Below are 212,723 nucleotides of genomic sequence, written 5' to 3' on the forward strand. Positions count from 1 at the left end.
AGTGTTCGGAGCGGGAGGGAAACGCGAGGAAAAGCTGAACAAAGCAAATTTATACAAAGCCTTTATGAAAAAGGTGTCAAATATGGTCAGTTGTTTTCAGCCTGTCAGGCAAGGAAAGGTTCTGCTCTGCTAAATGATTTTTTTTTTTAAAAAAAAGTGTTCTTTTTTCCACTTGGAATGTGAGATCTGCTGTGGGGCTCGCTGACCCCTTGTGCCGTGGAGTTGGAGCTTCATTAGTGGGTTCCTTTGGGATTTCTGCAGGAGTTCCCTCCTTTACGGAGACGGACTGAAGGGCAGTTACAGGGCAGAAAAAGTACCTTTAATTGCAAAGAATATTGCCACCAGAGCCGTGGTCCCAAATTCAGGCTATGTGAAAATGAAATTTTTCAGAATGAGAAGAACTGTTTCTGTTAAATAAAAATGGAAACAGTTGCTTAAAAAATAAATAAAAATATTTGTCTGTAACTGTATCGTAACTGAAATACCAATTCCTTCTAAGAACTGAAGTATTAAGGACTAAACACGAATCTGCCATAAGTAATGGTGTCTGTGACTTCGTGTAACTCATAACAAAAATAAAGATGAGTAGTAGAACTAATTAACATTTTAAGAGACTACAGTAATACAAGATGTTGTCAGTTATGTAATTTAAATATTATTTTCTTGCCGTACAAGTTCCTTAAGTTGATAACTATCTGCTTACATTTTAGGGTGAACTGAATATATTGGTATCCACCTTTCCAACAAGAGCTCATTTTGGCCTCTGTACATTTATACATTCCGTGGCAAGGGCCCATCTCCTCTATCTACAGGTTAGCGTCTTACCAAAATAAGAGGTTTTGTATGGGTGCTGATGATCCATAGTAGACTTCATCCTAGAACTCTGCTTCCATCCCTCTGGTCAATTTGTAGTTGCTGTAACCCGTATCGCTATATATTCTGACTTTTTTTACTGTATTTGAAGATAGAGCACACAAAGAACTCTTTGTAGGAATATATTTTTTTTGCAAAGATACATTATTAATTCAAGTAAACAGAATGGGTAAAACAGGTCTTACAGATGTGTTGAAATCTGACCTACATAATAAAATAATATTGTAGAATATGCCTCTGAATATAGAAGTCTCCTTCCCCCAAAGTCACCTCTCTTCAAAGACTGCAAATCTGATTGTAATTTACTTTTGTCTAAAGATTTAGTTACTCATTCTTCAATCTACTAATGAGCATCTGTTTAGGGCAACATTTTCCTTAGAATTGTAAATGTATGTGAATGCCTTAACAATTATCTCATTAAACTACTTGATTTTTTTTTTTAATTAAACATCTTGAACAAGGAAACTTGGAGCTTAGGATCCATGAAAAATATAATTTCCATCTTCACTTAATGTGCATTTTACAGGGATGCAAATACATGGAAAACATTGTCATAACTTTAGAAAAGTCTTACATCACTGACTAAAAGAAAGTCATAAGGTGTTGTGCTGATGCCTTAGACTGCCTCTACTGTGGAAAAATGAAATGGCTTCTGTCAGTGTCATACCTGTGCCATTTGTCATGCATGCAGTGCACATGCAGTGACATGCCAGTACTTAATAGATTACTGATTGTAGTTTTTCCTTAGGGGTTCAGAGGATGTTTCTGTGCTAACCAGACTCACAAATTTTAGATTTTCCTCTGCAGAGAGTCTGCCAAATAAATATACTCCAATTACTCCACCATCAAAATTTTGTATCATTTACTCATAGCTTTTGCTTGCTGTAGTACAACTTTGCTTAAGGAAAAAAACCACAAAACCAGCCAAATTACATTATCAACTGTTCTTGTTAAAACTTCCTTTTTCCTTAATAAATAGGTGTGCCTCTATCTATGTCTAAACTGGGGTATTCAAGACCATCTCCAGATTCCTGATTTGAGATGTGTGTTGGCCACACATTCAATGTGTGTTTGGATAAAGCCTGTATATAAACTAGAACCCTCCCTTAATCTCATGCTTATGTGTAACTGAGGAGTAAAAAATTTTGTGGCGCACTGCAATGTTTGTGTAAAATTCAGTTTAGAAGACTAAGTTTGACCATTCACACTTTGCAACTAAGGAAACCCATAAAAAAAAAAAAAAAGGAAAACATAAGTGCATCTTGGGGCAATTCAAACACAGATTCATAGCCTACAAAGAACTCCTTTAGAGTTAGACTGTATTAAGGTATTAGGTGTTGTCCTTATATTATCTAAAAGATCCTAAGTTCATGATACATGTTGCTTAGAAAGAAGCAGTGAAGAGAAATAGCTACAACAAAGATTAAATCTTTGAGAAAGATTAAGACTTAGAACAGCGACTGTCTGGGATTTTCAAAAGTTACAATTAATTCTGACTGTGTCCCAGTTTTGGTGCCCAAACAGGGACCTTATTTTCCAAAAGTACAATAAGTAGTATCTGAAGTTTGGCAGCTTGATTCACAAGTCCCTTTAGAACTATTAGCCATGTTATGTTCTTTGCCTAAATGACAATCAAGGGACAGGGAGAAAACTGCCTACAAACATTTGATGAGGCTGAATGCCACCAAGAGGAAGTGAGTATTTCTGATCTCCATCTGCAACGAAATCCATCTGGTAGGCTAATGCCAGTGAGGCTTACAGTGTGCTTATTGGCTCTGTATCAGTACAGTTGCAGAAAAGAGGCCTGAAACATATTTGGGACTATAGTTACATATGTACTATGTAAACCAGAATAAAAAATAGAGATTTTACTATGCAAATGTTTCCTACACTAGGACTTACAGCTCTTGAGGATAATCTTGAAGAAAATCTAATTTACAGAATCTAATTATCTTTAGATGCTTCAAACCAGACTGGTTGAAATAGTGAGAAATACATAGTAGGAAACAATCTTTCCCAGACAGAAACTGCTTGTTCGAACAGGTCCTTTCTGCTTTTAACATTGGAGTCTATCTTAATGAAGGTTTTGTTTGGGAGTATTACAGTTAGGAGATAAATCAGAGCAGCGGAAGAGAGACATTAACATCTATAGGGAGAGTAAGAGAAAAGGAGTTGTTTTTATTTGAGATTCAAAATGAGATGGTCACTGAGGCTGAGAAATACACAAAGGCTGTACCAGACTGCAGCCTGTTTTGAAGAAAAGGCTTTCACATCAACAGTAGCTAGATTGTGTGGAGGGACAGACCAAAGTCTAGACAAGTTGTGAGGGAAAAGGGGGAGCACCAAGAAAGAGATTTTTTTTCCAAAATTGGTGAGTTTCTATGATTCCATTATTGATGACTCTTAACAGACCAAATTCTAAAAGCCAGCAAGACAATTTGGATGTTGAATATTTCTTTGTTGTAGCTCTCTGACATCTAAAAACATTGTGTTTAATTTCAACTAATTCATTGTTCTATTGCTGCAATGCAACTTAGCATCATCCTGTCTGCAAGTGCTAGTAATACTTTTCCTGAATACAGTAAGAGTTTCGTAATTCCCTTAAATAGAGAAGGATCTGACTTGTACAACTGACAGCTTTTTTGCAGTTGTCTTCAGTACTCACGTATCAATAAGAAACTCTGTTTCACTATTGGTAAATTCTATAATTTGGGGGTCATCCTTTATTTCTGTTTTTAATGTCAAGCAATCAAAGTTGCACAATATCAGTTTCAGTAAGTGGATGTCTGCATGCAAACAAGCTAACGTGGATTCAGCATTTTCAGCTTGTGCGCTATTTTATTACATAGAATCATAGAACCATTCAGGTTGGAAAAGACCTCTAAGATCTTCAAGTCCAACTATCAGCCCAACATCACCATGCCTACCAAACCATGTCCTGAAGTGCCATGTCCACATATTTTTTTAACACCTCCAGGTTTAACACCACTCAACCCCTCCGCTGGGCAGCCTGTTCCAATGTTTCTCCACTCTTTCAGTAAAGATATTTTCCCTAATATACCGTCTAAACATCCCCTGATGCAACTTGACTCAATTTCCTCTTGTCCTATCACTTCTTACTTGAGAGAAAAGTCCAGCACCCAGCTCACTGCAGCTTCTTTTCAGGTAGTTGTAGAGAGCAGTAACGCCTCCCATCAGATTCCTCCAGACTGAACAACCCCAGTTTCCTCAGCCACTCCTTGGGCGCCAGACCCTTCACCAGCTTTGTTGCCCTTCTCTGGACATGTTCTAGCACCTTAAAATCCTTGTGGGAGTGAGGGGCCCAAAGCTGAACACAGTATTTGAGACGCAGCCTCATCAGTGCTGAGTACAGGAGCACAATCCCTTCCGTATGCCTGCTGGCCATGCTATTTCTGACACAGGCCAGGATGCTGTTGGCCTTCTTGTCCACCTGGGCTCACTGCTTGCTCATGTTCAGCCAGCTGTGGGCTAGCACCCCCATGTTCTTTTCTGCTGAGCAGTTTTCCAGCCATTAAGCCCCAAGCCTGTAGTGTTGCATGGGGTTGTTTTGCAGGACCCAAGTGCAGGACTTGACACTTGGCCTTGTTAAACCTCACACAATTTACTTTGGCCCAGCCTGTCCATATTCCTCTGTAGAATCTTCCTTCTGTCAAGCAGATCAACACTCCCACCCAATTTGGTGTCATCTGCAAACTTACTGAGGAAGCATTCAATCCCCTCATCCAGGTCATCGATAAAGATATTAAATACAACTAGCCCCAACACTGAGCCCCGGGGAATACCACTTCTGACCAGCCACCAGTTTAGCTCTGGATTTTACTCTGTTCACCACAATTCTTTGGGCTCAGCTATCCAGCTTGTATTTTACCTAGCAATGAGTACACCTGTCTGAGCCATGAGCCGCCAGCTGCTCTAGTAGAATGCTGTAGGAAATGGTGTCAAAGACTATAGTAAAGTTGAGGTAAGCAATATCCACAGCCTTGCCCTACACTTACAGTGTAGGTCACCTACCCTTCCAGAGCTGTTGAAATTACTAGGCCATTCACATTAATTCTTCTGCTTGAGTAAACCTCACTTTTCTAAGCTGATAGAAATCACTGGAAATTCAGTTTTTTTATATAAGTCTTTAAGGATTGCACAGTTTTGCTATTTTTGACCAAAAATCTGCTTTATTCCTAAGAAATGTTTCTTTCTTCTTGTGTAAGAATACGTATTATTTTAATATACTTTCTAAAGTTGTACAAAACTGAGCTTCTAAAAAGTTATGTGCTGGTGTATTTGAATATAGGTTTTAACGTAATGAAACGAAATGTATTTTGTCAGCCTAAAGGGACTGACTTCCACCCCACAAGTTTAATTTTTTTATGAAATTAACCCCACTGAAGTGGGTTACTTTTAATTTTATTAGAGTAAATATAAATGCTTGTGCATTTGTGCAGGCATTTTTTTCAGGACTTTGCCTTGCTCTCTTAGTTGTTTACTAGCACCAAACTTTCATGGTAATGTTGTTTGTTGTTGTAATTCGTTACCAATTAGTTTTGCTCTGATGGATTTTAAATCAAGTGTCTTTAAAAAAAAGACAGCAACTTCCTTCTGAAGAAGAGAGCTCACACAGAGTATGTGCCATTCCTCTATCCTAGTAAATTATGTTTTCAGTAATACATGCCAGGCACTCTAGCTGACTTTGAGAACTGCATATGAATTATGTCTGTAGAAGTTTCACATTTACTTTGACAATTAAAAGAATTATATTGATTAATGTAATTATATAACAAAATCTGGACACTTCTGTTTCTGTTATATTTAGTTGTGTCACATTTCTTCTCATAGTAACAATTTACTGCTTTGTTACCTGCAAATTATTTTTGAAGCATGAAGCTGATGGAGTAGTGTGTTGGGCAGTCTTTTTTATGTTGCTGTTGTACTATATATTTCCCCAACCAGAAATTCCTATATATTTACTATATATTACCCAATCAGGATTTATAGCAGTCATTAGCCCCAAAGAGAAATTTCTTTAGTATCCCCTGGCCATAAATTACTTTTAGAACAAGCAGAGACAGAAAATAGTTTGCAATAGAAACATGCCCTTGGAAAAGTTTCTCGCATCTAAAAGCCAGGTTATTCTAAAGTGAGCACTTGAGAATTTTGGGTGAAGTGTTAATGGAATGCTTAATTTCCCAGCCTGGTTTTATAATCCCAATTATATATTTTCATGTGCTATTGTATGCCTGATAATATTTTGACATCTGTAACTCCTGCCTCTTGAAGCATTCAAAGTGGGTTGCTATACTGATATGCTAAATCTCAAAACACGTATGGAAGAAAAATTGAGGCATGACCTGATATATTCAGAGTTATGCAGGAAACTTCATGCAGAGTACTGGAAATTTTGACTTCCAGTCCCACACTTCTCCTACAGAAGAGCCAGTAATCCAGAAGGAATCAGGCTCTTGCTTAGCCTCTGGAAGTTTTTCTTCTGGCTACACATAGCAATAGTTTTTCATTTATTTTCACTTCTCTACCTTTCATAATACGTCCTGTACTATTCTGAATTTAAAACATGCCCTTTTCTCCCTGCAACTATGGAGATTGTTAGGTAGAAGACTACCGTATTTAAATTTCAAAGGGTTTCTTAGTAAAATACTTCCTTATTGTGGAACCACTAGTTTACACGTTTAAATGAAAACTTCACTCAGCATGTTTAGAAATTACAGGGCATTGCACATAAGGATCATTTCAGGTTACTTTTGCAACAGAATTTGGTGTGTACAAGTGCAGTCACAGTATAAGAATGCTCTGATCCTTTGAGTAATTTCCATTGTTCTGAGGTTACCGCTCTTTGGCTTCATGCTACTTTAATTAATTTACTGGTGCCACCTAAAAATCAAAGAAATCGTACCTTGTTTTCTTTGTTTGGCAGCTTATATTTTTGAGAAACCAAGCATAAAATGTACTATGTGTACTTATCACATGACTAATTACAGCCCTACTATTTTGCACTCACAGAGTGCATCTCATTATGTCGATTACAATCAGTCATCACCATTAACCACATAATGATGACAATACAAGGCAGACCGATGTAACACCATGTGATAGTACCTTCCTTTTCACAGCATCATTAAAGTTGCAAACGCTTTGTACATCCTCTTTCCGCAGAGAACCATGGCAGTCCACAACATGATATCATCAGTGAATAGACAGAGGTCGTACACCAGTAAAACCACTAAACATTTCTGTATTGTGCATCTGAGACAGCACATACAACCTGAACAGGTAAGGAGATTTCAGACTTTAGCTGCTCATTCTAGTTGCTTTCCTTCCCACATGAAGATTGCCAACTGAAATCAAGAGCTGCTGGGACTAGCCATATAGCTAATGAACTGGATATACATTGCAAATGTCAGAGCAATTAGATGGAATTTGAGTTGCTGGGGTTGAGCTGGTTGTGTGCCAGGGGCCTGTGGAGGAACATGTGCATGTAGAGGGCTGGGTGTAAAGTCTGTGACAGGAGAGCAGAGCTGTGTGACTGAGGTCAGAGTGTGGGTTAGTGTGACAGGCAGAGGAACATCTCAGGGAGCTGTCAGACAGACTTTAGGTTGTAGCATATAGACATTACATAGGCCATAGAGTCAGCATTCTTCTTGCTGCATCTGGCAGTTTATGTTACCTACCTGTTACAGTTCAGAATAGTACAGGACATATTATGAAAGGTAGAGAAGTGAAAATAAATGAAAAACTATTGCTATGTGTAGCCAGAAGAAAAATTTCCAGAGGCTAAGCAAGAGTCTGATTATAATATATTGGTAATGAAGCTTAAGGGATAGTGCTTGTTTACCACATTTGCAGCAACTCTGGAGGCAGAAGCATCCATGATAGATGCAGAGTCAGCAATGGGAAAGTCTATTAATGCAAGAATCTGCTATGTGTCTGTGCCATGACATTTGAGTGAGGAGAAAACAGAGCCACTGTGAGACATTATCTCTGGTGCAAAAAATAATCTTATTCTACAATGGTAATCTTCAAATAAGCTTTTAAAAGTTTTTAATTCCCCTTTAAGTAGAAAATGTGTTAATTTTTTCTCTGCTTCTTCTGCTAGGATTTGATTGTGTTTTCCACATCTCTGTGTAATTTATGCCATTGATAGAAACAGAACATAATAGATATTGCCCCAGGGAAGACACACTTACTGTGACCACAAAATATGTCAAAGGGGCATGTTCAGATTGTACAGCATGCCATGACAGCAAATCATAACCACATTACCAGTTAAATCTGGAGAAAAAAAAAGTATAGAGTTCATCATTAACAGAATGCTCTTTTTACTTGGATTATACTATTGCACAACTACAAATAATGCTCAGTCCTCTGTGTTACATATCATAGTAGGTCTACCTGAGGTCAGAACTGGGAAACTGCCATCTTTTACGGAGAAAAGTATTGGCATGTGTTTTTCCACCAGATATTTTCTGACCCTAATGTATGAAAATTCCATAAAAAAGTATTGTCAGCTTCAATATCCAGGCTTGGGAAGTATTTCTTGTTACTGAATTTTCGTGTCTTGTTACAGAAAAGCTGACTCGTCTCCCTTTGTAGTCTTGCACAGAGATAGCTCACTTCTATAATGACTCTTGTATTTTCTAACTGCCTGGTATTTTGTTTTTCTGGCAGTGGATGCTTTGCTTTTTCCTTCATCTCTCCCCAGCTGTGAACTTTTCATTTAAGTGTTCAGAGATTGTTCTTCCTTAGTAGGGACACTCTCTGCCCTTTCTACAGACCATCAGTAGTGAATGATCCTTTGTAGAGTCAGCACCAAGGATTTTGTAGAACCAGAGCTCCACACCCAGGTGGCAGGCAGCAGATGTCCAGTGACGAAGGGTCTGCAGTCAGTCAAAGCAAGGCATGAGCTGTCATGACTTTGACAGCTTCCACCCCCCGCCCCCGAGACTGAATGGACACCTCCTTACGTGTGTCAGGACCGTGAAATTTGACTTGGAAGCCTCACAGACAGTGGAAGAAGCTGCCCAGCTTTCATGTAACTATTAGGAAGAAAAATGAAGAAAAAAAGCAAGGTGAAAGAAAATCAGTAGGTCACTAGTGCTGTCCATTAATCTCCAATTCGGAAAAAATAAATAAATCAGGGGAATGCACCCAAATGTGGTGTTACCAGGTCTATCACTAACTTACCTAGTTTGCCTGACAGTTTAAAATTAAGTTTAAGATAAGGGAGTTTAGCATGTACTATTAGATCAGAAGCTGGCCCAGACCCTTAGCTAGATGCATTTAGGGAGGAGTCTCTTTTCTAGTACAGGAAACTATTTGGTGTCAATTATTTCCTTTACAACTTTTAAATAGAACCGTTGTTTTCAAGGCTTATCAGGCAGAGGTTCAAACAAGCAAACTTAACCATACATTATGCACCTATAGGAGACAAAACATGAAAGAATATGTTTTTCATTTCTTATTTTAGTCTGAAGAAACTTATCATGGCTAAATAGCTGTAGGAATGTATTAGATATAAAACCACCAAAGGAAAATAACCACATTTTTCAGGCTGTGTAAGAGTGGGAGTAAAAACGTGAATTATGGATTGTGAATTTATGTGGACAACCACTGAAAATTTGAAGGACTTATCTTTTCAGAGTCCCTGGGGAAATGTAGTTTTAAAAATATTATTTAGGATTTATACTCCCTGCTGGTATGATTGCTTTATACCCATTTTAGCAGTCATTTGAGTTGTATATGTTAACTTCATCTGGGCCTACTCCAGTCCAAAACAGGGCTTTCTGTTATATCACTGCATCTGTAGTCTTCTTCCCTAGTGTAAACTGACATGGTACAGGAGACTTCACTGGAGATAACTGCCTCACAACTCATGTCTCACATCCCTTTTGACTTGAAACATTCTGGTTTGTCTCTTTCCATCTGTTTTCTGCCCTACTATAGCTGGGAGTTGTTTTCACCAATGTTGCGGCATCCACTTTATATAATATATAGAAATTCTCATTTTAAAGCAGATTTTTTTTTTTTGTTTTAAGTGCATTAATCTACTCCAATGCCAGTGTCATTTATCTGTCTTCCTAACGAATGCTTCCAATGTTCATATATGGTATGTAGTATAGGAAGTGTTCTTATTATTCTGTTTTAGCAAATGGAATGCAATGTAGTTTTTCTCTGAAAAACGATGTTGCAAGTAAGGTCATTTACTGATACTACCCTAAATATGCTGAAGTCAATGGTGCTGCACTGATTAACTATGTCTGCTAAAACTCAGAGTGAAGTCCTTGTTACCCTTATTGTGTAATTATTACCCAAGAAGAGGTCCAGAATATATTTTTCACTAGACTGCTGGAGTGCTTTCTGTTACAGAATAGTAGCAAAACAATAATCCAAAAGTAGGTATTTTAATGTACTGCCCACTTGTAAGTGTCTTAACACTGTAGATATTCTATTCTGTCTCAGAAACACACTTATCTAAAAACCACAGACAGTTCCACAGACATTTTAACTCAATTGAATTAAATGTTCAAGACAACAAACCTGAAACTCAGCTGATGTTGTTAGTGTTATCTGGGCAATATTGCAAAATGTCTTCCTCGCACAAGGGACTGCAGTTTGATGTGCATGTGTTCTGCTCTGAAAAAAATAAAGCAGCTACCTTTTCACCCTGGACATATTTTCTTTCATTGTTAAAGCAAATAATGAACAAAATCAGGTAGTCTAAGACATGCACTTGAAATTAACATGCTACCTAGTCTTTCAGTTTAATATTTTGCAAACTGCATGCTTGGGTGTTAAGCCCATTTAATATTTCATATTATATGCTTCAAGTACTTGCAGCAGAGCGACACCTTCTTGGCACAGCTGGCACACCATTAGCATGGATGCTGCGACCCAAACTCCTGTCTTCTTCAAATTACCAGAACAGGCAGCTTGCTGGACCAGCATGTTTCTCCCTCAAATCTGTTCTCCTGTAATGCTGTTTAAATGAAGAGATGAGTATGGCTGGGACTCTGGAATTATTTATACAAAATATTTTTATCCATCTATTTTCTCTGCACCACCTTTTACTTTCTTTGTAATTAAATTTACCTTCAGTCTCTTGCTATCTCCTGCATGCTTCAGTGTTTAGGAGTTAATCAATAACAAATCTCTTATCTCTGTTTCTCCATTCTGTAGGAATGCAAGCTATCTTTTTATAAATAAAAATAATTCATATCCAGCCTCACAGATTCTTAAATATAGGGAGGCTCAAGCAAATTGTATTTCAGGCTATGTTCAGAATAATAACATCGTCAGTATAACAGAAGTTCTTTAGAGGACAACTATTTATTTTTATTTGTAACACCTTTGAAAATCTCTTAATTCTGATAAAAAAAAAGTGAGGTAGAGGGAGGTGGTTGGTTTTCTGCACATGATTTTGAGTGGAGATGTAGCCATCCTGGGAAGTTTAGGTCCGAACATAGGAAACTGAATTTGCGGGAAAAAAAAGTTATTAAAACAACCTGCATGGTGGTTGAGTTGTTTCTGCTGGTGGATCTGACCTTGACCAGAACAAAAAAATAAATTTTGTAGAAATCTAATGCCAGTATAAAATGAGTTTCAGATTTTCCTCCATAAAACCTGATTTAATTTTTATTGTTTGGAAGAAATATCCTGATGGTGGTGAAACTTCAGAACACTGTTGGAAATGTTAGTCATTTCCCTTATGTCTAGGAACCTAACCAAAACTGTAAGATAACAAATGGGCAAGATAAAACATGAAAAGCATATCACTTATTAAAAAAAAATCAGTGTACCTTCCTTTTTCCATTCTAATTCAATCTGTCATTGAATAAAGGTTACAGCTTTGCTTGAAAAGAGTTTCTGATCAATATCTGGAGGAAAAACAAGGCTTTTCATCAGTGGTGTAGTAGTAAATGGATTTGAGTTGTTATAGAAACGGCTGTAATCAAAGCAGCAAAAGTAAGAATAGCAAAGCTTTATACCATTTCTGAATACCGAAGTATCAGGAAAAAGATGAACCAGAATTCACCCTGGGGCTAAATTGTTTTCTAGTTCAGTATACTATTCAGTCTTTAATTCTCTTGTCAAGGAAGTGGCTGAGAGTATTTTATCATGTCAAATGTTTAACACCACAAGTCACAGTATTACAATAATACAGAAACTTACTACATCCACCACCTCTAAATTGAAAGCTGAAGCTCTTTTTTTTTGCTTCAGAGGGCAATTGCTAAACATGACTGTACTGCATTTGAGAATAAGAATACTCTTGAAAAGCAGAGTCTGAGGTGTGAAAGTGTATGAGGCAGTCCACCCTATGGTTCTGATTTCAAAGACTTGCTTTGATTTTCAGTCATATACATATAGTAGATATTCATACAGAGGAACTTTAAAATCTTGAACTTCTTTTTGGTTCTTCCTTCTAAAAAATACAATTAATTCAGGATAGGGTACATAGGTAAATAATTTCCTGAACATATACGTTTCTGAAAAGTCTGGTGGTGGCTGGAGTTGAAATTCAGGGAGCAGAGAATGGTGTTGTCAGACTCTTCCACCGCATTTAATCCCTTCTCACACCAGAACAAAACCAGTCATACAAAAGAAGAATGAGCCAAAATCACTTGAGCTATTTATTTAGTTATTTTACAGAAAATAGTTACATTTAGTCTCAGCAGTAAAAGTTTCTTTCTCTGTCTCCATCCATATATAAGGTTTGACCTTGAGTCTGACCTCCTTGTTCAGTGATATCTCCTCTTAGACAGTGAAGGAGGAGATTTTGCCTGAATGAGGGATACAGCTTTGGACCTTTGTGACTGTTGTTGGTAAAGGAGAATGCACACAAGGGGTCTGTGGTGCAGGAATGACTGCAGCAAATACCTGAGTCTCCTATTCTCATTAAGGTCTTTACTCTATGCAACTGTGGCATCCACGACTGAGATGAGGAGAATGTAATGCATCATGTTAGTAAACTCTGCTCCTACAAAATTTTTGTCCTGAAAAGGGATGATGAAATTTTAGTGTGACAAGAATGTAGAGAGAAAGGATTAAAACTTTTTAAAGAGTGCTTTAAAGGATAAAAGTACACCACTCATACATTTATCACCATCACATTAGTTCTTTTAATTGCTGTTTTAAGTCCTACTCAGTTGAAGAATAATAATTTTCTTTCTCAGCCTTAGAAGCTGCCTGCATTAGTCTGAAACTACCTGAATGGGAAGATCAGAGCCACGGGTTAGTGAGAAGAGGCCTCCCATGGGCAAACCAAAGACTGGTTCTTAGCCTGTGTGACATTAAGCATTCCAGTTTGCATTACTGAACCTTGGGGAAAATATCATACACCAGCTGAAGTAAAGCCTACAAGTCAAATTATAATGTTTGATATCAAAGGCCACAACTGTCAAACCAGCAAGTGCTCTTAGAACACCATGCAGAAATGGAGAAGTCCTTCTGGCACAAAGACGAGAGATGGGGAGTCCAGTTCTTCTCTGCAGTGCAAAACTACTGTGCCTGTATTCACACAATGGGACAATGTGTTCACCATCCCCAGCTCTCTATTCTTCCGTACTCTGATCCACCTGCATGTGTGTGTATGTGTTTCAGGGATAATCTTATGCAAGATTATAAAAGCCCAACACTACACAGCACTAGCGGTATTGAACTGACTTCTGACCTAGGCTAAATGTGAAGTTCTTACTTGGTATTATATGCAACCATTTGCCTACAAAGAAGACTGCTTCCGATTAGCAGGTATTGCTTTGTTCTGTTGTACTCATTAAACTTGGTATTTCCTAAGAGAGGGATGACTGTAATCAGCATGGCTGTCAGGTGTTCATTCATCAGTTCAAAATGCTGAACACAGTGTCAACAACCAAATTGCTTATAGTGTTAGAGTTTTTCCAACCAGCTGCTCAGCAGTGCAGTAGCCTATCGGTTCATTTGTGTTGGTTATTTGCACAGCTTGGCTGAAATGATAGGTCCCACATTCTTAACAATTTGCTTTATTTTGTCTCAGCATAAAAACTCCTAGAAACACCCAATGCATTCTCACATAAAGGCTTAAGCAATTGCAAAAAAAATAAAAAATCCACTATAGCAGATTAATTTGTTACTACTACTGAGACAACTGTACTCCTCAGTAAATAGAAGAATGAAGGGAAGAGAACATAAAATATCCTCTGCATTGCAGTGACCTGGGAGCATCTCTAAGACCATATTTCAGTGTTGTGTGATAACAAAAAAACCAAAACCAAGCCAAAATATTTCCAGGGATATTTCCCCAAAACACCATACTAATTTAAAACAAGTGCTCCCTCTATACAATGTCATTTACTTTCCTAACTAGCCTTTGAACATATTAAGCATTGTGACATGACTTGCACACACATAGCACACATAGTAGGTAATTTATAATTGAAGAAACACCTGATAGAAACTCATTGCCTGAGACAAGCCTTAGTGGTTTCTGTTTTACAAAAAATTTGGTAAGGAAATATTTTCCATTCAGCTTGGTGAATTAATTGTGACTTTTCAGTTAGTTTCTACGTTGTAATTGCTCTGACTGCTCTTCCACTCAATGATCTTTTGTGAAGAAAAAAGAACAGCCCTTATATGCACTTACATAGCTGTTTGGTGCCTCTTAACTGTGTATCACCTACAACATGAAATCGATGAAAATATTAATTCCCTGCATGTACTTCACTCTGAAGTGCAAAGTCATTAGCTCCTCACAGCAAGATTGCAGTACTGATGCAGTAACATTTGTTTATTTTATTTGAAATACTCTTCTTACAAGCAATGTAGCAGGAATATGGTTGTAATCATCATTTTAAGTAGCTTCTGTGACAGGTGATAATTACTGAATACAATTATCTTTAAAAGAGCTCATTTCCTGAGCTGATGGAGTAGCTCCTAACAAATAAACGCACTAGAGCTTAAAACTATAAGATACAAACTGTATCACTTGGCAAGTTGAATGCTTTCTAAAATGTTGTAATGTTTTCTCTGTGCAGGAGCATCAGGTTCAATTGTATAGATCTGAAGGAAAGTTTAGACTAAAGAAGTAGTCACAGTAGTCACAGTAGTCACAGTAGGAATGTGTGATTTCTTTCAACTTCAGGCTGCCACTCCTGACTGTTTCCACCGCTAAAGAAGCTCTTATAGAGGTATGGACTACTTTACATTATGACAAGGTTGATCTCTCTATAGTTTGGTGGTACTGGTGACACCCCACTTGAAGTAGTGCATCCAGCTCTGGAACTGTCAGCACAGAAAGACATGGACCTGTTGGAGTGGGTCCAGAGGAGCACCACAAAATTATTGGAAGGATGGAACATCTCTTCTATGAGAGCAGTCTGAGAGAGTTGGGGTTGTTCACCCTGGAGAAGAGAAGGCTCTAGTAAGACCCTTTTGCACTCTATCAATACTTAAAGGGGGCCTATAAGTAAGGTAGGGAGAAACTCATTATTAGGGCCTGTTGTGATAGGACAAGAGTTACTGGTTGTAAACTAAAGTAGGGTAGAATTAGACTAGATATAAGAAACACATTTTTTACAATCAGATGAACAGGTTTACCAGAGAGGTGGTAGGTGCTCCATCCTTGAACATTCAAGGTCAGGTTGGAGGGGGCTTTGAGCAACCTGATCTAGTGGAAGATGTCTCTGCTTACTGCAGGGGGGTTGGACTAGATGACCTTTAAATCTTTCTTCCAACTCAAACCATTCTATGATTCTTTGATTGTTCCTGGATAACAAAGCAGGTGTTGCTAGTACACACCACACTAGACGTAAAGACTTGTCAGTCTCCAAAGCAAGAAAAACAGGAAACGGAGTCAATGACAGATTCAGACACCATGGGAATCTTTTTTTTTAAAAGAAACAGTTTCCATTACAGATGTGTAATTGCTTTTTTCCATTTTCACTACATACCTTTCTTATTTCAATCCATACTACCTCAGAAAGTATAGGTGGAATGGCTGGAGAGAGCCCATACACCATCAGGGGAGAGTCCACCAGAGAGGAATCCGTACAGAACAGGAAACAGAGATTAGCAATATCTTCCTGCTTGGGAATTGCTTTGTGTTAAATGTAGCAATTTAACCAGAAAAAGGTTCTGTTCAGATTCCAAAAGATACTGTGGCAAGTCAGAAAGCTCCATCTTGTTTTTAATATCACCAGAAATTCAAGGAAGGCATATTTAAGGTCTGCTTCAGAGAATGCTTTTCTGCTAACATGGACATAAAATGAAAAAAAAAAAAGAAATCAACCAGAGCATAAGAAAAGAACACAAAGCAATTTCCTAGCATGATGGTGTAGTCCGATTGTACTGCAGTCTGATGGCTGAGCTATCTAAAGAAAAGTGATATACAGCATGTCAGTTTGGGACTTGTCTTTGTATGCTCTGTTGGAAGAAGTTTTTGCATTGTAATTTCAAGTTGGACACAGACCAAATAGTTGAAAATTCGTAAAATGTAATTCCCTAAATTCTTTGTGGCCTTTTAATGCTAGGGCACCAAATAGTTTTTAGAAGATTGATGGTGGCCAAATCTATGCAGAGCCAAAATCAGTTTAGTCCCACCACCATCTGCTCTTCACTTCTGCTCATTTGGCCATCTTTCTTGTCATCTTCTGCGCTGCAGGAAGTGATTTACACACATTCATACACAATGTCTACTGGAAAAGGGATAAAAATTAGCAAAAACTTACTGAAAATGTAGAATTATGCTTTGCCCAAGAAATACTCTGGACCATCAAGTACACTATGAACTCCAGAGTCAGTATAGCTGGAGGAGAAATGAAACAAGCAGGTGATTTATAGGCTGAAGGGTTTGCTCAATTTTGCTCTTGCCGCAGCCTTCAGTACCTTTCTGTCTTAAGGTGGCACTCTTCACCTACATCGTGCGTCTTCCTTGGTGAGGGGAGCTGAGTGTACAGCTCTGCGATACTGCGTTCAAAGGAGTAAGATGAGCACAGCGTTAACCTGAGTTAAGGGATCTGATTTAACACAGAGCAGAAGATGGAATAACCATGGTTGCCTTTCTCCATCAGCTTAAAAAAAAACCTCTTTCCATGCACACTTTGATTTGTTTTATTTTTCTCCTTAGTTACTGGATGGACCTGTGGTTGCAGCACAATGCAGATTGAATATGGAATAACAGTCCCTCTGGATTCAGTGTTATGTAGCAGTGGTAGTGAATTTTTGCAGTGCATGTGAATGTTCAACTTTGTGCTAACTGCTTAAAAACCGAATACTAAAAATAACGGACAGCTTGGTTATCCTGACAATTTGCACTAGCACTTACAGTCCAAAAGGAAAATGAAAATTTCCTTCATATATTTCAGAAATCACACAACATTGTTGGCAAATAAATTATTTTAGCAATACAAGCTGTAATTTTATTGCAAAGTCCACTAACTCTGTCTTGTGCGTGTGACAAAACAGAGTCAGAAAAGTTAAACTGATAAATGCATCTGTGCTGAAACCTGCCTAGCATTCTCCCACTGACTCACATGCAATCACCAGCATGGTATTGTGTTGCAGAGTTGTTCAAGGAGATGTTACTTTTTTCCTTTCTGGTGAAAAGAAGATGAGAGAGTTTCACATTACCAAAATTTTGTTTTTTCCTTTGTGCAAAGAACCACAATAATCATTCAACTAACTGACATTTCAGAAAGATAAACATCAAAAATCTCAGAGCACTCTTTCCCTGAGAGCACAGCTTTGCATTCTCGTCTATGTATTCCAATACATGGCATTAAGGTTTTGAAGAAGAATTTTGGCAATGTTTTGGCTGCTTGGAACTCTGAAATTCAGTGTATTGATTTCTGGACTATTTCTCATTCATTGATTTTAAAGCCAGAGCTTCAGCCTTCAGTCAACAGTTACAAGCCAGGCCCTAGAGTACTTCCAATTTCACTAGAGAGGCCTTTTGTACATATGCCAAATTTGTCTGTGTTCAAACCCTGTCAATTCTGGATTGAGCTGACATTAAGAAAAAGTCTCCATTCCCCCTGGACACCTACATTAACAAATCTTTCCATGAAAGACAGACTGCTTTCTGGAAAACAGGCTTAGGATCGGCACTTTTAACAGCATCTTCTGGTGACGTACCTCCAAAAGTGAACTTTTATTCTAGCTATGATTAAGCATTTTGATGAGAACACTTAAAACATATCCTTTCCCATCTAAGTGGACACAACTGAACTGAAAAGGTAAGACTTGTCCAAGAGTAGGAATATCATCTAGAGAATGCTGAAGACAAATCCAGCAAAGCATTGACATAGATATATCTTCCAAGACAAAAAAATCCGGAGGTAAATTTTCTAAACATTTTCTATGACAATTCAAGACTTAAAGACTAGTATCTGCCATCAGTTTCCTAATCTTTAACACAGCTTAAACTTGTAACATCAGGCATGTCTTGACCTAGCTGGGGCTATTGACAGGAAGAGGTCATTATACAGCTTTTTACCTCATCCACAGATTAAACCATTAAATGTTCCGGTAAATGAAAAGGGTATTTTATTGCAGCAGCTACTTCTTTATAATTTCTGCCTCATTAATTTGTAAGAATCAAAGATAACTCCCCTTATTCTCCAATGTTAGATGCTAAGTAGAGGTGGGAATAATTTCACACATTGCAAATTTAGCCTAGAGAAATGTTAAAAGCCCCCATTGTTAGTTCCAGGCTTATGATGCAAGAAAAGCTAAAATATTCCAGACAGCAACAATCAGCCACACCCTGTAGTGGGGCTTACTTAACCAAAGACCCTGCCTATCCATTAAATAGACATATTCAGAAAGAGCTGTTTTCTCCAGCACACTAATTACTATTCCATATATAAGTGTTCCTGGAACGCGGACAGAATTTCATACAGAAACATCTGGAGACAAACAAAATTTACGCCTTCCCAGCAGTTAATTTCATAATAAGACAAATACACTAGAAAATCAGTATTCATTTAAGCTGCTTCCTAACTGTCTCCTTAAGGTACACCAATTATCATGATTGCTTGGAGGCTCAGCAAATTTACAGTTCGGGCTCCAAACTATACCATTACAGAGGGATACCACATTGAAAAGCAAGATAATCTTGGTCTTTATCTGTCTGTACTTGAAGAGAGTCCCAGCCACAAGGTAGTGAATGGAGCCCACACAGTTGCTTTCTAGGCACACACAAGAACAGAACCAAAAAGAGCCTCCAGCAGAGGGCTCCACAAGAAGAGTGAAACTTCAACTCTGCCATCAAACGAGAAAGTGACTCCCACACGTAGATTACGACAGCATATATGCTGTAAAATGAACTGGTCTCAGTGTGTTTAAATGGGCCTCACAACACCAAAGCGAACATTCATCAGTTTGAACGCAAAGGTAGTTCACTGACCTTCATCCCATTCATTTGCCTCAAGCAAAGAGGGAGGAGTTTTGCAGAGACACTCTGATCTCCTTCCTTTAGCACAATTGTTATAGCTCATCAGCATGCAACACATAACCCTCCGTACCAAACAAGAGATATTTAGGCCATCATGCAAGCTGATGAAGAACAATTCCAAGGGTGCTCTGTTACTGCAAAATGTACTTCAATTGACTACCAAGGAGCATTAAAGGACATAGACCTGTCCTGTTCAAATACAACTTCAAGTTCTGTGGAATTTAGGACTATCTGGAGCTAAATCAGATGTGGACTCAATGATGTGTAAAGCACGGAAATATGGTCATAAAAATTCTGACTCCTGAAAAGGGCAAACCTCTCTCAAAAAAAAAGATTATTCTTCAATTGTCTTGATAGGTACACAGTAAAACAAGAAAGCTGGTCCCTAGCTTTCCCATTTTGCAGCAAGAACGACAAAGCAAAAATTACTCAGAGGTATCAGAGGTTGGTATCATATGTTATAGCTTAGCCAATCTCTGCGTATACAAACTGTGAGAAAACTAGACCTTAAAAATTGTCCTGTCTTAACAAGTCAGAGCAAGAGTACTAGCTCTGCACAGTATTTTTGAAATAGAATTTAAGTACCAACAACTAAGAATTTTGTTCTTTACGGTGCTTACAATGTGCTTTAATTCATTCTTTTCTGTAGCTACCCCCCTTCAAACTGTTTTGATAGAAGGGTGTTTGTGATTATTCTTTTCACCTCTACACATAATAAATCCAAATGTGAAAATGTCCTTTGTGTATTATAGTTTGACTTGCTTGGCAATATGGGCACAGATAACTTATGCAAGAACTGAGAAAACTAGTAATCTTTTCCAAAGGCAGCACCCCTCTTCTTTTCGTTATTTTTTTCATTTGGAGTGAAGCGTGTTAATCTTCACGAAAAAATCAGCCCCCAAATAACAACTGCAGTAGGTATGGTGGTTTTGTTTTGTTTTCCTTTGGGTTGGGTTTTTATTGTTATTGGCTTGATTTTGGTTTGCATTTTTTAATGGAGGAAGAGATGGGAGAGTGACTAGCTTTTGCCTGGCAGTTTTTCTTCATTCTGTCCAGTCATTTTTGTGGTCATTTCCCCCCCAATATTTTATGAAGTCATATTGGGAAATAAACTCTTAAGCTAGTTAATACAAAAAGCCCGAGTCTCACATACATTAAGATTCCTTTACATTTCTGTAACACTGCAAATGCTTCTTAAATGAGTGCTAGTATAGAGGATTAAGCCTATGAAGCATAGCAGAAGGAGCACTAACTCCTTAGTATCCCAACAACTTCCACGTGTTTACAGCTTTATCTGTGTCATCTAGGGAGGTCTGAAGGAAAAGAAACAAGAAGCCAGGAGAGTTGTAAGAGGAGACTTTGTTTCTTCTTCATTGATATCCTTCATGCCATTCAAGTAGGACTTCAGAATACACTATTTTAATTAGCAAAGCTTGTTTTGAAATAAACAACACAAACACTCCTTATAGAGCAGTCACGATCTCCCCTGCTGGACATACAGGCTTTTTCAGCAAGATCACATTCAAACAGCATGATATTCACCCCTGTGCAGGGCCTCCCAGAAGACCCTTGCACTGCTCTAACTTCCACTTAGCTACTCTGGATTGGAGTGAGTGGCTTGTGGGATAAGGACCAAGGTTCACTACAACTTTCCTCCAAAAAAGGAGGTGATCCAAATCCATATCTACAAAGATCAGCAGTTTTACCACTATAAAGTTGTAATATAAGCGTCATGCATAGAGTACATACCATATTTCAATTAAGTCCTGTCCCTGTGTGACTTTGAGCCCCTGTGAAAGTACAGATGGACAAAACACATGTAATGAATCCTTCAATCAATACAGTGTGCTGTGTTGTGCTGTTTATTGGGAGTGCTGCAAAGTCATTCAACTGACAGGAGTCGAGACAGCAGTGAGAAGAGTATCCTCATGGGGAAGCTCTGACATGATTCCTTTTGACACACAAAAGAAGATGAGATTCCCATCTTAGTTCAGTAATTGCTAAAGAAACAGGGATCAGAAATCATTGATGTGACATTGACCCATAAAACACTGATGACTGAGGCCCTATTCTCCCCTGTGCTACACACAGGGAACAACAAATGGTCCAAGTAAGAACAAAACAGTATGTAAATAAGGTTAGTTCCTTAACAAATGTCACTACTGCAGTCCATTTAGGCTGACTGATACTGGTTGTTCTTTTCAGCTATAACTGTGCAACAAAATCAGATGTGTCTCATCTTCCAGTCTTGACACCGAACTGTTGCTATTATTGATTTTCTTTTGTCGGTCAAGTTTTTCTTTTTTGGTTTTTTTTTCTTGTGATTTTTTTTTTCCCCACATCTTTATCAACACTGATATGTTACAGATCTTGTTAGGTATATTTTGAAGTCTGATCATGCAGAGCTACAGGCAGTTGCAACTTAGATCTTATTACAGGATGGACATGGCAAGGTGAACAGTGGTTTTTACTAGTTAAGATCTGGAGCTTTGCTACTGTTGTAGCTTAATGTGTACTGGCCATAAGTCCCACTTACTCAATTTACTAAATATACATGATTCTATATGTACATTGAAACCTCTAGCACCCTCCTCTTCAGCATGTGAGTGACTTAGGAAAAAGTCGGAGATCAACCGTATTTAGGCATACAGTGGCCTTACTGTAAAAGATTTAACAGAAATAGTGTGTTGGGCTATTACATATTAGTTACAGAGGAAGGAAAAAAAAATCAATACAACTATTTACATTATAAATATCTTGCTTTCCAGAAGACAATAACGGCCCTGTTCAGTGAAAATTAGCAAAAGAGGCAGGTTTACCTGTCTGAAATGATAAGCAAGCTAGGGATACATTTATTTCCCAAATTGACTGCGTCTTCCTTCAGTATGTGCTTTTCAGCTTTTTGCTGTTAGGTAAAAAGGAACCATTAGCCTTAGCTGATGTTTTTCAACATTCTTTTGTTGAATCAAACCCTCTTTAAAACTGAAAGTTGCCATGGTTTGATGAGACTGAACAGAAATTAAGTGAAACAGTTCAGCTATTGCAATCAATAGTTAATTTAAGAAAAACAAAAAGAAATTAAAAAATCAGACCACACTGGCAAGTTAGCAGATTCCACTAAATTCCACTGGGTAGGTCTGTTTTCCAGCTCATTGGTGAAGACCACACACTTACCATTCCCCCGCCTCCCCCAAGCACCTTACTAAACAAGACATTACATATTTGTGGAATATTCAAATCTACTGCACAATGGTTTTCTTTTTGTATGTGTGTGTGGAAAAGATCACCTTGAGCTTGCAATTAGTTAACTGTGTCCTTTGTAAAGTGGTGGAAGTTCAAATAATCACAGCCGTCAGATCCTTGAAGATGTGTGATTATGTTACAAGTACGATCTTTATCCACACTGAGATCTTGGATCTAATATGAATAGTACACAGGTTCTAAAAATAACTTCTGCATCCATATGCACTCCCTCTTTCCTACATATGCATACAAAAGCAAAGAAAAACAAGAGCCTAAACTAAAGTGAACCACTAACTCTGACTTTTTGCCAGAGTAGTGAAAGAAAAGTCTAATTCTTCCCTGCGGGTTTTCTTTCATATTACTATCCCTGGAAGAAAACACACTTTGTTGCAAAATGCTTTTTTTGTTGTTGTTGTCTTGGCATGTTCAAATTCACACAAAATGCTAAAAACTCAATAAGCAAGAAGAAAGAGATATAGATAGATCTGAAACTAATTTTTTTAATCTTTTGAAATACTGCAAAGCTTGTAATATAAATAAGCTAATAATGGCTATTAAAAGTTATTTTGAATTAAATAATTCCAATTACATTTTACAATGATTTTACAATACTCAAAACACGTTTCCTTTTCTTTTCTTTTTAATACAAATTTGGGGGATTTGCTGGAACTGACTCTCAGGCAGTTCTAAAAGCATTATTAGCATTATTTTTCATGAGCAAATATGTTAAAGGAAAAGAAAACACTGGTGCTTACTGACCAACATGAGAATGGAATCCAAATCAGTTAAGTAGCACTGCTTTGAAAAACTTCCTAATGGCACTGCCACAAATCTAATTTCTTCAGTATCATTAGCCCAAAGTTTCAAGGGAAAGCAATATTTGCACTCCAATTTAAGCTCTGCTTTATATAATGCATGCTTACTAAGATCCCTGAATCTATCTGCCGTGAAGTTCTTTATAGTATGGGAGGATTATCAACCACAATGTGATTTGCATATATCACTATGCCCAACTGAAATATCCAAACTCTCTAAAGATCTATTATGTTTTAATGGATTATTGTCAAAACTCACAATATTCCAGCCACAAAGACAGTATCTGAAGACTGATTTCAAAAATTACAGAAAATTTTGGACTGAAGACATGCATAACATTGCATCAACTTGAAGGAAATCAATACCTCTTCTTAATTTAAATTTATCAGTGAGAAAGAAAAAGGATGAAGGTTCTTTCAAGAGCAGTTCTGACTTTTTTTTTCTGCTTTTTTTAGTTTCTCATACTATCCAGAAATACTTCATCTGAAAAGAAACCAAGAATGTTTTGCAGCGACATTCCTCTACCTTCTCAATATTATATTTTTACAGCTAGTGCTCTGAGCAGCCACTGATAGTTAAGATGCTTCTGCCATTTTCCTCATCCTTGTGATGGGTATTTACATGAATTAAATAAGCTACCTGAGACAGAATTTCTTCAGGTATTCAGACACTTAAGATGCCACTAGGCTCTTAGGCACGTTTTTAAAAATACTAAGGTGTCCAGCTGCTATTCATTGCTGATGGAAGTTATGCCACTTCTGACATAGGGTCTCTCATTGCCTTAGTATATAGTGCCTAGATACCTTGGAACATCTGTCATAGATCGCTGTCTTCCCAATTTCCTACATCTTTCCAGTTGTGGCAATTATGCTTACAATGGAAAACCTCAGAGAATGAGATGAGAATTGTTACTGAAGTACTATTTAATAACATTTTAAACAGAGGTAGATTTAAAAGATATTGGCAAGAAAAATAAGAGAAGCATTTATCATTATCAAATTGAACAGAACATTGGGCTAAAGCAGAATAGAACGGAAGTGAAGGTATTAAAGCTTCTAGAATCTGAAAGAAAAAATTGTTTACCTTAAGAAAACTGCAGAACATCATCACTGCAAACTTTTATTCATAAGTACATGCATTTGTGTAAGGTATCAGCCTACAGCACCAACTTCCTGCCACAAAGCAAAACAAAGGATGCTATTTCTGTTCAGTGATCACTGCTTTAGTTTGGGCATACAAGGACCAGAAAAGACCTATTGCTTTTATTCATTGATGGCTTTTTTTTTTTTCTATTCCAGCATGAACCGCTCAAGTATCCTCCCCTAGACAGAACCTTCTCATAAAGGAGACTAACTGATTTGAGGACAAAGAGATGCAGTAATTCTTTTAGGCCCTCTTTCAACAAGGCACTTAAGGACGGGCTGATGCCAATTGCTGTCAAGCAAAGGACAAAAGCACATGCTAGTTAAAATTATGTGTGCATCCCTGTAGTCAGCCATAAATGTTTGTATGAGCACTGGTGCAGGATCAGGGCTTCTGGGTATAAAGCAATATAACTTCTGTGTTGTGAGTCCATAGAGCGCTGATAGCTAAGATATATTCCATGGTGACTGGTTCTCCACCTAGCACTCACAATCCCAAAACAGACTGAATGATACCTTGGGACTAAGATCACATTTTTTGGCTTTAATAGATAAAACACGGGAGATCTATAAGCATATGTCTACTATAAATGGCTTCTCTGCTATTGCCCATGCCACATCTCCGTTAATATCACTGGCAATGAACTGTGATAATTCCAAGTTCCTACAGTCCACATTTGTGGTATTTTTGCAATTTCCCTTACATACAGCTTTGCCACTTTGAGACAGTTTTGTTTTGTTTTGTTTAAACAACACACCCAGATGGTGCACAGTATAGAATGTAAAGCAGATGCTAGTTACCTGAATATTGTTTGTATCTATGTATCTATATGGAGAATTAAACCTGGAGGTGACAAATTTCATTATTGCTAAAAAGTCACCCTTAGTGTTATTGCCTTCCTACCTACAGAGCATTGCTGTTTACTTTTCAATATTTTTATGACCATTGGTTTTGAAGTGAATGTTAAATCACTCAAAAATGAATTGAAGTTTCATGGCTTAAGAGAAAATACTGCTAAAGATTTTTAGCAGTATTTAATTATTGCTTCTAAAATTACTGCTCTGAGTTTTCATAATGCTGTTGATCTAATTTTATTGTTCAAAATAAATTCCATAAAAATCTACCAAATCTATCCAGGGGAAAAAACCGCAAACTTTTCCTACAGCAATTTTGACAGAGCTCAGACCTATGAAGTCTGAAAATATTTTATATCCACTTAATTTTTATCTTGCCTCCTCTTCACCCTGGAGAGAAATTTTTTTCTTTATTTCTTCCCTTTGAACAAAATCAGACTTAATACTCAACTTTTTTTCATGCCACAGAATGGCAGACTTATAAGCCACCTAATAAAACAGTTCTACTTTGGTAGAATATTGAATACAAAAGAATTAGTGAATTTAAAATATCCAGTAAATTTCTAAACAGTTTCTCTCTCTGACATTTGGAAAAGCATTAGAGTGTGAATTACATCATTTCAGTTTACAGGACACACTTTGGTAAAAGGAGAAATGACTCAGATTTTAGTTAGTTTCTAACTCAAGTAATGATGACCTTGTTGTGGAAAATGCTAATTGCTGTTTTGGCTGGAAAAATATTTAGCTGTTCCGAAATTCTATGTGGAGTTTTGCCATTCTCTGGTAAAAACACTTGCTGTTACTTACCATTGGGAATATTACATATTATTACCTAGTAAAATCAATTCAATATTCAGTCACTGTTGAGTTCTTCAGAATTTGTCAAAACTGTGTGAGGTGGCTGATTGCAACTCTTCTAGGCCAGCGCACTAGCTGATTGATATCCTCTGCTACTATTTGGAATATAGGAATGCTACATCCATGCACTCTTATTGTTCTGATAAAACTTCCTGGAGAGTCAGATGATTTGTCATGAGCAAATGAAGAGATTACTGCATGGAATGATTTAAAGGGAAAACAACTTCTAAGCCACAAACACACACTGAGAGGGAGTGGGCTGCAAATGTCTTTTCTCTATTTTACCTAGTAAAGAACTAAACTAAAACTAAGTTATTGCATGTCCTTGTGATCATAATCTGCCCATTCACCAATCCTGTCATACCTTCTTGAAGTACAAGCATACATGTGATTCATAGTAGTAAGCCTGTCTATGAACTAAGACGGTAACTCACTTGACAGGAAAAGTTGCTCACTGAGATAAATCTTTCTGGACTTAGGCATGCATAAAAAAATCTTCATTCTTGTTCCCTGTAGCTTTCAAAAATACATGTGCTTCCTTCTAACAAGGTCATAGCTTGGCATATCTGCTTTAAAAATCCAAACAAGTCCTAAAATTCACAAACTAACATTTCTCTATGAAGATCTGTGTCTTGTTTCAACACAAGCTGGTTAGTAATTCAAAATATATATACAATTCTTAGCAGAAATTTTGGTGCTACATCTTCAAGGGTCTGAGGGAGCCACAGTTCAGTGTGGTTATTTACACTTCCAAAAATCGACCTACAAGATATGCAACCTCATCTGTGAGCAAACAAATAGAATATATACTGGTAATATCACGTAGTTCACCTGAAATGGGCCCATTTAGTTCTAGAGTGCATACTAAGTACCGATGCAGATGTGTGTTTTCCTGGCACACAGCTGCATACACTGCCAGAATTCCATCAGCACGTGTGTGTATTGTGCTATTTGTATATGAAGAAAAATATACATGTATCCCTATCTGCCTCACTGGGCAGAAAGTAGCGAGTTGCTACTGCACACCTTGTCATGCCAGTGTGTAAAAGACAGTTGCAGGTTGCTGGTTTTGCAGCCATTAATTTTACATCTTATGGGGAAGGGTTAAAATAAAGGATTTTTCAGTTCCCTTTTTTCCCCAGGAAGCATCATTGGAAGCAGACCAAAGCAGAGCAACTATAAGTTAAATATACACTTGAGCTTAGCTGCATTACATAACTCTGTAGGAGAAGCAGGCTGAAAAGATTTTTTTGTTTGTTTTGTTTAGATCTTTGTGTTTTAGTTCTCTTCCTTTTTATCTCTTAATTTCTGTTATTGTTTCCTGCTAAATTACATTATCCTCTGAAGAACGCTGGGTTTCGCAGGCAGGCGGCTAGTCACCTGCAACAACCGAGGGGTCCTGCAGAAGCTTCCAGGCTGCTGTCTGTGTCAGACGCCAGTGTTTGATCCGTGGACATGGATGAGATGTCATTGACAGATGAGGATGGAGGGAGGCTTTCACTGCTGTTCACTGCTGCACCTGTGCTACGAAAACAAACACCAACGTGATTAAACCCGAAACCCCAGAACTCTCACAGTGTAAAAAGCAGAAGATACTTAACCTGTGGCAGCAGGTTAAGTAGATCATTTTAAACAATGGCAAGTGCATAGATCATTTTAAACAATGGCAAACATTAGCAGAATATGGGTCATGCAAACATTGGATAATATTAAATATTTTACCAGGAATTTCTCTCCCTCAATAGTTTGTTTTGAAGAGGTATAACTCATGTTGTGTTTATCACTCCACTTCTTTCTAGCATTTTTGGAGTTACAAAACAATCAGATACCTGCTAAGACCACATTGGCACCAACATGATGATTTAAAAAAACAACCCAGTCTTCCATACTCGCTCATAAAATCTTGTAAGGTAGTTTAGTAGAATAGGCGATATCAAATCACCTAGTGGCAATGCAGAGAAGGTGGGTATGGGGTAGGTGGGGCTGGTTTCTTGCTCTTAGTTAAGGACTAGCTGATTAAACCCAGAATTTCAGTTGTGACTGTATTTTTGTGCATACAAGTTTACCTGTCCTCTGTAAAATGATGATAGTACCAGTTATTAACCAAAAAATCACTTTGACTTTGTGAAAGGAAGAATGTACATTGATGAGGTTATGAATAATGTCACTGAACACTTATGACATCCCTGAACGCTATCGGAAATTATCTGTGCTATAAATGCAGATAACTGTGTGATTAATACAGAACCACATGAGCAATCTATTTTTTGTGCACCTATGACTGCTCTTTGATTGTCTTTTTTTTCTACTGAATTTTAAGGCAACATTTTTTGTCCTCTTTCCACCAAAATTAATCTCTATCTGCAGTGTGAGCAGGATACATTAATTTTCATTAAATATTTGTGACAATAAAATATGTGAGTTTGCATGATGTTGCACAGCTGGAAATTGTAGCTAATTACTGTGACACACAAATCTTTGTTCTGAGATAGATACCGTTTCATTCTCATGGCCAAAAATTTTCTTGGTTTACTTTCACACATTTTCATTCCCTCAAAATGGACAGAAATTTACATTTATTGCCTTGAAAACAAGAGCATGTACCTAAATAAAACACACCTAGTAAAAGTACAAAACTCATATATTCTTATTACTGAAGTTAATAGCCATCTATACAGCCTAGCAAAATATTTGGTGCTATGGGCAAAATGAGAGGATTTATGTCACTTTCTTGTTTGCACTGGAAACATTATTTGAGAAAACAAGCCACTATATCACAGTTTTCTATTTTCCTCAACTTTTTCTTCCCTTTATACACATCAACTGTGTGTATATATTTATATGCACAAAATAGAGACAAATACATTCACATTCAGAGCTTCAGATGGGAACGGCTTTCTGCTGTTATAGTAGTATAAAGATATTCTGGCATCAGAGGAATCCTTAAATTAGTTTACTGTCTTGATAAGTATAGAAAATAAAATAGTTAATTTTGTAAGTGCTGCAAAAGGACAGCACAATCTCAATGATGTCTCATTGGTGACAGCAGACCAGCAATCATCCATCTTTTACAGACAGATTTGTTTTCTAAGAGTTATACATGTACTTCATTCATATTGATCAACAATCACCCAGTACAATACTGTTACTGTATGTTTACATGTTATTGAACGATGTGTAGTTTTATGAAAATACCAGTCAGTCAAGACAAATGCCTTCAGATATAGTCAAAATATGACCGAATTTAATCATATTGTTGACTAAACAATAGATTACTTTTCTAAATGTTTACAGTGTTGGACAGAAGCCTGTCATTAACTCATGGTTACTGTCCTAGATTAATTAAATTATAGGAATTCCAGTGAATTCCATCAACTTTTGATTCAAACTGTTGCTGTGGCAAACTTTTTTCTGACAAAACATATGATCAACTTAGGCAGGAAAAATAACTGAAGCATAGGAATTGTATGAGTGCAGGTTTTGTTACACTCTGATTCAGCACCACTGAATTCAATAAACCCTGCTACGTGCATTTCAACAAGTATCAACTCAGCCCACATAAGTTTCTGAAAGTGTGTTTTTATGGTTATTTCTTAGCTTTCATCCCAACTCCACATCACACAAGATGCAGACCTGATAGTCACTGTTGCAGCCCCAAAGCACTCAGACTCACAAAATACCCATAAAACCAAATGAAACCACAACACACCCCAATGACATAATTAAAGAACTCAGCAGGACAAAGCAGCACTTATGCAGGAATATTCAGAAGCCCAAGAAAAAGCTGTACTAGTCAATAAATAAGTAATGCTTCATTATCTATGCTCAGCACCTTCCTGGTGCTACAACAGCTTGTTCCTGAAGGGATGGGTGCTGGATGAATCAGTGCAGAAATGACAGAAGCGCATTTAAAAGAGAAAACAAGCCCCATTTATGAACTTGCTCTTTGGCAGGAAGCTTCCTGCTGGCTGCAGCGTTGAGGGAAAGTGCAAAAGTTTAGAGCAGGTGAGAAAGAGCTCCTGTGACCTGTTCTTGGCTCTGCCACTGACTTGACAGCTACTCTTTAAAGCCCTACATCAGCTTCCCTGCTGTAAAGCAAGGATTCCTTCCTTGATACCCTCAGAGGGCTCCTATGAAGCCCTATTTAATTAGCACCCATGGAAGCGCCTTGGAAACTTCGCCTGTGAAGTGGTACAATGGAAGAAACTGAAAGGAGAACTGCAGCTTTTGCTGTTTCCAAAAAACCCCTTTTAACTGTCTGGAGATTTGGCCCAGCTTCTGCAAATTGTGTAATTTTGATACCTAATGTTGCAATGCTGAGCAAGTCCATCAGCTGCTTATTCTAGGCTCTGCACACACCAGAAGAGAAATACTAAAGATATCCAGCAGGTCTTATGTGATAGCAACAAAACTGACCAAATCAGACATCAACTAAAAGGCTAGAAGGGAAGAATAAAAGAGCAGTTTCAGCAAGAAAGGGAACTGCTAAGAATAAGCTGCACTAAGATCAGCACTATTTACTATATTCAGTATCTAGAAACAAGAAGACAGCTGAAAATGTTGGATATGAAACTCTAGCTGTGTAATGAAGGCTAGGGGAGAGCGTGAGAGGAGGTTAGATAGTATGCAGTGTCAGGGCAGAGGAAACGTGCAACAGCAGCTTTGGACAGATTTAAGTTTAATGCAACATAATCTACAGCTTTTTATTATTATTTTTTTATTTAATGGAATTACCTGCTGTTTCATAATCATAGAATCATAGAATCATAGAAGATTTAGGGTTGGAAGGGACCTTAAAGATCATCTAGTTCCAACTCCCCTGCCATGTGCAGGGACATCCCACTAGATCGGGCTGCCCAAGGCCCCATGCAAGTTGCCTTGAACACCTCCAGGGATGGGGCAGCCACAACTTCCCTTGGCAACCTGTTCCAGTGTCTCACTACTCTCATGGTGAAGAATTTCTTCCTAATGTCTAGTCTCAATCTGCCCCTCTCCAGTTTATACCCGTTCCCCCTAGTCCTATTCTCACAAGCCTTTACAAATAGTTCCTCTCCAGCTTTCCCGTAGGCTCCCTTCAGGTATTGGAAGGTAGCTATAAGATCTCCTTGAAGTGTCCTCTTCTTCAGGCTGAACAACCCCAACCCTCTCAGCCTGTCCTCATATAGAAGGTGTTCCAGCCCTCTGATCATCTTTGTAGCCCTCCTCTGGACCCGTTCCAACAGCTCCATATCCTTCTTACATTGAGGATTCCAGAACTGGACACAGTATTCCAGATGAGGTCTCACAAGAGAGAAATAGAAGGGCAGAATCACTTCTCTTGACCTGCTGGACATGCTTCTTTTGATGCAGCCCAGGATACAATTGGCCTTCTGGGCTGCGAACACACATTGCTGGCCCATGTCGAGCTCATCATCAACCAGCACCCTCAAATCCTTCTCTGCAGCACTGCTCTCAATCACATCATCTCCCATTGTGTACTGAAAATGGGGATTGCCCCAATTCAGGTATAGGACCTTACACTTGACCTTGTTGAACCTCATAAGGTTCTCACAGGCCCACTTCTCAAGCTTATCCAGGTCCCTCTGGATGAAATCCTGTCCTTCAGGTGTGGCAACTACACCACTCAACTTGGTGTCATCTGCAAATTTGCTGAGGATGCACTCAATCTAGATGTCTATGTCAATGACGAAGACTTTAAACAGCACTGGTCCCAGTACGGACCCCTGAGGGACACCACTCCTTCTGGTCACCAGGGATTTCTGACTGCCATGACTTTTCAAATATGACAGAGAGTGGCTTAGCAACCACATCGGCCAATTCCCTCAGGACTCTGGGATGCATCTCATCAGGTCCCATAGAATTATATATGTTCAGGTTCCTCAGATGGTCATGAACTTGATCCTCCTCTACTGTGGGAGGGGGTTTACCCCCTGGTCACCATCTTGCTGTCCCATGACCCAGAAGGGATGAGGAGAGCAGTTATCGATGAAGACTGAGGCAAAAAAAGTTGTTAAGTACCTCAACCTTCTCCTTATCTGTTGGTATGTGATCACCATTTCCAGCCGTCAGTGGGGTTGGAAATTCTTCTTCCTTCTCTTTCTCCTTCCTCTTTTGATTGACGTACCTGTAAAAGCCCTTCTTGTTAGTCTTTACATCCCTTGCCAAGTTCAGCTCCAGCTGCGCCTTGGCCTTCCTGACTTCATCCCTACACAACTGGGCAGCGTCTCTATACACACCCCATATTACCCATCCCTGCTTGCACTGCCTGTGCAGTTCCCTCTTCTTTTTTAGTTTAACCAGCAGGTCTCAACTCAGCCATGCCAGTCTCTTCCGTTTCCTGCCTGATTTTCTACATACGGGGACAAAGCACTCCTGCGCTTTATGGAAAACCTCCTTAAATATTTTCCAGCCCTGTTCTGCTCCCTTGTCTCAGAGAACCATGTCCCAGGGGGTGCTACTGAGTAATTCCTTGAAGATCTGGAAGTCTGCTTTCCTGAAATTTAGTGTCCTGACTATACTCCTCACCTGTCCCATATCCCTCTGGACCTTGAACTCCACCAGTGCATGATCACTGCAGCCTAGGCTGCCTCCGATCTTAATGTCACTGATGAATTCGCTTGTATTGGTGACCAGTATTGCATCTCCTCTGGTGGGGGTCTCTATCAGCTGGACTCATCAGAAACACTTTAAAATGCATTAACTAAACAGAAAAATGTATTGGTAAATTCCTACCACATTTTTGCACAAAATAGTTTTGCTTCTCTGTTTCAGAAATGATAGAGCGGAAGAGTCTTGAGACTGCTAGTGTTCTAGACTGCTAGTAGTTCTACTCTACTTCTTGGTAAAGCAAGTAATTGAAAATAAATAATACATCTTCTATAGAACTGAGAAGGACACCTCAACAGAAGATGGACATATGCATGTGTGATAGCCACATAGGTGTATTTTGGAGAAGGCAGCTGAAAATGTTAGATATGAAACTCTAGCTTCATGTTATAAGAGTATGAATTAGTAAACAATCCAGCAAATTGATTAAATTTAGTATCTCTTTCTCACATGTGTTGTTGTGGCTGAGTTTCACTGAGAAAACATTTTATTCTAATCAATTTTATTCTCCCAGCTGAATAATGATGTGGCATAGACCCTTTGAATAGTGAGCATGTCAATAAGGGGTGCAGCATCTGACTTTATAAATAAAACACAATTGTTTAGAAATTCTGTTACATAGAAAGAATAGAAAAGCAAAACCTACCTTCTAAGTTTAAATTCAGTGTTTATATGTTCTTTGTGTATGTAGCTTACCTATTTAGGTAATGTATAGACACACCTAAACACACATCTTTCCGCTCAATTCAGCTCTGCTAGTGTCTTAAGCAGATAGATTTAGACACTGTAATCTATGAAAGGTAGATTAAGATGAAGCATAGAGAAAAGCGGTGTTTGAAAGATTGAAAGATGCAGGTAGTGAAGTTCAAAGGAAGGAAGACTGATTAGGGATGTGATAATGGAATTTATGTGAGCTGAAAGCTGCCAGAAACAAAGATAGAGGAAACTGTTCTCGATGTTCTCTGGAGACAGGAGGAGAAATAACAAAGTTAAACTGCAACAAAAAAAAAAAAAGATTTAGGTACAAGAATACAAAATGCTTTTTGAAAATAAACAAGGTAGCCTACAGAGGCTTCTGGGAACAGGTGGCAAAAGTATCTGTTGGGAACAGCTTTAGATACCGTTGATTTTGTTTGTTGTACATGAGAACAAGGGGTACTCAATGTTCCCACCTAACCACACATTTCAAGTTTCTATGCTGTATTAACTAATTCTTCATAGGACAAGAGGATTCACTAAGTGACTGACACCTTGATATGCAGGCAGTTTAGGTAACCTGCACTGTCAATGGGCATCTGTTGTCCTCAGTGTAGTCAACTTCAGCTGTTTCCCCCAAAGCACTGATCAAGTAATCATGGAAAATCGTCTCCAGCTTGCTTGCTATGATTATTGAAAGAGTAGTCTTCTGAATTCCTGCTGAGAACACTGACCAACGAGCAATATGTATGTAAAGTCTCCCTCATTTCCTTTATATTCAGAACCAGTGACTGGCTTTACCTCATTCTTTCAGTATTTCATTGACTTGAAAAAAAGTCGGGCACATGAAGTGATGAAAATCAGGAAATTTACTGTTTCATAAAACAGTATAATCTCAGAGCGATTTGTAAATAGTTGCTATTCTTGTTGTTGCCTAACAATGTAAAACAGTCAAAGGGAATCAGCAAAAGAAAGACAGGTAAGAAATGGCAATTTGGTATGTTCAGAAACGTGTTATATAAACAATAAAAACCTTCTCCATAAGAAAAGCAGAAAACAATAGATAAAGAAATCCCTGAGTAGTTAATTCCTGAAACAAGCAACTACAATGTTTCTTGATCATAAATCAGACTGCAACCACAATTCTGTAGGGAAGGGAGGTTTAAGAATGAGGATTTACAGATATTTGTCAGGAACCCAGATTTCTTTTCAGTGGTAAATTAAATCTGCAAGTCCAGTACTCTTTTCCTACTCAGCAAGAAAACAATGGAATTTTTTTCAATATCTTACTTCATTGAAGTAAAAATCCAGGTGCAGTGCTAACGCTGTAATATTACCATCCAGCACTCTATTAAGTTCCTCTATTTTTCTGTGTTTCCCCTTGTCCTGTCAGTTACTAACAATGCATTCTTGTTCTAACATTAAGTTGTCTCAGCAGCAAGTGAAAAATGAGGCTGAAAAAAAAGACTCTTTGAAAATATGCAGAGAATATTGAATCCAATGATTTTACTTTGAGAAAAGACTCTGCAGAAGGTAGTTTTACCCATAAACACTACTGGGTCACTGTGCTTAAAATCCACCAGTGAAAGCGTAACTTCACAAATATGTATTTCTGTGTACTGGCACTCATAGTTTGCATTCCTGTGAGAAGACTGCTGATGTGAATTTTCCTCAGCTAAAATTTAGTTGCAGTATTTTGTGACAGTACTTTAAGAATCTGCGTTTGAAGGCAACTTTCTCTTCTCATCAGTGTCAAACAAGCGTGTCAGCATGCTGTTCTAATGTTATCAGACTTCTGATAGGATAAACTACCACAGATGCTTGCATGTGCAATGTGGTGTGTCCAACACATGGACACAAGCTAACATCACCAATTTTGCTTATATCTGCTAGCAGAGTATCAGTTCAGTTATACATCCATAAGCAGTGGAATTACATTAGTGTGAGATAAACTTCCCCATCCACGAGAATATAATCTATAACCACAGATCTTTCTATAGAAAATACCAGTACAACTATATTTCAAATATCAGGCAGACCAATTTTTAAGTATTACCATGACCCTGGAGCACAATTAATCAAGGTCAAACCATCAGAATCACTGGATTTTGAAAAAACTTTCTTGGACTACTTAACTAAGTGTAGCCCAAGTGCTTCAACGATCTCCACTTTCCCTTTGTTAGTACGGTAAACACAGTGAAGTTATTCAATAGGGCTGAGTACCTGAAGGAGAAGGCTGTCCTTTTACTACACCATTTTTAGTCTTTTCTTCAGAATTCATTACTTCTTTGTAGATGAGTTCTAGAAGAAATAATTGCAACAGTTACAAAATAGAACCACTGTCTGTGATGAGGAACAAAACAACTATCACAAAACATGGTGGTGTGATTCTCCCATGAGCTTCCTAGGTCTTGCCTAGCCTGTCTTCACGAGTCTGTTAGCTCTAACTGCCTAAGATCTCTCTTCCATTCCCTCCTCTCCTATCATCTCTTTCTGGAGTTGAACTGAGACAAATAAGGTTAAACTAGAACACATGAATTGTTTAAAGATGTACTAGCTAGAAATGAAGCTGCAGAGTAATACAGTGCTATTTTTTACTGTGGGTAAAATTCTGATGCATTGTCAGTTGAACAGTATTCTGTTCTCCAGATGATATCCTTACATTTCAGTGAAGAACAAGAATCTGCCCCTCCTGTGTTAACATTGACCTGTGTAGATAATAGTAGTACCGAGGATATTTCTTATATTTTCAATATCAAAGCAGCAGTACATAGGATGGGGTCAATTCTTCACATCAAAGGAATTCTTTTCATTTTACACAGACACACTTGGCACTGGGTCATGCCCATTTTGACACCCTTGCCATATAATTCTAAACTGCAATTACCTTTCCATTCCTCTATAGTGTGTTCCCTTTCATCCAGCTGTTTATCATATATCTGAGGAGGAGGCTGCAGGAGAGAAACAAAGCTTTTTAGTCAATTGTCTGTTATATTGTAAATAATTCAGAGTCATTATTTAAGTAAAGAGAATTTTCCTTTTTTGTTATTCATCCTGTACATGCAAACATACAAGAAAAAACATTTGACTATTAAAGAGATTAACATTTCTGGAATTCATATCTTCATGTAGAATAAATCAATATACTTCTCCCTTTCCTCTTTTAAACAAGAGGCATAGTTGCAGTTGAAATGAAACCCAGGTCAATGATTCCATTTTCCTTATATTGAGCTCAGAAACTACACACAGATTGTTTGCACTGGCAGAGAGACCACTGTCTAAGTACCAGACAAATACTAATCCTGGTTAAGTAGTAGTAATAGTACTAAAATTTTAAATTGCGTTTTAGACATCATACTGCTATATAAACTACTCAGAGTAACTCTAATTTTGAAGGAAATCTCCCTGCCAGAATTTCTGATCCACATTCTAAATTACCAAGCTTTCTAGTATACATGTTTTCAAGTAACGTTACTTTCACCAGAAAGTTTGTTTGGCTTTTTGGGGTTTTTTTTAGCTGTATTTTTTAGTTGACAAGAATATCATAGAAGTAGTAGACCCTGGAATTTACTGAGAGAAAGTAAACTAGAATTTCCAAGAGCCTGAATACCTGCTTTCATTGGGCAACTAAGCCATTTGTTCATTGTCTTTCCTCACGTTAGCTGCCAAATACAGCAGCCAAGCAAGGCAGAGGACTCTCTCCTCCTTTCTTCTACCAAGAAGCTTCAACATCTCGGGTAGAAGTATCTAATGCAGATGGAAACAAGGTCTACCATACTTTTCTCCCTCATAAGTGTTTTCTCTAACTTTCATCTTGGGCAGTCAGCCATCATCTTCTTTTCAAAACATTCTATTATTAAATGCACATTTACCAAGCAGATTTCTGATTGTCTAAGAAGCTGGGAATTTTCTCTCAGGACTCTTATACCATCACTCCATTAAGCTATTCTCATGCTACAGATACAACTGATAAAGTAATAGTTCAGTGATATAGTATGGACCAGGAAAATTATATGATAACTAAACTGGACAAGTCCACTGAAAACATGAGAAGTTCCTGCAGAGTGATAGCTTATTGGGATTAAAGAAATATGAATTAGATTAAGTCCTGAATTGCCAAGTCTCATACCTGAGAAGGTGCTGAGAGGGAACCTGAAACATGTGCCATCAGTTAAAGCAAATGCCTGACCTCAGCAGGAATACCTGAGGTTTCACTACATCAGCAAGGTAAGACACAACCACGTAAGAAGCCTGAGTCAAAACCCGATGCAGTTGTTCTCTTATTGAGCATAATCCTCTTGGTTCATTCCAGTCAGACTGAGGCTTAAGGTAGATTCAACCAAAATCAATATAATCTCCATGGGGATTCCATGTTTCTGCTGATTGTGATATCAGGGAGTGAAGTCTACAAAAGAGTGCAGGTGAGCCTCACCATTGACCAGTAGGATGTAGTAAGTAAGCTTCACTCATCCAGCTGAGCTTGCTGGACTACTGTTCAGCCACTCAGCCAGCCCTGCAGTATGCATTTCCTACCAGGGGAAAGCAGAAAAAGCTGGTGAAGGCAAGGAAACCTTAGGGGGCTAGAAATTACAGGAGATTTACAGGGGCTGTCAGCTCTGCTACATAGCTGGCTCTTGGCATTTATAGTAGCAGTAGGGGAGGCATTTTTCTGATCTGCACTCTGAATCACAGTGACAGATCCACTGCTTCTCTGTCAGGGCAAAGGAAAGCAGGTAAACCAAGTTGGACAAGAATATCCTGCAAGTACTTTTCTTTCTAAAAGCCTCAAGGAGGAGCTTACAAAAAGCACTGACTATGGGTCTACCAAGTGTAAACAGTCTTTTTGCCCCTTCTATAGAAAAAGAGGGGTATTTCTCCCACAGCCTGAAATAAGAGGATACATTCCTTCAGTACTTCAATTCCCAAACACAAATTACAGGATCAAAAGGAACAAGTGATCGGATACAGATTCCTGTCCTCAGTTCACACAACCTCTTTGGCTTATGTCTCCTCTAATTTATTTCAGCTATACCTTAAACAGGCATAATTGGCTAATAGCTAACAAGAGAAGCAGCAGTATTTCCTAGATTAATGCGTTTTGGAAATGAAAACATTCTCCAGGGTGAGAGCCCGGAAAAATCTCTCTTGTGAACTAATTCCTATTCTGCTATGAAGACAATCAAAGGAGAGCAACCAGACTCTGTACTTCACACAATACAGGATGGCAGAAGTTGCACCTGCACAGCACTCTACTGCTGTACTAGTGTTTATATTGTGCGCCTTTGTTTGTGAGCTAAGAGAACCACAGCTACGAACCATAGCTTTCCGTAGGAACAGAGCAAAAGGTAACAAATATTTAGTGTGATAATTACATAAATAAGTCCCTCCTCTTCACATAGGCAGGATCCATATCCTCTAAAGGCTATGCAGAACATAGGTGAATGGAGCTCCACTGAGGGACCAGGCCAGGCCAGTGGTCTCGCACTGAGAGAAATGAATCTTTCCAATTTAATTTCCCTGATGTAAGGAAATGAGCCCTTATGACATATTTTCATTGATTCAAGACACAGAGCTGAGCTGAGAAAACCACAACAGTTTCAAGAATGTACTTATTTTCCCACAATCCTCATTAATCTTAATGATAGCCACAAAGCTGAATATATTGATATCAACCTAGATAATCGTCTCCAGGCTCTCTGCCCATTTTCTGCTAACTTATTTATTTGTTTATTTGTTTGTTTTAACCAATTTCTAAAGTTAGAGACATAAAGAGAGGTTTTTAAAACAAGTATTGTCACAGTAATGGAGCAGACAGAGCAGCTGCCACATCTGTGTCATCCAGAGCACTTGATTTCAGCGGTGGTGCAAAGGATGGCCCAAAAATGACTTTGCTGCCTGACACAAGTGCCTCAGAAAATGACTGAGTTCATCGTTATTAATTTTCTATGTGAATGTGTGGCATTCTGTCACATTAAAAAGGTAAACATTTTGACCTGCAGCTAAGAAAACAGAAACTTTCCCATCAGAGTCAACCTGCCTGTTGTTGTTCAAGACTTTTACATCTATGAATCAATTCGCCTGTCAGCAAGTTCCATCGAACAGTCACAAATTTGACTCAGATCAACCAGGTCTGTCAGCATCCAAGGAGGACTCCCACTGAATAGTTTCTCAAGGTTGATAGGACCAGTGTTGGTCTGTCAGAGCCCATTATGCACTGATCGCATTCACAAAGTTGTAAAACAATTAATACAATAGTTGTAAAACAATTTAATGAAGTTTAACAAGTTTAATAACAAGTTTAGGATTGCTGATGAATCCACTTTGCAAAACCAAGCTAGATCTAAAAATGAAGACTATAGTTTCCCGGGTAACATCTGATGTGCTTGGAGGCACAAATCTTACCAAAGAGGCATCTCTGCTTGGGGAGGAGGGAGAGATTCAAGCCTGTTGACCTGTCCTGTAGTTGGAGTTCCTGTCCTCAAAACAGAGCATTCTAAATGCCAGATTTATACACTTGGTGATTCTTAGCATGGTGAGACCAAGTCAATTGTCAAGTGCCAACTGGTCCTTAGCAAGGTTTGTCATGTTACCACCACTGGAACCCAGCAGCTCACGATGCTTCTCCGTATGGGGAGTTCAGTACAAAGATATGATGCAGGGGTGTGTGGTAGTGGGAAGGGGAGTGTATTATCTGATTTTACTGCAGCAGCATATGGCTGTGAAACTTCCAGATATCACTGATTAGATTAAGTGTTAGACCACAATCTCCCCCATGTGTTTTGCAAGATAAGTAGGTTTCCTAGCCCTGCTAGTCCCCTGCTTCTGGCACTGACAAGTCTGAATAAATCCAGCATTCCACATTCTTATAAGTCCTTCATCCCAGCTAAAAGTGAACATGGTTTTGTTTGTACTGGTTTCGGAAAAGGTACAGTTAAACTAGCATTAAATCAAAGCAGAGTGTGGTTCAGGCCTATGGGTGGCAGCATCTATCATAAGTTTAAGGTAGCCATTTTCTCCCCAAATTAGATTGATTTGTAGGCAACTGTGTTGGCAATAATAACAAAGAACAGAATCTATTTTTGGATGCAGAAGTGAAGGAATCAATTGTATTTTTCATGTAGATATGAAAAATAATACCTTGTTTCAGTGGTTCTTGGCTTTTAGGTCTTAGAAATGGATTTTAAAATATTTTAGAATTAAATTTAACATTTATTGTATATAATAAAATTACAAATCTCCCTCCCCCTCAAAAAATATCCACAGATACCTTTTTCTAAAAAAATGTAAACCAAAGTCCAAAATCCCACAAAAGATTTTTTTTCATGCGGTCCGATAAACAACAGGAGACTACAGGATTTGTTAAATATCTTTCTAATAGCAAGGGACAAAAAGCTTTTCACTAGAGCAAAAAAAGCAAAACATGTTGAGGCTGATGTATTCTCACTTTCCCAAAGCAAGGTGGATTGGTTTTGTATGCCACTGCCAGAAAGCAAAGGGAATGGACTGGAGCTCACACTTGAATAAATCCTACCATCTCTGCCCCTGCCTCTGCAGAGGTAGTGCCAGCACAGTGAAGACCTTGGGATAATCTGTTTTTAGAAAGCTTGGCAGGAACAAGGCTTGATTCTGCATCTGTTCCCAGAACTGCGGCCATAGTTGTGCAGTGGTGTACAAGGCAGTGGTAGAATTAGCAATATACATATAGCAGAGGCACTGGAGGCTGTAAAAATTAATGGCATGAGGTTAAATATTTTTTTTTAATGGCTTAGATCTTCATAACAGGTGAATATAAAAATTCCTTTGCGTTCTGCTACAACCTAGATTGTATTACTGATCCTATTTATAGATTTATTTTTGCAGTGCAAGCCAGAGTACCCCATTAGCTGTTACTAGAGGCCTGAAGTCTCTTTAACTAGAGAGGAAAGCTTCAAGAGCCTTGCACTTTACCCTGTATTGCCTAGGGATTCCACAGTGGGCTGGCCAGGATCTCAACTATGGATATGGAAGAAGAGATGTCTCTGTGCCCAATTGTTCCTTGGACTATTTGCAGAGCCTTTTGGAAAACTCCACGCATACTATGCATTGAAGAAGCTGTGGTCTGTGTTGTTTTTGAACAGCTGGACTGCAAGGATACCAGATAGCAGGAATCAAGATTACTTGGCTACACACAGATGACTGAACAGCTTACAGATACATACAACAGCAAGCTGGAAAAAACTTCAGTTTGGTTTGGGACAGAAAAGAAGAAAATAAATGCTTCTTTCTTCTTTATCTGCTGCTTCTTGCTGACATTAACAAAGATTGCTGCAGAAGCTGTCTTCTGCATAATTAATCAGCTATAAATGGATAGATATCACTGACTAGATGAAATAACTGTGCTTGTGTACAAAGCGGAGCTGCAAAGTTCTTTTGTGAGTTAACAGATGTGCACCATCAACCTCTAAGCAGAGAACCAAGCCCTGTAATTGATTGCTAAAAGAAACCCGTGGCAGATTACCAAAATGTTTAGATGTACCTACATACAAAGGGCTGAGCAAGAGAAAAGAATACCAGATAAGGCGCAGAATCTGATAGCCTCGATCTTGCTGTGAAGTGTCAAATGTAGTGAAGGTGATACTTTATTTGAAGTATTGTTTGCTAAGGTCACAGAGCTCTCCAGAAGCACTTCTCTATCATCGTGGATGCTCAGCACTCATGAGTGAAGTAAGATTTGAGTGTTGTTTTATTTTTTTCATGTGACAAACCATAAAACTTGAAAGTCATGTGCATTTGAACAGATTGTGTTTAACAGGTCATCATAGGTAGTTTATACAGTGCTAAGACAACCCGGCAGCAGTCTCTGTCCTGGAGAGGACCTTGGACTGTGAACCACAAACCAAGCTCTCTTCATGAGCATTGTAGGAAACAGCATAACACTAATAGGAGGTATCACACAGGTTGGCGTGCACAGAAAAATGAATGATAATTCACTATTCAACCCCTTGTGGGTAGTCCTAGATACAGAGATATGCCAGTGAAATAGAAATCCTATGAAAAGAAAGCCAATAATGAAAGCAGAGTGACTTATGGTGAGTAAAACCCCTAAAATCTATGGCTGTTATAATATTCTGTCAACATAGAGAATTGCTTAAAAGGAATATTTTTAACATCAGATCTGTCCATTTGCTAAGAAGTCTCTCTTCTAATGCATGACATGTCCTATAATGTGCAACAACTACAGGTACTGTAAAATCTAAGATAAACTTTGAAACCAGTTAACACAAAACATCAGATAATAATCTATAGCAAATGGTGCTACTAGATTTGTTCCCATGGAATGGAACAATATTGTTCCCAATTTAGAATAAATATGAAATGACATGGATAACAGTTGTCCTTAAAGAGCAAAAATTCTTCTAAGGTAACATCTACCAGAAATGTTCAAGCAAATATTTTTGGCCAAAATGTACTCAGTTAATTTTTTAAGCCATGACATAATAACCAGAAAATTAAGGGAAGGAACAGAAAGCAGACATGGTCTTGCATAAGAATGTGATTTTGTTACTGATAAGTAGGTGTATATCCCATTCAAAATTATTTCTAAATTTCCCCTTTGAACTCTGGTTTCCTACATATAAATTGGGTGTTAAGTTGGATAAGAGACTTCAACAGTTCCTAAAATACTGGAAATTCCATACAATCATGAACACACATTATTCACATATTTTCACATTTTTAAAAAATAGGTATTTTAGTTATAATTGGTTAAATATAGAAAATATCTTAACTGTGAGTGACACTATTCAAATTAATTTCAGAGGAATGATCTATACTCTAGAGAATCTAACACTAACTTTTTTTTCAGATATTCTGTGGCAAGCTGCGTGGGCTCAAAAGAAGCTGGCTAACTAGGTTAGCATATTAGACATAACAATTTCCTCTAAATATATTTACTCCACAGGTAAGCTTAAAATCTGTGCAGTGCCTGTTTCTAAGTGTAAATATGGTGTCTTTTTCAGAGCTATAGAGGGCTTTGGATGTGGTTTGGTTTTATGCAGAAGTCTGGGGGAAAATCACAGCATTGTTCATGTAACCTCCTGCTGTTAGAGAATAGCAAGTACCACATCTAACAACATATCATCTTCCTCTCTGTAACAGGGAATCACATGGCATTTGAGGCTGGCCAGAAGAGTTTAACAATGTTACACATTAGGGGAAGAAAGGTATTGCATTCCTACGACTTCCCATTTACGTTACAGTCTTTGACCATTGCCCATTAGAATGAGATATAATAGTTTTTTTGCCGCCATGCAGTGTGTAAAAGAGCCGTAAACAGTGAAAGACCATAAGCTTTTAATAGACTTATAAAAACAGAGTGTAACCGTCTCACTGACTGCTTTTTTTAATGGATAGGGCTATTTGATCTCTTCCCCTGTAAATCTGAGCAGATGTAGAGGTTTGTTACCTCCAAACAAAACTTTGACTGACACCAAGTTCTCTACTTATTCCCTGAAATGTTTTCAGTGCTTTTCATGGTCTAGTCCAGCACACAGTGACACTTCATTATATCGCAACAGCTCACTTCCAAAATTCCTGTCACATGAAATGCTTTCAGTTGCCCGTCCTCCAAGGCTTCTGAACCAAATGAATACTGTACAACAGATGCCTAGCTGCTTTTGATGAAATCATTTATTGAGGAGGAGAGATCTAATGAGGCAGCTAAGTTAATCAAATGCCCCCTCCAACTCTGGCTGAAAACTCCATCTTGTTTGATACTTCTGTATCCTAATTTCTGTGTAATCCCTAACATACAGGGTTATTGATAGTGGAAGGAATCCTGCCTCACATTAGACACTGTGGGAGGAAGACTCAGCTCCGCCCCCCCCCCCCCCCCCGCAAACAACCCACACCCCTACCAAATCTTTAGTCACACAATGAAAGTCCTCATTCTACAGAAAAGTGCATATCAAATGTTAGAAAACACAATGCAGTGAATGTGGGCAGATGCAACACAAGCGTCTAAAAGCTTCTCCATCGCTCATTTTTCTATCTCTCTCTTGTCAGGTTTGCTTTCTTGTCAGATTTCCTAGCCTGCAGATATGCAGGACAGTCTGTGAAAAAGCAAGGTTGCTTCATACTGCCTTGTCATGCTGAAAATCCTAAAGAAGAATTCATTAAGGTGCCAGCTCATTCTCTGCAAACTTTCCCCAATGGCAGAATATTCGTGTAGTCTGTCCTTTCTCCCACTCCCCCCTCCACTCCATCCTTGCCTGCCCACTCTGCACTCAGCTTAGGCTCTTGTGGTACTCTGCGGCACCTGGCCTGTGAAACAGACTCAAATCTCTGAAGCTGTGAGCTAGTGAAGTGCTCATCTATGAAGAGACAAGACCACTTTGTAAGGCAAATCAAAAACTATGGTTAGTATCTGTTGTCTGCGATATAGAAAGACAGAATGTAAAATCTGGCTTATGGCTTTTCTTCTTTCTTCACCAGGAATCAACAGAGCTACTACTTGAAATTTAAGAGATGGATACAATGTACTTCCTTGTGTAAAGAAAGAGAGGAAAAGATGAACAACACTGCAACTGTAAAAATAAAAATAATCATAGGCTCCAAAACAGCATGTTTGTAAGGTGCAGGAGCAAGCAATTGTAAACTAGTACCATTCATGATTACCACAAATAGAATCCACAAAATGAGGATGCAATAAAAGAGTCCAAGTCTGATGCTGACTGTGGCTTTTCCAGTGAAATGCAAAACATACAAAAAAAATGCCCACTTAAAACTTGTTTCAAGATTAACATCTTGGGGTAAAGATACCGGGGACAAACGCTTCAAGAATAGCCAACATAGTAAAAATAGAACTAATGAATTCAATATGAAATAAGGAAAGAGAACAGAAAACAAGAGTAAAACTGAATACTCAGAGAGTACAAATGCAAAATCCATTAACTGGTTCATCAGCTAACTGAAACAGCAAAACATTGGAATAGCCCAGACTCTTGATAAACAAAATATGAGAAGATAAAAGACAGAGAACAGTTGAACAAAGGTTGCAAAGGACATTAGTCTGAATAACTACTGTGCTCAGTATTGGCTCAATTGCTTTGCATTGCTTTACTCTTACGTAAGTTCGTAAGACTGTCATGGAAGGAGAAAACATCACCACCTCTTCCCTGGGCTGAATTTTCCTGACACAGGGAACAGAAACAATTTCATGCAACTTATTACACACTGAGAACAAAAACTTTGTAATAGCAGGCTTGCCTTAGGCTGATATATATTTGTATAACCTTCAGCCAACCCATTCCGATCGTGAACACATACCCTAAATCTGCATATGAAGAATCATAAGAAAAAATGAGACTAAATGATTTAAAAAAATATTTAGACTGTATTCTTTTATTTGCTTTTGTCCTTCATTTTTGAGAGCTGTCTCCCAAACACAGCTAAGACAGGTTGGCACCAAAAGATGAGACCTTACTGGGACAAACCCTTAACTGCATACAGTGAAAGAGTTAATGATCAGTACACATTTCTCTGCCTTTTCCATGAGATATTTTTATAAGCTAAACAAAATATGGCATAGGTTGTGCACAAAAAGGACCTAGAATATTAGTGTGAGTATTTCAACACACTTCAACAGTGCTTTAATCTAGAATTATCTTCTGGCTTACATCTAGAAACAGGTTCAGCTGCAGAACTGAGGTCCAGTGGCAGATGTAAATTCCATTTTCTCGTTCCAAAATTCAGTAGGCTGGATCCAGAGATCCACTAGAAAAGTCACAAATGAAATGTGCTGGTGCAGTTGTTTCATAGCCCACACTAATACAACAGCTTACCAAGTCAGAGAAAGATGACTTCTTCCATTCAAATTGGAATGGAAATCTTAAGTCACACGCAGCCTGGAAGAATCACAACACAATCTGTTCTACATACCAATGTCCTTGAAGTGTTTTTTCTCAAAGACTAACATCCAGAAAAACATTTTTAGGTTTTCACATGTAATTCAAATACTACTTCTCTGTGCAATTGTACCACATTGTAACTTCTGCAGTTTAGTTCAGTGTAGACAATTTAATGGAGTCACATTATTAAATGAATCAGCAAAAGTACCTACCTCTCAAAGAGTTCATTTGTTGGATGGTTTTAGATAAGTATCAACTCCCACCCCTGCTACAAATTTGGCAAGATCTTATTAAAATACATAAAATGACAGTCATCTCCCCATTACCAATGACATGCTTAATGCATGCTGTTAGGAAATGTTTACAGAATTCGATCCTAACTCTTCTGCAACTCCAACAAGGTAGATATTTCAATGAAGTATTTATTTGAGAGAAACATGAAGTCTTTTGTGATAGTAATTCAATTCTTTATCCAGTACCCTTAAGAGTACAAGATTTCAACAACAAATAACACAGAAGTATAAAAGAACAAAGGAATTAGCACAACGCAGAACCTGGGGCTTATGGCTTAATAAACTACTGCACAGAACTAGAATCCTTTCAGACATCGGATGTCAGCATAGTCTTACAAGATACTCCAAAGTATTTTTAATGTTACACTAGGTTCCTCTGGTCCATGTTTGAGGTCACAGAGAGTTGGACACAGCCTGTTGTGCACACACCTACACAGCTTTTTTCCAAAAGTAAAGAAGTTACTTCATGCTTGAAACACTAAATCACTCGTATTACCAACAAACAACTTTATCACATATGGGCGCTTTGCTGTCTTGTAAAGAACTAATAGGTCATCAGACTTCAAGCATTCAGTCAGAAGTGTCAAGTTGTAACACAGATACAGAAGTAAAACTTTTTCTCCAGTGTAGCCACAACTACTCCTTATAGAGGCACTACCAGTTAGTAGCAGCCCCAGAACATTAGGATACTCTTTTGAGAAAAACAGAAAGCCACCAATCTCTGACAATGCTGCTTAAGAAACTTATTCCATCATCAAGATAATGCCAATGAAGAACACTGATAGACTGCACTTCAACAGCTGAATTAAGAGGCAACGAAAATCCTTCTAAGTTTCCTACAGAAAATAATAAGCAAATGATTCACAGATAGCCACTGCGTATCAGCATGAACAGTTGGAAATTTAGAATTTAATGAACTGTTAATCGTTAAAAGAAAGTTGACCAGCTTAATTTTTCTTCTGAAAAGGAGATTGGAAGAGTAATGAGTGTTAAGTGACGCTAGGCTCTTTCTAGAATTCCTAGTGCTCTGGCAAAATGCAATGAATATTTATTAACCTCATGTTCTTCTGTTTAGGTTACACTTGTAAAGACTGACTTCATTACGTTGAAATATCTACTGTACCAAATTCTCTTCCTGTTCTGCATCAGAAGTGGCTCTCCATGGTTAAATTCATAGACAAAGCACATCTAAAGAGGCATCCAGATCCGAGTTCTGATATTACAGTTGTTCCATAAAACAGAGTTAAGAAGTGCAAGGACAATTCTGACAATGGAATAAGATCCTCAAGGTGAATGTGAAACTAAAGTGTACTTGCTAGGGAGTAAAATATTGCAGGGAATAAAATGTTTACACTTCAGACTAATAAACTTTTTTCTTGATGAAAACTAAACAGGACACAGAAACTAAAGGATCCCTACATACCAGAACTATCCCTTATAAAGCACTCCTAAGTAACGCACTCTACAAAAATTCTACATGCGTGAAGTCTGATGGGGTTTTATGCATTCCCTTTGCTTTTGAAGTTTTTTTGCACTTTGAAGAACACACTCTGAATTGCAGCATATTGCTAAGCACCAGCAATTTAATTTTGCAAGATTCAAGGTCTTAGTTTCCTATTGTGGCTAAGTAAGACTTCTAAACATGTTGAAATAGTGAGCTCTGTTTTCATACATTTAATTCACAATATTACAGAGAACATTGCCAAATTTATACGCACACCTATTATACCATGTCACTGAAGTACCTACAGATTGCACTTAGGCTGTTAACATCAGCTTCATCAAGGTATACAAAGAGGTGTCCAGAGCATGACAGAAAAACTCCATTTCTGTTTGAACACAGCACACATGATAGTGAATATTGAACCATGACCCAGGAGAACACATGAGCCCCTGCTTCGTTTTAAGGAATATTTTATGTCCTGCTATGATTTTCCTAAATCCAAGCTTCAGAATTTTGTGTTGCTTTGTGTAAATCTCCTCCTCTCCACGGATATCCTTGAACACTAACATTGATTGCCATTTTCCCCCAAGGAAAGGTTTAAAGAGAAAGGTAGTATCTTTTGCCAGACTGACTTATATAGCTTGAAAAACCAAGTGAACTACCAGGTTTGAAATCCTCTCTTCATGTCATCTAGAAAGCACACAGTGGCTTCATACACTTGAAGTGTTTTTACTTCTCCCACTAATTGTCAAAGAGAAATATCCTGTCTCTACAGATCTCATTTCACATAAATCCAAAGACCACCGCAGTCAAAATGATATTGTTTCTTTATAGCATGTTCATTATCGATTTGCTGTAAAGCAGCAGCGATCTATGCATTGCATCTGTGTTTAGTAGTCTGAAGTAAGGAATCATGCCTCACTTACCGCCTCCACTTCTGCTGGGTCATACCAGACATTAATATATGGATGCTGCAAGGCTTCATCTACCGATATTCGCTTGGCTGGATCAATGACTAGCATCTTTGATAAGAGGTCCCTGGCTTGGCTGGCTAGAACAACAAAGTCAGATAAACACGGAATTAGTATACAACAGTCACTACCTCCAGAGGAGGGTTAATTGCGTTAGGAAAGCAACAATGACACAACCCTTTTAGAGATTATTTGTACGTATGTCTGCCCCTTGCCTTGTTATAACAAGAGTTCTTCAGTAATCGTTTTAGGTGGGATACATTAGGAAGGTTCCAACATCAAGGCTGCTACCATGAGTCCCCTAACAGCTTCAGTGATGTTTTACATGTTGTATGCAGATTCCGTGTACAGGACTGAATAATGTACCCAAGAAAATTTGCTTGAGTATATGTATTATTGCCCAGCTCAGAAAACAAAAGCTTGCATGATGAAGTCTGGAATGATGACACCGCTAAATCAAAGCTTGAACTTTACAGGTACTCTTATGGTGGTTCCAAACATCTCTGTATGTTTTAAAGTTTTTCACCTAGCCTGCTGGGATGCATGCAATATTTCAGAGAGGCATAGATATCAGTATTATCTTAGAGCATCCCATTAGATGCAATACTGTCAAATCTGTAACCTGTGATCAACGTATAATGGTACAGAAGTGTCTTGGAACTGTGCCAGACTTATTTGTCCCACATAACAAAGTTTAAATAAGTGGGACTCATTCTCCTCCACTACAAAATTGCATGATTTTATATATGCATTGAATTTTATGTTGCAACATTGATTTTTTTTTTGACCTGATAACATAGCCCATTGTGCATATCAGGCTGGAACAAATTGTTTTTACTGTTTAGAGTTTGTAACCAATATAATATAATCTAAACTCATGTAAAAAAATTATAACAACATGTCTTTCTAGTATTAATATCAATGTAAATATTCTAAGCTCTTTCATGCTCAAAATTATTTCCTATGTCAATGAAAAACAAAATGAAAGGAAAAAGAATGTAAAGAGATGCAAGTGCAAAAATATCACTAAGCATCCTAACAGACATTGTGGGTAAAAGTAATATCTAATTAAAACATTACCTTCTGATGAAATATTTAAGCAGGGCATTTGACAATACAATGATGCACCAGCAGATTTTTTTTTTAATGAACTCTTGTTCTGTGACTGTATTTTAAAAACTGTCATTCAGTATGCTCAGGTGCATGTGCTTCCTGTATCCAAAAGATAACTGCACTGTTTTACAGTCATTTGTATTCATTAGCTCCAAATTCAAGGAGATTCTGACATTCAATTTTATTGTAGTATGAGTACTTATCCAAAAGCATCTACTCTGACCTTTCACTTTGCTCCCAGAGCTGAAAAGGTAGCCTTGCTACGAAACAGTTGATAATTGGAAGAGTATTCTGTGTAGTGTAATAGTAAGCAAATTGCAAGTGACTGAAAAGCATTACAGGCCACCACAGTAAATGACTCCAAGTACACAAGTGGTGCAGAACTAATACATGTTACTAGTTTGCAGGAGTTCAAGAACTGTGAGTTAAAGAATGAGAATAAAGGAACACCTTAGTTCCTTGTGGTACAGAAACAGTGTAAAGAACACCATGGGGATATACTCAACACATCAGTCATAATATGCATTCACTTGGCTGCCCAAGCACCAGAGTCTCCAAAAATAATTTTCAAAAGCTGCCTCTCAGATGAACAAATCCCATTTGCCTCTGCAATTAACTGCAGTAAAAGGGAGTGCAACAAAAGGAATGAAAAATTGAACACCCCTCCCCTTCACTGCATTGTAGTTGTTAACATGTGAACTGTGTCCCTTTGTAGGCCATACCTTTGAGTTTGTTGTGTTCCGAGTCAGCTGGGAAGAGAGAGTCTGGAAAAAGTTTGGGGAAAGTGAGGCCAGCATACTTGGGTCTGTTCTCCACGTAGTTCCGTACCGTTGGCTGCAGCTTCTTCATGAATTCTGGACAGGGTGTTCCCAGCTGCTCAATAACTTTATTCCACTGATCAATATCTGAACATTAGTAGTTAAGGAAAAAAAAATGCAAACTCCAGTGCAGTCTTCTGACATTTCTGTTTGAATGGTCTCTGGGTATTCTCAAAGATGTTTAGTTCCCTTCATAACATCTTGAGGATTACTATCTGCTTTTCATCGTTATGCCTCCTGGTCTTACAGCCTGTGAAGGGCAAAAGTCTCTCTCACACATGTACTTACTTGAAAGCATCATCAAATCCTAAAACCACCACCACCACCATGGCAAAATACACAACTTCCTCTCTTTGGGTCAACACTTGTTACCAATTTTATTTTTATCTTATAGTGCAATGACTTGCACGCCTTTTTTACATGCAGGTAATTACCCTTATGTCATCTTGTCTACACAGCAGGGAAGAATGACACATTCACCAGCCCTTTCTATTCAGTCAATAGGAGGTGACCCAACTGGGTCAATGGAGTTCTGTATGGGAGAGAAGTCACATTCAACTCATCTGCTTTGTGATTGTATGTTTACTCTCTCACATAACTTTATTGGTGCCAATTTTGCTCAAACCACCCAACTAGCAACTCCACAAAAGCAATTTGTTTGATTTTATAAGAATGCACAAGGTCTCATTTCCTACAGTAAGCTGATGTGATGTCTACATTGTTAAACTGTTACTAATAAGAAGCAGGCTCTCATACTTAAAAAGAAATTGTATTAGTCAATTTGTACTGAGCTTTTTTTTGTTTTGGTGTTGATTTTTTTTTTAGTTTTCTTGAGATAACAATTAGGCATCTGATAGGTGTTATGTAGCTCTTCCAGCCATGTTCAGAACAAGCCTTATTGTGACAAAACCAAATCAAATTACTAAGCAAATTATCTATAAAATCAGTACCTTCCCTACATCAATGGTCTAATTCACAGGGCTAAGCATTCCATGTCAATATTTAAAAAAAAAACGACTACATGCAGCCACGTGTACACTGATGCCAAGATATACGATGAAGGGAGTTTCATTAAGAACGTACTGGAAATAAAAAGCTTTTAAAAGACAAACATTCAATGCATTCCAGCACAGATAACTTATATTTTACTTATCATTCTAAGGTATTATTGTCATGGATGTTGTAAGTGTGGACAAGTTTCCCAAACACTAAAGTCAGTTCCTGACAATCTAGGAGAGAATTTAAGTTGAAAGAATAAAAATGACAAGAAAAAAAAAAGTCAAGCAACACCCAGCTCTTTGGTGCAGTAGCAATTTCAGATTTTTCAAGAGTGTTTCAGGAAATGCAAACTGTTTCACATAGCTTGAATATTCAAGACAGACTTAATTAGGGTTCAGCTGAACTGTCTTATTTAACCAAAAGTTAAAAAATTAATTTAAAAATTACAGCTTTAGAAATCAAAAGTGTTTAAAGGAATGAAAACAATTTAAATACATGCTCAAATACTGCCAAAACCCTTAAATAAAATGCTTTCATTTTTTCTTTTTATATATGTCTATACACACAGAGACAAATTGACATGATGTAGCACTCAGGACCTGTTTTTGTCTTAATAACAATAGCTGAACCATGCCAGGAAGAACACATGGAGATAGGACATTTTTCAGTCAGACGGACACAAATATTTTCCTCTAGTATTGTTTCTCCACTTCTCTAGGTCTTACTGGCACTGGATTATTTTCTGAGGTCAAATACACGAAAACATGCAAGAACGTAATAACGGTCTTGCTGAATACTGGTCTGAGTCCATTTCATTGTTATGTTTTATACAGTCACCACTCATTACATCTGTCATGCACTGGATCATGAGAGGTTGTACCCATCGTGATATGCGATTAAAGAAAAAAATTTTGAAAAAAATCTGAGATCTACTTAATGAACTAAAGAGAAGGAGCTTTCTCTAGCTGGCAGTCACAATTAACTTCAGCAATTCTGCAGAAAACAAATGTTACTATAGAACCGCCCTAACGTGAATCAAAATCTACTGTAGGTTTCATTAACCAATGAGTGATTGTGACTATAAATGTTATTTGCACACCAATTGAAAAAGTGGTACTTATGAGTTAATGATCATGTAACTTTGACAGAGATTTCCCAGGCCAAAGTAGATTAACCTGTATTTGAGTGGAAAAAAAAAAAAAAAAGATGAAAAAATTCTTCTAAGAGCAAATGTTGGACAGACCGAAAGTTGGAAAGAATTACAACCCAAAATTCTAGAAGACGATAATAGCTTTAAAGCTATTTGAATCACCTCAGCTGTCCCTTGCCCCAAAACAGCTTCCCAAATTGCTCCTGAGACAACACAACAAACCATGCTGTTGTGGCTTTCTCCTTGTTCGAGGCACATATATGTCCAAGCTTCATGATAATAGTCTCTAAGTAAGCAGAGCAACTGATGTCAACATTGAAAAGAAGTTTCATAGAACATAAAAAAAAAAAAGCTTTAGCTCACAATTCACTGTATAACATGCATACACCTAAAAATGGCAGAGAAATAGTAAAATTTCAAGGATCAGTAAAGAAAATTGGGATTTTAGACATTCCAAAGCATTCACTCACAATTGGAATTTAAAGAAAGAACAGAGGTAGGCTCTGTTATGCTCCATAATTCAGTAAATTCAAATGCATTACAGGAGTAGAACAGAGCTGCAGACCAGCTGAGCACTTCACTCTGCCCTTATTCAAAGGCATTTCCTATTTTTCTGCTTGTGAATTTTCCATGATCATGTAAGATGGCTCTATTTTGCTACCGAAGTTGCTTCTGTTAGCTAAAAAGACCATTAGGTTCTGTAAACAGAAAGAACATCAAATGATCTATAGTCCTTAACTGGTGGAAAATTTCTAATAGTAAATTTTGCAGTCAAATGCATGACTGACAGTACATTTCTCACAAATATTCTGTCTTTCAGTTTCAAAACAGCATTTCACAGATATTTATGCATAAAAAATGACACAAATTATTATTAAATACTCTTTAAATCACAGTGTGGTTGTGACATGAAGCAGTGTTTGTGAAGAAAAAATTGCTGATAAGAAATTCTGGTACACATCTAGTCTTAACCCATTTAACACTCATCTTATGCTGAAGAGGAAACAGATTTCTAATTACTCTAGCTTCTTTGCACTTAAATACATCCTTAAACATGCTGCTCTCAAGCTCTTTGGGCTAATATTCCCTGTTATGGGAATTACACAGCTCCCCAACTGTATCATGTCTGAAGAAATAATATTTTTTACAGAAATACTAAGCATTTTCTACTCAGTGCTAAAGAATTAAATGCCACAAGATCATCAGTCTCAGCAAGCTGGGTCTGCCCTTGCAGCTTTCTGACTGTTTTTGAGCTGCACAGATGGGCAGAGGAGCAAGAAGCGCGGAACCCCTGCCAGCAGCTGCTTGGCAGCAGATGAGAGCTGGGGAATGGATTTGGAGAAGAGCTGGCTCTGAGGAAAGGTGCTCAGTGGCCTAAAAGCAAGCAGTGGCATCATTCTCTGTTCACAGACTAGACACTCATGGAACAGCAGAAGAACAGCAGGGCAGTACATAAAACACTGCAAATTTAGCAACATAATATAAATACAAATGTAGAATGTGAACTCAATTACAGAACAACCCCAAATAAATCAGCACTTGGCAATGCCAATTTCTGTGAGTTATTGCGATAATAAACAGTGAAAAATGGTTTAACTATAAAGGTTTTGTGTGATTTATTTTTAGCAAGTACACAGCTGTGTAAAAGAAATCAGTTTTTGAAGTACTATATAAGGCATGTTCAATTTCTTTTTGTACTTGCTTGCTGCTTTCTTTAAATGATATCTTAAAAACGTAATGCTATTAACATAAAAACAGTTCCGACTAAAACACTGAACTATGCTAACCCTCATACTTAAATTTCTCACTCTCCATTTATAGAAAACACTAGCACAACCTGGGCCAAATCTTCAAGGGGCACAAATAGGTGCTAATGATTTCCATTAATAAGAGAATGGAAAGGCCTACTTTCACATACGCAGATGAAATGTGCTCCAGATCATATGCAAACACAGGGGAATTTTATCATTCATTTCAGTATTCATATGCTTATCTCACATTTTGGACAGAACACAAATCTGAATCTTACCAGATAAGGCTGAGAAAATATTAATGATATCATTGCCTACTTCCTTTTCTTTAATACTCTTCAGATACTACTTTTGCACATTTTAATCAAAATATTGAACCTTTTAAGTATGAATGAGGCCAAAAGTGAAGTGCTAAACTGAATTAATAAGTATGTGTATGCACACACAAAAAATATACATAAATGTACACACTCACATGCATTCAAAGAAAGTTATATAAAATTAAATAATGCCTCCTCTGTCATGTAGTACAGAGTTTAAACTTGTACACAGGTCATCCCCATTTCTCATTTGTATAATCCTACAAACAATTAAATCTCTGGAGTTAGACCAAGCATACTTGGAGCTCAGTTGCTGCTGTGCAAAAGAAAAGACTGCTTTCACAATCTGATAAATAATTGAGTATATATCAAATCTTTAATAAAGCATCAAATAAAGTAAGAATTATGGCTGCCTCAGTTCTGCATGCAGAATAGTCCCTAAGGAAAACATACATATACCTAGTGTGGTTGGATTTCTTCTGATTTAATGCAATTATCTATAAATGACTTCCTGCTGATGTAAAAAATACATTCTACTTTCATGTAACAACTACTTGTACTTAAATAAAGGATGACAGACTGAAGCCCACTACAATGGCTTCCAAGGAAATTCCCAGCTTTCTGAATCATCACATTGGTACAATGCTAAGTGATAATTTTAGTTTTGGGAAGCAGAAGTTGTCACCAGACTGAAGCCATTTCCTACTTCAATACCACTTGCAGCAAACAAGCAATGAAACAAGGATTTCTAGAAGTCATGTCCAAGTTAATGACACCTTCTTCCTAAAATGCAGAACCTCTTAGATGCCACTCTGAGGTAAATAGTGAACTTGTGCCTACCATGTTACAACCTGAACTAAAAAACCTTGTCATTTATGAAACAACCCCCCCATCAAATTAACAGAGACAAACAACAAAACTGAAAACAAATGGTGACTGGCTGCAGAAGACAGTTCTCATGAACCATATAGGATGTTGTTTTCTATCTTCTTACACTACACTTGCTGCAGTTTCCACCTAAGGCTTTTACAGAGAGTCAGTAAAGCGTTTATTGACATTTTGGATTGCAAGGATTTTGCAGTGGGACTTAGCTCTTTAGGCACAGTACAAAAGTATGTTAGCATTAGTCTAGTGAGAAGGGGCTGGAGGGGAAAGGGTTGCAAGTGCCTACTTAGGCCAAAATGGCTGCTAGGAAGGATACGATCTGTGCCCGGAAACAACACAGCACCTTTAATCATTTCTCCCATGATGCACCCTACTGACCACATGTCAACTGAAAACAAAAATGAAATGAAGGTAAACAAGAAAACAGAAACAGAACAACAAATAAATGAGAAGACTCATCCATTCATGCCATAGCACAGAGCCTGCAGCCCACACAGCAGACACAGACCTGCCTTTTGCCCTCTGCAGATGCTTTTCTGCTTAAGTGTGCAAGTTTCATAAAAACATAGCAGGTCTGCAAAAAATTGACTCCAATGGTTTTCTTTACCCCAGTGTGGATGAAAGACAACACTATCAAATACAGAAAACCAAGTGAAACCCACTGCTGGCTACTGTATCATAATACAACTTTGCAATTAAAATTTATCAATTAGTTTTATCTTTTTTATGTTTGTATTTGCATTAGTTATCTATGTTTATACTGCTTTGTATTGTAAATAAATACAAGTCTCTGTATTCAATGAGGGTATGCAAATTTCTTCTCCTTTGTCCTTTCAGTTACCAGAGATCCATGCATATTTTCACAAGCTGAACTGCCAGAAGCCACAAAAGGAACTTGGGTCATTGTGAAGACATATCCATCTCTTACTCAGGGGTATGAATAGAATTTGTTGAGATTATTCAACTCCAATAACGCTTGCCTTAGAGTCTATTGGCTCACTTCCACTGAATCTCAGTGAAGGCAGCAGTCTGTAATGGGGGTCTCGAGAATCTCATAAGATTTCTCTTTGCTGTGATAAGAAGTGGTGGCTTCTAAACAGGACAATTGAGACACAGAAGCACCAAGCTGTACCTTCTGCACTGAAATTCAGAGCAAACCAGTGGACTATTTACCTTGTACAGAGAAGAGTCATTCTGCTGGGTCAAACAAAGCTAACTTCATTTTATGCTGAAACATGAGATGAAAATCAGACTCCTTATATCCAGTATGGGATTAATGTGGCATTTTCCGCTATACCAATACCATGAAACCACATTACTTCTGCTGTCCTTGCTCTATGTTATGTAATAGAGCATGGAAGCAAGAAAAGGGACAGACTTGTATCTCAGGGCCAGAAACAATGGGGGAAAAAAGGAAAGCGTCATGCTGCTTGGTTAAATTTACTCTTATAGTTTCATATTGAGCAACAGTTTAAAGCGGATTTGGCTTTCAAGGCAAATGTCCTGTCTATGGAAATCTTTACATGCCTTGGCCTAAGGTTCCCTGTTGTTTTATTTAGTATATGAGAAGCTTCATCACTACAAAATAAATAAATAAAAAAAACCCCAAAGAAATAAATAAGTAAAAAGCCACTTGTTTGGAAGCAATAAGCAAACCTAGAGATGCAAATTATTGCTGCTTTCATTACGAGCTAAATGGCATGCAAAGTATCAGGAAAAGATAGAGCAAGCAGTTGTTTGTTTATTTGTTATTAATCCCTTTTTATTTTCAGAGGCTGCCTTCTGACAATACTCCTCTATACTGTGCTCAAGAGCGCACACACAAAAGTTGAACTAGTAACTTACTAAATTGTTAACTGTGCAAAGCAGAGATGATTATTCTTCTTTACTTCTGAGGTCTTGGGAAGAAAGCTCTTTGAAAATTTCCAAATCAGAAGAAGAAAACAGGAACATCTGAAAATAACCAATCTCTGAAGAGAAAAAACCCTGTTCTTTACTGCTCCCTTTTTCCTCTCCTGAGCCAAAAAAAAAAAAGAGTCAAATTGGAACCCAAAGTTTCAGTGCGTCTTTGAGACAAGTAGTTAGTTGGAGATAAGGAGTTTTGGCATATACAGCAGTAGCTGTCAGAAGCCCCAATTCAGGAACTGAGACTCGCAAAGCTCCATAAGGCACTGCAGTACAGAAACTTAAGCCTCAATCCTCAATTTCTTTTAGTCCAGCCTCAGTCCAGATGTAGTCTGAGTAATTTGACTCATTCAAGCATCAGACAAACAAACAAAACACAATCTCTAAAGATTTGCATTCAATTCCAAAGCACTGAAAATTTATACTTAGTTCAAGATATTCACAAAGAGTGGCCATGCTCCACCAACACATGGAACATTCCTGAGCTTTAATAAAATGCAGGCTAACCTATAGACACAGAGACCTCTGCGTGACTCTAGGTAAAACTTAAAGTTTAGAAACTATTTGCCTGAATGTTTATGATCACGTGATCACAGTGTTAAGAAATTAAACTTATAACTTCTTACAATTCTCTGAAATGAAATTGCTGAGATTTGGGTAGCCCTTGATGGGTAGTCCCCTCTCCATTAGAATACCCATGTCCTGGATTACTGAGAGTAAGGGATTTTTAATTTGTTAAAAAACTCTACAAATAAGATTATTGCACAGAACTGCTCTGAAATGCATTCTTGAGTGGGTATATGTACTTCAAAATATAATTAAGTTTTCCAAGGACACCAAATACCTCCCTGGCATATCCACTTTGCATAAATGCCCACCACAAACCATGGACAACTGTTATTCTCAACAAGAGAATTCTGTATTTCACTCATACAGCAAATCTTAACCTCTGTCCCACCTCTTGGTACTAATTCCATGCCAAACAGTTAAGAAACACCCTCTACAGTGATTGTGTCTGGGTGGTCTTGCAAAACATTTGGGGAATGAATCTGTCTTCCACAGTAAAATCCTCCACCCAAAATTTCCCTAGAGGCTTGAATAGAGTTTAGGAAGGCTGAACAGAAGTTGCTTTATTGCCACAGATGCATATCCTCTGCCTCCAAACCTTCCTGTGTCCTGGGGAAGCAGTCTGGCCTAGCTGCTGACATGGCTGCTCACAGGGAAGATGACTGTAAGAGGTGGTGAGAAGAGAAGGGAGAGCAGGGGCGGTAGAACATTGATAGGACATCTATTCCTTTTTGTGCTTTAGTCTCACATACTTCCTGACCCAAGTTAGTACCTGCTCATCCTTTCAAGTTTCAGTATCCTTTCAGTAAAGTTGCAAATGCATCATGAATTTTAGAACTAGCCAAAGATGTTTCTATATAGAGAAGATCCATGCTAACCTTCAATGAACACTTCCCTTATAAACCAGTTGCACATAAAATTTCATTTTCTGTTTCTGCAGCATGCTGCTCCTACTGTTCTGAATGAATAGTAAAAAGCATGGGCATCACTCTGATGCTGATGGACAAAGTAGTAGTTTCTTTCCTCATTCCTTCATAATGGCCCTGCATCCTCCTCCTTCCAGACTGCGGGTTCTCTGGGACTTAATAAAACACAATGAAAAGAAGCCAATAAGGAAGATATGCAACTGCCTTTGCTAAAACTACAGAGGTAGCTCTTCAGCCCTGCTCTCAGTAAGCTGTGGATTCCATTGAATGAATAGTCATGGCATTCAAATTAAAATTCATGAAACGCATGCCATGGGAAACCATGGAGATCAGAGATGCAGGTGCAGCTGAATGAGCTTTGCTCTATTTCCCAGCCTCATGGGCTAGTTCACTTTCTCTCTCTGTGCAGAGTGTGAGTGAGAATGCCAAACGCTCACATTTGTAATAGCCCCTGTTTTAGTGATGCAGAAATCACCCTTCTACAAGCTGAAAAGAGATGATTGTGTCCTCAAAACCAATTTGGGAACACTGTGATAGACTCATTTATGTGGCAAATTGTGATACTGATTTTATTTGTACTGTAGGCCAAAATACTTAGCTCACAGTGCCATTTCCCAATGGCTGAGATGAAAACTAGTAAAATTTCAAGGTGACTAAGTATGCCTGTCACAACACACTGAGCTTCTCTCTCCAAACCCTCCTAAAGTGGAAAGACACCTTGTTGGCTAGGACCTCCTTTTACCTCCATTTCTGTTACAGAGTGCACCTGCAGAACTGCACTGAGATCTGCTCTGAAGAATCATGTCTAGGCCCCTACTTGAATTTTCAGGAAATAAAACACAGCAGTCTTTGTTGGACACTGTGACTTGTTTTTACAGGTTTTTCTGTTATTTCTCTGCAATAGAAAAAGGATGTAACTCATAAAAAAAGTCTTTGTAATTCCTGGTAACACGTGGGCAAAACTGGGTTTTTTTTGCACAAGCTCCAAATAGTACAGCTGCAAAGGCTTCAGATTAGCAAGTGCTCAGCACAGTATCAACTCAGTTTATAAGGATTTCCTGAGAAAGTGTTTCCATTCTAATTTGAAACATCACTTTTCTCATGATGTTATTAAAACCTTACTATTTCTCAACTACAGTAATAGGGTTCCAAAGTGTTTGAATGTTGCATTCTTGATTTCTAATTTACTACTTGAACCGAATCTGCCAAACACTGTAGAGTGCAGTTACTCTCCTGACAGATTCTAGATGGAAGAAAAAAGGAGTTGACACAGTTTTGCAAGTGTGATGCTTCAAACCAATGTATGAATTTCTCTATTTATTGAAAAGTCTCTGTGAGTTCCAAGCTGATAAGCATTGTGCCTCTTTAGGACACAGCTGAGTTGTCCACCCCTCAGATTCAGACCAGCAGATGTTTAGCTTCATTTGGAATAGAAAGAATTGATCTACAGTAGATAGATGTAAAATGATGGATATAAGATGTAGGTGGGCCAAAGCCTGGCGCACCTGGAAAATGCAGAAGGAGGTATGAATCACACTTAAATCTGTGTTCTTCCTCAAAGGCTGGCTTTTAGGTTGCAGAGCTAAACAAGTGCTGGAAAACTATTGTTTCTTTGTGGGAACTTATGTCTCACTGTCCCTTTCAGAACTGTAAAGCTTGCAGAGGGACTGGAAGGGATGTCACAGGATATTAAGAGGGAAATGTATATTAAGAAAAGGCCAGGGGAGTCCTGAGACGCAAGCACAAGAATGAGTGGAGGCATGAAGAATGACTCATGCTCTCCTCTATTTCCCATTTTCTTTTGAATATAACTGTATAAAAAACTGATTATAATAGAAGAGACCTACAGAAAATCTTGCCAAGGGATGTGAAACACACTACACTGCATCTAACAGACAGCAACATTTAAAATATATTTGCAGATCCCGCAGTTGCTGGCTTCTCTCTTTTTAGCTTAGTTTAAATTTTTACTTTGAAGTACCTCTTCCCGTGTCTCAAGGTGTATTCAAGTACACTTTTTAACCTCTTCCAGCAGAAATCCCACATGTAATCTCTCCTGCTACAATACAGATTAGCATAAAATGTAAGTGTATTTGTATATTTTAGTATCTGATAAATATATGTGATTTTCAGTGTGTTCCAGTAGAACTTTGTTCCCAACCTAATACCTACTCTTGACATGCTCTTGACAAAGGACAATTCTGTACCATCTGTTTTGTCTACAAGTTCTGAATTTCTGCTCAATTATACAACTGATACTCAGCTCAAGTAAGTACAGTTGCCATGAAGCAAAGGGTGATTGATAGCATACAAACTAAAAAAAAAATAAATTACGTTTGACACTATCCAATTTTCATAAGTGCCTGAAAAAGCAACTAACTTGCCTTGGCTGAAACTCAAATGAGTCAGCAGTAGGTGTAGCATGTATCTACACCTCAACACTTGGCCACTTTTGAAACTGCAGTTTCAAAAAGTGAAAAAACATGCTGAAAGCCTTTAGATTCAGTGTTGGGATATAAGCAATGGATCATCTTCATTGTAGCAGCCGGGATCCACTCCAAACACTACGCAGGTCACAGACAGCATAGAGCTTTTATACTAAGTGCAAATTGCTCTGTAAACTGTTAGAATATATATATCTGAATTAAAAAAAAAAAGAAAAACAGCAACGGCCAACTACAGCTACGCTGAAATCTCTTTGAGACAGACCTTGTCTCATATTAGCAAACTTTTCCCAGCAAAATAATCATCGTTCAAACTCTTGCTATGTTCTCAGAAAAATCTCCAGTCCAAAAACAAATACCCAGGATGAATCATCTAGCTGAACAAAATCCAAAGCTAGCCATCAATGCTATCACAGCTAACTGACACTTAAGAAGCAGGCTAACGTGCACCAGCTGATCCAACCCAGAGAGCCAGGCCAGCCATTCTTAATAGTCTCTTTTAGATAATGCTAATGCAAATTGTTGGGTTTGTTTTGGCTTTGATTTTTTTTTTTTTTTTAAAGATAAAACATGCCTTAAGAAAACACTACTGGGAACATGAAAAAATGGACCGTGTTAAGCAAAAGTGCAGATGTTTTATTGTACCAAAGTTTAAGAAACCCCTGAACATATACTAAACCCACTAGGATTATACCCACTAATAAAAGCAGACCATATTTCAAATGCAAGACAGATTGTTTTAATGAGTCGTGGGAAGGCAACTTCTTTTTCTAGAAGACTTTCTTGATTCAAAACTTTTTCCCTAAGGCAAGCAATTTTTTTCCCCATATATATTCCTGGGAAAATGCAATAGAATCATCGAGTGAAGGCAGCAGACATGGTAAGTGCTGCAACTGGGTGCTAGATTGAGGCAGAAAACGTGCTCTGTGGATCAAGGGAAAGCCTGAACAGGTAGCAAAAGGAGGGCAGCTCCTAACTTTCAGTCCCAGCAGTTGCCATGTAGCAGTTGACATAGAGTTGTCCTGGAAGAAGCTGTGGGAGATTTGAACAGCCCCCTAGGAGCACAGCTACTGGAGCACTGTGAACAGGAGCACACAAAGACAGGTGGGCCTTGTCAGAAGAGTGGTCTTGGCAGTTTGTGAGAGCAGTTTGCGAAGACAGGGCACACAGGGAGGGCACAGTCTCTGTGCTCAAGAGGGAAGGTCAGTCTGTGAGAGGGAGCCCAGCCATGGTGTTCAGCTGGCAGGAGGCTACATCTTCGGCACCTGCCAGAACAGACGCATCAGCTCAGATTGAGCTCCCAGGAAAACATACAGCCATCCAGGTCTCAGGCTGCATGGAGTGCCACCAGCTTGCACTGGAAACAGAGAGCAGCAGGGGCAATATCTGTGTCCGGTGCGAGCAAGTGGAAGATCTCCTCAGCCTAGTGGCAGAGCTGCTAGATGAAGTAGAGAGGCTAAGGGGCATCAGGGAGTCCGAGCTAGAGATAGACTGGTGTAACCACCCCCTGAGCTCCCTGATACAGGGAGACAGATACCAGAAATAAAACAGGATCTGGTATCCTCCCTCCCACTGGGATGTAGGCAGGGACTTAAAGGGAAGTAGTGAATGGAAGCAAGTCCATTGATGGGGCAGGAAAAAAAACCCTCTTTGCCCACACCTCCCCAGGTGCCTCTGCACAACAGATATGAGGCTCTACCTGTGGAAGACCGACCAGAGGAAAATGTGGATGATGACTCATCTACATAAGATGAAGGGCCAAGACCAGAACAACACCCTCCTCATCCCCATCCTCCATATTACTACAACTGCCACGAGGAAAAACAGAGTCATAGTTGTAGGAGACTCCCTGCTGATAGGAACAGAGGGTTTAATATGTTGAGCTTCCCAGGAGCCCGGGTAAGGGATATTGCTAAGAAACTCCCCAGTCCTGTAAGGCCATCAGACTTCTACCAGTTACTGATGTTCCACGTTATGAACAGGTTATGAAGCTGCAGTATGTAGCCCAAGTATGTAGGGCCTTGGAACAGCTAGTGAGGGAATCTGAGACCCAGGTGATTCTTTCCTCCCTTCTTCCAGTTACAGCCAGTGAAATTGCAAAGATCAGATGGGTCCAGTCTATTAATATATGGCTTTGTGGCTGGTGTCACTGTAATAACTTTGGATTTCTTGACAATGGGATGGCCTACATGTCTCCTAGTTTACAGGTATCAGATGGGAGACACTTTTCTTAAAGGGGGATGAGGGTCTTTTCTCAGGAGCTTGCAGGGCTCATTGACAGAACTTTCAATTAGATGTGAAGGGGCAGTGAGATAATATCAGGCATGCCAATGACAAGCTGCCGGAGGACACACAATGTTTGGAGGGTTGGGGTGCTGGTATGAGCCCTCCACCTGCTGCCCTGGGGCATGCTAGGTATGACGTGGCACAATTGAAGTTCTGTAGATATAAGCAGGAGCCTTCTGAGATTGTAGGTGCCAGGAAGGAAACTTCCACAGAACACCTTAAAGGAAACAAGGAATCTTCCAGTACTAAGGCAATGCAACCAACTCCTGAGGAACCTGAACATATATAAGTCTATTGGACCTGATGAGATGCATCCCAGATTCCTGAGAGAACTGGCTGATGTGCTTGCCAAGCCACTCTCCATGATATTTGAAAAGTCATGGCAGACAGGGTATGCCCCTGGTGACTGGAAGAAGGTCAACATTGTGCCCATTTTATGAAGGGTGAAAAAGAGGACCCTGGGAACTACCAACCTGCCAGCCTCACCTCCGTGCCTGAGAAGATCATGGAACAGATCCTCCTAGAAGACATGCTAAAGCACATGGAGCGTGGGGAGGTGATAAGCGGCAGCCAGCATGGCTTCACCAAGGGCAACTCCTGCCTGACCAGCCTATTGGCTTTCTATGATGGGGTAGCCATAGCAGTGGATATGGGAAAACCAATGCATGTAGTCTACCTGGACTTCTGTAAAACCTTTAACACAATCCCCTCAACATCCTTTTCTCTAAATTGGAGAGAGATGGATTTGATGGGTGGAGGGTTCAGTGGATAAGAAATTGGTTGGATGGTCATATTCAGAGAGTAATGGTCAGCAGCTTGATGTCCAGATGGAGATCTATGACAAGTGGTGTCCCTCAGGAGTCCATACTGGGATGAATGCTGTTTAAGATCTTCATCAATGATATAGACAGCGAGATTGAGTGCACTCTCAGCAAGTTCACAAATGGCACCAAGGTGAGTGGTGCAGATGCCACACCGGAAGGATGGGATGTGATCCTGAGGGACCTGGACAAGGTGGAGAAGTGGTTCTGTGTGAACCTCATGAGGTTCAACGAGGCCAAGTGCAAGGTCCTATACCTGGGTCACGGCAATCTGTGGTTTCTATATAAGATGAAGCTGACTCGATTGAAAGCAGCCCAGCAGAGAGGACTTGAGGGTGCTGGTTGATGTGAAGCTTGACATGAGCTGGCAATTTATGCGGACAGCCCAGAAGGCCAACTCTATCCTGGGCTGCATCAAAAGAAGCATGGCCAGCAGTTTGAGGGAGGTAATTCTGCCCCTCTGCTCCTGTCTTGTGAGATCCCACCTGGAGTATTGTGTCCAGTTCTGGAATCCTCAACATAAAAAGGATATGGAGCTATTGGAACAGGACCAGAGGAGGGCTACAAAGATGATCAGAGGGCTGGATCAACCTTCCATATGAGGACAGGCTGAGAGAGTTGGTGTTGTTCAGCCTGGAGAAGAGTAGGGTCCAAGGAGATCTTATAGTACCTGAAGGGGGCCTACAAGAGAGCTGGGGAGGGACTTCTTACAAAGACATGTAGTATTAGGACTTGAGGCATTGGCTTTAAACTGGAGGGAGGGAGATTTAGACTAGACATAAGGAGGAAATTCTTCACAATGAAATTGGTCAGGCACTGGCCCAGGCTCCCAGGGAAGTTATGCATGCCCCATCCCTGGAAATACTCAAGGCCAGGTTGGATGGGGCCTTGAGCAGTCTAGTCTGGTAGGAGGTGTCCCTGCCCATCACAGCAGAGGTGGAACTGAATGATTTTTGAGGTCCCATCCAACTCAAACCACTCACCATGGTGCTACGTTTTTACACTGAATTTTTATTTTTTTCTATATTAGAGTTGCTGATAATGAAAAACTGAATCAGACTTCTCCAAATAGAAATAGATTAAATGGAAATACCCTCAGTCAGCATTTACAGCTGAACCTCAAATAACTTATGGATCATTTAATTTTTCTTTGTACATTAAAAAAAAAAAGATAAAAGCACAGTATTTGGAAGAAGAATTAAGATGAGGTTCCTGGTGTGTTGTTACCACAAACACAGCATAACTGGCACACTGAATTACAGGTCTCGTGAATGCTGGGAGCTGCTCTGCACACTCGTATTACAGCAGAAGGTGGGTGCGCAGCCTGCTCCATGTGTTAAGCTCAGCACCTGTGGAGTGATATCTCAAAGCCATCCACTAATAATAAAAAACACCAATCTTGCCTCATTGTATTTTGCATCCACTAGCTTTCCAGTCCATATTCCTATAAGACTTGAAACACCGAAATGTTGCTGTTTCCTCCTTAGCAAACAGAGGGTACTTGCAGTTTCCCAGTTTACCTGCTAGTGAAGTATACTTGTATATTCACTTGGCTAACAGGCAGAGCTCTATTTTCAGAGAAAGTCGACAGAGTTGTGAAAAGAGGCTAACTAACAAACACTACAGGAATCACTCAAAAGCCATCAAATACCCCCTCCCCAGTTCCATGACTACATGTCTGTAGAAGCTAGGCTTTCTCTACACCAACTGTCAGTGTCTGCTGATGCCTGATTTTTATAGTGTCTTTCTGCCAATCTGCTGAAAATAATATGCCGTTTTGTTTCTGAAACTGGAAAACATGTTATGCTGCATTTTATCCTGATGGGCAAAACACACATTGCTTACACTTCTGAGTCTTCACAGGCACGTTGCCTGGCTTACTCTGTGATAAACTGAAGACAAAGTAGACATATCTTCTTTTGTTTTCATTTTCTAATATTGCTTTCACCACCTTGGAAGTGGTAAAAATAATATCATCCAAGACAGAAACAACAAGATGAGAGGGAAAACAGTTTAATTAATGACATAGAACTCATGCAATCAAAGGAAACCCCATTTTTAAATCAAGAGTATCTAATTTCAGGCCAATTTAGAAACCACAGCAGAAAAACTGTTGCCTTAAGATGGACAAGTAAAATTCTTCATTCTGTTTTAAAGAAAAAAAATGTTGTATTGACTCAACTTTGAGCCTATACAGCATTGAGATGAATCCAAATCCTCGATGCATTAGCAAGCAAAAGATTATGATGTCACCACAAATGCTATGAAGTCACTATTTCCAAAACATAAAAGCAAAAAAACATATCTACAGGAACCAGATTGGCCAAGTTAAGATTCTTTTCTTTTTTTTTTCCTTATTTTCCCTTGAAGAATAATAAATGAGGCTATCAATTTGCAATTCTAATGCTTGTTTTCTGTATTGCTCTTTAGTATGATATAAAGACTACATAAAATGGAATGATTACCAGTTTTAAAAGAACGTAACTTATTTGACTGAAATAATTATGTGCATCTGTTTTAGTTTTTAATTTTATTCTTATCAATATTGTGCTGTTTTCATTTACTCATATCTCTGGGATTCAACTTTTTGCTTCTATTTTTACAGTTCTGATATAGTCATTTTATGGTAACTATGGGATGGGGTGGAGGAGAGGAACAGATCATAGTTGAAGTTGCAGCAAATGGAACAAGGATACAGTCCCTTCCTGGAAAGAGGATTTTGTGGCGAACCATTTCTCCCATAATGCATCCCACAGACCATATATCCACTAGAACAGGAGAGACAGGGAAGTGAAGAAGGGGGAAAAAAAAGCCAAGTTAACTACAACATTTCACTCCTAAAGGAGGGGGAAAGAGTAAGTTGGTCAGAACAGTACAGTTTGTTTTGTGGTTTTGTTAGGTCCTTTTCATGTCCAAAAGCTAAAATAAATGAGTGAATAAATAAAAGCTGTGTGAGTCAGATCAATGCCAGTAGCAGTGGTGGAAATAGCTTAAAATCAACATCTTTAGGAAAAGGCCCACAGCTATCAAGTAATGATCAAGTAACAACTGCACAGACCCATGGTATACACTGATTTTATGGTGAAACATTTTTGTCTTTTAAGAAAAAAGCTAAAGTCAAAAACCCCAAAACCCAGACAATGATCATCTGGAATAAATTCTACTCACAGCAAGGCAGTTTCTAGGCTTTGTTCCAAAGGACTGAGTCATTCTGCAGGGGTACACGGAGGTGCTAATTAGAACTACTCAAAAAAGCAAAGGATGTATGGATAAACACCACCCTTAAGGGTTATTTTAAACTCCTGCTTCAGGATCTGTACCTATGTGCTATTTATAGGTACCTATGTGTACGTATCTATCTGTACCTACATACTGACTGCAATGAACTGAAGAGCATGATCTGTGTGGACTCCACTTTTTACTCTATAGATACTCAAAATAAGTGCTAAAACAAACACTTTGCAGGGCAATTACCAACAAGACTAAGAACATTTCTTATGTTCCCGATCCTTCCTTCAGCTTTTAGATGCAACGTTTATGGTTAGGTTATCTACTTGAGTTGGGAGGTTTTGGGTTTTTTCCCCTTTAAGTTTTACAAGAAAAAAGGCTAGGTAGAGACACAGTATGCCCAGAAAGAAAAGTCTGCCTTCCATGCGAAGGGGTAAAAAAATGTTTTGAAAAGCTTTAAAAGACAATGTTATTTCTTAGCTGTGAATCCTAGTTTTGTGGTCACGTTTGACCTACACAACCAGTTTCTCCTCTTTTTCTTCTCCTTTTTTATCCTTCAAAAGCAAGCCAAAACAAACCAAAGAAACAAACAAACAACTCAATTCTTGGTAAAACTAAATAAAAGTGAAATGTTCCATTTGGGAAAAGGAGGGTACAGGTATTAGGGGCATGGGACAGCAAGAGCATGCCTGTGGCAGTGTCAGAGTTTTCTTCATAGTGACAGTTTTGGAACCTTCCACAGAAGTGCAGCAAACTGGTGATAATTATGCATCTTTAGCCAACTAAGTGCAGAAAGAAAATGAAAGCAGTGAACAGTACTTATACAGGCAGTGTACATATTAGAGGGAAAAAAAGTAGGGGAGATTCAGTAATGTGGCAGCGTAGGCCAGAGCAGGGAAGCAAAGAGCAACCCTTTCTATTGACTTCCTTAGGGGCTGGATCAGAGCCTCCAAGCAGACAGCTGACCTTCATTTTCAAATGTTGTGGGGTTGTTTTTTTTTTTTTCCTTTCTCTGTTTATTTTATTTTCACTTTGTTCAAGTAAGACAACATCATTCATCTTGAGTCATTGAATTGAGATTCATTGTCCGGGGAAGTCAAAGCAAGTCTCTATGTTAACTTCAATGGGCATTTGATCAGGACCTTTGGACGTGGCAAACATTCTTAGGACCTTCTCAGCTGTGTACTTCATCGCATATGTGTGTTTATCTTTTTCTTGGTGTGATTTTAATCATGTGAAAAGCAAGTGCTTTCTCTGCCCTTTCAGGGACAATAACAACAACAATGGTAATCATCTACTAAAAGTCTGGAGAGAAAAAAAAAAGCAAAATAATTCATTTCACAATAGAAAGAAATCTGGATATTGACTAAGGAACTATCTAAAGTGTGTTCAAATGTCTAATGGCACTTAAAAATATCAATTACAAAATACTTCAAGGAAGATTATTCCTGTTACAGAAGTTATTCTATAAGCGCAGATTCTACTTACCTTTTAGACTTTCATATTAAAATATGTAAATTCATAAATATTAAAAACAATTAATGCAGACACTTACTAATTTTGAAGGAAGTTTTGTAAGCATGCCTTTATTCTTGCTCAAGTGATGGAATCAGCTCCCTGAATCAGTTTCACTGCCCTTTACAGGATGCAGTTGGCTGTTAGTAGAAGTTCTCCTGCAGGTTAGCTAATATCTTCATGTAGGAGACTTTTTTTGGAGATTTTATCAATGCCTATAAATACCTAAGGGTGTTGAGAGGATGGGGCCAGACTCATTTCGGTGTTGCCCAGTGATGGGACAAGGGGGAATGGGCACAAACTGGAACACAGGAAGTTTCACTTCAACCGGAGGAAAAACTTCTTTACGGTGAGAGTGATGGAGCACTGGAACAGCCTGTCTGGGGAGGTTGTGGAGTCTCCTTCCTTGGAGATGTTCAAAACCCACCTGAACATGTGCCTGTGCAACTTCCTGTAGGTGAACCTGCTTTAGCAGGCAGGTTGGACTAAATGGTCTCCAGAGGTCCCTTCCGACCCCTACTATTCTGTGATCCTGTAATAAGTTCCTGGATATGACATCTGTATTTGACATAAAAAAGTATCCTTGTCAAATAGACAAGTGGTAGAGTTCGACAGCAGAATCTGAATCATAGCAGATTTTTCTCCACTATATCTTATATCTCTTTCTGTCTGGTCTACCCAACCGTCAGATGTGATTCTCAGTTTCGTTACAAAATGAGAATAACTTATAAAGTTTTCCCTTCATCCCCTGAAAAACATGAATTCTTCCTTATCTGCTTCTCTATAGTAAGTACCCGCTTCTCAGTCTTCTGGGAATGAAGAGGTATCCAGATCAAGAGGTATCACAGACTATTCCTATTTACATCTAGGGAGATTACATACAAGTTAGACGCATGGTTTTATAGCTTCAGGTTTTTCCTCTCCTCTCCAACCCTATTTTCCATTAAAAAAAGACTCAAACTGCAAAATTTTTGTCTAGATCTTGACCACATGAAACCTGTCAGCAAAACCTGAGACTTTAGCTAAACCTAGCATAAAAGCAGAAACCACTCCTGAAATTTAGATCTAGCACTGGATTTGGGGGAATTCTGGAAAAGCTAGGATTCCCTGTTTCAGAGCTTGTGCCTCTTCTTCTTCCATCAAACAATTCAGAGACCCAGACAATTTTAGAACACGTCACTCATTCAGCATTTTCAGTGGTTCCCATGCTGTCTCACAGCCACAGAAACCAAAGATATTCTAGTCAGAAAGAGCTAATTGTATTTGTTAAGTTCAACCATAACCAAGAACAAGATTCTCACTACTCTGCAATCCCACACTGATAAATTCCCCAGCATTGCATCCCACGTACATTCTGTAGCTGCCCTGCACAGCAGTGAGAAGCTATTCTAACTGACCTGCTTTTTAAATTCAAGATACCATTTCCCATTCCATTTTCTTCTTCTCCTTCTGGTGCCCCTTATAATTGCTGAGGCAGACCTTACATTTCAGATTTCACTGTGCTAGCTGTGAAATTGCTTGTTATATGTTGCTAGGGTGCTAGCCCTACCGTTCTCCTTGTAGCCCATTCCTAAGATGACCTCTGGTGCTCTGTAGTAACGTGTCACAACATATGGAGTCATCATAAAGCTAGTGCCTGCAGTCCTGGCCAGTCCAAAATCCAAAATCTTCAACGTGCAGTCAGATTTTACCACAATATTACTTGGTTTCAAATCCTGCAAAAGATAGTGAAAAGACATATGACTGTCCTTCATAAGGCCCGGCATATCTGTGATATAGACTGATATTTTAAGTGACCCTCCAAATATTCCTTTACTCTTCTGAAAGTTGTAGAAATACTTGTAAATATGGAGTGAAACCTTGCTACTGTTTCTCTGGAAAACTATTTTGGAAGATGTTCTAACTTGGCACACCAAGAGGTGTCATCTGGATAGCAGGAGCTTACTGGAGTCAAATTAATTGCATTTAGTGTTTCAAGAAACCAGGATTAGTATTAGAGTACTGTTTTGAGTGTATTTTTTTAATGCTGTGAGCCTAATAGAGGCATTCCAACTATATGTGTGAAGATACCTCAATGCTTCATTTATAATAATGAAACTCATCCTTTGCTGAATGACTATCTGGAAGACAAATCTATCACTCTTTGCTAAACACACAATGTTCCATGAAAGCAGACCTTTGTACAATGTAAAGGAACATCCACTTTGTCACCCATTTTATCAGACCTTCTTTTCTCCCTCTCATAATAGAAGGGAAACATTTTTTTATTTGCTTTTAAGTGAGAAATCCCAAATTAGTAAAAGCCCATTAAAATGAAAAAATTAACTCAGGGTATTTTCAGTTTATTTTGAATTGCCTCCTGCTTACAGTCATATGAACTGTCTGCTCTGTTGTTGACTGTCATACATAGCACTGTTGTTGGCATTCATGGTCAGATATCACATCCTTACACACAGCACACTGATGTGGAAAAGCAAAATGAGAAAATAGATACATTTAATATAGATATAGCAGTCTTTTAATTTGTATTAGTACATATAAATGATAGCAAATGCCAATTCCATATGGCCTGACCTCTGTGAATCCTGATCAATCAATACTTGAACCATACTACAAGATCGGTTCAAAGTGTTGTGTGTGGTAGATGTAGCCAGCTGCATTTTCAGGAGAAACATTAATCTACACATTTCAAAGATCAGAATAGCTTTGATGATTTCCAATGCTTGTTATATGTTTATTATTTATTTTTAATAATTATGTTCCCTTTTTGTCTGATTAAGTTCTCAAATAATCTCATTCCTAAGCATGAAGCTACTCTGCCTTGAGGATAGACTATGACTCATAAGTGTATAGTCACTTTAATGGCAGATAGGGCTTTGACCCATGGTAGGCAATAAACTCAAGTGATTTCTATTGTCTTTATGACGATGGCACGTGCTGCCTTAGGTTTTAAACCAAAGGCCCCTTACCCTGTGAATAATTCCTGCAGAGTGAAGATGTTTGATACCACAGAGCATTTGGTACAGTAGATAAGACATTCGCTCATGGTCTAGTTCCATCTGAATGACCTGGCACAGATTGGCATCCATTAACTCCATTACCAGATAACTAAATGAAAAAACAAAGTCATAAGGTTATTGTCTGTGTTGAAGAGGAAACACAGCAGCATCTCAAATAAGTAACTATGCATTCTCTTGCTTCAAATTCACTTTATTTCTGATAATTGGGCATAACACAGCTGGGCCTGCTCACTAGGGTACCATTGTGGTATATATTTCTCATTGCACCATCTCACTGCAGAGATACCATCCCAGTAAAACAGGCAGATCGTTGGCCCTTTCTTGGTGCTTTCCCAATGACAGAGACTGTCCTCTACATGGGCAAAGAGGCAACACTACACTGAAACATGGAGAAAACAGAGGAGCCACAAGTACCAAAATGCGCAGCTACTTGGCCTTAGATCGTTATGAGGAATAGCTACCACATACATGCAGGAATTGGGGAGCAGTAGAGATGTCTGAAAGGATAAAATGTGCATCCCCATGTGAAATTTCTCCAAAACCACTTTTAAATTGCATGACTTCACACAGTTCTCATTATAACTAACTAGCCTTTTGCTTCTGACAAATCAGCTTCACTAACAACCTCAGCATGTTAACCAAAGCCCCTTTATTGTTAAGTTAATATGTTAAATGTGCCAGCTCATTTCTTGAGACATCTTACAAAGACAGCTGATTCCCAACTGTGATATTACATTAAAGCACTCGGACTTTGAGGAAAACACTAGCTCTCCATTTCAATATGAACTGCACACCTTGCCTTCTCTCTAGCACTAGTTACCTCCTCTATTCTCTACGAGTCTGCAATGACAATATTATGTGGAAATTCCGTATATCAACACCAGAACACTAGTCACCTGACTTCAGTCATCGCTATCTGTCTGCTATCAATTAGAGTACAAAAGGGAAATATATTTCCATACAAGATATACAGAATATGTGAAACACTGAAAGATGAAAGCAGTACAACTATAAAGAACACTGAATATTTAATTCAGGGCAGATTCATACTACACTGAGTAGTGCTTGTACAACAGGGCAATGTTCCGCAGAGATGCTAGTTGTCCTCCACACCTAGCTCTAGCTCCCAAAACAAGTAATTTTATACAGTCAAAGGTTATACCAAAACAAATATGAAACAAGGAAATGTTTCACATAGTCTATTTTACCAGAAATCATTTCATAATGAAATGCCACATTTCAAAACTTCACACGTCAGGGAGTCACATAATGACCATCATTTCCCAAACAAATTAATAACACAAAACCAGGCCCTTTTAATTACTCATACTTCTTCCTCCGCATATGAAGTGCAAATGCACTAACCTTCTCATGAAGAGCCACCAGCAGCCTCACATTATTACAGCACTTAAGAAACCGGTTTTTTTGCACTTTATGAGTGTCTAAAGTGCTCTCAGTATAGGGATGCAGAACATCTCTCTACCCGTGGTGTATACTACATATGATCTTTTTTAGAGGGGCTTATAAACTTTTTGCCAAGTTATTGCTGAGTTATTGCATTCAAGGTGCACTACAACAACAGATATGTCTCTAAAGCTTTAGTTTAATCACTGCCTCTATTACTTACACATCCTGGAACTCCTCCAGAGATTTCTGTGGTGTGAAGACATTTAATAAACTGATAATCTGAAAAGCAAAGTAAGAAAAAAGGATGAATAAAAGTGATAAATGTAAGCAATCAAACCCATTTTTGCAGTGTGTGTTAACAGATAAATCCTGTTTTTTCACTGCCTGATTTATACTAACGCTTCTGACTTTATGGACCAGTAAAAAGTTGGCAATATTCAAAATAAAATACCACAGATCTCTAAGATTTCTTCTAGATGCACTTGAAATGGTTTCTGAGAGAACAATTAGTGATGATCAGTGACAATCCAAAATGCTAATGGTAAGACAGTCCTCTGAATTTTGAAGTTGCATGAAGTTGCCAACTTCAACTCAGTCTAAGGTAACAGTCCCTGTCTTACAGCCAGAAATTTCTTATATGGGAAGAAAACTCAACTGAGGGGACAAATAATCAAGAACTAAGATAAAAATAAACAGAAGATCTTCCTTCTCTCTGGCATGGCCTCAATTCCTTTGAGGTCACATACACACAAATGCTGACACAAATTCCGTCATGAGAGGTACTGCTCTTTAGTAGAAACATTTTAAAATGGTAGACATATTCTGGCAAAGACATCTAACAGCTCCTTTGTTACTTGCTTTTTAAATAGGCTGGGCTGTTGAAAGACACTCATTAAAATTACATATTTAAAATTTATGCCACTTCTGCTGCCCCGTGCTCTTTCCATGCCACTAAAAACTCCCACCTACAGGGAGAACTACTTACTCATCCCCGCATTTTCACAGCCCCACACATTGCTCTGACTGAGGGCAGTTTCTACCCATGTCAACAGGGAAGACACAGGTAGAGTCCTCACCAACACAGTGGAAACATGAGGACAAGTCAATGCCTAGAAGTGGGGAAGAGGACACTATAGGTGACAAGTCCTTCTCTTTGACATTTTAGGGTCAGTCCTTTTTCATTCCACATGAATTTGTGACTAAGAACAAATGTCACACCTCACATCAGGCTTTTCAAGCTCGTTTATACTTGCATAGGGAGAAAGAATAATTGCAGGATCTGAGGCAAGAGTAAACATGTAGCAAACTTAAAAATTCACGTTGTGAAAAGGAAGGGGCACACAGGTATGGCACCAAGCCACAGCAGAAATCAAGGAAGTGTAGAGAAACTAAATCTTTTGGAGATTCCTTGACAAAGAAATCGGGCAATCTTATGTATCTTACTACAAAAAAAACCCAAACTTATAGTGTCAGTCAGATAGTTCTAATAGATAGATGGCTACAATTAGTATACAGCCCTGTTTTGCTCTCTTGCTTTGGTGTAGGAATATTTTCAGTAGACGCGGACACTAAATGTTGTACTATAGGTAATGGGTGTAAGAAGCAAGAAAGCTAGAACTTGCTAGTGCTGTTTATTTCAACAAAAACACTGTGATTAGAAGGAATGGCACAATGTGTTGAGCCTTCAGAGTCCCTGGCTTACAACATTAGGTTGCACACAAATACATGAGACTGGAAAAGGACTTTCAATTCTTCATGTTCTTTGGCAGTTTTGCAGCAACCCTCCCTGTGATGACACCTCATCTCATACAATCTATATAATACATCTATATGACTAGGTTTCAGATGAAGTCCGGAACAAGGAGAGGCAATTGTGCGTGGTGACTCCAACTCAAGCGACACTGCTTTTGAGTCACAGATCCCAAGAGGGGTAGAGCCCAGATTCTAACAACCACTTCTGCATTTCTGGATCAGGAGTTGACAAGAAAGTGTTCTGCTCTCCCCCGTTCTATCACCCAAACCCCACTAGCAGCCCCTTTATTAAGAATGTGGCAGATCCTCACTCTCTCATGTAAAGTACCAGAAAGAATGCAGCTCTTGAGCATAATCTACTTCTCATTTCTTCTGTTTTAAAAAGGGACCCAACAAATCAATTTTCTTCCTAGTAAATCAATAAAAATACCACTTATCCAGCTACCTACTGAAAACTTACATTTTTATGATTCACGCACTTCATGAGGACCAGCTCCCTGTAAGCTCTCTTGGCATGAGTTTGGTTCTGAAATGGTCGACTGAGCTTCTTAATGGCCACATTTCTGTCAAGGATGGCATCATATGCAGCACTGTAGTAATTACAAACACAGGGGTTATGCATCTTAGAGGGCATCCTGCATTTCTCATGGTAAATTGCTGAGCCTTAAGTTTACTGTTGTGGTTTGGGTTTTTTTTCCACTGAGAAAATTACTTGGACAAAAGGAGAGAGTTTGCAGTGAGAGAAAAGAAGACATCAAAAGAAAACATGTCCCACCACATCAGCAGAAGACAGCATGCACAACTGCTTCTAAACTCCAGTTGCATAGGAAATTAACACATTTTCAAGGAGTGGGAAAAAAAAGTAATTTCAAATAAAAATCAAATCAAAACTGGATGAGACAAAAAGTTGTTTCATAATGCAAGTCTCTGTGCATCTGGCACAGTGGAGAGGCTTTTGCTTTTTCTGCTGTGACAAAGGACACCTTCATCAAATGGCTCAGTGAACAATTGCCCACTTTTATCTAGAATGAAGACTGTATCTTCCTTATGATATTTCTAATGGAATCCAGTTATTTACTCATTCAAGATCATATAATCTAATTCCAATAACATACCTAGAAACAGAATAATTTCATAAAATTTCTTTACCATTTCCTTCTAATAATGAAAAAATTTGTTATATACGCTTAGTTAAAAATTTTGAAAACATAAAGTAATATAGGCTTTAGTTTGCAAAGTGGGGTTTTAAAGCTGGGCTCCTAAAATTCTTCTTAAACTTTCAAATGTTTTGCATAACTTTCAGTTATTTTTATAATCTTCACCTCCTATGCATTTGAATGACTTATTTTGGTGGTTCAAATCTGATACACAGATTTTGACTTCTATGCTTCACAAACATGCAGATTCTTAGAAATGTTCCCAAATAGACAGTCCTTAGACCCTCTTCCTGAATGTCCCTTTCACCAAGAATCAGGGAACATGTGACACAAGTTTTCTACTACTCCATGAAGAGCAATAGTGTATTTCCCAAAAGATAAATTAACCAAACCACTAGTTGTTCTAAAAATAATGACTTTAAAGCCTCAAAGTAAATATTCAAAATCCTGTATATTTTTTTATTTAATTCCTGCTTATTGTAGATGTTCACTGAGTCTTATTAAAAAAGGACAGACCAGAAAGCATGCAGACAACAGAAGCTTAGTCGTGAAGCCAACAAAACTGTACAAGTTCTCTAAATATGTAAAACAGTGTTGGCAAATTATATCTTGGAAACCACAAAGGTGGAGAAGAATCAAAAATATTTCAATTATTCTACTCCCACATAAATAACACACCAAATACATTCCACAGGTAGCAATACTTGTTTGCTAAAGGTGATGAGGAGTTTTGCAAAGAATGTTTTAATCTACTGTTGACATTTGTTGAAACTTAAAATAAAAAATGTTAATTTACAGAAAAAAGTAAAAATAAATACTGAATTTCCTCAGTTATTAACATCCTGAAATGCCAGGCTCTGCAACTGCAGAGGAATAACCCAAGGCACCATTACAGGCTTGGGGGCCGAAAGTCCAGAAATTAGTTTTGCAGACAAAGACCCAGGGGTCCAGGTGGATAAAAAGCTAATCATGAGCCAGCAATGTGCCCTTGTGGCAAATAAGGACAACAGCATCCTGGGCTGCGTTAAGGAAAACTGTTGATAGCAGGTCAAAAGAAGAAATCCTTCTGCTGTCTTCAGTGCTATCAAGGCCACACCTGGAGTGCTGGGTCCAGCTCTGGGCTCCCCAGTACAAGAAAGATAGGAACATACTAGAGCGATTCCACTAATGAACTATGAAGATTAGGGGTAGCAATATCTGTCATACAAGTTGAGGCTGAGTGAGCTGAGATTGTTAAGCCTGGATAAGAGAAGGCCTAGGGTGGGGGGATCTTACTATAGTTCTTAACTATCTTAGGGACAAGTAAAGAAGATATAGCCAATGCTCTTCCAGTGGTCCTGAGCAAGCTGCTCTAGTTGACACTGCTTTGAATTCGTGGTTTGGGCCAGGTGCTCTCCTACATCATCCATTCTGTTCTATGGTAATGATTTTTTCTCCTCTTACTCACTAATAAGGCATGTAACTTTTATGATCCAAATAATATCATGCTAGGCATACATATAAACAAAGACATTTCACTCATTTGTTAAAGCATATATAGCTTAGTTGATAAGGCTATCAAAGGTCCAGTCTGACTTAAAGTCATTCCAGCCAGAGAATTTCACTTAACTAACCTTTACATTAGGTTAGTTAGATGCGAGATTTATAGCCTAATAGTATGTAGCAGAAAGCAAACCTCCTGTAGCAACTGTCAGAATTGTGTCTTCCATTCTCATTTCATTCAGCTACAATAGGGCAGCATAGAGGCCACAACTAAAATAACCCCATAATTTCATTAAGAAAGTATTAAGCAAATAAAATGCAAAGCCAAAGGATTTAAATCCCATGATCTTTCAACAGTGAAATGTTTTGTATCTATCATTCATGGATATATGTTGCAAATGCACTTCGGCAGAAAAATCTGTCAGCTAATCCATATTACTTGATCACTCCACTGCTTCTAAGAAGTAAAGCCTATGTAAGACTCATCTGAGCTAAGTAAGAGTATTTTGAATAATTTTAATAATCTTTTCTCTTCTCATATTTTAATCTCATTATTAACATAAAAAAATAACAGATGTGGAGTTAGTAACACTGAAAATTTGTCTGGGCAACCATTTTCTCCACTTTTCTGATCCTCATTTTCTGTTTCCATCAAAACAAGAGACAAAAAAGCATCAATCTAAAATCAGAAAACAGAAGACTTGTTAAGCATTTGCTTTTATGATCCACACCCAGTCCTTTACATACCATGGACCAAAATAAAACAACTAAAGTAATCCTACTTTTTTTTGAGATATAAGGATCTTGACTGCAGTTCTACCATTGTCTTCTACCAAATGTAAAGTGTACACTACTTCAAGAATTCAATACATAAATTCATTGCACTCAGTAAATGAATAGTACTGGTATTTTTTTTCCTATTTACCAGAGAGAAGCTTTTGTTTCCAGACAGCCAAGTACGCATTTTACGACAATGAAATTACAGATACCACATGTAGGTCCTCTCTCTAGTGCTTGCTACACAGAATCCTTACCTTGGAACACCAAGGTTAGTATTGATGATATATCAGCCTTCTTAAGACACACTTCAACCACTGGTGGAAGAGTGGCTGTATAAACAGATGACTTAAGGGAGCAGGAATAAGAGACAGAAAGAGTAATGAGTGTCTGGGAACCGCTATGAAAAAGCTGAGCGTGAAAGTAAATTTCAAGATCTCCAGCAAGAAAATGGACTTGCATCTAAAAGCTTCTGTTTCCAGAAACTCTAGGATAACACTTCTTGCTCAATCATTAATTTATTTTTTAATTTATACAGTTGCCATATTTCTATAACAAAGACTATAATTCACCTCAGTCTTGTAATGAAATGATAGTTCTGGAACATGAGCTCAAGGAAATACGCCAAGTTTACTACTATATCTCTGGGAGCTGTACAGACAGAAAATGCAGTAAACAAGCTGTTTCCCTACAAATTCTGTTTATGGCTAGTTTGGCAAGGTGAATGGTAGTATTAAAAATGCCTTTTTAAATTGTACGTAATTTGAAACAAACTTATATAACAGATATATAAAATTTTAGCCAGATGCAAATACAAATTCACAGCTACCAAGCGCTACATATAATTACAGCTATTTAACAAGACTCTTTGCTGATTTCAGCAGGAGAGGAAGAGGCAGGGGGAGGGGGGAATAAATTAAACACATTCTAGTTGGATCAGACAAACCAGATCGTAATTTACCACTAATATTGTGTGTGAGTTCAGATTGCAATGATCAATGAGCATCGCTCTGTTACCATACACTTGAAGGACTAGGCACTCATTATTATACCTAAGCCAAAAACCAAAGAAAAGCATTCTAATTTCACGTACAAGTTTCTATTTCAATGGACTTACCAAGAATATACTTACAATTATTCTTCCCATACAGGAATAATTTTTTTAATCAACAGTTAAATGTAATATTTATCACTTCCATCATATTCAGCCCCAAAATAGACTGCCTAAACCTCAGAAAATGTATTGTTTAATTGGCTCATGGAGATGGCTTCCTAGGATAACAAATGGCAGGTTTTGATAGTCTTTAGTATCAAGGTTCTTTGGATGGGGTATGCACATCCTTTTCAAGATGCTTATCATTTTTCAAGGCACTACTTCATTGAAGTACTATTATTATCTCTCAGATGATGGAAGGGAAGCTCCCAGCCTCCCACCCCACAGGACAGGCTGTGAAATGGCAATCTCTTGGCAATCTCAGCAAACAGCTTTCTATATTAAGAAAGTTTCTTCACACAATGTTGTAAAAATCAAAGAGACATTTAACATTCCTTTTACCTATCACTACATTTATGTATTGCTACAAATACAGTATTGAAATCTTTCTGAAAACCTGCTTAATGTCACATCTACTTTCTAACTGGGAAACTTCAGTAATCTTTGCCTACCTCCAGAAAGACTCCAGCTGCAACTCTGTTTTCTATGAATCACTGCTATTTATATTTGTATTACTCAATACTTCTAAGTAAGGTAGTTTCGCCACTGATGTAAGCATTTTGCCTAATTTCCTTTATCCCAGCACAGCAAGAGGGAAGAAAGCTGAAAGTGATCTTGTTAAACAAAGCACCAGTCTGTATATTTGAAATGTCCTGGTTATTCAGTACTGAAATCTCCATCGGTGGAGAGAATTGGTAGCCTCAAAAACCACATTTGACAAGAACATTAATGATAGCTCATCCTCCACAACCACCACTGATATATGGAGTGGAACACTTTCTATATAAACACACAGATACAAATCTAAATGTATATACACACACACATAAGAAGAAAATTATAGATTGGTGTATAAATAACTCCTTTTCACAGTAATTTCCTTAAGTTCAAACTCCCTGCCCTTGGTTTCAGATAACTAGCACTAAGGCACTTGCTGAAGAAGCAATTTTTAAGAATAACAGAAGTCAAATTTCTTTTCCCTGTACCAAGCAAAATTTCTGTAAAAGTGGTTTATGAAACTTTAACCATAAAATATTTTAAGTGCTTTTTCTTTTCTCTTCTTAGGGTCCTGTTTCAGGCCAGTGCTCTAACAAAAAAGAGCAAAAAGTTATTTTGCTTCAAGTTTAAATTTTAAAGTGTATCCTGGTAGGGGTTTTTGGTGAGTTTGTTTCTTAGCTTTTCGTGTTGACCTCACATATTAGTCCAAATTTAGAATGAAATTAGGCCTCCTCATTCTCACTTTTTCTTTTCTCCCTTTAACATATAACTTCTGAATTTCTAAAGGTGGACATTGATATGTTTCTATTTACAAACAATGCAATAATGACTTTCCAAAAATTGCTTTTAAACAGAAGAAAAATCATTCTTTTTAGAGTGAAAACTTCTCTTCAGAAAGCATCTTTAAAACTACTGGATGTTTTCTATCAAAACAGTGTAAAAGAAAAGAATTCCACACATGCACCAACATGCAGAAAGTTTCCCCCAGTGTAAGTCAAAGGCCACTGTAATAAACAAGAACCTTTCAATAACCTTGTTATGTTTGGAACCCAGTCTATATGCTGAAATCCCGAAAAATAACCAATATGACCCTAATGAAGAGTGCCAGATCTGTAGTCAGGAATGGCTACTCTACACTCCAGATCAGGTCTATTTCTCGTCAAAATACTGAGAAATTCAGTGGTTTCTGAGACAATATTCAGAGCCGATATTCAGGAAGACCAATACAATTTCAAAATGGATGACTGCTGCACTTCTCCTGTTACTGTGTATTGTTCCAGCTATGCTGTTTTGAGATTCCTTCATCTCACAGCTTCTTGCATTCAGACAGCAACAGTTGGAATAGGAAATAGAACCAAACTGCCTCTCCAACTGCAACACAAGTCATCATCTACTTTTTTACTATTGCCATGGATGTTTCACAGAACAAATAAATCAGACTCCAAGACCTTCCGTGAGCTTCCTCATCACAGCAGAGATTACTGATTGAGCTCAAAACTTTCCATCCTGCGCTGCATGGGGTGGAAAAGACTGTGTATGCTGAAGGGAAGCAGAGGAGTGAAACACTGGCATCCTGCCACAGTAAATACCTTGACAACAAGGTGCTCTGTCTAGTGCCCTTTGGAGCCCCTTCACATGGCAAGATGTCATGAAACCTAAGTAGCAAAGACTAAAATAAAAGTCTAACTAAGCTGTCATCTCAGGGCATTTTAAATGGGAATAAGTCCCCTCTTTGGGCCCTCAGGTAGGTTGCAGCCAAAGCAAGGTAATTCACTGTCAAATATTCAAAACATCATCTCTTATCCTGTGTTGGAATGAAGTAATGTGAGAGAGCACAGATATGTTTGAATCATTTGAGTTTATCATCAAAATTTGTCGCTCTGTGTCACACTATGTAAAAACACATTTCACTAGGCACTAAAGCTACCTCCAGTAGCTGCATAACCCCAGTAGCTGCATAACCCATCACTACACCAAGGCAAGTGGTAGTGCCCTTTTACCTACAATTATCTGGAAGGAAAATCCAGAAATAGTGCAGGCTATGAGAAGTTTGAGCCTAAACCTCTCTGAGCTATCCTACTTGTGTCTGCCCTTGGTGGAGGAAGCAATCAGAAATCAGTCATGCAACTCCTACACTTTTTGCCAATTCTGACATTAAGAGACAAAATTGCATCTGAGACCTGTTACACTTCTTGAACAAGTCATTAAGTATAAACAGCCACTGGATTTAAAGGAAACTATGACCTTTTTTTTTCCCACTATTTTCACAGAAGCACTCCTTGTGGCTGTTCTTTGCAAAAGTACAAGATGAACAGGGCAAAATCTCTCCTCCACCAGAGCCAGAAGCACTCTGCGAAGAGGCAGTTTTTTAGTATTTTTTTCCCTATAATTTACCACTTTACTGTTGATGCTTTGCTCATAATGTTTTTATCTTAAATTATGTCTTATGACAAGTAGATTACAATATAACACATACTAAGCAAAAATGCTCATTAACTTCTCCATTGATCATGTAATACTACATCTGTATCATCAAACTGTAAAAGGTCTTTTATGGCCTCTCCATGCTGCTCAGCCATTTCAGGAAATTCGTGTTAACTTTCACTTGAACTACTTGTTTAAGGATTTGATTTTCTTTCTTAAGGCATTCTTAATTTTTGCCTGTCATCTCTTAGTATAAAAGACAAATTCACAGGATGTTATTTATTTAACTTATTTTCTATATTTTTTGCTGCTTATAATTGACCATTACAGTAACTCAGTTGCAAAGAGTTTCAACAGAATGTGATTTTCCTCTGAAATGAATAGAGGATAGTAAGTTGGAAGAAAAACCTTCTATTGCTACATATGGAAGTAGACAAACAGTGCAAAATGAACATTAATATTCAACACAAAGTATGTTTCTTTGCCAAAGCTGATTTTAAAATAACCTTTAGCCCTTTTGTGTTTAAGATATGTAATGAAATACTTGATCATTTAGACCAATCTCTGGACTTGTGTGGCCTCAAAGTATAGTAAACATGGAACATGACAGACTGACAGACTGAGACCTAAGGATGTGTTGCTAACTGTTGTTGCATTGTCAATTATAGAGCCCATGCCAACAATGCATGGATGTCCACCTGCCCCTAAATTAAAAGAAATGTTTTGTCTTATTACTGTCTCCAACTGCGAGGTAACACATTCTACAGGAAAGTCAGAAAAGACCAGTGATAAAGATGATGGATGTAATTATACTTTATATTTTGATCAAGTTATAGATAAAAGATATATTAGTTACCTTAATGCCTCATAATTAAATAGGTAACAAATGCCTGCATAAAGACATTTAAATACAAGCCACTGTAATTTAAGCACCGTCTCTAAAAATGCAGACACAAAAGCCAACCAGGGTATTACAACTTCTGAACATAGTAATTTTGAATTCCATAAGCTTTCTGTGTTATTTAGGAAAGCTACTGAATTTGTGTCTTTTGTTCATATTATTCACATCACTGCAATGTCAGATTTAAGAAATAAGGGAAATCTAGCAGTTACTTCAATTCAAAAGGCTTCCATTCTGAATACTTAAGAATGCTATGGGATGTGACTTTTACTGTACAAAGACTAAAATTACAGGGTTTACTCAGGATACTATTTGCACTGCCTCTGGAAATAGTGTGAGAGTTGTCAATTCCGATAAGATCTTTCTCCCACTCTCTTGCTAGGTACATTTTGCTATGTGGAGAAACAAGCCTAATGCTTTCATTCTCACCAGCCGGAGAATTTATTAGCAAACCACTAGGCTCCTTCTGCCTCAGGATATCTGTTGCCTGTTATTTTTGCAATTTTAGACAATGTCTATGGCTAGCAAACTGTGAAGAAATGCGAAAGACAAATTCTGTTTAAAAGCATAAGAGAAACTGCTGATACTTACCAAACTATTCCCTGAGCCCCAGAGCCAATAGGTTTCAAGTTCTGGTAGCGTTTGAGAACTGTGAAGGTCGAGTCACCTACTTCCACACTGTAGAACTGGTTGTCAACTTTGCTTTTGCTCATGTTGTAATGTTTGGCAATATATGACACATCCACTTGTTTCCCAAATCCCTATTGTACAGAAGAAGGGAAGGGCAGAAGGAGTGGAAAAAAAACACAGAAACCAAGCTGGTAAAATATCAGAATATCGATAAAGCACAGTCAGCATAATTTTTCAATATAAATTATTGTAAGTTTAGGCTCATTGTCATAGATCTACATGAACCCTCAAATGCTCTCAAACACTGTATCAAATTCTCTTTCACCCAGGAAGCCATTGATTAAAGAAGGCTAGTGAATTCTCCAGCTGATGCTTGCGACACAGACACTCTCAACTACTGGTCTCTGCTTACAGTTACTATTGCTTTATGACTACTGTCTTATGCATTCATACTGATTTTGCCCTCATTTCTATTGCCATAAATCAGTATAGAAGTGCAACATAAGAATTTGGCTCTTCTTCATTGCTCAGACAGAGCAAATAAATCTATTCATGAGTGCTAAAACTTACTTTAAGCATATAATAAAGGCCTTGAGAACTTCTCTACAGGAGAGGCAAAAGAAACAAGAGCAGTGCATGAGACCAGCTGTGACCTGACATGGCTCAGTACCATGGAGAGTATTCAGCAGCTCAGAGATCTTCCTAAGTTCTGAGTTCCCAAAGACGGAAGAGTTGCTCTTGTGACCTGACAGATTCATTAGTCCTATGCAATGGCTAATTTTCATGACATGTTGACAAGTTTCTGTAAAGCTTATATGCTTGCACAGAAGCTATCACTGCAGAGCTGTATCCTCTCCCAAGGATTTAGAATTACTATACAGGAAGTTACATTACATTCATTTTATGACTACTAGTGACCTCAGTTCCCTGAAGACCGCGAAGTAAAGTACATAGAAATTTGTGATAAAACCCAGAATTTTAAGTTTGCAATTTAGCATTCTGTACTACATGATGCTGAGCACAGGATGCAAAAGTTCAACATATTACTACAGATCTGTCTTCAAGTAATTAGTTGACAATTCACTATGGAAGTCAAGACTTTTCCAAATGACTTCTAAGAGGAGAAGCAAAACCAAATGTGTCTCTCTCTGCCTGTGCATTTATTTTCCATGCTCACAAATGCAGCTGCTACATTTTCTTATTTTGTCTATTATAAATCCTTTCCCAAAAAAAATCTTTATAATCAACCATGTCACCTGACTGTGGACTACTAAGTTGAATTTTAATGGATCAAGGAATCATAGAATCATAGAATCACTGAGTTGGAAAAGAACTCTTGGATCATCAAGTCCAACCATTTCTATCTGCCACTAAACCATGTCCCTGAGCACCTTGTCTACCGGTCTTTTAAATACCTCCAGGGATGGTGACTCAATCACCTCCCTGGGCAGCCTCTGCCAGTGCCCAATGACCCTTTCTGTGAAACATTTTTTCCTGATGTTCAGTCTGAACACCAGTTCCTGGTGCAGTTTGAGACCATTCCCCCTTGTCATATCACCTGTCACTTGGGAGAAGAGGCCAGCACCCACCTCTCTACAACCTGCTTTCACGTAGTTATGGAGAGCAATAAGGTCTCCCCTCAGCCTGCTCTTATCAAGGCTAAACAACTCCAGTTCCCTCAGCTGCTACTGGTAAGACTTGCTCTCCAGACCCTTCACCAGTTTCATTGCTCTTCTATGGATACGCTCCAGAGCCTCAACATCCTTCTCGTAGTGAGGGGCCCAGAATTGAACACAGTATTTGAGGTGCGGTCTCACCAGTGCTGAGTACAGGGGCAGAATAACCTCCCTGGATCTGTGGGTCATGCTGTTTCTGATACAAGCCAAGATGCCATTGGCCTTCTTGGCCACCTGGGCACACTGCTGGCTCATGTCCAGTCAGCTGTCAACCAACAACCCCAAGTCCTTCTCCTCCAGGCAGCTTTCTAGCCACTCTTCCCCTAGCCTGCAGCACTGCACAGGGTTGTTGTGCCCCAAGTGCAGGACCTGCCATTTGGCCTTGTTAAAACCTCGTGCCATTGGTCTCAGTCCAATGGTCCAGCCTGTTCAGATCCCTTTGGAGACCCTTCCTACCCTCCAGCAGATCAACACTTCCTCCCAGCTTAGTGTCATTTGCAAACTGGCTAAGAGTGCACTCAATGCCTTCATCCAGGTCATTGATAGAGATGTTGAACAGGACTGGACCCGGCACTGGGCCCGGCACTGGGCCCTGGGGGACACCACTTGTGACCCACCTCCAGCTGGAGTTAAATCCATTTACCACAACACTTTGGGCCCAGCCATCCAAGCAGTTTTTCACCCAGGAGAGTGTGTGCCTGTCCAGGCGAGAGGCAGACAGTTTCCTAAGCAGAATGCTGTGAGAAGCTGTGTCAAAGGCTTTACTGAAAGCCAAGAGATTACATCGACAGCCTTTCCACCATCCATCATGTAGTTGATTTGGAGAATACAGTTTTTCTCATTTAAAAGGATATCATTCCTGTGTTTCATGAAGCTGGTCATTAAACACAGATAACTGACCTTGCTTAGAGCTTGGATTCTCAGGTTTGTCTTAGGACAATTGATATTATTTTTCCAGCCATCTTACTGTCAATAGCAACACTGGCCAAATTCTAACTATCTAATGTAGACACTTTGAAACTTTCAATAAGTGTAGCTGATCATACCCACAGAAAATCTCATTTCAGAAGAGCAAGTAAAAACACTACATCTACTTGTTAATCAAACACAGAGCAAGGCTTTTATTTTTTTTTCTTCAAACGCAGAAAGTGAGAGATTTATGGACATTGCCACAGTGCTAAACCCAAGCTTCCAGAGAGTGGAATGACTCCGAAAGAGGTTTGAATTTTTCTCCTCTGGAGAAAGACAGGTTGGTTCTGATTCACACTGTGTAGCCTTAGTCTTAAAACTCCTTCCATGGAAAGAGATGTGTAAAATTGGTTAGCTCAGCTATTCATAACCAGACCTGGAACTGAAAGGCTTTATTTTAATAGTATGCTCCTGACAGAAAGGAAATCATCACAGCTCCCTCTGGCTACACAAACACATTTGCAGCCTGTTTTTTTCTAATGTCATTATCAGAATAAGGCAGATTATACTCATCCTTTACTCTGAAACCAATATTATATAAAGTGTCAGTAAAAAAATTGCATTCCTTAGTCAGCCTGACTCACAGGTAGCTCCTCTGGTAGTACAGATACAATGACTTTTTTAAACAAGCCAGTTGACCGCATTAAGGCTTGGGTGAACCATGCCTGCCATAACTTCTTTGCAATCTCACTTCTAGGCTACCCAACAGTTTGTCATACGGTATGGAGCTACATGGGAGAAGACACTTTCTCACTCTACATTTAGAATTCTATGCACATCAAAATTACTTGATTTTGAGTTAAACTGACCGGGCGCCCTTCTGGCCTCATGAATCCAATGCAGCCTACAGTGAGATTTCTGAACTACTAGAATTCTAGCAGGTAATTATTTTAGATCCAGGAATGTCTTGAAAAAATGAATTTAAACAGCTCAGAAGAACCACTCCGTATTATTTCAGTTATATGGATAATTAATGTATGCAATTTCTTCAGTCATTTCAACAGCTTTTAAAGTGATATTGATCAATGGGACAATTGATCTGGTCAGAGCACACAGGTGTCCTAATGAACAGCTCTCCTCTGGGTAACACAGATCTTTCCTATGACAATCCACTCCTAACTGTGTGTGAGTAGGAAGGGTAAAGACTAATTTTCGTGGATTTTTTTCTTCTTAGATTAACATTTTTCTCAAAGTCTGTCTGCTTGAAAATCTGTGATCCTTAAGAAGCTTTGATAGACAATATTAGCACTAATAACTACTTATAAAATTCAAGACAGGCTGATTTAGTTTGAAGTTGACTCCAAGCAGGATGCCTTACTGGGTCACAAGCATTTCAGCTTTGTGGACATGCCAAACAGTCTCCCGGTAATCTACTTACTTGTTTCCTCCATTAAAACCCACACTGCTAAAAAAATACAAAAAACCTGCTCTTCATATTTTGCTGACTTTTACCAAATCCTAAATAAGCAAAATTGAAACACAGTAAGCCTGCAGCATAAGCCCAAAATACTGCTTACTATTATATGCACCATGAGATGAATGATATAACTATCCTTGTCATGACTAATTTAAACCAAATCCCTAAGCCATTGAGTTAACTATTAGATTAATCACATTTGATCACAAAGTATCTTTGCATAGAAAGGCCAACTAAATTATTTTTCATCGTATATTCTGTATAGACCATACCTATGGCAGAAATATTATCTATTTTTCTCACGATAAAGCTGGTCTTCTCACTTTTCTGGCTCTCTCAGAGCTAAAAGTCCATAGATAGTGATCAAATCCCTTATAAGGAATAGTTTTTCATCTTGTGTTTGCGTTTGAGTCCAGTATTACAGATTTTTTTCTTACCAACCACATCATTCCACAGTTCCCCATTCTTCCATCTAATTACCAATCCATGATGTGGGATTGTATTCATCATGGTGTCTATTCCTGATTTTTTTGTTTGTTTATCAAAACACAGGCACCTTCAGGAATGGCTCTTACGTAGTTCTAATTACACAAGAATAGAAGGATTGCCTTCCTGTTTCTTTTTCATCAGTATCTACCCAAAACACAAAGCAAAGCACTCTTCATGTATTCTCCAGTTGTCCTCCACATGTTCAGGGAGGGTTAACTACTTTTAATTGCTTCTTTCTTACAGGCGCAACATTTTTGTAGTTTGTTTGTAACTGTATCATGTGTTGCTCAGAAGGCACTGTGAGGCAAGATGTCTGCTTCATTCCAGCCCAGATTTCTAAGACATGAGCAGTATGAGAGTAACTGCACAACAAAACAAATAGTTAAAAATGATTCCTCATTCCTACAATGCCTGAAGAATTCAGCTCTGACACACAGATAACATCCAACCCTTGTCATTGTATCAGAGAAGGTAAGGATGAGAAGACTGATCAATACACGCTGAGAGAAAAGATTTCTTGAGAGTGGGGTTTCTTTATGGACAGGAAATTAATCAGTGGTCCAAATGGGAAATGTAGCCAAAAATACAGGAGAGAAATATTTAAGAGTAGGTGAGAAAGTTACAGTAAAGATGTTTGGAAATATTCAGGCACAGCTCCAGAGATAAGAAGCTAGCAAAGACACACTGTGGAATTGTGTTCAAAACAGAGGAAAACAATGGCAGCAACCACATCTAACTTGCAGGAGAAAAGAGATAAGTTTGTTCTGAGGCCCTAGATCTGAAACAGAAGCAATAACATGGAAAAACAAGATACAATTAAGATTAAGAAAGAGAAGTGGGATCACTAAAATTTGGACAAAACATTGCAACACTAAGAAATGAAAAGGACACCCAACTTGTGAACAGTAGTGAAGGGGACATAGAAGCACAGTGTCGTAAGAGGATCAAAGAGCTTTATTTATTGCATATATTGACGCTACAGTATATTTCAAATGGTTTACACTTCTCAGGAAAATGGAATGACACTGAAATACTGGTACTACTTAAAAAGCTTTCCTCTATATGCAAGAGAGGCAACAAGAAGACTGATCACACAAAATGCTATGCCACAATGCACATCATGGCTTTCTGTAAAAAGAAGAGTAAAGAAGAAGCACACAGTAGTATAGATGAAGCATACAAAGAATTAAGTTTATCAATATGTAATTATAGTTTTCACTGTGAAGACAATAACTACTGAAAAGATTCTCGCTTTTATGAGTAAAGGCTAGAAGGAGGCTAACAATTTGATCACAGAATCATAGAATCACTAGGTTGGAAAAGACCTTTGAGATCATCAAGGCCAACTATACCCATCCACTAATAAATCATATCCCTAAGCATATAATCTACCTGTCTTTTAAATACCTCCAGGAATAGTGACTCAACCATCTCCTTGGGCCTGCCCCACTGCCTGATAACCTTTGAGGTGAAGAAATTTTTCCAAATGGCCAATCTGAACCTCCCCTGGCGCAACCTGAAGCTGTTCCCTGTTGTCCTATCACCTATCACTTGGGAGAAGAGACCAATACCCACCTCTCTGCAACCTCCTTTCAGGCACTTGTAGACAAAGATAAGGTCTCCCCTCATCCTTTTTTCTAGGCTAAACAATCCCAGCTCCCTCAGCCATGCCTTGTAAGACTTGTTCTCCAGCACCTTCATCAGCTTCCTTGCCCTTCTCTGGACACACTCCAGGACCTCAATGTCTTTCTTGGGATGAAGGGTGCAAAACTGAACACAGTACTTGAGGTGCTGCCTCACAAATGCCAAGTATAGGGGCACAATCACTTCCTTGGTCCTGCTGGCCATGCTGTTTCTGATACAGACTAAGATGCTATTAGTCACCTGGGCACACTGCTAGCTCGTGTTCATCTGGCTGTCAGTCAACATACCCAGGTCCTTCTCTGCCAGGTAGTTCACAGCATTTCTTAGAAATAGACAGCTCTTGATACTATGAAGTATCATTTTAGTCCTAGAAACCCACGATACGGGTCACTGCTCATTAATGGCTTATGAATGTCCTGTTGTAAAGAAGGCACAATTATAGGACATTCTGCATAAGGACAGTTTCTCTGAAGGTCAAAGTAGTAACTTTATCCAATCTGATTAAAACATTGGGTGTAATTAAAGTGGTTTATCAAAGTTAGGATAAAATTTAGAAAAACAGATCAGATGAATCAACCAGTCAATGAAGACCAATGCAAATAATAAAGCTTCTCTTTTCTGCTTGTAAAATGAAAAGTTTTCTACAGTTGTGATTTTTAAATGGTCATGGACACAATATTGCATCTATGAAGTCTATGCAAGTTTTGTTCAAGACAGGTAAGCATGACTGTCAAAATAAAGCAAGTTAGCAGAACACAGGGGTAATAATATCTAGAGAGAAATTAAAGCGTTTAAAATAATTTTGTTTCACATTTTTTCAAAAACATGAATAGAGTAGAGGTTTTCAAAAACACTCTTGCTATGCAAACTAAAATTTCATTCTAAGGTTTTCTTTTAATGAGATCAGAACACTACCTATCCCAATTTCAAAACGCTGACATACTCTGTCTGGGACATGAAATTGTTTAAACTGGGCAATGATGACTAATGATGATGCTGCACAGGAATTTACACCCCTGACTCACATTAAATACTTTCTTAATGTGCATGGTCAGGTCCCTAATCTCAGTAATCACATGACTTGCTTTTCTTTAAAAAAAAATCAGTTGTTGCAGCACTATGAAAATACTGTGACATACAAATTCTAATAATAAAGAAGCTTTTTCAGAGACAAGAAAATTCAGGATCATTACTTCAGGTTAAAAATCACAGAACTGCATTCCAAATAAAGGCATCCTATGCAGATATAGCTTAGAAAACTTGAAAATTCTGACAGGCTATACACATCTTGATGTTGATAAAAAAAATTGAAAAACTAAATCAAGGAGAACATGGACAAAGTAGTATCCTTTAGACAATGTTACCTGTTATGCAGCACTTAATCTTTAAAGTCCAGTTCCACTCAGAAAATATTCATCTACATTACGCTGTACTTGAATAAGAATGTGTAGGGTACTATAGATTAAATTTGTTGGTGACATCAGCCTTACAAAAGTCTAATGAAATTCTATAAGCCTAAACCCCAAATCTTCTTGTCCTACCTTTCTATTGCTAGAGAAAAGCAGATGCCTTTTTCCTCAGCCTTTAAAAAGACAGTTGTTTCATAACATGATGTGGCTAGCAATGCCAGACTTGCATATTTGTGTACTTCAAACTTTGGACCAGAGTGTGTGTGTGGGGAGACATATTTAATCCACTTATGCTACTGAGTATTTCTCAGGAAGGGCTTTTCTTTTTTTTTCCTTAAGTTGGAAATCCTTAAGATTCTATTTCTGCTGAATTAGTATTTCACCATATAAAATTAACATGCTCAATGGCATAAGCTCTGTGTCAAGATGAACAGCCTATACACTTACTTTCATAGCACATAAAGCTATGCCTTTTAGGCCATGAGAGAGAAATCAGCACAAAGGAATAAAAATATACTCACAGTACTAACAATCATTGTAGTACTCTTCAATATTGTACCTTCATAAAGACACTTCAGCACTATATTTTGCAGAAAGTGCATAGTGATGCACAAGTTCCATATAGTAACCACACTGACATTTTCTGATACCTGTTGCATGCTTATGTGGTAGAAATAATTTTTGCAATTGTTGAACCACACATAAACAGTATTGAGTTGAATTATGTTCACTGGAAACTACATTTTTGTGGTGTCTTGTCTAGATACTGCTGGCATCTTATCAGTTGTAGACATCTCAAGATTTGAGTGGCAGTATCTGCTTCGTGCTGATGATAGTCATTCTACTGTCACATCATTATCTTTTTTTCAACAGTAGTTCCTGAACTTCTTAAATTTACTGATTCAGCAGACTGAAGTTTCCCGAAGGTAAAAATGAACTACTTAGAACTGAAGAATTGCTAGCAAAGCACAGGGCATTTGATTTCCATGTTAGCATTATGAATAAGCATGAAATAAATAATATTACTACCTGGAACCTGTTTAATTGTCTCTAAATAATGATCTAAATGTTTGGACTAAGAATGTCAGGATACAGATATAACCCGTATCCTGCCCTATGCAATACAAATGAACAGCATCCATGATGGCTAAGGTATTAATGCAACAAAACACCTAATTTGGAGACAGTTCTTTTGCTTAATATTATCTACGTTCTTAAATGTTATTTGGATCAGGGCCTGTCTTTATGGGGAGAGCAAATTAACATGAAGCTTCAACCAGCTTTTATCCCCAGGAGAATAAATCCAAAGATCTGAAGACCCTGAAAAGGTGTTTGTGTGATAAGTGCTTGAAGGATAGAATCCTCTTTCCTCCAATATCAGGATATCATCTCTTGTGTGTACTGATTGGATGACTCCTCTTTGGGTACCTGCTGTAGGCAGTAAACACAAATCAGTTTCAGTCCATAATAAAATTTCATCCAAATGCTGTTGACTTCATCACATATACTTTAACAAAAACAGTTTAAGCATATTTGGGTTTGTATGTGCCTCTGTACACCTTTTATTAATTTAGGGTAACTGCAAAGGAATAATTACAGTGGCATGCTTCCACTAAAGAACCTGGAGTGGAGCAGCAGAAAGCATTGGGTACACATGGTCACGCACTGGTTGATGTCAAGACTAAAGGTACACTGAATATAGAAGGAAGTGATTAAGAATATCTTTCCATGTAAAATAGAAATGTTATTGTACAGCTCTGCTTTAGTCTAAGTAAAAGGGAGAAAAAAGCTGGCAAGCAAGGCTATGCAAAAAATCCCCTGTTCTTCTGTTCCGCACAGTGAAAGTAACTTTTTCATTGATAATGTCTTTTCCAAACGATCTGAGGAAAAACTCGTCTTTTGCAATTTTTTGCAAAATTTTTTTTTTTTTTTTTGCAGGTGATGTTTGAAAAAAAAAAAATTTAAAAATCCGATTTTTGACAAAACCATTTCTTCTCTCAAAAATAGTGGAAGAACTAAGCCATAATATAAGCATATGCACAGGAAGAAGAGATGAAAAGGAAAGAGAAGACAGTTAAGAAGATTATCAAACTGAATAACCAAGATCCACCCTCAAACAGATAGTATACTAAGTGTAGATCCAGCCTTCTCAACAGAACAAATATTTAGTGCTCCTGAGTTAGAAAACACAAAACCAACCTCCCAACACCTGTCACTGTTTCGTGTTAAATGCTTACATACAACCAATAGCTCTCTTTCTCAGAATTGTATTTTCACTTACTTGGACTTCATAAGTAATATAAATGGAATAAAGTAGTGTTTATTATGATTCTGTGCCTAAGAATGTAGCATTGTTCTTATCCCTCAAAGAATGAAGAATGTCCTTAATGTCTCTCCAGCTTGTTAGTTCAAACACTAAAATGTTCAGAAATGGGAAAAAAAAATCACCTTTCATTCATGATGGAAAAACATGCACACAGATATGTGACTTGTATATTTATATATATGTTAACTAACTTAACCTAACCAAGGGAATTAAAAAGTGAACAAATCAATATGCTCTTTTCTTCATATAACAAAGATAGTTTCAGCCTTGTATACTTCTAAGCATTGGGACCAAATAATTTCAAGGGTAATTTCAACCTACTGGGGGACTTGAATTACCCTGACATATGCTGGAAAAGCAGCATGGCAAGATGTAGGCAATCCAGGAGACTCCTAGAGTGTATTGAAGATAATTTCTAAACCCAGGTAAAAAACACCCTGACCTGAGAGGATGCAATACGGGACCTGATGGTCACCAATATAAGTGAGCTCAGCAGTGACATCAAGCTTGGAGGTAGCCTGGGCTGCAGAGATCACTCACTGGTGGAGTTCAAGGCCCCAAGGGTTATGGCACAGGAGAGGAATATAGTTGGGACCCTAATTTTTAGGAAAACAAACTTCCAGCTCTTCAAGAACTCAGTCAGTAGGACGCCTTGGGATTTGTTCCTCGGGGACAAGGGAGTAGATTAGAGCTGGCAAATGTCTGTGGATGCTTTCCATAAAGCTCAAGAGAACTCAGTCCCCAGATGTAGGAAATCAGCCAGGGAAGGGAAGAGATCAGCATGGCTCTCAGTTGAGACCTGCTTGTCAAACTGAAAAGCAAGAGGGAATGGTATGGGCAGTGCAAGCAGGGGTGGTTAACCTGGGAAAAGAATAGGGACATTGCTCAGTTGTGTAGGGATAGGGTCAGGAAGGCTAAGGCACAGCTGGAGCAAGGGAAGCAAAGGCTAACAAGAAGGACTCCTACAGATGTGTCAACCAGAAAAGGAAGGGTACCCCAACTGATGAATGAACAGTGACCTCATACCAACAGGTGAGGAGAAGGCTGAGGCACTACCTTTTTGCCTCAGTCTTCACTGACCACCTCTCCTCACTTCTCCTGAGTCAAAGAACAACCAGAGGGGTAAAGCTCCATTGCAGGGGATCAGGTTTGTGACCATGTGAGGAACCTGAACATATATGTCTATGGGACTTCATGAGTTGCATTCCAGATTCCTGAGGACATTAGCTGATGTGGTTGCCAAGTCACTCTCCATGATATTTGAAAAGTCATGGCAGTCAAGAGAAATCCCTAGTGACTGGAAGAAAGGCAACATTGTGCCCATTTTATGAGGGGTAGGAAAGAGGACCCTGGGAACTACCAACCTGCCAGCCTCACCTCTGTGCCTGGGAAGATCATGGGACAGATCCTCCTAGAAGACATGCTAAAGCACATGGAGGATGGGGAGGTGATTAGTGGCAGCCAACATGGCTTCACCAAGGGTAAGTCCTGCCTGAGCAGCCGAGTGGCTTTCTATGATAGGGTAAGCACAGCAGTGTACATAGGAAAACCAACGGATGTAGTCTACCTGGACTTCTGTAAAGCCTTTGACACAGTCCCTGACAACATCCTTCCCTCTAAATTGGAGATATATAGATTTGATGTGTGGACAATTTGGTGGATAAGGAATAGGTTGGATGGTCACAGCCAGAAAGTAGTAGTCAACAGCTCAATGTCCAGGTGGAGATCAGTGATAAGCAGTGTCCCTCAGGGGTTCATACTGGGGCCAGTGCTGTTTAATACCTTCTGCAATGATATGACAGTGAGAGTGAGTGCACCTACAGCAAGTCTGCAGATGGCACCAAGCTGAGTGGTGCAGTTACCACACCGGGAGGATGTGATGTGATCCAGAGGGACCTGGACAAGCTAGAGAATGGGCCTGTGTGAGCTTCATGAAGTTCAAGGCCAAGTGCAAGGACCTACACCTGGGTGCAGGAAAGTCAAGATTTCAATACAGGGTGAGGGATGACATGACTTCTTTGCAGTCCTGCAAAGAAGGACTCAGGGATGCTGGTTGATGAGAAGGTTGACATGAGATGGCAATTTATGCTCACAGCCCAGGCAGCCAACTGTATCCTGGGCTGTATAAACACATCCAGCAGGTTGAGAGAGGTAATTCTGCCCCTCTACTCCCCTCTTGTGAGACACCACCTGGAGTATTGTGTCCAGTTCTGGAATCCTCACATAAAAAGGATATGGAACTGTTGGAACAGGTCCAGAGAACGGCTACAAAGATGATCAGAGGAATGGAGCATCTCTGCTATGAGGACAGGCTGAGAGAGAATTTGGGTTGTTCAGCCTGGAGAAGAGAAGGCTCTGAGGAGATTTTATAGCAACCTTTCGGTACCTGAAGGGGGCCTACAAGAGAGCTGGGGAGGGACTTCTTACAAAGACATGTAGTAATAGGACTTGGGGCATTGGCTTTAAACTGGAGGGGGGAAGATTTAAACTAGACATAAGGAGGAAATTCTTCACAATGAGGTTGGTCAGGCACTCCCCAGGCTGCCCAGGGAAGTTATGCATGCCCTATCCTCGAAGTATTCAAGGCCAGGTTAAATGGGGCCTTGAGCAGCCTGGTCTGGTAGGACGTGTCCCTGCCCAGGGCAGAGGGGTTGGAACTGGATGATCTTTAAGGTCCCTTCCAACCCAAACCATTCTATGGTTCTATGTTTCTAATTTAGAGATACAGAATTGGCTGTAGTGCAGTCTCATGACTTCAGAATCTGCATAGCACATGGTGTTTGGCTGGACACAAGACAAGCCCTACAATTTTAATCACCCTCCCTTCACTTGTAGTACAGGTAGACAAAGAGACAGAATACTGTAGTCACAGCCTACAGTGTAAAAGGCTCTGTCACAAAAAGAGGCTGAAATAAAATGGTTTTAATGTGCATATTTCTGTGAAAGCATTGTATATTTACATTGTTTAATTCATCATTAAGTTTATTGGAAGTACAGCCAACATTTTTTGTTTGCAAATTCTGCTACTATTTTTACCTAAAAAAATTACAGACTATTAACTGACATCTTAGCACAACAAAATTAAAAATAATGAGGAGCAAACTATGAAATACATTTTGAAATAAATATAAAAATTATTTTTGAGATGCATTCTTTTTCTTATTTTAATCTCAGAAGCAGTTACTTGCATTAAGCTCTGAAACTCACTTCTGTTTTTTCTTGTATGATGGCATGAACCGCAAAAATGAAGTACAAGTATATACTGTACCTTGTTTTACCTGTAAGGAACACACACCTGACAAAAGGCAATCTTCACATCCAGAATAGGTTCACCACAATAATACAAGAAATGGCGGCTCATAAATACCTGCAATTAAAGAAGAGTAAACAGAGAAATCTTGTATGTCTGCTAATGTGCAAGTACAATGCAGTGCTATCTACATTTAAATTATAAAACCAACCTGAGCTGCCCAGCTCGTGAACAAAAGAAATCAGTTAGGACACTGAGCTATAAATAAGTACTAAACTCTTTCTGATGCCTGTCAAGGTTATGGTCTCAACTATGACTTGGTTATATGTGCAAAATTTTATAGTGACTGATGCCATTACCTCAAATTTATCATGTCACTTGTTTATTCCTCAGCAACAACAACAAAAATCAGGTCAATAATGTTCTAAACAATGTGGGAAGACAGTTATTATTATGGGGATGGAAAAAGCAAGTCCTAAATTGACAATTATTAGGGAAGTTATAGAAATGGAAAGACTAATTTATTTATAACAACTTTATGAATGTTATATGCAGTTCCGGTTCTCATCTTGATATTTTACAACTCAAAAAGTTACAGAAAAGGGTGGTAAGAAGGTTCCAAAGCAGATACAGACCCTTACATGAAACAACTGCACAGACCGAGAATTTTTTTTAGCCTAGAAAAGAGCAAAGTGGAGATAACACTGGAGATCTGTTAAATGAGTGGCACAATGAAAGGTGAAAAGGAGAACACCTTGTGTTTTTGAAATAAAAATTGTGGTATCATATTAAGTTATCAAACAACAAATTCAGAATCAGCAAGAGGAGGGAGTCCTTCAAACACTATTTTGTCAGACTGTCAAACTCCCTGTCTTCACATTGCTGTGGACGTCAGAAGTCAGTGTGAGGCCTAGTATGATTAGGCAAATTCACATAAGAAGGAATCTGCCGAAGGCTATTAATCTCAAAAATATCACCTCTGACTCAGTACAACCCTGATCACAATCTGCCACTATATGCTAACATCTTTAGGTTCTTTCACAGGCATTTGATACCAAGAGAGCCGAACACTGGAATAGACAGGCCTCCCCATGTACCCCATTACAACTATTTTAACTTAATTCCACAGTACCACATCCAGGTCTGGCTTACCAATCCATTCTTAGTTGCATTCTAGCATGTGATATCCATGAAAAAAATCTACAGTAATGCTGTTGGCCTGGAGTAGGTAGTTATGCCACAAGGCTTTGGAGCGCATTGATTTTTCTGCATGACTTCACTTTAAAAAAACATACTAAATTTAATAGTACAATTGAAAAAAATAATACAGAACCTCATGTTTTTCTTTTAAATATAATCTTAAATACTTAAAGCCTCCAAAATGGCAGCTATCACTCCATTAAGATATAACCATGGTTTTGAAACACTGTGTGCCTCCTTACAGCATTTGTCTTCAATACAAACAGTTAACTAACTTCAGGTATAGATGCCACTAAATAGGATAAGACTTAATTTGGAGTAACTTCATCTCACACAATCTGTCCAGGACTTAAGAAACTACAAGAAATTATTCACCAATTCTTGTGAAATTGGATGCACCATGTACTCCAGTATGTGTTCAATTTTTAATGAATGAATGAATGGATAATCCTGTTATGAAAGAAAGTGTATGACCTTTTCTGCATCATGTTACAGAGTCTGAGATTGCTGACTCATTGCTGAGTGAGTCATTATCAGACTCTCACAGTCCTCAGAGGGTTTATATTAAAATGAAAAGGAGAAAGAAAGATATTTAAAAACCTTTTAACATTAGTCATATAGCCAGTGATTTCTGGAAAGCCAGCAGATAATTACACCCTCACACTGAAGATTTATACACTCTGAAATCTTATGGGCTGGATGCATTATACTGCTATAATAATCAATAACTGAAACGTCATTAGTCATAACATACCATATTCAAGACAGAGTCTAATAGTGGGAAGTGAAGAAAGGAGGGGAAGGGAATTGGGGAAATTTGTTTTCTCACTGACTTTGTTGTGAGGAGCTACTGAGAGGAGACACTTTGTATTATATACGCATTAGTAGATACACACAGCTCCTTAGCTTTTCCACGGAATGACTGTAAATGTTAATAGCCACCCTGGGCAGAGAAATAGACTGGTGAATTTTATGAACTAGAATATATTTTACTTCTTATTATATTGTTCTTGTATGCAGTTACAGCATATAAAATAACAGATCTATGATATGTTCTATGGCCTAGAACAATACTCATATTCTTCTGTACATAAGATATATCATATGAATCACTAGACAACTGAGATCCTCTGATTATATACTAGGAATGAGAATACTTTTCTATAGCACAAAGGTCACATATGTAACTTCTAATTTCTTCATGCAAAAAATACATCCACACTCAATTGAGTAAATACCTTTGATCATACCTCCTCTGGTGCTAGATAACACCACATCACTAGAGACATTCAAGAAGTATCAATGTAAAGCAAGTAACAACTGGACTGATATAATTATGTCACAACATAGAGCAGTTATTAAGCAAGCTACTGACAAATGGCCTCACTCACCAGGGATCTCAGCTTTAGGCAAGAGCATAAGCATCCAATATTTCTTTACCCTGCTTCTGTTGCTTTACCTTTTCACCCTTGAGCGTTATCATCCAGGGTAAGAACTGGAAGAACAGAACAGTGCTGATACAACAAAACATGTTGCAATAACTCAGGCTAGCATCCAGCTGGGAAGCCAGAGAGCACAATAGCATGACAAGAAGAAAACCTGTTTGTGAAACAGCAACAAGGCAACTGGATCTCAAATTTTCAGGACCAAGGTGTCTGTATGTGGGAACCCATAATAAAATGCAGGTCTCAGCAGCAAATACATGATCTATTTTCACGTAAGGCAAAACTAGGAGGCATTAAAATAGGAGGAGAACAAACGTGATAGCAAGGTTAAGAAAATCCCACAGATCCTCTGAGCGTCCAGTGGCACACCTCCCAGGCGAGCTGCTCAGTGTGATGATATCACTGAACCCTGGCCTCTACCTGACCTGCTGCTTTGCCATCCTATTTTTCACCCCAATCCCCCTTCCTTATGAACAGCCACTCTTCCAAAAAGAATGTAGTCGAAGTACGTGCCCCAGTTTCAGGCTTGAACTTGCCCTTCCTCTCAGCACTTCTACCGAATCTGTCTTTTCTGGAGAAGGACTGTTTATTTTTCATAATGCTTATCTTTCTCTCCAGGGGTCAGAAGGATTATCTCATTATTATTCAAATAGTTCTTTGAAGAATGAAAGGATTAAATCAGTACTATCAGTATAATTACCAAGACCAGAGAGGAAACTGTGTGATGACAGTGGACAAAGCAGACTAGAAAACCAGTAGTAACTGTAGTTCTCAAGCATAACCTCCCACAGTAAATCTTTCTGCTCATCCTTTAATTCCTTCCTCACTCTCAAAGCTATATGATGTTGGTAGCCAGTGAATGTCTGGGCAATTTGGCAATGAGTCTTTTGGTCCAGGGAGCCTTTTTTTCTTTCCCAGACTGCACTATTTTTCATACAATTGGCTTATGGATCATGAATGGAGGGCCTGTGCTTGCCTTAGGCCTAACAGATGTAAACTTTGAGACTAAGTGACTTGAACTGCTCCTCTACTGGTCCAAGGAGATTCTCAGATCTTGCATTCATCCTGATGCCTCTAAGCTGTTTCTCTAGCTGACACTTCACAAGCTCTCTCATCTGGAGAAAACATGACAGTCACTTTCTTTTCAGAGAAGATCTCCATGATGTTTTTTCATCTCTATATCTCCTAATGAACAGGCAAATCATTCATGCCCAATGGATATTGCCTTATCCTGTCAAAGACAAATATGGAGCCTCAGGAAAATTCCATATGGCTTATTAATGCAGAGAAATGAATGACCCAGCTGCCCTGATGCAATACTTTCTTCATCACAGCCTAGACAGGCAGGACTCTTCACCTCTCCCCATAGCAAATTCATCTTTGTCAAATACACCGATCTAGGGTTGAAATAAAATTCTTGCTGAGAAAAACTGCAACTGTTTGATGTGTATTTAAACCAGTATCACTACAAAAGTGTATCAAATCCCAAACTAGTCCTGGTGCTGTTCTCAACACCTCCCACACTCCTGAGGCTGTGCTCTGAGAGGTATTCGCATGTCCACAATGAAACAAATTGGAAACAAATCCTTAAAATCCTAATTTAATGAATAAATCTGTATAAAAAAACCCTAAAAAGTACGAGTTCCTATTTAAACAGAAATCAAGTGGTAGCTGAAGATACCATAAACAGAACTGCTTATATCTAAAAGATCACTAGTTTTAAACCTTGGCATACTATGGCTGCAAACTGGAAGGTTTTAACATAATTACAGGATGTCCTCCAATAACTTGCTATGATTTATCACCAGTCCCCTAAAATGTGATAATCTCAATAATAAGGGGAAAATATATATATAAATATCACAAGTCAAATCCAGCATTTCTTCTAATTTGATATTACCATCTGAATAGATCACATGCAAACCCAGAGACGGTGTTGCCTATCTTCACAGGCATGGAGTTCTATACTTGTACTACAAAAGACTAATTAAAGTATTTATTGCTTCCTCATTATATTTCATTCATGAATCAAAATATTCAGTGCATGAATAAAATTAATGAAATAGCACAATCATTTGAAATTATTTTTTTAAAAAGATGAACATATGTATATTCAGACTCATTTCAGTCGTCACTTAAAGTCCTTCTTGAGTAACACTAATGTTCAAAGATTAACATTTATGAATTATTAATACTGTCCATTTTGAAAATGTGTTTGAATAATTTCATGCATTTTCAGTACTGTAATTCTTCCGTCCTTCATCTGAAGATATAGACTGTTATCACATTAGTTCCTCAGATTTTTGAAGCTTTGAGTAATACTCTCACTTCTGCAACTACATTTTTCCTTTTCTAGCAACTTCCTAGAGGAATTAAATGAGACTTTAGTGCAGGAAGCAGCTTTAAATTTGCACAGGATGAACCTCCGGTGGAAAGCATGCAAGACCATGGCTACTATTGTCACCAAAACACGAAGAAAACCTAATTGGAAAGCACAGAAAAACACCTACTACTTGCCTACCATAAGATAACCACCTTTACCACAATGGCAATAGCAAGACTTTTTTCCCTGGATTTTTTCTGTTCTGCCACTTTAATCTCTCTTTCTCTAAAAAAAAAAAAATGGACAAAATATCAAACTAAACTAAAAATTCTGCCCTCTCAGAAATTTGTTTTCCTCTATTAAAATAAAAAAGCAAACTCAAAAAACATACCTCACAATAAAAAGTGGTTATTTAGATAAATGTCAGTAGTAAAAAATCAATCACATAAAACCTCTTTTTAATATGCTCCCAAGTCAGAGCACCACCTCCAAAATGAATTCAAATTTGGTTAAAATTTGCCTTCAACAAAGATGGCCCTGGCACTGCATGACTGTTGAAAATTACATATTCTATAAAATACATAGAAAAAATATTCAATTACTGTCTGCATCAAGCAGTATCGATAAAATTAATAGATTTAATTAATTACATATTCTTGGCTCTAACAGTTTGGAACTAATTGAATACACTGAACTACATGATGTTGGGTCTAATTCTTAATGTGCAAATTAATATGCAAATTAACCACTCCATTAATAAGTGCACTTAAAAAGAATTAATATACTGGTCAAAAGCAAAACTATATTTGGAATAAATATATAAAAGGCTAGAACACCTAGATTCAACTGTAAATCTTGTTTCAGGAAACTTTCAGTTTGTGGTACTATGACAAAGTAAACAGCAATTTCTACAACACTCTCATTCACTTTAGGGGAAAAGTTTATGCTTTTTGTGACTTAGTAGAAATAGGTTATGTAAAGAAAATAATATTTAGCCATGCTTTTACTTGCTTGATGAAAAATTATATTACAATCTACTGATGTTCACCTTTCCTGTATCAGAGTTTGTGTGATGGACATATGAAAAGATGTTTAGGACTATGGAATAACTTGCTCAACTGAAGCATTCATATTTTTCACTATAACTTTGACAGGACTGTATAGTTGGTCACTGAACTAAGCTGGTCAATTTACACCTCACAGTTATTCAAGAATAGAGTCATAGACTCACACACATTGGAAAGGACCTTGGGAAACTTAATATGCAACCTCTCTGCTCAAAGCAAGGACAGCTGTTTCAGTTAGTTGAATAGCCAAGATGCTCAGCCCCTGCCTTGGTTTGTATTTACGTATCGAAACAGTAACTATACAACTGAAAATACTATTACTCTAAAAACATGTAAGAGGCTTAGTTCTGGGGTATAAGCCATGAACAGATTACACTGTAAATTTTGCATATAGAAAACAGCTTATTTCTCAAACAACTAAAATCCAGATTTCTTCACTTCTGAAAGCTTTAACATTTTAAAATTTTAATTACTCCCATTACAAAAACACTACTAGAACTACTCATTCTAGTTGTGCGAGCAGGATTTATTGCAAAATCACTGCAAACTGTTAAACGGCAGCTCCATCTTGTTTAAGAAAAAGAAGGAAATATTTTGATACTTGATGTGTTGTGTTGATTAAAACTCTAAGAAAAAATTTATCATGGAGTAAGAAGACACCTTGTGTTCCTGATGATCAATAATTAAAGCTAATATGATGTGAGACTGGAAAGAATAACTTGTCTGCTGCTGGACTTACATCCACTTACCTATGCTGCTGTTATTCAGAATAAATATCATGTTAGTGCAGAAAGACTAAAGAAAACAAGACACTCATTGAATTAGGTACAAACCCCACAAAAGTTTTTGCTCCAGTCTAGCTGTAGTCAAAGCTGGGTGAAGTTTTCAAAAGGATAATTGTCTTTGTGCTAAATAAAATACTAATACAGAACATTTTCCAGCCTACAAGTTCATGCACACATCTGCACAATGTTTTCATCTTTGGTTTCCTTGGCTCTCTGGATGCATTAGATGTAGCACATGTACACTGATACTACAATTATAATTTTCTGCTACTCATACCTAGGTTTGATTTTGCTTCTCCAAATAGCCACTTTTCCTAAAATGGCCATGAAGTTCTTACCTCAATCAAGCCCTTAACTATACCAAAAATGAAGTACAGCACCTTTCACTGATGCCCAACTTCTTCATGGCTGACACACAATTTGCAAAAAAACTTAGCTTAATATATTTAGTAGGTAGACAAAAATTAAAACAAAACAAAACAAAACAACTATCCTTTAGTAGAAGGAATAATAATGATAATTTTATATCCAGTGAATACAACTAAAGTTCATAGAGTCATAGAATGATAGAATGTCCTGAGTTGGAAGGGACCCACAAGGATCATCGAGTCCTCTCCCTGCACAGGACAACCCCAACAGTCACACCATGTGCATGAGGGAATTGTCCAAGTGCTTCTTGAATACTGTCAGGCTAGGCACCATGACTGCTTCCATGGGGAGCCTATACCAGTGACCCATCACCCCCTGGGTAAGGAACCTTTTCCTAACATCCAGCTCTCCCTGGCACATCTTCATGCCATTCCCTCAGGTCCTGAGGAACCTGAACCAGGTTGCCTATCACTGGTTGCCGGAGAGAAAAGATCAGCTCCTGCTCCAACTCCTCCCTTTGTGAGGAAGCTGTAAAAGGCAATGAGGTCTCCTCTCAGTCTCCTCTTCTCCAGGCTGAAGAGACCAAGTGACTTTAGTAGCTCCTCATAAGGCTTCACCTCTAAACTCTTCACCAACTTTGTGGCTCTCCCCTGGACATTCTTCAGTACCTTTATATCCTTTTTATATACGGTGCCCCAATCCACACACAGTACTCAAGGTGGGGTTGCACCTCAAGGTGGGGACAATCATCTCCCACAAACGGCTAGCAATGCAGTGCTTTATGCACCTCAGGACATGGTTGCCCTCTTGGCTTCCAGAGCACACTGTTAGGTTATGTTCAACTTGCCATCAACAAGAAACCTCAGATTGCTTTCCACACGGCTGCTCTTCAGCCTTCTGCTCCCCAATCTGTAAGTATATCCAGGGTTACCATGTCCCAGGTGCAAAACCCAGAACTTTCCCCTGTTAAACTTCATAAAGTTGGCGATTGCCCAGCTCTCCAATTTGTCCAGATCCCTCTGCAGGTCCTATCTGCCCTCAAGAGTGTAAACAGCTAGCTGTCCCAAGATTTTTGTGATCTGCAAACTTAGTTATTAAATCTTCAAGTCCTGCAACCCAGTCATTTATGAAGACATTAAAGAGTACTGGCCCTATGATAGATCCCTGCAGAACCTGCTAGTGACTGGTCACCAACACAATGCAACCCTACTTACTGCGACCCTTTGAGCCTGACCCATCAGCCAATTGCTGACCCATTGCATCATGGGTATAAAATTGCGTAATGGGTATAAATATCCCGCTGAATCCTGGATATTTAGTTTAGGATCTGACATAACAATGAGAGAACTATTTAAAGAAAGCATATCCACTGTTGCTGAGTGGTGTTGCTGCAACAGTGTCATTTGTTTTCCCATAAGCAAAACCAGAAAAACAGTCCCTGAGGAATGCAAAGATACAGAATCCTGAAGATTGTTGTTTCTTACATGTTATACAGATGATCACAAACTAGCACATTAGAAAAAAGTTTACAGTTTTGTGAACTCAGACAGAACATGTAAGGAGTAATTAAAAGTCATGTTCCTGTTAGGTTCTTGTATACAAGCAAAACAAGGAATGGCATGTTAATATGCAAAGATTAACTGTCACAAGGAAATTTGAGCCTTACATGAAAAGCAAGGCCATTCAGGTTTACAATAGGTAATGTTTACAGCAAATAAGATGGTTTAGGACTTCAGTTAGGCCTCTGTTATTTAACGCTTATTGTGCAGGTAATGTCCTATATGGTTACTTATGGATTCTTATATCCACCTGTGAATCTTCTGTGAAAGGCCACGGGAAATAGATACAAACCGGATAGCCAGAGTTCTCCCTTGTTCTGCTTTTGCTGTAACAGAAACTTTGCATCTCTGTTGTACGTACTACAGCAGCCTTTTCAAACCTCTGTCATTCCAGGAGATGTATTTAGAATCTCTCTCTGTTTCTAAGGTATTCCATTTTTTATAGTCTGTTGCAAATTAAGTGAAGAGGGACAAGAGATAAAGGGGAGGAGTGTGAACTTTCTTGAATCCTTAGCCAGTCTCCGCTAGCCTGGGATGCTGGCTCACTTCAAATATTACCCCACAAAATACTGGTTCCTGCACAGGGCCCAGCAGTTTATTTCAAAGGGCAGGAACTTCGGAGAGCTGGGATGTAGCACACTCGGAATCATGCATGAAAGTAATCCTAGCATTGGTTCTTTACCCAAGCGTGAAAGCAGGACCAGCAGAATCATATGTACCATATTTAGTCTACTATTCAGTGCCAAGTGGCACAAAAATGCTCAAGTGAAGTTAAAACAGCAACACTGGGAAAAGATAACTCTGCTGCAAAATACTCTCCCGTAGTTGTTATCTTTTTGGAGTAAATAAAAACTTTACAGCATGAAAGACATTGCATTTTGATGGAACATCATGTTCTTCTGTAGTTGAATTTGAAAAGCTATTTTTCTACTTACATTTCCCAATTATGCTTTCTGAAAACAAATAGTTTTCTCTCTCTCTGAGTTTCCATCACATCAGACCATCACACCATAGCAACATAGAAATTTCTACTGTACTGAAATTGAAGAAAACATAGCAAGATTCCAGTAACAATGCAAATATTGTTCTTCAGATCACTGCACAGTAGTAGTGTCCTCTTAGCATGCTCTTTTTAAAATAAAGAACTACTCTTTGATGAGAAAAAAGGAGCCAAAGAGGCAAACCGGGAAATTTTCTAGGAAAACAGTTTGGGAGAAGAGAAAAAGGAAAGAAGACAGGCTGTTCCATACTTTGTCCCTCCTGACTGACATCAAGACACAGAAAAACTAGCTTATATATTTTTCTGACTGTATGGAAAGACTCCTTTACCCCCCTGTTATGGGTAAACAGTAATTTGGAATTCATCCTGCCAGGCAGAGACACGCAGCACCAGTTAAACATATGGGCACCCCTACAGTTACAGAGAAATGCTGTAAGTGCAGATATAGTACAGATATTTTGGACAAACAGGCAATTGTCTGCCCCTTCTATTTTTAGTTAACTGTCAAAAGTTTTCAGAAATATTTGAATGTGTTGAGGAACCAAAGAGTTCAGACATAGGTATAAAAGCTTTCAAAATCTACAGAAACATATAATGTCAAACACCTCACATGAAATCAAGATTTTCGCAGGTACTGAATATGAAGTCCAACACAAGAAAAGTAAGACTGTGCCTGCAACTCTTTATATTTGACAAATTAAGAAAATCAACTATGACCACCTTAAGAATAGGTCTCTTCTGAGTTGACACACAGCTGCATATGATGCTGCCAATGGTCAAAGTAATTCCACAGATCATTTTCTGAAAAACTGTTGAGGATCTCTACCGTTTTCACTTTCTACCAACAAAAAATGGGAAGAAGCAGAAATCTCAGGGAGCCAGATCTGCTAAATAGAGTGGATGCTGAAGCACAGTGATGTTGTTATTAACTAAAAAATGCTGCATATACAAAGTGTTGTTGACTCACTGTTCACTCTTGCACACCAACATTTTCCAGCTGAGGGTAAGAAAATGTCTATACCTGAGCACACATCCGCTCGTACTGAGGAAAGCAATTGAGTTGAGCCTTGTCTCGCTGTGAGAGATTAGAACATGTTCTATATCCATGTCTTTGTCTCTCCCCTGCCACTCTTTGTTTGCGAGCTATACAGTTAGTCTCGGGATTTTTGTGTTGGACCTTGTATATTTGAAATGTGAAATGACATCAAGAACTATATTATTTCTTGTATCCCAGCTCCTCTCAGAGCTATGAAAAAGGGAGAATGAATATGGGTATGCAATCCTGTAAACCAAGGGGGACAAGGACAATACAGGAACCAGTTTAATTTAGCTGTGTACTCCTCAATTACTGTCATTAATAAGATAGCATATGTCTTAACAAGAACAAGATAAGCATCCTTGAGGAAGCCTTTGCCACCAGAACTCTGCAGTGAGTAATGCCAGGAAGCAATAGAGATAGAAAGACTAAAGAGGAACTTAAAGGACAAACTTGTATTACTTTGAAAGAGTTTGGACTGGAAGATCCAAGATGGGTACCACAAAGCGATATGTTGAACAGAAACACATATTTTACATGAGTCACTTTTACTAAAGAATTTAAGAACTGCAAGAACGCAACCTTATCCTACTTTTGACTGCCTAAATGTAAGTGTAATACTAAAGCTCCTCCATTTAGCAACTTCTTAAGTATTTTTCAAAAAGTACTGCAATCCATAGCTTGTTCTAGTGTTTTTAGCTCCTTCTTCAGGTATGACTCAATTACCAGAGCTTCTCCACAGCTAGAATACCTTCTGATATCCATAGTGCTAAGTTTTCTTTAGGCTTACAAAAAAATAGCAAAGTAATTTCTTTTTATTTTTTCCAGCCCTTCATATTTGATTAATTCTACTCTGCATAAATCATTAATCCATCTACCTAATACTCCTCCCAGTTAGACAGCAAGCTCGAAGAGCATAAACACTACACATTTCATACAGTTTCATGCATACATGCCACCAGATCAGTATTACATAGGTGTAATGATAATCATACCCCTTACATGTGTGCATAATGTACACGATCATCTAAAGAAGAGAAAGCTCTTAAGGGGAATATAAACCCACATAACTTTTTTGTTCTAGGAAAATCTCAGTGATTCAGTGTGTGCCCAAGGCATAAATGTTTCCTAGAGATGTCATGGGGACAGTATAGCTTTGCATTAGCCTCAGTGGAAGTCTGTGCTCGTAAAGTGTAACACAGCCCCACAATTCCACTGCAGCACTGGCATTAACTCTCCTAAGCTAGAAATGTAAACATGAATGAAAAATGTGGAACAGAGTTTTAGATTAAGGTTTCAGGGTCTTAACGTGTTTTTCTGGTGGCAGTCTTTATCAAGGGCTCAACAGGGAATAATTTTCTGCTTTTGAAACCTCTGTTGGCCAATAAAGTCAAAATTACCCTTAGCACTTTTGTTGCAGCAGGCAAGGAATATATACCACAAGAAAGTAATTGGCATTTGAAGGACCAACAGACCAGCAAATATATGGGTTTCTCTATTCGTTTCCTAGTTTTTTCGCACTTTACAAATGTTAACCTCTCCTGAGTTAGGCAGAAGATAGTAAAACCTTGCCTAACTTTACTCCTATTGAGTTCCTATCATCTAGGTTTCTCAACTGGTGTGAATATTATGAAAAACATAAATACGTATATCTAAAATAAATGAGAACTTTTCTTAAATATTGGCAGACAAATGTCTCAAGCCTGATGGATGGTGACTCCTTCTAATATGCTCAAGTTTCCACAGTACTAATAGAGATATTAGAACTGCATTTTCCAATCTGTGGTATATACAACACTTTAAAAATATTTCTAGTATTCAGTCAAAATTTCAAGAAAAAAAAAAAGCCTAAAAAAAGATATTCCTTAGAGCACAGGAAAACACAACTTCATTTAAATACTTAGTCTTTGATCTTAGTCTTTGATTGATTTTCTCTAATTTCCTGCTCCCAGGCAAATGTTTCTGTTCTGTTAAAAGTGCGTTTTGTAAAGAAAAGTCTTCTACCAACATTTTCTTCAGCCAGGTGTGGTTAACAAGTTGTCCTAAACATACTCTAAATCTAAATCCTCAAAGTTCAAAAAAAAATACATGTTCAGTAGTAGGCTGCTTAAAAAAAAACCCTCATCCTCTGCTGTAGAGATCTGTGAGGTGCTTGTATCATCTGAGAGTTGTCAGTCTGGTCACAGCATTTCACTCCAAAGCTATGCTGTCTGGCAGAAAGAGCTTAGGGTTTGCACAAGCTACAACATTTCATCAACATTGCCGGACACATTTTAGACATTGTTGTGTATATACACCTTAAATAAAGAGAAAAAAAAACCCCAAACAAACAGTTAACCCCTAGCCCTTTAGAAGATAATTGGATATACATTAGAAAGAATATATTTCCAGCATGAAACATGCCAAAATGAACAGGACAAAACTGAATGGTTGACAGGCCGTGGCTTGATCACCATTTTCTAGATGCTATAATGTGCTTCCTCTTCCCAAGGTTGAGTGTGGTATTTTTGCTCAAGTTATACAAAACCAGTTTACCAACTGGGGCAAGGAGAGAGGAAATACATATCCACAGAATAGGACCAGTTCACATGAATACTTTAAGATAATTTATCTCAGTCTCAAGACGAATAAAAGATAATGAGTTCATTCCCTCAAACTCTTTCCCCATGTCTATGAATAGAACAATTATTTTTCTTCTTAGAAAGGGAATTAATATAAGGGCTGTTTTGCTGAAAAAGAGGCTAGTGTTTCAGGTAATTTTAGAGGAGTGTTCATCCAGTAAGAGGACAGAAACTCTTAGAAAGAGGAAAAGACATATGATCAGTCAGATGTGCAGTTTCTAGGTCACTTCATAAAATGCAATAATAGCTTCCAAAATAAACTATCTGAAGAATCTGGAGAGGACTAAATTCATGTTTCAGTATTTCTTCAATAAGAAATAAACTAAGTAGAACTTCCAGAAATTACTGTTCCCAGTTTATAATAGATGTGAATGCATGAAACAGTGAATGAAGTTTAAAGTTCCAGGAATCTGTAGTGAGAACATCCATCACTGACATCTGCTTTTATTTTGGTTGATGACACAGACTTGACAGCTGAGATGTTGTCAACACTGAATAATATGCAACAATTTGAACTAACTAATATTTACCATATTCTTGCCATTTCCGCCCCCCCCCCCCCCATTTTACCCCCATCTTGTCACTTACCCTAGCACTGGGTTATTTCTATATTGCAAACCCACCAGGAAATGCCAGTAACAACCTTGCAGTACCTACTGGGAAAACACTGTGGCTATTAGCTCAATCTGTTAATTCTCTTAGTAAATGGTCATGAAAAAAAATGTGTATAAATACCTGGTTGGTTGGCCTGCATAAAACTCTCTGCTGTTGCCCTTAATTTGCAATTGGAATTTGCACCAAGTAGTTTAAAGTCCGTTAAAGGCAAGTTTCCTCTGGAGCAACTGTCTACTGTGTCTACTACATCATTTAGTGGGGCATTCCAACTGGCAGTCTGATACCCAAATCTTGTCCATGGGCTTCTTACACTGAGGTACCTACCCTTTTATAGGGCAAGTAACTACTGCTGCCATGACCATACAAGTAGAGCAAGAGGTATTCTTTTGTGCCTGCGCATGAACTGTAGCTGCTACTCCTTTGATAGAGCATTTCAGGTCAGACTGCCTCTTTCTCTGTTCCTGTTTCCAACATGTTAGGAAAACCCATGATTTCTTCTTCTCCTGAACCTCACAAAGGCCATATGTCCAGAATACAAACAAAAGCACACAGCTCTGCAGTCTACTTTCCAATGCCAAGGAGAAAACATGTACTGAAGGACACCAATTTCTCATATAATAAGTAAGGCTGAGCTCTGTTTCCTAAACAAAAACAGATGCCCAGAGAATCAGATATAACTGTCCCTAAGTATTTTCTGATATAATTTCTGGCTTCCATAGAAGCCACATATGCAGCAAATCAATTTAAATCCAGCTGACCTGACATCATTTGCAAGGAGTTATCCCTCTTTGAGACAGCTGATTAATTCCTCTTCTCCCTTTCACAGTGGAAGCAGGAGCTACTGCAACATGCAATGCATGTCAGGAAGGAGCTCCACAGAAAAATGACTCACTGTGCACAAAACCCACCTGAATTTAGATGAGAAATTTGCTTCACATGGTTTCCAGCCTCTTGTGGGCTACAGATCAGAGCATACATTCCATACCCTACACTACACAAACTCTTTACAACAGAGCTAACCTGAAAGATGCTACAGCAATTCCAGTGAAGGCTACCTGTAGACGCCTGGTAAGGTACCGTAAGCTGAACAGATGGAGCCAGCTTTTGTCCTTCAGTATCTCAGCAGACATTGTCAAGCAATGTTTTCATACTGGAATAAATCCTGTCTGCTTATCCTTCAACTTTAAATAATTTTTGAAATTGTGATTAATGAGGAGGTAGACATACAGAGAAAATCAAGTTCTTTTAGTTTATGACTTAATTTGACTGAGTTTACAGACATCTTCTGCTCTAGGATGTTTAATGAATCTAACAAATTTGCTGCAGTGGGACACAATGTTATAAAACATTTCATCTCTAATTTACACAAAATAGGTTCAAATTGAAGACAGGCGTTTTTATATCTTTACTGACTTTCCATAAAAAAACTATAGCTAACTGCAGTAATAGAGCATAAATAAAATTATTTAGACACTTTCCCAAACTGAAACTCAGTCAGCAGAAACACCACATATTAACTACAACAGAATAGCAGGAAAAATATTGCCTCATTCTCATGACTCTAGCCTGTTTCCCTAACTTACAAGGCTAGATCTCTGCACTAAAAAAAGCATCAGAATTAATCATTTGTGCCCACTGTCTTTACTTTCCTCACAGAGGATCTAGTGACCCATGGTACATAATTTAAATGAAACACACTCTCTGAAATAACAAGAGAGAATTTCAGCAGTTGTGACATACTAGACTGATCTTGCCTCAACCTGATTCAAAAAATGTGTCTGATTTCAGTTCCCTCTCACAATCCCTTGGGCTTCATAATTTACAGCAACATTTTATCTGCAGGTAGCATGTCTTTGTAATAGTAGCTGAAGCTACTGTCTTTGGGAAAAAAAAAAAAAAAAACATCCAGGGAACAGTGTCACATTCTAACCATGTAATTTTACACCTCAAGAAACACTAAAAAATGAGAAATCAAATGGAACAGGCTTAGCAGAACTGTACTATCCACAGATGTAAACCATAAAGAATTTGCAGTCAAGCACATTTAAAGACACATATGACTGGTGAGAACTTCAGGGCATCTAACCTATGTAAATAATTACTTCCTTGGAAATTTAAGCCCTGTATATCTGGCTAACAGAGAAATTACTTCTGGAGAGGCATGGAGTCTGCAAACTTCAGCCTAGATCATCCCTCCATTAGCCATAAACAGTAACTCCACTATCTCAGTGACTCTCGTTGCTTGTTGGTCTCATTTATTCCTATTTCCCATGCATTCACTTAACATGCAGCCAACAGTTATAGCTCCAGTAGGGCCAGTACCTAGGAAGCTTAGTTTACCAGGTCATATTATAGAGTTAACTTATTTGGTTATGTTTATCAAAGTAAATCAAAACAAAACACAGAACAATGAAAGTTTAAAGGAAGAAACACTCACCAAGAAAAAAAAAAGTAGGCTACAGAAGATATAAGAATGCTTTCTGATTTTCTGCAGCTGTTCTCAGCATTGCTTAGCAAATTAATTTAACACACAATGTCATTCAGAACTATCCTTAGTCCTTGTTGGTGTTTTAGTACATTATCATTATTAATCATTGTTATCATATCAATGTACAGGCACTTAGAGATGAACTAAGAACAACCACGTTGTAATGGGTATTGTTAAATCATCTTTTATATTATCATTTACACTATTATTATATTCTATTTATATTATAATAGTTTATGCTCATGCTACGCAGAGAAGTGTATTGAGATCTTGATTTTTGCAAAAGTTTGAATATGGGCTTAAAGGAAATATCAACACATGGTCCAGAAGTAAACAGCTGCATAATGCTTTGCATAGGATTCACAGCTGCATAGTGATGCTCACGAAAGGGAGGTAATACTAGAATTAAAGGTGAAACTTTACATTGAGATACACAGCTAAATAGGTCAGGTCTACAGAATAGAGCCTACCTCACCCACACATTGTCCAGGCTTAGACCTGTCGTGCAAAATGTTATCTTCATCTCAATGTTTTTTCAACACTTCATTGACCAGTCAGTTCAAAACCAGCTCTGTCATAACACTCACAGGCATTTTTCATAAATGAAGTCCTTGCCACAACCAGTTCTCCCTCAGAAGGGGCAGACTACAAACAATATCTACAAACAACAAAATACAAAACACCTTTAGAAAGTGTTTCTTTTCCAGTACTGAACTTCCTCCTGTTCCTTTGTCTGCATTTTTACAGTACACTTATCACAGTTCAAAATGAACCTTTCACAAACATGTGACATCTTCATAGCAGTTCACTTCTTTTGCAGGGACATTTCTGTTTATCAAGCTTGGTTTTAATCAGAAATCAGGTGTCCTCAGATGCCTTACCAGGGATAGAAGATTCTGACAGTGAAGTTTTACATTTTGTCCAGGTGACACACTTGTAACTGTTCTGATGTTTTCCCAGGGAGATCTGCAAATCTGAGGACCACTGCTCAACAGCTGTGGCCTGGCGAAGTTTCACCTCTGTCCCAGTGGAAGACAACTGTCAAAGGAGTGAAAGACATGCAGTGTTAAGAAAGCCTGGGTCTGGTTCAGGACAGTTAGCTCATTTTGGAACCATTTGTTCCCCTTTACCATCCTCCAATTCAAAACAGCACAGATAACATGAACAAAGGACACTGAGTGGTCCATTTTCTTTTATCAAACAAGCTGTTTTCTTTCGAACAGTCTGCAGCCTTTCAAAGGTCAGTACTATCATGCACTGATATACCTTGTTGGATTAAAAAAGCCTGGAGGTCACTGCAATGCGTTACAATAGTCAATGACTACAATTTCCTGTTCAGCCCTGGGCAGAGAACATTTCTGTAACTGTGGACCTTTGGGTATGGAGAATAATCCGAAAGGCAAATAAACATTCCTTAAACATGCCATTATGGAAGAATAAGGAGTTCACATTCTGGATCTCCTTCCTGCACTGTATTGAAGGCTTATGGGAAAGGAAAATTAATATCTCATATGCTTTAGAGAAGCCAAATAGGCAGCAATGACGCATGCCACAATGGGCACCAGCTCACAACACCCTTCTTCAGAGGCAGAATACTTTCATCAACAGTATGCCACTGTATTTTGCTTACTTAGCAATTTCACTAATTCAGAGATACTTCTTTGGGGATTTTTTTCCTTTAAGAGACATTGCTCTGTCTAAAACAGACACTGCTGTTTGAAATATGTGTTTTTTATCATTTGCCTCTGTCTCATTTAAATTTTAAATTATTAGAATTGTAGCTGCAAGCTGCTCAATGAGAGTGCTGGTGCTTTATTTCAAGCAGAAGATCCTACCCCAAAGAAACACTGAAAGAAAACTAAACTCACTTTTCTAGGATTGCAAAAGCACTCAGGCAGGCAGGTAGTTATAGAAGGTTTGGTGACAACCAACCACTCTTCTATGAGAAATGGATCCGTTTTCCTATAGCAGAACATAATCTCCCCAGCCATATACCACCAGCAGAGTAAATTTACTGGACTCCAGAAAAGGCATTAGTTCTGGACTAATTCTATTATTTCAACAAAGTTTACAAATTAGGCCTATTTAATTTTGTAGAATTGCTTCATACTTACAGAATCAGGCAGCATTTGCTGTCAAACTGACATTTATAGGTGAAACACTAAGCACATACTGAAATGTTTGGGAGCTTGGGGGCCTGGACTTTTTGGTAGATAGAATTTACTTACAATACTTCAATGGTTAGAGAAGATCATCAGATTCTTTTCTAGACTGGACAGCATGTGCTGTTCAGTAGTTATCAGTCCTGAAGAACACTCAACCATGATGTAAAAAAAGGAATCTCTATCCTACTGCTAACAGGATGCAGTTTATCTGTCCATATGTTGAAAGAGATGTTGTACAAATAAAATCCACAGCATCAGCAATAATGAATTGGATGTTTGAAAAGCTCATCAAAGCAAGATGAATGCCTCCAATTCTCAACCAGAAAGGCGTATTAAACCAGTCACAGAAAGACATTTCCATTTCCAAGATATTTTAGTGGATTCATGCTTAGTCCCAGCTGCATTTCAATGAAGATAAAAATAAGACGGTATGTACACTACATCAGCTCCACTGTAGAAGCACTTCCATGACTGGGAATGAAAGAGGTAATGTCTAAAGCAGAACTTCTCAAAGACCTGCAGAGTCAGCAAAGCACAAAGCAGCTGTTGCTGTTGACAAGATGGAAGCTGAAATTTCCAAGAAGTATGGTTTGAGAACATTGTGTGTGTGTGTGTGTGTGTTCTATTGAAATGTCTTTGGCTTACTCTGAAAAAAAAAGTGCAAATTAGATGGAGGAACTATACGACACTGTCTCACAGGAAAGTATTTTCAATATGAACTGTCATCCCAGTCTCTCTAGACAGCTTTTCAGAGACTGAGAGTAAGAAGTATTGAACTTCAAGATCTTGTATACCACACAATTATCATAATATCATTATTACAAGAGTATTATGTTTTGTATAATACACCTATTAGAATAACAAACCCCAATAAAATGCATTAAAAGATAAATAGAATCATAGAATAGTTAGGGTTGGGAGGGACCTTAAAGATCATCTGGTTCCAACCCCCTGCCATGTGCAGGGACATCACATTAGGTCACGCTGCCCAAGGCCCCATCCAACCTGACCTTGAACACCTCCAGGGATGGGGCAGCCACAATTTCCCTTGGCAACCTGTTCCAGTGTCTCACCAATCTCATGGTGAAGAAATTCTTCTTAATGCCTAGTCTAAATCTGCCTCTTTCTAGTTTATACTTATTCCCCCTCTTCCCATCACCACAAGCCTTTATGAATAGCCCCTCTCCAGCTTTCCTGTAGGCCCCCTTCAGGTACTGGAAGGTCGATATAAGATCTCCTTGGAGCCTTCTCTTCTTCAGGCTGAACAAGCCCAACTCTCTCAGCTTGTCCTCACAGGGAAGGGGCTCCAGCCCTCTGATCATCCTTGAAGCCCTCCTCTGGACCCGTTCCAACAGCTCCATATCCTTGTTATGTTGAGGATTCCAGAATTTGACACAGTACTCCAGATGAGGTCTCACAAGAGAGGACTAGAGGGGCAGAATCACTTCCCTTGACCTGCTGGCCACGCTTCTTTTGATGCAGCCCAGGATACATTTGGCCTTCTGGGCTGCGAACGCACATTGCCGGCTCATGTCAAGCTTCTCATCGATCAGCACTCCGAAGTCCTTCTCTGCAGGGCTGCTCTCAATCACATCATCTCCTATCATGTACTGAAAACGGGGATTGCCCAGACCCAGGTGTAGGACCTTACACCTGGCCTTGTTGAACCTCATGAGGCTCTCAGATACCCATTTCTCCAGTCTGTTCAGGTCCCTCTGGATGAAATCCTGTCCTTCCGGTGTGGCAACTACACCACTCAACTTGGTGTCATCTGCAAACTTGCTGAGGGTGCACTCAATCTCACTGTAAATATCATTGATAAAGATATTAAACAGCACCGGTCCCAGTATGGACCCCCGAGGGACACTACTTGTCATGGATCTCTATCTGGACTTTGAGCCATTGACTACTACTCTTTGAATAGAACCAGCCAGCCAGCCACTTATCCACTATGCTGTCTACCCATCAAATCCATATCTCTCCAATTTAGAGAGAAGGATGTTGTGGAGGGCCGTGTCAAAAGCTTTACAGAAGTCTAGATAGATCACATCCATTGGTTTACCCATGTCCACTGCTGCAGTTACGCCATCATAGAAAGCCAGTAGGTTGGTCATACAGGATTTGCCCCTGGTGAAGCGACGCTGGCTGCCATTAATCACCTCCATGTCCTCCATGTGCCTTAGCGTAGCTTCTAGGAGGATTTTTTCCATGACCTTCCCAGGCACAGAGGTGAGGCTGACAGATCGATAGTTCTCAGGGTTGTCTTTTCTACCCTTTTTAAAAATGGGCAAAACATTACCCTTCTTCCAGTCACCAGGGACTTCTCCTGACAGGTGTTGTTCAGCTCCCTGATCATCTTCTGCCCCTCCTCTGGACATATTCCAGACTGGTGTATATCTCTCCTGTGCTGAGCGTTCCAGAACTGAATACAGTACTCCAGGTGGAGTCTCATGAGAGTGGAGTAGAGGGCCAGAATGGTTGGCTTTCAGGTGCTGTGAGAGCATATTGTTGGCTCATGTCCAGCTTTTCATCCACCAGTACCCGTAAGTCCTTCCCTCGAGAGCTGCTCTCAACTCCTTCACTCCTCATCTTGTATTGATACCAGGGAATGCCCTGACCTATGTGCAGGACCTTGGCATTGTTGAACTTCATGAGGCTCACACAGGCTCACCTTTCAAGACTGTCAAGGTCCCTCTGGATGGCTCGCCCTCATTCCGGCTTGTCAGCCACACTGCACAGATTGATGTCCTCAGCAAACTTGCTGAGGGTGCTCTCAATCCCACTATCTATATCACTGACAAAGATACTAAACGGCACTCACCACGTCTCCACTTGTACATCGAGTTTTTTACCAGAACTCTTTGACTGCAACCATCCAGCCAACTCCTTATCTACTTATCTATTAAGTCCCTGTCTTTCCAATTTCGACAAAAGGATGTAGTGCAGGACAGTGTTGAATACTTTGCACAAGTTCCAGGCAGATGTTGTAGTTCCTTTTCCCTATCCACCAACACTATAGCCATTGCAGAAGGCCATCAAATTTGTTAGGCATGATTTGCCCTTAGCAAAGTCATGTTGGCTGGCACCAGTCACCTCCTTATTTTCCACACGCTTCAGCAGAATTTCCAGGAAGATATGCTCCATGATCTTGCTGGGCACAGAGGTGAAACTGGCGTTACCCAGATATTTTTTTTTCTTTTATAAAGGTGGAGGTTATGTTTTCCATTTTCTGGGCAGCTGGAACTTCACCATACAGCCACTATATCTCAAATATGATGGACAGTGATTTAGCAACTTTATTTGCTGGTTCCCTCAGGATGTGCAGATGCAACTCATCAGGTCCCATGGACTTGTGCACCTTCAGGTTCTCTTTAGATGGTCTTGAACCTGATCTTCTCCTGCTGTATTATCCAGTCCCTTTAGAGTGCAAATCCCCAGTGTCTACAGGAATGAAAGTTGTATTTCAAACTGGAGTGCCAATAGAGACAAAAGAATCCCTTGCTAGCCAACGTATTTCTCATCAGACAAAGCATGTGGGTGGAAAACAAACCAGCAGGACCCATCACGTGGATTTTAACTAAAGATAGATGTAAAATTTTAACAGCATTGAGGGAAATAATTTTGTTACAGTTCTACCATTTAATTATAATTTATTTTCCTCATTACATTATAGGTATGAATCCATGCTACCACATTTAAACCTATTCTCTCTCACGTGTACAATAATGTAAACCCTCTGCAGAAAGTTACCTCTAATGAATCCCAGTTACTACAACTGAGTGCTCACGGAGGAAATACTGAAAGACTATTACTTAAGACGAAGATCGGAACAGTTGAAGCAGCTTATAGCTGGGGGAGGAGGGCAAAAGAGAGAGAAAGAAAGAGGCTAACTCTTTTTGATTTCTTCGTATTATATTGACTAAACCAGCCTATTCTGAAACACACCACCATAAAGCAGTTAGGTACTGCTTTTGTTTTTTCACTATGTGGATGGCTGTTTCACAGTATTCTTTCTGCCACTGACATTAAATCTGGTAAAATTTCTATAAAGTGCATAAGTGTCAGATAACTTTCTGCATTCCCCTGAAGTTCGGGAACTACGAAGCACCTGGAGGTGCAGGTTAAAGATTGGGCAAAATGTTTAGGAGAAATCCTTTACAACATTGACAAGTTGTAAATAAAATATCAATAAAATATTTGAATGCAGCAAACCAATCATTTATCTTCACTAACGACCCTCTCCTTTTGGGTCTGCAGTTGTATTCGTAGTCTTAATGATATGCTAAATTAAGTATGGACTGCTGTGTTTGTTTACTTCAGTAGCACCTCTTCTTGTACTTATGCAGACCTTATATGCCTCAGAAGTTGCAAGGATACAATCTAGGATAAGCTGCTGATCTCTGCAGTTCCTTCAGGATTTTCCATGTACAACATGCACAGCCAAATCAGTGATGAAAAAAATCTAGATCTGGTCTTGGAGGAAACCATCAGTTTAAGTATCCTTGACTGTACTGAGATTCCTTCATTTCTTTTCACACTAAATGAGTTGTGAATAGATAAATTATTCCTCTGTCCAGGCTTATCCTAGGAAATACTGTGAAAATACTTTCTTCTTCAAGAAAGACAATGACTCAGTTGGAAAACAGCCATCTGATGCTGAGCACCAAAGTATTTAATCACAAATATGAATATGGCTCTAGATCACAGAAATACCATGCTAATACCCTATGTTTCTCATTGTCAACTTAGCTCAATGTCTACAGACACTGCAACAGACTTCACTGACTGGCCCAGCCTCTTCTCACAAAGAGAATCAAAGTACTAACAGCACACTACAATGGAACAAAGTTCGTATTGTGATTGGCATCAGCATTTTTTGCTAGATGTTCCTACTTACCCCATGGAAACCACAGATAACTATCTAATTCACACTGCCTATTGCCTAAATAGCAAGCTCAGAGTATACACATTTAAAATGTATATAAACAAAACTTATTATCAGAGGAATGCTTTCAGAAACACCACTGCAGAGGCTATTAGGTTTCACTGACAAACACGTATATATTCTTTCTACTTACAGCACTCAGAGCTCCTTTATGTCCCTCATCTGAAAAGATTTCAGCTCATATGGGGCAATGTGTTCATTATTTGTCGTTCCTCACACCCACACAGGCACACAGAAGTAGAACTATTTGCCAGTAACATTACATCTGAGATTACCCAGGCCTGTAAAATAAGTGTGCACCACATGCCCTTCAAAGAAATAAGGCATTAAGTTAAAACCAATCACAATTACATTGTTTTGAATAACTGGCCACAAGCAACATGAAGAGAAAAAGCCATGTTTAAGAGAAACAAAAGACAATCCTTTAAATGAAACACCAGAGCACATGATACAGTATTCTAGGAAGTAACAGCAAATTTACACATTAATACACCTCATAGAGTAGCTGCATGTAAAAAACCCCACAACAAACTTACTTCCTCTTCAAATGTACATTTATCTGCTGTATTCTACGCAATATGCACCACATATTCTAAGTGTAAAGATAAACTCAGATTAGCAGGTGTCACAGAACCACAGAATAGCAGGTGTCAGGAGGCATCTCTGGATATCATCTAGTCCAACCCCCTTGCTAAAACAGGTTCACCTACATGAAGTCCCACAGGTACGTATCCAGGCAGGTTTTGAATGTCTCCATAGAAGGAGACTCCACAACCACCCTGGGCAGTCTGTTCCAGTGCTCCATCACCTTCACAATAAAGAAGTTTTTCCTCATCTTAAGGTGAAACTCTAAGTTGAAAAATGTATCTATATCTATCCAAAATTCTGATTTCTTTACATACTGTGAAATTAAAGCATAAGTGTTTCTGAAGGCAGGGTAAAATACTGTAATTGACTCAATGACCTTTCCATAAATAAATATATTACAAAGGTATTCTTTGCAAATTTATTGAGGCACACAGGAATAATTCAGTTAATATTTTTCTAAAATTCAGAGGGATATTTATTTTAATACCTTCCTTTCCTGGACTTAGTACAGCTACCTCTCTCTGCATACTGCTAGGTCACTCATGCTAGAAATGAATTTACAGCTTTTCCACCTCTACAGTGGAATGAAGCACATGAAATAGCAAGATATTAAAAAATATCTCTGACAGAGAGCAAGCACGGATCTTTGTCCTTTACCTCTCCCTGTTGTCAGATATGCACATTCTTGCATTTAAGCTCATCAAAAAGTCAAAACTAAAACAAAACAAAAAAATAACCTTCATTAAAGTCTGTTTGCATACTACTATGCAAACTCTTGTTATGAATCCAATATCTGAAGTCAGGTCTTACATTATCTGTTGCAATACTGAAAGCAAGCTTGAGTTCCAAAATAGGTTTAGCATTCTTGCATTAAATTATCAGTAAGTTCAGAGTGCTGCAGCTTCAGCTTGAATACATAGTGCACACAAACTTTGAACAAGCCATCTTGGGCACTGCTAATGAAATAGCCACAGTAGCACGCAGAGGAGCAGCAATCTGTTTTTCTGCAGTTCATAGTGAGTTCCACGCTGCTGGGACACTGCTCTTCTCAGCACCCAAGTCAGCTAATCCATAACCAGTTGCATATGCACTAAAGTTGCATATGCACTGGCTATTCTGTAGACATACTTTTAACAAACACTAAATAAAGGAAAGAGCCACTTCTGTACACCTACCTACAGCATATAGATATGTCAAAAGAATTTCATTTTCTCTGAACTTCATGAATGGAAAAAGAGTTTACATAACTGGTAGTTATGTTAAAAATAGGAAAAGATAAATATTAAGATAGTAATCAGGAAAAATAGTAACAGAAAAAAATAAATTAAAAAAGGCAAAGTAAGCTCCACAAATAGCAATGTATATACAAATTTGGAAATCTGAATGCTAACTGCAATAACTAGAAATAAAATTAAAATGGAAAAAAACCCCACATATCTGTGTTTTAATATTTTACACTTAAAAATATAAAAAATATTGTCTAGTCAACAGAAATGGACAGTAATGCTGCAATATTACAACATTAAACATTACCTAGTGAGATAAAATATTTGCATGATCAAAGCACTTGATAGAATCTGTATGGATTCAAATGTACCTATAAGGCTACATTTATTTTCTGTCTAAATAAAAGATATTGTAAGCAAAAAAACCCAAGACAACTGTGTCTAATAGAATGGAAGACTGCAAGTAAACATATACAAAGGGAAGCAGTAGAAGTCCCTGCTCATCTCAAGACAGCCAAAAGAAATAGGCAGTACAATTACTTCAGGTTTTAATAGAAGCTACATTTTAACATTGTAGTAAAGAAAGTACAACACGTGTCACTGTGAAACTAAATTTTCAATCAAAGAAAATCAAACAAGAGCCAGAAGGTACTAAATAAAAGGCAAGAAATTAAGATCCATTGTCTCAACCTGGAGCAGACATACACACGTCTCCCAAAAGGCATTCACACTCCACAAGAATAACCTAGCAAAGACTGGGGCAAAGACTGGATAACTCTTCATGTACTGTCAGATACTGACAGCAACAGTTGACACCTATTCCTTGAATATCAGTGGCATCTTGTCTTTGGATTATATTATTTGTACAAAATGCACGATTTTTTAATTTCTTTAAAGAGAAGCTTTCTATTACTGATATAGATGGTTCAACCTTAGGAACATTTTTTTTATGTTAGTTCAGTAACTTCATTTCTGATTGTACAAATTCACAATCTCAAAAAAATGACTGCAGGTGACATTTTTTCTGGTACTGATTTAGTGTATTCAATACATATCTTCCTACTGATTTCACTGGGCTTTGGATTATTTCATTAAATGTTGTTCTAGTTTGCAACAAAGGCAAACTATTTATTTATAGTGCTACTCTAATACCTTTCAGTTATGTTTTACAGTCTAAATTCAGCAAGTAATTAGCCTAGAGCATTCTGCTTTCCTGATGAATGAACTTAAAGAGTTTGTGTAATGAATCTAAAAGTAAACTGAAAATTGCTTAACTGATCAGCTGAATTTTAAGCTAAAAAGATGCACTCTGATCAGTGTTATACATGTAAGAATATTTTGTAATTTTGTAATAAAAAGAGAAAGTTATCATCACTTAAATAGTCTGCAATATACAAGACCATTTTAGTCAAAGCTGTAAAATAAAAAAAAAAACCAAACTTCTAGTTATTAATGTCTTAACATAAAACAGTGTGAAATTACTGAGAGAACTGCAGCATTCGACCAATTTCCTGGTTAATGACCAATGAAAAGAAGCAATGCCATAGAGGAATGGTTGTTATTAAACCCTGGCTCTCAGAGCTCCTCCTCTGATACAGCAAATAGCTGGAGACTAAGTCCTACTACTGTGGGAGCAGCTGGCACACTTCTCTGGGAAATAAAAATAATGGCAAAGCCACCAGGTGAGTCTCTGTCCTCCTTCCTGGTTATACACTGCCACCAGGTAACATAAAAAATAAATTTTTATGGTGAACTGTTTCTTATTTGGGGAGTTTTGGGAGTTTTTTTGGTTTGCTTTAGTTTTGTTTTTTTAAGCCCATGTCTATCAAGTCATGTAAGCACCACAATCTCATCTTTCATTGAATATATTAACACAAAAAAAGTCACATAATTTAATAACATATATTACATCATCTGTCATGATTAGCCTGGCAGCTGGTGCAAAGAACACATGGAGCACTGTTGTGCTTGTTGCCGAAGTTCAGGTAGCCACAGTGCAAGTCACTGGGGTTGGAGTACCAACAGGGCTTGTCATGAGGGCTGGAGTAGCTGCAGTTCCTGTCTGCTTCCCTCCTCTTTCCCCCCGAGGGTGCTGCATAATGTTTGAACAGCCGTCAGTAGGCATAGGCTAGGCCATAGCACACTGCAGCAATTTTTCTTTCCCTCAAATCACCAGGGCAACAGTATGCTTCTTCCAGATATTCTACTAGTTCTTCAAGCTTCTGCAGTTGTTCAGGGGTGAAGTTCCTGGAAGTGACCACCATCCTAAGCGTTTGCTCGTGCTATTCCACACAATCTGCCACACATAATTATTCAGCCTAGGGACAGATCTCTGAGTTTTTTAAAAAGTAAGTATTTAATGCTAAACAAGACCTGAAGTACCTTCAAGACAGACAGCAATAGAAGCATGCTGGCTTGAATGTCCAAAGGATATTAAAAATTCTCAAAAGCTGTTGTAACAAGACTGAGGAAGAAAAGGGAGGTGAAAGAGCAAGGGAGAGTGCACCCCCCCCCCCTTCTTCCCCATAGATTGGGTATGATTATTAAGAATTATGAGAGATGGAGCCTTAGGTACAGAAATTACATCAATGCCATGTACAGAAACTAATCAAATATCATTGGCAGTGATAGCATCATATCGTAGGTTGATATTACACAGTACAGCAAAACGATGATAATATCAGAGATGATAAACAGCACTGCAGGGAATACATAGAATGTGTAATGATTTACGTAACAACCATGTAAACAAATAATACAACATTGTAACCATAGTTAATTAATACAATAAATACATATAGCAAATCTGTTTTAACATGCTGCGCCCAGTTCTGTTGTTATCTCAGCCGCTCAGGTCCCACATTGGGTGCCAAAAGGGAATGCCATGGTTTAACACAGAAGTCAGCACAAAGAATGACAGGGAGCCCAGACAAACAATGAAAAAACAATGCAGAGCACAGCCAGTAACAAAGAAGCATGTGGCCACTAATTCACCTATCCTGCCTCCTGGGGGAATGGGGAGGGGTATCAAAAAGAAAAGATGAACCTTGTGGGTTGAGATAAGAACAATTTGACAGCGCAGCAAAGGGCAAGAAAATACAACAACAATAACAACAGCCTAAGTATATACAAGATGGATGATATAAAATGCAAAACCACACCAACCACTCCCAATCTGGAATCCCAAGTTCTGAATCTGTGCCATAAAAAAAAAAAAAACACTGCAAAATCTGAAACCATGAACAGTCCAGCTGCACCATGCTGCCCTGCCAACAACCTCGCTTGTGTATACTAGACATGACATTGATGGCATGGAGTATTTCATTGCCCAGTTTGGTCAACTGCTCCAGCTGCATCCTTTCCCAGATTCATCTGAAGATTAACTCAAAACCCCAAGTGATTAACATTTTTCTAGCCAGAACCAGGACATAATCTTATTTATTACATATGAGACATCTTTAACTTTGTCACAGACATAGATTTTTTGTGTTTTATTTACATATATATGCCTTTTCTGCCACCAGGGTTCTACAATTTAAATTGAAAAATGAAATGGTGTAAAAATGTCAAAAATATTAATAAGAGTAGATGCTGCATCAAGAAAGTGTGGAAAAGCATAGCAGCTATGTAGATGAGATCACAAGAAACAGCATTCACTCCAGCTACTTTTGATGTCCCCCAAACAAGACAATAAGTTAAATTCACCAAGTAAGCTTTTTGCTGCTGGACACATGAAGCAAAGCCCACTCCACACCTAGCATCTCCAAACCTCGCCCCCTCCAACAAACCATATACAAGAAAGTAAGGTCTGCCACTGATAATTTTCAAAGTTGCATTTCTAAGCCACATCATGATCTCAGAGGAAACATTCTTAAGGTTGTTTTTTTTTTAATAACTCGAGAGGACATTAATGTAATGATAAAAGCTGTTGCAGGGCTTACGTTACCAGACATAGTTAGATACTAGTTCATGTGCTTGGTGCCAAGGTCTGCACAAAGGATATGTAGAAAAATGTGAGTGAACAATAGTGCTCCTGAAGCTCTGTCTCCTTTACGACCCTTTGAAAACTTATTTTGCATAAGAAAAGCAGCAGGATATCTAAAAGCTAAATATCAAAGTGAAATTTGAAGCTCGTATTTCATTTAACTTGAGCCATAATTCTAGTCTACTCTAAGTTCATTTCACTGTCTGTTTCTGAACTTCTTTTGATGTGGTTACACTTTACCTCTTTGCAACCTGTGTTAACACATGAATACCGACTGATGTGGGGGCTGTACCGTGACCATATACATGCTAAACAAGATTTCATTCTTACTACTTGGAACAATGAGTGAAGCTTCAAGCATAATCAGAAGCAAAGCACTACAGAGCAAGGCTCTATTTCCAAATAGCTGCTTTTTGTTCGAGGGGCTCTCTGAGTCAGTACACGAACTGCCTGAGAAATAACAACTCACAATAAAATATGTTTGAAGCTCCTCCATATTTTTTCATGATACAAATAAAATACCCACTAAAGACTACCTAAGTTACTTGTTCCTCTTCTACAACAGGAACAGTTTTCAAGACTCATAAGGTTAAAGTAGATATTATAGACACTATACTAGTAAGGAAATCATAATAATTACTATATGACATCTTCTAGAAAGCTACAAAAGCAAGCAAATGAGATAGCACTGCACTGCACTAGAGTTAAGTAAAAGCAGTGACAGCCGCTGGATTTACCTCTTGACACATTCACTGTTCATGCACCTAGCTCATACTTCCCAATGGAGATCCATGTTTGGTGTTAGTCTCTTACTAACCACAACTGCAGAGCACATTAGATTATTAAAACTACATAGGAAATATTAGAGGGGACAGACACAGACAAGCCACATCATGGCCCTGTTCTGATTTCCTCATCTAATTCCTATCCAAGCAGGATTTGCAGGCAGGCAAAACACAAAATTAAGTTTAGTTACCTACCCTACTTTAAACATAACCGAAGATCCATACCACGGCATTCAACTATGCTGCTTAAATCGTGCTTCTTGATATGTAACAACATAATTCAGATCAGAACAAATGAAAGAATGGCCTGCAGGACAGCGCTGCCGACTTGTAATTTTACAATTCAAAATTTACTTCAGCAACAAGGCCTGTGGTAGTGCTGAGTAGGCAGTGTGTGGTACGATGACATGATCAAATCCAATCAGTTCCTTGCTGCATCCCATTCCATGACTTCCCAGAAACCATTTATTTCCTAAGCAGAAACTACACTGGCATAGCAATGAGTACCATATAATAAATGCTGCTAAGAAATGTGTTAATAGAAAACACTGAAGTTTCAAGTCTATAATCAGACTTTTTTCTTCAACCACAAATTTTATCTTAGATTATATTCAGTAAGAAAAGGCAGGTCAGTCAGAAATTTAACTGATTGACCCAGATTCCATATACGTTAGTTAAACATTAGCGAGTTGCTTTTTATATCTTTTTTTTCATGGGTTTATCTTCCTGGATAAAAGTAATTCATAATTGTTCCAGCAGTTGACATATTTAGACAAAGATCCATATGTATGCAACATTCGATGGGGAGTATTTATTGCATGTTTTGCCTTGAAGTATCTAAAGCTGCATTTTTCACTGGCTTTAAATAAAAAGCATTTCAATTCAGAAATCACAGGTTACAGTGACTGAAGAGAGTTCTGTCTCAGTAATTCCAGTTGGCTCCTTCAACACTACAAAATAGCATGACAGCTTTCATAGTGTATCACCTTCCTCAAACATAAACACTAGCTCTCTGAAGTCTTGCCAAGATGCTTGGCACAGTTGCCAATTTGGATTACATGGAGCAGACCAGTACAACACTGACTGACTCAAAGCAGAATGCTGACTGGGCAAATGCATCGGTCCTTTTGCAAAAATCAGAGATAACAGGTGAAGTAACAGTCACAACCATGGTAGTCATCTACCTATGATGTGTACAGCACATCAAAACAATGATCATCAGCTGTTAATGCCCTAACCTCACTAACACTAGTGAAGATCAGAGGCTCTGCCTGGTCCAAAACAATTTTAAGGAAAGAAAGCCAGGAGTGAGCTATTGCAGAAACACAATAGTTCTTAGAGTGTTAAGTGTTCTTAGAGATCTTAAGTGTTCTTAGAGATCACTTTCTGTTTCCCTGCGGCCTACAGCTCTTCCTAGACTGTTAGTTCTATTGAGAGCACCCAATTTCTGATTATTTCAGTTTGCTACAGGACAGAAGACCGCAGAACGTCCATTTAAATTACAAGTAAACCCCTATCGTCCCATGTGGGTTTTGGTTTTAGATTCTATTTCATCTCATCTACAATTAGAAATTTCCAGCAACAATCACACAACAAAACCAGATTTGCTCACTGAGTTTTAACAGTTTGATTGGTGAGACGCATTGAGATTCTAAATCCTTCCTATATGAAATGTAAAATGACAAAAACTTTATTTAATGACTCATTTAAAGATTGTCAGCTTTATCATGTAAATGTTGACTTAAAATATCTGTCTTAATAATTTCATAGATAATAAAAATCTTAGAGAATAAATCGTCCATGCTGACTCCTCCCATCCATCCCTCTTCAGGGAGACTCAGTATATCCATACCACAGCCTTTTTTTCAAGATGAAGCTGCATTCTTCTTCATCCTTCGAGCTTGTATTTAGCTCCCACTGCTCCTACTACAAACCCTACAGCAAACAAACAGTAGTCACAAGCCTACAGTTATCACTATAACATTATTTGTCAAAAGCAGTGAAAGGGCAATTCCATACAAGCAGAAAAAAGGAACTTCACTTCTTTCAGTGAACTGTATGTCCTTCAGCTTTCAGAGAATCTGGACACTGAATTGAAGGAGTTCCTTAACATCTGAAGCTTAAGAACACTTATTTTTTTACACATCAGTAAAAAGCCTGAGTCATCAGGCAAGGAAACCCTTGCTGAATTCAGCATGAATATTAGAAGTTAGAAACTGTCAAAATAAGGAGGCTATAGCTTGTTTCAGGAAAAGTGAACTCTTCTGCTCCCTGACTGAGATTATCAAAACCACTTTGAAAAGCCCCAGATACTGCCAAATACTTTGTAAACTGCACCCACCAGCCCAAATAACTGAAAACTAGAAGCACAAAGAGAAGCCTTCCAGATATTATTTAATGACATGGAATTATATCTATAATCACCTCCTTTCTCTGGAATGCACAGCAAGATGAGCCCTTCTTTGTGTCTGCTTTCTGGGACGGGAGTTTACTGGAGCAGAAATTCCCTTTATATTTGTCTCTTGTGCACCGCAGAGAATGTTGATAGTATTCTGCAAATACAGCACTGCAGAAGAACATCAGCACTAGGCAGCTCATCGTCAAAGTGGCTTTATAAACCTAAAATTTTGTTTCTAGAACATTGATGATCTTAGGACTTTTTTCAGTGCCTCAAACTGACAAAAAAACTTCTGCATGCTTAAATAAAATTGGAAGGGATAATATGGCCTGTTATCTAACTGTTGAAACTACAATATGGTATATTAATCCAAGTAACTTTACATTTTATCCTAAACTTTGTCTACGAAGTCCCTTATAGTATGACTGTAATTTAATGGAGGTGAGGATAGTAAAGGCAGATAATTCCCTTGCAAAGCAAAATGTGAAAGACCTGGTTTTACACAAATTTACTGGTTTCGTAAGAGATCTGAACAACTTTTTTTGCATGATATATTGTTTTAAACAAAATTAACTCTATGGGTGTGGTAATCTGTTAGTTAATATTGAATGTGGCCTGAAGGCCCTGTAACAAATGTAACCTTCAAAAATTGCAGCTCAAATAGTATAAACACACATCAAACCAACTGAAATGGTCATAATCCCTTAAGGCTGAGCTACACTTAACACAAAACAAATGACTACTTAGAGTCTTGAGATATGCTCTTAAACATGGACTTTTCGACATCCTTATTCTTCAAGACAGTTATACCCACCAATCAAAACATATAATAAGCCATGGATCCGGGAATGGACTTAGAACTACAGATACTCTTGCACCAAAACTGACCATAAATGCAACACACAAATATATTTTGCCTTTTTTTTTAATCATACTCTGGTCTACAAAGGCCTAGTGTGAGCTTATAGAAAAGTTACAGTAGTGCAATTATTGGACAGACAATTGTAGAATTGTGAATTGTAGAAAGTTATAGGAAGGACAGCAGAAGAACTTCCACGGTAAAGCAGTCTGATCCATTGAGAAAAAAAGAAATCTCTGAAAAGACAATACAAGAAGGAAGTACGGGTGGAAGGAAAGGGCCATTATCTTGCAGCATATTGCAACTGAAACTGTGCCTGATCATCCTGATATGTGCATACAAAAAAGTGCCAAATGTCAAAAATGTAGAATGAATGAGAAATGCAGAAATAAAGGGATTTCCTTAAAAAGCATAGGGTTTTTTTTTCCTTGCCATCATTCAAAGTTTGTGCGTGTAGTTTGTGTTTAAATTATTAAAAATGAAACAGCAGTATATTTTCCTTTTCTCGGGGTACTGCCCATTACCTTTGGATGGGCCCTGGTCATTGCTTTAAAGAATTAATTGGTCTGACTTTACCACACAGCTACACTGCTATAGTTTAGCCTTTTCTTGCAACAGTTCCCAGACATTGCCCCCAAATTCTCTTTACTTCATTACACGTGAGGAGATATACTTTCTTGATGATATTTCTACTTGCATAGAAAAATTAAAAGCTTGTTGACCTAGATCCACATTACGATATCCAATTCTGTACTTAATGATTACATCTTTATTATAATGAGCTTACAAGAGTTGTTGGTTCTTCAGTTGAATTCCAGAAATGAGCTTTCATACTCAAACACTAGGGAGTAATAATACTGTTATGAAAGTGTTTTTTCACTAGCCTCAAAGTGAAGGATGTTTTCAATGTATCAAAAAGTAAAGTGTTTCTGTGTTAACAAGAATATAAGCAGAAACTCACATGAGACAAATTTGTGTTCTGGGCAAAGCTCAAACCCATTGACTGCTCTGCCTAACACATTTGTTACCAAGCCCTACAGAGACAGGTTTCTCATTGCTACTCAATAATATTCAGTGTATATGGAGGCAGGGCTACCACGGAAGTAAATTCTGTAATCTCTGCTCTCTGTCCCCCCCTTCCTCAGCACTTGATCAGCTGCAAGAACAGCAAATCTGGCTTTCCAGAGACCTTGTTCAATCAGCCAGATCCCATACCTCATAATTCTGGTGACAAAACTTATGCTGATGACACACCTTCTGCTACCTTTGATTAAATATTTTGAGTGACTCAACCTTGAAAAACTCATTAGACCTCCTTCCAAATGTATCAACCAGAGTAACATGCCTTGCATCTTCTCATATAGAGTCCTATGGTAGCAAGGCACCCTGCTTACAGGGGTGAAGCGTTTCACCACTGGAGCTAGTACCTGTCATTTTCTAATGAACTTTGAACATTATTTGGTAGTTTCTTTTCTGAAGTTCAGACCCTGCACTCATTAAATCAAAACATTTTAACAGTTTAAGGTAACTATTTTGCAGAATATGAAAGGAAGTGTTTTGAAAGAAATTGTTTTGACCTTTGATCATACACTGAAATTTTCTGGCATTTTCTTAAACCACTGAACATGAAAACTGTGCCAGAATCCTTATGAAATATGATAATTTAATTATTAACAGAGTACTTTAAGTACTAAAACCAATAAAATCACAAAATATAGTTGACAAGGTTTCTGAAAGACTAGGTGTATCATCAGAATACCTATAGTTAAGTAGAAACACATGAACAACATGGCAATGCTGCAAAAGTTATATTTACCTTTTACTTATATATTTACCTTTTACTTACAAAAAGATCAATATCCATTCCAGTCATTTCTATTTCTATAATCAAAATTCATGCTACTACCACAAGAAGAAATTCTACCTTCCTCCCTCTGTTTCCTAATAAGAAACTACCCAAGGTACTCGCTGTATGCTATTAATGCCTGTAATGTAACACTCACAAAAGAAAATGTATTCCCAATTTCAGAGATATTTTTATTTGTCTGTATTGTCCCAATTCACCAAAATACTTTAGCATGTGTTTAACTTCAAAAGATAACAGTCATTATATTAATTAACCCTGAGAACTATCCACCTGTCAGCCTCACCTCTGTGCCTGGGAAGATTATGGAAAAAATCCTCCTAGAAGCTACGCTAGGGCACATGGAGGACATGGAGGTGATTAATGGCAGCCAGCGTCGCTTCACCAGGGGCAAATCCTGTATGACCAACCTACTGGCTTTCTATGATGGCGTAACTGCAGCAGTGGACATGGGTAAACCAATGGATGTGATCTATCTAGACTTCTGTAAAGCTTTTGACACGGCCCTCCACAACATCCTTCTCTCTAAATTGGAGAGATATGGATTTGATGGGTAGACAGCATAGTGGATAAGTGGCTGGCTGGCTGGTTCTATTCAGAGAGTAGTAGTCAATGGTTCAAAGTCCAGATAGAGATCCATGACAAGTAGTGTCCCTCGGGGGTCCATACTGGGACCAGTGCTGCTCAATATCTTTATCAATGATATTTACAGTGAGATTGAGTGCACCCTCAGCAAGTTTGCAGATGACACCAAGTTGAGAAGTGGGGCTGTGAGAACCTCATGAGGTTCAACAAGGCCAAGTGCAAGGTCCTACACCTGGGTCTAGGCAACTCCCGATTTCAGTACATAATGGGGGATAACGTGCTTGAGAGCAGCCCTGCAGAGAAGGACTTGGGGGTGCTGATCGACGAGAAGCTTGACATGAGCCAGTAATGTGTGCTCACAGCCCAGAAGGCCAAATGTATCCCAGGCTGCATCAAAAGGAGCATGGCCAGCAGGTTGAGGAAAGTGATTCTGCCCCTCTATTCCTCTCTTGTGAGACCAAACCTGGAGTACTGTGTCAAGTTCTGGAATCCTCAACATAAGAGGATATGGAGCTGTTGGAACGGGTCTAGAGGAGGCTACAAAGATGATCAGAGGACTGGAACCCTTTCCCTGTGAGGACAGGCTGAGAGCTGGTCTTGTTCAGCCTGAAGAAGAGAAGGCTCCAAGGAGATCTTATATCGACCTTCCAGAACCTGAAGGGGGCCTACAGGAAAGCTGGAGAAGGAGCTATTCATAAAGGCTTGTGGGGATAGGATGAAGGGTAACAGGTATAAACTAGAAAGAGGCAGATTTAGACTGGGCATTAAGAAGAATTTTTTCACCATGAGAGTGGTGAGACACTGGAACAGGTTGCCAAGGGAAGTTGTGGCTGCCCCATCCCTGGAGGTGTTCAAGGTCAGGTTGGATGGGGCCTTGGGCAGAGTGACCTAGTGTGATGTCCCTGCCCATGACAGGGGGTTTGAAACTAGATGATCTTTAAGGTCCCTTCCAACCCTGATTATTCTACGATTCTATGATTCTATGGCATTTCTTACATGCTCAGGAGCTTGCTAGTGTGCAATAATCAAGGACATCAGTATAGTAAAACTGAGGCTGACTGAAGATGCACAAGAAGGCAAAGGAGGCAAAGGGGATCATCTTTTCTGAAATGCATGAAGAAAATGGTCTTGCAGGGAAGCACACAATTCAGATGCTCTCCTACTTCAATTTTACTCCTCCTTCAATTTTACTCCTCCTTAATTCCATTCCTAAACTCACTTGCTGCTTTCACAATTCAACACATTCCTTTTTTTTCAATTATTTTTTTTCTTTGCACCCCTTATTCTCTGCTTTCTCTTATATTGTCACTTTACTACACCTTTTACTACTCTCTTTTCTGCTTCTTTTACCCATACTGCCTCCTTTTGTATTCTATCCACTGCTGGTTTTCCATGCCAAAACACTTAATTTTCTTTTCTTTCTACTGCCCAGAACATCCTCTCAGTTATTCATTCAGGATATCTCTTCCTGAGCACTCATTTCAACATTTTCTTTCTTTTTCTCCTCCAGAACACTTCCTGACTTTTTCCCACATCCTTAGTTACTTCACTTCTCTTCCTGTCTTCAGTCTCCACACTTGAAGATATTCCAGAAACGACGACAAGCCCAATGCCCACTGTAAACTCTGGCATAATCTTCAAGCACCAGCCAAAAGAGAGAGGTTATTTGCTTTACTAGTCAAAGAAAGTGAAAATACAGGTGAGAAACAAAAGCAATATAGCCAAGAACAGTACTTTGATTATATGAATGCTACATCTGTAGTTGAAAGTTCCCTGTTGGCTTGAAAGCAGGGAGCTGAGGCAGACAGAAGTATCAACTATGATTCTACTTGATGTCCCCATTCACTTTGTAATTAAACTGGTGTGGGATTCGAAAAAAATCAGCAGAGCTGAAGCTCTTTAGCTGAAGTAATTTAAATTTCATGTATAGTGACTACAGGGAAAGGTGAAAAAGATGAACCAAAGAAGATGTAGAAAAAACTGTGCAGCAGAATGTGCTATCCCTTTTTGAAAATTTCAGACACAGGCAGCTGGGCAAGCTGAACGACACCTTGGAGGTGTTCCCTTGACAACTTAGGGCTCTAGGGGAATCTAGGGATTGTTCCGCTATCAACCATCTCCAGCATTGAAAACTGCCAGTAATACGCCCACCCCTCTGCCCCTTTAGCCTTCTTGGGACTACACGCCTTGGCATTTATGTTTAATTCAAGAGCATAAAAAAGTAACAACTCCATAGGTGCTTTTTGTGTAACAGCCTTAATAAACATCATCTTCTACCTATCACAGACGAGTCACCTGCCTGCTCCTGTAAATGACCCTCACGACCTGCCCCTGTCCCTCTTACAATTTCCCATCAAATGAGTAGTCTTCACATCAGACCAGAATACCAGTATCCATCATCCTGTAATCCTCATGCTCACTTTCACGTTACCTGCCACATGTAGAAGTAATAACCTCCAAATGCCTGCTGAACAATGTAAGTTTACTCCTTAAATTAATTGTTTTCCTGGATGAACAAAAAAATGAAGTGCCATCACTTCCAAATTTTTTAATTTTCTTTTAAGCAGATTCCAGGAAGACTGCTCAGATTTTTATGCAGGTCTGAAGATTTTTCCAGAGTTTTCCAAATACAATTACAGCAACTCTGTAATCTGATTCTGTGATTCTGTGATTCTGTAACTCCAGCAGGCATTTGCAAGACCATATTAAGCGTCTGGTAGGGTCTATGGAGAGTTACAGAAGTGCAGATGTAAAAGACTGATGCCCAGTGCTGTCAGCAGTAATTAATCATTGCTAATCTTTGTTCTAATAACTCTTTACACAGGCAATGGTGAATTTATTTATAATTATATATTTATTTATAATTATATTTATTTATAATTATATATTTATAATTATAATTATTTCATTACTCATCAGTAGGGTTCATGTATATGAGCTAGTGTCAGGGAGGTTTCTGGACAAAAATGGGGAGGAGGTACTGATATACAATTTAATTTAGCAACTGTTGCCATGGAAATATCTTTTTTACTGACTGCTGCAGATTATCTCATGTTTGAAATGTGATTTATGCACATTCTTATTATGCAGAGAAGCATATTATAGATGAGCAACCAAATCGTGGTTATTCCAACACTAAAATGCAGTGTGCTTCATGTACTTTTCAGAAATACATAATTTGTCAGAATAGACCATTAAACATACATAAGTACTGGCCTCCTGCAGTATATAACTCAATTACCAGAGTAAAGCCGTAGCCCTTCCCAGATCTGAAATAAACAATAACAGGAAATGTAATGCAATTCCCATTTTCTTCCTCTTATCCTCTCACAGGAAAGGGGAGGGGCAGAACCTGAGAGACTAGCTAGTCTAGCAGCTGCAATTGTTATGAATTTACAAATGCACAGGCTCCATGAAGACATGTTCAGTCTACTGCTGCAGGATTTTTGTCAGTTTTCTTCATACTGGGCTTTGGGCATAAAACTCATTTTTAGAAACAATGCTCCTCCGCAAGCTTAAACACATTGTTTTCTCTGCTTTGTTCTGATATTTGCCTACCAATCAGCCATCTCTTATTTCACACACTTTTCTATTTTGAATGACCCAGCTATAACAAACAGAGAAAACACTGTGATAATACACTTACTTTTGGGGTGGATGAGTGTGTCTATGTGTGCATGTAAAAGGAAACGATGCTGAAAATTTGATATCTCCATTTCTTTTGACAACCCTTCAAAACAGTAAGGCCAGAAAGTGAAGTTGTTTTTACTACTTGCAAAGAAAGACAATGAATGAAGCCAGCAAGGATGAAAACAAAATGGATGGTGGTGACTGGAGTAGCTTCAAATGTGGGAAAAAAGCGGGTTTCTTCCTGCAGACTGATAGAAGGAAACACATAGCTCTGTGAGAAAGTTCTAGTAGCCAAAAAAGATCACATATCTGAGAAATTAGACCTAAATGGTCACCTTCTACAGTCAAGACTGTAGCTACACATAACCACTGGTTCCTTGCACTGCAATCACAGCAAACTGAGACATCAGCAGAATATCAGGGCAGTATGAACAGGAAATATGTGGCATGGACACAACACATTTATACTTAAAGAACAGCAGAAGCAACAACCAACGTTTGAACCAGCAATTAGAACTGCCATCTTTAGAAATGCACTTTACATAAGAAGTGTCAGTAAACAAATTAAGAAGTGGAAACAGCTTATGTGTTCTAGCTTGACAGTATGACAACTTCACTCAGACATTGCATGAAGAAACAGACTCGGAGAGTAGTAATGATTGAGCTCTGACCAGTTAAGTGTTATTAATACCTGACGCACATGGATGAGGATTAATCAGGGAGTTATCAGGACTATTATAATAATGGCTGCTTGAAATGCTGTTCAGTGGGAGAGCTTCTGAAAATAAGAATACATTCACTTAGCAGTACAATGCAGTGCTGTCTTTAGAACTAATCATTAATAATCATTAGAGGGCTTCTGGTCAGAGGAAAGGAGTAGTTCACATGACCCAGATCCTGGCTGTAGACCTACACAGATGGGATTATAGCTATCTGGTATCTAATAATGACAGGTCTGTTTCAGACTTATGTCTTTTATTTCATTCTTGGTCTCTGATATTGGGAAGTAATGTCAGTTAGAAAGTTCAGCAGCTTTAGTCAACAAACATGCTGATATTACTACGGTAGAAGAATAGTATGATGTAAATACAGCTGTGCATGTGGGAGGTTGTCAAAGATGTACACTGAAGAGAAAACTCTGATTTTTTCCTGTGGAAACATGTTGTATTGCAATTATATTTTTCTGCATTCAAACCTAATGAAGCAATGTTCTTAATGCTGTGCTTAATTTTGTGTATCTGAGTAGCCTGATTAAGGCACTGTTCAACTGCTTAGAGTTATATTTGGCAGGATGATTCAGTTGTTTAAAATTAAGTATGCATACAATTATCCTGGTAAACTGAGCTCTCTCTTTTTCAGTCCTGTAAGTAGTACCAGGTCCAGAAATGCTGTTGACAGTAACAGTAAAACAGCCAGAAGGACAGAGTGCAGCTTTTTTCGTAACAATAATTCAATAGAAAATGGATGCTGTTGTTTTTCAAATCAAAGTTAAAAAATTAATTGCAGAATTATAATACAGATGAGTATCTCAAGTTTTTAATTTCTTCCATTGCAACTCCATTTCCTTGATGACATTGCTTATATTCCTTCTTTCCTAGAGACAGACTAGATTTACTTTTAGTCCACTACTGACCCTGACAATGCAGCAAGAGGATTATGTTCTTTCCTGTTAGAAAAAAATCTTTCTTACAATAATTGTTTTTTTTCCTAAAAATGAACAGAGACACAGCAGTATTTTAATTTCTTTTTCCTTCTATAGTAGTCAGGTACCAAATATCATTGCCCTTTTAATCCATGGGTCAAATAATAATATTCTTGAATGCAAATTCTATTTAATAATTAATTTAGGGTCAAATACTGCTTAGATATGGTAAGTACTTGAAGTTCTTAAGTGCTCAAAGGTTAAACTCTTGTAAAAAATGTTCTCATGCAACTGCTGTTTAGACTGCTTTGTTTTCCTGCTTACACCCTTCTTGGTGACATGTGCCTTAAGCACAGAATAACGTGGAGGGGTTACATACAAACTGTTTGCTTGAAAGAAACTGGAATTACTCTGAGGAGCTAAAGGAACACATGAGATCCTTCAAATCCATCTTGGGCTGGCTGTTTTGTCAAAGGATGGATCAAAGTTCTATATCCCAGTCAAAATCCAGGGTCTTCCTGCCTAAACAGGCGAGCAGTTAAATAATCGATTAACCATGACGCTTTGCTCAGCAAAAGTTCATGGATTGCTATTGTGGTCATCCACTATTGGTCACGCACATTCTCTTAATCTCCACAGCAGGAGAGAGGGCAGAGAGACCTTTATCCTCTCAAAGGTACTGCAGATCTGCAGGCCTGTCTTGGGCCTTTACACAGCTAAAGTTCAAGGGTCTGCATTTATATGTCAGAAAGGCATAAAAACCTGTTCAGAGGAGGAACTACTATTTTTATGGTAAAAGCTGAGCAGAAAGACCTCAGAAAAAGAGGCATATAAACCAAACCACCAAGTCCTTGTCTTTTCCCCTAAATCTCAGACCCACACTTACAGCTACAATATGCATATTATTTACATTGGGTTTTCATCTCCGTTAAGCATTGTTGAGTTCTTTTTTTGTTGTTATTAAACCTTAATATTTAAGGACCTACCCAGCTATCTGATTAAAGTGTTGGTTACAGTGCAGACACTTTAACACTGTGGTCCACTCAGCTGGAGGATTATCCAGGAAATGCTCTTTGCAGAATTTGTCACTTCACAGCAAATCACTTACCCTCAACTGTGTTAACCCAACGGTAAAATAGGGGCAATAATACTTATTTTTCAAAGTTGACATGAGGCTTATTAATGCTTGTTTAAGTGCTTTGTTATGCTTGAATGGAAAAGGATATTATTATGATAATTTTAAGTGAAGATTAATTATAAAAATGTTAACATAAGCATATTAGAAAAATTAGCTCCAAATCACAAGTCAGCAATTGCTGACTTACTCTTAAAATAGTACAAGGTGATTTTATATGCATCTTGCTCTCACTAATCCTCACTTTTTGAAATTTTACATTTGTTTTCCATAGTAAAGCTAAGAAAAGGCAATATGTAAAATCGATTTAGTGTCTAATCAATCACTGGCACAACTCCTAATGTGGTAAATAGAATAATTTACCAAGATCAAATTACCATGTTACCAAGATCACTTGTAATTTGTAATAAAATTCTCTTGCAATGTTATACACAAATTCTAGACAGCACAGCTCTTCCTTTAATCAAACAGCAACATTCCTGTTTCCTTCCTTTAATTGGCTTGCTTATATGACAATTTAGGACTTGCAAAAATATATATGATACCAAAGATGGTACAGTTTCTATAAGGAAAGAATTGAGTAAATAACCTGATATAGTGTATTTGCTAAAACAATTATGTTTTTAAATCCTCACTCCTGAATCTTCTGCAAATATGAGTGTAGTTGCCACACCTTAAGGATGGGATGTCATCCAGAGGGACCTGGGCAGGCTGGAGAAGTGGGCATCTGAGAACCTCATGAGGTTCAACAAGGCCAAGTGCAAGGTCCTGCACCTAGGTCGGGGCAATCCCCAATTTCTGTACATGATGAGGTATGATGTGCTTGAGAGCAGCCCTGCAGAGAAGGACTTGGTACTATGATACTCTGTTCTATAAGTTTAAGATCTGCCACTTATATGATATATGCAAAGCCAGAAAAAAAAAGCCAAATATCTCACTCCAGTTCCCCTCACCCTAACACCTACTTGTACTTCAGAGGTTCATCACAAAAGGTGAATAGCCATAAATTCTGTTTAAGTGAGGCATCACTCACACGTCATTTAAAGAGATAAGTATGTGACACTAAACTAATGCATATTTAAAAAGGCTCCTCTACAGTTGTGTTGTACTACTCCCTGCATAGAACTGGTATGTCTTTAAGAAGGCAATGGTGGCTTTCAAAAATAGTCAGATGAAAAAATGTGCTTGAAGGTTGTGGAGAGGTGGTGTGTGAAGCAACAACAACAACAAAAAAATAAAAACACAAAACCATAAGCGAAATAGATATCCATCAAAAACCCTGTCTTGATATGAGGAGATGCATAAATGGTTGTTGTCCAATATTAACACAAACAAAACGTGTGCATTAGCCAACAGGATTTAAGTGGAACTGAAGGAGAGAGTCGTTCTTCACTGAATACCAACAGGAATATCTCATCTAAATTAAATTTTTTAAGCTTAGAAGTCAAGGCTTAAAAGGAAACACAATTTTCTAGATTTACAACAGCAGTAAGAAAACCGCCAGTAAAATCAAGAGATTTCTGTCAATCATGGTCGTGAGATGCAATGGTACTCAAGTTTGGCTGTACTTTGCCCTGGAACAAAGGAACATGCAGCAGATTGTCACCACTATCCCCTCCCATATGTAGTGTTCTTGGAGCCTAATCTTATATGCCATCCCCTAACACCTCTCCCCAAGCACGAGATGGAAGAGGGAAAATGGAAAGATGTGACAGTAAATCCACTAGAATGATTCAACAGAACAGCCTTGATTCCTTCTAGAAAATGGGAAAATAAGGACAGCTGCAACAGTAAAGGCTTAGTACTAAAAGATCTGTGACAGATTAGTGAATATGAACAATGTCACAGAGATTCTGTTGTTGATACTGCTGTTGCAGAAACGACCAGGGAAACTTACAGTTAAGAACCAGAATGTGCCTGGTTCTTTCTGCAGCTGTACCTTGTCTCCTCCCCATGTTGATATTCCAAGAGCAGGTAATTCAGAGAGTCATGTGGTTATCCACTGGGTTGCTTGCTCTTCCTTCCTGAATGCAAACATGATGTCCTTACAGCAATTTCCCCATCTTCTATAGAACTTAGTTGAAGGCAAAGATTTTGTTGATTTTGAACTACCAGCAGTGTCAGACACTTCTACTTTCCTACTCCAAACTTTATTAACAGGTCAAAGTCATAATTTGAATGGATATTTCAAATGCTGGTAACTAATTATACTTGTTCCCTTGGCAGGTTTTCCCATGGCATTGGCTTGTTCTACCAAACAACATCAATGTCAAAGGCTTAACATCATATTAGCAGAAGGATTTTTCTGTCCTCTTATGCAAACACCCTTTACATTGTCCTCCATGTTTCTAGACCACTGGTTCTGCAAGCATAGCACACTTGTCAGCTAGATTTATTGAATGTTTAACAAACACTCACTGACTACGTGAAAGTCTCCTGCAAAACAATTGCAGTCACGTACAGTATCAAAACTACCTTGTCCCAGGCTCCAACAACAACCATGTCAAAGTTGCTGCCACTTGTTTTTACTCTGCAACATCTTCCCTTTCTCTTCCTCTTGTTTTTGCACCTGGGATTACATTAGTTTTCAATACAAAACATGCTGCTTTGCAAAGAAACAAACACTTTTATGCAAGGACAAATCAATTTATTCACTGACTTAATTTTAGGTCTCAAAAGACAGCTATAATTTAGTACATATTCTATTTATTTATAAAAGCAAGACTGACAAGTCAACACAAATAAGCAATACTGATGATGGTAGAGAAATAAGCCGCAGAATTCTATAGCATGGAAAATAGTGCAAAATACCACATGCAGAAGAAGGCCAAGTTCTGTGTCCTGAGGAAATAGTTCTGTATTCCACAAATTTACTGCATTTTATACCTCACAAAAGGAAATTACAATAAACCCCAGCATAACTTACTTTGGTTTTTTATTTATTTATTTAACTACCCACTACGTGCATTATTCGGAAGCCATCATTAAAAGCTGACATTTAACAGGAAAAAAATATCGGAGTATAAGGACTAAGTGTAAAAAAGAAATGTAATACCAAAGCAGCAGCATTTTCTGATGGTAAATTGAAGCAGTTCAATGTTAGCATCTGTTTTTTTGATAAGTAGGCAGATGTATTTTGGGCCTCATGATAGCTGAAAGAAAATGCTTGCTTCACTTACTAAAGAGAAATATTTCACAAAATACACATAATACCCAAACCATAATGGAAATTTTATTCCTTCTGATGACTTACTAGCCCAGTAGAAGATTTGAGGCCAAATTTCTTTTTACTACAGGCACAAAGGGACTCTAGATATGAATTTCACGTTATCCATCTACAGCTTTACTCAGTGTTGAAGATGGAATAATGGCTAAGATCTCTTTTGACACCATTTTTTAAATTTCTACACATGGTAACAGAAAGCAGAAAATTTTGTTAATGTACAACCATGAAATCTACTAGGAGATACACCAATACTGTTCACCATGAATATATATTAAAATGTGAGGATTTATGGGTAGTTATATATTCATTAGAGCTATTGTAAAGCATATCAGGTGGAGGTGTAATCAAGACAAAAAAGCTCTTCAGGGGTTCAGGGGGAACTAACATTAAAAACCTCTTCAGATGCCATTAAGTACAATGACTTGACCGATATAAATCCAACTTAACAGCACAGTTAAATATGTCTTATTACATTTAAAACTCATTCTGCTGCTACCTTGCTATGTCTACCCCTGTTCTGCCTCCATCTAGCTTCTGTGACTGCTGGTTATCTTTAAATATATATTTGTCCTTTGAAGCAGTGATGCACAAACTGCAGCTTCCTGGAGAACAAAGACAGTACCATTCACAGACAAACAGAAGGCATTCATGGCACCCTGTCCCTCAGATGACTCTCAACTCCATGTTGAAGTTTGCATTAGAACACAAGGACTGAAAATAAATAACACACATTTGAAGTGTCAAAAGCACATGCCTCATATGGAAAATCAGATCAGTGAAAGAAATCTTGCAAACCTAAGATACACTGCTTTGTTTGTTGTCTCTTCTGTCTCTTCCCCAGCCTGAGATATGGTGCCCAGTGAACAAACTGAAACAGTTACTGACTTCTGGACCGGACAGCAGCAAGAAAATTTTGAGAACCTTTGACAGATTATGCTACGCAATCAATTAAGGATTTACTGGTTGAATCTGAGGTAAGGAAGTCTGTTCCATTTCCAGCATGGCTACTAAACAGTCTCATTACCACCAAGCTTTCCAAGGTACAGCCTTGCTAGTCTGAACCTGCTCTACAAGTTGTATCTGAATTTTTCTCACGGTGGTGAATTTTCATGGTATTATATTCAAAAAGTCATTTAATTTTCTTTGAAGTTTTTAACATGACACTTACTCATCACCTTGAGCTGCACAAGTCACAAAACAAGCTTGCAGATCTAAACCAAAATCATGCTGTTGCTCTTTTAGGCATTCCACATAGTATTACTTTGAGCATCTGTATTTTGAAATATCCACTGAAACTTTTCAAGGACAATTTCTAACATGGAACCAGTAAAGGATGAAACTAAAAAACAATTCATTCTGAGAGGGAAGGGCAGGTGCTGAAAAGGAACAGAGGTGACGGATGCAGGACAGCAGCAGATGAGGTACGACAGTTTTGTAGATGAGACACAGCAACAAAAATAACTTGATTCTGGAACCTGTTTTTATTTCAGAAGCAAGTTCTAAGTCAAAATGCTGGCAATCCTGATGGCTGAAATAAAAAAAGGTCTTTGCCCCTCCAAAGACCTCTGGATGGGATAAAAAAGAGTGTTCTACTGATGTCTGCAGAAAGCAGAGAATAATAATTTTGGCCAAACGTTCTTCTGTTTTTTAACTCTTTGTTTGGTTGTGTTTATCTTTCTTATCTCCAAAGTATATGCAAAAGGAGTATCTTGGGAAAAAGAGGAAGGGCACAACCCTAAAAGTCCTTGTAAATTATGATGTGGCAGAATCCCTTTAGAAGATCCCTGCATGCAAGAGATAGGGTCTGACCAGAGCAGAGTAGACTTACTAATTAAACTAATTTACCCTCTAGATTATTAAAATTAACTCATTAAGCACAAGAAAGTTTCTGTACAATATTTCCAGGTGTGAGGTGGGAAGCCAAGCTTATTTTAGTCATCGTCACTTACATCCCAATTTGAACTTTGTTGCTGACAGTCAAATCTTGACAAAAGATTTAGAATGTGTTACATAATGTTTCTTCTTTGTTTTTTTTTCTGTTAAAAAAAAAAAAAAGTGTATGACGGGCTACTCTTTGATTTATGTGCCCCAGGGTCTCTAGGAAGCAATTTTATGTATAGTATATTTGGTAATTTTAAAAACCATCACTTTTGCCTTCACTCTGTTAGTTAAAGAAGTATCTACCTTCATCTGTGTATTGTGCTGTTTCCTGTCACAATTTAACATTGCTCCTTTGAAAACACCCAAGCAATTCTGCAGCTCAAAGTCTGCTTTGATCTATTCTGATCTTTTACCAGTTGTGCAATTCAGAGCTCACACATAAATTAATCATTAGTCCAAAAGTACTTTTACAGTGGGGGAAAAAAAAAATGGTAGCACTTGCACAGGGAATGCACTTGATATACATTTACTCTGAAAACTTGAATGTCTCGAGATACCCATGAGATATGACTCAGCTATAATTTTCAAGGCTACTAAGGCCTAACTTGATTATAAGTCCCTTCTTTGGACTTCTCTCCAGTTACTGAAACTTTGGAGCCACAAAGAAGGGTGTCTGGCCCTGTATACCAGATAACCCTTAAGAAAAGCTGCAGCATTACTAGCTCAGATAACAGTATCACTGACAATTACACAGAACAGTATGAGATGCTGCTCACTACTGCCAAAGTGATTTGAGAAATAAAAAGAGAGAAAGAGATCAATGTTTGACTTTATTTTCATTTATTTTACACCGCCAGAATCTAGTATCAGAAAGTTTATGATCCTGATACCATTCAGACTTTGAGCAAATTTTACTTTTTCTTTCATTCATTGACAAAAAGAATAAAGAACTAATGAAAGAGTAGTCTGATAGCCCCAGAACTATAAAAACAGACTGCATAGCACAAGGGATATATCTGGATTGTCTTTGTCTGTACTGTTTCCATGGCCACATCAAGCCCTACTTCGTTATTTAATTGGTATGGACTATCTCATGTACAGACCATTCTGATGAACAAACTCTTGAACCCAGTAACTAAGTTAATACTAAGTTTTAGGCAGAAAAAGATCTGGGACGTACATTCTAACTGACTGAGGGAGATGCAACCCAGGGTATGTTGTCCACTGCCCACCTTCAAGATGTGATAAAGTGTGTCAGAAACCTATAGAAAGAACTCATTTTATAATTTTAACATGTGGTGGTCATTCGGAGGGATATTGACAATTATTTCCAAAAAAAAAGGTAAGAAGTACTTCCCAGTTCAGATTATACCCGGTAAGGATGCTAGGCAACTGATTTGTTAACATTACATAATATTATGTAAAAAATAATTCAGCATTCTGTAAAACAGACCTCTGTTTCCATCAATATTTGCTGTAAAATTTATCACATCACTGCTGACTCTGAAAAATTTTGCTGTAATTTTCCTATTAGTTGGTTTATTCCCTGGAATATATCTTATGTTTTTATGCCTTTTTGTTTCAGCGAAAACCTTAACAATGAGACCCTAAAGTAGCCTGCAAGCTCACAAAATGAAAATCAAACAGCCTCCGAGTCTGAACATTTCACTCCATGTTTTTCAATACTTCTGTTTTGACGATACTGCTTCACATGTGGCAATTTCAGCTTCATATAATGTTGACAGCTGGAGATATTTGTTCCATGTTAAGGAGACATAAGAGGTCAGAAATTAAGCTTGGGTGAAGTGGAATAAAAGTCTGTAGTTTAGAAACTCATTTTCCATCAAATCAGAGAAGAAATTTGCAAGAAACATAGTGTCACTTAAGAAACAACATTTAATCAAACCTATAGAATGCAAATCTCAGCTAGTGTAAGTCAGCCCATTCTTTCTGCAATCAATGTAATTATATAGAAGATTTGATCCTACACATGTAAGCTCAATTAATAATTGCTACAGATACCTAAAAAACCTAAAACCAAGCAGATATTTTCCTTTCAGTTTTTTCAGATCTTCAAAAGAAAAGCAGAGAATTACACTATGGGTTTGTTAGATCAAGGCCTATACAGCACCTTGAAACCACTACTTAATTTTTATAAAGGTATTTCTAGATCATTACCATTAGCACAAAAATGTAGGTATTTTTCTGACATTCTTCCATCATGGATGACATTCACCAGGTTCTCTTCATGCAACTTAACAGATAATAAAACTGATTTTGAGTACAAGAAATCAAGCATTCATGACGCCAGAAAAACATCTGTCTATACACTGATGACTGAAATCTGACATAAAATTAATGAGGGCATTTAAATAATGTTATCATTCATAATTAAGCCATGCAGATCTTTTCCAGGAATAGCTCAGGGATTATTTTTTTGGTCTCTTGTTTCAACAATAGCAACATAGAAATGTATTTTCCTCTTTTGCTTACCTTATTTTTTTTAAAAAATGTTCCAATTTAAGGATACAAACCAATCTTTAAATACTATCTCTGAATTTTCTGAGGTAAATTACATACACGGTATTTGGACTAGGCATGAAGTAGTGAAGTTAAATGCTGAAAGCCTACTAACAGTAACTACTTAGGTTCAGTCAAAAATGTGGTTTGAGAGTACAAGGACAAGAACATTTGGATATCATTACAGGCCATTTATATCATCTGGTTCTGATACACAACCAGGAAAAACCTTCACGTTCATCCTATGAACATAGAGTAATTAATTCCTCCCTGCTTTCTGTTGTGTGCTCTGTGTCAATCCTAACAGCTTATAAAGCAAAAAATTCTTCCTATCCTTTGCTCCTCTGGTGCCACATTGGCAGGCCAGATCAGAGAGCACTGACACTGGGGATGATGATCGATGAGAACCTCAACATGAGCCAGCAATGTGCCCTCGCAGCCCAACCATATCCTGGGCAGCATCAAAAGACGTGTGGCCAGCAGGTGGCGATTCTGCCCCTCCGCTCTTGTGAGACCCTTATCTGGAGTATTGTGTCCAGTTCTGGAACCCCCAACATAAGAAGGATATGGAGCTGTTGGAATGGATCCGGAGAAGGGCTATGAAGATGATGCGAGGGCTGGAGAACCTCTGCTATGAGGACAGGCTGAGAGAGTTGGATCTTTAAGGTCCCTTCTAATCCAAACCATTCAATGATTCTATGATTCTATGACATCTGCTCAGCCCACCCCACACACTTCTCCAAGGAAACTAAGCCTACTAGCTGGATACCTAACTTGAGTTACATTTTTCCAGAAACAAAGGCAGTAAGGAAGCAGGTTAGGTTCCCCATTCTCTCTGACATACACAACAGCAGAGGGAAGGGGGCAGAGAAAAAACTAACAGCATTACATGGTATGTTCAGGTTTCTGCACCTGTTGACAGACTGTGATAAGAAAAGGCTCTTTTGCTAAGAAAAAGTACACAAAGAAATAGGCACATATCACAGTAACAAGTCTAGAAGAGGAAGCAGGCAAAATATTTCTCCACATGGTTACAAAATACTTCCCATTACTTTCTATAATATGGGTTCATATGCCATAACTATTAATGTAGGTGAATTTACTGCTATCTTGGTCTCTTTTCTACCCTTCTGCTGGCACCATTCTTTGTGGGTTTTGTTATTGATTTAGCATTTGTATTTATTCTTCTGCATTTTTTTCAAATTATTTTAACACAACTCATGAGGATCACACTGAAAAAATATTCAAAGTTTCAGAAGATAATTATCTGACTTTCTACTCCCATATTCTACAGCAACAGTCCTGGACATTTTCCATAAGGTTAGGAGGGGAACCTGCCAAATACTGAACTAGCCTGCCAGGTGGCACAGAGCTATTTTTTCCATTAGCAGCTCAAAAAATACAGGAAACATATGAATATTTCATGTGATACATTCACAGGTCAGAGGGACATATTAAGCTCATTCAGTAAATTCACTTCTTTTCAATAAGCACAGACTGGCATATAGCAGAATAAAAATATTTGATTCATCAGTAATTCAAAGCCTCAAGTTTTCATACATCCAAGTTTCCTTTTTTTTCAGGAATAATGATGAAAAACATACTTTTTATTAAAAGAAAGCTCAAAGCTCATAGTTTCTCATATGTAAGTGACACTGAGCCTATGGCATTAAAAACCCGAATATCAGAAAAAAGTCAGTAATGCTACATTACAAAACCATTTAATTAAAATACTCACTTACAGGCTGCAAAGATCAGAAAAAAAACAAACCAAGGATGGAGAAAGAAGGGATATAAATCAGAATGGGAAGTAATAGCATAAAAAAAAAAGAATGCAATCTCAGTTTAAAAGGGAGTGAAAAGATCCTACAAAACAGTATCCGAAAGAGAGGAAAAAACAAAAAATCAATAACAAGAAAAAATGCAAAGGCAGGAATTTCTCCAGTGAGGTTTACTAAAATAAAAGGTGATCAAGAGGTTCCACTGAAAAGACTGTAATTCACAGTGAAGAACTCAGCACTGTCTCGGAAAAATCCAGCCTCCTTGAAGAACAGGGACAGTGAGCACTTAAAGTGTTGACAATTACAGATCCCTTCTGGAAAACCTTTTTTTTGTATGTAATTGATCACATGACAAATAGCTTTTAGACATATACAAAGGGAACAGTTCTGAAATTTGCAAAATGTTGATCATTACATCACCAGCATCACAGAATCATAGAATCACAGAATCACTAGGTTGGAAAGGACCCACTGGATCATTGAGTCCAACCATTTCTAACACTCCCTAAACCATGTCCCTCAGCACCTCATCCACTCATCCTTTAAACACCTCCAGGGAAGGTGACTTAACCACCTTCCTGGGCAGCCTGTTCCAGTGACCAATGACCCTTTTGGTGAAAAATTTTTTCTGATATCCAGCTTGAACCTCCCCTGGCAGAGCTTGAGGCCATTCCCCCTTGTCCTGTCCTCTGTCATTTGGGAGAAGAGGCCAGCTCCCTCCTCTCCACAACCTCCTTTCAGGCAGTCAGAGCGAGCGAAAAGGTCTCCCCTCAGCCTCCTCTTCTCTAGACCAAACAATCCCAGCTCTCTCAGCTGCTCCTTATAAGACTTGTTCTCCAGCCCCCTCACCAGCTTCATTGCTCTTCTCTGGACACGCTCCAGAGCCTCAACATCCTTCTTGTGGTGAGGGGCCCAGAACTGAACACAATACTCAAGGTGCGGTCTCACCAGTGCTGAGTACAGAGGGAGAATAACCTCTCTGGACCTGCTGGTCACGTCGTTTCTGATAAAAGCCAAGATGCCATTGGCCCTCTTGGCCACCTGGGCACACTGCTGGCTCATGTTCAGTCAGCTGTCAACCAACACCCCCAGGTCCTTCTCCTCCAGGTAGTTTTCTAGCCAGGCTTCTCCTAGCAAGCATAGGGTTGCTGTGCCCCAAGTGCAGGACCTGGCATTTGACCTCATGCCATTGGTCTCAGCCCAGCAGTCCAGCCTGTTCAGATCCCTTTGCAGAGCCACCCTATCCTCCATCAGATGCACGCTTCCACCCAGCTTAGTGTCATCTGCAAACTTGCTAAGGGTGCACTCAATGCCTTCATCCGGGTCATTGATAAAGACACTGAACTGAGCTGGACCCAGTACCGAGCCCTGGGGAACCCCACTTGTAACTGGCCTCCAGCTGGAGTTAACTCCATATACCACCACTCTCTGGGCCTGGCCATCCAACCAGTTTCAGGAGAGTGTGCCCCTGTCCAGGCCAGAGGCTGACAGTTTCTGAAGCAGAATGCTGTGAGAAACTGTGTCAAAGGCTTTACAGAAGTCCAAGAAGCCTACATCCATGCCTTTCCTTCATCCAATGGTCACTTTGTCAAGATTTTTTCCCTGCACGTTCTCACTTCCTTCCTATAGTCCACCCAAGACGCCTGCCCCTGCCTCCAAAGCTCATAGACCTTCTTCTTCTTTTTGATGCCTCTCAAGATCTCCCTACTCAACCAAGCTGGTTTTTTTCCCCCACCAACTCATTTCCCGGAACATAGGGATGGCTTGCTCCTGAGCTGCTAGGATTTCATTTTTGAAGAGCGCCCAGCCCTTGTGGGCTGCCTTGTCCTGAAGGACTGTTTCCCACGGGACTTTGCTAACCAGACTTCTGAACAGTCCAAAGTCTGCCCTCTGGAAGCTTAACGTGACTCTTCTGCTAGTCTCCTTCTTCATCTCACCTAGAACTGAAAACCCTATCATCTCATGATCACTTTGTCCCAGGCGTCATCCAACCGTCACATCCGCCATAAGGCTTTCTCTGTTCACAAACAGCATGTCCAGGAGGGCACCGTCCCTTGTTGGCTCACTCACCAGTTGTGTGAGGAAGTTGTCTTCCAAACACTCCAGGAACCTCCTAGACTGTTTCTTCTCTGCTGTATTGTACTTCCAGCAGATATCAGGAAGATTGAAGTCTCCCTCAATGAAAAGAGAGGGATCTAGAGACTATCCCCAGCTGTTTATAGAAGAGCTCATCAGCTGCTTCTTCTTGGCTGGGTGGTCTATAACAGACTCCCATCACAATATCTGCCTTCTTGTGGGCTCCTCTAATTTTAACCCACAGACACTCAGTCCCTTCCTCACCATAATTGAGCTCAAGGGTATCAGAACACTCTCCAAAATAGAGGACTACACCACCTCCTCTCCTACCCTTCCTGTCCCGCCTGAAGAATTTATACACCCCCATAGCTGCACTCCAGTTATATGTGTCATCCCACCACATTTCCGTGATGGCAACGACATCGTAGTCACCTTGCCCTACAACAGCTTCCAACTCCTCTTTCTTATTGCCCATGCTGCGTGCGTTGGTGTAAATGCTCTTCAGCTGGGCTGGCTAACCTTCAGCCTTCATAAAGGGAATAGAGTTCATTCCCAATTGACTGGTCCTTGGAGTAACTAACGCCACGTTGACAGTTTCATCCTTACAGTCCCAAGCAGCAATCGCCCCCACTTGCTCTGTGGTGATGTACTGACAGTCCTCTCTAGCACACCATCTCTCAGTCACTGGAGTCCCACTTCCAGGCTCCATCCCGAGTAGCCTGGTCTCCTCCTCCTCCCCTTCACATTTAGTTTAAAGCTCTATTCAAGACCCTAAATAGAGATCAATAGAGATCAATAGCAGATAAGAGGATTTAACATTTATCACACGCAGCAACTTTTATTTAAATGGTTTTTTTTTCCTGTTAAAGAAGGCAGAGGAGCAGAAAACAGATATTTCAAAAAATTGTTCTCTGAGCTCCTCTAATGCAAGTCTACTATAACTATACTAAACTCATTGGAGCTATTTTACATTTAGTTGGCCAGATTGAGTTCAGAATTTCTCTTCATGCACTTAATGCTTACACAAGGATGAACATAAGAGAAACCAATGCAATGTTTCATAAAAACATGCAATTTTAGTTGCTAGAAACAAACCCAAGACTTTCTAAAGAAGAAAGCACTTGAAAAAAAACCAAACATGCAATAACTTTATCCCAGGTACTTTGTCTGGGATATATATATCAAAACCTCTCTCTGACATGATTTCTAGCAAAATTACCAACTCAGCTTTATGAAACTCCTATCACCCATAGTGCTAACATTATTTTCATATTAAAATATCCCAAGTTTTTCTTTCTTTGCTTTTGTTCATCATCAATAATGATAAGTAATTGGGAAGAACAACACTGGAGGAGGTGATTTAGGTGCGCATTGACTTAGAGAGAGATCACACCCTCATCAAGTTTGCAGATGATGCCAAGCTGAGTGGTACAGTTGACACACCAGAAGGCCAGGATGTCTTCCAGAGGGACTGGAACAAGCTGGAGATGGGCCTGTGTGAACCTCATGAGGTTCAACAAGGCCAAGTGCAAGGTCCTACAACTGCGTCAGGGCAATCCTCAGTTTCAATACATGCTGGGGGTCATTTGATTGAGAGTAGCCCTGTGAAGAAGGGATTGGGGGTGCCCATAGATAAAAAGCTGCACATGAGCCAACAATGCATACTTGCAGAAGGCCAATTGTATCCTGGGCAGCATCAGAATAAGTGTGGATAACAGGCTGAGGGAGGTGATTCTGCCACTCTACCCGTCTCTGGTGAGACCACACCTGGAGTACTAAGCTCAAGTCTGGAAACCTCAGCTCAAAAAGGACATGGAGCTGTTGGAGCGAGACCAGAGGAGGGCCACAAAAATGATCTAAGGGATGGACCACCTCTGCTATGAGAACAGGCTGAGAGAATTGGATTGTTCAGCCTGGAGAAGAGAAAGCTGTGAGGAGACCTTACAGCAGCCTTTTGGTACTTAAAGGGGCCTATAGGAAAGATAGAAACAGACTTTTTAGCAAGGCCTCTTGTGACAGGATAAGGAGTAATATTTTTAAATGAAGGGAGTGTAGATTCAGAATGTGTATAAGGAAGAAATATTTTACAATGAGGATGGTGAAATACTGGAACAGGTTGCCCAGGGAAGTAGTGGAGGCTCCATCTCTGGAAACGTTCAAGGTCATTTTGGATGGGGCTCTGAGAAACCTGATCTAGTTAAAGATGTCCCTGCTTCTGCAGGGGAGGTTAGGCTAGATAACCTGTAAAGGTCCTTTCCAACCCGAATTCTAGGATTCTATGACAGAACTCAGAGAGAAAGTACATGGAACAGAGACATTGGTGCACAGCAATATCAATGGCTACAACATCAAGACAAAGACATCTTGGTGATTTCAGGAGCAAACGATCAAGTCACACTGCTTGTAGATAGCAGTATCATTGCATTGCAAAATTAGCATTGCACATACTATTAAAATTAAAATTGTTAAGTATGGGGATTATCATCATCAATCTTCTTCAAAAATATTTTTTGACGTATAAAGCAATTTTTAATATGTTAATGGTGAGAGGAACACATATGAACACTTAGGCAACACCATAAAAATTCCACACAGCTTCTCTGTTATGGACGTATTAACACAATCCTTTATTTGCACAACACTATCAACTACCATAAACCATACATACTTAGCTGTCCCCGCTTATTAAAAATTGTCCTTATCTAAAACTAGTAGATTACCTATATGCTCCTAAACATAGAAATTAAAAAAAAATAAATGTTAAAATGCTTGTACAGGTTTGGGCTTCATCATGAAGCTTCAAAATTCACCCAGTCACTTTCATGTAAGAAAGGTTGAGTGTCACAGTTTTAGGGTTCGCATATTAAACCAATATGAAGGCTATTTCACTAACAATAATTGCCTCAGGACAAATGCAATAGGTCTTAAAAGTCATAAGAAGTTTAAAATATCATAACAGCAATACAGGGAAGTTTATAAACTCTACATAAATGGATATCGAGAAGTCAAGGACATGAGTATCCAGTCCAGAATTTTTCATGTCGGAAATCACTACTCATGTCCAATATATGGTTTCTTCCTTTGGAAACTCCCTTAGGTTTCAACAAAACACAGATTCTTTCAATGTACCAGTAGGCACTGCTTTCTGCTACTTTCTCTCTCATTTCAGTCCAGAGCAGAGTCAAATCAATTTAACACCTATTCCACTTTTTCAGCAGCTCTATCAAGAAGGAAAATGACATGTTCTCAGAGCACTCATTTCATTACTGTTACATTAGCCATGTACTCCTACTGCCCACCAATCAGTACGTATTATGATTTTCTATCTCTGTCTCATTTGCAAGTAAGAACAGAGTTCTATCTCCTACGAAATGACAGAAACATTTTAGTGACTTGGATCTACACTGTATTTATGTAATAGAGCCGGGAATAAGATCTGGCCACTGCTGAAGGCTAAATCATACAAGATCTGCTTGAAGTCTACAGATGAATGTTTAAAGATGTTGGCTTTCAGTTTATGCTGGTTATGGTGACTGCAGCTGACAAATGTCTATCTAGTACTAAGGGAAACAAAATGAATAAGCTTGTTTTCAACAGAAAATTTGTTACCTTCAAGAGTTACAAGATTTTACAATAATCCTGTTGTGATTACATAGGACACTGAAAACAAAATCCTCATTCCCCAAAGGTAAATTAAAGACATGGTTAAGAAATTATCAAGATCGAAATGATCTATTATGTATGAAAAATGCATTGAAATTATTAGCACACCTACAGATATTTAACACAGTATTTTTTAAAAGGCTCTTTGATTTTCATCGCTATTCTCACAATTTAGTTTCATGTCCAAAGACAGAGATACATGTCAAAAAATTCTGTCAGGATTCCTCTTAGCTGTCTTCAGTCATCTCAAAGAGAAACAAAACAATCTTTCCTCTCCCTCGCCTCAAATCAAAGAGATACACAACATTACAAAAATGGTGCAAAGTAGTGGATATATCAACCCCAGAACATTGCATATGGAGGATATTTTTATTCTTTGGCTATCTTCAAACTTTCACAAAAATCATATTCCCAATGCACGCCTTCTAATAAGCACATGTGCAATGCATAACTGATACTCTTGAAAAAAGGCATTTATAAAAAAAACCAACATTATGCTCACGTGTACTAAAAATTACTAGAAGTTGTAATTTGAATGTGTTGCACACACATACACACACTCCTCCAAGAAAAGAGATCAGTATGCATTTTGGCATTAAGTACTATTTTTTTTTTTGCCAAATGAGTATGATTTAATAAAATAATACATTGTTGACTCACCACAGCGCGTGCTATGCCTCATCTATAGGAAATGGTTCAAAGGCATCAACTTCATGCTTGGGCTGCCATAGCTGATATTTGAGTCTGGCCTGCTTCTAGCACAGGTTTCTAATACTAGCCCTAAGCATGAAAAAAGAGAAAGAAATATTTGGGGTTTATTTTTCAAGTCTGATAGAGGAAGTTCAGAAAACTAAGCTAACCTGGAATGTCAGTATTTACACATCATATAACAAAGACTTAAGGTTTTCCTCTGATAATACCATAATGCATCCAGTTTCAGGCAGTATTTGTACCACAAATTTCCCTTCTCCTATGCAAAGAAGAAAGGTGAGAAATAGAAAATAATGTAGAATAAAGTGTTATTTAAATGGGAGAGAGGTGTCATTTTCCCCTCAAAAAAGGAAGAATAAACCCATGCATTGAGGCCTGCAGACCTCAGTGCTCAAGAGCTTATATTCAAGACTGTTCAAATTGCAACACATTTCACTAAAAATCAGAAAACTGCTCTAAAATAATTAGTTTTGTTCCTATAATTTCTTTCTCAGGTCAGAACTTTATATTTTTCTTTGGGATGATTCATACTCAGCCATGTGTCACTAACCTGGGGACTGAAATTAAATGTTACTTGTGACATTGTGAACAGCTTTAAGAAGTATGCAATACGGATACATAGAGGCATAAGAGAAGACGTATAAATTACTGCTGTCTATCAAATTAGCATCCTCTTAAAACCAAAACCCCAAAATTGTGACAAAATATGTTCAACAACAAAGTGTTTAAGAAACCACAAGAAACATGTTGAAAAGCAAATGTTGTGGTAGTAAGACACTGAATGAAAGTAGGAACAATCAAACATGTACCACTGTGGTTTCTAACCACCAAATGAAATTATGTGACTAACATTAAGCAGAAGTTTTGGCAACATATTCTTACCACGGTTTCACTACATGTTTTCAAATAGCTCAGAAGAGAAAGAAGTGAACTTAAACTTTGTACTAAGAAGAGAAGATTAAAAATCCTTATGAGTAAACAACTGCTTAACCAGAAAGGGCCTACTACACTGCACTGAACTGGGACAAGTGTTGCGTTTAACCAGGCTCCCTGAAATCCCACTTCCAACAGCAGCTCCTAATTTCCTGGGTTATATGATTTCTTAGTGTAGAATCCTTGTGAAGCAGTACTGGGACTTGAATTTCCGGTCCTTCTTGTCTAATAATGAGACAAGATTGATTAGAAAGCTTGCTAACAAAGCTGTGGCTATCAGGCTAAAACACAACATAGTAACTCAAGGAAAACTGTGTAACTTTTGCAATCTGTGGGCAGGGTAGTGTTAAATTCAGTCCCATTCTCTATACTGCTTTTGATCTGTACTTTAATCTCACTATCACATCGTAAGAGAAAGGAAACATAGCATCTGACATTTCAAGGTATTTAAAGTTATATGTTGCTTTCAGCTTTAGATGGTTATTCGAGTCCAAAAGATTTTTTGTTTCTGTGATTTTCTCTTATGCCTGCCTCTACAGATGGTGCTGTAAGAAAGAAAGAAAAAAGCAAACTCAAGGCAAATGCAGCATTTTTTTGTTTAAGAGGTGCCCTTTTATGAGGGTTAGTCTTTCTTGCAAGCGGTCTTCTAAAGAGTAAGCACACAAGAATCATAGAAAAGGAGAGCAGAATATGCATATTGGAAGCCAGGTTGTATTGTGGTCCAGTGAAGTCTTTCATGTTTTTTCCTTATGACCTAATACTGCAATCACTAGGCTTCTAGGACATAATTTCTAGCAGTGCTATTATAAGCTTAAAATGTAAACAGTGGAATGGGAGTGGCTATGGGTATAGGATGCTTGCCATAAAAAATAAACACAAACAGAAAAAAACTTACTCTGTTTTAAAAATTTATCAAGCTTGTGGTCTTATCTATTATTCAGGAATTGTCCAAAGAACTGGGTGGCTTCTACTGAATAACAGATGAAGAGATAACTAATTTTAAAGCTGTGGACCTTCCTGTAAATGCAGTTTTCTGCCTTTCAGATCTTAATAAAACTATGATCTCGTTTGCAAAAGGAATGCTGAAACCATCCTCCTCTAGGTCTACTTTAGATCTCCCTAAAACTGCATGAATTTTGCAATGAACTGCAAACTACAAGTGAGCTTTATGACATTCTCCAGTACCAGGACACAGAAATTCTGATAGCAGTCTCTTTCTTTTCACAAGCCTAATCTGGCACTGTAACACCACTGAAAGATATTTTATCTTACAATTATTGATCCAGTACTATTAAATCTCTAAAGAATGGCTGCAAACATGCCAAACACTGACAGCAGGAAAAAAAAACAACAACCAAACCAACCTACAAGAAAACACTCATCCCCAAGGTCTGCTCATATAAAGCCCTTTCAGAGCACACACATATTTCTAAAAATAAGAGGGACATTTTCTATCAAGCAGGCAGACAGGCAGCCGAAGATAACTGACTTTTCATGTTTAGCAATTTTTACCCTTATCCAATCTAGGAACATCTCTGTAATCCTAATACTCTTCAACAAAATCATAATTACAACAGAACCCTGGCAACTTATGTGTACTCCGAAATAGCAGGAGAGAGCAATGCACAAGAGTGCAGTTTATCGAGAGTCAGGGAGAAAGAATATTGTTTAATTTTTGGGGTCAAATCACCTTTGTCATTCTGAGTCCGTGTAAAAGAAGGTTATTAGTTGAGCCAATTGAAAAGATATTTCTATCACACCTTTCCTAGCAGGAAGAGTCAGCACCACAGAAGAAAATGCTACCCCAGAGAGTTCCTGCTTAGCAATTACAAAGCAATGTTCTGGAAAAGGGTTAAAATAGCAGAGGTTTAGTGCACTCCAAATTCCTCAAGGCACAGGAATCAAAGATAACTTACATGCGGGCAAAGACAACAGCCTTGTGCAGTCAATACCATCCTATTCTATCCTAACATTTCTCTTTTTCTGAAGATGGCCTTGCATGGCAGGCTTGGTGTCTTCCAGCTAGCTGATTTCAGGCTTCTCCTGATCATTTATAACATATTCATTTGCATTTTCCACCTAAAAAAATTCTACTCTATGCCATCTTTTTCTTCAAAATATGTATTTTCATGCAGTGTTGGTTAGTCTTTAAACAAGTCTCTGGCAAGAATCGCAGTGAACATAGGGGAAGGGAAGGCTGCATTGAGGATATCGTGAAGCTATGCAGTAAAATGAACCCATGTAAACAAGATTATAATCACTCAGTACACAAATGGTGTGAAGCATGCCCGTCGTGGTTCCCTGGAAGCATTGCCTATGTATTAAAGGAAGCATTGCCTATGCTGTAACCATAACGTCAAATTTGTATTATTTCTACAAAGGCCTCTCTGCAGTAAAAAACAAAACCAACCTTTCTTCCTGTATCAATAGCTTTTCTGCCAGAGGATTTCCCTGCAAAGCAACATTGATTTCACTGCAGTATTTACAGCCCTTTAATTTGCTTCTGCAAAATAACTAGCCTGTGCTGTTTTATAAACACTTCTAAAAGCTCTTGGTGTGTCTGTAAGACACAGCGGGCTCAGTTATTCACTTGCACCTGACAGCAATGCAGAAGATTACTTTAAAAGACCACTTTCTTAAAAGAAACCTCCAACCTCACGCCCAACACAGTTTGTCAAATACTCACTTCTTCTCATACAATTTTTTATTTTTAACATTCAGCCACCCTGCAAAAGGCCAAGATTTCCGTACTCTGCGTTGTCTAGTTGCTTATCATTATTGTCTCATTTTTTATTTTTACAAATTCAAATTCTATATGGTTTTTTATGGACTATATGACCCACACAATGTACTCATTTTTACTGAGTTGCAAGCCAAGACACCTCCTCTCCCCCAAAGCTCCCAAGCAGTGTTAAAGGTGATGAGGCTGAGTAAAACACTACTGTTTACGTGAGCCAGCTAGTAAAGCACTATCACAGTCCTGTCCATACACTGCTTTCACAACCACTAGTCACCTAAAGCACCCAAAAAGAAAAGATCATACCCACCTGAACACAGAAAAATGATGGTTCTCTGACTACAAAGTGTACAGCTGCAACCTTCTTGCTTCAGTTAGCACTTTATTTCATTAACCTGTCTGTTTCTCCCTCTCCCCAATTTATTTTAAACAGCAATCAATATTCATCACCCCACCCTGCAAAAGCAGTTGGTCATAGAATATTAGCATCAACTACCTACCATTCCGTGCTTGCGAGCTATTCTTCCGTCCAGAAACCTTTCCCCCGAACTGCAACTTTAGGTAATATTTTTGAATCACATTCCAAACAGTGCTGAGGAAAAGATGGATTATTTATAACAAAGAAAAAAAAAAAAAAAAGATAGGCAGTTGGATTCAAGGTAAACCACTGCTTTCTTTTAAAGAACTAAATAAAAGCTTAGTGGAGAAGGTAGAGCAGAACAGAAAAAAGGGAGGCAAAATGTCTGATAATAATGAAATAAAAGAGATGAAAAAAAGAGTGGCTTGCTGAATCACGCTCTTTCACTGCCTGGAAACCATTGTGCAGCATGATGCTGGCTGTACCATTGTGGAACCTACCAGCAGAGACAGGCAGAGAGCTTGGGGAATGGGGCTGCTATGGCAACTGAAAGGAGCACACATGACGTCAAAGCACACAGAGGTCTCGCAGGGGGAGGGAGAGAAAAGTCTAATCTGCAGCCACAGCTACTGTATCTCCTGGTAAATCAGGGTACAGAGCAGACCGCAATGGGAAGCTGAATAGTCTTCAGTATTGAACTGACCAGTAGCAGCAGCTCGGGCACGTGCAGCATCAGTGCAGAGAAGAGGTAATAAAAGCAGTGTAAATCTGCTCTTTTGTTTCCATTAACTGCTATACAAAGGCATAAATCCATCATCCTAAAAGAAATCCAAATATTCAAATTAATTTAACTTTCATGCTGTGGCAGCAGTGAAATAAAAATAAAAATCACAACACATCTCCTTCACAGCTAGTCTCATGACTAGCTCCGCATAGTCTCGTGTGACCTGGAACAGAGACATCATCTAACTCGGGCTGGGTAAGAGCTGCAGCTCTGTTGGCCACCCAAGTGCCTTTATCAAGCCATATGCTCACGTATGATGTGATCCATAAACATTTAAATGTTTAAAATAAGTACAGATTAAGTAAAGTCATTGGTTGTGTTACCTTAACTATACCATGTTCCTTCACCTCCTTTCTTAATTAATCTGTTTCTCCTTCATGTTCTGCTATCAGCACTTATTTTTCGTAAGTGAAGGTTTTCATCTTGGTCTATCATTCCTGCGTACATATATACATGCATGAAGGCCTGATCATATCTATTTTCAGTGAGAAAATATTCTATTGTTCCAACTTTCCCACATAATTGTCATTTTTTAAAATAGTTTTTAAAACTCATTTAACAGCTTTATCAAAAGCCAGCAATCACCACAGAAAGAGGAGACCGGATGGGGCACAGTGAAGAAACATGCATAGGTACATTATGTGCCCAGAAAATGCCTTGCCATTGTCACCAATGTCCTTAGGAGGCATGCAGGGCAGCAAGGCACAACCTCCTCTGCACTTTGCAAACAACTGCACAGTAGACATAAGTTAGTTAGTTTTAGTGTGTCAACAAAATTGTCTTAGTAACCATAGCATATTTGACTGGGTAAACTTCAGAAATCTACAGTTTATTATACTTTCTTTGAGAGATGAGAGGAGGAGGAGCGAGTATTGGACCTGTAAGATGAACAGCAGAAGCCACAATGAAGTACAAGATATCGGAGCAAAATTGAACCCAACCCAACCCACTATCACAAGATTGGAAAAAAACAAAAACAAACAAACAAACAAAAAAATTCAAACAGCAGTTTTCATGTTATTAAAAACATCAAAAGCTTCATTCCTGATTTGTCTCTGTAACCACGTTTCTCTTTCCCCCATACCAAACCACATCTACTCTCCTAATGAAAAACCATTATTTTCTGCTACCATCTGTCAAGTTTGCACAAGAAGTCCTACTTCCACTTCCAGCACAGAGGAGCAAGAAAACACTCCCGAGAAAAGTTTCATCCCTTTCAGATCCTACAGAGTACCACCAGAAAACAGCCCAAAAAATTATTTCCTTTGTGCTTAGTCTTCTTCAACAAGACTTTAGAAACCCACTACTATTAGGCTACATGCCAGAATGAAATTACCTCTTTAAATAAAATGCACATATTGGCCTCTGTTTTGGTGTGTCTATTTATTGAAAAAACCTATTACAGCTTTTTGATCATTTGGCAAAAGACTCCATTACAGCAACCATACTATATATATGCAGTAGTTAATTCTCTGGAGCAAAGCGGTATTTTTTTTCCTTAAAAATATGTCCATACACATATTTTACCTTTATTCCTTAAAACATTCAGGATACATTAAAAAATAGGTTTTCTGAGGGGAAAAAACCCATTACGTGAGTCAGTGGACCTGAATACCTTTGAAAATAGCAATAACTGACTGTTCATTGGTGCAGAAGGGGTAGGGATGGTTGCATTTGACTCAGGAGACTGGGGTTGGGGAAAGCAAGAAGAAACAAGAGTCTAAGTTCTTGTGGAGGTGATAGAGGCTCTGGAGTGTAATTTGTTTGTTTGTCCTTGGAACAATATTACAATAATGAACAATAACATCTTTTCAGATGCTGATTTTTCTAAGGGATGCTGCTTACTCCATCTCAACAGCTAAACCAGCATTTCATTCCATGCTCATCTTAATTGACTGCAGCTCACTCTTTATGGTGTCCTGCTGAAGTGGCCTGTTGTCTAAGCCAAGATATACCAAAATGCCATAAAATGCATTCCTGCCTTCAATCAGATCTCAGATAAACTCTGTAATGATCTGACACAGTGCAGAAAATTTATGCCAAAAATTTTAAAAAGTTTCCCAGAAAACTGCCCCAGTCTTAACAGGTAGGTGTGCTCTCCATGATAGACAAGAGTAGAAGTGGGTATAGCCTAAATTTCTGATCAATTGGACTGAACCAGGTGTTTACAACACAACGATGGCTACAAAGGTCATCATAAGCCAATTAAATTTATTTTAGCTAAACTCTTGTACCCCTTCTTAATGCTTTTAAAGCATTTGTTAATGCTGGTCTTTTTTAGCATATAACTTCATTTTGCTTTGCTTTAAATGTGAATTCCAAAAAAGTGCATGCGATTTGTAGCCCAGGAGATAAATGCTAGACTCTGTCATTGATTTTCATGGGAAAGACTGGGATCACTGTGGTTCAGAGTACAATCTATGGGAGGAGTTGCTCACATTCAGTCCTATATTTATACAAACAGAAAGAGATCACTCTTAAACCAAAAAGTAACAACACCAAATTGAGATTCTGGGCCATCTGAATTTCCAATTCCTCATTTGCTGATGCTGTTTAGTTACAAAAAAAAATAGTAAAAATAGATGTAGGTAGATTAGGCACTCTTTTAAAGAATTAAGTACTAATTTTAACAGATGGAGGAAAGTAGCTGTGACTTTGCGCTCGTCATTTCCAGTTTTTACCTGAATCTTCTGAAATGGTCCTACCACAGGACCATTAATTACAGAAATACTAGCTCTGCCTGCCATGGAAGCACTCAGTGACTTGCTGTTAGTCCACATGAGGTCCAGGACTAGCTGGAATTACCCAAGCAGTTTATCCTATTCCTTCCAAAACTTGCTGCATGGATGGCTGAACGTAGCAGCTCCTGAAGAGCCACAGTTCATGATCTAGCTTATTAAAGTAATCTGAAATTGGCAATGGCATAATATAATAGGTTGTAAACTGATGTTTTAGGAGCTGCTACACAGCTTGTTCCACTCTGTTTACCTTAAAGAAGTCTTATTCCTCTCAATGGCTAAATAGACGACATTAAATTAAGGATAATAAAAGAAAGTCCTAGTAAGCAAGCATCCTCAAGTTTTAAGACATAAATCAACAAACCATTCTCTGAACAAATTCTTCCACTCAGTGCTAAGGCTAGAACTAAGTGATTTCTCAACATCACTCTCAGCCACAGTTTTCTACGATTCTATTTTGATGTAATACTGCACTGTAAAGTGGAACAGTGACCAGGTGTGATAGGCTATCTATGGTCACTGGAACCCAGATACACCGCACCACTGCCGTTCTCTCCAGATATATGCCCACTGTACATCAAATCTAAGAGCTCCTTTGTTCCAAAATTGCTTTTTCGAGCCTGAGGACACAATGTACAGAACTGTTTTTGTAGCTTTCCGTTGACTGCCATACAACCCTCCATTGTACCAGAATTCTCATCTAGTTTTAATAAAATAAAAAAAAAGTACTACCTTAGTTGATTTTATTCAATATCATCCTCAAGAATAATTACTGAGGAAGGTTGACCTGGATTTGATCTCATGCTTATGTCTGACAAAAGGCCTTTAAACCTGAAAAAAGGCAATAATACCACAGGGCAGTGCATGGCTGGTAGACAAGTTCACTTTATTCATTTTTTCAATAGGAAGATTTTAAGTGAAAGAAATGTTATGATGCTTAATAAACGCACCATAAGAATTTGTATAAGACAGAGACTAACAGTAACTGACCTAAGTAGTTACACCAATTGCCTGCTTGTACATTATACAAATAACTGCAAAATCAGGCAACTAATCTAATATGTAACAGAAACGTGTTATTTTAGAAATTGAAAACCTGGTTTATATGGTTTAGAAGAAAGGAGAAGTTTCTGAATACTGGTTCTTCACCCAATGACTTGGATGAGCAGATTGAGTGCACCCTCAGCAAGTTTGCAGATGACACTAAACTGGGAGGAAGTATTGATCTTCTGAGGGTAGGGAGGCTCTACAGAGGGATCGGAATAGGCTGGATTGATGGGCTGAGGTCAATGGGATGAGGTTTAACAAGGCCAAGTGCAGATTCCTGCACTTTGGACAAAAAAAAAATAACTGTGCAGCACTACAGGCCTGGCGAGGAATGGCTTGAAAGCTCTCTGGCAGAGAAAGACTTGGGGGTGTTGGTAGACAGCACACTGAACAAGAATCAACAGTGTGTTTAGGTGCCCAAGAAGGCCAACAGCATCTTGGCTTGTATCAAAAATGGTGTGGTCAGCAGGATCAGGGAAGTGATTCTCTCCCTGTACTCTGCACTGGTGAGACCACACCTTGAATAATGTGTTCAGTTTTGGGTCTCTCACTATAAGAAAGACATTGAGGTCCTGGAGCGTGTTCAGAGAAGACGGTGAAACTGGTGAAGGGACTGGAAAACAAGTCTTATGAGGAGCGACTGAGGGAACTGAGGTTATTTAGCCAGGAGAAGAGAAGGCTGAGGGGAGACCTTATATATAAGGAGGTTGCAGAGAGGTGGGTGTTGGTCTCTTCTCCCAAGCGATAGATGATAGGACAAGAGGGAATGGCATCAAGGGAAGTTTAGATTGGACATCAGGAAAAAATTTCTTCACAGGAAGGGTTATCAAGCACTGGAATAGGGTGTCCAGAGAGGTGACAGAGTCACTATCCCTGGTGGTGTTTAAAAGGCAGGTAGATGAGGTGCGTGGGGCCATGATTTAGTAATAGACTAAACTAGTCATCAACTAGGACCGCTGATAATCTCTAAGGTCTTTTCCAACTTAATGATTCTATAATTCTGTGAACCGCCTTCCACTGGACTGATGTCCCACTGATGGGACATTGCAGTGCCAGCTCCTTCTTTTTCTTTCTTTCTTTCTTTCTTTCTTTCTTTCTTTCTTTCTTTCTTTCTTTCTTTCTTTCTTTCTTTCTTTCTTTCTTTCTTTCTTTCTTTCTTTCTTTCTTTCTTTCTCTCTTTCTCTCTTTCTCTCTTTCTTTCTCTCTTTCTCTTTCTCTTTCTCTCTTTCTTTCTCTCTTTCTTTCTCTTTCTTTCTCTCTTTCTTTCTCTCTCTCTTTCTCTCTTTCTCTCTCTCTCCTTTCTCTCTTTCTTTCTCTCTCTTTCTCTCTCTTTCTTTCTTTCTTTCTTTCTTTCTCTCTTTCTCTTTCTTTCTCTCTTTCTCTCTTTCTCTTTTTTCTCCCTTTCTCTCTTTTCATTCCTTCCTTCCTTCCTTCCTTCCTTCCTTCCTTCCTTCCTTCCTTCCTTCCTTCCTTCCTTCCTTCTCTTTGCTCTTTTGATGCATGTCTCATAACCAAATAAACAGTGGCAAGTGACCTTGCTTGAATCTTAATTCTGGGTCTAAGTATCCAGGCTAAACATACACACATCTTTACAGCACGTCATTTCAATTAGTGTCACAGACAGGATGCTCAGAAAACCGAAAGCTCTTCCTGCTATTTTGTTGAGGCTATTTCTTTGAGGGTCTGGGATGCTTGTGTGTGACTGAGACGTACCTTGATACAAAGCAAGTGTGGAGTCTAGATCCACAGTTCCATATGCCCACAAGGGTGCTGACTGGAGAAGGATGAAGTGAGTGACTTTGTGAATGTGTTTTGGGCCTGATAAATATTTGGAGAGGTGTGACATCCTGAGGGTGAGTTTAGGAGAATTGTGGTGTTTTAAGGTGAGACTCTCTCAGGATGACAATAATCCCCTACATATTGGTTAAGATAGCCACTCACACATCTATAGATATTCCTGAACAGGGACCCTTGCTGGTCAAGGGGGTGGAGCATTTGTTTGATTTGTTATAAGAACATCAATGCCACCCAAGTTCCCAGGGGCCGAGAGTGGGTAAAAGCTCGTTGGTTCCAATCTCAGAGTGTAGTTGATCTAATAAAGTACTGCACAAAGAGAGGGGACTTTGGATGCCAAACTAGGGATCTCCCACTCTCCAGGGTGAGGGAGAAGGCAGAGTTTGGATGTTTTTGAGGCAGCTCACCCCTGATGATAAAGGAGATTCACTGATTACTATTGGCATTGGTCTAAAGAAAAAAACTATGACCTTCTTAGTGGACACTGCTGCGTAGATCTCTGCCTGTACTCAAACTGATGAGGAACTTTGCAGTATTTCCCAACCAAAGAATAAGATCCTTGTTTTGAATGCCTTCGGAGCAATGCAACCCATAATGAGGGATTCTGTCACATTGTGGTCACCTGGTGATGATACTCCAGTTCACACCACAATAGCAACAGCAATCTTTCCAATGAATCCGTTGGGGATTGATGTCCGCTGGGGGAGACAACGGTATGATTCTCAGGGCAATTGCTGGCCTTTTGGAGCCCCTTATGATAAATCTGTATTGGTAGACTCAACTGTTGACGTAAGACCATTGCGACTGGCCCCACTGCTTCCTGCCTCTAGGGTGACCAATACCAAAGAGTACCCTTTCTAAATCTCACTTTATTCAGTCAGATAATGGTAGTCACTTCACCACAGCTAAGGTTCAGTAGTGGGCTGAAGAAGAGGGCATCAATGGATGTTTCACACCCTTATTACCCTCAAGCTAATGATATTGTTGAATGTGCCAATGGAACACTTTTTGAAGACCCACGATCCAGACTGGGATCCTTTTTGGATTGTGTATGTGCATATTATTGTGTTTAGCCTATGCATAGGTGGTTTGCTTATACAGCTAGTTTGCAGGGCAAAATGCCGATATTGCTGTTTGGGGCTTGGCAGGGGTTGAACTCCTTGAAGCCTACAACAGCATACTCCTCAGACTTTTGGAGGGGCAGTGGTTTAATTTAAAGCACTCATTTGTGGAACTGGCTAAACTCCCATTGCTCTTAAGTGGTTGGTGACTGTCTACTGCAAAGCTGACAGCAACAACTTCTGGGGAAAAGAGAAAGAATCCCAAAGGCCAATCTCATATCCAGGCAAAGGTACCTATTGTTTAAACCATACTCAGCCTGAGGGAATTTTCATGGGTATCAGTAACTATAATTAAACCTCTTTATATGGAGATCCAGGAATGCCAGACAGACCCTTTGTCATTGTAGAGGGCAAATATAATGGGTCACGATGGGCATGGGTGAACAAAACAAGTGGAGTGAAAACATTCTGAGGATTTTGGTCTCATACAGTCTCTATACCAAAATGTTCCTTTTGGTCCTGAATTAAACCAAATGTGCAAATGGAGTGATATCTCTGTGGCCTGGTATTGCCAGATGGTGGGCAGACCAAATGCAAACTTTAATTGGACAAACACTAGCTTTCCCAGCCCTCTGGGAAGTACCAATTCCACCTATTTCTAGTTATCCATAACCCCTACCAGTCTGATTGAAAATGGATCAGTTGCCTTGAGAGGGCACTATTGGATTTGCGGTCAGCAGACGTATAAGAAATTACCTGCAAATTGGACAGATGTGTGTTATACTGGTGCTATCCAAATGTTGTTTTTCCTTTTGTCAAATACAGTGGATAGTAGTGTAGGAGTTAAGTTTATGATGATTTGGTATGAACCAAACAGTCAACAGATACATCTATAACAGGGGATAGTTGCCAAAAAGGGGGAAGGCATGAGTGGACAGCAGAGAGAATCATCCAACATTACAGCCCTACTACATGGAACACAGGCAATGATACTCGGAAACCAATTTATAACCTTAGTCATATCATTCAGTTGCAAGAAGTGTTAGAGTTCATAACAAATAAGACAGCAGAAGCATTAGATTTGTCAGCCAGCAAAGTTACGCAAATGCAGACCGCTCTCTATCAGCATCAAAAGGTCTTGAACAACCTATTGGCAGAAGAGGGTGAGGTACGTGGAAAGTTGAATGTATCAAACTGTTGTTTGAACATTAGTGGTGGTGCAAAGGCTGTAAAGAAGTTAACATCAGAAATACACAAACTGACCCATAACCTCGCTTGAGTCTTAATTCTGTGTCCAGCTATCCAAGATAAATGTACCTATATCTTTACAGCACATACCACATGCATGCATATTAATACACAGATTATAAGGGTTCAAGTGTTTATATTTATCATAATTTGAAAAAGGAAGTCCTGATCCAAAGCCCATAAATATCAAACAGAAGGATGCGCATATACCTCACTCAGCACTGAATTACACATAAAAAACACGGATTGCTTCAACAAAGGAAATTAACTGAACAAATAACTCAAAGTAGACAAGTAGTGGAGAAACAGGACCTTCTTACTGCACAGGAAAGTCTTTCATCTGTAGCTTAAATTACTGTATCCTTAGTAAAAAATAATTTAGTATTTATCTGATGACACACTTACAAATAAAAGAATTTCAGCACAAAATAGTGCTGCCATTTTTGAAACCTCACCATCAAAGATCTGTCTGTTTTCAAGGGCTGTATATGTACTGGAAAACTCTAGCAAATGAATATACTCTAAAATGCACTATTATAATTTTGAATAAGTTTGTCGCTGGTACTTGGTTGTTGGAAGATATTATCAGCTGCATACAGGTTGATTATTTTAATAAGTTGTGCTCCAAATATACATTTGAAAGAATATAGTTTCCTATCTTGAGCTTAGCTAAAATAAAAGCTTTGACCATGTTACCAGAACAATAATATGTTCTCTAAAGTAGGATTTAGTAGAGTTGTGCCAAATAGTCCCTGGGCTAAACACTGTTGTGTGGCACAGACTTACTGAAATGGCAAAGGAATGAATGTCTAGATTTGGTGAACTACGTGGATTTCAGCACCTTGCTGACAGGTAGCTAAACCTCCTCTGCTGCTGAAAATTCTTGCTCCCAAGTAACTTCAAAAGCTCTCCATATACTGTGTTTTCTTAGAAAATCTTTGTTGGTAGATTATTTGCTTGGAAGTTGTTTCTTTTTCTAAATTTAATTCTTGGATAACAGCTCGGGCAACTCATGCCAACAGGTGACACTTTGCATTTACAAAGTCCTGATTCCACATTTATTGGAGCTGAGCAAGTCTCCACTTCTATGAGGAAACCAGATGGTTCCAACTAAGACTGAAGTTATTGAATGTCATAACTAGCAGTACATGATCCATTTATTTTAATGCAATTAGTCTGAATGTCTCCATGCACTTTGTTTCCTCTAGTATTTCTTCCAAATACATGATTTAAAAGGTGTGCTTGTTCCACTTTGGGAGCAGAGTGATCACATAATGAAACAGCATTTTTTAATGTTTTATTTTTATCTCAGCCTTGACCCAAGAAATAGATCAAAAAAGGTTTTGCTTAAATTAGGGAGTTGTAAAGAATGCAACTAACAGGACAGAAACTGGCATTGAGGGGGACCCTAGGATTGTCTGCGAGTCAAAATGAAGCTAAACTTTCATTTTCTTTGTAGCAAATTCATTCACAGCAAAACATGGTGAGATAGATATATCAGCTACACAGTGCACTATATATGGGATGCATGTTCTCAAAGTACGTAAAAATTCTCTTCATCATATCTGCTTTGCACATTTGAAGCCTAAGAAATGGTTGCAAAGCTGTCAAATGCTGGACAAGGGCAAGAGAGTGTAGGTTACACGTGACACTGCACCAACATCAATATGGAGCCTTCCTATCCGAGGCAACACTACCAAAGTGAGCTTTGATTGCTTCATCTTAGCAGGAACTGCTCAGGCATCATCGCTCACTTCATGTCAAACTGTCTGGCACAGGGCCAGAGAAATTTAAGAACCTGAAAAAACATGTTTCCTTCTCCCTTCCACAACTCCAAACACAATCTAAGGTCTCTGGTAGTGAGCTCTGCAAAGCAGAATAGGCACAATTATAATTTAATATCACACTCAGAGTTTGTCGAGACAAGGAGCAGATAAAGTCTAAGATAAACAGAATAAGACTCTTGCAGTTGCAACTTTCGTTATATACTCAGCTACTTCTATCATACAGTATTCTGCACATCTGATGACACAATACTTTTAAGCATGATATTTTAATATTGATTCTGGAACGAAACAATAGCTAAGTGAGGACAATGTGCAAACTGGCCAGGCTTGACAGGTCCATAAATCCCCCAAATGTGTGGAACAGTAATGAGAAAAGAGTAATTCCAAGCCAACTTAATTTAATTTCACAATTAAGTAATAGCTCAGATACAGAGATCACATTTTCCAGGCATTTTTATTCCACTAGTTAGGCACTGTTTGTACTTCTAGCTCTACCACCTCTTCACTGCTTCAGCATAATTCGCTTTCATTTCGTCCTGCCATATTGCAAAGGATGTCATAGAAACAGCAAGAAGAAAAAAAAATTACAAAAAAAGACACAGTTACGAAAATTCTGCCTAAGCCAGAGAAACATAAGGATCCCAATCTGTTTGGTGTGATCAGTGTCTGCGAGTACCTATATTGGAAAAAAACATCTGATCTAGACACTCATGTAATCTAGTAAATTAGGACAAACCTGCAGCCAGCAATTGGAATATGTATCTAGGCAAAGCCAGAAAATTCAAGAGAAAAACAAGTTCTTCAAGTTATGCCAAAAGGACATCGCACACATCAGTTTAATACTGCATTATTTCTGCTGATGAGAAAGTCAAGACTGTAACCTGCCTGAATGGAAATAAAGACCTAGAGAATCACTTCTGTTGACTGTGAACAGTTTGCAGATGCCAGTTTCAAGGTTTATTATTGCAACTGGTCTTATAATACCTCACAGAAGAGGGACTGCAGCATCAAACTGTGTTTTCATTATAGGGAAGAAGAGCATTTCAGGAAAAAAAATGCTATTTCTTCTTATTAAGTCAAAAGAAAGTTCAAAAATTAAGAATGAATAACTACTAAAATGGATAACTCACTGATCAAAAGAAAAAAACTGAAACCAAAGCCAGCATCTGCAGGAAAATCTATGATCTGCCTTCAAAAGAGAAAGAGAGGGTCTAAATCATAGTGTAGTAACTGGACATTTTAGAGAGAAAAAATTATGAATGGATCTGTATATTTCAGTCATAAGAATTAAAATACCTTAGAGAATGATTTATCTGCAGTGATTTTTTTTTTTTTTGAGGGCTATTACAAACTTCTATGATATCCTGTGGTAACTTCACTTGAGCTGAAATCCAGGAGAAAAGACGGAGAACACTACTGATTGAAATTTGGCAGGTTTATCTCCTTTGTTTTCCCTTCAGTGATGTGTTTTACTTGGTTTGGACTCAAATAAAAAAAACACAGGGTGGAATTTGTATGCTTTTTATCCAGCCAACACTCTTGAGAGAGCCGTACCTCTTGCAAGCATCTTATGAGGCACAATTTGTACATCTCAAGCACCTGGTGCTCTTTGGGATACCTTATGAAGTCCAAGGAAGTATTTCACTGGACATGCAGGAGAACCATGCGTCTCCTGAATCAGCAACTAGAGAACGCACAATATTTTCTGTAGAAACATTTTATATTAACGAAGGCCATGATGCCCTTGAAGGACCTTGAACAGTGCGGTAAGAGGAAACAACGGATAGCAACAGTAAGCTATGGCTGTATGCCCAGAAGCTGAGAGGAAGGTGTGAGCTAGAAAACTAGAAATCATGATAACTTAGGGGAAAAGCATGTAAAATATGCAAAGCTAATTAACCAAGTAAGCATTTGATGTAGGCATGTGGACAGTAGCAACTAACCAATAGTAGTATAAACTTATAGGCGTGAACAGTTGTTTGTAACCAATCAAATGATGCCAAGTTTTAGATGCAACATAGCATTGTGTATATAAGGAGCTCACAAAGAGCAATAAAGGTCTTCGATCCAAGATATCGGAGTCCATGTCATTTATCTCCTCAAATGGTGACCCCAATGTTTTCTGTGGCATTTCATATCGCACTGTTATCTATGTTTATGCAACCGAATAGGTCCTCTAATGTCCTTAGACATCAACTCCACAATAGCTAGCTGCCTATTGTCCTCTCCAAGACAAATTGCGATTTATATCACACTTCAGTTTATCTATCATTTCTATCATAGATAAAGTGAGATTACAAAATGTAACTATGATATAGACGAGGCTCAGGAATCATCTTGTGTTTCTTCTTTTGATCACAGATTCTAGGTGAAGCTCTACATGGATTCCTTTCAAGCACATAGTTTTTCCGCCTAAAACAAAGCACCAGGTGCCCAAATCAATCTATATCAATCTGGACCAGTACACTGAAGCACAATTCCAGTTCTGAGGGAAAAAGAGGGATGGTTTATGCTGTTCTATCACACCCTGGTATCTTTGCCTACTAGAAATCCAAACATAGAACTAAGCTTCTTTGCACTTGCAAAATAAATTCATCTCACAAGCAATTACAATTGTGTAGAATACAAAACCTCTGTCTGAGAAAATTACAGGAGCTTTCCCTGTAGCACACAACAAGTTTTTAAAGAAAGTTTTATGTTGATAAGTAAAACCAGAGATACCTACAGCAGACAAGGTGCACCGCATAATGGCTTTTTGGAGCTCTTTCATTTGCTTTCAGTATGTAATTTAGAGTTATCTTCAAAGTATCAAACCATCTGGCTGATCACAGCAGATGCATTTTGTAAAGTGGTTTTGTGATGAAAGACACTGTATGTATCAAAAATACGAATTTAAATACCATAATATAGGAATTGTTAATATTATCACCTCTGAACTGGTACCATCTTCACGTGAAGAGTAGCACATTCACCTTTTCCCCAAATTGCAAGGTTTACAGGAAAGAAACATTTTTTTAAAAAAATACGTCCTGCTATCAAGCAAAGTATTTGAAATTCCTATCAAATAATAGAATTCATAAGATATTAGTGAGAAAGCCTCTTGAAGGAAATAAAGCCAAAAACAACTGCAGCAAAGCTGTTGGATCTCAGTAATCACTGCACAAACTCAATAAGCCAAGCTTATACAAATGGAAATTATGGAGTGCTTGCATATATTCTTTTTTAAAGGTTACTTTTCTTAAATAAATAAAATTTAAGAATTTTAAATTGCAAATATATTTATTAACTGGACCACAAAAAAGAGCTGTACTGTGTTGGGACAGGATTTGTCTAGCTTCAAGAAAACCCCCAGCATAGATCAGTTGATAAAAGCAGACGTGCTGGAACTTGTCGGCCACAGGCCCTGGGAGGGAGTGAGATAAGAACCTTTAACAAAGATTGCTGGCTTGATCGCGGGTACTTGTTGAATGGCAGGAAACTGTCGTTAAGTGAGGCGGATGTTTAGAGAGAAGACCCTTTTGTATTAGCCAATAATGAGCTTGCTTTTTGCAATATGTATGAGCCTTAATTTTCTGTAACTAGTAGTATAAATATATGTTAGCTGCGCAATAAAGACGACATTTTGCTTGCATCAAGCTGCGTCCCGTCTCTCAATCGCGGCAGTACTGTGTTTTGAGTGTTTATGTCTTAACATTTTCTGTAAAAAGTTCAGAGCTGCAACGTGCGAGTCTGTGCAAAAACGTATTTTATCCACATATTCAAACTAACAGATCCCAAACACAATATCATAATCTGCATGGTTACATTGCTTTCTAAGGAAATGAGAACAGAGAACACTCTTGTAAATGAGATGAAAAGTTCAAAGGCTTTGTCCCAAAATAGCATGAAAAATAAAAGCAAGTTGAGTTACCATTATTGACAGCAACAACATGTGGAAATCACTGTCAAATACAAGCAATGTTTTTGATTTTTACCCAGCAAACATATATAATAAAACATTTGTTTTCATGGCATTGAAAGGATTGGGAAAGAAGGTATAAGGGAAAAAAAATGACTGTTCAGTTGTTAACTGGAAAAGAAAGCACGCCAGTCCATGGAATTCCTATTAAAATCATGTAGCTTCACTTCACTTCACTTCACTTCACTTCACTTCACTTCACTTCACTTCACTTCACTTCACTTCACTTCACTTTTCTCCTTAGACAAGCAGCAAAGAATTGGAACAAAATCAAAAGTAATTTTAGCTCCTTTCCTATCAATAAATAGATAAATAAATAAATAAATAATCACAGAACAGACAGACAAAATGCAAAGCAAAAGAACCTTCACTGAGGACTGCACTCAATAGACTATATGCCTTAAACAGCCACTTTAATGTTACCCCACAAAATTTTACCAAAAGTAGGCTTCAGTGTAGATCTTATTTTGACATCATTGGGTCAGTAAGAAACCTAGATACCTGTGAACAACACCTCTGTCTTTCAGGCCTGTAGCCCCCTGGATGGAATCCAAATCTCAAAATTGTGTACCAATGCTTCCTATACAATATATGGAGAGAACCAGGCATTCAAGTAAATCTTATCCAAAGGTGCATGCATGAAGGATGACGACTAACCAGTTATCTTAAAGGAAACAGTTGCCACTGCCGTATATCTGAATTCCTTGCTTTGTCTAGAACATGGACAGTACCTACAATTGTGCTGTGAATGTGCAAAGATCAGGGCCTGCTAAGGACCTTACAAAGAGTGCGCCTTTCCAGCTGTTGAAATCTGATTACCTTTTTCACTAAGAAAGAAGTGAGGGCAGGTCAGCAATGAACTGACTGAACCCTATTCTCCACCTTGCTGTTCCACTGAGGAGGAAAAGGAGGTAGAGAACTGTTGCCAGGCTCACAGACCTGAGAGATGTGGGTGCCACCCAATTATAATTGACAACAAATCAAACTCAGCTAGGTATAAACAGAATCCGGATGCAGAGTTGATCTGAATTCATCCACCTTGGAACTGCAGGTCTCCAGCAGGGACCTTCCGCTTGGATTGGGAAAGTAGTATGCCAAGGTAATATGCCTGGGAGTGAGAACCCTTACTATATAGGTGAGTGACTGTACACATTTTGAGTCGTCATTTTAAAGGATTCTTTGTGAAACTTAAGTTGGTTGTGTAGTGACATTGCCACCTGACATCCAGACCTGTCGCTTACTTTGTTTGTCAGAGCAGAAAGTGATTTTGCTTGGAATGAATTTTTACTTTGAGTGGCTGTTTGTCTGTCTTCTGGGTCACTTCACAACAGAATGGCCAGAGAAGACCTGCTCTTTATTTACTGTGCAGAAGTGAATGTAAGCAAGGGATAAATAACGCATTTTTGCAGTTTCTTAAAAGGGGAAATAGATGACTCTTGGGTTTGTTCCTACACCTGTTTAAGCTCACGGAAGCAGTTTTTGGTGTACCAAAAATAACCCAGGCTGAACCCTAACCCCTAAACCCAGCAAACCCGTTAAAATGGCAGGCACTACCCTTCACATCTTTTCTCTCACCAGCTGCCTTTTCTAAACAAAGTAGTCACAGCTGCATTCATAGAGTCCAGTTTAACAGATATGGATGTTTTCAACTTTGCAATAGTTGCTTAGCTGCAGCTGTACCAAATTTCTCAATTCCTACAGTGAATAGTCATGTAGGTGATTATTTCAACAGCTTTGTACAGAAGGTCTTAGAATTGAAAGTGCCAAGACTAAGAAATTAAAAGACTTTACAGCTTTATGTACTAAAAAAACCCACAGGACATGAACACTTTTCCTGTCACAACCACTCATAAAAGCGAAGCAGACAACACTGATCATAGAATCATAGAATAGTTCGGGTTGGAAGGGACCTCAAAGATCAATTAATTCCAACCCCTCTGCCACGGGCAGGGACATGTTTCACTAGATCAGGCTGCCCAAGGCCCCATTCAACCTGGCCTTGAACACCTCTGTGGATGGGGCAGCCACAAATTCCCTCGGCAACCTGTCCCAGTGCTTCACTACTCTCATGGTGAAGAAATTTTTCCCGATGTCTATATCTAAATCTGGCCCTCTCCAGTTTATACCCATTGCCCTTAGTCCTATCACTACAAGCCTTTGTAAACAGTCCCTCCCCAGCTTTCTTGTAGGCCCCTTTCAGGTACTGGAAGGTTGCTATAAGATCTCCTTGGAGCCTTCTCTTCTCCAGGCTGAACAATCCCAACTCTCTCAGCCTGTCCTCATAGCAGAGGTTCTCCAGCCCTCGCATCATCCTTATAGCCCTCCTCTGGACCCATTCCAACAGCTCCATATCCTTCTTATGTTGAGGATTCCAGAACTGGACACAGTACTCCAGATGAGGTCTCACAAGAGAAGAATAAAGGAGCAGAATCACCTCCCTTGACCTGCTGGCCACACTTCTTTTGATGCAGCTCAGGATACAGTTGGCCTTCTGGGCTGCAAGTGCACATTGCTGGCTCATGTCAAGCTTCTCATCGATCAACACCCCCAAGTCCTTCTCTGCAGGGCGCTCTTGTAAATTGTTTTTTTCTTAAATATAATGAAAGGGAGAGCTTTAAGTGAAATGTTTGTTGCAAATAGCAGATAAACCAGCAACAGCTACAGGATTGCTTCTGTCAGCTCAGTGACTGCTATATCAAAGCAGTTTGCCTCAGACAAGCTAAGAAGATGAATCAAGTGGTTTTGGATGTAAAAGAATAACAGTCAGTCCCCTGGAGAGCAGAACCATTAAGCTTTCACTCCAATGATTAGTGTTATTTACTATTAACAAAAGACTAATTTAGCTCTCCATTCCTTAAAAAGTATTTTGAAATTTCATCAGAATAGATATGATCTGACATGATCAGTTGAGTGAATGCCATGTTAGAGTAGATATCCTGGTGACGTGATATATTTCTTACAAGCAATAACTTTGCATAACACTCTAGTCCTGTCCAGGCCACAAAAGTGCAAAACCTAGCAAGACTGAAATCTCAGTGCTTAGTTGAAAATGCTGGGAATGCAGATTCCAGAAGTCACTGTCTGCAGCATTTAACATTTCTCTAACCAGAGATGCTGTTTTCACTCAGTAAAGCTTACTGTTCTTGTTTGCTTTTTGCCAGTAATAACTTACCACAAGACTAACGGCAGTACTTTGTTCAGATTTAGAGTCATCAGCACAGGAAGAACGTGGATCTGTTAACATGAGTCTGAAGGAGGCCATGAAGGAGGGCTGGAGAACCTCCTATGTGAGGACAAGTTGAGAGAGTTGGGGGAGAAGAGAAGGCGCTCCAGAGTCCTTGAAGCAGCCTTCCAGTACTTAAAGGGGACCTGCAGGAAAGCTGGAGAGGGGATTTTGTCAGGGAGTGCAGTGATAGGATGAGGGGTAAAGGTTTTAAGAGGCAGGGAAGATTTAGATTGGGTTAGGTTTAGATTAGGTTAGGTTTAGATTAGATTAGATTAGATTAGATTAGATTAGATTAGATTAGAGGCTAGGGGCTTAGGGGTTAATGGTTTAGGGGCTGGAGTTTAAGTTTTGTGTTAGTGTTTAAGGTTTAAGGTTAGTGTTTAGGGGTTAGATGTTCAGAGTTAGGGTTAGTGGTCAGAGTTAGGGGTTACCAGTCAGGGTTAGAGGTTACCATTAGAGGTTAGGGGTTACCACTAGGGATTTGGGGAAGTAGTTTGGGATAAAGGTTAGGGATAAACAGTAGGGTTAGAGTTAAGGACAGTAGGATTAGGGTTTAAGTTTAGGGTTTGGGACATTAGGTTTTAGGGTTAGGGTGCTCTTAGGGAGGGTTAGGGACTTTAGGACTGGGGGTTTGGATTAGGGTTCAGTTTACCAATTCGACTGGTGAGCCTCACAATTTGGTGCCGAAACCTGGGAAGCCAAGTCACCTGCAGAGGGCCCTTCTCACAGCCGAAGAGGAAGGTGCACCACCACTCAGATTCAGCAGTACTGAGGGATGGCAGTGGTGGCCCTGCTGAAATCCAGCGAAGGACTGGAGGCTGTAAAGAGGCAAGATCTATGAACAGCTGGAGGAAGAAAAGGGTAGTGGTAGGCACTCTGGTTTTGCCCACCATCACAGTAAATCTGTCCACAGACCAAGGTAAGAAGAATCAAATGTGATGAAATTCTACCTTGGAGGTCAGGTTGATACTTTTGCGTGAAGTGTGTGTGGCTGAGACGTACTTCAGTACGAAATGAGTGTGGAGTCCTGATACATGATTCTTTAGTCCTGACAGTGCAACCGAACTTCTGTGATCCCTACACACTTCAGAAAGAAATTACCTTACAGCTGAATACAGTATAATTGGGCTTCCAATTGTGGGAATAGAGGAAGACACTACTTCATCTTTCAAGTTTTCCCCAAGCCTTCCTGAACGGCTATGCACATAAACCTTGGGCTGGATGCCCACAATCACCTGGTGGCACTGGAAGATCTCCTGGATGGTTTTGAAATAAAACCCTGATGGTTTTATTCCTGCATAACATATTATATACACCACCACATTGAGTATTAAAAGGAGTTCTCTCTTGGGTCTAAGCTGGCCTGCATCACTGAACTTCTCCTTTTATCCCAGTGCAGCATGGAATATAGTACAGTTTTACCACAAACTCTCAAACTTGCCTGCTCTCTTTCTATACATATATATGCACACACATGCACTACACAAGCATATATGTATATATGTATACACACATACATATACAAACATATTACACGACGGAAGAAAAGTACCAGAAAATATCCACACTTCATGGCTCAGAACTGTAAGCACACAGCCTAGCAGCCTAGTGTCCTCTTACAAAAAATGTTTACTCCACATTTGTCTATGCATGTAGAAAGATGGACAGAGAGGTGCCTGTTCTCCCTATCACATAGTTTTTTTCCATGTTGCCTTTCAACAAGCACAATCTTCCCTGGTGGCATGCTTTCACTCATGCGGATCAGGAAAACCACCGTTACACCTCTTAGACCTACTGTACTCAACTGTGTTTGGTACCTAAATAAATAAAATTGATATGATTACAAACTAGAACTCTGCATATGATTCAGTGGTAACTGTAAATGTCTGGTAAGCTGGTATTAATCTGTATCACCATTCTGAAAGTCACCTAGATAAATAAGAGGACTTAGAACTACTGCTGTAATTTCCTTTGTACTCCCACATACCTCTTGCTTTTCACCATGCAAGATCTTCGAGCCCATGTACACCTTCATATCCCACTGCCCTCTATACTGAACACTTAGGGTCTGCTCTGGAACACATTGAAAGTAATGAAAAGCCTTCCGCTGAATTAATTAGTAACAGATGAAGCCCTTAGGCAGACCATTTGTGAAGTGTTATGTAAATCTGTGCCTTATAAAATAAAATTGCTCTTCACGGCTACCACAGGTTGAAAGACTCAGTAGATTATTTCAAACTTGCTGTCTGTCTGTATGAGAAGAGTAACAACAGCTACAGAAATTAATCAGACAAAAACAGAAGGTAAGGAAGAGTTAACAATACTCAGTAACTACACTAAAACTTAGCAAAATCAATAGTTAAAACAAAGACAGTATGTTAACAATTAAGTGCAGAGGGAGGTGTTTTTCAGTTACCTCTCCCTGTGTCAAATTAACGGTCTCTTAGACCGTGTATTCACAGAAGAAATAGCATTGACATTTGTGTAAGTACAATAGAATCCCTAACATGAGCACAGCCTAGAGCTAGAATAGAATAAAGGATCAAGATGGAAAGATGATGCATAGCCAGTTATTGAATATGATGAAAACATCAAGGCATCTGTTTTAAAGATATTAAAAAAATATATCTCCCTTCACATAGGTTGAGGTCTGCATTTTTAGAGCAAGTGAGGCTTTATCTTTTCACTGCATTTCAATTGTGGTCAAGAGAATGGGTTAAAGACTGCAAGCTGTGTTCCACAGATTCAATATCATCAGCACCTCAGTATGTGCCTATCAGCGCAGTCGTGTAAAGAAACAGTATAATACAAGCCTGATTTACAATATCTGCAATGGATTTATCTAATTAAACCCTTCCTATCCACAGGCAGATTTGAAACAGTTCAAGATCTTAGGATAAAAGTTGCCAGTGAAGACAGATCCACTATTTATTACTCAGCAGCCAAGACCAAATATAAAAGACTAACCTTTCCAATCCCACACTGCCAGCTAGCACTGAATGATAAGTGAATGCACTGCAAAGTACTTTTCTCCTTGCTTTTATAACAGTGTAATTTTAATATGTGGCGTATGGCACAATCCCATGTCAATTTTTTTGAGCGCAAAGCCTTGTACGGGGAAGAGGGAGTACAGCCAATAGAGTCAGATCTACTGAGAATTTTGAATTCATTGTTTCATAGTCAAACAGCAAACATTTTTTTCTTAGATTATTCTTAATTATCAATGTTATTTATTCATTTGAATTAAGTGTTAAGATAAACTTTTAATAAAAGCATTATCAACAAGGAGCCAATTCCTCAATTCTGCTTAAATTCAGTTTTTTGCCAAAGGGATTGACAGTCACCTATACATGAATCAGCATTCTCATAGGAGCAGCAGAATGCCTCCTAGAAACATTCCCTAGGCTCTGGCATCCTCAGAGGCCCTTAAAAACATCCTCTGTAAATAAAAAGAGGAGAGTGATTGTCTTAGGGGATTCCCTTCTAAAAGGAATGGAGGGACCCAGCTGCAGACTGGACCCGCTCCACAGGGAGGTCTGCTGCTTACCGGGAGCATCAGTGAAGGATGTCACTAGAAAACTTCCTTCCTTGGTGAAGGAAACAGATTACTACCCCCTGCTAGTATTTCAAATAGGCAATGATGACTTACAGCGCAGAAAGCTGAAAGCCATCAAAAGAGACTTCAGGGCTCTAGGGAGAATGATGGAGGGCTCTGGAGCACAAGTGGTGTTTAGTTCCATCCCAACACTAAGGAATATGGAACAGGAGGTCAAGGACAAACAGGTGAATAATGCCTGGCTCCGAGCCTGGTGTGAGGAGAGAGGCTTTAGATTCTTTGATCATGGAGTGACCCACGCACCCCCAGGCTTTCTTACTAGGGATGGGACATGCTTGTCTCCAAGGGGGACTAAAGTACTTTCTAAAAATCTAGTTAGGCTCTTAAATAAAGCTTTAAACTATATGTGAAGGGGGAGGGGGAGGAGACCAGGCTAGTTCAGAATGAGCCTGGAAGTGGGACTCCAGTGACTGAGATATCGTGTGCCGGGGTGGACCACCAGCACACCACCATAGAGCAAGTGGGGGCGAGTACAGCTGGGGACAGCAAGAATGAGACTGGCACTGTGGAGTTAGTTATTCCAAGGACCAGTCGACTGGGAATGAACTCTATGCCCTTTATGAGGGCTGAAGGTTCGTCAGCCCAGCTGAAATGTGTTTACACCAATGCATGCAGCATGGGCAATAAGAAGGAGGAGCTGGAAGCTGTTGTAGGACAAGGTGACTACGATGTCATTGCCATCACAGAAACGTGATGGGATGACTCATATAACTGGAGTACAGCTGGAGGGGGGGGTATAAACTCTTCAGGTGGGACAGGAAGGGTAGAAAAGGAGGCAGGGTAGCCCTCTATGTTAAAGAGTGCTTTGATACCCTGGAGCTGGATTACGGTGAGGAAAGGACCGAGTGCCTATGGGTTAAAATCAGAGGAGCCCACAAGAAGGCAGACACTGTGATGGGTGTCTGCTACAGACCACTCAGCCAAGAAGAAGCAGCTGATGAGCTCTTCTATAAACAGCTGGGGATAGTCTCTAGATCTATACCTCTTATCCTCGTGGGTGACTGCAATCTTCCAGATATCTGCTGGGAGTACAATACAGCAGAAAGGAAGCAGTCTAGGAGGTTCCTGGAGTGTTTGGAACCTCACACAACTGGTTAGTGAACCAACAAGGGAGGGTGCCCTCCTTGACCTGCTGTTTGTGAATAGAGAAGGTCTTGTGGGTGATGTGACGGTTGGAGGACGCCTGGGACTAAGCGATCATGAGATGATAGGGTTTTCAGTACTAGGTGAGATGAAGAAGGAGACTAGCAAAACAGTCACATTAAGCTTCCAGAGGGCAGACTTTGGACTGTTCAGAAGGCTGGTTAGCAAAGTCCCAGGGGAGACAGTCCTTCACGGCAAGGGAGACCACGAGGGCTGGGTGCTCTTAAAAAATGAAATCCTAGCAGCTCGGGAGCAAGCCATCCCTGTGTTCCAGAAAAGGAGCCGGTGGGGGGAAAAAGCCAGCTTGGTTGAGCAGGGAGATCTTGAGAGGCATCAGAAAGAAGAAGAAGAAGGTCTATGAGGTTTGGAGGAAGGGGAAGGCATCTTGGGTGGACTACAGGGAGGAAGTGAGATCGTGCAGGGAAAAAACCAGGAGGGCTAAGGCCCAACTAGAAATCAAACTGGCTAAGTCTGTGAAAGATAATAAAAAATCTTTCCACAAATACATTAACAAGAAAAGGAGGACTAGGGAGAATATTCAGTCCCTATTGGATGCAGAAGGAACAACAGTGACAGGGGATAAGGACAAGGCTGAGGTAATTAATGCCTTCTTTGCCTCAGTCTTTAATAGCAAGGAAAGTTGTTCCTTCTGTGCACAAACCCAGGAGTTAGAGGAGCAGAATGAGGCTCCCATGATCCAAGAGGAGGTGGTTAGAGACTTGCTTGCCCAGCTGGACACCCACAAGTCTATGGGGCCGGATGGGATCAACCCAAGAGTATTAAAGGAGCTGTCAGATGTCCTTTACAAAGCCCTTTCCATCATCTTCCAGCAGTCCTGTCTGACTGGGGAAGTTCCACTAGACTGGAGGCTGGCTAAGGTTGTGCCCATATACAAGAAGGGTTGCAGGGATGTTTTGGGGAACTACAGGCCTGTCAGTCTGACCTCAGTGCCGGGGAAAGTCATGGAACAGGTAATCTTGAGTGCTGTCATGAAGCACATGCAAGAGAACCAGGTGATCAGGCCCAGTCAACATGGGTTTACGAAAAGGCAGATCTTGCCAAACTAACCTGATCGCCTTCTACAACAAAGTGACTCAACTACTCGATGGGGGAAAGGCTGTGGATGTAGTCTTCTTGGACTTCAGTAAAGCCTTTGACACAGTTTCTCACAGCATTCTGCTTCAGAAACTGTCGGCCTCTGGCCTGGACAGGCACACACTGGGTGGAAAACTGGTTGGATGGCCGGGCCCAGAGAGTGGTGGTAAATGGAGTTAACTCCAGCTGGTGGCCAGTTACAAGTGTGGTTCCTCAGGGCTCGGTACTGGGCCCAGCCGTGTTCAATGTCATTATCAATGACCTGGATGAAGGCATTGAGTGCACTCTTAGCAAGTTTGCAGATGACACTAAGCGGGGAGGAAGTGTCGATCTGCTGGAGGGTAGGGAAGCTCTGCAAAGGGATCTGAACAGGCTGGATCAGTGGGCTGAGGCCAATGGCATGAGGTTTAACAAGGTCAAATGCCGGGTCCTGCACTTGGGGCACAACAACCCTATGCAGTGCTACAGACTGGGGGAAGAGTGGCTGGAGAGCTGCACGGAGGAGAAGGACCTGGGGGTAATGGTTGACAGCCAACTGAACATGAGCCAGCAGTGTGCCCAGTGGCCAAGGAGGCCAACGGCATCTTGGATTTTATCAGAAACGACGTGACCAGCAGGTCCAGGGTGGTTATTCTCCCTCTGTACTCGGCACTGGTGAGACCGCACCTTGAGTACTGTGTTCAGTTCTGGGCCCCTCACCACAAGAAGGATGTTGAGGCTCTGGAGCGTGTCCAGAGAAGAGAAAAGAGGCTGGTGAGGGGGCTGGAGAACAAGTCTTACAAGGAATGGCTGAGAGAGCTGGGGTTGTTTGGCTTGAAGAAGAGGAGGCTGAGGGGAGACCTTATTGCTCTCTACAACTACCTGAAAGGAGGTTGTGGAGAGAGGGAGCTGGCCTTTTTTTTCCCAAGTGACAGAGGACAGGACAAGGGGGAATGGACTGAAGCTCTGCCAGGGGAGGTTCAGGCTGGATATCGGAAAAAATTTTTTCACCAAAAGGGTCATTGGTCACTGGAACAGGCTGCCCAGGGAGGTGGTTGAGTCACCTCCCTGGAGGTGTTTAAGGAACGGGTGGATGAAGTGCTTAGGCGTATGGTTTAGGGAGTGTTAGGAATGGTTGGACTCAATGATCCAGTGGGTCCTTTCCAACCTGGTGATTCTATGATTCTATGAAAAGACAGTCTATGATAGATGAAGGCATAACACTGTCAAATCTCAACACGAACAGGTGATATGCAAGGCACCACTACACAGCTGCATAATTTGACAGCCTCTAGCGGAAGCTCTGACCAATTCATCCTTGATGTGCCAAGCATGAAATCATTGAAGGTAAGTATCCAACCCTAGATTCACAACCATCTCCTGTCAGAGAGGTCAGCCCCAAGACCAATGTATTCTGGTGTTATGGATGCAGCAGAAACCCACATATTTGTCCAAGAAACGTGCATAACATATGTAACATAAGTGAAAAGAATAACTACTGATAGGATGTCACGTGTTCACATTTCTTTTCTAATACAGATAAAAGACAAATACATATCATCAAAAGAACAATCTCTTTGATGCAACTTACTTTATCCTGATATGTGCTGTAAAGATACAGGTATGTTTAGCTTGGATACTTGGACACAGAATTAAGACTTAAGCAAAGTCATGTGCCGCTCTTTGTTTGGCTATGAGGCATGCATTGAAAGAAAAAAGAGAAGGAAGGAAGGAAGGAAGGAAGGAAGGAAGGAAGGAAGGAAGGAAGGAAGGAATCACATAATCACAAGGTTGGAAAGGACCCATTGGATCATCGAGTCCAACCATTCCTAACACTCCCTAAACCATGTCCCTAAGCACTTCATCCACCCATTCCTTAAACACCTCCAGGGAAGGCGACTCGACCACCTCCCTGGGCAGCCTGTTCCAGTGCCTAATGATTCTTACTGTGAAGAAATTTTTTCTGATATCCAACCTGAACCTCCCCTGACGGAGCTTCAGGCCATTCCCTCTTGTCCTGTCCCCTGTCACTTAGGAGAAGAGGCCAGCTCCCTCCTCTCCACAACCTCCTTTCAGGTAGTTGTAGAGAGTAATAAGGTCTCCCCTCAGCCTCCTCCTCTCCAGGCTAAACAACCCCAGCTCTCTCAGCCGCTCCTCGTAAGACTTGTTCTCCAGCCCCCTCACCAGCTTTGTTGCTCTTCTCTGGACACGCTCCAGAGCCTCAACATCCTTCTTGTGGTGAGGGGTCCAGAACTGAACACAGTACTCAAGGTGCGGTCTCACCAGTGCTGAGTACAGAGGGAGAATCACCTCCCTGGACCTGCTGGTGACCCCATTTCTGATACAAGCCAAGATGCCGTTGGCCTTCTTGGCCACCTGGGCACACTGCTGGCTCATGTTAAGTCGGCTGTCAACCAGCACCCCCAGGTCCTTCTCTTCCGTGCAGCTCTCCAGCCATTCTTCCCCCAGTCTGTAGCGCTGCATAGGGTTGTTGTGCCCCAAGTGCAGGACCCGGCATTTGGCCTTGTTAAACCTCATGCCATTGGTCTCGGCCCAGCAGTCCAGCCTGTTCAGATCCCTTTGCAGAGCTTCCCTACCCTCCAGCAGATCGACACTTCCTCCCAGCTTAGTGTCATCTGCAAACTTGCTGAGGGTGCACTCAATGCCTTCATCCAGGTCATTGATAAAGACATTGAACAGAGCTGGACCCAGTACTGAGCCCTGAGGAACTCCACTTGTGACTGGCCTCCAGCTGGAGTTAACTCCATTTACCACCACTCTCTGGGCCCGGCCATCCAACCAGTTTTCCACCCAGTGTGCGCCTGTCCAGTCCAGAGGCTGACAGTTTCTGCAGCAGAATGCTGTGAGAAACTGTGTCAAAGGCTTTACTGAAGTCCAAGAAGACTACATCCACAGCCTTTCCCCCATCCAGTAGTCGAGTGATTTTGTCATAGAAGGCGATCAGGTTAGTTTGGCAAGATCTGCCTTTTGTAAACCCATGTTGACTGGGCCTGATCACCCGGTTCTCTTGCATGTGCTTCATGATAGCACTCAAGATTACCTGTTCCATGACTTTCCCTGGCACTGAGGTGAGACTGACAGGCCTGTAGTTCCCCAGATCCTCTCTGCAACCCTTCCTGTATATGGGCACAACATCAGCCAGCCTCCAGTCTAGTGGAGCTTCCCCAGTCAGCCAGGACCTCTGGAAGATGATGGATAGGGCTTTGTAAAGGACATCCGCCAGCTCCTTCAATACTCTTGGGTGGATCCCATCCGGCCCCATAGACTTGTGGGCGTCTAGCTGGGCAAGCAAGTCTCTAACCGCCTCCTCTTGGATCATGGGAGCCTCAATCTGCCCCTCTAACTCTTGGCTTTGTAAACAGAAGGAACAACTTTCCTTGCTATTAAAAACTGAGGCGAAGAAGGCATTAAGTACCTCAGCCTTGTCCTTATCCCCTGTCACTGTTATTCCTTCTGCATCCAATAGAGACTGGATATTCTCCCTAGTCCTCCTTTTCCTGTTAATGTACTTGTAGAAAGACTTTTTGTTGTCTTTCACAGACTTAGCAAGTTTTAATTCTAGTTGGGCCTTGGCCCTCCTGATTTTTTCCCTGCATGATCTCACTTCGTCCCTGTAGTCCACCCAAGATGCCTGTCCTTTCCTCCAAAGCACATAGAGCTTCTTCTTATTATTGACACATCTTGAGATCTCCCTGCTCCACCAAGCTGGCTTTTCCCCCCGCCGGCTCCTTTTCCAGAACACAGGGATGGCCTGCTCTTGAGCTGCTAGTATTTCATTTTTCAAGAGCGCCCAACCCTCGTGGGCTCCCTTGCCCTGAAGGACTGTTTCCCATGGGACTTTGCTAATCAACCTTCTGAACAGTCCAAAGTCTGCCCTCTGGAAGTTTAATGTGACTGTTTTGCTAACCCCCTTCTTAATCCCACCTAGAACTGAAAACCCTATCATCTCATGATCGCTTAATCCCAGGCATCCTCCAACCGTCAAATCCCCAACAAGACCTTCTCTATTCACAAACAGCAGGTCTAGGAAGGCACCCTCCCTTGTTGGTTCGCTAACCAGTTGTGCAAGGAAGTTGTCTTCGATGCACTCCAGAAACCTCCTAGACTGTTTCCTTTCTGCTGTATTGTACTCCCAGCAGACATCCGGAAAGTTAAAGTCTCCCACAAGGACAAGAGGCAGAGATTTAGAGACTGTCCCCAGCTGTTTATAGAAGAGCTCATCAGCTGCTTCTTCCTGGCTGGATGGTCTGTAACAGACCCCTATCACAAAGTCCCCCTTCTTGTGGGCTCCTCTGATTTTAACCCATAGGCACTCGATCCCATCCTCACCGTAATCCAGTTCAAGAGTATCAAAGCACTCTTTAACATAGAGGGCTACCCTGCCTCCTTTCCTACCCTTCCTGTCCCGCCTGAAGAGTTTATATCCCAACATAGCTGTAGTCCAGTTATGTGAGTCATCCCACCACGTTTCTGTGATGGCAATGACATCATAGTCACCTTGCCCTACAACAGCTTCCAGCTCATCCTTCTTATTGCCCATGCTGCGTGCATTGGTGTAAATGCACTTCAGCTGGGCTGATGAACCTTCAGCCCTCGTAAAGGGAAGAGAGTTTATTCTCGACTGACTGGTCCTTGGAGTAACTAATTCCACAGACCCAGTTTCATCCTTACTGTCCCCACTTGTACTCGCCCTCACTTGCCCTGTTGTGGTGTACTGGTGGTCCTCTCCAGCACACCATTTCTCAGCCGACGGTTTCCCACTTCCAGGCTCATTCCCAACTAGCCTGGTCTCCTCCCCTTCCCCCTTCACATCTAGTTTAAAGCTCTATTTAAGAGCCTAACTAGATTTTTAGAAAGTACTTTAGTCCCCCTTGGAGACAAGTATGACCCATCCCTAGTAAGAAAACCTGGGGGTGGGTGGGTCACCCCATGATCAAAGAAGCCAAAGCCTCTCTCCTCACACCAGGCTCGGAGCCAGGCATTAATCATCTGTATGTTCCTGACCTCCTGTTCCATATTCCTTAGTATTGGGATAGAGCTAAACACCACTTGTGTTCCAGAGCCCTCCATCATCTTCCCTAAAGCCCTGAAGTCTCTTTTGATGGCTTTCAGCTTTCTGCGCTGTAAGTCATCATTACCTATTTGAAATACTAACAGGGGATAGTAATCCGTTTCCTTCACCAAGGAAGGGAGTTTTCTATTGATATCCCTCACTGATGCTCCCGGCAAGCAGCAGACTTCCCTGTGGAGCGGGTCCGGCCTGCAGATGGGACCCTCCATTCCTTTAAGAAGGGAATCCCCTAAGACGATCACTCTCCTCTTTTTCTTGACAGAGGATGTTTTTAGGGCCCTCCGAGGATGCTGGAGCCTAGGGAATGTTTCCAGGCTGTGGGGACCATCTCCTTCTTCCTCTGCTTCTTCCTGGGGGATAGGTTCCACCTGCAGTGTTTCATATTTATTTCTGAGGGCTACCTGGGGATTAGTTGTCCGGGTGGGGGGAGCAGGTTTCCTGCGCCGGACAGGAACTTGCTGCCATCCCCCATCTCTTGTTCCCCCTGCCTCACAGATTATAGGATCGAGCTGCTCCGCCACATTGGCTCCAGCAGCCTGCTGGGTTTGTGCGAGGGCACTGCTCCAAAGATCTATGTCCCTCTCACATTCCCTGATAGTCCTTAACCTGTTCACCTCCTCCCTCAGCTCTGCCACCATGTGAAGGAGTTCTGCGACTCGTGCACAGCTCCCACAAGTGTAGCGGTACCAGAGGCACGGGCTGGTGTGGGAGGGGGGCACTGCCTACAGCCCAGGGTCTGCGTGGCTGCATGGACCCACTGAGGCTCTGTCTGGGTGGCAGTATCCATCCTGCTCGCTGCAGCACCTGGAGCAGTTTTAATCTTCTGTCTGGTAGCCACCAGCCTCTCCCTGAGCCCTTCCTGCTCGCCCTGACCGCTCGAACTGCCGCTCAAACTGCCCCTTTGTAATAACGTGCCCCGCACCTCTTTGCCTCGCTCCTCTCAAACTGCCCCTTTGTAATAACGTGCCCCGCACCTCTTTGCCTCGCTCCTCTTCGCCGCGCTCCCAAGAGACCGTTTAAATCTCCCGCGGTAGCCGCCGGGACCGCCCCCTCCCGTCAGGCACCGCGCGGGACCGTCCGCTGCCACGTGTCAGGAGCCGAGCGCCGCCCGCCCCGCTCCCGTTTAGGTTTTCCTAGGCTTTTCCCGTCACAGGGAAGTGCCCCACCACCTCAGATGGCCACCCCACCGCAGTACTCACCGTCCTGCCGCTGGATGTCGCGGAAAAAGCGACAAAGAAAGCGAAAGAAAGAAGGAAGGAAGGAAGGAAGGAAGGAAGGAAGGAAGGAAGGAAGGAAGGAAGGAAGGAAGGAAGGAAGGAAGGAAGGAAGGAAGGAAGGAAGGAAGGAAGGAAGGAAAGGAAGGGAGGGAAGGAGGGAAGGAAGGAAGGAAGGAAGGAAGGAAGGGAGGGAGGGTACCCTTATGGCGCTGTGGTGTCCCATCAGTATGGTGCTCAGTCTGGTGGTAGAAGATTCTCCAATCCTCAACCTTGTTTCATCCCTATATGTGCTCAGGGTCATGCCTTGCTAATGCAATCATTTCACTAAATCTGTCCCTTATTTTCCCACCCAAACCATGCATCTATTCCGGCATGTTCAGCTGCTGACAGTTGTTTTATCCACCTATTGTCCAGCTCCTGGCAGATGTTTTAACTGATAGCTGTATCCACTATCAGAGTGGACCCTGCAAACCCATCCTGTTCAGCACTGCAGTCCACATGCAGTTGTCTGGGCAATGAGAACTTCAGGTTAGGTGTGATATTGAGACAGACCAATTCTTTCTGTGGCATACTAAAATCCTGAAAAGAATAACCTCCACAACGAGAGTAGTGTTTACAGATCTACCCAAGTGGCAGGGATGAAAGATTCTGGGTGGATTTTACTCGCACGTAATTATCAGTAAAAATCAGAACAAGGGCTCACAAAGATCACGATCAATCACAAAGGAGAGAACAGACACTATGCTATATAAACCATGGTTTCATGGTGTAATCATTTAAGCCAAGTGTCTCCATTTCTAGATTGCAAAGAATTGGTATACTTGGTTAAATTTCTATCCCAAATATAAAGCCTCAAAACTTCTTAACATCACAGTCATGTTTTTAAGATTGTCTCTTTCATAGTTTTCTCTGATTGATAGCTTATTTCTGTCCACATTGCCTACTAAACCATATTTGTGGTGCCTTGCTGAAAGCACGTCCTCTTTATGCACTTGAATTGCTACTAAGCAGGACAAGAAGGCGAATTATGAGATAGACTTCTCTTAAAACCTGAAGACTCCCAAAATCATTTGAAGGAAACTGTTAGGCAGACTAGAAACCTGAAAATTTGAGGAGGACAATAGGATTAAAAATTAAAACATCTTAGAATAATAGTAATGCTATAGCAAGTCAACATTGCAGTATTATACAGGCATGACAAAGTACTGCTATTTGGGCTGCCTAAATTAATTTCTGTACTGCCTCTAACACAAGAAAACAATTTAATTTAAAAAGCTATGGCACACAAAGAGAAACTTTTTGCAGTAAATGAAGTTTTGTGCACATCTGCCTCTCAGTCCCTTAAAATTCTGAATAGGAAATACCTTCCATTTCTGGCACCTGAATTCCCCTTTAAATGACATAGCCTAACTAAAACTCCTGAAATAAACCTATTTCTCCGTCAGAAGATAACTCAGTTGCATTCAAGATGCACCTGTATTTCATCACTAGTCCCATCAGTGTATGAACTAGATCTTAAAATCATTCCATCACATATTAGCTTGTTCTGTGAGAGCCCTAGAAAAACTAGTAGAAAGCAAAACAACTGCAGACAGACCCTTACTTTATGTGTAATTGACAGTTACTCTGAAGAAAACCATCTGTTTGTTTTGAAATGAACCATTAAAGCCAGTCTATGAAAACCTGATCGTGGGCTAAAGAGAATCTCCCATGACTACTGCAAAACAAATGTTGAAACTGTTCATGTCTGACAACTTCTTAGAGGAACCTCAGGTTCAGAATGTTTGAAATGCAAACCCATAAATCTGAATCTAGGGGCTTATACAATGCCAAGACTTCCTTTTCAGAGACATACACATGAAATTCAGCTACTGACTTTAATAGTTTGAAAATGAGAATCTAAACTAAGCCTTTGAAAATTACACAAATTTTGTTCAACAGAAATGAGATACTGATGATACTTTCTTCCACTTTTTTATTACCTTTATGGGACTTATCTTGAAATAAGAATATCTGAAAAACTGTATGCTTACATATATATGAGTATTATGGCTTCAATTAGAACTATCTAACTCATTTTATATAGAGAAATGTTAAAGAGGAGGGAAAAAAAGTCTTCACTCAAAGGTCTTCACTTGAATTACCGTTTAAATTACCTCCAACAAATAAGAACAAAAAGAATTGTTATCAAAATGATATTGATACTACTATTTGAAGTTTCTCTAATAATTCAGAAACCTTTAAGTGAAAGAGATTTTCATATATATACAGAGCATACTTTTTAAAAAATATTGCTCTGGGCTGTCAGACTCACATGTTTTAGTGGGTTTTGGTGTCAACTACCTCAAAATACATTTTAAGTGTTATTTCAGTGAAACAATCTCTTTTTAAGAATGTTGAGAATAAAACTCTAAGATGTAAGTAAACATTTCTTGAGGAAAGATTACATAACAATAAATCTTACTAACTCCAAGTAGAAATTCTTCATGAGAGAATTCCTAGTAACTTTGCAAAAGTCTAGGAATCAAAACAGTTGAAATAAAAATGAAAAGAGTTGAAATAAGACTCAAAAATGTTTATCTTATAACAGCCTTCCCCATGTAAAGTAGATAGCAGTGAGTACCTATCTTTGTTATAATGCATTGGGACTGTGGAAGCAACAAAAAAAAATCCACAAACAGAAAACAACAATTTGCTAAAGGAAGAAAGAACCATGCCTAAAAACTTCAAAGCCATGAAATAATTTATATTTATATAATCAGGATTTGATTGTGGAAGGCATATAGACGAAGAGTATATATGGCTGTAATTCCAGAGGAACACTATGAAAGGCTGCACCGAGTTCCCGGGGGGCTAGAAAAGCAGACCTCCAGTTTAGTCAAGTTCAGAGCTAAGCATCTAGCCTAACTATTAAACCAAGCACCTGAAAATGGGGTATAAACTGTAGCCATTTACAAATATGCTACCCTCTAAAACGATACAGAATGAAGGGCACTACAAAGGGATGCTGAAGCATGCTCTGAAGTCTGAATTACCTTTGTAATTGTTTATATACATATGGAGAGCATGAGACCTTAAAGAATGGCATCAGATAATGTTACTACAGAAACAAAGTTAACAGACAATTCTGTTTCTACCTGTGTTTGTAACACTTAGCAAAACCACAGTCATAACTCACATTGTAGTCAGTGCCTAAAGAAAGTCAAGATTTTTCTTTTTTTCATAAGATTTTTCTTTTTTTTCTGTATTAATGGACAAGTCCTCTGGAATGCAAGTTTTTCTCAAGGGCAACTGTATGTTTTGACACAACAATGTAAATAGGACAAAGTAGTGAAAACTCTCAGAAGTATCCGACTTAATACAGATGCGGGTAAAAGAAGTATGCTCCCTCTTAAAAACTGCCTTTTAACCCAGGCTATGGGATACCATGGTTTCAACTGCATGTACCACATTGGCAAAGCCACACATGCGTATTTTTATAATACCATAAACTACTTGTAGTGGAGAACCTAACGCTAAAAGAAGACATAAAATTGCATTTATTATAACTGTGAGGCATGTTACCACAAAAGTTAATGTGCCAGAAAAGCTATATGGATCAAAGAATGGATCAAAACCCTCTATTTTAATATGTGATACAAACCTACAAATTTGCTTTCTGAAACAGTCTGTCAAAAAAAAAAGAAGTTGAGGAAATGGAAGAAACAAAACCACATCTATATTTAACGTAGCTGACACTAACAGAAGCAACCTGAAAATCCCACTGGCTCTTTCCAAACCAAAAATCAAGACTCCCAACTTGCTCCCATATTTAGCAGCCTAAGGAAGGCATAGCCTAGAACAGAATGCAGAGGAAAACATCAATTTAGACCCAAAGAAGTAAAACTGTGAGGCCTTGAGCTGTTACTGGGTGCCCTGTACCCCCACCTACAGCCAAGGCTCCCTCAGGACAGGCTCCTGGAGTTGAGAAGGAGGTGGTTTTGCAGCCATTGGGTGAGAAATCTGTGTACCCTTGCACCTTTAGCCTGCAAATCATAAAAATATAAGGAGTGAAAGACATCTGGGAAGTTCCTTATGTTCGCTTACCATAGGGAATAATGCAAGGGAATATTTTTTGGTGCAATGGCACTATGGCTATAATGACTTCAGTACCATGGATATATATTTTTTTAAACTATGTATATTTTATGCACTTTGCCCATGCTGTAGCTGTACACAAACACCTGAGGAGGTAATTTTGAACTTGTTTGCTGCTTTAATTTCCACTTGGAACTGAAATCTAAAAAATGTCAATGCCAAACTAATAAAACCAAACTGTTAAAATTCCATTTTCTATTTACAGTGTATGAAGCCACTTAAAATATTTTTATAAGGGACAGTTATGGGAGACTACAGTTTTCTCTTTAAATTTGCTGACTGATAACAGCTCCTATCCCTAGATTTCCAGAGTGGACTTCAAATGAACCAAAATTTAACTACTACATATCAAACATGTATGGACAGTAAGTTTTCAAACTGTAAATAATAACTCAAGCTCCTTGTAATTCTCAGAATGAGGAGTACCTCATGTCTTTCTGTGGCTCTGTAATTTTTTAATTTTTCTTGGTAACAAATCTGTTAGATAAAATACCTTTACGAAAATACATGAATTAAAGTAATTTCCATCTCAGGTGACACATTTTAGTAGAATTAAACTAAGTCATTGTAAGTTAATACCTGTACTTTTAATAACTGAATCTTGTACTATCATCCCATGACACCAACCCAGCAGTTGTGTTACTTAAAAATATACTTAAAGAATAAGCTGGAACATCTCTTAAAGGGAGATTATGATGGTAACAAAGGCAGTTACAATGCAAAGGGGTTTGATGTTGAAGGATCTAAACAAAAAAAAAAAAAGAATGCCAAAGCAGAGGTCTGTCTGTGTGCTGTCTTCCAATTTTTAGTTTGTGCTAGCAGTGACTTTATCAGAATTACTGAGTTTATAAGGAGTATTTAAAAACAAAACCAAATATTTGCTAGTCACAGTACAGAAAAAAATCTGACATGTTTGTAAATACCTTCAGCTCACTGCAGAATACTCTTATCTTAAAACAGCTCTGGACAAATATAAACAAAAATCTGCAGTCACTGTACGGACTTGGAATAATAAATGTCAATTTAAATTTCATAACTAACTTAGTGAAAGCTACCTAATGTTAAGGAATTCAAGAGAGTAAGAACCACTTTTCTCACAAAACTAACTACTGGATAGTAATGAACCTTTCTACTCCTTCAGCTTGCGATTGGCCCTTCAGTTTGTGGACTCAGGAATAACAAACCTATACCAGCAAGTTACAAGAAGCAAAAAGGTTATGAGCAACAATTGAGTTGTGCGATTTGTATGTTGGATAAAAGTTAAACGCATGATATGTATGTTGTCTTTGTATTGTGTTTCCTGTTGAGTTAGCGCTTTAAGTTGTCCTCCTAGAGCATGTGTGCCTAGCACCCTAAACGAGATGATTGTTCCCAGAAAGCTCTTGCCTAAGTGATGGCAATAGAAACCAACAGCTCTGCTCAGGGGCACTGAAAGGTACAGTCATGTTTCTTTATACAACTCAGGAAGTCCAGACCTAAGAGAAAGAACATCACACATTTGAATGTGAAATAGATGCTTCCAGAAATCCTAACATTACTCCAGGCTGTCTGCTAACAAAATAAGTAGCATCCATGAAGACTCCACCCCAAACACCACAAAAATTGTCTTGCACTACTAATTTGAACATCAATGATGACAAAATGATTCCCTGTACATTCCTTTTTCCCCAGCATGCAAAAATACAGAACATGCACGCCCCTACTCATGCTTGATAGCATACAACCTGTACAACAGCAAGAAGTTGACTAAAGCAGTAGAATCTTAGAATCATAGAATTGTATTGGTTGGAAGAGACCTTAAAGATCATTTAGTACCAAACTCACTGCCATGAGCAGGGACATGTCTCACTAGATCAGGCTGCCCAAGGGCCCATCCAGCCTGGCCTTGAACATCTCCACAGATGAGGTAGCCACAAATTCCCTTGGCAACCTGTTCCAGTGTGTCATCACTCTCATAATGAAGAAATTCTTCCTGATGTCTAATCTAAATCTGTCCCTCTCCAGTTTATGCCCATTGTCCCTTGTCCTGTCACTACAAGCCCTGGTAAACAGTCCATCCCCAGCTTTCTTGTAGGCCCCTTTCAGATACTGGAAGGCTGGTCTAAGGTCTCTCTGGAGCCTTCCCTTCTCCAGGCTGAACAAGCCCAACTCTCTCAGCCTATCCTCCTATGGGAGGTGCTCCAGCCCTCTGATCATCCTTGTAGCCCTCCTCTGGACTGGTTCCAACAGCTCCATATCCTTCTTATGCTGAGGATTCCAAAACCAGACAAAATACTCCAGATGTACATAGACTGCTTTTGAAATGTACTCTCAGATCAGCTGAAAGCTAACTATAAAGGCAGGGTTTCCTACCTCCCAGAGTCCTGACATGCTAAAAAAAGAAATAGCTGTTTTTTCTCAGGTGAGGAATATTCTCTTTGAGAGAGACAGGTGTTTTGGGCCCCCATGTCCCCCAAGTATTAACCCAGAAACCCAGATACTGCACTCCCTTTGAGCACAGATTATATGATAGGAATAGCATCATTCTTAACATAACTGAATTGATTCTTTCCAAGTAGTTTAAACAGATTGTGAAGGACTAGTTCTGCCCTTGGCTTATGTAATCAAGAGAAGGAGAATATAAAAGACTTTCTGCTGTCCTAATGGTAGTATAAATAATAAACTCTGTGGATAGTCAAAAGAAGGAGAGGAGGAATAGAAGAATCCAGTGGTCAGGATTGTTTCATAATGTGAGGAAGTCTGAAGAGAGCATCTGAGAAAGCCAGAAAGATGCTGTCAGAATCACCACTTTTCCTGCTTCTAGAGGATTTCCATGTAACTATAGGTGACATAGTCTATCCTACAAGGTAATACTAAGTTGGGTTTTTTTCACCCCTCAATGACTGATTACATAATACATGACTAAATTCCTCCCCAGACGCTTAAGAAAAGCAGGGTTTAGTGGACATTTTATTACTTTATTACTTTGAGGGATATCCTGGTATGTGTATGTAAGAAATCTGAATGAAGTGGAGATTCAGTGCACCAAGGGTCAGATAAATGGATATTGATATTGATATTAATCTAGATTAAGTTTATTAAAAAAAAAAAAAAAGCTAAGCACATATTTACTTTAAGAAAATGTCTTGTGTAGGCAGATTGGTAAATAGCTTTATATGTTTTTATTAGGGTATTATGTCTGCATTTTCAAAGCATTTTTCCTCAAAGGTTTAACAAACCTCACTGGGCAGCAGTTCTTCATCTCTCTTTCTCTTCTGAGAGCATGGAATTGCAATGAGATGCCACTCTGATTTCAGATCAAGCTGTTGGCATTAGACTACTATAATTCCCAAGAAACATAGTGTTACCTGGTGGGCAGAAATTGGAGAACCTAACTTATTTCCTGTAGCTTGTTGATGAAAAAAAACGCACCCCAAAGACCTTTAAGCTCTGGAGGGGTTATCAATGATATTGTATCTGGAATATAAACAGCCTATCGAAAAATTTTTGGAGAACAAATCGATGAAATTATACATTGATGCATTTAACTGAAGTTTGAGTTTATGAATAACATTCTGCACAACAATACCACCTTCAAAAATTCTTAATAGTCATGCCAATAGCTTGCTTTTTCTAAGTTGGATTTTAGCCATATGTGCAAACAAATGAGTACCAACTCTATTCTCAGGCTCGACCTTATATGGTCAACAGCTGTAACCATAGTCCTTCACATCTGGTGCAGCCTCTCTTTCCTGCCTTGCTCACATTCTGCTTACCATTCCAGCCTCTGTTACTCTCTCATTTCACTCATGTTACAAGCCGTGTTCCCATCTAGCCTTCACAAATAACAACGTTGATTTAAAAACCAAAATTCACATTTTTACATTTAGATATGAAATAACACCCTTGGAATTGCATGGAAATGCACTCTTTGGCTTTATTTGTCTGTTCAGCACATGCTACATTACTTGTTTTCAAGTAATGAAACTAGCAAAAATTGTGTGATCTTTTTCTTCTCTATTCAGATCTGTACTCAAGACAATAAAACCACCACACTTCAATTCACAGTGGAGAATTTGTCTATATCTGTCATTGACTACTAATATATTATCAAGCTTTTGTAAGATTAACTTCACTTGAGGCAGGTTCAGTGTCTATGAAACTGAAAACAAATTTACAAAAGCAATTGGTATAAACTGCCATAATCTTTGATCTTAATTTGTGCCTTAATTAATTGTGTTTGTGTCTATAGCCTAGCACAGTATAGCCCTGCTCTTTGACAGAGCTTCAGGCGCTATAGTGTTAGAAATAAATGGTTACAGCTTCTACAGATTGTAGAAAGGCAGCTAAGAATTACAACACTTAAAAAAATGTAAAATCACCGGTTATATTGTGTACTGTTTTCTCATGAGCACAGGGTGAGCTGAAGGAGAAGAGCATCTGAGTCTTGGTACTCTGTTTTGTTTTTTTTTTTCTTTAGTTCTCATCTTTTCTACTGCAACACACACAATGTAATGGATTGGGAGTAGGCCCGAAGAGAAGGACTTAAGTGTGCTGGTGGATGAGAAACTCAACAAAAGTCAGCAATGAGCACTTGCAGTCGAGAAAGCCAACTGTAACCTGGACTGCATCCAAAGTGTAACCAACAGGTCAAGAGAGGTGAATCTGTTCCTCTACTCTGCTCTCATGAGAACTTACCTGGAGTTCTGCTTTCTGGAGTCCTCAGCACAGGAAGAACAGTGATCTGAGTAAGTCCAGAGGAGACCACAAAGATGATCCAAGAGCTGGAGTACCTCCCATATGAGGGGAGGCCAAGAGAGTTGGGTCTGTTCAGCTGGGAGAAGGGAGGGCTCCAGGGAGGCCTTAGAGCAGTGTTCCTGCACTTAAAGGGGGCTGCAGGAAAAATGGAGAGGAGTTCTTCATCACAGAATACAGTGATAGGACAAGAGGTAACAGTTTTAAGCTGAAAGAGGGGGGATTTAGATTAGATATTAGGAAGAATTTTTTCCTGTGAGAGTGGTGAGGTCCTGGAACAGTTTGCCCCGAGAAGTTTTGGAAGCCCCATCCCTGGAGGTTGTTCGAGGCCCCATTGGATGAGGCTTTGTGCAACCTGATCTAGTGGAAGTTGTTCCTCCACATAGCAGGAAGGGTGGAACTAGATGAGATTTGAGGTCCCTTCCAACCCAAACCATTCTATGATTCCACGATTAGTTAATTGAAAATGTCCTAAAATCTGAGATATTTTCCCCTGCTTATGGCTTTGGTATTTTCTTAGCATTCACTTTGCTCTCACTCCCCATAAGTAACAAACCTTCAGTGAATAAGATGAGGGATCTTTAAGAATACTAGTCATGACATTGTACCTTAATTCAACCTTTCACTTTTTACTAGACATCTTTCAGCTTAAATGATCAATGTAGCATTACTGTTTCTGATGTTCCTCAAGATAACTTAGAAAAGAACAAATTTGGAAGGAAGCTGTCACCTGCTGGTCAGTCTGAGATGGAAGCCACCTGCATACGCCTGCTTGGCTGCAGGGCTTGTCTTCGGAGTTTGAGAATTATTTGCCTTGATCAAGACTGTGCTAGCATAACTTCTGAGATCAGTACTGTATGTCAACAGAATTTTCGAAGTGAAGGAAGAATATGTAGCAAGAAATCAAATTATATCCCTTGGTTTATGTGGAAGTATTTATTGTTTTCATTTCCTAAGGATTAAGTTTTCATGGTTAACACAATTATGAACTCTAGTGTAGACTCAAAGCTGTTGTTTTGCATCAAAATCACATAATTAAAGAATCTTTTTTGATCCTGATCTTACTAAAATGGTTTATTTGCAATTTTTACCTGTGAACACAGTTGCAAACTTGTGTAGAGCTGATTAAATCAAATCTTTCTATGGATATTAAGGTTCAATTAATGTTGAGGTCACGTAGTCCTTTTGTATAGTTTATGTAGGCATTTGGTTCCATCTGAACACAATTCCTTCATTGTCTATGGTAATCTTAGAGACTGAAGCATAGGTATGGATCCCTTTTGCAACAACCAGTTGCAATAATAGCTTTTCATATACCACTAGTAATAATGGCTTTACGTATTCAAAGTATTTTTTTAAGTTGTAAATCCCTACTTAAACAAGATGTCATTGAAAGTACATAAAGGATTGGCAGGACATAGACAAAACAAACCAGCCACATGCAAGAGGAAAAAGAGGTTAACACTGCAGACTCCATTAAGCATAGTATAGCTTAAAGCAGTAAGCCAGAACTAGCACTCCATATCCATATCTCACTGCCCTTGTTTTATGATCCAGTTTTCAGGCTTGAAGTGTAGACTGCACCACAGAGAACAGAATTTTAAGCTTCATGACCATCCAGACAAAATACAGGATAATTGGGCAATGGCTTCTGTAACAAAGAAGTAAGCACAAAGTTGGCATGCTCTTCAGTTCTCAGGCAGAAAAGTAGCTACAAGATTTTTGCAGCATAACGATGCACTGCTCTGAAAGGCTGCCACCCTGTGGCGCTTAAGAGGTGCTGTAGTAGCTCACTGCCCTGATTTAATGGTTTCTACACTCTACAGAGCGGAAAGACACCTCTTACAGAAAACAAATTAATACGTCCCCTTTTCTATATATATATATTTAAGAATATTCCAGCCATAAACTTTAAATGCTGAATTTTCTGTAATGGATCTCAGGATGCACTTCTCGGGAGTGCTATGCTTCCTTGATCTATTTATTACATGGTTTGAAAGACTATGGTAAATAATCTTATAAACCTCACTCCCTGAGTAGGCAATGAAGGTTTTCAGGTAAGTCAATGGGACTTTTAGTACAAGGACTTCAAGATTTGACCCTGATCCTGATTAACTGCTTTAATCTCAGTTCCTGCTGATTTTCATTTGCTGGTCGTAGCAAATTATGCCTTAGTACCAAGGAGTACATATTTCTTCTAACACACACACACTTCATTATAGAAGACACAGAGAAAATTAATTTTGCTTGCAATATCATTAGTATGTTGTCAGTAAGCTGTGCATATGAGTTAGAAACAAGTCCTTTGTATTTTCATTCCCCTTCAAATCCTAAATTAAGATGAGGTTGCAACAACTGTAAAATATAATTCTATAGCAAATAATCATAGCAAAAATGTATTTCCACTCTTCAGAGAACACTTTTTAAAAAGCCTAAGAAGAAAATGGGTACCTGGCAAATTTTTCACTGTTAGAATAGAAGTGGTAAAGAAATAACACACAACTCTTAGAGATATATATGAAATTTAAACTTCAGTTCCTTGAAATACATATTCTTGATTACTTATCAAGTAATATAAGTGAGGCTTATATCTTGACTTAAGAGGATATATAAGCCATGTATATATATTATATCCTTAAAAAACTTTATTCAGATCCCCGTTAGTTCAGCTTTCTTATGTCCATACTCTATTACCTGCAAAGATAAAGCAGCTCATCTGCAGTTCTACCTGAGCTGGCTTTATAACCCTTATAAACTGGCCTATACTGTTTGCAGCTATTTTTGTTGTCTATTACAGGAGTTTCATTTGTATAGTCATCAGCTTTGAACTCTGTCCTAACCTTCTTCTGCTATAGATCAAATAGATTTAGCCAGCGGGGTCAGTTTGGCATTACAATTCTCAATTCCATTTGAAAAGCTCCAAATTTTACTTCAGATAGTAGTAATTTCTAGATATTGCAATAGAAAATACAATTTCCTTTCATTTGAACAAAAACACAGCAGTATTTCCTCCTCAGAACTTAGTTGATGAATTTCTGAGCTCAGTGGTAAACACCTTCCCTAATATTTGTGAAAGGCATTTGCAGCAAGTCAGGGAAGGCACTCTGTGTGGTATTTTGTACTATACTGTTCTTTTCGATTAATAATACCATGTTACGACTGTTGGCATCAGTACAAAGCTCTCAAAATGCTTTTAATGATAGGAGCTATAGTGTGACTTAATGGAAAACTTCCTGCAAAGGGAAAGTATCTGCAAAGGGGGAAATCTTCAAGATTCTTCCAATCCAGTAAGTTTTTGTATAGAAAAAGCACATCAGATTGCCAAGTGTTGAAACGACAGGAAGAAGTATGCACTTCACGGTAACTGAATGACTGCATCCTACGGCAAATTCAAATCTAAATTTACGTTAGATATAATGTAAATGGTAAGCTATGTCCCTTAAAACAATGCAGTGGTAACGGTCTGAAAATTTATAGTTAAATTGGAATTAGGCAGTTGCAGGTCTGGGGTTTTGTCAGTAGTTTAAGAACAAGAGTTTGATGGAAAGTAATCAAAAGCTATTGTTCACCTTTTTAATAGTAAATCAAGATTTTTTTTAAAAAACAAACCGAGAATTGTCCCTGTTCTTTGGTCTCATTGAATCCCCAACAAATTAAACTGCAGAATCTTCAACATGTAAGAACAATAATCATTTATCTGGGTGCCCAGCAGATTCCACACGCTGCCCAGGATATATTGGAATTATTTCTAAATAACAATACACTTCCTAAACTTCTGTGTCAGCATGGCAATCTTTAAGTGTCTGTGATCAGCACCCATCAGGTTGAAAAGATTAGTTAAAGTCCTTATCAGATGTGCTTACACCCAGTTACATAACCCTTCACTCTGCAGCACTCTTAAGTACGTAATGACTGTTGACTTTATTGGCACAAAATCTATACTGTTCTAAATGCCACCTATGTTGAAAGAATGTTGTAGCCTGAGGAAGCTATATTTTGTGAAAGCTGTGGTCTCCCTACACCAATACTAGTGCCCAGATTTTAAAAACTGTGTTACAATGTGCTTTTATAACCTTTGCCAAAGTTAACAAGTTTTGTTGCACCAGGTGGTGGTAGTGTTTCCTTAGGATCCTGGAAAGGACGGCACTCACACTCTAAAGTATCATTTAAAATGCCATTTATCAGAGCTAACTCTACAAAGAAGAAGTAAATTGATTAGTCCTTAAGTTCCTTCAGATGCTGGCAACATGAAATTGTGCAGTAACAAATAGGCATCCCCTTCACCGGGGTGAAGCAAACAGTGTAGATCCCATCCATTGAAAGGCTACATTATTTTGGTCATTGAAGCTACTGTAAGCATTTCTTAAAAGTAAACAAGTTTCTTCATTCTTTCTACAGTTAAATTAAAATTGATACTCAGATATCTGAGAACTTGCTGCAGTTTAGACAGAGGCAAGGCTGTGCAGGTGGCATAATTGCTGCTATAAGGTGGGAGCTGCCTGCAGGCTTCTTTGTTACTATCAACCATCTCTGTCTGTCCAGCAGCCCAGGAAGATGCAGGCTTGAAGGCTAAGCTACATGTCCATCACGGCACAGTACAGCATAGGCCTGCACCTACTTACATCTAGCTAGTGGAGTACTAGCTCCTTGATGCACAGGGTCTTCTGATCGGGGTCATTATTCCAGTCTACCTGTTTTTAGATCCAGATTTTTCTAGGAAGAACCACTGTATTACAACTATTATTCTCATATGCAGGAAAGAAAAAAATTCTAGCTTTTCTGACACTTATCCAATTAATTATTTAAATAAATATAAAAAAACCCTCAGCATTTAATTTTAGAATAAAGGGAAGGATGTTATAAAAATTAATTTGAGGAGTTATTAGGCAAGATGTAGGAGGATAAGCAAATCATTCTATTATGCAATGCACTGCATTACAAACATCTAATGCTACATTATTGATAGCAGAAAGAAATCCCACACCCCTTACAAAGGCATATGCACTGCTGCAGAAAACTTCTTGGCACAGCTGATAAAGCAGAAATATGACCCCAGCTCTTCTTATCACTGGAAGGTACGTGGAGACCTAAGAAAGTTAAGAATAACATAAACGGGCAATTAAAAGCTGGGTGACATAGGTAGAGAAGGTAAGATTGGATTTCTCAGGAGAGAATGGTAAAGCATGGGTGAGGCCTTAGGCAGCAAACGCTCTGACACAGGGCTTCACCCTATTTTTTTCCTTAGTAGAACTACGCAGAGGAGAGCTGCCTTGCTTTGCAAAAAGATTGAAGGAATCACGTGAGCAACAGCCTTTCTCTGAACACACAGTAGTACGTACATAGTGGCAGAACTAAATAAACATGTATCAAAAAACATAGAATGAAGTATTTTTGGTTTTTCGGGCATGGGGGTGTTTCAGACTTACTGAAATTCTGGTGAAGAGAAAGGATATTTGCAGAGTAAAGTTCTGTGAAGTTCCACTGAAAGTCACAGTTATTTCCCTTCTCTACTTCTTAGGTCTTTGTTAGATATACAATAGTTCAGTGCTCTTAAATGTGTCTTGGAAGTCCTCCTTATTTGTGATTGAATATTTAATTGTTGATAATGCAAAGTGAGTCTTGTGTTTATAAAATGACACTTGAAAGACTGCAGTAGTTACAGATAAATATAACATTCTATATTTATACCGCACTAGTCTAAAGGACCAACAAAGCACTCTAAAAACACGTGTAAGTACTGATTCAAGATTTGGAGAAAGAGACACATAACCCATGGTCAGACCGATGCCTTCCCTCAACATCATTCTTTCTCCTGTAAGCTAGTTTGTAGGTTTTGGGGTTTTTCTTTGAAAATCCAATAAACCTTGCAGGTTATGCTGGGAACTAAAGGAAAAGTAGAAGTAATCTGAAGGCATAAAAAATCCTTAAGAAACTGGAATTTACCATAGCAAGGAAGAATTAGCTGATTATAGAAAGTTTTCTTCAAGTTTTCTTAGCTTTCCCTTCTCCACCATTCTCACACTTCTGGACAGCTTTGAATTTACTTACTGTATCTTTCTTTTTACTGGATTGTTTATGTTGCACAGACCACAGAACATTGTACATCTATCTTGGCACCTGAATAATTCCAGTGAGAAAAGAAATCTTCATGATCAGAGCAAATGAACAAATTGTTCAGTGACTTTGTTAGTCACTCAAACCCTAGCATTGAGACAGCACAACTAAATTTCACCCCTGAAAAATGCCTGCTTAAATGGTGTAATATGATTACTCTTGTCTGCAATCCTGAGATACAACAAACTATCACCTATTTCCTACCTAAAATGACTTCCCTATGTGCATTACAAGCTGTGAGGGTTCAATTCTTCTTTTTATTGTATCAATATTCAGACAAACTGCCTCAGTGATATAATTTATGTTACTGTGGCTGCTAGAGCTAACCTTTGCTGCTTAGTAAGAATAGATAGTTACAGTGAAGAAAACTGTGGTAACTTAAGGCAAATAGGAAAGAATATAGTGTGTTGTTACACGTCTCAAAATTCTTCCATTCTTGATGACTTAGACTACAATTAATAGTAGAATGTATCTTATGCTAAAGACAGGTGAGAGAAAACCTTCTTTATTTTCTATACATACCACCACCGTGAACACAAATTTATCAAAGACACTATAAAAAACTAAATAGTTAGGCTGATGATGTAGTAAATCCTTTAAATTGTATCAGTCTTTCAAGTAATGCAAACAATTAAGGCTTATATCTGGGAGCCTGTAGACAGACGATGAGGAAAAAAACCCCACGAACTATTCATCTCTGAGAACTATACTATATTTTAGAAACAAAATAAATATAAATAGATATGTTGTAGCATATGATAAATACTGGTAAGGGTTTTTTTCATCATATTATAAGGCTATAACTAGCAAGAAGGTTATAAAACTTGCTATTGCAACTGGAAGCATATCTGATACTTCCTAGGCTAGAATCCTTCAATTTTTCACTTTCTTTTCTGAGAGCTTTATGGAGATCTGTGCTTTGAAAAGCTGGTATGTGTTTTGTTTGGGTTTATTTCCACAATACGAGCATGTCTACATAAGCTCTGGGTAACTCAATAAAACACCCTCAAAACTACAATAAAGCAGTGGGAACAAAGTCTATAACAAAACCCACTTGTGCTTTCAGCTCTGTTCTCGCACTAAGTATTCTCTACCCTTCTACATTGTGAGGAGTTAGCCTGAGCACTATACCAACTGCTAGTAAAGATAAATTGGCATTTAAGCCTAAACTTCTGGACAACACCCCTCTGAATTAGTGAGGTCTTAGTTTGATTATTTGAGCTACAAGCGCTGTATCCTGTGATGTGTTTGCACCTCCTGCTTTACCACATCAGCCAGTTCAGCCCTGAATGATCTGCAAAAAATAAGACATGCTGCCTGCAGACCACTGTCATGCTGTGGCAATATATCTGTAAATATGGAGTGCACAGGTAATCCACCTGAAAGCTTTTGCTCTGCTAAGAATAGATTCATGGCTACATTATGTCTAGCAGGACAATAGCTCTGTTGCCTTCTTAGTATTTCCCTATCTCGCACATCCCATGAGTTGTCATGTCTTCCCCATTTCTTCACTTATTCTTCTCAGGTTTCCAGTGGGTTTTCCAGTTTTGGGTGGCCAAAAGGTAAATTACTGTACCAAGAGCAGACTGAAATAGACTGTGCTAAGCTTCTTCCTGCCATAGCTGGATTAATGTTCTAGAGCATCCCTGAATACCTGTATGCTGTATTGCAGCATTTCCTCAGCCCATAGCAGCTGGCTCAGGACCTGGGGCTCGCCCAGGTGAGGTCAGGGAGAGCACTGCTTACTCCTACAACTCCCATCCCATTGAATCTGGCACCACAGAGGCCCTCAGATGTGACAAATGTTTAAGACAGACAAAACAGTAAAGTCGGTCTTCACAGCTCCATTATATGTAATTTGGCTATGACTCAGCCACTTTTATCCCATAAATATGACAGCCTAAATGAGCCTTCTCAGAGCTCTCCCTGCTAGACAGTGTGGCTGCATGGTGATGATCTACCCTTGCACCGGGTTGCCTCTCAAGGGTGCTCCTCGAAGCAATGAGATCTTTTACTAATGACAGATCGCTGGTGAGCCCCATTGGAAACCTCCCTGCGTGGCAGCTGGATAGCACAACAGCCAATTTTCCTCTTTAGCAGGGATTAGTGATTAGCTTAAATAACTAGCATTTTCATAGCATCATAGAATCATAGAATCGTGGAATCAGAATGGTTTCAGTTGGAAGGGACCTTAAAGATCACCTAGTTTCAACCCCCTTGACATGGGCAGGGACACTTTAAATAGACAGGGACATATTAAATAGAATAAATTATTTGGAGTTACAATATTGTGTGATTTAGCATGCTGTTTTCTTAGCTTTCTTATCATGAGTAGCGAGAGTTGCTCTGAAGCAGTAGATCACAAGCTGGGAATTTCCACTTAAAACTTTTCCAGCATGTTCAGTCAAAACATGGCCACCAGAGACAACAAAATAACCAGGAAATTTCAGGGACCTCAAGGATACAGATCATCAACACCAGCTGTACTAAGATAAGGTAATGGCACATCTGAAAGACAGCAAAGGAATCCAATGCAGAAAATCATGACCTCAGACCCAAATATTACTACTGGACTGAACCATCATGTAAGGAGTGGGTAGATAGTCTATGGGTGCATGAACACCCAGGGATTTCTTTGTTCGTGTCAGTTTTTCTCCTTGGAACCATACTGCTGTATCCCTCTATTAAATTGTGTATTTTATAAAATGTGATGCCCAAGAGTCTGCTCTATGAAACCTCAGATTCTAACTTTGATGCAAGATAAAGGCAGACATCCAGATGGAAGGATCAGATATCTGAAAGTTTCCTTAGCAAAATCTTGGATTTGCATTCTGACATGAACTCGAACCAGACGCCCAGAAGGGAGGTAAATGAATTAGGGACAAGCATGATGAAACTTTGAAACCTTAGCTGAGAGACATAGGGAATCTGATGTACACATACATTATCCTTTATCTATGGACACACATAACCTCATTTTCCTTCCATATATTTTTTCCATACAGTAAGTAATAGCAAGACCTAATCATCAAACTCTCTTAATTCACACTTCTAACTAAACATGAGTTTTATAAAAAAACCACCCTTCTTTTCTGACAGGTTTTCATGCTGGTGCTGGTTCTTCTTTTGACTGTGGGCCACGTTTGACCCCAAATGAAAACTTTAAGAATTGGATCAGACCCTGCTTCTTGAGTAAAACCTTGCTCTTGGTCATATCAGTTATGCTATTTTGAAGGGGTTACTGGTTTGACTGCAGCTTCTCAGTCCAAATCAAGGTCATTCCGCTTTTGCTGTATTTGATACAGACCTACTTATTTTCTATCCCTCTTCTTTACTTCAAAATCAATGCAGAATTTATAACTGATGTTCACAACTGCTTTTTTCCTAATTTTTTATTTCCTAAGTTAGAAAAGAATGTTTGCAACAAGTATTTTGATTTGTGTTCATCAGCATGGACATCAATCTCCTGCCAATCTGACATTTTTTAATTGCCTTTGCTGAGCAGCAGTTTCCCACAGTAACAACTAGGTTAATTGAAGTATTGAAAAGCATAACTGAAGTATCAAAAACCATGGCTTGCCTGAGGTATGTTTCAGTGTGCAGTTACGGTACTATTGTGGAATATTGGATTTATGAGTTTACAAATTATAGAATGTATATAGGTCCACTAGGATAATGAATTCTGAATAACGAAACAAGTACAATAACTTTAGCTGGGTTTTTCTTTTTTCCCCTCCTTCTTCCCATTTGCCTTGACAGTATAACTTGAATAACAGAGAAATAGAATACAAGTAATTTCTTCAAATTTTCTGAAAAGTTGCCCAAAAACTATTTGTCAGGCAACAAAAACCTGTCATATCATAAGTCCACGACATCACACAACTTCTTATCTCTAATGTGCATGTAATTAACTCTAAAGCTCTTCTGAACAACTCTTCCTAAAATAATCAGTAAAAAAAATTGAAAAGGATTTCTCCTTGTTCCCTGTAATGACAATAATAGTTTCTGACCCATGGTAGTAATATAGTTATAATTCTCATGTAGCCTATTTTGACACAGCCTAATCCCTGCTCTGATGGTGAAAATTGCTTCAATTTTAATATTAAGATGAATGAACCTCACATTTTAGAAGTGTTAGATCTTAGGAAGAACACCTTGGTCAGTAATCTTGACCAATCCCTTTTACTGTTTACCAGCAGAACACAAGCTCAAATTCCACAGCACTTAAGAATGGATCTGAAAGATCCCAGTAACCACACTGTCCTGCTACAGGAATCAGGCATACTGTGTGACTAAGGACATCCGCTTATCTGCAGAAGTTGTAGAACACATACACCTTGTAACTGACTTTCATAATTGCATCTCTCCCTTGTGTGTACACTTCCCAAAGGACCAGATCTCACTAAATGTTTCCCATCATAGAAATAAACTGGGCTGTAAACCTACCACAAACCTGTTCTCACCTGCCGGGCACAGTCGAAGGGAAATCACTCTTCTTAGCCATTATCTTCATTTTTGTCCAAGTGAAATCTGAAGCTGTAGCTGCTAGCATTGATCCCAAGGTTGGGAGTTGGCAGTCTTTTACAATTACATTAACATTGCAGCTGGGAACTGCCAGGGAGTCGTGTCTCAGAGCCTGTGGCAAGCTACTGATAGAGCTACCTAATCTGTGTCTTCCAAACTTCATTTACCTGTAAGTATAAAGTGAGCAGGTGGATTGCTCCCTTCACTGCCTCTTTCAAAGGACAGTGAAGTCCAGTTGCCTCTGCTTTTCTTCAGTGGACACAGAACTAAAGGAGAGACATAGAATCACAAAGATTGGAAAAAACCTCTAAGATCATGAAGTCCAACTATCAGGTCAACACAACCATGCCTTCTAAACCATGTCCCAAAGTGGACATCTACGAGTTTTTTGAACACCTCCCGGGATGGGGACTCCACCACTTTCCTGGGCAGCCTGTTCCAATGCTTCACCAGTCCTTTGGTAAAGAAGTTCACCTAATATCCAATCTAAACCTCCCTTGGTGCAACTTGAGGCCATTTCCTCTCATCCTATTACTTGTTACTTGGGAAAAAAGACCAACATCCTCTTCACTACAACCTCCTTTCAGGTAGTTGTAGAGAGTGATAAGGTCTCCCCCCAGTCTCCTCCAGACTAAACAATCCCAGTTCCCCCAGCCACTCTGCATAAGATGTGCTCCAGGTCCTTCACCAGCTTCGTTGCCCTTCTCTGGACATGCTCCAGCACTTCAATCTCTTTCTTGTAGTGAGAAACCCCAAACTGAACACGGTATTTGAGGTGCGGGCTCACTAGCACCAAGTACAGGGGGACCCTTCCCTACTACTGGCCGCACCATTTCTGATACAAGCCACAATGCTGTTGACCACCTTGGCCGCCTGTGCATACTGCTGGCTCATGTTCAGCTGGCTGTTGACCAACATCCCCAGGTCCTTTTCTGCTGGACTGCTTTCCAGCCACTCTTCTCCAGTCCTGTAGCATTGCATGGGGTTGTTGTGACCCACGTGCAGGATGTGGCACTTAGCCTTGTTAAACCTCATAACCCATCAACCCAGCCTGTCCAGGCCCCTCATAGAGCCCTCCTGCCCTCAAAAAGATCTACACTCCCACCCAGTTTGGTGTCATCTGCAGACTTACTGAGGCTGCACTCAATCCCCTTGCCCCAATCATTGATAAAGATATTAAACAAGACTGGCCCCAGCACTAAGCCCTGGAGAACACCACTTGTGACCTGTCGCCAATTGGAATTGACTCCACTCGCCACAATTCTCTGGACTTAGCCATCCAGACAGATTTCCACCTATTGAAGAGTGCACCTATCTAAGCCATGAGCTGCCAGCTTCTCTAGGGAAATGCAGCTAGAAATTATATCAAAGACTTTATTAATAAAGTTTGAGGTAAATAACATCCACAGCTTTTCCCTCATCCACTAGGCAGGTCACTTCTTCGGAGAAGGAGATCAGGTGGGTCAATCAGAACATGACTTTCATGGATGCATGCTGGCTGGGCCTGATCCCCTGGTTGTCCTGCACATGCCTGTTGAGCACATTCAAGATGGACTGCTCCATAAATCTTTCCCAGCACCAAGGTCAGACTAGCAACCTGTAGTTTCTCAGATGCTTCTTCTGGTTCTTCTTGTAGATGGACATTGTATTGGGAAACCTCCAGTCATCTGGGATCTCCCCTGTTAACCAGGACTGATGATAAACTATGGAGAAGCACTCATGCTGTAGCTGTACAGTTTGTGGGATGTCTACATTATGAATGAAAGACACTCCAGCTTCAAATGCTGAGGAGCCTGATGATGCCTGGAGCTGGCAACACCTTGAGAATTAGCACAGCAATACTCGAACACTGCTGTGTGCCTAAGCCAACGAAGCCTTGCTTTGCCACATGGCGTATTAGCTGGACTGCAGTACTAAGGGAACATCAAGTAAATTGAGAACCTTAGCTGGTTAAGCGTGCCTGGACCTGCAAAAGGACTGCAAGGTTACCCAGCCTCCACTGACTCCAGTGTATTGAAAGCTGTCTGTCTTTACTCAGCATGTCCTATTGAGCTGTTACTAGCTACTCTCCACCTCTTTACTTGTTAGGCAAGTTTTTTAATAGCTTAGTGTGCTTTTTATCTTAAGTTCTGGCCTGGCTGGCAGCACTGATTTGCAAGTACTGCTACTAAAACTAACAAAAAAGAAAAAAAAAATCAATCTAAGAAACAATCGTTAAAATTAACTGGTAAGGTCAGAAAATGAAGAGTGTGCCTTTGTGCTTGAATAACAGAGAAAATGCGAGTGCTCAGAACTATCTGCTTTGGTCTCAAGTCAAGATACCTCCTAAATACTACAGCCATGCTCATAATAGTACTTTAAATAGACTATAATGGTATTTTAAACATCACAATAAAGTCCTGCTGAACATGAACCATTTTAAACCACTTTCGCATTAAGAGAGTAATAGCTCTAGCTAGAAAGGGTTTTCCATTTTTGCATTCAGAGAGATTCAGAAACGGAATTGTATTGGATCTAAAGTTCATTATCTTGTACCCCTTAGTGAAAAGGTGAGGAATATATTTGCATCATGTTCATTATTCTGGACTCAAAAAGTTTTTGCTTTCTCCAATATTGCTGGCATACTAAAGAAACTTGTTTTATTGCTGACAAGCATTTCTCCATCAAAACTAGACCATCAATGCTAATTGTAATTGTAAATACATACATTATGACAGCTTCTAAAAGCCTAGTAAGGAAAGCTCCTCAGCTTGTCTTACCACTTCCTAAACCTAGAGCTATGGCAATTTATATTAGCAGGGCATCTGCCATGCATAACTATATTTCCTGACAAGCTCTGCCCTAGAGATGCTGAATACAGTCTGGAGGCCATTAAGTAGTTCCCAGAGTGAGAGCTGGTAATCCCAGGAGAAACCTCTGAC

At 39.1% G+C, this 212,723-nt stretch overlaps 1 protein-coding gene across 12 annotated transcripts; it reads right to left on the reverse strand.

The window, feature by feature from the left end:
- Nucleotides 1-14,411: 14,411 nt before the first annotated feature.
- MAPK10 (mitogen-activated protein kinase 10) lies at nt 14,412-160,998 on the reverse strand. Of its 12 annotated transcripts, none has more exons than XM_054065835.1 (15): nt 160,651-160,998; nt 156,430-156,549; nt 115,697-115,853; nt 98,353-98,424; nt 85,089-85,258; nt 76,506-76,635; nt 74,514-74,572; nt 72,836-72,974; nt 71,416-71,581; nt 67,820-67,891; nt 50,974-51,156; nt 49,094-49,218; nt 36,431-36,494; nt 35,767-35,844; nt 14,412-27,760 (listed from the first exon to the last, which is right to left on the reverse strand). In XM_054065835.1, the coding sequence occupies exons 4-15, from the start codon at nt 98,416-98,418 to the stop codon at nt 27,618-27,620; spliced, it is 1,395 nt and encodes a 464-aa protein (XP_053921810.1). In that variant the 5' UTR covers nt 98,419-98,424; nt 115,697-115,853; nt 156,430-156,549; nt 160,651-160,998; the 3' UTR covers nt 14,412-27,617. The 12 variants fall into 12 exon arrangements, 11 of the variants coding, with proteins under 11 accessions (XP_053921810.1, XP_053921813.1, XP_053921812.1 ...); XM_054065838.1 differs by having other exon boundaries at nt 98,326-98,424; XM_054065837.1 differs by lacking the exon at nt 156,430-156,549.
- Nucleotides 160,999-212,723: the final 51,725 nt, after the last annotated feature.

Source organism: Cuculus canorus, chromosome 4, assembly GCF_017976375.1.
Source record: "Cuculus canorus isolate bCucCan1 chromosome 4, bCucCan1.pri, whole genome shotgun sequence".
NCBI classification, from domain to species: Eukaryota; Metazoa; Chordata; class Aves; order Cuculiformes; family Cuculidae; genus Cuculus; species Cuculus canorus.

Bases quoted from the DNA above. Each gene is read 5' to 3' on its own strand.
- MAPK10 (XM_054065834.1), bottom strand. The intron at 74,573-76,505 runs GTAAGTTTTCAG...TTTGCTTTTCAG, and splicing joins AGTGCGTGAATCATAAAAAT to ATTATCAGTTTATTAAATGT. The intron at 51,157-67,819 runs GTATCCTTGTTC...ACTAATGTTCAG, and splicing joins CCTCTTTCCAGGAAGGGACT to ATATTGATCAGTGGAATAAA.